The 270,403-nt window shown below is 55.7% G+C and overlaps 18 protein-coding genes across 25 annotated transcripts in view; 11 read left to right on the top strand and 7 right to left on the bottom strand.

Annotated features, from left to right (window-relative positions):
* SIMC1 (SUMO interacting motifs containing 1) overlaps positions 1 to 7,453 on the top strand; it is an 8,283-nt gene extending 830 nt beyond the window's left edge. The window contains exons 2-10 of the mRNA XM_074156417.1: positions 920 to 1,666; positions 1,906 to 2,126; positions 2,862 to 2,931; positions 3,358 to 3,503; positions 3,954 to 4,130; positions 4,588 to 4,716; positions 5,709 to 5,865; positions 5,949 to 6,033; positions 6,987 to 7,453. Of these exons, the coding sequence (XP_074012518.1) occupies positions 920 to 1,666; positions 1,906 to 2,126; positions 2,862 to 2,931; positions 3,358 to 3,503; positions 3,954 to 4,130; positions 4,588 to 4,716; positions 5,709 to 5,865; positions 5,949 to 6,033; positions 6,987 to 7,207 (1,953 nt within the window). The 3' untranslated portion in view covers positions 7,208 to 7,453. The remainder of the gene's footprint in view (positions 1 to 919; positions 1,667 to 1,905; positions 2,127 to 2,861; positions 2,932 to 3,357; positions 3,504 to 3,953; positions 4,131 to 4,587; positions 4,717 to 5,708; positions 5,866 to 5,948; positions 6,034 to 6,986) is intronic.
* Positions 7,454 to 9,224: 1,771 nt separating this feature from the next.
* On the bottom strand, positions 9,225 to 17,143 carry KIAA1191 (KIAA1191 ortholog). Its single transcript, XM_074156106.1, has 7 exons — positions 16,959 to 17,143; positions 16,684 to 16,874; positions 15,206 to 15,332; positions 13,406 to 13,530; positions 11,991 to 12,097; positions 11,542 to 11,678; positions 9,225 to 11,078 (listed from the first exon to the last, which is right to left on the bottom strand). Exons 1-7 carry the CDS (start codon positions 16,984 to 16,986, stop codon positions 10,870 to 10,872), a joined length of 924 nt encoding a protein of 307 aa, XP_074012207.1. The 5' UTR covers positions 16,987 to 17,143; the 3' UTR covers positions 9,225 to 10,869.
* A 1,096-nt stretch (positions 17,144 to 18,239) lies between these two features.
* Positions 18,240 to 20,162, top strand: ARL10 (ARF like GTPase 10). The gene is made up of 4 exons (XM_074156558.1): positions 18,240 to 18,425; positions 19,015 to 19,177; positions 19,364 to 19,539; positions 19,986 to 20,162. Exons 1-4 carry the CDS (start codon positions 18,240 to 18,242, stop codon positions 20,160 to 20,162), a joined length of 702 nt encoding a protein of 233 aa, XP_074012659.1.
* Positions 20,163 to 21,411: 1,249 nt separating this feature from the next.
* On the bottom strand, positions 21,412 to 24,129 carry NOP16 (NOP16 nucleolar protein). The gene is made up of 5 exons (XM_074156222.1): positions 23,974 to 24,129; positions 23,649 to 23,763; positions 22,926 to 22,995; positions 22,112 to 22,218; positions 21,412 to 21,850 (listed from the first exon to the last, which is right to left on the bottom strand). The coding sequence occupies exons 1-5, from the start codon at positions 24,078 to 24,080 to the stop codon at positions 21,707 to 21,709; spliced, it is 543 nt and encodes a 180-aa protein (XP_074012323.1). The 5' UTR covers positions 24,081 to 24,129; the 3' UTR covers positions 21,412 to 21,706.
* A 146-nt stretch (positions 24,130 to 24,275) lies between these two features.
* HIGD2A (HIG1 hypoxia inducible domain family member 2A) lies at positions 24,276 to 25,451 on the top strand. Its single transcript, XM_074156393.1, has 2 exons — positions 24,276 to 24,450; positions 24,748 to 25,451. Exons 1-2 carry the CDS (start codon positions 24,336 to 24,338, stop codon positions 24,912 to 24,914), a joined length of 282 nt encoding a protein of 93 aa, XP_074012494.1. The 5' UTR covers positions 24,276 to 24,335; the 3' UTR covers positions 24,915 to 25,451.
* A 1,299-nt stretch (positions 25,452 to 26,750) lies between these two features.
* On the bottom strand, positions 26,751 to 33,574 carry CLTB (clathrin light chain B). 3 transcript variants are annotated; one of them, XM_074155537.1, is made up of 6 exons: positions 33,333 to 33,572; positions 31,663 to 31,709; positions 30,244 to 30,361; positions 29,848 to 29,959; positions 29,362 to 29,415; positions 26,751 to 28,878 (listed from the first exon to the last, which is right to left on the bottom strand). In XM_074155537.1, exons 1-6 carry the CDS (start codon positions 33,514 to 33,516, stop codon positions 28,707 to 28,709), a joined length of 687 nt encoding a protein of 228 aa, XP_074011638.1. In that variant the 5' UTR covers positions 33,517 to 33,572; the 3' UTR covers positions 26,751 to 28,706. The 3 variants fall into 3 exon arrangements, with proteins under 3 accessions (XP_074011638.1, XP_074011639.1, XP_074011640.1); XM_074155538.1 differs by lacking the exon at positions 29,362 to 29,415 and having other exon boundaries at positions 33,333 to 33,574; XM_074155539.1 differs by lacking the exons at positions 30,244 to 30,361; positions 31,663 to 31,709 and having other exon boundaries at positions 26,751 to 28,929; positions 33,333 to 33,516.
* A 758-nt stretch (positions 33,575 to 34,332) lies between these two features.
* Positions 34,333 to 50,892, top strand: FAF2 (Fas associated factor family member 2). The gene is made up of 11 exons (XM_074155928.1): positions 34,333 to 34,443; positions 41,708 to 41,776; positions 42,206 to 42,340; positions 43,154 to 43,230; positions 44,393 to 44,531; positions 45,876 to 45,961; positions 46,042 to 46,133; positions 47,569 to 47,746; positions 49,167 to 49,338; positions 49,544 to 49,687; positions 50,103 to 50,892. Exons 1-11 carry the CDS (start codon positions 34,381 to 34,383, stop codon positions 50,283 to 50,285), a joined length of 1,338 nt encoding a protein of 445 aa, XP_074012029.1. The 5' UTR covers positions 34,333 to 34,380; the 3' UTR covers positions 50,286 to 50,892.
* Positions 50,893 to 55,075: 4,183 nt separating this feature from the next.
* Positions 55,076 to 61,572, bottom strand: RNF44 (ring finger protein 44). Its single transcript, XM_074156242.1, has 11 exons — positions 61,389 to 61,572; positions 58,372 to 58,552; positions 57,772 to 57,988; positions 57,087 to 57,254; positions 56,705 to 56,881; positions 56,346 to 56,507; positions 56,142 to 56,266; positions 55,886 to 55,973; positions 55,622 to 55,743; positions 55,420 to 55,519; positions 55,076 to 55,138 (listed from the first exon to the last, which is right to left on the bottom strand). The coding sequence occupies exons 2-11, from the start codon at positions 58,476 to 58,478 to the stop codon at positions 55,076 to 55,078; spliced, it is 1,329 nt and encodes a 442-aa protein (XP_074012343.1). The 5' UTR covers positions 58,479 to 58,552; positions 61,389 to 61,572.
* Positions 61,573 to 72,101: 10,529 nt separating this feature from the next.
* Positions 72,102 to 82,362, top strand: CDHR2 (cadherin related family member 2). The gene is made up of 32 exons (XM_074156195.1): positions 72,102 to 72,124; positions 72,582 to 72,640; positions 73,071 to 73,136; positions 73,228 to 73,361; positions 73,630 to 73,683; positions 73,920 to 74,009; positions 74,624 to 74,713; positions 75,280 to 75,402; positions 75,480 to 75,623; positions 75,766 to 75,841; positions 76,002 to 76,108; positions 76,188 to 76,418; positions 76,510 to 76,665; positions 76,871 to 77,038; positions 77,308 to 77,369; positions 77,463 to 77,703; positions 77,809 to 78,045; positions 78,323 to 78,392; positions 78,476 to 79,090; positions 79,322 to 79,393; positions 79,678 to 79,727; positions 79,842 to 79,993; positions 80,190 to 80,292; positions 80,376 to 80,464; positions 80,696 to 80,770; positions 80,889 to 80,966; positions 81,052 to 81,112; positions 81,225 to 81,349; positions 81,514 to 81,627; positions 81,796 to 81,873; positions 81,978 to 82,038; positions 82,243 to 82,362. Exons 2-32 carry the CDS (start codon positions 72,595 to 72,597, stop codon positions 82,360 to 82,362), a joined length of 3,888 nt encoding a protein of 1,295 aa, XP_074012296.1. The 5' UTR covers positions 72,102 to 72,124; positions 72,582 to 72,594.
* Positions 82,363 to 91,366: 9,004 nt separating this feature from the next.
* On the top strand, positions 91,367 to 98,675 carry LOC141469788 (glutamate dehydrogenase 1, mitochondrial-like). The gene is made up of 11 exons (XM_074155498.1): positions 91,367 to 91,469; positions 91,971 to 92,026; positions 92,521 to 92,584; positions 93,214 to 93,308; positions 93,515 to 93,694; positions 95,536 to 95,673; positions 95,837 to 95,974; positions 96,675 to 96,755; positions 97,258 to 97,473; positions 97,852 to 97,914; positions 98,559 to 98,675. Exons 1-11 carry the CDS (start codon positions 91,445 to 91,447, stop codon positions 98,673 to 98,675), a joined length of 1,173 nt encoding a protein of 390 aa, XP_074011599.1. The 5' UTR covers positions 91,367 to 91,444.
* Positions 98,676 to 100,815: 2,140 nt separating this feature from the next.
* Positions 100,816 to 104,085, bottom strand: SNCB (synuclein beta). Of its 3 annotated transcripts, XM_074156200.1 has the most exons (5): positions 103,965 to 104,085; positions 102,478 to 102,516; positions 102,020 to 102,138; positions 101,084 to 101,173; positions 100,816 to 100,848 (listed from the first exon to the last, which is right to left on the bottom strand). In XM_074156200.1, the coding sequence occupies exons 1-5, from the start codon at positions 104,083 to 104,085 to the stop codon at positions 100,816 to 100,818; spliced, it is 402 nt and encodes a 133-aa protein (XP_074012301.1). The 3 variants fall into 3 exon arrangements, with proteins under 3 accessions (XP_074012301.1, XP_074012304.1, XP_074012302.1); XM_074156203.1 differs by lacking the exon at positions 101,084 to 101,173; XM_074156201.1 differs by lacking the exon at positions 102,478 to 102,516.
* A 1,155-nt stretch (positions 104,086 to 105,240) lies between these two features.
* EIF4E1B (eukaryotic translation initiation factor 4E family member 1B) lies at positions 105,241 to 106,731 on the top strand. Of its 2 annotated transcripts, XM_074155797.1 has the most exons (7): positions 105,241 to 105,258; positions 105,430 to 105,521; positions 105,636 to 105,731; positions 105,871 to 105,934; positions 106,137 to 106,250; positions 106,362 to 106,501; positions 106,617 to 106,731. In XM_074155797.1, exons 1-7 carry the CDS (start codon positions 105,241 to 105,243, stop codon positions 106,729 to 106,731), a joined length of 639 nt encoding a protein of 212 aa, XP_074011898.1. The 2 variants fall into 2 exon arrangements, with proteins under 2 accessions (XP_074011898.1, XP_074011897.1); XM_074155796.1 differs by having other exon boundaries at positions 106,137 to 106,501.
* Positions 106,732 to 116,041: 9,310 nt separating this feature from the next.
* UNC5A (unc-5 netrin receptor A) lies at positions 116,042 to 128,953 on the top strand. The gene is made up of 17 exons (XM_074155503.1): positions 116,042 to 116,156; positions 117,269 to 117,271; positions 124,440 to 124,661; positions 124,796 to 124,939; positions 125,016 to 125,119; positions 125,235 to 125,415; positions 125,532 to 125,699; positions 125,889 to 126,053; positions 126,134 to 126,322; positions 126,743 to 127,042; positions 127,132 to 127,219; positions 127,299 to 127,467; positions 127,554 to 127,787; positions 127,913 to 128,062; positions 128,151 to 128,315; positions 128,393 to 128,571; positions 128,788 to 128,953. The coding sequence occupies exons 1-17, from the start codon at positions 116,042 to 116,044 to the stop codon at positions 128,951 to 128,953; spliced, it is 2,742 nt and encodes a 913-aa protein (XP_074011604.1).
* A 575-nt stretch (positions 128,954 to 129,528) lies between these two features.
* On the bottom strand, positions 129,529 to 134,981 carry HK3 (hexokinase 3). Its single transcript, XM_074156122.1, has 20 exons — positions 134,905 to 134,981; positions 134,516 to 134,701; positions 134,357 to 134,411; positions 134,116 to 134,278; positions 133,641 to 133,789; positions 133,364 to 133,483; positions 133,157 to 133,252; positions 132,972 to 133,071; positions 132,703 to 132,886; positions 132,369 to 132,524; positions 132,027 to 132,260; positions 131,634 to 131,938; positions 131,415 to 131,554; positions 131,157 to 131,276; positions 130,974 to 131,069; positions 130,750 to 130,849; positions 130,442 to 130,625; positions 130,209 to 130,364; positions 129,792 to 130,025; positions 129,529 to 129,664 (listed from the first exon to the last, which is right to left on the bottom strand). The coding sequence occupies exons 1-20, from the start codon at positions 134,979 to 134,981 to the stop codon at positions 129,529 to 129,531; spliced, it is 2,991 nt and encodes a 996-aa protein (XP_074012223.1).
* Positions 134,982 to 135,759: 778 nt separating this feature from the next.
* Positions 135,760 to 170,339, bottom strand: UIMC1 (ubiquitin interaction motif containing 1). 2 transcript variants are annotated; one of them, XM_074156144.1, is made up of 12 exons: positions 170,187 to 170,339; positions 163,097 to 163,184; positions 157,748 to 157,872; positions 156,259 to 157,413; positions 152,606 to 152,670; positions 150,019 to 150,107; positions 149,017 to 149,096; positions 145,573 to 145,741; positions 139,878 to 139,956; positions 138,223 to 138,343; positions 136,516 to 136,579; positions 135,760 to 136,266 (listed from the first exon to the last, which is right to left on the bottom strand). In XM_074156144.1, the coding sequence occupies exons 1-12, from the start codon at positions 170,334 to 170,336 to the stop codon at positions 136,010 to 136,012; spliced, it is 2,442 nt and encodes an 813-aa protein (XP_074012245.1). In that variant the 5' UTR covers positions 170,337 to 170,339; the 3' UTR covers positions 135,760 to 136,009. The 2 variants fall into 2 exon arrangements, with proteins under 2 accessions (XP_074012245.1, XP_074012244.1); XM_074156143.1 differs by having other exon boundaries at positions 163,097 to 163,187; positions 170,187 to 170,336.
* Positions 170,340 to 175,260: 4,921 nt separating this feature from the next.
* On the top strand, positions 175,261 to 185,002 carry ZNF346 (zinc finger protein 346). The gene is made up of 7 exons (XM_074156117.1): positions 175,261 to 175,339; positions 175,463 to 175,566; positions 175,653 to 175,748; positions 176,830 to 176,980; positions 178,414 to 178,653; positions 181,153 to 181,246; positions 182,562 to 185,002. Exons 1-7 carry the CDS (start codon positions 175,279 to 175,281, stop codon positions 182,665 to 182,667), a joined length of 852 nt encoding a protein of 283 aa, XP_074012218.1. The 5' UTR covers positions 175,261 to 175,278; the 3' UTR covers positions 182,668 to 185,002.
* Positions 185,003 to 190,621: 5,619 nt separating this feature from the next.
* On the top strand, positions 190,622 to 196,940 carry FGFR4 (fibroblast growth factor receptor 4). 2 transcript variants are annotated; one of them, XM_074156172.1, is made up of 17 exons: positions 190,622 to 190,694; positions 191,709 to 191,978; positions 192,086 to 192,175; positions 192,331 to 192,497; positions 192,587 to 192,710; positions 193,008 to 193,198; positions 193,317 to 193,455; positions 193,540 to 193,733; positions 193,982 to 194,127; positions 194,381 to 194,502; positions 194,602 to 194,712; positions 194,833 to 195,023; positions 195,415 to 195,537; positions 195,617 to 195,687; positions 195,972 to 196,109; positions 196,186 to 196,291; positions 196,379 to 196,940. In XM_074156172.1, the coding sequence occupies exons 1-17, from the start codon at positions 190,622 to 190,624 to the stop codon at positions 196,523 to 196,525; spliced, it is 2,403 nt and encodes an 800-aa protein (XP_074012273.1). In that variant the 3' UTR covers positions 196,526 to 196,940. The 2 variants fall into 2 exon arrangements, with proteins under 2 accessions (XP_074012273.1, XP_074012274.1); XM_074156173.1 differs by lacking the exon at positions 191,709 to 191,978.
* Positions 196,941 to 205,887: 8,947 nt separating this feature from the next.
* NSD1 (nuclear receptor binding SET domain protein 1) lies at positions 205,888 to 264,134 on the top strand. The gene is made up of 22 exons (XM_074156344.1): positions 205,888 to 206,550; positions 222,365 to 222,500; positions 225,493 to 225,665; positions 227,661 to 230,235; positions 233,815 to 233,936; positions 234,084 to 234,366; positions 236,201 to 236,310; positions 237,389 to 237,458; positions 238,232 to 238,350; positions 242,685 to 242,828; positions 243,259 to 243,382; positions 243,941 to 244,141; positions 245,552 to 245,731; positions 246,077 to 246,233; positions 246,518 to 246,723; positions 247,296 to 247,408; positions 250,029 to 250,298; positions 251,674 to 251,790; positions 253,162 to 253,303; positions 253,753 to 253,859; positions 257,493 to 257,697; positions 261,528 to 264,134. Exons 1-22 carry the CDS (start codon positions 205,888 to 205,890, stop codon positions 263,861 to 263,863), a joined length of 8,553 nt encoding a protein of 2,850 aa, XP_074012445.1. The 3' UTR covers positions 263,864 to 264,134.
* Positions 264,135 to 270,403: the final 6,269 nt, after the last annotated feature.

Below are 270,403 nucleotides of genomic sequence, written 5' to 3'. Positions count from 1 at the left end.
CACCGGAGTCCCCCAGCACGCCAGGCCTGCTGGGTTTTGTCACCTCCCCAGGCTACACACGGCCCATCCTTGGAAAAGGCAGCAGGTCTGAGTCAGGGGGGAAAAAAAAAAATATGGATTTAAATTGTCCGCTAAACGTGTTCCTGCTTTGAGACGCTGAGGGTTTTTTTTTTCCAAGAGCAAACAGGCTCTGACCCCTCCCGGGCACATCGAGATCCTGAGAAGTGCCGTGTCCTGCCCGCCGGAGGTGCGGACACAGCTGCCTCCCCCTGCCTGCTCCTGCCGCCCCTCGGACAGGCGCGTCCTTGGAGCTCCGGGTGCACCATCACCCAGCAAGGTCTGGATGGGAGTCCCCAAAGTCTCGGGGCTGCCGTAGCTCTGGCCTGGTGCCATGGATGTGAAGGTAGCTCTGTTCCCTGCCACTCGTGTCCCTGTAGCGGGTGAGGCTGTGCCACAGGGGGGGTGCCGAAGTTCGGATCCTGCGCTGCTCCTGCCAGGAGCCCCTGGGGACGGGGGACAGCAGCGCTCGCTGCGCTCCCCTTACCCTCCCCTGGCATTTCCCCATCCTGGGAGGGAGCTGAGCGGGCAGCCAGGCCTGCTCTGGCCCAAGGAGAGAGGTGTTTGGAGCAGAGGACCCAGCCATTTCCTGTAAGGAGCCTGGGGGGAGCGGGGGGGATTGTGTCTGCCAGGAGTGGGGAAGAAGAGCTTGGCTCAGGCTCGTCCATGCTTCCAGGGGAGGCCAACACAAGCTCGGGCTGCTGCCCGCAGGCTGCCCTGTCCCTTTGACTGCTGCCAATGAGCCCCTTTTCCCCCTTGGGCTGGGGCAACGGTGCCACCGTAGCAGAGGTCCCTGGCAGGGGAGGACCAAGGCACTCAGGTGCCACCATCGTTGACGGCGCTGGCCCTTCTGTCCCCACAGGAGATTATCGATCTGACCTGCGAGGACATGAGCACAGACCCGGCGCTGTGGAGCAGCCTCACCATCATCGACCTGACAGAGGACACATGCAGCCCTCCCCACACCACCGGTTGGGCTGACCAGGACCCCAAGCAGGCAACCGCTGCCCCAGCAGCACATACGTCCCATCCCCGGGTCTGCTCCACCACAACACCAGAAACGGAGGCAACATCAAAGCCAAGCCCTGCAGCACCCTCACACGATGCTCCCGCGGAGCCCGCTGCCACCACGGACGTGGCAGAAAGCAAAGAGAACTGGAGCTGCTTCTCTCCCGCCTCCAGCCGCCACAGCTCCTCCTGCAGCCCGGAGCAGAACTGCAGCACTACCACTTTTAACAGTGACTTGGGCTCCCTGGCCAGCATGCAGCTGGACTCGGACTTGCTGTCCCTGTCCCCCTCCAGCCTGGACAGCAGCAGCAGCAGCTGGAGATCCAGCAGCCCAGAGGAAGAGACTCCCCACCTTGGCCAGCAAAGGGAACTGCCCCCGAGGCTGAGCCCTGCCCCAGTCATCCCCCCAACCCCACTGAAGGCCCAAGGGCCTTTGATGGGAGCAGGTGACTTACAACCACACGGAGCAATCCAGCAAGTGACCCCAGCCAGGACCAAGACTGACAGCAAGGCGTGGCTGAACAAATTGCACTATTTCAGGAGAAGCGGAGTCCAGCACCTCTTCCTCGAAGGCATAGCACCCAACAGGGAAACACAGCAGGTAAAGAGGGTTCAGAGCAGCTGCTGCTAAGCCTGGCCAGAGGCTGCTCAGAGCAGTCTCTGCAGGAGAGGATGGAGCAGGGGCTGTTCCTGCTCCGCTTCCCATTTTGGGGGAAGCTTTGCCAGGCAGTTGGGATCTCTGGTTATTGCAGTTCCCTTCATGGTGGGCCCCACATCACAGCTGGGTTCCTCTGTGTTGGGGAAAGACAGCTTTCACCCATTGCCTTGCCTTGCACGCAGCGGAAACCTGACCTCATCCCCAGTGGGAAGCTGAGCATGGTGCACACCACCATGGAGGAGAACTTCCTGGAGGGCACCTTGCATTTCCTGAGTGAGTTCGTCTCCTGCCAGCACCGTCCCCCAAAAGAAATCATCTCCCACCTGATCAGACAGATCCTATTGAACGCCCACCAAGGGGAGATCCTGAAGGACACCTACATGCTGCTGATGAAGATCCAAATGTACGTGTTCCTTTTGCCACGGTGCCCTGGGGCTGGCTACATGCTCCCAGGGGCCTGCCCAGCATAAAGGTTATTCTCCATGGTCCTCTCATGGAACAGGGAGCAATTTCCCCTGTAACCCAGGATGATCTTCCTGTTACCAGCACAGGCACACCCCGGGCTGTCTAAGGGTGGATCAAGACCATTGCTGGCCCAGCCACTAAAGCAGCCACTAAAGCCCCGAGTGGATGGAGGATGGGGGCTGTGAGAGGCAGGGGATGCTAAGACAAGAGGGAAAGCAGCTCCAACTGTATCATGAGCGTGCTTTAATCATTTAGTAGCAGTGCAGGGACAGCCTGTGACACCAGGGCATCCTCTAGGACAGAGGAGTGTGTTTGCCTTGCTCCTGAAGAGCAGATCTTATTCTTCATTGCTGTGACATGGCAAAAACACCTTCCCTGGGCTGCAGCAGAGGCCATGGGCTGGAGGGGGCTGGAGCAGTTCCCCCACTGCCCTCAGGGTTCCCGCAGAGAGGCACAATGTTTTGTGAGGCCACAGGTCCAGGAGTGCCGATGCTCTCCCTGAAGTACAGCCCCAAAAAATGAAGGTAGTCAGGGGAGGAGAAAGGGAGAGGGCAAAGCTGGGGAGGAGGAGGCAGGGCAGGCCCCTGAGCAAGTGGGCTGGGGAAGGGCCAGGGGCTGCCATGCTTCCAGATGGTGGGCAGTTCAGCACAAATGGACAGCGCTGTCTTTGCAGGCTTCATCCAGCCAACACCGCCACAGTGGGATGGGACTGGACGCTGCTGAAATACATCATGGAGGACCAGGTACTTGGCACCGCCTGTGTCACATCAGGCAGGGATCATCCAGGGTGCAGTGCCCAAGGGTAAGCATTGCCCCAGGGCCTCATGGCTGTGCCCTGCTGCAGAATGGGCCAGTCCAACATGCAGTTTTACTGCAGCTGCTGGCAAATGCCAGTTGGGTCTCCCACTTTTATCCAGGGTGCTCCCTAAGCTGCTGCACAGCTATAGGCACATCATCTCACCTGAAGAAGACACAGCAACAGACTCATTGCCCTAGTGCAATAGTAGAACAGGTCCAGCCAACCCCTCATGGCATTGCCTGACCCAGGCAGCCACTGCTGGAGCTACTCTTCAGTCATGCACATTAGCCTATTCCTGAAACAACCAAATTCCCAGGTGCTCCTTGCCTTGTGGCTTTGCCAGGCTCACACCCTCTCCATCTACCCTCAGCAGAAGCCCCCTGGCTGGCTCCTCTTCCTGCAGTACGTGGTGCAGACCCTGGAGGACGACTTCCAGGAGAACCTGAGGTTGCGCCTGCTGCAGAAGTCGATTGCCAAGAAAGTGCTTTCGTGTGACATGTGCTTCAACAATGTCAAGTAAGGGATGCCTCCTCCTCCTCCTCCCCTATTCTCTAACCAGATGCTGAAAGGCAGGGGCTTGGAGAACACCTGTTGAGACTCCAGGTCAGACTTTCCAGGAAACAAGCATGGGAGACAGAGGGAGGTGTAGGGGCCAAGTATAAAGTACAGGAGCAGGTTTATAAAAGCAAACCACCAGAGATGATGCAAGACATTTCTGGCTGCAATCTAGTGGGCTTTTCCCAGGGACAGGGTCAGATTTGCATTGCTTGGGACAGGACTGAGAAGGAGGCAGTCCTGTTGACAACTGCATAAATCTGCTGATCAACAGAGCTAATCCCTACCCTGTCCAAGCAGATGAAGAATGCGTCCCACCCTCAGGGTCTTTCCTTGAGCTCCAAGTGGATCTATAGGTCAGAATGCAGCAAACCAGGCCTGTCCCCCCTAACGTTCCTGTTTCTGTCACAGGGAGGTGGTCGAATGGTTGATCGCAGCAGTGACAGGAGTTGGGTTCTCCCAGCCCCAGGAGCAACCGCAAGAAATTACATCCTCTTCAGCAGAAGCAAGGACTGAAAGCTCATCTGCACCACAGCTGGCCAGCACTGACCAGGCAGAGGTGGCTCCACCAACTTTCTTTGCCCAGAGGTAAGCTCCAAAGTCCTGACCTCCTGCTGTCAGTATCATGAGGCCCAAGTCAGGGAGAAGCCAGTTCAGGTCAGAGTAGCTGGGCTGTACCGGAAGTTCTCCTTTGGGGTAGACGTACACTTGGTGAGCGAGACACTTCCTCACCTGGTAGAAAACTGGCTCAGTGAGCATCCTCCTCTTACCTGTAGCATAAGGCTGGAGATCTTGGTCCACCACCGAGGCTGCCCTGTGCTGCTCCACCAACGCTCAGTACAGCCACATGAGGGCCCCTCTGGGGATTAGCTCTGCTTCCAAGAGCATCAGATTCAAAAGCCACCAGGAGACACCAAACCTAGCCTGCTACGTTCCCCTATGTCCCACACTGCAAGGCACGAGGCTACACTAGGTGCCATCCCTGCAGTTTTACTTTGCAAACCGAGGGTCGTGTCTCCTGGTGTTGACTGTCTCTCTAACTTAGGGTGATGCTTCTGCTCCAGCGGATGTTGTCCATCGCAGTGGAAGTGGACAAATCTCCCAACTGCAGCTCCTGTAAGATTGCAGATGTGATATTCCCGTTTATACTGAATATTCCCCTGAGGAGCCAAAGGTGAGACAAACGTGCGCAAGGCAGCATCTGCCTGTGTGAGCAACAGTCTTATTCCCGATTTACATTCAAGTCTGGATGCATAAAATACCCATAGGGTATAGAAAGACAAGGCCCATTTATGACCCAGCCAGCAAACACATGGCTGTTGGACTGACAGACCCCATGGAGACAGAACATCACCAGCTGAATGCGTCTCCCCAGTTTGTGTGTTGCTGAGAAAAGCTGATTCTCCTACTTGTTAAAGTTGCAGGACTTCAAACTGTACAGAGGGTCTGAAAAGCAGCACTCTGCATCAGCATGGTCACGTACTGGCCAACTCATCACTGATTTCCAGAGACAACTGAGAAGTTCACCAGAAATAGGATGCAGTTCTTGCAGCTTTGCCTTGAAATGCTTTTGTTTGCTTCTCTAAGAAAGGCAGTATCTGAAGCCAAAGCACAAGGTCCTGACTGGCTCTAGTGTAGACGTGAGACCATGAGACTCACAGATGTTTCAAACCCACATTTGCCAGCCCCAGCAGGCAGCCCTTTCAGACCCTTTCAGCAGAACCCTGAGCACACACTGCGTCAAACCAAGCCAAACTGACTGTAAACAAGCTATCACTCCTCCCAGGACAGCTCTCCTAGATCCAGCTGGCTGCTGACCCCACGTCACACTTGCTTGGCTGTGCTCCCTGCAAGTCAGCAGGAATGGGTGACTATGCACAGGCTGCTGGGCAGGGTGAAGTGAAGCAGCTAAACTTGCTTCACAGACCGTACCAACCTCGAGTTGCTACAGGTCAGACCTAACGACGTAAACATGCCCGTGGCCAAGCTGTGTAACAAATGTCTTCCTACCACATCTGGTGGTTTTCCTTACACTGCACTGCTGAGCAGCCCCTGGCACGAGATCTCCAACAGATCAGCACCAGTGGGACACCAGGAACATGCTAGAGCAGTTGTCCCTGGTCAGGCTGTGCTGTCTCACTCAGAGTAAATCCCTTTGTCTTCCAGGGAAGCTTTCTTAAACACCATGGAGAGCCACCTCCTGCGCTGTAAACTGCTCGAGCTGCTGTTCCTGCATAGTTGTGATGTGCCCACAACTTTGCCCTTGTCTCTGGCCAAGATCCTGTACTTCCTGAGCCACTCCTCTGTGCTGCTGCAATACCAGGTATCCAGTCCAACCTCTCTCCTTTGCCTTATTTTCTCCCGAGTAAACATCTTCTAATAACCAAACACTGTCTCCTGTCACAGGATGAAACAGCAACATGGCAAAGATGGGATGAGATGCTGCATTACTTGAGTTTGTTGCTGCTGAGTTACCAAAATGTAATACTGGGTAAGCAGCCTGTTCTGGCCTTGATAAACACAATCTCATCAAGAGGCTGCAGCAGAACAGCCAAAGTACCCTTCCTCCTCTCTTCTCATCACTCTTGAACTCACAGTCACTGAGTCTTAGAAAGATGATGTGCCTCCATCCATGCTCGTAACTATTCCCAGTAGTGACAGCAAAGAAGTGATGTTGCATCAAGCAGAGCACCCAACCTGCTGTGCAAAGTTTAGCCCCTCAGAAATAGCCTAGCTCCTAAAGGATCAATCCTGGCACTGAGAAGGGGGTGCTTTGTACCCAGTATTGTCTAAGCTGCACACTCAGTGGGTGGAGGAATAGAGTGGCTTAGGAGGAAAAGCAGAAGTCAAAGGGATGGTAAAGCCAGGACACGCTCAGTAGACTGGGCAGGAAGCACCACCCACAGTAGCCATGAAAGGAGCAGTATTTCTGACCCCAGGAGAGCAGCACAGTCACAAAACACTCCCTAATACTCCCTAAAGTTGTTTTACCAGAAAATCCTAAAAGTTCCTTCCCGACTTCACCTGCTTTAGCCCACAGTTAAGGCTCTCATGGAGGAATGTAGAGGAACCCATCACATGTGCACAGTTTTATTCTCCCTGAGGCCCTAGACAATCGCTCTTGCTAAGCTCTTTGGAGACCCTCCTTTGCAGCTGGAAAGCTGTCCAGTCTGCCATTAGCACAGCAGAAAAGGATGCTCCAACCCCTCTCCCCTCCCCATTTCTTGGGCTCTCTTCAAGGGCAGACTGAGTTCCAAGGGGGGACAGTACCTTCTTCCACCAGGCTAGTCTTGTGCAGCAGCATCAAGGACAACCATGAGAGGACCAGCACAGTTCCCAACCGCTCCTCACTGCAGTGCTGCCAGTGGCACGCTGCAACCTGTCCCTGAACAGGTCACCAGCCCATTGTGTGTTGCCTCTCCCCACCAGCATTTCCTTTTGCAGAGCACTTGCGGAGCTCACTCAGTGACCGGATGGATTTGATCATTCAGAAAGCCAAGCCCAAGCTCCAGGACAGCGATGACATCAGCTGTCTGGACGTTCAACTGAATGTAGAGGACTTCATCAGGCGAATGCAGCAGGTCCTGGGGCAGCCTTTCCCCCAGCAGATCATGGAGAAACTGTGCATGCTTCGGGAGTTGTTCCTCATTGTCACTGGTACCTGATGGAGACAACCTCTGCAGCAGGGGGCACAAAGAGCTTCATGTTTCCTCTATAAAACTCCATCAAAACCCCCCTCTCATGCTGCAGTCCTAAGTGTCATACATCTCATGGGTTCATTTATGCATTTCTTTGGAAAAATGTCTGGTTTACACAGTCTCAGAGTTTTCTTTCAAACCTGCCTCATCCCAGTTTTACAGGGAACTTTGTACACTTTTAAAAAAAAATAAATTATTTTTGTATTTGCTGAGACTCTTCCATCTCGGTGCCAGCCCTGCCCAAAGGAAGTGCAGAGCTCTGTCAGCTGCACCTTGGGATAGCATTAGGCAAACGCAGCCATAAACTCACAATAGTTTGCACAGCAAGAAAAATGCCAAAATACCCGATCAATATTTAGGGAAAGGTGTTAATATTTAAGACAAAAAAGCAGGTGTCAGCTGCAGTGAGGGCATTCACAGTGCAGAGATCCCCAAGCGATGCCAATGGGCCCTCAGGAGAGGAACATTCCTGTTCCAAATCAAATACATATACATGACCTTGCCCAAGGTGAGCGGCATGTCAAGAGGGAGGACTGGATTGCAGCATCAGCTGAAAAGGCTGCGCCTCTTCCAGAGCGCACTGAAGTGTCTGCAGTGCAGGCAAGTGTGCGGGATATGATGAATATTCAATCCAAATACACTGCCATCAACTCCAATCACAGCTGAAGTCAGAGCGCAATTAGGCATTTCTATAGAAGGTCTCTGCAGGCAACAGAGGCTGGGAGTGGGAGGAAGACGACTGTAGCTGCCCACCACCCCTTTATCTGCCCCTGTGGTAGGCAACCCTTGGCAGAGTCCTATTGAGGAGACCAGAGCTGAGGAGCATTGAGCAGCAGAGTCACAGCCAGGAATGGAGTCGCCCTGCACACACTGAAGCCCTGGTGCTTGCTGCCCAGGGAGTCCTCCTCCAGTCCCCTGGCCTCAGCAAGCCCAGAACTGTTTGGAAGGGTCTGACCCGGGACTCACAGGTTTGCTCCTTGTTCTTCAGGAAGCCCCTTCCCAGCTGCCAAATGTAGAACAAACCACTCATCTGTGTGACATTGCCCCTCTACTCCAGGAATAAGCCATCCAGGGAAAAGTGAAGAAGTCTGTTTTGGGAGTAGTAGCCAGAAGCATTCCCAACAGTGCAAACTCCAAGTGCTCCCTGCTCTAGAAAGCTGCTCTTCCTTGCTCACTCAGCTGTATTTTCCAGCCAGGTCCTCTTAACTGGATTAGATTTCTATCATTAGACTAGAAAAGAAGCTGCATCCCAGCAAGAGGTCCAGAGTTATGGATGTTATTTTCTGATATCTTGATCATATCCCCAAGAATGATGATGGAGTAAAATACAGAAAGTACAATGAAATTATCATACCAAGAGGCCACACTTTAACCCAGCCTTTCCGAACCAAACTCTGAGATTTGCCTGTGTAACCAGGTACCACAGTACCTGGGTGCTGCAGGATCATCACTTTTAGTTCTGCTAACACTCTAGAAGCAAAGGAAACACCAGTGTTCACCTCAGACATCCCCAGCCCAGAAGAAACATGCTCTATCAGCAGTACTTTGGAAGTTACAAATGCTACAGCAGCACTCAAACCAGAACCTTTCAGAGGAAGGCAAAACAGAGACAGCCACACCATGGGAGCTGGGCACCTCTAGGCCTGGCTCCCACACCCATGCCCACCTCCACAGTCCAGGTACAAACACAGCACACAAGCTGCAAGAGAGGCAATCTCAGGAACATGAAGAATCACCATGTGAATAGCTCACGACGACACAAAGACTTCACGTTTAGTTTCATCTGCCCAAGCGCCAAGACAGGACTGAGTCTGGCTTTAAACCCAGTCTCCCTGTCAAAAGGGAGTTTTACAGAGGAAACATCTCACCCTAGTGCAAGTGCTGCCACAGCCTTACGAGGCAGAACCTTGACCCCCACACACTCACTGGACAGCCCCGTATTTCTTCCACAGCTGCTTTGCCAGGGCTAACACACACCAAGGGCCTCCATTCACAAGGATTTTATTTTCTTGTAACAAAGAAACAAAAAAAAAAAAAAATCATACACATTAGAAACATGAATACAGACAACAAATAAATTAATGTCAAATGACAGACTGATTGCCAAGGTGCAAATGAGCGGTGACAGTGAGAACTGCTTGATTGGGTGGGAGACTTTCAACACAAAACATCGTTGGCAGTGCTGTTGAAGCTTGGGAGGAAACAGAGCCACAAAACGTGCTGCTTCAGAGGGGACAGCAGCTGGCCAAGCGAGCCAACCCTGCCTCACCCTCCGGGAAGAATGTTTGGTTTAAGAAGGCAGAAACCCCAGAGCTCAATAGTAACCAGCTTTTAAACCACCTCTGTAGAGTGTCCTGGCAACGGAGAAGCTTCCAGTACCAGACGCAAGGCTGCTGCTGCCACCTCACCACTAGAGAAAGGCTGCTGCTGGTGGAGGGAGCTCTGCCACGCAGTCGTCGGATCAAGAGAGAGGAAAGGAGACCTGTTTGCCATAGGACAGGTGAAAAATACAGAGCATCCCTATAACGCCTAAGGGATTAGATGTGGAAGTTCCTTCCACTTTTCCTGAAAGCAAGTGTTAGCTGCTCCCAGTAACTGGTTCTGACTTGGCCAACAATTACATACAGCAGTATCAGAGCAGGGAGGGATGTTTAGCCTTGATCTGCCCTCAGCCCTGCCCCAGCCCTACAAAATGCATTTAGTGATGATGAAACAAAAACCCCTATTTGAGAAGTGTCCCTGGTGTCCAATGCACTTCTACATGATTCATGTAAGATGTTAGAAAAGAAAATAATAATCAAGCAGCACCTACAGTGCCAGAACATCAGTAAGTCTGTTGTCTAGGAGAAAGCGGGACAGTGTTGTTTTGCAGAAAGGAGAAAGGAGGATTACTTGGTTCAAGCCGCACCAGCTCTGGGCATTTCCACCTTTTTGGAGGAACACGAAGAGTTGGAAGAGGAACAATTCTTCCTTGTTACTGCCAAGCCCCATTAGATTCTGCTCCCTGCCTTTCTATTAAGAGATCCTTAGAATGATCACTTCTCCATTTTTCCTTTAAAAAGAATTCAAAGACAGACGTACTAGGTGTTGAACCGGTCACACCGGATACTAAGGGGGTGCCACATTTAAAACAGACCCACCACATTCCCAGAGCAACTTCCTTCTGGCAGTTAATGCTGCGGTTTTCAGTCCTTGCTTGTTTTCATCATTTTCTGCTGGTGTTCTGTATGGCATATACAGAACCACAGTCCTCCTGAGGATACTTCAGCGCTCAGGATGACAAGACAATCAGACCAGAGGGAGACAGGCCACCCTGCCTGCACACCACACGCAGTCCTGTCCCACAAAACATGGTTCACGGTTTCACTGTGGTGTACTGTGCTGGGAAGCACATCTAGTGCAGCTTAGCAGACCGAGCTGGTGCCATACAGCAGACAGGATGGTTTACATTGGTTTAGTACTAGTGCAGGAGTTTTTCCAAGACTGGCTTTAGGAGGACAGTCACAACTGTTTCCTTTTCTGAGATGAAGAGCTGGAAGGGAGACTTTCCTATTTTACTGCAGCACAATGGGACAGGGAAGCAAGCCTACGACACCCTGTAGCCTGCTAAAGACACCAGAAGATTCTTCCTAGAACCCAGTGGGAGTGAGCACATTCAGATCCCGAGGTTTGATATTATGGGAACGTGGAGATTGTTTCCTCCCTTCTGTGACTGGAATGTCCATTTTGGGTGGTTTGAAGGTGACTGGATCCTCTGCCATCCTAGTAGCCTGAGCACGCATCAGCTCCATTGGGGATGGCTTCTGGGCACCCTTATAGGATTGGATGGTAAATCCTCCTGATGAAACAAAAATCACAGCAAGTAAGAACCAGGAAAACTCGCCAAGTCCTTTTCCCACTGCTGCCGGGGGAAGTGGGCTGTGTCACTGATGCCCAACACTGCAGAAAGCCTGTGCAAGACCCAAGCAGCTTCACATCATCTAAAGCCTATTCCACATCAGTGGCTGGCACTTCCAGTTGTAGCTCCAGACAGCAGAGAAAGAGTAAAAAGCTATCACCTTCACACCCAGCCCTTTCACTGCAGCTCAGTGCAAGTTATTTGTCCTTTCAGATCCCTGGCAGAGGTTTTACCCTAACTGCTTTATATTTAGGCACAGAAATGATATGAATACCACACATTCACACATTCACAAGATGGTCCTAGAAAGTAACATGGCAAGCAGGATAAGGCTCCAGAAATAGCTAGCAAGTTTGTTGTGTGACAATGCTCTTGCAGGGCAGAAGATTTTTAGAGGACATACCTGGATCATTGGTGGATTTCTGGATGGCTTTGGGTCCAAAAAAGCTCCATCTTTCAGATGGCAATCTGTCCCCACCAGCTTCCATGGCAAAGTCTGGTCCCGTGATAGAAGTAGAGGATCCCTGACCAAACCAACCCCTAGGGAAAAATCATTGAGATGTAGAAAACATGAGAATAAATACGTCAAGTGGCCCCACTGTACCAGGAACTTTATGTGTAGTTATGAGGGGCAATTTAAATGATCTTAATAGGTTTGTTACCACCCAGAATTAGTATATGTATGTCCAAGTTCCACAAGCTTTCAACATTTGGATCTACTGAACACAAATCCAAAGCAGGTGCCAAATTTTACTCCTCAGTCCCTCACTGGATAAGGGTATTTGTAGCAGCTCCCACCTCAGCAGCCTGCAGGAAACCAAAGGAGGCAGTGGTCTGCCAGGAACAGAGTACCTGTTTTTATGCTTGGGAGAGGAGTGGGGAGTGCTGCTTGGAGTGGACTGAGCAGAAGAAGTCTGTCTGTCATCTTTTGTCATCTCTCCACTCTGCATTTTTAGCTTCTGTTGGGAGAGGCAAGAGAAACACAGAGGCAACAGAGCTTAAATACAAGACATAAGGAACAAATGGTGAGTTTTGTTGTCAAAACTGGACAATTTTTTATATCACAGATGATAAAGGATTCAAGTGTCGCTTCACCTAAAGCTAAACCCAGTATTACAATACTTGCATACACCCCTTAAGCTTCTTTCCAGATCAGATATAAGCATTTTGGAAGGGCGTTACGCTCAAGACACATCCTCCAGGCTAGAGGAAGTAAAATAACACCTACAGCTCACTCTGCAACTCAGAGTCACTGCCCAGCAGTAATGCACTGCCTCAACACCAGCATTCACGGGGGGTTGCAGACATAGCAGATCCAGGTTACACATCAGTTCAGGTGCCTGGTAACAAGTCTAAATGCCACAGGAATCATTTGTCCACAGCACTTTTCAGAGCAACAGAGCTTTCAGTCACACAAGTTCTCTAATGAAGGTGAGACCGGACCTCGTACAGAAGGTAAAAGGTCTAGAGTACTAGACCCTGAGAAGTAATCCACATCCCACAGGATGAGAACACTGCTCTAGAACACGGAGATGAACTACGTTTGAAGAACATGCCTGGTCATGAAATAAACAGGAACTGGGTGTATGTGAACCAGGTTATTACAAGTCAGACAGTACAAACTGAACTTTGAAGAAGTCACTTGAAGGGCAGTTATCGTTCAAACACCAGTTACACATGCACCTTCTCAGAACGTTTCCTGTGCCCATCCAAGCCACACTAATGCAATTCACCAACACTGTTATTGAAACTTTGACCTTGTGGGAGTACACTCAGAGTTCACTATTAAACTCCAGCTGCAAAATTAACGTGGGCAACTGAGCTCATCAGAAACATATGGATTCAAGACCAGTCTTTATTTCCAGTAAGAGGCAAGCCCAATTTCATCTGGGAACTTCCACATCAGAAGTGCAGTTTACAAGTTCTCTTGGGACAAACAGTTACAACAGTCAACTGCAGGGCACCATTCAAAGGTACAGCAAGAAACTAGATTCTGGGAAGGGATGTCCCCAGTTGGAAAGACGACTGTGATTGTCTGACATGACTGTGGAATATGACAGATTTCAGAAAAAAAGTCTGTTTCAAAACTATAAAGGCAAACACTAACTTTAATACAAGAGAGTAACTTTTTTTATACAAGCTAAAAGCCTTCAGAGGACGCAGTTTAAGGAGAGTCTTAGCAACACGCTCCAGAAGTTATGTCACCAGATAAGTGTTAAGCCAGTACACAACCTACATGGAGAAAGCCAATGCAAAATAAGCCTTACATGAACCGCCTCAGCCACTCGGTGATACTTGGTCTCCTCAGTAGTGAGGCCTTTGTGGGGAGTGTAGCCAGCTTCTCTCAGCCCCGCCTGCTGCTCAAAGCGCTGAATGCTCTCCTGAGTCTGCTCTGGAATGGACAAGGGCACATAGTCACACAGATATGCCACAGTTCTAGAAAACAAAGGCAACTTAAGCAACCAAATGCAAAACCCTTTTCTCATCATTCATACCTAGATATTGTGATGAGTTGACAGAGGCAGCAAGATGAAGCTTGCTGATAAGATATTTCGACTTGAAAACTATCCTGAGTCATAGGGCTAAGACAGATGAACAGTGATTTGTCCCCAAACCACCAGATGTATTACAAATGCAACACCTGTAATTAAATCCACCTCACCCCAGAAGCTGCACTCCTAATTATAACTTCCTAAATCTAGCAGACCCCAATGAGCCAGACATTTTAAGTGGCCCTCTAGATTCAAGGGAGCTTTTTTGGCCAACAAAAAAAATGAAGTCTTCTGAAAGACTGCCCACACCAGCTAATCTGACAATCACAGCCTTGCAGAACAGGTGGTAAAGACTCCCAGTGGTTCTAGGTTAGGTGAAGTCAGCTGTTTCAGCCAAATACAGAGTCAGCATCTAATACGCAGATACCAATTTCAGTTCTGAAAAATATGCAGGGAGGGGCAAGTGCTTATAAGTTGCTCACTCCCTAGTGAGACTACGAAAAAAGTCAAAAGGAATTAGAGCACACAAAGATTACTGGAAAAGCCCAATGTCTTCTCTAAAACAGGTAACACTTCCCATGTTAATGTTCCTGTTATTTGCAAGGATAATGCACTGTATATATGAGAAAACTAGAGGACCTTTGTCTGTTATTTCCCAACTTGTGACTGAATATTCTTCCTGGGAGGTGTAGGTTGGGGCTCCTGACTGGTTACTGCAGAAGAACATTTTTAGGCCATCATGGTTTTATCTAGATTAGCATTTTATCATTAAATTAGCACAGGAGCTGCTTTTTCCAGATGAAAGTCCAGTCCATATTCCTAGGCATTATTTTCTGATGTGTTGACTATTTTTGATCCAAGACTGAAGTACAAATGTATAGCTATTCCAAAATGCTGGTCTGAAAAACTAAAAGTCTTTGGAAGCATTGCTTGGATGAAGCTCAGATCCCAGCTGCTAAAAGAAGAGGCAGCAGGGACAGATTAACACAGGAATAACTCCTCTTGTTGCAAATTGGCACGTCTTCTCTGCAAACAAAACTCACCCAATTTGATGTTAAAGCATTATGATCTATGAGATTTGTTTTTTTTTTTTAAAGTAAGTGTTACTGTTAGCAAGACAGCTGCTGCTCTTAACCAGCATAAACACCAGCAAGTGCTCCATTAGCACAGTACATCAGCTCTCCACAACACTTCAGTTAATTTTAAAGCTTTACTTGTTATTCAGAAATACCAAGTTAATAAGCAAACAGGTTGGCGGCAGCAGCTGCTCTCTGCACTCCAGCAACAAGGTGGCGTGGACTGCAGTGTCCTATCAGCAGGTAACATACCCTGCACTCCCCCCTCATCACCCACCCCCAGCACCTGGAAACACAGAGGCAGTAAGCATGGCCTATTCCCTACTTCCTTGCTTCCTTCTAGAAGCCAAATAAGCCTCACACAGCTCAAAAGCAGAGTCGGTCTGAACCCACAAGCTGTCCAGGAACTCTGGTAAGTTACCCTGAAGCATTACCAAGCCAGAGCACGCTCACATGCCCACACCCCATTAGCCACCACATCAGAGGTGAGAGCTCTTACTTGTTATGAGAGAGTTCATGATGATATGAGTGGCCTTGGCCTTCACCACAGGTACCTTGTTCACACTTTCAGTGGATGATGAAGGAGTTATGACAGGGGCATTCATGCTGGCATCCCCTTCCTCAACCTGTGGGGAAGAAGCAGGGTACAGTTGAAGATGAGAAAGTATCTCAGCACCTTGCCAGGACACATCTCTAACTACTCAAATGAGATACAAGGCCAAGCTGCTGTAGCATCTAGCCTTCATCCTGTGGAAGGAACCCGTACGCTGTTCTGGCTACAGCCCAGGAACATTTAGAGCTTGAACCTTATAATTCTTAGCAATGAACAAGCAACTTGCATCAAACATTTGAAAATCTACCAGGCTGAGAGCCAACAAGTTGTTAGCCTCAGTACAAAAAGGTGAACAGGAAAGAAAACAGAACATATCTACTTCCATTCTCATAACAGCAAACTGGACTTGAAGGTCAATTGGGCAAATGCACCCTTCCACAGACAGCTCAGAAACACAAACTATTTACAGAGTGGCAGTCACACAGATTAGAGGCTGGTGTTTAAACCTTGTTTCTCCCCCCCCTCCCCTCCCCCAATTCCTTGTATCAGTTTCTTGCTTAGTGGTCATAGCTCTATACTGATCACAAGACCCTAGCAACAAAGAACCAGACAATGAATGCTAGAAAACAAGAAAACCTGTGAAACACAGGCTTCCTCCATCCTAACACAGGACCTACTATTCCCTGACTGTACAGTTTGCTTTTTGTGCCAAACCACAACTTTAGGTTTTCTTCCGCAAAAAAAAAAAAAAAGATTTTAAAATAAAATGAGGCAAAAAGCAAAGGATAAACTCAAAAGGATGCAGAGTTATTTACTTCCATTCAACAACATTTAACTTCACTTCAAACTTAGAAAACAGCCTCTAAATCTAAACGAGCTGGCCCTGCACTCAAAGCATGCCCACAATCATTTCATAGAACGGTCTGGGTTGAAGGGATCTTCAAACATCATGTGGTCCAGCCCTGCTGCTGCAGGCAGGGACATCTTTCACTGCATCAGGTTGCTTAAAGCCTCGTCCCACCTGACTTTGAACACTTCCAGGAATGGGGCATCCACAGCTTCTTTGGGCAACCTGACCCAGCGTCTCACTGCCCTCATAGCAAAGAATTTACATCCACCCTTTTGCTCTGGTTTCATTATACCTGGTAATAGCTTTTCTTTTTTTTTTAACCCATAAACACCTCCCGTAACCAAGGAGACTCCCAGAACACACCCATCTCAGCCGTATTTCAGTGTTCCCTCAACAGGGACAGGCAGCAAAGCCGCTCTCTTGTCCCCAGCGCCTCCCGGGGGCTCCCAAGGCCCGGCAGGTCCCAGACGGGGCGGGGGGGGGGCGCGGCCGGCCCGGTACGGTGCCGGCGGCAGGCAGGAGGGAGGGAGGGAGGCCTGGGCCAGTGCCACCGCGGCAACCGGCCGGCCCGTACCTTCGAGAGCTCCTGGTACTTGCGCTCGGGGATGACCGGCTGCTTCCAGAGGACGTTGGCGCACAGGTCGGCGGGCGGGGGCGTCATGGGGGCCGTGTCCTCCAGGGCGTCGTCGTAGCTGAAAGCCCGCCGCGGCACGCCGAGGGGCAGCGACATCTTGCCCGGGCGGGCCCCGCCACCCTGCTCCAGCGCTGCGGACAGAGAGGGCAGCGCTCAGCGCCGCCGCCGCGGCCTACCCGGGCCGGCGGAGAGCGCGGGGGCGGAGGGGGCCTTACCGGGAGCGTCCGGCTGCCGCGAACTCATAGCGGCACGGCTGAAGCTGGCTGAGGCTAGCGGGGCTCGGTGTGGGGCGGCGGGCCGGGGGGCGGTGGGCCGCGCGGCGTCATGGCGGAGCCTGCGGCGGACACGCCAACACCTCCGCCGCCGCCGCTACCGGAGGAGAGTCACGCCCCCGCGGGAGAGCCCTTATAGGCGCGCAGATCTCGCGAGAGCTGGCAGCGACGCGCGGGGCACGCTGGGAGGTGTAGTTCTGATCTCGGTGGGCGTGGCCATTGGGGCGTGGCTTCGTTGAAGGGGCGTGGCCGTGCGAATCGCTGCCGGGTGCGGGGGGGGGGGGTGTGTGTCACTGCGGGTCCGGGCCCGGCGGGGTTTGGGACACAGCCCGGCCCGGGCACGGCGGGGCTGACGGTCCCTGCCCGCCCTGGCACACCTGCCGCCTTGCTCCTGCCCCACCACGCACCAGCCCCGCCGGCAAAACATGCCGCCCCCCCCCCACAGGGGTGCCCAGCCCGCCCACCGCCCCGGCATCGGGACCGGGGGCCGCGCACGGCGGCTCCAGGGGAGACCCCGCAGCCGCTCCCGGTGGAGCCTGGCCCGGGGCAGGGATGCGTTGCGTCACCGGGGAGGATTGCCGGGATAAACGAGTCCCGTGGGAGCTGGGCTGGCGTGAGGTGGCTGGCTCACGCGTCAGTGCACTGTCTGGGCAGGCCCTGCTGCCTCTCCCCTCCCTCCCACCCATACACCCCTCCATCCATACATCCATGCAGACATCACTCCCACCCATCTACCCATCCATCCACCCATCCATCCACTCACCCACCCATCCATCCATCCACCCATCCATCCATCCATCCCTCCCATCCATCCCTCCCATCCATCCACCCACCCATCCATCCATCCATCCATCCATCCATCCCTCCCATCCATCCATCCACCCACCCATCCATCCATCCATCCATCCACCCATCCATCCATCCATCCCTCCCATCCATCCCTCCCATCCATCCACCCACCCATCCATCCACCCATCCATCCACTCACCCACCCATCCATCCATCCATCCATCCATCCATCCATCCCTCCCTCCCTCCCATCCATCCACCCATCCATCCCTCCCTCCCATCCATTCATCCCTCCATCCCATCCATCTCCCCACCACCCACGCCGTCAGGCGGCCCCTTTAAGCGCGGCTGTGACGTCAGGGGCGGGCACAGCTGGCGCTGGCGCGCGGCCCGCGGGCACAGCTGGCGGGGGGGCGCTGCCGGTGCCGGTGCGGCATGGCTCCGGCCGGTGCCCTGCGGGAGCTGACGCTGGCCCTGGGGGCCGCCGTGGCCGTCCTCGGCTCCCTCCTCTTCATCGCCGTGAAGATCTACTTCCGCGGCACCGGCACCGGCACCGGTTGGAGCGGCTGGTGGGAGCGGGAGCTGCGGGAGCTGCGGGAACGAGCCCCTCCCGGCGACGCGGTAAGGGGGGGGGACACGGACCCTCGCCGGGACCCCCGGCCCATCGCCAGTCAGGAAGGGCACAGAGTCGGGATCTCCCCGGGATCCCCTTTACCGGGAGCCCAAATACCGGGAGCCCATTACCGGGATCTCAGGGCAGGGTCGGGGCAGGGGGTCGGGATCCCTCCGGTTCCTCACACCCTCGAGAGCGTCAAGCTGGGGACGGGGCGGGGGGTCGGGAACGCCCCGGTGACCAGCCGGCTGGGGAAGGCTCTGGATCACCAGCGGGATCCCTCTGAGCACATGGGGCTGGGGAAGGGGGCACGGGGTCAGGGCTCCCCTGGGATCTCGCAGTGGGATCCCTCCGGAGCCGGTCAGACTGGATTATTCCCCAGGGTATTCCGCAGGATGATGGCCCTTGGGGACCCTCCTGCAGCCCATCCTGCTGTGGAAGGGCTCCCCAGTCTGAACCACCCCTGGAGCCCACCGAGTGTGCAGGAGCTGGGAGGGCTGGCAGGACCCCTTGCTCCAGGCTGGTCCCTCGACCAGCTGCCTGAGCACGGGGCTGGGGGTGCCAGGACCAGCCCCTCACCCTCCCGCGTCCCCACAGCCGGACTGGCGGCAGGTCCTGGTGCTGGGGCTGGATGGGGCCGGGAAGAGCAGCGTCCTGCACTACCTCTGCAGCCAGACGGCCAGGGACCGCATCGCACCCACCCACGGCTTCAACTCTGCCCAGCTCTTCATCGAGGGGATGGAGATGGACCTGCTGGAGGGTAAGGCTTGCCTGGCTCCAATGTGTCCCCCAGAGCTGAGCCTGCACAGCCTGGAGGGTCCCCCCGCCTGCCAGCACCGGGCTGGGGGCACCGAGTGACGGGAAGTCTGGTTCCCCGGGGTGCTTTGGGGAGGTGGCAGCCCCGATTGCCCCCACGCCGGTGCCTGATCCTGCCCATCTCCTGCAGTGGGCGGCAGTCAGAACCTGCGAGCGTACTGGCACCACTACCTGAGCCAGGCCCACGTGCTGGTGTTCGTGGTGGACTCGGTGGACAGGTCACGCCTGCTGACAGCACGCCAGGAGCTGCACGCGCTGCTGGCCAACGAGCCCCAGCTGCCCCTGGTCGTGCTGGCCAACAAGCAGGTGAGTGTCCGTCTGTCCATCCGTCCCTCCAGCTGCCCCTAAAGCTGTTTCCAGTGAAACTGTCCCTCCCCGGAGCCCTAAGGGGAAATCCTGACACCCAAAATCCACCAGCTCTTGCAAAATCTGATTTCTCGGGGCCTGTCTCCTCCAGTCTTCATCAGAAGGCGCGGCTGCCATTACCAGTGCCCTGGCTAACGAGTTTCAGGAGAGCACCCGGGCAGCAGCATGCGAAATCGCCGAGGGGGAATACATTCCCAAGGCAGGCGGCCAAGCGCGTGCCTGGTGCTGCTTCCCATTAGCTTGTGCCAAAACGGCTCCAGTGTAGGCAGCCCTGCCTGCGCTCAATCCCTGCCAGGACAGGGCTCCTGCCAGCCAGCAGCGCGGCTCCCAGCTCCGCGGCTCCTGGGGCTGCTCCCCTCCTGAGCGGCCGCCTCTCTCCCTCATAGGACAAGAGCGATGCCCTGAGCACGGCAGAGCTGCAGGAGGAGCTGGCCCTGCACACCCTCAGCGGGCAGCGGGAGCTTTTTCTCCTGCCCACCAGCGCGACCTGGGACGGCCTGAACACTGCCACCAGTGTCCTCCACGTAAAGAGCTTGCTGGTCACCCTGCTGTCCCAGCCCTGAGCCAGCGTGGGGGGCAGACAGGCTCCCACCCCCGACGCGGCTCCTCTTCAGGGTCTGCAGCGCAAGGATGAAGGCATCTGGGTGGGTGCCGCTGGAGCTCAGACACGCTGGTAGCAGGCTGCCATTCCTGGGGTGCTTGCTGTACCCCACGAGGTTTGGGGTTGAGCTGTGGCATGGCTGCCCTCAGGGAACATGAGCAGCAGCCTCTGCTCTCTGCTACAGGGAGAGGACAGCCGCTTCCCCCAGTTCAGGGATGCAATCTGCCTTGGGATGGGGGCACAAGCACGGCTCTTACCTCCTGGTGAGTGGGAACGTGCAAGACAGGGCAGGGCCCTGCACCTTCATGGCAGCCCTGTAGGATATTAAGTGGATGGGGCTGGAAAAGCGAGATAGCCCTCTCACCCACTGGCATGGACAGGTTGTCTCAGGAGATGGGCTCTCCTTCCCAAAAAGCACAAGGAGTTACTGCTGGCACAGCCCTGCCAGTACAGCACACACTAGTGGAAATAACCAGCTCGGGCTGTCCCTCACTGGGGCTGAGCACAGCTCTCAATCCCCCCAAGTCTGTATTTAAAGCCCTGTCACGAGATAAAGGCAGGTATCGGGCAGCCCTGCACTGCCCCTTCTCTCCGAACATGGGTAAAGACGGGCTGTTTGGTAGGAGCTGCGCTCAGCAGGCGTTTGCCCCCCTGCCCAGTCTCCCTCCCTCTCAGCTGCCCCAGGGAGACGGGGAAGGAGCCAGGCTCGGGCCCGCAGGAGGGGAAAGAGCCAGGCTCGGGCCCGCAGGAAGCTCTGCCTGCAGGCAGGAGGCTGCTGGATCCGGCCACAGGGCGTTGGGTCCTGGAAAACGCATTGGGGAAGCTGGGGAGCATTTCAGGGGAAGGGAGTACATGCCGACTGGTCTCTGCTGTGAAACCTTTTGTACAGTCACTCCTTTCTTTTAATCAATAAAAGAAGCTGCTTACTCTGCACTCCCTCCAGCTCCTTGGCAGGGAAGGGACCTCCAGCCGGGTCTCCCAAGCTGCCGGCAGGAAGGTCGCTCATGGGGGAAGGAAGCAGCACATGGCCCTGCTCCAACCTCTGCTGCCTACAGGGAAATCAGCAACGGCCCAAGTGCTGCCTCTGGTCCCCCAGCCCCGTTGCTGCTGAGGGGTGACATGCACCCCATGTCCACATCCCACAGGTCAGCACCAGGAACTCGCCAAAGCGGGACTGCGCCAAGCGAGAGCCCATGAGCAAGACATTAACACCAGCTTGAAAGAGTAATTTATTTTAACAAGGCGAAAGAAGTGCTGGCTGCCACACAGAAAGGGAGCGGCACAGCACATTCAGTCCCAGCGCCACAAGCCACAGCCAAAAGTCTTTCACACCTGGTTATCACTGTTTCTGTCTGATGAAGGTCCTTCCTCCATCACCAGAGGTTTTGTGTAGCTTAGCTTGCTGGTGCTGAGCCTGTAACTGTCACCTGTTTGTCAGTCCCCCTCAGTTCAGAATATGGTCACATCAAGCCTGTACTTGCAGGTGAACCTGAGGAAAAACGGCAGTCACTGCACATCCATCTTTTCCTGCTTGAGTGATGCAATGAAATCCTTGTACTCCTCGGGATAGAAATTCTTGTACACATTGATCTTTCTCTTAATCTGCTTGGGAGTATCCTGGTAGTAGTTTTTCTCATCTCGAGCCATTTCCTGTGACGAAGGAGAGGGTAAGTCAGAGGAGCAGCCCCAAGAGCAAACACCAAACCAGCCAAAGGCCCACCCAGGCCAGCTGTGATCAGTGCCCGAGTCAGACAAGGATCTGGCCAAGGTTCAAAGCATTGCTTCCCCTTAACAATCAGCTGACTGCAAAACCAGGAACCCGGACAGGGAGGATTAGCAATTCCCATCCTGCAGAAGAGCCAGGAGTGAATCGCTCCGGGTGCTCCTCACTCAGGGACAGCCAGTACTTACCTTGTAGTTCTCCCCGTGGTTCTGTATCATGTACCGCACATAGTCAATGAGGTCTCGCGAAAGCGTGTTTGACTTCTTCTCGGGGAGACTGGCCTCATATTCCATCTCTAAGCAGAGGGCAGAGACACCATGAAGCAGAGGAGGGAAGCAAGCAGCACCTCAGAGGTCCCCAGCCTCCTCCCAAGATCAAGCCCTGCCAGTACTGCAGAAAGGAGGTGACTCCTGCGGCACAGCTCCACTGCTTGCACACACAGGGCTGCTTCCCAGGAAAATGAACAAGACGACAGCCCTCCGTGTAGGCTGCAGGCATCCAGGCCACCGCGAGGAGTGGAGCCTTTCTGCCCAGGCTGCAGAGCGTGACTGCTCAGAGCTGCCCAGCCCACCACTAAAACAAGCAGGGTACTGCAGCCACAGTTTCTTGTCACCCTGGTGCCTGGTTTCAGAGTGACAAGAGCCCTCTTGGGGCTGCAGATAGCAATACTGCGAAAAAAGCAGCACAGGAGACAGGATACACAGGAATGGCAAGGCTGCTGTTCTGGCTCCCAGCTCAGCTCTGGCCTGGCTTGGAAACCCCAACTGACTGCTTCCAGGGGGTACTCCTCTACAAGCCCACCAGCTTGGACAAGAAGTAACACCCTTCCCTGCCCCTGGCACAGCACAGCAGCTAAGGACAGTCTGGCAGCACAGAAATGAGAGACAAAATAATCCACATGGCCTTGGGAGAACCCCAAACGCAATGGCAGCAGTGTGGGTCAGCAGGAAACCCGCCAAGGCTGGTGAAGCACTCCCCGGGGAGGACAGAAGCGGCACTGACCGTTCACCACGTAGGGCTTCTGCACTATTTTCTTTCCTTGGCCCCGTCCATAGCTTTCCACCTCCATTCCCTGCGTCAAATTAGAGAGAAAGCAACTCAAGAAAATCCCATGCACAAGAGAGCTGTTTCCCCGTACATTGCTCCCAAAACTCCAAACTGCTTATATAAGGACCAGAAAATCTCAGCTGGCTTAAGCAAAGCCTTATTTGCGCCACTAAGCTAGCCCATGGACAAGCCCGTCGCACGAGCAATACTGTGTGAACAGAGACAAATGTCAAACAAGGTCATGCCTGGTTTTTTCCATGAGTGTAATCTTTTGTGGGGCCACCTTTGCCTGGAAGCTTAATCCACCAACGCAAAGTACACAAAGAAGCTTTCTTTGTCATCAGGAACAACTTGGCTGTAGCGTTCCCATCCCCACCTCTCTCTGGCAAGTCCCAGGAGACTGACTGATGTTATTTCTAAAGTCCATTATTTCTCTGTGACACTGCGGCTCGTTCCCACACTTGGATCTTGGCAACAAAAGCATATTGATAAAGATAAGAAACCCACCTGCCTACAGAGACTGATCCAGAGCCACCTCTCCCACGCTCCAAGACAGGCTGCTCCCACGCTGCTTTTCCCCAGTGTGTCCTGGGGGAGGCCTGACCTTCCACCCCCTCCAAAGTAACAGCCCCGGCTGATTCCCCCTGCCCTTCCCCGCCGCGCCACGGCCACACTTACCAGCAGCTTCTTCTTGGGGATGGGGACGGCCTTGTTAGGATCCTCGGCCAGGCCCATCTCGGCCAGGTTCTGTGCCACCGACTTGGTGGGGTCCCAGGCATGGCGGATGTGTGAGCTGTGCGGGGACAGGCACCGGCATCACGGTCACCCTTCCCGTCCGGCTGCGGGTCCCCCTCCCCACAGCCCCCACCCAGAAGCGTGGCATGTCGTGTCCCTCCCCTCCCCCCCGCCCCGCCCCGTGGCACCCACTCCCACACAGGCCCACGGCCCACGCCCGGCCCCGTGCCTCCCCCCCTACTCCGTGTGCCCCCCTCCGCCGCCTCACCAGGCGATGCGCGGGGCGCCGCGGCGGCGGGCGCTGCGGTAGAGCCGCTTGCGGTTGATGTTGTAGGAGTATTTCTGCCGCCGGCTCTTCCCCTTCGCCTTCGGCATGGTGGCACCACGCTGCTGCTGCTGCCGCCGCCGCCGCCGAGCGCCGGGCCGCGCCGCGGGGCACCACGGGAAGTGTAGTCCCGTACCCGCTGCACCGCCCTGTGCGTGTCCCCGATATGGACTACAACCCCCTTCATGCCCCGCGGGGGGCTGCTGGGAGCTCCTTTGCCACCCCCTCCATTGGCCGTGCGGCGCTTCCTGGCTACGGCAGCCGGGGAGGCCCGCTGGTGGTCACCTTCCCTGCGGGCCGCAGCCATGGCGGCTGGGCCTCCCCCGCCACTGGACCCCATCCCTCTGCCGGTGTTCAGCGATGAGGGCTTCGGGGACAAGTTCCTGCGCAAGACCCGCGAGAACCCCCTGGTGCCGCTCGGTGAGGGGAGAAGGAGGGAAGCGGAGGGGGGATGATGGGGAAGGACCGGGATGAGAGACGCTGGTGACGGGGGAGGGCAGCGAGCAGCGGGTCGGCCCCTCTTGGGCCTAAATCCACGGGGCTGCCCTCGGGGGAGGCGTGTCCGTGTTTTGAGGGTGTTGTCTCACGAGCCAGCAACGCTGAAGTGCGGGGGGATGTGGAGGGAGATGTGGGGGAAGATGTAGCGGGGCAAGATGGAGGTGTGGACCTTGCCTCACAGCCCCGGCCCCTGCTCTGCTGAGCTGTCCTTCTCCGCAGGCTGCCTCTGCACGGTCGGCGTCCTGACCTACGGACTGATCAGCTTCAAGAGAGGCAACATCCGTCGGTCCCAGCTGATGATGCGGGCACGTATCGTGGCCCAGGGCTTCACCTTCATGGCCCTCCTGGGAGGCATGGTGGTCACGGCCATGAAGTCTAGAAAGTGAAATCAGGCAAGAGAGAAGCTGTGGCCACGGGCATGCGCCCGCCAGCCTGTGCCGCAGCTGGCAGGGGGGGGGATTCTGGCTGTGGATGGAGTTTTCTGAGAGACAGTTGTGATGCCTCGGTGGAGCTCAGAGAGGCTCCATGTTCCAGAGCACTAGAAATGCGGCTAATACACCTCTGTGATTAACCTGATATCCAGGCTGTGGCATTTTTTTGATTCTCTGAGAGCTTATCCTCCCGCGACACTGGAGGCTGCGCCTCACTAAAGCTCTCCACCCCCATCAGACCTCTTGTCCCTGCCTGGTACTGTCACTGTTTGTTAAAATTGTGTCCTGTGGGTCATGGTCTGCACTGGGGTGTGGCTTTAGGCAGGCGGTGCATCGGCATTTGAGAAATCATCTGCCTGCGTAGGAAGGAACAGCTCTGTTTATGGCTCGATGCTGGCAGGACAGAGTTCATAAGCAGTGGGTGAGTTGTTTGGGGAGAATATGTAACCTGTTTGGTTGCGACCGGTGAGTAATAAAGTGAGTTGCAGCGAGATTCTGACTGATACTGGATTGCAAGAGCATTGGGAAGCCAGAAGAGTAAACAGTGTAGGAAGGAAAGGGAGCAGGCACGGCTGCCTTGAAGCCGTGGTGGTGCAAGCAGGACATGAGAGATGTGACTCCCTGTGAAAACAAGTCGGAGACTTGCGTTTCCAAAAAGGGCCCTGGCCGCGTTCTCTGGGACGCGCTGCTGCTTCAGCTGCTTTTGCTGGCAAGTCGGTTCCTGCACAGCTCGCTGCTTTGTGGGAGCTGGAACTGGCTGCTGAGCAAGCGCCCTCTTCCCGGAGGGAGCTGCACTGCCTGTGTCGTGACAAACACTGTCATGGCCAGCTCTGAGTCCTGCTGTTGGCGTTGGATCGTTTGGATCATACCGGGGGTGTTTGGTGAGCAAGGAGGAGATGTTGCTCACCCGTGTCAGGGCCGCAGAGTGGGGAGGACATGGGGCTGTGGGATCTGTTTGCTGCGTGGCTGTCACAGCTTGTACCTGCCTGCAGGCAGAGCGTATCTCTGCAGGGAAAGGGGCACAGACCCTGCTGCGATGCCCGGGGTGTTTCCAGGCTTTGCTCTCTGGGTGTCTGCATGTCAGAGCCTGCACCCCGGCCCTCCCTGGCCTGCGGTGGCAGCTCCCTGATGCCACTTTGCCCTTACAAGCAGCTCTGGAGGATAGCGTGAGGAGAAAACTTGCTCCGCCCATGAACAAGCGCTTGGTTTGTCCCACCTGGGAACCATGGTGCTGGTGGCCCTTGAGAAGAAGTGGGGGAAGGCTCTCGCCCACTAGAGCTGACTTCTGAAATGCAAGGGTGGGGACAAGCCATCACTGGTACTGAGCAGGGTGAGCTCCACCTCTGCACCGGGGAGCCCAGGGCTCTGCCTGCTGCGGGGCTACCTGCCTTCCCCGTTTGGCTACCAGCTCAGCACATCTTTCCCAGAAGAAGCCACTTTTGGCTGCCTCGCTGGCACTTCCAGCCCGGCCAGCTCGGGAGCTGTGGGAGGCAGCTGGTGGGCAGATCTGGCAGCGCAGTCCCTTGGCAGCCTGGGGACAGCACAGCGGGCTGGGGAGCAGCTCAGGCCACCTCGACAAGCAGGACTCGCAGCTCCCTGGGGGCAGAGGAGAGCGCCCCGGTCCTGCTGTCACAGCAAACCCTCTGGCTCTTCCTCTTTCTCCTATTTTTCCTGTACGATGTGGTTTGCCTCCAGCCCCGTCCTTTCCGCAGGAGGCTTCATGGCCATGGGTTCTCCTAAACACACACGTGTGTGTTGCTGAAGCGGAAAGATGACAGTGCCCTGTGGGATTGGAGATGTGGTTTATTTTAACAGGTAATTTGAACAGTCACAGATACCAAAGCCGAGGGGATGTAGAACAGCTGTGGGCACGGCTCCCCGGGAGCTGGCTGCCCCTGCCTGACACAGGGTGCAACAACAGCTGGGGGACCCAGGGGCCCGGCTGCCTGTGGGGGCTGGAGGCACAGAGCGCAGGGGGGGCTCCTGCCCCCAAGGAAGCAGACAGAGGTGCTTCCCGCTGCTGTGCAGTGAAAGGCAGAGGCAGGCAGCTGAGTCCAAGGTATCCTGCATCGGCTTCCACCCCGTGCCGTGGCAGAGCTGCCTACGCATGCTGGAGCGCAGGGGGACAAAGTAGGAGTGATCAGCCCTATAGACAAGGGGGCACAATCCCAGCACACAACACCGAGTGGCTCCCTACACACCCACTTCCCTTTCCATCTCACTGCTGAGCCCCCACCCCAGAGCCAGGGGAGCCCGGTCACCCCACAAGGGCTGAAGCAGGAGGGTAGGTGACCTTCGTGGAGCCGTAGCTGCAGGCCAGGAGAGCTCTGCATACTTGCTTTATCAGCTGAGCAGGGCTCTGCAGTGAGGCCCAAGCATATGTTTTGTGGGCTTTGCTCCGTGTCCCCCTAGCCCACTGCTGCAAGCCCTTCCCAAGCTCCCGACGGGCCAGACCTGGGGCACAAGCTCCAGGACAGCGTGTGCGCAGGCCCCTCTCCTGCAAGCTGGGAGATTTGCAGGTTTAAAGGGCTGGGCCTCCGAGCCAGAGGGACTGGTGCCGGCCCCACCAAGCAAAAGAGAAAAGCCGGTGTTTGGGCAGGAAAGCGTGTACCTTGCGGAGCGGAGAGCAGGACTGAGGCAACTTGCCATGCTGTCCAGTGGGGGCCAGAGAGAAGCCACAGAGCAGCTGCAGAGAGATGTGGGGCTTGTTGTCCAGGGACAGCACAAGCCCCAGCACCACAACTTCCCAATCCTGCTCTGGGCCCCTGGGTTAGAGAGCTGGGCGCCCGACCTGCCCCACAGCAGCTGGACCTTCCTACTAGCTCCCCTGCAAGCACACAGCCCCCATCTCCCATCCTAGTAGCAGGGGAAGGAGCAGAGCAGAGCCAAGGGCCCCCAAAGCCTGGCACCCCGCATTCCCAACTGCTGGTGGCTGTGGGGGAGGGACAGAAAACATCCTGCACGCTCACCCCATGGCCCCTTCCCAGTGCCCCGCACCACCAACCCCATAGGACAGATGGGACATAGACACTGCAACTGCTGCTCAGAGCCCTGCCACCTTTTTGGAGTGTGCAGCCAGACTGGGGAGAGTTCTGCTGGGCTTGGGGAAACTGCTAGCAGTCCCAGCCCAGCCTGGCTGCCTGCACTCACATTCCTCAGTCCCTGCAGCTGTGCTCCCCACAGGGCTTTGTAGTGCAGAGCTGAGTCAGTGCTGTTCCTCCACCCTCCCAGCCCTGCAGCCAGCTCTGCTCTAAACCCCGCCAGCATGGCAGATGGAGCCAGTGGTCCCACTGGGATTGTTGCCTTAGGGCTAGAACACAGGCCCAGGCCCGGGGCTGCCATGCCTGTGCTCGCCCAGCATCAGGACGGGCACAGGCAGGTTTATCCCCAGAACAGGGGTGAAGTGGGGAACAGCGGGTGGTGTGTTCCCCCACCTCACCCAGCCAGGCCCCTGGGCACAACCTCCCGCGGAGCCCAGGCTGGGGACTCTCCCCCTAACTCAGCTCTGCCACCCAGTGTCGCTTCCCGGGAAATGCCACAGTAATAAATAAGTGTAAAAAGAGACTGATGCACCTTTTAAGCAAAGGAAAACCATGGGGAGAGTTACAACCAGTGACTCGAGCGCAGCCGAGGCACACACCAGGGATAACGGGGCAGGCGGGGTGAGGCCCCTCATGGGCTGGCCCCACGCCACCGCCGGTGAGCCTGGCTCTGCCCTGCTGCGCTCCCGGCTGTGCCAGGCAGCAGCTAACGGGACAGGGGCGTCTGTTTGAGGGAGATGAGCACCGAGCGCATCCGCGAGACATCCTTGCTCTGCTTGCTGCTCTTGGGGTTGAAATCACAGAGCTGGGCCACCTTCTCCCACTCGGAGCCCGGGGTTTCCTCCTTGGACTCCTTCAGGAATGCTTCCTCCGAGGCCCTGCAGAGACATTGGAGGGTTGTCACTGGCAGAACCCTTTCAAAGGAGACCCTCCCCTCTGTCTGGGAACCCCTCGTGTGCCCGCTTCCTGTCCCCTTGCTCCAGCCAATGAGCTCAGCATCTTCCGGCATCAGGAGACACAGGATGCTCAAGGCTGCACTCACCTAAGACATCATTTGTCCAGGGGCACTAGAGTGTCTGCCTGCTCCCAAGACTTCTCCACCCCCAAAGCTGTCCCCCAAAAGACACAAGACCCCACAGCTTTGCCTCTTCAGCCAGCCCCCACAGGGGCCCTTCCAGGAGCTCCGCTTGCCTCCTAAGACTCCACCATTCGGAGATGCTCAGCTGCATCGTCCTCCCTTCAGGACCTCATCAGGGCCCAGTACCTCCCAGCATCCCCCCTCCCCTTGGCTGGGCAGCCAGTGGTGGGGCTAGGACCCCCAGGCCCTGCGGGGCAGGATACGGTCTGTAAGAGGCACATACACATAGCCAATCACATCGGCGTCCGGCTGCTGGTAAAAGGCTTTGTCAGCGATCCTAGCCCCCGAGGCACAGACAGAGAGAGAGCGCAGAGCAGACAGGCAGGCAGAGGGTTAGAAAGAGAGAAACAGAGAGGGGGTTAGCGTCCTCCCACAGAGCGTGACACACTCATCACACCAGGAAAACCTGCCCGTGACGGCAGGGCTGCACAGACAGTGCCCCAACCCTGCCCCAACGCGAGGCCCACGCTGGGGGCAGGAGGCACCAAGATCCCAAGGTGATCCCAGAGTGGTCCCAGACAGGGAGGCTCAGCACAGCCACCGGAGCCAGTCAAAGCCCTGTAGCTTCTCCCCTTGCCTGGCAAAGCTCTGGCCCCGCAGGGCTGGACCCCACTGTGGGGAAAGAGGCCCCCAGACATCCCAGGAAGGCAGATCTGGCTGCACAGCAGCTCCCGTCGCAGCCCTCATGGTCATGCTGACCACGACATACCTGTTGTTTGCCCGGTTCTTCTCCATCTGCTCATTCTGACGCAGGTTCCACTCCTCCAGGTCCTTCTTGGCCTTCTCACGCCATTCCTGCTCAGTCACCTTCGATGCTGCATCTAAGGACCAGAGCGAGACAGACCCCATCAGCCAGACTGGCAGCCCCTCAGCAGGCAGAACAGCTGCACCCCCCCTGGCCTGTCCCCAGTCCCCACTAGTACTGTCTGAAAGACATCACTGCCCCAAAGACAGCAGATCTTTGGCAGGGGCACCCACGTGGCATGGGGCACGAGACACCTCTCTGGGACGCAGCAAGGTCACCATCAGGTGAGGGACTCCAAGGGCCCCAACTGCCACATTGCAAGGTGCCACAAGTGTGGCCACACACGGCCTTGGGTCTCACCCAGTTCCTCCAGGCGCTTCTTCTGCTCCTCCCTCCACTTGCGGATGCTCTCAGGTTCCTGGGTCAGCCGGTCAGCCTTGGCTATGGCTGCGTAGGCATCTGTGGGGCCGTTGGACTCCTGCCGGAGATGAGCACCTCACTATCAGCACCAGCTCCTCCTACAGCCCAGCTAAGCCACCTCAAAGGGCTGGCAGTGCAGGGCAGGACTCCACACTCCCAGCACTCAGACAAGCCAAGACAGGAGGCAGGGAGGGTGACAGCATGGGACATCTGGGACAGTGTCCCCAAAGCACTGTTCAAGCTGCTGTCCTAGCTCTCAGCCCCAGGCCCTGTCACCCAGAAAGAATTCCAAGCATTCCCCTCCTTGACTTGCTGCCAACACAGCTCTCGCACCCTCTGGGCCACCCCACAGGAGAGGACAGCCACGCGCTTTGTGATGTGCTCCCCACCACCACCGGGCTTCCCTGGGTCTGACTCGGGCAGAGGTAGCCCCAGGACTCTGTGTCATTACAGGCTTGACCACAACAGATGGGAAGAACCAAGACGAGAGGCAGGGCCCAAGGGAAGCACTGCTCTCTGCCTGGACACCAGCCCGCAGGCAAGAGCCACCCTTGCTCCTCCAAGCCAAGCTGCCTGCACGGCTCCCCCAGGCCCATGCTGGCCCAGCACCACTCCTAACACCCTCCGCTGGCCGGGATGCCCAGTCCGACACCAAGATCAGCAATGGGATTACAGCTTTCCTCCAAGATCCCCAATCTAATTAAGTCTGTCCTGTTTCTGATGTGATTATCATCCCATAAACTAAGCACAGGCAATGCACATGCCACACTGCTGGGCACCGAGTGGGATGAAGGCCTTGTCAGATGCTGGCATGGCTTCTCCTGTAGCCAGCAGAGCTGGGCTTCAGGCTCCCAGAGGGAGCTGAGACCCAGGTGGGTGGCCCCCACGAAACACCCCTGGCCATGGGGCAAGTGGTTTTAATGGGAGATGCTGCAGAGTCAGCAAAGCGAGTGCCCCATGGCAGCCCTGTCCTGGCTCTGGCATCTGCCAAGAGATGCTCCTGACTGCCCTAGAGGACTCCAGGAGCTACCCAGGCTGGAGAGAGGGGGCTTCTCTGGGGAATGGAGGATTCATCATCTGCTTTTAGGGCCCCATCTCTCCTTCAGGGCACAGGCCACCCACAGATTTGGGGCAGGTCATGGCAGGCGGGACCAATCTTCTCCTTCAAGCAGGGGTGAGAATAGAGCAGCCAGGACTCTCCCCCGAGACTCAGACCTTTCCAGGAGCATCATAGCTGTTCTGTGGCTGGATAGCAAACTCCAGTCAATCCTGGGGGACAGAGCAGCGGAGTGCTGGCCCCACACCCACCTAATCCCCCTCTTAGCACCACTGGGCTGGGGCAAGGGGCTGAGCTCTCACCTGAAAGACATCTCCATTGACAGTGGCTCCTCCATTCTGGAAACCAGCTAGAGAAAAAGGATGAGAAAAATAAAAACACAACTATGGCAGCTGCAGGTGATCCCAGAGGGGCTGGTGTTCACAAAGCGGAAACAAATCAGTTCCTGGGAGTTCGGTTGTGCCATTTCCAGCCCAGGAGACCCATCCACAACAGCCCCACATACATGGGCCAGGCCCAGTGGTCTCTGACTGTCCTTGCTGGGATTCAGTCAGCACCTCTCTCTCTCCCAGACAAGCCTCTCCAGGCACTTATGTCTTTACAGTGTTTTCACTGGTGTTTTATCTTATCTGAAGATTAGGGAAACTGTTCCAGGCACGAGGCTGGACACAGGCAGGTGTACTGGTTGTAGCAAGACAACCTGACTAACCCCAGCCCAGAAGTGGACAGGCAGAGGCTGCCGATAGACAGAGACAGCTGACCCAGAAGCTGTCGGCCCAGTGCCCAGCAGTGCAGTGCTGTGAAGGGAAGGCAGCCCTGCCAGGGACAGAGCCCACAGGAACACTGCAGTGTGCTCCACCAGGAGAGGAGGGCAGGCGTGCACGCCGAGGTTCTCAAGAGCCCACCTGGGGGGATGGCTCTAGGACAAGTTGCAATGTTAGGGCTGGGAACGAGGCACTACTGTCACCCACAGCCCTAGAGAACACTGAGAGCTGCACACCAGCACCACAAGGCCATACTCCAGGCCCTGAGCTCTCCCCAATGGCGACCACAAGGCTTCTACCAGCCAGCTAGCTGCGGGCACAGGCAGCCCCATAGCCACAGGACAGCTCAAGCAAGCACCATCCCCACAGTGCTCGCCCCCACAGTGCAGCTCCGACTACACCCAGCTCTAGCCTGTCTGACTGCATTTATCACCATGGCTGTCAGCACCTCTCCAGGCCCAGGTCTGCCTTCACAGCCCTGTGTATGGAGAGGTGAAACCACTGCTCCACAGAGAGCACAAGAAGGCCCTACATGCCTGGGTTATGGGAAGGAGCCAGAGTACTGTGGCAGAAGTGTCCCCATGTCCTTGCAGAGAGTAGACCTCTGAGCCCCTGCCCCTGAAGATCAGGATCAGCATCTTCTACCTGCAGGGCCTGCGACCACAATGCTCCAGTGGAAATGCTTTCCATTTTGCACGCCAAAGGGCTCTCCTGTCTATGGGGACAGTGACAGGGCTGTCATTGCTCCTTAGCTTCGCTTGGATGCCACTGCCCTAGCTGGGGGCACAGAGACATGGAGATGGGAGTCCATCCAACCTAGGGAACACAGCCTGAGCACGAGGGGAGAAATCGCCCCACAGCTGGCACGTCCCAGCTCAGGATTGATCCCACATCCTAAGGTTTGAGAGAGAACCACAACACCGAGCCCTTTGGCACCAAGCACAGGCCCCAGATAGTCCTTGCTGGGTCGTAGAACCCCACGGTCCTTGCATGGACCCCATCACCCACTGGGGATGCAGTGCATCCCACGGGGAACACCAGCCCCACGGGGGGGCGAGGGGGGGGGGGGCAGCCTAGAAGGCTCCCCTCCCTACCCTGGGGGCAAAGTTCTCCTTTACACCCGGGGGGGGGGTTCATGGCAACCCCCTCCGTGCCCGCCGGGCGCGCAGCCGGGCGGATCCCTCGGGCAGGCCCGGTGCGTTGCTCACCCGGTTCCGGCGGGGCCGCCTGCCCGGCTGGGGCGGCGGCCGATTCGCCGTCGGTCGGCCCGAACCCCTCGTCGTTCTCGATGACGGCGATCTCGCTCTCCTGCTGGGCCAGGAAGGCGGCGGCCGGGTCCTCCTCGGCGCCGGCCCCCTCGGACGAGGAAAAGAAGCCGAAGTCGTCGGCCATGGCCCGGCCCGCCCGCCCCGCTCCCGCTCCGGCTGCGCGGCTCGGCTGGGCTGGGCCCGACTGGGCCCGGGCGGAGCTGTCACTGCGGCGGCGGGCGGGGCGGCCGCGTTGACATCAGCGGCGGGGCGGCCCCGCCGGCCGCGTCCCGCTTCCCCGCCTCCCGGCGCATCGCCAGGCCGGGGCTCGGCCGCAGCCCGCTCCCCACATCGCTGCTGCTGGGACGGGACGGGCGCTACTCCGTGGGGCACGTGGAGGGCCGAGGCTGCTCGGCCGCCTCCCCTCGGGCTCGCCGGACCGTGGTCCCGGGGCACCGTCTCCACCCACGGGTGGACTCGTAGCTCTCTGGGGTGTGAGCGGGCGGCCCCTCGCTGCCACCATCTTGACTGGCGGCCGCCATCTTGGGTGGAGCCGCCGCCGCTGGACGGGCGACACGGTGGGACGGGAGGTGGCCGGGGCAGGACCCACCCGGTGGCAAATAGGCCGCTCCAGTGACAAGCTGCTCCCGAGGGGCTCCGGTTCGCCTCCCCCCTCCCGCGGGGCCCGCTCCCACAGCCAAAGGAACACCTCCCCTCCCCCCTGGTCAGGTCCGGAAACGCCCGAGCAGCTTTCGGCACACTTCGGAACTCTTCGGAGAGCCGAGCCCTGCCGATGAGACTCGGGTATTTCCGGAACGGCCCGAGCGCGCTTCGGTTTTTTCCGGAGCGCGGTCGGGCATTTCCGGGGGCGGCCGATAAACGGCCGTCGGCTTCTTAACGGCGCTTCGCGCGCGCGCACCCGCCCGCAGCCTGGAGCCGGGGCGGAAGTGCGGGTGGCAGACGTCAGTTCCGGACAGTGACGGAGCGGCGGGTCAGAGGCGGCAGCAAAATGGCGGCGCCTGAGGAGCGGGAGCTGACGGCGGAGCAGACCGAGAAGCTGCTGCAGTTCCAGGTGCCGTGTCGGCGGGGGGGCCGTGCCGGCCGGCGGGAGCGGAGGAGGCGGCGCGCTGGCAAGGAACGGGCTGGGCTGGTCCCGCCCCGCCGGCCTGCTGCGGGCCGGGGGGTACGGGGCTCATCGAGAGCCGGGGCAGGCCTCGCCTGGAGCGGGCCCGGCGGTGGGGGGCGAGAAGAGAGAGCCCCGTGGTCCCGGCCCTGGCGGGGGCAAGGGTGGTCCCCGCGGGGGCGAGTGAAGCTCCTCCGAGGGGCTTGGGCTCCCTGGGCTGGGGCCTCGCTGAGGGGCCGGCCGGCGCTGTGCGTGCCCCCAGCGCTTCGTTAGGAATGGTGTTCTGTCATCGCTAATTGGGGAGGCAGGAAGTGACTGCTGAATAAACCCTATTAACGCTACGCGGGAAAAAACTACTTGGTAAGTCCCGGCCATTTTAATTAGGTAGTCTGAAAAATTCCCTTTCTTGTCATCAGCACTGAATGGGAGAACCTTTCCTGGCGTCTTGGGAGGGTTAGACGGTGGGTTTCTATGGAATGTGGTTTCTCAGAAAATTGCTTCCAATCCTCACAGTTTGGTAATGCCTACTACGGGGAGGCCACTGGGGATTGTAATGATCTAATCTTGCTGTCTGCTACATAACAGGGGCTGGGTCGGTTAACCTTTGGTTTGCCAGGGCCTCAGGGCTGTGTAGCAGTTGAATAATTAAAAAGAAAAAATAATCTACAGATGTGGTTTATTGGGGAGAAAATAGCGCTGTGGAGTTGAAATACTTAAGGCTTCTCAGTGAGAAGTAATTAAACATGCTGGCCAATGAAAATTATCTTCAGGTGTCTTGGGTTTGTGTCTGAGTTGTAGAGCATCATGTGGTGTTCCTTGGATTGTAGAGTTCTTTTACAAATAGAGTATTTTCTTTCAGTAGTGCTTTATTTTTTTCATATTCATTTTTTTAGAACTGTGCTCTGCATTTTTCTGGTGTGATGTAATTGTAGAAATACAGGGCTTAAAGGAACTAGAGGGGCATCCAGCCCTGCCTTCCACAGCTGAGATAGGTGCAGGTGTTATTCGTCGTTACAAACAGATATTTGCCAAGCCTTTACCTCTGAGTCAGGGGGATTAAACAACCTCCTGAAGTAATTAATGTGCTGCGGTGTTTCTCTGTGACTATAGCTAAGAGGAAACTTTTTTTACAGATATCCCCTCTAAATCTTTACTGCAAACTAAACTGGTTGGGCAGCCTTACAGACAAAGGAGGCAGAGCAATGTTAACAATTGCTTTCTCAATACTACTATTTGCCATGTAAGTATATGAGGTTTAAGCCATTGCTTATGCTGCACATAATATATGTGCAAAAGCTGTCCTCCAGCTCCTATTCTCTTGCTGTAAGATATCATAGTACTTATTACTCTACTGAATCTGGACAGATAGGACCAGCTGCACTCATCAGTGTCCCTGTTGCTATTTTCAAAACCCTGTGGGCAGCTGTGAAACTAAAGAATCCTGTTTCCTAGTGCTACCTGGTGTTGCCATGGACAGCAGGGTTGGGGGCTGGAGGGGAAGGAGAAGGAGTCAGAAAGAGGGATTCAGGTTTTAGTCCAGCTTCTTGGTGTGAAATGGAGGGAAATGCTCCTTTCATTATAAAGGGGAGAATTTTTTCAGATAGAAGACAGCTGCTGTCCAGAGCCTGATGTGAAAACTGTAGTCCAGAAGGCTTTGATACCAGGATCTTCTCATTCCTCTGTCCCCTGGGGTATATGGGATTAGCTTTTCACCAGGGCTGGGCTAGTGACAGACTTCACTGGTGATTCCTTCTCCTTTGGTACTCAGCACCTGGCTGAAAGGAGCTCAGGTGTGCAGTATGGCTTGTTTCTTTGAAATGAAGTAGAGTAAATCAGTCCACCTGGAAAAGGGTTTTTTTTTTTTCTTGTTTCCAAATCAGCTGGACTCTAAAGAGCATTTGCTGTTTGGAGAGGATGGCTAACTCTCATTAAAATCATTTGTACATTGCTATTGCTGCAAAACACTGCTACAGTTAACTTGTAAACCTTTCAGGGATTCCCGCTGTCTTTGGAGGGAACACTTAAATGTTTTCAAAGATAACTTTTCACTTTTGTTATGCACTGTCGTAACTCATTTGTACAATATTTGTTCTGTGGTGGCAGGGCATTGTACTTCCACAGAAGGTGGCATGGCACTGCAGTGTGAGTAAAGCAGGAGAGCAGAATAGGAAAGAAGGGAGTGGGGATAATAGAGGAGGTAAGCAATAGCAAAAGGCCCTGAATAGTGTTACAATTAAATGGAGAGCCAGGAGGGAAGTGTTGAACAAGAGCTGTAGGCTGCCATTTACCCAGCAAACGGCTGTTCTGGGTGAAGATTCTGTTGCCCTACACTGTTTATCCTACTTCTGCTGGAAATTCTTCCTTCCAAGGTAAAGAGGTGAAAGCCTGTTGTTCTGTTTGTGGGCCAAGCTGTTGGGGTTACAGTTTAAATACATGCTTTGCATTAATTCCACTGATGTTTGCTTGATGTGCTTTGATAGTGCTCATATAAACAGCTCTGCTGGCAGAACGGTGGAAGTAGCATCTCTCTTCCTATGGACAGGGCTGGAATAGAGCAGTTGTCTGCTATCCTGCTATGGCAGGTTAATGGAGTGGAAAAAAAAGAGTACCAATACGGAGAGATAATTGGGATAAACTTGAAATAAAAGCAAAAAAAGCACTCTTGCGTGCTTTCAACTTCCCATTTACTGCTGAAGCATTGGCTAATGTAAAAGAGTAAAAATAAAATAAGCATCTAAATTTTTCGTCTGTCAAGACTTTGCTGTCTTGACATCTGTAGAGAGAAACTTGCTTTGAACAGCTTAAGAAAGCTGTGGAGATACAGTTCCATTTGGGAGATGGAAGAAGTAGCAAAGCAGCTTTTGTAGGATCTTGTTATTGATCTGTGCCCATTACACTCGGGCTGATGTCTAACATACTTATAATATGCAAATACAAAGTAATGGAGGGTTATTCGCAAAGGAAAAAAGGTAGCACTCACGATACCATCTCCAAATGGGGAAAACAAAATGCTCAGGACTGAAAACATCTCTTGTTTAAAGAAGAGAGAGGAAACGGAGAACTCCAGGCATCTTTCCTACTCAGTGCATTGCATATTGATCAAAAGCCTCTTAAAGGCATTTGCTGTAATATGCAAAGAGAAACTCTCTCAGGAAAGGCTTTTCTTGCTGCCTCAAGTCAGATGTTCTTTACCCTTGGAAACATAATTCTCTGGAATTTGTCAGTGGGTTGGGAACTAAGAGCAGTGCCAGTTGCAGTCCTGTGGATTTGCATCTCATACGCTTGTATGTTGAAACACAGCGTATCTGCAGAGGGAACAATTTCTTAAGTCCAGTTTACAACCTTTGTCCACTCAGGAGTATTCCTTCTGTCTTTGAAGCATGGAATTGCACTTTCCACTACTTCAGTACTGAGAAGATTTTAGCATTCTGAGCAGTCTCAAAGGTGAGAGATGCAAATAATTATATCCAACAGCAGCTTTGGTATGTTTTAGGACAGTGCTGTGCTTTAAGGACTTTGAGAAGGCAATGTTGAACTTTCCTGGCTTTTGCGGTACTGAATATTTTGTTTTGTAAATGTTATCCACTGTCTTGAGCTTGGATCTACATTTATTTGAAGGTTTGAGGGTGCTAGTTTAATGGGATTAATTTTATTTTTAAGAGGGGGGCCTTATCTTTTTATTACTTACTGTATCTGTGTAAGATGTGTGCTCTGTGAGGCAGAGTAGCAAAGTAGTAGTTGGTGACTGATTTGAAGACTGTTTGTTCTCATAACCTTAATGATACTAAGGTACAATTCATGCTTCTTTGTCTGGCATATGAATAACGCAGTTGGCAGCTAGCTGTGAGATTCACCAGAAACGATACAACTGGTCCAGTGGAAATGATGTAGTGTTTCAAGTTTGTAATCTGTTTCTGTGACTAAGGTGAAGCAGTAGCTGTAGAAAGTACTGAGATAATAGTATAAATGGTCGTTGGGAGTGATAGGGAACAGTATCAGTGTTTACCAGCAAGTGTTGTCTAAACTGACAGTTGAACCGTCTTCTGTGGCTCCTTTATGTTGAGACCAAGTTGTTCTGAACCAGCGTGTGTCTTCCAGAACATCCTGGAACTGGAGTGTGGCTGTCTCATGGAGTGTGTCAAAGTAACATTCAAAAAGGTGTTCAGTTTGTAAAGCTGCCTTTACACAGGCAATTTCTTTTCCCTGTAACGTTTCGTTGTGCATCTTCATTGATCAGAAGAGTGGTGGGAGCACTAGGCACAGTGCTACTGGGGTGGCTCTGTCACTTCTGTTTCATGTTGAGAGCAACTGTATTAAAATGCTAAGGAAAAAAAAAGTAGACTCGCCTCCACGGAGAAGTGTTGTAGAAGATGCTGAGATCTAGCAACAGCGTGCCTGTTGCTGTAACGTGGTCGGGAAGGGGTGAAGTTTCCAGCCTGTAGCCTGTCTCTGTGGAGCTCAGTAGGTCTTGCAAATGCTGCAGTGATTCAGTACTTATTGAATGCTTGTTCATAGTTCTGCGCAGCTGTTACTTTGGTGCTGCTTTCTGACCTAAAACTGTTAAAGTGTTTTGCATAATTGAAAAAGGAGAGAATGTTGGGTGGGTAGTGAAACCCTGTTATTAGTGCTGAGTGATAATCCAGACATTTAGAGACAAAGGTGTGAATGAGTTTGAGTCTTGTAAATTTTGCAAACACCAGCAGAAATTCCAGGGTGTTAAGGAATGGTAATCAGAAGACTTTCAAGGCTTTGAAATACACACGGTTTTTACTCTGTTGTAAAATCAAATAATTGAGTAAATTGCAGGTGCCTTTTAAGATGTCCTTTTAGAAGGACAAGTGCTTTCTGTAGGAATCTGGGGTAAAAAAAAAAAAAAAATTGGAATACAAAACCTAAATTTTACTCAAGCAAATCTTTAAAGATAGTTAAACCCCGAATTGTGAAGCAAGTGATAAATGAAGGTGTTCTGACAGCAACAGCTGAGTTCACTGAGCTTCATTTCTTCTAGGAAATTGACTTCTGTAGTGCCTCCTTACAAGGCTTGCTGCAGAGTTACTTTTTAATATTTATACACCACTGGGCAGTGACTTGAAGTGGTTTTTTTCCTGAGTGACTGCAGTTACATAGTTAATATCAGCAATGCTTTGAACAGTCGGGTTCTGTACAGCAGAATAAAACAATGATTTTTTTTTTTTGCCCAGTAGATTGGGGAGAAGGTAAGAGATCTGTGGAGACTTCATGAGAAAGGATTCAAGAAATGCTCAAAGTTTGATCTGAGCCCAGAGCTTGAATAGGGCATCTGTCCACAGTGTGACTTGGGTGGAAAGAGTATGTGGAATGTATGAATGGGGGCAGGGAAGGGAATAGATGCACCCTCCTCCTCCAGTAAAACCCTAGTTCAGTGCATTCTTAAATGGTCAGCTTGTCAAGACTGCCTCAGGGGCTTTTAAATGAAGCAAGAAATGGGGGAGATGAACAGAATTAAATAGGATTGCTAACAATGGATTGGATTGCAAGGTGTAATAGAAACCATGCACAAGGGTTTGTATCAAATCACTGTTCTGTGTTTGCAATCATCGTGAGCTGCCTCCCGCAGAAAAGCTACTCTCTGCTTTATCACAGACTGGGGGAATAAAAGTTCCCTGCTCTTCGCCACACTCCTACATGGCTGAGACCTCCTCAGGTGCGGCAGAGAAGAGCGTGTGGTGCTGGCAGGCAGAGGCCAGGCAAGGCTCTGGTGTATTTCAGCTTACACAACCTCTGCAGGTCAGCAGCTCTGTCTGTCACGGTGTGAGCAGTCCAGTGGCAAAGCAGCCTGCTTCACTTCCCGGCTCCATCCTTGAGCTGTCCAGGGAGATACACCCGCTGTGGGGTTACAGCAGCTGGCCGGTGGGGGGGTCTGGAGAGAAATCCACTAGGGGAGAACATGAAGCATTAAGAATTGGTGGAGTTTTGTTGTCAAGAGTGACCTTGCTGGAGAAATTGTCATATTTTAAGTCTCCTTATATCACCAGCACATTTCTGTGTTGAATTTGTTACACTGCTTATGATGAGTATTGTTGTTGCTTCTGCCATTGTGTATCCAAGCTAAATAATTGCTTCTGAAGGTATAACTGCTTTCTTGGCTTTCTGTTGCCCAGTTATAAAAAAAAACCCAAACACTCAAAAAAAAAAAAAACCCAAACAAACAAAAAAAACCACCACAACTAACAAACACACCTTCTTACTCCTTTTAATTTTAAAATAACAGTAGTTTCCTTCAAAATTGCCAGCATTGTTTATGGTGTCACCTGTAACGATCTTGCACTGACTGATTAAAAGGATTGATCTTAAAAGGTTAGTGGCAGCACACTTATGGCTTTATGTTTTCCTGTGAAAGTGTGTGCTTTGGCTCTGGTGGTAGGTGCGGGATACAACCCTGAAATGTCCGTTCAAACACCTTACAGCGAGTGGTGTGGGGAGAGATGTGTTTGTGGCACAGCGACAGGGGTGTTCGCTTCAGCAAAGATTTGTCTCCATTCAAGAGGTGCTGATGCGGCTTCCTGTAATAACAAATACTGTTGTTTGATCTCTTGTGGATGAGTTCTGAGTGGCACAGGGTTAAAATGTGCCTTCCAAACGTTGATGTGAGAGCCCAGTGGCTTTGAGGTTTGCTTGTGTGTTTGGACTGTGTTTTCTGCTTCAGCTCTTGTCTGTGTTCGACTGGATTTTGGTTTTTTTTAACTACAGAATCCCCTGTGATGCTGGAAAACACTACCTTCATTAGTGCCTGGCTCGTTTTGGTCTGTTTATGCTTGCCATGGGTGAAGTAATGGTCATATTGGGTTTTTAGAAATGCTTTGCCTGTCTCTTAAGTTGATGCTTTGAGGTGATGTTTGAGGGCGTCGGCCTAGCGTATCCTTCTAGAGTGAAATTTATGGGCAATGTTATGTTAGACTGTTAACTACAGCTGCACTCAGCCCAGTCACGGGCCTTGGGCACTGCTGAGAATTGGCTGATGCTGGAAGAGTGCAAAGGCCTGTTTGAGGCTTCCTGTGTGTTTACAGATTTGGGTTGGCTCAAGTTGCTCCACTTTTAAACTGAGAGCAGAGCACTTTAAAAAAAGAGTATTGTGGTAATGTGTTGTGGAAAGTCCTGTCTATGCTCACGTGTTGCAAAGAATGGTAAAAATACAGCACTTCCCTGACACTCCTCTGCTTTTATTCTCCGTTAGGACTTGACTGGCATAGAGTCCATGGACCAATGTCGTCACACACTGGAGCAGCACAACTGGAACATAGAGGTACCACTGCAAATAAGATTCGTAGTGATTTCAAGTACTCAAGCAGAGTACTCTGTGGGGAGGGGAGGCCCTACCTGTAAGATTTAATGTGTCAAACACTAAATTTACACTAGTAGCTCTTTATAACAGTGTCTGGATATTGTCAGAGAGCTGGTTTCAGAAGTACACAGCGGATTTCTTACGGCTGTGAACAGTCACTTGACTGGCACACTGTAACTTCCCATAGTGCACGTGTGCGGGCTGCCATGGAAAAGTTTTTCCATGCAGAAGAGAGTGTTGGTGGACACCATTTGTAATAAGTCATGCTTACCCAGTGCTCTGGGGCTATGGACAAATGATACTTACTGTTAGTGCCCAAAGTATTAAAAAAGGCATTTTCTGCCATCCTTAAATGTCTAAAAACTCCCTTTGCTCTTTCTTGTGTCAAAGGCAGCTGTACAGGACCGACTGAATGAGCAAGAAGGTGTCCCAAGTGTCTTTAATCCTCCTCCGTCACGGCCATTGCAGGTCAATACAGCCGACCACAGGATCTACAGCTATGTTGTCTCAAGGCCACAGCCAAGGGCAAGTTATCTTACAGTGGTTTTTGTCCTGCTTCTTGGGTGACTCTTTGTGGGCAACAGAACTTGCAAGCAGGGAGAGGAATTGTTTTCTTTTTATGCTGTTATCTCCTTTCTAAATATTTTATCTTCTGAAAACAAAATGTAGACCTATTCCTTCAGCCTGTGTTACTACTGTGGATATTGAGCAACCTGCTCTAGTGGAGGTGTCCCTGCCCATGGCAGGAGGGTTGGAACTCGATGATCTTTAAGGTCCCTTCCAACTCTAACCATTCTATGATATTTTCTCTATGGTGTCATTCACAGTGTGAGACAACCTTCTTTGTCATGGAGTGTCTTGCTGTGGCATAGTAAAGCTTATTCAGTTGGAACAAAGAACTGTCTGCTCCTTATGGCAAAGCAATTTTTTTTTTTTTAAGAACTCCCCTAAAATTTATATTAATTTGAACTCAGTATCAATTACTTGTGTTAATGTTTCATAAACAAATTTGCATGAGCACCTGTAAGACTCAGTGCTGTTAATCCCTTTGTGCAGTTGTACTGTTAAGAAAATTAACACAGAGCAAAAGCATTGCTGCTTGAATAGTCAGTGACGCTGGTTTTCAAATGTGTCGTGTTGAATTCTGACGGAACCGTGCTAGTCACTGAAACTGGATTTGATGTGTCTGAAGCCATGAAATATTGCTGGGCTGCTTTGCAGGGGTTGGAGCACTGATACTCCTGTGTGTGCCTGTGTGCTTGATGCTGGTGGCCACTTTGCTTTAGCAGGCCTGCTCCTGGCATGGAGACTGTTCTAATTCTTCGTTTGTAATTGCAGGGCCTATTAGGATGGGGTTACTACTTCATAATGCTTCCATTCCGATTTACCTATTATACATTACTTGATATATTTAGGTAAGTATTTTTTTGTGCTGACTCATGTATTGACTGCATCAAGACATGCTCTAGTGTAGATTTGGCTGTACCTCTGTCACTTGGGTCTTTAATGGCAGATTTTGCATTTATTTGCTGAACTGGCTTTATCTGTATCTTGGTAAAGTTCCTACCCTGTTTAGTAAGAAATCTTATTGGAGAGAAAAAGAGCATCTTGCAGCCTTGTAAGTGAAATATTTAATTGGAGTTCTAACTCCATGCAGCTTTACAGTTTGAGTGCCACACAACAGGGATGCAAAACAGTGTCAAACTGTCTGGTATTCTTGGACAAACAGCTTGATCAGAATCGTGCTGGGCTGCAGGTTAACCTGCCCTAATACCTGTACATTACCTGGCAAAACCCAAACTGGAAACACCTCTCCTTTTTCCCCTTGGTGTCTGTTGTCTCACTTCCCTTTACTGCCCCAAAGGGCTAGTTCATCTTGCCTCCTTACAGCATTGATAGAGAGAAAAGGGAATGTTGAAAGGTGGTAAATATCCAGCAGTCCTGCCACCTGTGTTGTTTGGGCAGTTTATCCTGTTGTATTGCTTTTCCTCCTTAAAGACTTTTCCAAAGTTCAGTGTGGCTTCAGTGCATCTATAGAACTAAACAAGCATCCATAGAACTAAACAACATTGATATCTGCCTTGCAGTTAAGTTTTTTCAGCCTCAGAGGAATGGCTGTTTATTCTGTCTTCACTGGACTCCTAGTGTAATGTTCTTTTTCTGCAGTGCTTTGCACTCTGGAATTCTTAGTCTTGGAATAGCAGAAATGCAGTTTTCAAAGTTATCTGGACAAAACTGTGTGGCTTCTAACAGCCTGTCTTTGACTAAATTCTTCAAACCTCACACTGTTCGTCTGGCTTATGCCTGATGCTTCAGAGGAAGTTGAGACTTATTCATGCAGAATTCAGATACTTGCTGATGCCTGGCATGAGATAATATTTGACTGGGGGGGGTCTTCTGTAGTAATGGTATCACTTTGGAGCAGGTGGCAGTTCAGGTTGTGATTATAAATGTTCAAGGGTCTCAGCTGTGACTTTTTTCCTCTTTATGAATACCAGTGACTGTCTGTGGAAAAGAAAACCTGTTCTTCAGAAAGTCAGTAAGCTGAATTTCCAGTGTCCTTTGCTTCCTTCCTAGGTTTGCTCTGCGTTTTATACGCCCTGATCCTCGTAGTCGGGTCACTGACCCAGTGGGTGACATTATTTCATTTATTCATATGTTTGAGGAAAAATATGGGAGGATACACCCTGTCTTCTACCAGGGAACTTACAGCCAGGTCAGTGTCACATGTTGGTACATAGATCCTGGGGAGATGGAGAGTGGGGATTTTGCCAGATGGTACCAGGGCCTATGTGGCAAAATGGCTTTTCATTGAAAAGCCCAGCGTTTGTCCCCAAACTGTTTAACAGGGTAATGGAGAGCTAGTGAACAAGTGTATTGGAAAACCAGTGACTGCCAGGCTTGATGGTATGCCAAGCCTGCAAAGTTGGAAAGCAAAGCTGCTCTGACTGTTCCTCGACCGTCTGTGTGGCTCTGTAGCCAACAGCTACTCTTTGTAGTCCTGCCTTTGTTTTTACAAACTGACGTGGTATGCCAGAATCTGTCCTTCTGTTCACCAAATTGGGATTGATTGCCTGGGCTTGTATTATAATGAAAGTCCAGAACTTGGTGTGGGTCCTCAAAATTGAGAGAGGAAGTCCCTGAAGAAATTATGGGAGGTGAGAGTTCTGTATGTTAGATCTGGGCTGATGGTGCTCTCTGTAAAAGTGGGACATCCCAATGTGTACTGCCTCTTCTGCAGCTTCTCTCAGCCTAGCCAAGGGAAGGGCCTCCTGCAGTGTGTCCCAGCAGACAGTTGGATCAGCACTGCTTCCTGAGTGCCAGAGAAGAATGTGGAGTCTGTTTCTGCTCCATGCTGCACAGCGATGGAGCTCGCCACCTCCACAGCTCTTCTGGGCCCCTCTGTCTTGCCTGGAATCCAAACTCAAAACAACCACGGAATGGTTAGGCCACTAAAACTCAGTGCCAGTAAACAGGGAGCCTATTGTGCGCTTATCCTGTGGTCTTGTTAAGAAATGCTCTTGGGTGGGTGGAATCCAGAGACCATAGATGCAAAAAAGGGTTTTGTTGTTGGTTGGTTGGTTTTTTTGGTTTGGTTTGTTTTTTTTTTTGTTGGGGCCTGCAGCATTTTTGAGTTATCTTTTTTTAGTAGTGTTTTCATTTGATGTGATCTGAAGATTGTGTCCTGTGCTGGCTGGAGCGGAGAGCTCAGCCTTGGCTGCTGTGAGTCTAAGGGATGAAGGAGGGCTCTTCACTGCCAGCTGAGTCTGGCGGGGCAGTGGGGGGTGTCAATCTGCGCAGTTGCCTACCTGGCTTCTCTCCGAGTTCAGTGTTCTCCAGAGGCACATCCTGAAAGGAATGTGAAAGGACAGAACTAAATGAGGGTTTAGTCAGAAGGTCTGACAGGTTCATCCTCCACTGCTGCTTCATTAAAACTGTGCTAGTGGCAGAGTAATGGCCTGGGTAAATGTTGTTGAACTGTGTCACGCAAGTCTTGTGGGTGCTGCTTTCCCCTTGCCTAGAGACCCTATAACTTAACTTCCTCTGCTCTTATGCCAAGGCACTGAATGATGCCAAGCGGGAGCTGCGCTTCCTGTTGGTTTATCTTCATGGAGATGACCACCAAGACACAGATGAATTCTGCCGGTAGGTAGGAGAGTTTTCCAAATAGTTATCTTTGCACTTTAAATACAGCTTCATTCACACAATCTCTTCTCATCCCCTAGCAATACACTGTGCGTACCCGAGGTGATCACCCTCATAAACACTAGAATGCTCTTCTGGGCTTGTTCAACCAATAAACCGGAGGGATACAGAGGTGAGTGTGTCCCTCTTGGCCTTTACCTGTCTCTGAGACAAACTTATGTGTTTGAAACACACTGTTGGTTTTTGTGCAAGGAGACAAGAGATTTTGGGATTGCATGGGGAAATGCATGTTGTTTTTCATGTGGTATCTCGGAGGGCCTGTTTGGATGCCAGAGAAATAACCTTTTGTTCTTAACCTTTGCTGTTCCAAGTGTTGCTGGGCACTCCTAGTTGTGTGCTCTTTGCTGCTGGCATTCAAGCTGCTTTTAGTGCCTCGTTAGTGGGAGTTGGTGGGTGTGTGCCGAGGATTAAACTGAGTGCAGAAACAAGTATCTAACTAGCTGTACCCTTAACGCTGGTTTGTATTACGCCTGAGGCCAGGAGTGACTTGTTAGGTGCATTCTTTCCCTTTCTGAGACAGGCATCTTTACTCCACACCCAGTCCCTTTCTCCTTGAAAGTCCACAGCGAGGTCTTTTAAGTACTGTCTTTCCAGAGCTGTTGATACCTGACCTGTCAGCATTTTGGTAGAGTTTTGCTGCAAATCGGGGCTTTTCCCAAAGTTCTGTTTGTGCCTCCTGTGTCTCTTCTGTGCCTTCCTGTTTCATGGCAGGAGAGGCCAGGAGTTGCGGTTCTAAATCGGGGTCATTCCTGGCTTCATAGTTCAGCTACCAGCACCTTGAAAGAATGGCTTTCTAAGGAGACATCCTTTTACTTACTGCTGTTTCATTGCTGCAATGCTTTGGAGTCACAGCCTAGAAAGCAGAGCTGGAAGAGATCATGGGCTTTCATTTAATCCACGAGTTGTTCTGATTTAGTTTGGAGGGTTCCTTTGGTAATGACTGCTCCAACTTGTGTGATAGGCTATGCATGCCTTGAGGAGGAGGAGGTGGTATTTGTTCACAGGTGAATGGTAACTTAAAAGCCCTTGATCTGCTTCATTCTGTGCTTCAAGACAGAGCCTGTCTTGAAGCTTCTGTCTTGAGCTGGCAGAAACAATTTAATTTTGTTCTGAAATGTCCAGGAAGGACACTGCCATCTTCCCCGTGACAGTATCTTCCAGAGTCTGGTCATCCTTAATATTAGCAGGTGTTGCCCTGTGCTTGACCTGTTTAACTTCCTGCAGTTTAAACCCAGGGCTTTTTGTCCTATTCTGAATGGACATTCAAAGCAAATTACTTCCTGCTTGATTTCAATAACCTTTTTGGTTATTTGTAGTCTTGGGGTTTTTTCCCCTCAGTCTCTGTGCTCCAAGCCGTTTCCTCCCATTGCTAATTCGTAGGGTTTAGTTTGACAAAATGGGGCCTGAGGCCTTTTCTGGCTTGGAAGAGACAGTGGCTGTGGAAGCTGCTTTCCTGGGCTGTTGGTGATGGAAAGGGTTTGTGCTGTACTCTCTTGCTCACTCTTCTGGATGAGGAAGTCAAGGTGATGTCTGTGCCTGTTTCCCAGTCTCCCAGGCTCTGCGAGAGAACACATACCCATTCCTGGCTGTGATTATGCTGAAGGATCGCAGAATGACAGTAGTTGGGCGGCTAGAAGGCCTCATCCAGGCTGATGACCTCATTAATCAACTGATGTTCATCATGGATGCCAATCAGACGTACCTGGTGTCTGAACGCCTGGAAAGGTATGATGGGACCTGAGCTCCAGCAATGCAGACCTTGTGGAAGCAGGCTCTGCTCTGTCCCCTTCCTCCTTCCAGCCACTGTATGTAGGCAGGTAGGTCAGCATCTCCTGTTCTGTACCTCAGCCAGTGGGCTCTCCTCTTCCCAGTGGATTGCTGGTCCATAGATTCAGGCCACCCTATAGCCAAGGAGCTGGATGTGTCGTCCATACAGGCCCACTACTAAGAGATGGGTGTGAGTGTTCTACTGTTTTCTGCAGGTGGAGCACACCTGTAGTGTGCTGGAGCTCTGCAGGTAAAGCTTGGACAACAGCCAGGAGAAGCCAAGTGGGAGCAGAGGCATTGCAGGCAGGAGGAGCTGGTGTCTACAGCCAGTGGGTGGGCAGGTGTTGCTGCCTGGGCTGGCTCTCCTGAATTCCAGCTGTGGTGTTGGTGGTGCCTTGTGAGCATGAGCTCTATAGGGACACGCAGGCTGTGTCCAAAGTAGAATGCCACCTTCTAGTCTTCTGCCTGCCCCTCCTCTGTGCCCCTGTACTCAGTACTGGTGGGACTGTACCTCAAATATAATGTCTGGTTTTGGACCCCTCACTACACAAGAGACATTGAGGTGCTGGAGCGAGCCCAGAGAAGGCCAATGAAGCTGGTGAAGGGTCTAAATAATGACTCTTATGTGGAGCAGCTGAGGGAATGGCGGTTGTTTAGTCTGGACAAAAGGAGGCTGAGGGGAGACCTTACTGTTCTTACAACTACCTGAAAGGAGGTGGTTGTGAGGTGAGGGTCAGTCTCTTCTCCTAAGTAACAGATAGGACAAGTGGAAATGGCCTCAAGTTGCACCAGGGGAGCTTTAGATTGGATATTAGGGAAAATTTCTTTACCAAAAGGGTCATCAAGCATTGGAACAGGCTGCCCAGGAAGTAGTTGAGTCACTGTCCCTGGAGGTATTTGAAAGACTTCTAGATGTGGTGCTGAGGGACATGGTTTAGTGGTGAACTTGGTGGTGTTAGGCTAATAATTCAGCTCTATGATCTTAAAGGTCCTTTCCAACCTAAATAAGTCTATGGTTCTGTGATTTCTGCAGGGGACCCAGTAACACATTTTGATGCCTCTGGTTTCTAAAATATACAAGGAATTGTAGGAAGGAGATAAAACTGTGAGGAGTCTGAGGAATGAGGCAGAAATCTTGGGCACTGCTTGTGTGGCTCTCACCCAGCTGCAGTGCAGGAGAAGTCTTCTGTGTTCAGTTCATTTCCACTCAACCTGGGGAAACCCTTTGTGTGCTAGGGACTGTGGAGACTCAGCTTGCCTTTTAGGAGCTGGTGGTGAGGTGTTAACTGATCTATGATGAGTTTGAGGCTGTACCTGCACTCTCAGGTCTTCACTTTGGGGCCTGCTAGCCCTGACTGCTCCCTGCTCACATTTGCAGGGAAGAGAGGAACCAAACCCAAGTCCTGAGGCAGCAGCAGGATGAGGCATATCTGGCATCCTTACGCGCGGACCAGGAAAAAGAACGTAAGAAGAAGGAGGAACGGGAGAGGAAGAAGAAGAAGGAGGAGGAAGTGCAGCAGCAAAAACTAGCAGAGGAGAGACGGCGACAGGTGAGAGCAAACAGACTGCTGGAGAGCCTGGTGTGTCCTCCCGGAGGCTCAGGTTGTATAGAAGCAGTAGGGCTTTCTCATCGGATTGGAGCTGCTTGGGGTTTGAGTGTCCCCCAGGCCTCCTGGAGCAGCTGTGCTGCAGGGGGCAAGCATAAAGGTCAGTCCAGTGTGTGCCCCTTGCTCCTGCTCCCTCCTTTCTTTGCAGACACTGCAGGAGGAGAAGGAGCGAAAGTCCGAATGCCTTCCTCCCGAACCACATCCCGATGACCCAGAGAGCGTTAAGATCATTTTCAAGCTGCCTAATGATTCCAGAGTGGAGCGGCGATTCCACTTCACACAGTCACTGACGGTGAGCTTGGGGCAGAGCTGATGGGCTTCCCAGAGTAAAAAAAGGTCAAGAGATATTCTGCAGGTGGCTCAGCAAAGCTGTGGTTCCATTGGACTTTGCCAAATGGTGACTTTTGCTGAGAGCCTTAGCAGCCAGAGTTGTTCCTGGGTGAGGAGGGTGTGGAAAGGGAAGAAACTTTTTCTTCTCCTGAAAAGCTGAGTCTCTTGTTGTTCTCTGTTAATAAGAGCCAGAAACAGTGTCTGGACTTCCCAGGTGCTCTGTGACAAGTCCAGTTTCATGCCTGCTGAGAAAATGGCTGTCTCTTGTCTACAACGCAGTTATGGTACAGATTTGGTACCCTGTGAGATGCCATGGATGCGCTGTGGCTGTGTCATTGCTCCCCCAGCTGGCAGTTAATTCTGTGCTTCTTTCCAAGGTGATCCACGACTTCTTGTTCTCCTTGAAAGAAAGCCCTGAAAAGTTCCAGATTGAGGCCAATTTCCCTCGCCGTGTCCTGCCCTGCCTCCCTACAGAGGAGTGGCCCAACCCACCCACGCTGCAGGAGGCCGGACTCAGCCACACGGAAGTCCTCTTTGTGCAGGACCTCACGGACGATTGACACTTTTCCAGAAGACACAAAATGGAAAGAGAAATTCATATTATTATTATAATACAATATTTTTTTTAAAAGACTGCGTACAAACGAGGGATCAGAGACCACATTGCCTGTGCCAGCTGTGCTGTGTGTGTGCACTGGCGAGAGGAGGTGTGTGCACGTCCTCACACACCCGTGTACACAGCCATCCCCTACACTTGGAGGGCAGAGAGGGAGGGGAGCTGGTGTTGCCCCTCCGCCTTCCCTGGGGAGGAACAGGAATGGCAGCTCTCAGTAATTATTGCTTTTATTGACGACAATAATAATAAAACCCCAACAACGTGACATCTCGTGAAGATTTGATACTCTGCTGCTCTTGACAGCCAGAAGACCGGGCACCTGAATGTGCTGGGAGAGGGTGGGGGGAAAGGGCTGGACAGAATTTCTTCAGCTTCCCTCTGTGTATAAATATCTTTCTTCTAATATTTCTCTTGCTTTGTAATGACCAAAGGAGAATGGGGTTGACTATAGTATTAACTTTTTGATAAAGAGCTGGTTCGATTCTTACCTGTGTGGGGTCTTGCCCAGGGTTCTTAGCCTGCGTAGTGTAATAAACTCTGCCTCTAGCATGTCTGTGCCCATGCTTTCTGCCTCTGACCCCCCCTCCCTCCCCTCCCACCACAGCCCAGTGCTGGGGAAGGGGGTTCCAGCAGCTGTGCCTCTACAGCAAGTTATTGCTCACAGCATCCTGGGTGCGCTGATCTTCTGGCCTTGAATGCGTAGCTCTGCGAGCAGAGCTGCTGGTGTAAGAGAAACACGAGTGTCTAGACACAGGGGAAGGCGGTGCTGGGGCTGCTGCCTGCGGCAGGAGCTTGGGGCTGAGGCTGGACAGGAGAGAGATGGCCCTTCCTTGGTGTCCCCTCCTGGGACAAGTTAGAGGTGGGGGAAAGTAAAAGACACACAAAAGAAGGGTGTGAAAAGGCCTCTTCTCTCCCAAAGGCTTGGTCATGACTGTAGAGCAGTTCTGTCAGCTCCTGCCCAAAGGGAGAGTGGTGGGAGCCTGTTCCTTCCCCACCTTCTGGTCACCTCTCTAGGACAGGTCCCCCTGCTCACTTGCCTGCACCAAGCATAGAAGGCAGCAGGGAGGTCTCTCTGCCCCAACCGTTTCTGAGGACTGCAAGCTGTAGTAGACCAGCCCTGTTCCCTGGTGGCTCCAGGGCCTGGTGTGGCTTTCTCGACAGGGAGAGGAGATCCCTTGTTTTCCTCCCAGAGGAAGAGCTGTTCCCTTTCTGGCCACAGAGCCTTCTGCAGCAGCAACCCTGCTCTTAGCCTTGGGCAGGTACGGCTCCTCCCCTCTGCCCTGTGGAGGGTGGATGTGCCCAGCCTGGAGCTGCTGATGTTCTCTGGGGCTGGTCTTGTCTCCCCACCAGCCAGGGGAGCACAGGGATCGCCACTTCCTTGGCTGGGTATGGCCATGCTGGAGGGTTGGGCTGTAGGAGGGAGTGGAAGCGGCCCCCCTGGTGCTGCTGGAGCCACGTGAGAAGATACACTGTCCCAGGGTAGCATCTAGGAGGACTTCCCATCTCAATGTAAGCTGTGAAGGATCTCCAGGTGGGAGCAAGGTGGTCAATGGTGCTGCTGGATCACAGACGCCCCTCTGGGGCAGAGAACCCTGCTAGATCTTGCTTCCGCCCTCGGGGGTCTTCTCTAAGCCCCTCTGTGGGGTTCCTCCAGCCTCTGCACCCTCCTTCCACCTGCTCAGTGGTGGCCTGGGAACACCATCCCTGACCTGAGTGCTAGCCTGGCCTCAGCACACACACACACACACACACCCCCCCAAGGGGACCCAGCAGGGCCACTCCGGCCCCCTCGAGACAAGAGGCGGGGCACAGCGCGTTGGTATACATCATACATTTATTAGTGAATATCCCTCTCAAAATCAGCCACAACATTAAAAAAAATAATGATTGCACTACTTGGTCAAGCAGAACTAGCAACTTTCATTTTAAAAAAAGTACAAATCTGTTAAAAATTTCAATCAGTATAATACACATATATATAATACAACATACTAGTTATGTTAAATGCTACAAAACCAATATGATTCCAATGGAATGGAAAAAAAACAAACACTTTTAGAGCTTTAAGAACCTTTTTTTTTCTATATATTAGCCTTTTTTCAAATACATACATGGGAAAAATGAGGTAACTGTAAAATGTGCAAGTAACAGAGCAAAAAAAATTATATATATATATTTATATATATATATATATATATAAAAACTTTCTAACACAGAACACACGTCCTAGCACCTTCCGGGGAGCCGCGGGGGCCGCGGGGGTCCCACCGGAGGGCCCGGGGACTGGTATAATAGAACAGTAAACAGTCCACTATCCCACCACAGGAAATCATTGGTAAACAGTGGTATCTACAGCGCAGTCAGCAATCACAAACACCCTAAATAATTGTTTTTTAGTAATTTTTTTTTTTTTTTTTGTAATTTTTTCTTTTTGTTAATTTTTTTTTTTTTAAATGATACTTTTAGCTGCTCATTGGAATAAATTCTGCAGCACACGAGCTGTGAGCTTTCGAGTCGCCGTCAAAGGACCGTAAGGCTTTCCTGGCTCCCTGGGCACCACGAGGGCGGGAGGGGAGGAGGGGGTGGGGGTGGCGGGGGGGGCGTCTCCGGGGGCGCGAGGCCGCCGCGCGGCACGGGGACTCCTTTGGTTATCTGTCACTGAGCGAGGGACGGGGAGGGGGCCGGGGTCCTGCCCAAGGGGCACCGAGCCCAGCGGTGCCAGCGCCATGGCGGAGCTGGTGGCGCCGGGCCGGGAGCCCTCGGCCTCGACGCTTGGCAGGGAAAGGGCGGCAAAGGGGGAGCCGGCCAATAGCGCCGCGCCGCTCGCTGCTCCCCCGCACCTGATTGGCTGGGCGGAGAGTGGGGGCCGGGAGCGGCGGTGCACGGCCAATCGGGAGCGGGGCTACCTCAGCACCCCAGTGATTGGCATCTGCCCCCCCCCGACCTATGGCGTGGCAGCGTGGGCAGCACCGCCCCGCCCACCCACCTGCCGGGCGCGGCCCCTCACCTCGCACCCAGCCCCAAGATGGCGGCCAGGGCCGCTGCGGGGGGCCAGCCCCGCCACCTGCCCCCCGCCCCGCGGGGAGCGGCCCCCTTCCCCTCCACACACCCTCCCACCCTGGCCCCTTGCACACGCCGCCACCGCGGGCGCCCCTCACCCCGGCCGCCGCCTCCCGCTCGGAGGGGCGCAGAGCCCGCGGGGACGGCCCTGAAAAGTCTCACGGTCCTGCTGTGGCGTTGCGGACATGTGCAGTACAGTGCATGGCAGTATCAGCTGAGCACAAAAACCCCCTCTCCCCACCCCCCCTCACCCCACAGCCGGCTAGACGTAGCCAAGACCACGTTCCAAGCTGGTCAGACATGCATGCATATTTTTGTGAACATTTACATAGGGCTGGCGTCCGCTCGGAGGCTCCCAGGCGTCAGCAACACGCGCCGCGAGGGGAGGGTGGTCCCTCTCACCGCCGCCGCCTCCCGTCACCCTCCTCGCTAATTAATCATGCAAAACAACGGCCACGCGGGATTGCTGGAGCCGGGCAGCGGCGGCGGCGGCTTCGCTCCTGGGCCCCGGCGTGGGCATGGGGGGGGGATACGGCGGCGGGGGGCTGCTCACAGCTCCCCCTGCCCCAGGGCCAGGGGTAGCACTGAAAATACACCACGAGGTGATGGATAAATCCCCCCCCACCCACTCCGGGGGCGGGCACCCGCCGCAGCCCGGCTGGGCCCCCCCTGCTGCCCACCGGCCGGGGGCACCGCGCCACACCGTCCAGCCAGCAGGACAGGGGCACGGGGCTATGCCGATTTATGGCGGCGGGACAGAAGAACAGCGGGAGCCCGGTGGCACACCGCAAGCCCATGGCCGCCGGGACGGGGCTGGGGTCTCCCCCAGGCCTGGCTGCCCCACAGGACACCACATGGCATGGCCCCGGATGGGCATGGGGGAATGAATGGGGAGAGGGACCGGGGCCGCACCATCCTGTCACTGGGGAAAGACCCCAAGCAGCCATAACCCTCCGGGGCTCCCCAGGGCAGCCGAGGCAAGAGAGAGGGCTGCCGCTGGGCTGCGTGCGGGAGCAGGGATGGCGGCGTTCCTGCCCCGGCCACGCCACGGGGTTGCTGGTGTCCCACCTTGGCCGCGCTCCGCCGGCCACCTCCTCCGGCTGCCCCCGGGGCTGGCTCAGGGTGCCGTCCGGCATCAAACCCGCGGCGCTCCCTCCTCTCTCTCCTCCCTGCGTCCTCCGCGAGCAACGCCGAGGGGAGGTGCCGCCTGCGCACCAGTGGGTCAAACGGCCATGGAACAGAAAACGCGACGGGAAAAGGAAAGGGAACGGGGGGAAACAAAAAAACGAACCATGGGAAAAAAAAAAAAAAAAAAAAAGTGACAAAGGGAAAAAACACTAATTCTCTAGTGGAGTATAAAGACCTGGAAAGTGATGGAGCAACAACAGCGTCTTTGGAGCGCGGAGGGCACGGTCATGCGCCTCCCGCCTCCAGCACAACACGATTCGGGGCCCCGGGAGCGCAGCGGGCAGGCGTCCGGCCGAGTCCGTGCCCCGGCGGGGAGGAGGAGGGCTGGCCGGGAGCCCGGACTGCTCAATGCTCACCACATCCGAGGAGAGGCTTTGGGGAGGGGGGGTAAGCGCAGGGTCAGGCCCTAGCAGCGGGCAGCGGCCCCCGCCCCTGGCCCGGCGTCCTCGTCCTCTAGCGAATTGTGCGGCACAGCGCCCACCAGCCTCAGTCCGCCTCCCGCTGCACCTCCGACGCGTCTGCCCGGCAGATGGGGCACGTGCGGTTCGCCTGCGGGCAAGGAGAGATGGGGGCAAGTGAGCGGGCGCCCCATGGCACCACCTGCACCCAGGATCCTACCCCCCGAGACCCCACCGCAAAGGGCTGGAAGCACCCCGCAGTGTGCCACGTCCCTGGAGTGCCTGATCCAGCCCAGCACGGTGCTTGGTCCCGGTGCTCCCAGCACATCCCGTGTTACATGGCACTGAGACCACCCGAAAGGCAGCACCCTGTGCCCACAGCACCCCAAGAAGCCACCCCGCTCCCCCCTTCCCGACAGGCACAGGCAGTACCTTTAACCATTTGTCGACACACTTGGCGTGGAACTCGTGGTTGCAGGGCAGGACGCGGAGAAGCTGCCGGGCCTCGAAGTCGCTGAAGCACACGACGCACCTGGGGGAGGCAGCCATCAGTATGGCCACCACATCAGCCACGGCCCCTGGCCCCCCACCAGGCACCCCCATGTTCCCCCATCTGCACCCCAGGCTCACTCACAGGGTCTGCTCAGACTGGTGGCTCTCGGGGTTGAAGCGGTAGGACGGGAGGTGCTCGATGTCTGCTTTGGTGAGTCCCCGCGGCTTGGCCTCCCCCAGCCGCTCGGCCAGGTTCAGCAATGCCTGGAAGAAGAGGCAGAGACCGGCTCAGCTCAGCTCATGCCCCGGCACAGCACCCCTCCAGGCTCTCCCCATCCTGGCAGAGCAATCCCCAATCCCCTTCCCAGCTCCCCCATCCCACCACCCTGAAGCAGAGCCAACGCACCTCGTAATTCTCCATCTCCACATCATCCACGTCCAGGTCTAGGCTGATCGTGGGCCCCACAGCCGTCGGCGACACGGGAAGCATAGAGCTGGGGGGTAAGGACGGGGCGGTCGGCATGAGGCTGCAAACCCCAACCTCTGCCCTGGCATCCCCCCAGGGGGGCAGAGCCACCTGTGCCAACACCGCACCACTGTGCCCCCCATCCATGGTGCCACCCCTGCCCCATGCGTCCTGCCATATCCCCCCTGGTACTCACAGGAAATAGGGCAGGAAGCTCGGGTAGTATGGGGGTGGCGGCGGAGGGGGCGGCGGGGGGGGCAGCGCCTGCTGCAGCCGGTACCGCTGGGTGTTCAGCCGCCGGGGCATCATGTGGGGGTATGGCTGTGGGGAGAGAAGGGGCGCTCAGAGTTGTGCCAGCCCCAGGGCATCTCCCCAACCCCTCCACAAGACGGGGACTCACCACGCCGAATGGCAGTTCTTGGTGCAGCGGGTCGTGGGGGAGGTAATGCAGCGGCACAGAGGGGGACAGCGTGGGAGCGTGGTGGGACGGGGGGTATGTGAAGCCTGTGATGGGGTGCTGCTCCCCTCGCAGGTCCACGTCATTGTCTATCCTCTGCAGAGGCTGTGGGGGGAAACAGTTAGGCCCAAATTACAACACCCCCCCCCCCCGGACACTAGCAGGACAGGGGCACCCTGGGCATCCCACCGATCACCCCCAGCTCAGATCCTCGGAGGCTGCAGATGGACAAGACCCCAAGGTGGTCTTTGTTGGCCACAGGGCGCATCGTGTCCGCAGTCCGTACCCCCACCCCAACTCACCATGCGTGGGTGCTGGGCTTGGAGAGGTACAAACTGCCCCAGGGGGGCCATGTGGGGTGGCTGGTGGGGGGGCACTGGCGGCGGAGGGGGGTGCAGGATGTAATGGTCGCTGGAGATGATGGGGGGGAACGTCTGGTAGGAGACGGGGAGCTGTTGCATGGCGCATGCCTGGATCAGCTGTGGAGGATGGAGAGAAAAACAGGAGTCAAGACATCAACCACGGGCATGGCTGAACCCCCAGCCCCTCCCCTGGACCTCCAAGAGACCCCATGCTCCCTGAAACTTGCACTCCGGTGGGCCTGGGTACCCACGCGACCTCCAAGCACCCACGGCCCAGGCTGTCCCCAGATGTCCCCTGTCGGTGTCCCCCGCCATGACTCACCGGGGGCGGGAGGCAGCAGAGCGGGTAGTGCTGTCCACTGAACATCACTGAGCATGCTGGGAGCTGCTGGGTGCTGCACCCAGGGATGTGCTGGCCGGCGTGGATGGGGAAGCCTTGCGTCGTGACGGTGGTAACCGTGTAGGAGAGAGGGACAGGTCCCTGGTGCACCTGAGGATGAGGCACCAAGGGCACAGTCAGGGGACAGCCTCGGCTCAGCTGTCCCCATCCTGGCAGGATGGCAGCAGGGCACTGAGCACTCGGCACTGGGACACAATCGCCTGGCACCTCCATCCCACTGGTGTGGCCGGAGAAGGGGTGATGAGTGCAGGACGGGTTCAAGGTGGGTTTTGGACCCCTCTTTGCTCCCCACGGACAGGCTGGCACGACCCAGCACTGCCACCATGGACAACGGTGACAGCTGTGACATGAACAACCCTATGAGGGGTCTGTCCCTATCCCCTGGGAGCAGAGACCACCCTGGACCCACCCAAGCTGGCAGGGGGACCCCCGGGTTTAAATGCTTGGAGGACAAGAGCACTGGCAGCCTCAGGGCTGGATGCTCTCAGCAGCAAGGGACTGGCCAGAGGGGATGCAGGGACATGTCTTGGGACCACTGCCCCAGACACCAGCCCAGAGCCAACATAGGGTCACACTTAGCAATGGGTCTGGGGGCTGCAGCACCTACCTGGTCATGCAGATCCACCATGAATGGGTTCTGGTGGGGCGGGTGAGCGGCCGGGTGAAGCATTCGTGGCGGCGTGCTGGGGAGAGCGTAGGCGCGGGGCTCATCTACAGGGATGTGCGGCTGCTGGGGGAAGGCAGGGTGTAGCTGGGGCTCATCCTGGCCCAGCAGGGTTGCCAGAGGTCGGTCGCGTCGTCCCCACTGACGTCTGGCAGGGGGGCTGCGGGGCCACCGCGGGAGAGAAACAGAGCAGGAGTGACCCCCGGGCCAGGGGCACCACAGCCCCAGACAGGGTGGGTGGCCGCAGACAAGTCAGTGCCAACCCGGCTCCCGGGACGAGATGGCCAGGGCGTGGTGCCAGGCCAGGCTCCTTGTCTGGCTGGGGAGCTCCAGAACTGGCTCCTCTGCTCACCCTGTATGTGGCCCCCCCGCCGTGTCCCCAACCCTGCTCCCCAGGGACCCATCAGCCAGGCCAGGTGGACACGCTTCCCTGCCACAGTCTCCCCTCAAGCGCTCCAGGAGCCAGTGGTTTGCCCCAGCAGGACCATGGAATCGTCCCCGTGTCCCCACACACCATGGGTGACAGGGCCCTGTGCCCCGTACCTTCGCCGGAGGTGGTCGGGGCTGCTGCAGGGTCCCCCCGAGAAACGGCGCTGGTTAAAAGGGGCAGAGGGTGGCCGCCTATTCACTGCCAGTTCCCATGGTCGCATTGGTGACGTCGGGAGGCGGATGGGCACGTGGGACCTCAGGCTCCAGGCAGGGCAAGACACCAGCACCTTGGATCCTGTGAGAAGGACAGTGGGTCACGGCACCCCAAATCCTGGGGCTGGGCGAGGTCAGAATCCTCCCTGCACCCCAGGCCTGGGCAGCAACCCCCAGCCCACTCCCACCCCCGGCCTGCTTTGGGAGAGGGAAGGGAGGAGAGGCATGGAGCGAGGCCGGGCAGCCACTGCGCCCGCAGACACGCTGGGGGGGTTGCAGCCCGCATGGCCCCTGCCCGTGCCCCCTCTGTGCTGGGAGCCAGGCCACCTTCCCCATGCCTAGCCCTGCCACCCACACAAGTGACTCTGAGCCACCCCAGCACCACTGTCCCCGCATGGCTCAGCCTGCTCATCCCTCCCTCCCATGGGGATGGTACTGGTAACGACCAGAGGTCTTGCTGCTCCAGGACTTAGACCTGCGTTCACCCCAGCTCCTGAGGCTGGATGCAGCCCTAGGGGGGGGGAAAAGGGGAGGGCAGGAAGAGCCCACCCCCCTCCCAGTTACTGTCCCTCCACTGCATGACCAGAGCCACCCCCCCCATGCAAGACACGGACACTGAATGAGAGAGAAGCACTTGTTTTTGGCACAGAGAAAAGCAAGCGGCGAAGGGCCCTGTGGCTGCGGCAGTGTCCCAGGCTGCTGGCCGGGGGGCCCGAGCCATGGCGTGGGGGGGGGTTCCAGCGTGTCCTTGGCCACGACGGGCTCCAGGGCTGCTCTAGGGGCTGCTCTCTCTCGCTGGGCTCCTGCACGTCCTACTCTGGACTGACGCTGCTGCCCCAGTGACAGACGTGGGGGGCTGGCAGGGGACAGCGGGGCTCACGGCTCAGTCTGTGCACGTCAACTCTCTGCTGCATACGGGACACGACCGCGTGTCCCCATGGAGGGGAGGGACAGGCATGGGCAGCTCCACTCCCCCCTCCGCCCCCACTGGCAGGGGGTCAGCGGGAACACAGCTCCGGGCCCTGCCCCATCTCCCCTCCTGCACCCAGCCTGGCTGGTGTCCCCATGCCAGCGCCCCACCACCACACAGCTCACCCCCCCAGCCCCAGTGAAGGTTGGCACTGCACAGGGGAGACATCTGCATGCTGGGCTGAGCTTCCCCAGCCCCTGGCTCCCCAGCCCCCGAAAGGGCTCTCCCCTGGATCCATGCGCATCCAGCCCCCCCCTCCTCCCCCAAGAGAGGCCACCCCCAGGCACCCTCCCACCCCTCTGCCAGCCTCCCTCGCCCTCCACCGTCACGGCCAGCAAGTGGGAGCAGCCATGGCCTCGGCACTGCACCCCACATATCCCTAAATCCAGCTGGCCTGCAGGCTGGTGGTGTGCCCCCCTCTCCCCCCCAGCAAAGCAGCTCCTTCTTCAGCCCTACCTCCTCCTCCTCGGTGCCCATGGCACAGGGATGCCAGGGCCAGGAAGGGCACCCCGAGCCAGGGAGTGCCGCTCAGCCCCAGGAGGAGCCCTCCCATGGCCTCACCCCAGCAGGAAGAAGGTACAATGTCACGCCTGGGTGACAGGCATCACCAACCATGGCGGGAAGTCACCGAGGCGAGCCCTGTGCCACACACGGGTCTCTTCTTAACCTCACCCCCATCTGCCATACCATTTCAGAAGCCAAAAGCAAATTTCTCTCTCTGCTTTGGGGGTAAAAGGGAGAAAAAAAAAATAAATAAAAAAATAACAAAACCCCCAAAGCCACAGCCTGAGCCCCCCAGGAGCCCATCTGCGGCTGCTGCCGGGGAAGGGGCTGTGCCCAACGACGGGGGGTTGTCCCCAGGGGTGTTTTATCCTGCCCTCGAGTCTCTGCCAGGGTGCCCCACCAGCGGGCTGGGGGCCGGGGCGCAGCGGTGGCCCGGGAGGCTCCCCGAGGTGTCACTGCCTCCCGCTCACTCTGGGCGCACACGTGCTGCAAGTGACCCGGGGAGCACCGTCCAGACCAGACACCCCAGCGATGGGCTGAGGGACGGCGACACTAAAGCCATGCAGGGGCTCTCCTTTTAGCGGGACCCCCAGAGCAGAGGGGGCTGCCCGGGCTCCCGGGGACACGATTCCCACCGCGGGACGTCCCCGACTCGCCAGGACGGCGGTGGCCGAGGGGCACAGCGCCCCCGGTCCTGCCACAACCATCACCCCCGCCAGACACCTACCCCGCTGTCCCACCCTCGCACCCCGGGCAGGGTCACCGCGACCCCGCGGAGGCCCCCGGAGCGCAGGGGACCCCGCGCCCCTCGGCGAGGCGAGGCGGCTCCCGGGCCCCGCCGAGAACAAAGTTAGCAGCGCGCCAGCGCTCACGCCCGGTGCCATCTGCTCGGGCAGAGCCGGGCTCCGGGGCCGCCGGAGGAGCCGCCCGCCCCGCCGTCGCCTCCCCGGGGGTCTTGCCACCCCGTTGCCACCCGTCGCTGGCTCCGTCCCGGCACCCCGGGCTCCCCCGCCGCCCCTACGGGAGCGCCGCCAACTCCCGCGGGAGCGGGGTCACCGCTGGCCCCGCAGTCCCTTCGGAGCGCCGCCCCGCGGACCCCGACCCCAAACCCGAGCCCAGCCCCGGGGCTCTCCGGAACGGCGGCACAGCCCGAAGCACACAGAACGCTGCAGCAGCCCGACGGGGCACCCCCACCTCGCAGCCCCCCATTCCCCCCGGGTGCACCGGCCGGCCGGCAGCCCGCGCCCCCCGCCGGTGCCGGGCGCGGAGCTGTGGCTTTAAGAGCGGCCGCTTCGGGGCCATGTGCTCGGCGCCAAACAAAAGCAATAACAAAGGCGGCCGCCGGGCCCCGCCGCCGCCGCCCGGGGCAGGTGCCGCCGGAGCTCCGGGGGGCGGCCCCCGCCCCGCTCCCGCCCCACACCCCCCCCCCCCCGCCCGCACCTACCTGCACCGATGGCCTGGGCCGCCGCTCCGGTGCCGCTGCGGCGCCCCCGCCCCCTCCCGCCGCTCTTTGTTCGCCGACGCCGGGCCCGGGCCTGCCCCCCCGCCCGCCGCCGGCCCTCCCTCCCGCCCGCCTCCCGCCCCCCGCCGGGCCGGCCCCTTCCCCGCCGCCGCTGTTTCCGGTGCCTCTTTGTTTTCCGCCGCGGCGGGCCGGGAAGGGGGTGGGCGCGGGGGGGGGTGCCTGCCCCTTTAAGAACCGGCGGCGGGACGCGCCGGACCGAGTCACAACACTCGGGAGGCCCCGGGGGCGCGCGCGGCTGGCGGGAGGCGGGGGGAGGTTGGGGGGAGTGTGTGCGGGGAGGGGGGGGGGAGGGGGGGCGGTGCGGCGCGCCCCACGTGACCAGGCGTGTCACGCTCCGCAGCCATCTTGGAGGCGCGGGGCCGGGCCGCCACGCGGGGCAACGCCGGCCCCCCCTCGCCCCCCCCCCCCGGGGGGGCGGTGTCCTAGCAACGGTCTCCACGGAGGGGTGGGGGCCTTAGCAACGGGGCCCGCGGGCGGCCCGGCCGGACCGAGATCCTCCCGCCGCGGAGAGGGCACCGGGCACCGTCTGCCCTCTCAAAGGGGCTCGGTACCGGACGGGCCGAGGTGGCACCTTACCTTGGGTTCTGCCCGCCGCTCCCGGCCCGCCAGGCTGGCACCTCCGTGAGGCCGGTGGACCGCGGAGGGCAGCGGCACGGTGTGTCCGGGCGTTCCCGGCCGGCCCGCCGCATTCCCACGGCCGGGTCGGTGGAGAAGCCCGGGCAAGGGGGAAGTTGAAGCGGGGCTCTCCGCCACCCTCCTGCACCGGGATGGGTCGGGTCGGGACGGAACGGGGGAGAGGCTGCTCCCCTCCCGCACCAACGGCCTGCCGGGCACAGGCAGCTCTCACATGGCATCACTACCCAGTTCTAATCTCCAGGCACCAGAAAACCCCCTTTTGCTTCAGAAAAGCCCCCTGCTCTCTCCCCTCGATTAAACACGGAGCGCCCTCCGAGCATCTCCTGCAGGTCAGCCCAGCAAGTTGCCCGGCTGGTGGCTAATGCCACAGCAAGAGGCCGTGCCACCGGCTCCCCGCATGCCCCCGGACACAGCGTTCAGCGCCGGTCGAGCCCCTGCGCGCAGGAGAGTGCATGGCAGCAGCCTTGCTGAAAGCCAGACGCTGCATCCAAGCCAAACTTCCCCGGGTTACAACGCACACTTAGAAATTCCCAGGTAGGCGAGCGAGCCAGCCAGCAACCCTGATGTAATGCCTCTAAACCGGCCCTCCCCTGACAGCTGGGCTTTAAAGTGCTAACAACCAAAAGGGAGCTAATTAATTAGTAACATCACCCCTTTTAAAGAAAACCTCAGTTCGGTGGCAACAATTTAACGATTTAGTAGGTTCATCACTGCCATGAGCAGCTGGATTCAGTTTTGCCCCATGGCAGCCCCATGCCCAGCTCCCTCCACACCCCTCTCAAGGCCAGTTTGCCAGCTCTCACCTCCTCACCCCAAATCCAGACGCACAGGAGGAACCACACCAGCCTTGAGGAACCCCCTGGGACATGGAGCATCCTGGGCCAAGCTCCACAGCCAACTGCTTCTGTGTATCCCATACCACAGGGACAGGACAGGAAAGTGGGAGGTCGAGGGGCAGACCGATGGCGAGGTCAGACCCGTGTGCTCAGACAAGCACCCCAGGAGAAAAGAGCTAAAAGACTGAATCGTCAGCCCAGGCCTGAACAATCACCCTCCAGGTCTGCTCCACTACAGCCTCTTTGCTTCAAGGGCGGGGGACTAGAGGGGAGAGGAGGAAAACAGCACTCTGCACTTTGACCTTGCCACTATTTGCGGGCAGAGGCAGCACCGCACCTTTGCAAGGCTGGCAGGACATGCTCTGGTCCTGGGCAGAGCACTGGCAGAGGCCACAGATGGTGGATATCTGTGCAGACACTCCCTCCCGACCCACTCCAGCATCACCAGCTCCCCCGCAGCCAGCAGCTATCCATGTCCTCAGGAAAAGGCATCAATGGAGCATCGCTCGCTGGCGAGGTGCTGCTCCTGCTCCCGGCTCAGCCAGGCCGGATGGTTCCTGTGGCAAAGCCAGGTCCAGCCACGCCATGTGTGGCCGTGCCGAGCCTGCCCAGCCAGCTCCCATGAGGTCAGGACACCGCATGTCCAGCCACAGGGTTAGAGCACGTAGAAGTGGCTCAGCCCACGCCTGCCTTGCACTGTCTCAGGAACACAGCCACACACACAGCCACCAGCATCACGCTGCCCCAGGGCCGGGAGCTCTGCCTGGAAGAGCCCTGTGCTCCGATGCTACAGCAAGACCGGCCATGGACAGCAGCACAGGTCAGTGCTCCTGGGCCAGGACAAGGCATTCCCCGTCCAGCCATCAAGACCTTTGACACCCCAGGTGAGCAGGACCCCCCGTGCCAGGCAGCAGCCTTAGGAAGCCGCAGGGGCTGTTCAGGCTGAACCTGGCTGCTCTGCAGCCAACGGGTGGCCCATCCTCTCCCTCGCGAGAGACAGGGGCCAGCAGAACTGAAGCCTCCCCAAGCCCAGGCTCTTTAAGACACCATCTGCTGCCACAGACGTGCTGCCTCCCTTGCCCCATATATAGGTCAGGTCTGTCACAGGATTAGCCGGGGTGATTCGAGTGGTGTGAGCACGTCTCCCACTGGAGGTAAGCTCTGCCCTGTCCTCTACCCAGCATGCCAACGGCTTGCCTCCACTCTCTCCACGGCCTCTCCCTCAAGTCCAGGGAGATGAAGAGGCCCCAGATCCTTCTCTCCCCTCCCCAGTGCCTGTAAAACAAGTGGGAAGAAACCAGCGCTAAGCACCCAGAAGCTCCCGGGCTGCAGGGGGGGCAGCGGGAGTGTCCCCACCCTACCTAAGGTCCAACAGAAGCACCACGGGACACCCCATCAGCAGCAGCTACTGCAGGGTGAAGCACTTCTCTGCTGGGGAGACGGGAGGGTGAGGAGCTCCCTCCCAGCTCCGCACACCCCGGTGGAGCCGAGTTCGCTGGCAGTGGAGGCAGGACGCCTCTGCCGCGATCACACACCACCCACTCACACCCCCGGACTGACAGCACTCCCGTCAAACGCCTCCAGCCACACACACGTGGAGGATGCTGACATGAGGAGCGAGTAGCTGCACAGGCAGCGGAACTGATAACGCCTGGTTTCCTGTCGATCTCTCCCACGTGGATTCTCTGATGTCTAATAGCAAGGCAGAGCTGCACTGCAGAGGGAGAACTAGCAGCATCTTCCTCCCCACGAGCCAGGGCCTGTAGCAAGCCAAGACCTTTGAGACAGCTACCACACCTGACACCTACCACAACTGACACCATCCAGCAAGTTCAAAGCGGAGAGAAGACTCGCAAATAAACAGTAAGCTTGCAGAAGCCTTCATTTCCTCAGGACAGGGTAAATAATCCACAGAGATATCTCCACCTTCCTTCATTTGCCCTAGAAACACCGGAACGACCTGAATAGCATGACCAGAAGGCGGCTGGTGCAGCAGCTGGGTCCAGCTCAGGCACCTCTGTAGCTCAGCAGCATCAAGCAATCAATGGGTCGTGTCCTCTGCTCTCCTGGGTGGACTCTTCTCCCCTGGACAGAAGCCCTTTGAACCACGCTCACCTCTGTCTCTCCTGGTGTCCTGCAGCAGCTGGTTCCACAGCTCAGTTGCACGCGGGTGGGGAGAGAAGAGCAAATGCCACCACGTCCATCCCCAACCTGCTGTCTGGGCAGCCTCCCTGGTCCTCCCCTTCCTACCTACCACAAGACACCATGGTTCAGGACTCCATACTCCTCTGCCCTTCATGTATTAGTTCTCTTTTCAGACAGCTCTTTCCTAAAACAGACCCAATCTCTCCTTGGGGAGCGCCAGCCCAAGGAGCAGGGATTCCAGCCCCCCTCCCCGTGCCCACACAGCATCCCTGGGAGTCCCCAGCTCACCTGCCACCTCTCCACAAGCATCCTTCTGAGTCCATCCCACTCTCTACATGCTCTGGACTGTGTCAATAGAGTCTGCCAAGCGAGCGGCCAAGGGCAGGAGGGGCTGGGCTCCAGACACCTTCCCCACTACTCAGCCGGCTGGGCTCAGGCTCCCCTCCGCCTCCCCTCCCCGCTGCCCTTCTGCCACTGGCGCACAGCAGGCAGAGCGGCAGCGTCTGGTGTCGTGGCTCCAGCGAAAGGATACGGGCAGAGCCAGAAGCCAGTGGACGGCAAAGAGCAATTTCGTTACCGCACAGCAAAACGAAGCGTCTCTTGAAAGCGCTAGTGACAGTCAGGAAGTTGGGTTGGGTGTTTTGTTTTGCATTTTAAGAAGCCTGCAGGGACACTGACAACCTGCAACGATCATTTTCAGAAAGGAGCTCAGAAAAAATTCATGATTTTCAACAACCATTTACCCTCTTTTGTCCTTACCTCCTTTTGTCCCTCTTTTGACTGAAAATTTTTCAAGAGACTGCTTACAAGATGCACCGAAACAGGCAGGGACCACTGCCTTAAGTGCAAAGGAGGCTTGCTGCAATACCTCCCCGGTACATCGCCCATAGAGAACCCCACACCAGTGCCTGGGGATGGTTTTAAGAGCAAAAACATGACTTCCAAGCTGACAGCCCCTGTGCACAAAGCGCAACTGTGCGGTGACAACAGAGCAGCCTGGGGCACAGGAGCTGGCTGACCTCTGCTACAGCTCTCGCCAGTGGATTTTTATTGTTCACCACTTTCCCAAAGCGCAGGCATGGAGAGAAAAGCAACTCAGACACTCGGCTCAAAATGCAAATGCAGCCAGGGAACCCCACCAGCACAGCAGGGAAAAGACAACCTGCCGGAGGGGACCGCGGCTCAGCACTGCCAGGCTGGGGGGAGGAAGGACCAGAGCACGGGCCCTCCCTTCCCGGGGGTGACAGCGAGAGGTGATGGAGCCCTCAGTCACCACCACAGAGGCTCACCCGAGAGGAAGCAGCTCCTAGCACACAGCATTGCAGGCCGGTCCTCTGCTCTGCACAGTCAAGCTGAAATCCCTTGTCCTGCTTTCTAGGGTAGCCAAGGAAAGCCCACAGCTATAGCTTCGCAGCCAGCGAGGCCAGGTCTCCAGGGACCAGGCTGCAGCTGGAAAATAATATTCCCAAGGCCTGTCATGAGCATTGTTTGCTGAGGACACTGCTCGCCTCACCCTCTGCCATGCAGGCAGCAAAGCAGGGAGCCCTCCCAAACCACCCCGCTCCAGAAAACTCAGCCCCCATGGGCTGCTTGTGCCCTCCAGGACATGGCTCCCACTCTGAAAAGCTGAGGACTCGCAGGTGCAAGGGCGAAGGAAAGGATAAGCACCGTGGGGTGGCTCTGCTGCCCAGCTGGCTTCTCCCAGCACCCTTGCGAGCCAACAGCACGGATCCACGCTGCTCCTCGCCAGAACTGACCTGTCCCGGGGAGCCGCGCAACATCCTCGTGCAGCTCGGTGACCGCAGGGCCTGGCTCTCCCGAGTTCCTGCTGGGCCAGTGCCACAGGGCCTCTGGAAAGGCTCCCCAGCACCAGCAGCTTCCTCGGACATTGTAGCAGCCTCTGACACATCAAACTGGCACCCTATGTGCTGTGCCTGCCTGGTGGGTACACAAATCCCTTGGCCAACCATTCACGTACACAGGGCAGGTGACAAACCACCTTTCTCCAGCTCGCCCCAAGCAGGGAACCAAGGGATGGTGGGAAAATGCCATGCACTGGCTCACTGATTCAGAGGTGAAAAACCAAAAGCATCCAAAAGCTCCACACTTTTTCCTGCCGAAAGCCAGCGGCGCGCAGCTCACCGCTGGCTGCCCAGCCACCACCTCCCCAGCCGTGCCCCGCGGCCGGCCTCACGTGACAGTGAAGTGGATGCACACAGTAGGAGTGGCTGTAGTGACAGCGTTACAGCTTGTGTCCGACACACAGCTAAGCCCAGCAAATCCCAGCGCTCTGCAGCTCTCATTTACAAACCCCACACGCTCTGCGCAGGTACACAGGCTTCAGCGAGAGCTCGATGCCCATGACCCCAGGGAAACGACACCCAGGGGGGAGACAGCCCAGCAAGCACGGGGCTTCCGAACTCTCTGACGCCCACCAGCATGAGGCCAGGCCCACACCAAGCCCCAGGGACAAGGAGACCTCCTCTTACACCAGCGCCAGTTTGGGCTGGAAGCTCACCTCCGCAGGGCCAGCCCCTCTGCTATTTGAGAGCAGATACTCCCAGCGGGGATGCAGGGACACCTGGCAGGACAAGCAGGACTTCATCCCATTCTGCTCTGCTCCAAGTGACTTCGGTTCACTCCCCACTCCTGCCTCGGGCTGGCAGGACTTCACCGGCTCTGCACACACCTGGAAGAAGTGCTGCAAGCCAAAGCCCGGGCCCTACCTGCTGGCTGTTATTTCATTCCTCTAACAGGTCCATAAAACAGGCATAATTAAATCTCCCCTAAACTCTCTTCCATTTAAAATAAAAATCTATAGTCCCTATTTCATTAGCTGGCTCTGGGTTTTACAGCTTGATCAATTCCCCTCGCAGAGCCCTGGTCCCAGGCAAGCAGACGCAAACACACAGCGGGCAGCTCCCACGGTGCGAATCAATGGGGATTCGCAAAGTCTCCTCTCCCCGTTCTTTGTTCCTCGCTCACCAACGGGGAGCCACATGGCACGGCGTGTTTCACCGCTCAAGGGAACGTCACTGCCATGCATGGCTTCAGAGGTCAGATTTAGCGCCTGGCAAGATCAGAGGTGATGCTCCCCTCCAGCGAGGGGAGAGCCCAGCACGGGGCCCCAAAAACGCAGCCATGATGCTAAAGGCCAGGCAGCCCAGCACGCAGGGGTGATGCCTCTCCACTTGATCCGAGGTGAAGAGGGATGAGGCTCGGCTCTCGTGGCCAACGGATCGAGTCAGAGCCCTCCGCAAGCATCAGACGGGATCAAAGAGCCACTGCCACCGCTCTGACCTCCCCGCACACACAAAGCAGAAGAGACTCGTCATGGAGACCTGAGCGCACAGACTCCGGCCCTTCACTGCTGCCCAGCCGCACACCACCTTCCCCCCGCCAGCGTGCCAGGCCGGTGGCTGGAGCAGCCGGGGCTCCAGATGGCTCTCACCACCCCTGCAAGCCTCTCCCTCCGCTGCAGCGGGGAGCTACCAGATGGAGGGACCACAGCAGCAGGGAGAGCTGCACAGACAGCGGACGGGCAGGGCCACCAGGTGCCAGGCCAGGCCAGCGCCCAGGTGCCACCCAGCACACCATTTCTCTCCGCTCCAGACACACATCCCTCCTGCCCACCTTTGCCCAGCCAGAAAGCAGCAATATGTCACTGCCCCCGTCCTGCCGGTGACGGGACACGCCGTGGAGGCAGCACCGGGAGTAAGGCCCGGCAGCCCCGGCCCCACTGAGCTCTGCCCCAGCTGCACAATGCCAATGGACAGACCGCACTGCCAGGGCCCGAACCCCGATCTCCACCAACCCGCCTGCAGGCAGGCCAGCATGCTGGGACCTGCCAGGGGACATGAGGGCAGGTTGCTGGGACAGAGGAACAGCCATATGTCAGAGCACCCAGCTTCAAGCAAGGCTGGGGGGGGGGACAAAGCCCAGTCACTCCACCGTGACTCCCTGCATGGCTGTGTGACACCGGAGCCTCCCAAATGCACCCAGGCAGCTCCTGCCTCACCTCCCATGGCAACACTTGCCCCAGCTCCGCTGCCTGAGCGCAGGGGTGCGGAGGGGCCGCAAGTCACCTGCGAAACTAAACCCACCGCCCAAGGGGCATGACGCCACACAGCATGGCTCCCGCCGCCTGGCCAGCCTCAAAGCAAACACCCAAAGGTGACAAACAAAGGCACCCGGCAGGCACTCCGCATTAGCAGTATTTTTAGACACTGCTATGGAGCCGGCCTTATTATTTTCATTGCAACGTGCATAATTACCCACCATGCACTGCAGTGACATCAGACGCAGCCTGCTCTGCTCCGCTCCGACAGCCTGCGAGGCCGGCGCCCTCTTCTCCTCCCGGGGCTCCCGGCCTTGGGGACCGACCTGTCCCCCTGGGCTCTGCCTAACACTTCTCCCCAGGACACAGGGGACACAGAGTCCCGGGGAACTGGAGCCGGCAGTGGAGCCGAAATGTGTGGCAGAGGGACCAAGCAAGGTGGTGACACGGGATGGCGAGGAGGCAAGCATGGGGAGAAGCTCCAGAGCTACAGGCTGTGCTGGAGCACAGGGCCAGTGCAGAGCTTGTGGCTGAGATGCCACAAGCCACAAAACAGAGCCGTGCTGGTGGGAAGAGGAACCGTCCCCACACGGAGGGACAGCACCCACCTGGCCGCAGGCTGTCTGCGGAGCTCAGCTCCTGCTCCGGGAAGCAAGTCCCGGAGCACACCCCGGCTGCCCGCACCCCGGTCCCACGCATCCTCTGTGGGACGGGGCTGCCACCGGCCCCGCTCGCAGCCGGTAATACCAGCACACACCCCGCAGGGTCGGTGGCACGGCCTGTCCCACAGCCCCGGCCGCCCCCTCGTTTGGGGCTTATTTGTTTCCCACCTCTTCCCCATTTACAACTTTCTCAATAGTTTCACCGCTTCCCCTCCCATCCCCTCTCACACGCCCCGAGCCGGGCCCACCTACCGACCCCGGGTCGGGCAGCTGGGCCCGGGGGCTCCGGCCACAGCGGACGAAGCATCCCCGGGGCGTCCAGCGACAGAGAACCGGCTTCAGCAGCAGCAGCCACCGGCCGGGGACGCGGGAGCCCCCCCCCCCCGAGAAGGGACTATGGCCGGGGCACCCCCGCTCCACCGGCGAGGCCCCGAGGGGCGGCAGGGCTCCAGCTCCGCCGCCCTCCCCGCTGCCCGCGGCCCCCCCCTCCCGAGAACCGAGGGCTCCTCCCGCCGCCGTGCGGCTGCCGGTGCGCCGGGCCCTGCCGCCCTTTGCGGCCACCACCCCCGCGCAACGGGCCCTGCGCTCGGCCCCGGTGCGCCGGGCCCCCGCCCCCTCCAAGCCACCGCGCACCGGGCCCGGCCCGGCCGCTCCCCGCCGCCTACCGGGCCCCTCTCGCTCCTTCGTCCGTCGCACCGGGATTCGTCGGCCCGTGCATCCGTTCCCCTCGCACCGGGCCCTGCCTGCCGCCGTTCCCCTTGCACCGGAGCCGGCCTACCCGCCTCCCTGCACACACCCTACCTACCTCCTTCCCCCCGTGCACCGGGGCCTGCCGTCCCCGAGCCCCGGGCCCTGCTCGCCGCCTTTTCCCGGTGCACCGGCCCTGCCCCGCGCAGCCCGGGCCCCGCCGCCGCTGCGCTCCGTACCTACCGGAGGCGCGCCCCTGGCGCTCAGCGGGCCGCTCGGTGCCTGCCCCGGCCCTGCCCGCCGCTCAGCCCGCTCGCATGGCGCGGCGGCCGGGCCCGCCGGGCTCGGTGTCCGTCCCGGTGCCGCTCCCGCTCCGGCCTCGGCCCGGCCTCAGCCCCGCCTCATGGCGCCCCCGCGCCCGCCGCCCCGATGGAACCGGCCGCTCCGCGCCGCACCTCCCCCCCACCCCCCCGCACCACGCCGATGGACGCGCCCGCCGTACTGCTCCCAAGAGCGGCGACGCCGAAACCGCGCGGCGGGGCGTCTCGACCGTAATGCTCCGAGTGGCAGCGCAGACAAACGCTGGCCCGGGTGTAAGATGTCCCCGGCCAGCCCTTGAGGGGGAGGGTCCCGGGACAGCCAGGGGTAGCTTGCAGAGGGGTGTCCAGCACCAGCCATGAGGGCTCGGGGGGTTCGTCCTGGGTCAGCCCTCCGGGGCTCCAGGTATCCCTGGGCAGCCCGTGGGGTGTCTGTGGGGGTGTCCCAGGGCAGTCCTCACAGGAGCTGGGGGCATCCTGGACCAGCCCTGGAGGGGTTTGCTGAGGTCCCATGCTGGCCCCTGTAGCCCCTTCTCCGGGGGCTCCATGACCCAGGTGTAGGGTGAGATGGGGACCTCAGAACAGGCTGGGGGCTTGGGGGGACCCGAAAGCTGCCTGGGAGCCTGGACCCCTCAGGTTCCCAGTGGAATAGGGGCAAAGGCGGCCAGAGCCACAGAGACGGGGGTCCCACCAGGGATGTCTGTGTTTCCCCCCGGCCTCCCAGCCTTCTTCTGCCTGAGCGGAGCGGCACAATCTGCCCTTGTCCCCAGCAGGTCCGAAGTAGGTCAGGGAGGCTGGCCCGAGCCCCCAGGGAGGGAGTGGATGACAGGGGGTGCAGAGGGCCCCAGGCACCCGCCCCAGTAGCCACACCACTGGGTTGATGCCCATCCCCTGTCCTGGTGAGACCCCGGTGTCCTCAGCTCAAGGGATGACAGGTGTTTCCCCAGCCCCTCTCTGGTCCCCTGGGGTGTTTCAGGATCCTGCTGCATCCCCACAGGCTCTGCATCCCTCCTGGGAGCCAGAGTCCCATGGGTGCGGTTTGGGGTGGCTGAATCCAAATCTCTCCTGGGGGACAGCACCCAGCCCTTGGGGTCTGGGGAGCTGGAGTTGGGGGAGCAAGTGTAGGGTTGGGAGGGCTGGGTGGGAGCTGGGGAGATGAGCTCAACAAATAAGGAAGATGAGAGAGGGATTTCTCACCCCTTAATTGCAGTTAATAATTGATGAATGTGTTTACTGCAGGAGGCAAAGGTCTCTGGCGGTGTCAGTGTGCGAGCGCAGAGCAGCCTGTCCGGCAGCATCCCCAGCGACACAGCCACAGGTAAGGGATGTCAGCCCTCGTCCTGGCCCCCACGGGCACCCCCTATCCATCGCAGGCGGAGGTGGGGGTGTCTGTTGGCTGTGGGGCTACCCATGGGCCGTGGTAGTGTCACGGATTGCTCTTGAGCTCCAAGTGCTGCTTGGGGTGGCCCCATTGAGCCCAAGTGTTGGAGCCTCTAGCCACGTCCAGGAGAGGTTCCTGGGGTCCCCAAGCACCCCTATGGTCTCCAGCATCTGGAGGTGAAACCTGTCCTCCCATGACATGTCCCCAGAGAGCCTATGCCTGGGGGTGTGGGATAGAGCCTGGTGCTTGCTCGCCAGCCCGGCTCAGTGGAGGGGACTGTCCCCACCAGAGCCCCTCCTGCTCTGGGGACTGCTCTCCAGGAGGGATTTGGGGTGGCTGGTGGGAGCAGGCAGCCATTAGCCCTAGGCATTGTTTCTCTGGTGTGTGTCCATAGGCTTGCCGGCAGGATGGCATGGCGCTCGCTGGTGCTGCTCCCTTTCCTCCTGACAGCAGGTGAGGACTTTGCTCGGTGACTGTCACAGACAGGTGGGAGGTGTTGGAGGTGCTTTCAGCCCTCAACACTCGTTCCAAATTCCCTGAGGGCAGCTTGGACCCCCAAAACAGCTGCCCACACTGTTGGCACCTTGGAGACCCAACGACAACCTTGCCGCTCCAGGGCAAGGCAGAGCAGGCAGGGGGCTGGGCAGCGGGGACAGCATCCAGCATGGGTGCTGCAGCTGGAGGTGAAGCATGGTCTGGATGTGGGAGGTGTGGGATGAGCACAAGGAAGGTGAGGGGTGGTGGGTTCTCCTGCCTCCCCTGGAGACCCAAACCATGGCCAGGAGCTGGGGCTGGAACTAGGTAGGTGCTGCTGGGCTTGAGGGTGCAGGGTGCAGGCAGAGCCCACTGCAGGGCTGGTGCTCAGCACATCTCCTCCCTGTAGTTTCAGCCAACACAGCCCCATTGTTCAACATGACTGTCGTCTACGTGCCTGAGGACCTGGAGCTGGGTGAGTGGGGCAGCCTCAGGGAGGCCTCGGGATGCAGGAGGAGCAGCCAGGGGGGTACCCAGGCAGGGTCTGATGCTGATACTGTCCCCAGGCCAGTATGCTTTCCAGCTGAAGGCTTATGACTTAGACGGGGATCAGATCGTCTACAGCATCAGCGAGACCTTCTACTTCTCTGTTGATAGCCTGACAGGCAATGTGACACTGAGGAATTACCTGGACCGTGAGGTGAGGGCAGAAACTGGGGCAGATGTCCCTGCCTGAGTGGGGGGGCCTGGGGTGATAGAGACAGAGGGCAGAGCCATGAGTCCTGGGGGAGAGCTGCTCACAGCAGTACTGTGGGGTCGCTCCCTGGCCTTGAACCCTGGCTCCATGTGGGAGATCTATCTTGGGGGAGCATCCCACCCAGGGTGGTGGGTGGGAAGGTGTTGGGCTGAGTGATCGAAGGATCGAGCTCTGCCTGGTCCTGACTAAGTCCTGCCTTGCGTCTCCCTAGACCCAGCCCAGACTCACCATGACCGTCACTGTGTCTGATAGGATAAACGCACCGGTGAGTGCCGGGGCACAGGCTGGGTGGCTGCAGCGGGTGATGGGGATGGGGACCAGAGTCTCAGCAGGGCTGTGAATGAGGCTCGGTGAGGAAGGGGGCTGGAGGGGGCCTTTGACCAGGGGTGGGTGATGCTGGCTGGCTGTGGAGTTGGGTGGGTGCCCGGTGCCGGAGCTACACCCAGCTCTGCTGGGCACCATCTCCCGCACTCTCCCCATGCCCTCCCTGACACCCGGTAGGTCTCCAGAAGGCTCACAGTCATCGTGGAGGACCGTAATGACAACGCCCCAGTCTTCCACAACCTGCCGTATCAAGCCACCATCCCTGAGGTACCTCCCCAAGACCTGGCCCTGTGGGCAGTAGAGCAGAGGCTCCAGGTGGCTCCTGTGGCATGGGTGTGCCAGCAGCGGGACAACAGTGCACCGTGAACGGGGTGGCCCCACGCCTGGACATGCAGTGACGGTGTGCCTGCGTGTGGGGTGATGTTGCAGCCGGCACAGCTGCCCTGGAAACGCTCTGTGCCGGGGCAGTTCCCGGCGGGCACCTCTGCCCCGGTCCAGCGTTCTGGCGTGTGGCTGGGACTCTGCCCTCGCAATGAGTTTCTGATCAGGGAGTGCCTGAGCTCAGCCCAGGTCTGGGTGAGGCTGGATCAGGGTGCAAACAGGGTGTGGGGCTGATCCCGACCCCTCTGGGGCAGCCCCAGGGCTGGGGTGCAGCTCCTGCTCCCAGGGAGCCCTGGGGAGGATGGCGGGGGGGGGCATCTGGCCACCGCCTGGCGTCAGCAAGGCCAGCAGCTCATCTCTGTGTGGCCCATGGCACTGGGCAGCCCCTGGAGCCCTGTGGGGCCAGAGCACCCCAGAGCAGGGCTGGCAGGGGGGCTGGGTCCACCACCCCCACCCCTGCTCTCCCTGGCAATGCCACCAACACCGCTCTGTGTGCCCAGAACATGACAGTCAACAGCATCATCTTCACCGTGTTTGCCAACGACAGTGACACTGGGGACGCCTCCAAAGTCAGCTACAGCATCGATGAGGTGAGCACAGGGCTCAGCCCCAACATCCCGGGCATTGTCCTGGCCGGGGGCTAAGTGTGCTGGGGCGTGGGGGGCCAGGAGGATGCTGGGGGTCCCAGGACCTTTCCAACAAGCACTCTATGCCAACAGGAAGATGACCTAGCTCGACCACATGAGCCAGGGCAGGCCCTGGCATCTCCCCTGGCTGAGCTTGCCCACTCCCTGGCACCAAGGAGGGGTTCATGCCTGCTGGAGAGCAGCAGTGCATGGCAGATTTGGGGCATGCCATATCTGAAACCCACCCTTGAGCCACCTCTGTGGGGCAGAGGTGCTGGTGGACCCGGGCAGGGGCAGCCCCATGGCTCTGGGGGAGCAGGGGTATGTGTTGGGTCAGGAAGGCTGGCTCTGCACCTGCTGGGCAATGGTGCAAGGTGCTGAACAGTTGCAAGTTGGGGACAAGCCAGGTGGTAGGGTGTCCCCACAGCCTGTGGACCAAGACTGGCAGAAGGATGGGAGTTGAGCCCCCATCTCTTCTGGGGCACCTCTGCTCGCTGCCTTGGTGACATGGACTGGTGTCCCTTGTCTAGGTGATCCCAGACAGCACGACGAATCGCTGGCTCTTCTACATCCTGCCCAATGGGAAAGTGATACTCAATGGCTCACTGGACTATGCCAAGAACACCTTCTACCAGCTCAAGATCCTGGCCATGGTGGGGGCCGGCTGGGCCAGGGGCATGGGGCTGCCAGGTAAGGGTGCCATGGGACTAACAGGTGCTCTGCTCCCCAGGATGGTGGAGGGTGGCTGCACAATGAGTGGGTCATCCAGAAGAGCTGGACCTACCTGTCCCTGACCATTCTCGACTTGCCCAACCTGGACCCACGGTTCCTCCACGAGCCCTACTCCGGCTCTGTGCCTGAGAACTGCGACCTGGTAAGGAGCCCACCTGCCCCAGCAGCATGTCCCTGACCATGGCCCTCCCTGGGAGCTCCGATGCCCCAGGGTGTTTTGGCCACAGAGCATGGGGGTGGCTGGAGGCTTCATGGGTCACGCCCTGATGGCTGCATCCCCACAGGGTACCATTGTGCTGACCGTCACCGCCATGGACAGAGACACAGGGGTGAATGACGAAATCTCCTACAGCATCACCAGTGAGTGAGGGGGCAGGGTGAGATGGGCAGGGTGGGTGATCAGGCAGCAAAGGGCACCATGGAGACTGGTTCTCGGCTTTTGGGTGCTGCCAGTGGGAGAGAGGGCCAGGCCTACATTTCCTGGTGGCTGCAGCTGGTTCCTGCTGTGCCTTTGCCCTAGATGCCAGCGTCTCCTTTGCTATCGATCCTAAGACGGGCACCATCACTGTGAGTAAGCCCCTGGACCGTGAGCAGCTGCCAAGTGAGGAGGTGCTGCTGGAAGTCAAGGTGAGTAGGAGGCAGCAAGGGGAATCCCATCCTCTTCCTCTGCCCAGGCCTCTCTGACCTATTCTCTCCTCCTGCTTAGGCACGTGAGAAGAACCTGGACATCTATGGCAAGGTGGCCCAGACTAGCACCTTGGTGACAGTCCTGGTGACCGATGTCAATGACAACAAGCCCCAGTTCTACCACTGCTCCCTCCCCAGCTGCAACTTCTCCACCAGTGCCCAGAACAACTTCAGCGGCAACATCATAGAGCATTCCTCCTCCAGATTGCCCGTGTCCAACCTCAGTATCGTCGCACACGACCCGGACAAGGTGGGAGCTTGCCCAGGGGGCTTGGCTGGGGTGCAGATGCCTGTCCTGGTTGCACCACCCACCCTCACTCCTGTACATGTTTCCCTGGCAGGGCATCAACGGCAGCTTTGAGCTGTACCTGCAGGGTCCGAATGCCAGCGCCTTCACTGTCTCCCCAGCAAAGATCGTGGGCACAGGGGAGGTCCAGCTCCTGGTGCAAAACCCAGCTGCTGTGGACTACGAGATAAGCCATGTCATGGTGGTGCAGGTTCGCCAAGGGTACAGTCCCTGCTCCCGGCGTATGCTGGGGCACAGGGGTGACAGCTCTTCTCCTGCAGGGTTCAAAAGCCAAGGCAGAACATGGCTCTGCCCTGGCAGCTTGTGTGGTGCAGAGGAGCTGGGCTGGAATATGACAGGTCTCTTTTTCATGTTTGGGGACTCATGTGAGACACTGTCCCTTCTCCATACTGCAGATCGTTGCTAATGACACAGGGAACCCCACGGACTGCTGCTCCACAGCCACTGTAACCATCAACCTCATTGACAGCAACGACCACATCCCTGAGTTCCCTCAGAGCACCTACTACCTGAGCGTGATGGAGAACTGCGATGATGGCACCATCGTCACCCCAAACATCACGGTCAGGCACTGAGCAGGGAACAGGCACAGCTTATGTCCCCCAAGCAGGGCGCTGGGCACTCCTGGCACTGCTGGTGCAGCTGGCGTTGAAGGCACTGGTCTCTCTGTGCACATGGGAAGGAGACGGTGCTGGTGGGCACACAAGGGTGTGAGATCCTGTGCCCATCAGGGCCATGTTTTTGGGGTGCTCACTGCCAGCAGACAGTGCCCCAGGCTCATCACTGCCCTGGGGGCTGAGGTGGATTGACCAGGCACTTCTTTCTGTTTTAGGCCTATGATCCTGACAGCGGTGTGTTGGGCCAGATCACCTACGAGCTGCTCCCGGAGACCATGTATGTAGGGGCACGGCCAGCCACGACCGGGACATTGTCCCAGCAAGGGGGCTCCAGGCCTGAGCTGTTGTGACATCTCCATGTGTGCCTTAGCCGTAATATCTTCATGGTGAATGCCACGACTGGGGCAGTGCTGGTGCAGAATGGGAGCTTGCTGGACCGGGAGACTCGCTCCATCTATTACGCCAACCTCCAGGCCAAGGATGGGGGCGGCCTGGTGGGCACCACCGTGCTGGAGATCACCGTGCTGGATGCCAACGACATGGCGCCCGTCATCACCGGCTCCTACTTCATCTCAGTGGAAGAGGGGCAGAATGTCAGTACACAGATCCAGGTATGCACCAATGGAGGTGGAGGGGATGACACGGGGCTGTCGGAGAGGAGCAGGGACTGTCCCCGAGGTGCTGGACAACCCCATTCCAACCCCTGACATTTTCAGGCCATTGACAACGATGAGCCTGGCAACCCAAACAGCCAGTTGGGCTTCAGGATCTTACCAGGACCGTTTAGTGAAAACTTCACCATCAACGAGACCACAGGTGACATGCACAGCAAGGAGCCACTGGATCGTGAGGCCTTGGACGACGAGCAGGGGCAGATGGTGGTGACGGTGGAAGTGTACGACCACGGCGTGCCACAGCTCAGCACCTCAGTGAACGTCACCATCACTGTGGGGGTGAGACCTGGGCACAAATGGGCATGCACTGGGGCAGGTGGGGGCTTGGAGCTGGGGTGCAAGGGCAACAAGGGGACATGGGATCCCTGGCTGTGGCAGGGGCACCATGTCCCCAGGCTTTCTGTGGAGGCAGAGGGAATAGTTGATGCCGGGAGGAAGAAGAGGGCTTGTGTGCCTCCTGCCTGTGGAATGGCAGGTGTCCACATTCCTGTCCCCAACCTGCTCAAGGGACCATGTTTCCTGGAGCAGCTACAACCATGGACTTTATCTCCTGCAGGACATAAACGACAATGCACCCATGTTCGTCAACCAGTCCTATGAGTTCTCAGTCTTTGAAGACTCTCCAGGTAGAAGCTGCATGGCCAGGATGGTGGGACCAGTGGTGTCTCAGAGTCAGTGCCCACTAGCCACTGATTGTCTCTACCTGCAGGGTCCCTTGTGGGTCAGGTGGAGGCCACAGATGCTGACCGGACAGAGATCAATTCCCGCATTTCCTTCCTACTTGAGAGGAGCAGTGGCTCTAGCAACTTCTTGATCCGCTCATTCCGCCTGGGGACAGGGAACTATAGTGGGAATCTGTCTGTGGACCCCGACACATCCCTGGACTATGACACCATGCAGCAGAAGTTCTTCTCCTTAGTGGTGGTGGCAGAGAATACGGCCGCAGACCAAGTTGGGGACAGAACCAATGTCACTGTGGTAGTCCACATCCTAGATGTCAATGACGAGCCCCCTACCATCCAGTCTCCCTCACCAGACAACATACACGTGAGCGAGAACGGCACACAGCAGGGTCTGGTCCTCACGCTGTTTGCCTCCGACCCAGACACCAACCACTCACTGGTCTTCGAGGAGCTGGCGGTTGCCTGCTCCAAGGCGGGGATCAGTGCTGGGGAGGTGTGCTGGGACTGGTTCCTGCTGGCACCCAACGGCTCGGTGCTGGTGAACAGCTTGGACATTGACTACGAGCTGTGCGACCTGGTAGAGATCACGCTGCGGGCTGAAGACCTGTACACCGAGAAGGGCAACCGCTACAGCCAGAATGGTAGGGAACCCACTCCCTGCTCCTTCCACTGCCACCGGGAACAGGGAGAGGTGGGACCTGCTTTCCCACCTCCCAGGAGGGGCTTTGGGGAGCAGGGTGGGACCTGGGTGGTTTGGTGATGGAGGGAGGGTGTCCCCAGCTCTTCTGGTCCCTGCCACAAGGGGAAGCAAAGGAGGGTGCTGCAGGGCTGCTCTGTTGGTGACCCAAGGTCTGCTTTTGGGGCATTTGCAGAAACCCTGAGGATCCACATCACTGACGTGAACGACAACGTGCCACTCTTCCTGCCCATCTCGGAGACCTTTGGTGAGCAGCCAGGGCTGGTGCATACTGTAAGCTTCTTTGCACTCACACGTGCTCTACCATCCTCCATGGCAATGAGGACCTTCCTCCAGCCAGGACAGGGCTGTGAGAGGTGCAGGGGCCAGGCTGGGGTTACTCAATGCTTTCCATGAAGGCTGTGGGATCAAGAGCAGCGGAGGGGGGAGATGCCCAGAGCTCTGTTGATCCCCGGGGCTGTGCAGGCATGGGGTCTGCAGCAAGCCTGGCTGCACACCAGCATGACCATGCTATCTGTCTGTCCCTGCTAGTGGTTGTTCCCGAAATCTCTCCTGTGGGCCTACAAGTGGCTACTGTGAAGGTGAGGAGCTGTGTGCATGTGTCTGTCAGTCTGCAGAGACGGGCTCACCCGTCCCCACTGTGGACAGGCAGTGGCCCTTCCCATCCATGCCCCTGCCATGCTTTGTCCCTGCAGGCCACAGACGCTGACTCAGGGATGGCGGGATCCATCATCTTCTCCATTGCCAGTGTGGTGCTCGTGGAGGACAACGGGGTGAACCGGACCTTAGAGAACCTCTTCAAGGCAGACACGATTGAAGACAAGGGCATCTACACAGGGAGCATTCAGTGAGGCTGTGGGTCTGGGCCAGGGTGGGGAGAACGTGGCTCGGCTCCTGCCTGCCACAAGGCAGAGGTGCAGACAGGGCCAGGACAGGCTGGCAAGGGGACAAGGCCCTGGACATGGTGGCAGGGGGGAGCTTGGGGGATGGCCATGCCCTCCCTGGGATGTCCCATGGGTTCGCTGTTGTCCCCGTCCTTGCAGGGTGGCCAGCAACCTCGATAGCTCACTTAAGGGGCAATACCAGGTGACGGTGGAGGCTCAGGACAAAGAACAACCAGTGCACACAGCACAGATTGTGCTGAATGTGAGTGTCACCCCCGTCCCCCCCACATCCGGGGACACCCTGCACCCTGCCCAGCCCCGCTCACCCCTGCTCTCCTCATGCAGATCTTCGCAGTGGATCAGAGCTACCGCGTTCACCTCCAGTTCGTGACAACGGTGGATCAAGTCCAGAATAATTCCGAAAGCATCAAAGCGTAAGGGGTGCAGGGCTGGGCTGGGGGGTGCATGGCTCTGCAGCAGGCGACACAAGCATGCAGGCCAGGACCCTCCCACCATGTCTCCCAACTTCACGGACCGTGAAGGGGACCAAGGCAGGCAGGTCCCCACCACAGCTGAGGGCTGCAGGGCATCCAGCCGCTCCCCGTGTCCATGAGTGGAGTGGCAGGACACCCAGCCCAGCCTCTCTCCATCTCTCCTGTTCCTAGGGCCCTAACCACTGCAACCAAGGCAGGGGTCTACGTGGCAGCCATCCGGAGCGTGGAAGAAACCCGTGCCTCCCAGTGAGTGAGGCCATGCAGGTGGTGGGGAAGGGGACGTGGTGGTGGCATCAGAAGAGGTCCTCCTGGGGCAGGTCACTGTGCCCTGCACCCTCCTCACCCCATCTCTTTGATCACGCAGGGTGGAAGCCAAGTCGGTGATGGAGGCATACTTCGTCTACAGAAACGGCACTGCCCTGGACATCAACCAGCTGAGCGTGTGCGTGCCAGGGTGGGGGCCACAGATGGCCAACGCCATGGACCTGGACTGGTCCAGCCGCTCATGCCTCCGCTTCCCTTTGCAGGCTCATACAGTCTGACCCGCAGATCCTGGCTGAGCTGGTGAACCTGGGCCTGGCTGTCATCGTGAGTGGGGCTGGGCAAGGGACACAGGGAGAGGGCACTAGCCCCACGTGGGGCTGGAGGGGCGGGGGGGTCCGCTCACCGGGGCTGTGGCCTCACCCTTGCTCTGCACCAGGGCCCCGGGGAGGCGGTAAAGCCCACCAAGGAGACAGAGCTGATCGGCATCATTGCAGGGCTGGCAGCATTCCTGCTCATCTTCATCCTCATCATGACCCTGGTCTTGGTTCTCACCACCAGGAGGTAGTGCACTGCCCACACCCCCTCCTGCCTCCCCCCCCCCCATCCCCATCCTCAGCGGCACCCCCAGATCCCATCCCTACCCTCTGTCCCACTCCTGCCCACCCCATCCCACAGCCCAGTTCCTCCCCTGCACCTCTCACCCGCCCTGCCCCTGGGCTTTGCAGCTACAAGAGAAAGCTGAGTGCAATGAAGGCTCTGAAGGTGGCCACAACGTTCAGCCCTGCCATGGTGCAGCAGGGAGCCGGCATCCCCGGGACCAACCAGTACAATGCAGAGGGGTAAGTGGGGGGGCTTCCTGAAGCAGGAGGGGAGAGCCCAGGCTGTCCCCACACCCAGGGTGGCAGGGCTCACTGTCACAACCCTCCTGCCTGGGGAACATGGCTGCCCTGGGCTGACCCCCCCAGCCCCATGGGATGGTCACTCACCTGCCACCCATCCCTGGCCAGAGCCAACCCCATGCTGAACCTCTCGATCGATCCCTCTCACGACCTGGGCTTCCACGAGGACTCCGTCTCTGTGGCCAGGTGAGCTCTGCAGGCAGGTCCTGAAAGCCACAGGGCCATCACCCTGCATCCCCCTCCACCAGTGCCTGGGCCCTCTCCTACCCCCCACCCTCCACTCTCCACAGCGTGAATTCCCTGGATGAAAACACAGTAAATGCACCCGGGGACTACAACCTCAAGGACAAAGTGAGTGTGCAAAGAGCTGCTGGTGCCCAGCAGGCAGTCCTGCCACTGCACCCCACAGCCCCTCCTCTCTGCTGTTGTCCCAGAGTTCCTGGACCCCTCACATCCCTTCCTCTCCATCCCCCTAACAGCCCCCAGGGAAGGACGGCAGTGTCCCCGTCCTTCATCTCTGTCCCAGTCTCCTCTGACCACACCCTCCTCCTGCAGCTGGGCAAAGCGCAGCCGACGGACCACGGTGACGAGGAGGTGCTGGTGGCCGCCCTGAACCAGAAGGAGCCCACCAAAATGGCATACATCAACACCACCTTCACCACCACTGACTTGTGAGGGGGTGTGCAGGGCACACCGGGGCCGGAGCAGGACTCGGGCAGCTGCTTTGGTGATGATGTCTTCAGAGGCTGGCAATAAACCTGTCCCACGGGGGTCACAGTGTCCTGTGTACATCAGCCCATTTCTCTGGGGGGCTCATCTCTCCCAGCACAAGGTGCTGGTTCTGGGCCAGGCTGGTGCCAGCGGGGAGGTGAGTGCCACCATGGGGCTCAGCCTGGTTTCTTGTCCCCAGGACCCTTCCCTGGGCTGCCCCACTGTCCCCCAGCCCCGCTCAGCCCCAGGGGAAGGAGGTGCAGGCAGCCCTGCGCAGAGGTTTGTGCAAGGTTTTATTACCCAACATCCACGTTGACAGGTTGGTCCTCCCGCCCCCTTCCTCCCCCCGCCCCCCCCAAAAAAGAAACAAAGAGGGAAAAAAAGAAGAAAGTAGGTGATGAAGCCACAGCGCTGGTGTGCCGCAGCCCAGGGCAGGGGGGTGGGTGCCCCAGGGCTCGTGGTCATCCCCACGTGGCTGTGGCACTGCTCCCGCAGCCCAAGGCACTGAGCAGAGCTGGCTCCCGGCAAGCGCCATGGCACAGAGTGGGCACTGGCCACAGCTGCCAGCTGGCGCTTCAGTGAGCCCTTCACAAAGACACCCCCCCCCCGGTACAAGACACAGCCCCCCACAGGGCCAAAACAAGCCCAGGATGTACAATGGGGCTGGGAGGAGGCAAGACTTGCCCCTTAAAGAGGGGAAGCGGCTGCACTGGTGCCCCCCAGCACCTCGAGCCCGGAGGGGATGGTGCAGCATGCCAAGCACCCCCCGCCATTTGCAGCCTCCTCCCCACCAGGCGCTGGGCACAGGTCTAGCCCCCCCCCCCCCCCCTCCTTTGCTGTGGCACTGCGGGGCCGGTGCTCCACACTGAGCCAGGCTGGAGGGGCCAGGTCCCGGATCTCGGTGGGACACCATGGTGCTGCCGGCCACGGGGATGCTCAGCCGGTCACGGGAGATGCTCACTGCCCCCTCACACCGACCCTGCGCTCCCGATGCTCTCCAGCCCGGCGGGGCGCAGGCAACATAGGAAAAGTGTTTGAAAAGAGGGTCACGGCCCCACAGGTCACCGGGGAAGAGGTGGCACCGGGCAAGACGCGCACGGCTGAAAGTGTCTCTTAAAAAGCTCCAAAAATGCAAACACAGTTCAATAAAAGCCCCCCTCCCTCCCCACCCTGTAAAACCCCAGCTGTAAAAAGAGGCAGCGCTTTGCAGCAGGCGCATGGAGGGCTGCCGTGGGAGGAGAGCAGCCGGCGGGGCCGGAGGGACACGCACAGGGATGAGCGCCCACATCTCCAGCACGTGGGTCCTCTCCAGCTGGACAGCCCAACAGCAGGGCAGGTTTCATCCCCCCTGCCAGCCGTGGTGAGGACATGTCCTGGTCTCTGATGGCCGCTCCCAGGCAGGTCCCGGTGCAGGGGGAGCTGGGGGCCATGAGGACAGACTCCCCACGCGCCTCCAGCCACAGTGACAGGGACAAGCAGCTCTCCACCACAGGAGTGGTTGGACTCAGTCTCTCCCACTTGAGATATGTTCCGGTGCCCCGTGTGGCCATGTCCTCCCAGCTGCAGGTCACCCACAGCACAGCGGTGGGGCAGAGAGGACAGGGCTGTGGCAGGCTGGGCTGATCACTCCTGCCCCAGGAAGCCATAGGGACACATGAGTACATGGTCATGGGCTGGTCAGAGCGTGGCCGAGCCCTGGGCCAGCGAAGCGGTGGCACAGTGATGCACCAGCATCTCTCCAGCACAGGGAGAGACGTTGCTGCATGGGGTGTGAGCCAGGCCAAAGCTCGGGGGAGCCAGCAGCGACCTGCCCGTGCCCCCCCCCCGGGAGCCATCTCCAACCCTATGCCACGAACAAGAGATGCCCGGGAGCAGCCACCTCCAGCTGGAAGGAGCCATGTGCTTCCTCGTGCTGAAAAAAGCCACCAAGCACAAAGACCAGCCTTATGTCCCAGGGCACCTCCATGGGGCCAGGCTGGCAGGGGGACCCCCAGCGAAGGAGATGCCTTGCCCCAGCGTGCAGTGCTCCATCACCGCCTGTCCTGGCCCCAGGAGCCCCGCACACTGGCAGCAGGCGTCTCAGGACCCCTCCCTGCTTCCCCGGAGAAGCCCTGCAGCACCCCCACCCCACCGGCATGGGCAGTGGCTCACTCCATGGCGGGGCCGGCGCGGGAGCAGCACCGCGGCCGCCGGACGTTCTGCAGCAGAGCCCGAAAGACGCTGGGCTGCCTCTTGGCCTCGCCTTTGCGAGGGGCTCCCTTGATGGAGCCGGCGCGGGTGCTCTGGGGGGTCATCACCACCTGCCGCCCGTGCTCCTCGATCTGCTTCTCCAGGTGCTTCTGGATGGCCATGCCCAGCACTTCCACCTCCATGGAGGCCCCGTACACCTCCCACGTCATCCCCTTTTCGTCCCAGCTCACCTCCCGGATGGGCTCCGGAGTCTCCTCCACCACTGTCCCCTTCACATGCACCTCGGGGTACGAGGCCTGCGGGGACTTGGTCACCGGCGTCATGGGCCCAGTGGCCACCGAGCGGGTCTCCACAGGCATGGACACCTGCATCTCCGCATCCTTCTTGGAGGGCTCCAGGCGTGGGGGGGCAGCAGAGCCCATCTCTCTCTTGGGGAAGGTGAAGGCAGCAGCCCCACCGGGGGGGCTCATGGGGCTCAAGGCCACCGACACCAGGGACGCTCGGCTGTCCACTTGCGTCCCCATGTCCTGTGTCCCAGCATCCTGTGGTGGGGTCACCTCGAAGGAGTAGGACTCGCAGAGCAGCTTGGCTGTCCGGGGCTGCTGGCTGCTCCCGGCATCCACACCCTGGGCTGGGCTCCCCTCGGCTCTGCCCTGGCCCAGGGCAGTGGAGCTCAGCCCTGCCTCACTTCTGGCCCTGCTCCCTGCAGTGCCGGTGCTGGGGGGCTCCGCTGTGCACCCCTGGGGGTGCTTGGGAGCCTCGCTGCCCCTCTGTTGGGGTGCAGTGCCCAGGGATGTCCCTGTGCCACCCTGGGGCTGCTTCTGGCTTGGAAGCTCAGCTGCTCCGGTGCTTGCAGTGGGCTCCACAAATGCCACATGTTTGGCAGGAGCCGGCACGCTCCCCACATCCTTGCTAGGCGCCTTGAGGCAGGGCTCAGGCAGGGGGGGCATGGGGGCTGTGTTCTCCTTCTGGGCACTGGGGACCCCCATCTCCGCAGGACCACAGGCAGGGGCAGTGCCACTTGGTCCCCCGCAGCTCCCCGTCGCTGCCGCCATGCTTGGCTCTTTGCCGGTGTCTGTGAGAAGCGTGCCGGGAGCCAGTCCCGTTGGCGATGGCACCTTCTTCTCTGCTGCTGAGCCGGCCGTGGTGCCCTGGGCCTCTGGCTCAGCCACGCAGCAGGTCCTCATGGCACAGCCGGAGCCAGACTGGCACTCGCCCGCCGGCGAGCAGCCAGGGGAGCTGGCACCAGGCTCGCAGGCGTCCTCAGCCCCAGCCTGACGGCTCAGCAGCTGCAGCCCCTCGGGCTCCTTAGCGCTGCCCATGCCCAGGGAGGGCTTCTCCCATGCTAGTCCCGCCACGGGTCTGCAAGAGAGAGGATGGGGCAGTGAGGGGGGAGCAGCACACAGACCCCCAGCCCCCCTCGGTTGCCAACTGTTTTTCTCCCACCGTCCCCGGCACAGCCTCCATGGCGGCACCCCACAGGAAGGGTCGGCTGCCTACCGTAAAAGCCAGCCTTGCCCCCCAGCACGGCTGGACCAGGAGCGGGATCCAGGCACTGCTGCGGCTGCCGGGGCTGGGGGATGTGGCGCAGGCACCCCTGCGGAGAGAGCGGCAGCTGGAGCATAGCCCTGGGCACCCAGCCGAGAGCCTGGGGGGGCTTGGCACCCCCCGCCTGATTCAGGGGAGCTGGGTGCAGCATAGTGTGAGAGCAAGCCGGGCCTAGGGGCTGAGGGCGGCGGCGGGGTACGGCAGGGACGTGGGGTAGCCTGAACCATTCCCTCCGCTCACTGGGACCATCATCCCTGGAGCTGGGAATGATCTGTGTTCCCTGGCCATGGGAATCCCCAGCTCAGTGCCTACACCCCATGCCGAGGGTGCGCTGAGCTCCGGCCGTGCCACGCAGAGCCGGCCACAGGCAGGCACCCCAGCACAGCAAGGGGACACAGCCTGGTGTCACCCAACCGGCCCCAAATCCTCCCCAGCCCTCTGGGGCAGCCCTGCAGCAGGGGCATGGCGGGAAGCCCCCAGCTCTCCGGGACCCCCCAGCTCTGCCAGCGAGTCCCTCCGGAGCTGGGAGCACACACATCCCGCAGCCGTGGGGCACCCCACGTCTCCGGCCACGGCCACTCGTGGGTCCCGGAGAGGGCAGAACCGAGCAGAAACGGCTGGAACCGAGCGAGTCCCGCCCGAGGGAAGCGGCCGGAGCCAGGACCAGGCTGACAGCGACCCCCCCGCGGCCGCGCAGCAGCGCCGGAGCCCCGGAGGCAGTGACACCCCCACGCACCGTCCCTGTCTTCCCACGCAGCATCCCGTTCCCGGGAGGGGTGCCGCCCTGCACCCCAAGTCCCGAATCGGGGGCTATGGGTGCCCTGCCCGGTCCGGGGCTGGGCGTGATGTCCCGGTACCGTTGCTCCACGGAGGAGCTGGAAGCCCCCGGCACACGCGTGTGCAGACGCGCAGGCAAAAACACGCGTGTGCACGGGCACGGGCACGGGCACAGGCACGGACCCGCGTGTGCACACGCACAGGCACGCACACGCCCAGCACATGGCGACGGGCACACCCGCACGCACGGACACGCGTGTGCGCGCCCCGGCCCCGGTTCCCTGGGACAAGCCGCGGACAAAGCCGCCCCCGCGGCAGCCCCGAACGGGGGGAGCCCGACCCCCCGACACCGACACCGACCCCGCCGCCCGTCCCGGGGCCCGCCGCCCCCCCGCCCCAGAGGTGCCGGTGCGGGGCGGGCGGCGGCCGCACGTGCGCCCCGAGGCCGCCGTTACCTGCGGCGGCGGATCCCCCCGTCCCGTCCGGTCCCGTCCCGCTCCGCTCGGCTCCGGCGCGGCGGCGGCAGCGGCGGCGGCGAGCATGCGTGGGGCGGCGGCGGCGGCGGGGGCGGTACCGCGCCCCGGGCCGCTCCCCCCGGCTGCCGCCCGCCCGCCCTGCCGCCCCCGGGCAGCGATGTGGAGGCGAGGGAGGGCCGGCTGCCTGGGGGAGCGTGGGGGTCCCGGTACAACAACCCCCCCCCCTCCCGGTGTCATCGCTGTCATCCGCCCTGGGAACCCCCCGGCACCCCACAGCATCACCGCCCCGTATCCCCCAGGGACGGGCACCCCGGCATCCCCCGGTGCACCCGGGCACAGTGACGGCCTGGCCAGGGGGTCCCCAACCCTTAGCGTGTCCTGTGGGTGGGGGTGACAGCGACACAGAGCAGGGTCCCCCTCCTACCTGGTGATGGAGACGGCCGCTTCCCTCCCGGGCATCACTGGGGAGGGAGGGGGGGAGAGGGGGCAGGGGGTGCACCCCAACCGGCCTGAGGGACGGGGACAATGTGCCACCGCGTCAGGGATGGCGGTGGGCTCCCGCGTACCCCTCGCCCAAGGGTGGGGGGTGACGGGGAGGGGAGAACGTCCCCGTCTCCCTCCCGGCAGCGCTTTCCTCTGCTCCCGGGCTCAGGCTTTGTCTAACTCCTTCCCACGCACTCCCGCTCGCGCTGCGGGGGGGGGGGGGGGGGGGGAAGGCAGCCTGCTCGCCTCCCCTGCATCCCTGCATCCCCTCAAAAACCCCTCCAGCATTCCCCCCCAGTCCCACCCAAGCTGGCCCTCCATCACCCTATAGGGTCAGGGTCCCCTCCCTGCTCCGGGAACACCTGCCCTTTGGCAGGAGCTATAGATCTGCAGGGTTGGTGGGAGGGGGTGTGCTAACATTAACCCCGAGATGGGGTTCCCCTGTCTTGAGGTTAACGTTAGCACCCCCCCACACCAACCCTATAGATCTATAGGGTGAGGCAGGCTCATGGGAGCTGGCACACCTGGTTGCTTGGAGACAGGGGAGGTTGGAAATGCTCCTTCCAGTAAACAGCCAGGCTGGAACAAAACCCCGAAGGCTAAAAATAGGGAGGCAGGATATGGAAATAAAATACAAAAGCCTTGCCTTCCCCCCCCCCTCACCCCAGGGCAGAGCGGGGCACCCCCATGTCACCGCCGGGCACCCCAAGGGGCAGCTGGGGTGGGTGGTGTGGGGCTGTATCGCTGCACCCATCACTGTTGTGCCCCCGCTTCAAGGTGTGTGCCCCCATGGTTCTGTGTGCTGGTCCTGGTCCCGCAGCACTGACTGGGCCCAGCTGCCTGCCTGTAGTGGGGGGAGAGCACGGTGTTGAGTGTAGGCGTGGGTTTACATCCCGCTCTGCATTGTGTGGGATCAGACCTGAGCACAGACACGGGGCGGGACAAGGGACACTGCAGGCAGGATCAAGTCCTGACAGAGGAGGGGACCAAAGTGTCCCCCATCCCTTGGCTGGGACTTTGCTGCAGGGTGGGGGGCTGCAGGGTCGCATCCTGCTGGCATTTGCTTCCACCTGCCGCTCTCAGCTCCACCAAGAGCCACTCTCCCTGTCCCCATTGGCATCTCGGCACCCAGCATGTCCCTATGCCCACCAGGGTTGGCCCAGGGGGTCGCGGGGAGCAGTCTCCCCTCCCCGCAGGCAGCCTTCGTCCCAGGCCGGCTGCCTCCTCCTCCTCCTCTCCCCGCCCGGGCACCTCGAAGCTGGCAGGAGAACAATAGCGAGGAGGATGAGTAAGATGGTCCCCATTGCCTTGGCAACGCACTCCCGCGCTGCCGGCGTGCGAGGAGTCAGGCAGCTGCCTGAAAAGCGCATTCTCCCTCAGCGGAGGGGGCTGCCACGCTACCTGCACCGGCAGCCCCCTCCCTGGGCGCCGCGTCCCACCTCCCACGCCGGCACGGGCAGCGCCACGTGAACGCGCCGGGCTCCCCCACAGCCCCCGGTGCAGGCAGCCACACGCACCCGGCACACGGCTCGCCCCGGGCTTGGATCTATGTTGTCCGGCTCGTCGGTGCCCAGTTGTGCCAGTGGGCGGTGGGACGCAGCTGAGAGGATCTGGCCAGGGAAGGTGTCCCCTCCGGGGCTGCCCAGCGGGGAGGCGATGGGTTTCCTGCGGGCGCTTGCCGTCGTGTTACCTTCACGCGTGGCTGCCCACGTTGCCTGCGGGCAGGAAGGCCGGGTCCGGAGCTGATGGGGGGCTGGTAAATGGGAGTGGCAGAGGACACCTGGGGGTACCAGGCTGTATTGCCGACCACAGCCGTGCATCCAGGCCATGATGCCGGTGGGAGAACCCGCAGGGTGCCCGGAGCTGCGAGTGCCTTGGGGTGACAAGGACATCACTGGCAGATCCAAGAGCACCAACCACCCTACAAACAGCGCTGCCCTCCCAGCCGCCTTGGCATGGAAGTGCTGGGGGGGACCTGATCCCTCTGCTAGCACCCCCTGCCCCGGAGTGCTCCGAAGCACATCCCATGCCTGTGGTTGCCCTACCCGGTGGGAGGTCACCCCACCGATGCGGGGACACCGCAGCCCGGTGGCCGAGCCCATCGCCCTGGATGCTGCTGGGTGCAGGTAGGGACACGGCCCCAGGGCCAGCTGGGGGGCACGGGCAGGGACGGGGGCACAGGGAGGCATTGCTGGGATGGCGGCGTGGAGCTGGGAAGGCCCCCGGAGCTGGGTGAGAGCCCCACAGCCCCCCCGCCCCACGGCCTCGGCTCCCCCCCGCCACCCACCTGGCCCCGCCCCCTTGGGCCATCGTCTCCCTGCGCAGACCCCGCCCCCATATCCCCACCTCCCATTGGCCGGAGAATCAGCCAATCCGAAGAGCCTTGCAGTCCCCACCCCGCCCAATCCGGCCCCCTCCCACAGCGCCCCCCCACGGCCATCCCGGAGGGGCTCAGCCAATCAGAGAGCCGTTTGCTGAAAGGCGGTCCGTCAGCTGCCCCGGGCCTCGGGGTGAGGGCAGCCATGTTGGGGGCAGTGAGGAGGCGGCTGGGCTGGGGGCGCACCATGGCGGTTCCGGTGTGGTGTCGGGGCACGGCTGGCCTGGCAAGGGGCAGCCCCGACGCCCCGGGGCTGCTGGCCATGGTGGAGGCCTTCTATGGGCGGGCAGCTGCCACAGTGGAGGCAGAGGCAGCAGCGGGAGTGGCGGGGGCCCAGTGGGGCAGGCTGCCCTGGGTGCGCGGGCTGCTGGAAACCATCCGTCGCTGCAGCTATGTCCTGGAGGTGGCCTTCCCCCTGCGCAGGGACAGCGGCACCTGGGAGGTGGTGCAGGGCTGGCGGGCCCAGCACAGCCAGCACTGCCTGCCCTGCAAAGGGGGTGAGGCAGGGAGCGGCAGCCCCACCACGCACCTCATCATCCCTACCCAGCCCTGCACCTGGGGTTCAGCTGGGCTAACCCCTGCCTGGTGCGGGCAGCCCAAGTGGGAAGTGTCTATGTTAGGGCAGCGGTGGTCAGGATGCATACAGAGGCACCCAGGAGGATACTCTCCTTGGGTGCTTCTCACAGAAGGACCCGAGGCATCTAGGGGAGGCAGCTTTGCAACCTCAGCTGCGGCCTGGCTGCTCCAGCTCACACTGGTGCACAAGAGCAGTGTGGCTGCTGGCCACCCCTGTGTGCGTTTGACTTCCCATCCTAAACCTCAAAGCGGCAACAGTTGTTCTGAGCCTGAGAGGGGGGTGTCCCAGCCTCCTGTCCCCTTTCCCTTAGCCTGAGGTTTTCACCATCCTGCGCTGTGCTGCTTGAGGTACTTACCACGGCAAAGGCCTGTGTCTGGAACAGCTGGCTGGTAGGAAACCACTTTCTGTTCTGTGATGATCTGGAGGAACAGATCTAGCTGAATAATTGCTGATCACCTATTGTGACTAGATGCTGTTTTAGAAGAGTCAAAGCCTTTCCTACAATGCCTCTGCCATTTGTGGTAAAAAGGCAGGGACTCTTCATTTCTTTTTCTTTTCCCAGGGGTTCGTTTCAGCAGCTCAATCGGTGTCGATGAAGTAAAAGCTCTGGCTGCATTAATGACATACAAATGCGCCGTAGTGGGTAAGTACAAGGGGAACATAAAGCATGTGGTGACTTGGGCATGGGATGGGGCTGTGATACAGTGAGTCAGAAAAGCTCGTTAGGTGCTTTGAAAATCAGAAGTGCTCCAGAAGTGCAGGATGTTCCTCTGGGCATGGATGTACGAGGGCAAGGCTTGCTGCGGCTGCAGAATATGCCACTGGCAGTCCGGGATATTCGTGTTAATCAGGGAGCATCAAGCATCGTGCTTCTCAGATGCAGTCTCTGTGCCTGGGTTGTCATGGATTCAGCTCTGGCTGGTGGCGTTTGTGGCAGGCTCAGGGACCGTATCCTGTCCTGCCTTTAGCTCTGCTCCACAGAGGCCATGTGGCATTAGGGGGGAGCCGAGTGTAGTGTGGGGAAGCACTGGCCCCTTGCTTGGATTCACCAACAAGTTCATGATTGCCGTGATCACGTCCCCCTCCTCCTGAGGAGCAGTGAGCTGGTAGAGAACATCTTTCTGCCTTACCTGGTCTTTTCCAGATCTTCCTTTTGGTGGTGCCATGACAGGTGTGAGGATCGATCCAAAGAAATACTCAGTGAGTTCACTCCTCTCCTTCCCCTGCCGACGGCCCATAACTCACGCTCCATTTGCACAGCCCTCCCTCTTGGTGCGTATCACAGCGATGCGCTCTGACAGGCGGGGGGAGGCGTTTGTAGTGAGTAACACTCACCCAGCGACTGTGAAAAGCAGCTTGGGGCGGGGGGAAGGGTGGTGAACTCTGGTTTATGGGTGAGTGCATCTGGCCAGACACAAGCTGAAGGAGTTTGGAGTACGGACGCTGCCTGCTCTGCTGGGGGAAGGTGCAAATCACTGAGGGGTTGGAAGGGCAGTGAGCAAAGAGACCAGGAGTTCACACATCTCTCTTTTTTGATCCAGGGTTCCCAGCTGCTGTGAATTAACGCCCTGGAGATGCCAGGGTGTGCCCTGTGCAGGCAGGGCAGGGCAGGGCAGCTGCCAGATGCTGTGCTGCGGCTCAGTGATTTTTGTTGGGGCCTGTAGTAACAACTGTGTTTTGTTGTTCTTGCACAGGAACATGAGCTGGAGAAAATCACAAGGCATTTTACTGTAGAGATGTCCAAGAAGGGGTTTATAGGTGAGAGCGGTTTTGTCCCAGTTCCCTAAGCAGTGTGTGACTTGCAGGCAGGGGAGTGGGCAGCGGCTGCCCAGCTGAGCAGGCAGAGGCTGCTGCTCACATGCTGTGTGTCAACAGCGCTCGCTGCCCTGGTGCTCTGCTCTCCACTCCCTGCTTTGCTTTGTCTGCGGTGTGAATTTGGAGCGGAGGGAGCCTCGTGTGATGCTCAGCACAGCGGGGCTGGCCCAGGCTGCCTCACAGCTACTGCTGGGCAGAGGTCTCACCTTGGCATTACCCTCCATCCCTCTACACAGTTGCAGGGAGGAGTGAAGGTCTCTCCTGCCTCAGTGCATGATAGAGAGCGCCGTGAGTGCTAGTCATAGCACAAAGACCTTTACATCCCCACTTTACTTGAAAGTATTGGAAAGGGACATGGCAGAGACCCTGTGAAAGCCAAGGACGTTCATGCCCGAGGGAAGCTGGGGAGACCCTGGGCCATGGGCAGCACCACGCTTTGGTCAGGAGACTCCTTGGTGTGCCCAAGGACATGACCAGCCTGTGTAAATCACCTGGCTGTGCACCTGCCATTGGTTTGAGCAAAGCAAACAAATCGAAAAGACAGGATTTGACAGATTATTCTACCTCCACAGGGCCTGGGATTGACGTGCTGGCCCCTGATGTCAGTACTGGGGAGCGGGAGATGTCCTGGATAGCTGACACCTACACCCACACGCTGGGGTACCGGGTAAGCTCCAGCAGTGCTGGTTTGGAGCCTGGGATGCTGTGGGCACTACGAGGGTTTGTGCCCAGAGGCCCTTGCCAGGGAGTTGGTTTAGGTTTACCTGAAGCTTGGGGAAGGGTGAGGGAAGCTGAGGTTTGGGGAAAGTCCTCTCTAGAGGACTTGCACCAGGTGAGGCCATAACCTTTGCTCTCCCCATCCCGGCCTCACAGGACATTAATGCCCAGGCGTGTGTGACAGGAAAGCCCATCAGCCAGGGAGGCATCCATGGGCGACACTCCGCCACCGGGCGGGGGGTGATGCATGGCATTGAGAACTACATCACCAACACAGACTACATGGACTGCATCGGCCTCAGCCCCGGCTTCCCCGGCAAGACCTTTGTGTTGCAGGTGAGTGCTCAGCTGAGCTGGAGTTTTGAAGAGGACACTTAGAATCATAAAATGATTTAGGTTGGAAGGGACCTTAAAGATCATCTAGTTCCAACCGCTCTGCCATGGGCAGGGACACCTCCCACTAGAGCAGGTTGCTCAAAGCCCCATCCAGCCTGGCCTTGAACACCTCCAGGGATGGGGAATCCACAACTTCCCTGGGCAACCTGTTCCAGTGCCTCACCACCCTCATAGTGAAAAACGTTTTCCTAACTACCCTTTTACAGTTTGAAGATCTTTTCAGGGATCTTCCTCAGGATCTTTCTGGCCCTCCTTTCCAGAAGAGCTTTCAGTCTCGGTGCTGCCTGGACATGATTTCCTGACTCTCTCCTCACTCTGTGGCCGCTGGCACCCCTTTAAGCAGTTTTTCAGACCTCCTGCCTGCAGAGATCCCGGGATGCCACACTGCTTAGTCCGCATAGGCATTCCTGGGAATTCCCAAGGTTTCTCTGTAGCCATCCTGTCTGAAATCACTCATAAAATGGAAGCTGTGACCAACCCTCATCTGCGCAGCAGGCAGAGCTGAGAGGTGGCAGGACACAGGGGGCTCTGCCAGACTGGGTAGAGAGCACTGATCTCAGTGACAACGTCACATTTCTGTCACTGCTACCCACAGCAAGCCATGATGTTACCCACAGCAAAGGGTCCTGCCTGTGTGTGCAGCCCCCATCTCTTCTGGGTGCTCTGTGGGTCTGGCCTGCACTGGCCTTCCTTTCCCAGCAGCCTGAGAGCTCAGTGGGACCCTGAGGGTGCCAGCCCTGCCTTCTTCCCTTTCCTCCCTGGAGGGACTTTCCCTTCCCTGCAGCCCAGGGCCCGCTCACAACTGCGGTGAGGTGCTTCCCCCTGCTGTGGCTCCAGAAGCTCCTGTTTTCACCCAGGCACTGCTGCCCAGATCCACTGTCCGCTCTGCCTGCAGCTGCCTGTTTCCTGCAGAGGCCACTGCTCTCTGCAAGGGAGAAATAAGTTGGAAGCCGCACAGCTGAAGTCTTGCCCGCAGCCGGCGCTCTGTGCTTCCCTCTGAGCGCTCACTCCCCGATGCAGCTCCCTGCTGCGGGGAAGAGGCTTTGAACAGAGGCTGCACTGGGGCCGCTGCCTGCAGTGCCCTCAGGAACAGCCCTGCCTTTGCTTATCCCTTTTTTCCACACATCCTTCTGCTTCACTGATACGGCAGAGAGTGAGGATGAAGTCCTTGGCTACTGTGTGTATAATTTTGCTGTGTTTGGGGGATGTTTTTGCAGTCTCAGGAACCAGTGTTGTTTTTAGGAGCTGTACCAAGCTGGCAAGTGCTTTGGGACAGACAGTGCAAAATCATCTGTTCCCGTAAGAGCTGAGCTGTCACCATGGCCCTGCCCTGTGCCGTGGCAGCCAATCGCACCCCCTCAGTGTGAGGTGCAGGAGGATTGATCGGGTCTTGCCTGGATGCTGTGTGGTGCCCACCACAGGACTGTTTCTCACTGGACCCGTTTTCTGTCGAGACCAGCTGTTAGAAACTGAATGGCGTGCTGGGCTTGGAACATGATGTCCAGGAGCTCTGGGGGTGATAAAGGCAAGCTGAGCTAGAAGCCTTTATCCCACAGGCTCTGCTTTTCACAACCCTCTAACTAGCCAAGGGCATCTCTGTCCTGCCAGGTCCTAGTCTCCATCCAGCCAAAACATTCACCAAGAACTGCTAGATCAGGCTATTTGTGCTTCTCAGCTCAGGCTCCTGAGAGGGGACTGTTAACAGAGCAGCAGGTCAGTTTTCAGTGTTTGTCCCCACGACTTCCCTCTCCCCAGCCCGTCTCTGCTCTTTGTCGCTGTAGGGCTTTGGCAAAGTGGGGATGCACACCATGAAGTACCTCCACCAGTATGGAGCCCGCTGCATCTGTGTCGGGGAGACAGACGGAGCCATTTACAATCCCAGGGGGATTGACCCCAAGGAGCTACAAGACTATGAGCGGGTGAGTTGAGCCCAGCCCCTGTTCTTGGGGGGTGGTGGTCACTGCCTGTCTCTGAAACGCCCACGGAGAAGGGGGCTGCCCCTTACCTTCTGCAGGGTCCAGCTCTGAGGGCAGTGCTCCGTGCTGCCAGGCTGGATCCAGCGGTGTTTCCTGCTCATTCCAGAGCCACGGCACCATAGTTGGCTTTCCAAAAGCAGAGCCCTATGATGGCAGCATCCTGGAGGTGCCCTGTGACATCCTCATCCCTGCAGCTATTGAGAAGCAGCTCACGAGGGAGAATGCACCCCGGGTGCAAGCAAAGGTACAGGCCACTCACACTGCACGCTCCCAACAGGCCCCGCATCAGTGTGAGTGACAACAGCCCAGCTGAACCTTCACTTTTGGCACTCAGCACCCCAGGGAGGTGTCACATCACAGCACTGACAACTCGCCCGCTGTGCCAGAGGGACAGAGCCTGAGGCAGGGGTGGCAGGTCACATAATTCAGGGGAAGAGGAAAGCCTGAGCTCTTCCCTTTGCTGGCAGGGAGCAAGGATTGCTGGAGTGACCTTGGCTGGCTCTTCTGGCATCCTCAGTCTTCATTGCTGCATCAGGTCCTCCCCCCAGGGCAGAGGAGGTGATATCCTCGAAGGTACTGGGTGTCACAGTGTTGACACCAAACATCATAGGCAGCAAATAAGAGTGAACAAATTAGGGGACTGCTGTGAATGCCAGTTTCCTACCTTCACTGTGAGCTCTAGGGAACCAAGGGACTGGGCGTGTTGGGACCTGGGACTCTGTCACAACCAAGGTCTTTTGCGGCCTGAGCCTTTAATCATTTTGTGCAAAACACCTGAGCTTTTGCTCATACTGAACAGCTTCAGTGGGGAGGCGAGTGCCCAGACCCCTGCCACCAGAAGCAGCCTGGTAGGGGGGGATCCAGCAGCAGGGAAAGCAGCCTGTCACTGGTTTCTTCTTTCATTTCTTCCACCTATCTCACCTCTGCTCTGCTTGTGCTCTCAGATCATTGCAGAAGCTGCCAATGGCCCCACTACACCAGCAGCTCACGAGATATTCCTGCAAAGAAACATCCTGGTCATCCCGGTATGTCCGTTGCCACGGTGAGATGGTGGGCTCGTGGCTGTTAGGGCCCCCCAGTGTTGTCAGCTGCACCAATGTGGATCCAGCTGGGCTCTGCCAGACTCTGGGATGAGGCAGCATTGACGGTGCTGTCTCAGTCAGCCTGTTCCTTGCCTTGTCCCCAGCTCCTGAGCACATCTCAGATGCTGGTGTCCCTTCTGAACCCTCCTGGTTCTTGGCTGCAGCAGTGACAGACCACAGGGCTCATGGCCTGCACTGGGTTGTCCTGCGGCCACTGATGGGCCAGCAGCAAACTGTGCCACATCACACCCCATCAGAACAGCTGGTGTCTCTGCTCAGAAGCAGTGCAGAGCCACCATGGCTTGAGGATTCAGCCATCAGGACTGTCTCTCAGGGCAGAGCCCAAGGGTATGGGGAGGGACCCAAGGCAGAGGAGGAGAGATCCGCAGATGGGTCTCAGGGTCACCCTAAGCAGCAAATCTGAAGTATCTGCTGCCCTTGGCAGGACGTGTATGTGAATGCAGGTGGTGTGACCGTGTCCTCCTTTGAGTGGCTGAAGAACCTGAACCACGTTAGCTACGGCCGCCTCAGCTTCAAATATGAGTGGGAATCCAGCTACTACCTCCTGCAGTCAGTGCAGCACAGCCTGGAGCAGTGGTTTGGCAAGTCCAGAGGGGAGATCCCCATCATCCCATCCCCAGAGTTCCAGGCCCGTGTGACTGTAAGTGTCTGCAACCATGGAGAGTTGTTCTGGCTCACTTGTTCCACATTCCCAGGCACTCCTGTCTGCCATCCCAGTGCTGAAAGCCAAGCTTGTGGCACGCATGGAGCCCCCCATGCTGTCATCCCAACAGTGGAGGGGATGGAGTGGAGACGCTGTGTGGTGGTACAGCCCTACCATCTGAGGGCGCTGCTGGGTGCTGCAGGGAGTCCCTTGGGAGCCAAGCCATGTGCTGGAGCCAGGTGTAGAGGTGGCAAGCCAAGCTTAGACCACCTGTGGTGGTCTTGCACCAAGCAGAGGGGCTGTGTTTGATAAATGGGTTTGCAGGGGCAACCTGTAGCCTTTCCCACAAAGGATTCCCTTGTTCTTCTCCTTCAGCGTGCCTCAGAGAAGGACATCGTGTATTCAGGACTGGCCTACACCATGGAGCAGTCAGCCAAGGTACCTCCACGGGCTCCTGGCCTTGCCCATCCCTGCTGTCAGGCCCCTTGCCTTGCTGCAGAGGCTCTGGGCTGGATTTGAGGGGTGCCCACCCACAGCACCCCATGACCACTCCTGGTGGGTCATCACAAGGCCTGGGGTCATCTTCTCAGTGGTGGCTGTGTCCACGCTTTGGGTAAAGCCTCATGTTCAGCAGTGTTCATTGTTGCTGTTGGGTCCTTGTCCCTCTGTCCATCCCCCTGAAGCTGTGTTCCCCATTTCCAGGGTTGCTTAGATGAGACAGTGGGTGCAGGGTGGTGCTGGTGCTGCTGGGGGAGGAGTCTCATGCCACCCCTTGGGGAAGTGGCTGCATGCCATGCTCATGGAGCCCATCTGTGGGTGCAGGGCCTGTCCCCAGAGGAGTGCTATGGGGCAGCAGTTGGAGAACGTCTCCAGACCTGCTCATAGGTGGCTCCAGGTCTTAGAGAGCAGCCCGCTTGGTTGGTTGGTGTGGAGGTGGCCTCTTCCCCTTTAGGTGCTCGCAGGGCCTGGCCTGGTGCTTGCACACATGGTGCTGCCTGCACCCTCCTCTCTGGGTCCTCTGCCCACCCCTTGCCCCCAGACCCTCCCAGCACACACTGGCCTCATAGCTCTCCTCTCTCTAGCAAATTATGGCCGTGGCTGCAAGGTACAACCTGGGCCTGGACCAGAGAACCGCTGCCTACCTGTGCGCTCTGGAGAAGGTGCTGACCGTGTACAATGAGGCCGGCTTCACCTACTGACACAGCACTCAGCGAGACTGCCCCAGCATCACTGCCAGCTGCACGGTGAGGGTCACAGTTCCCAGGCATCACTGCCAGCCACGTGGCGAGGATCACAGTTCAGCTGCACAGGAGGTGCCCAGGACACCATGTACGGCAGAGGGGACACCCTGGTCTCTATAAATGGTTGGTTTGAGTACGTTCTCTCCCTGCTGCCTGTTTCTCAGCTCTTCTGGGCAGGGGGCTGTCTTCCCCCACACTCCCTCCCCACAGCCCCTTTGTAGCCTCCTGGGCACTGGAGGAAGCTGTGCTACTGCTGGTTTGGGTCTGTTTGCCCATGGCTGGCAGAATTGGACAAGGGAAGGAAAAAATGCAATTAGCTGTAGGGGAGGGGACAGCCCACGGCACAGCCAGCCCCAGGAACAGCCGTCTTGGTCCATTTAATAATGCGCGGTGGGCGCTGCAAGCACTGCTGCAACTGGCGCAGACACGGGGAGCAGAGCCAGGGTGGGGATTTGCAGGCATCAGCAAACCTGTTGTGTGGCCGTGCTGACTGCTGCAGCTTCACTCTGCCGGCAAAGCTGGCGAGCCAGCACGGGTGGGGGATTTAATCTGATACTCACGGCAGGGAGGCGCAGCCCAGCTTCGCATCCCGGCCTGTGCTGCAGTGAAGGGGCTGGACGCTGGCTGGGGACTCGGGCTGGGTTGGTGGCCCTGCTTTGGGGGAGCTGAAGTCCCAAAGAGTGCACTCTGTGGTGGGCACAGGACCCCCTGCTGTGGTGGGCATCGCGTAGTGGTGTGTGGCAGTCACCTGCCCTTAAGGTGGTCGCACTGCATCTAAGCGAGCCACAGGTGCCAGCCTGTTCCTGGCCCCCCTAAGCAAGGTCCCATAGGAAGGTGGGGACAGTAGAGGAGAGAGAGGCTCCCCTTTGCTCTGCGCTTTTAGCACAAGCTCAGGGTGAGTGTCTAGGAGGTACCTTTCAAACAGCAGCACATCCTGCTGCAGGGAGGACCAAGGGAATCCCGTGCCCAACACCTGAACCCAGCACAGCCGGCATCTCCTGGAGGGAACCAGTGCTCAAGCCCAGGACTCTGCCTAGTCTCGACCTAGCTCGGGGTCCTCAGCCCCAAAGGACCCCCTGCTTTCACCTGCAGACAAAAAGCACTGCAGCCAGCACGTTGGCATGTGACATGGGGACACTGCCTGCGCCCCAGGCCTCAGCCAGAGCATGGCTGGAGGCCCAGGGCATGGTGACCTGCTGCTGACACAGCAGCGAGCGGACAGGAGGGCATCTTGTCCTCACAAGGACCCACTCCTGCCCACTCCCCGAGACAAAAACCACCTCTTCCCAAAACTACCCCTGCCACCAAAGCGCGGGGCCACCCCTCTCCCCAGGGGACCCACAACCAGGACCAGGGCTCTACAGACAAGAGTTGGCTTTATTCACGGACACGGGGGCAGCTGTGTCACTGGCAGCTGCCCTCGTATTGCACATCCAGCGACGGGGGCGGGGGGATATCCATGCCACACGTCACAACACAGCGTCGGCACTACGGGACCTCGGAGGGGAGGGCGGGGGGGCACGTGGGCACCATCACCACCCAGCAGGCTGGGGAGCGGGCTTGGGCGCCAAAGGGTTCACAAAGGCAAAAGACCCGTCCACCCATAAATAGAGAGAGATATATGTAAAAAAAAAAAAAATAAATAGTTCCACGATGACCAGAGCAGAACCACAGGGACACGCGTGCAAGCAAAATGTACAGCAGCCCGCGAGCAGGTAAACATGCTTTGTACAGACACAGACACACCGGGACGCAGCCGGGGTTTATGGCGCTGGGAGGGAGACAGAGCGATAAACCCGGGCTGCGGGGACACACGCGCGCGCACACTCACACACCCCAGCCCCTGCGGGCAGCGCCAGCGGCTCGGGCACGCTCGGGGGCTTGGGCACGGCGGGTTTTTCTCACTGCTAGACATGGTACGGAGAGACGGACAGAGTCCCTTGGAACGGAACTGGAGGAAGAACTCGTGAGCGAACGGGGCAGGGCCCCCCCTGCTCCTCCCCGGCACGCGGGCACCGGCCGGGGCCAGCTGGGGAGGAGCAGGGGGCTACCGGCGGTTCGTTGTGCTGCTGGTGGAAGAGGCGAGGACGGGGGTCCATTATGCCTCTGGCTCGTATTCCTGGTATTCCTCCTGCGGGGTGGGGAAAGAAAGAGCCGGTGAGAGAGCTCAGGTTGGACATAGAGCCCCTGTCCCCCCCACCCCAGGCCAGCCTGCCCACAAGGCTGCAGGGCTGTGGCCACAGGGCACCTAGGAGCCAGCAGGCTCTGGGCTTTGCTCCGGACAGCGATGGCCACCGGCAAGCTGAGCGCTGGCACACCGAGCCCTCCACAGTGCCCTGCGACCCCCTGCCATCCCATCCCCTCACCTGTGGGGGCTCCTCGTAGTTCTCCCCCTCTGGCTCCAGCAGCGGCTCGACCAGCGGCTCCTCAACAGCCTCCTGGGCCACCTCCTCTGGCTGGGGGTGAAGCAGGGGGTCAGTCCCACACACACACCCCCACACAGCACCCACCCTCCCTGATGGTGGGGGGGGGGGACATGGTAGAGACCAGCAAGGCACCCAGGATGCTGAGGGCTGCACCTGGGGGGCCCAGTGTGGGGGTGGCTGGCAAGAGCACTCTGGGCACATGCTGGCCCACCACGCTGGGAGGTGACAGGCAGGAGGCCATGGGAGCAGGGCCTGGGTGTATGTGTCCCTGCATCGCTCCCAGCATCGGGCAGGTGATGGGTGCGGGCACCGTGTGGGTCCTGGTGGCCTCCAGGCACCAGTGGGGCTGCAGGAGCATCCTGCATCCCTGGCAGGGGAGGGCGGTGCTGGGTAACCCCTCCCTGGGGCTGGCAGAGCAGCTGGCGGGAGGGAAAGGGGGGCGGCCGGTCTCCCCGTGCAGCGGCGGTGGTGGCGGTGGCCTCATTTCTTCAGCTGATGCTATTTTGGGCTAAGCTGGAAGCCAACGGCTCATGGGGGCGGCGAGATGCGAACCCGCTGCCCCTCCCCGTCCCTCCGCTCCCGCAGCTGCCAGGTCACCTCGCAGCCGCTGGAGTGATGCGCCTCTGGCCCGCGCCGCTGGCCGCCATGCCGGAGCCCGGGCACGCACACGTCCGCAGCGGCCACACACGCAGCCGGCACGCTTGGGGCAGCGATGCCAGCCCGCCCCGGGCACAGGCCCAGCAGCTGGGGACCCTCGGGGTCCCTCCCGCGGGGCTGGGGAGCAGCCGGGGAGCTCCCTGCCGAGCCTGGGGATGTGCCGGCATCCCCGTGGGCACGGCATTGCCTGGGGCAGGGTGGTGGTGGGGGGTGTCTCACCTTCAGGTCCGCTGGGAACTCTTCCTTCTTCACCAGCCCGGTGGCCGCCGCGATATTGCCAGCGCCCGAGAACGCCGCTTCGCCCAGCTGGGACGCCTGCTCCTTCGCTTTCTCAGCCACTGCAAGAGCCGGGGGTGCCCATCAGTGCCCCCCCCCTGTGCCAGGCCAGCTGCGGCTCCATGCCCTGTACCACCCGGGGGGGGGAGGCTGGTGGGGAGTCGCTGGGCAGGATCAGGCCCTCCCCGCCTCCCTGCCCGGGCGCTGGGGAGGGGAGGGGGCCAGGATGCTGCTGGGCAGGGAGTGTGAGCAGCCGCCGCAAATCCTTCCTTGCTGGCCCAGTTATGTAAGAGGCTTTAGCCGGGTGACATCAGCCCCTCAATTAGCCTCTGATCTCGTTAGTACGGCCACACTCTTGGGCCCAGAGGGGTACCACGGTGGGGAGACGGAGGGGACCATACCTGAGGTCACACCTTGCACCACGCCTTGGGTTTTACTCCCTGGGGGTAGAAAGAGAGAGACAGAGACAGGGTTAGAGAGGCTGGTGGCCAGGCTCTGCCACACACCGCGACCAGGACCCCGGCAGGGCTCTGTGAGCCAGGGCAGCATCCTGCCCGCACCCCAGCCTGGCCATGCCGGGCGTCGAGCACCCGCCTGGCTACCCACAAGGCTCCTCCGGCCCCTGCAGGAGCCCGGGCTGGGGCAGCACTGGGCCACCACCATGTGCCAGGCAGGGCAGAGACCCTGGGGCCCAGCACCCTGCCGGGGCACAGCCGGGCAGGTGAACGCTGGCCATGCCGCTGAGCAAAGCCTCCCGTGGGAGCTGGAATCCACACGCAGAACTGGTGCCAACACGGCACGTGAAGCCACGCAGCTGGAGCAGCTGGGGGCCGGGTGCTGCCCCTGGCCATGCTGACCCTGTCAGGCTCCCTTCAGGCAGAGTGACGCTGCCCACCGATGCCAGGACACCCCACGGGATGGGAGCGGGGCGTCTGCGATGGGGGGAAGGCAGGGGCTGGGCAGCTCCTGCAGGACCTCGGGGCGCTCCTTGAGCTGCTGGACCCCCATCCAGGGCACGCACCCCTGGGCAGGGTGGGGGTCCAGGGCAGGCACCCACCGCCTCCCAGGGGAACAGCTCCAGGGCTGCAGCCTCCCTGCAGAGCTGGTGCCCTCCGGAGCGGGAGGGAGCCCCAGCCCTGTGCCCTCCCTCCCGCTGCGGGCAGGGGCGGCCTCAGCTCCCTCCCCGGGCAGCCACACACCACCGCCGGGCACGCAGCCTGCCCCGGAGCTGCCTCCTCCTGGTCAGCCGTGTCTTCCAGGACTCAGCCTCGAAAGGACCCTGGCCCCGAGGGGCAGCGCAGAGGAACCCCCCCCGCCAAGCTGCCGGCTGGGTGCAGGGGTGGCCCTGGTGTGGGATGCACCCCAGGGCACAGCCTCTCCGAGGGGGACAAACGTGTCCCCAGCCCCCCCGCTCCGAGCCGGGCACATCCCAGCACGGGGGTCACCACCTCCATCACGGTCCCTCTGCGCTCTTGCCCCAGAGCATCCTCGGCGAGGAGCCGCGGGGACCCTCGGGCTCAGACCGCCGGGAGCCGCAGGGGGTCCGGCCCCCGAGAGTGCCATCCCCTCAGTCTGGGGACCAGCCCCGACCCTGCTCCTGCCCGCGGGGCCCCATTTTCCTGCCTGCACATGCCCTGTGGGCAGGGGGTGGGCAGGGGACGGCGGGCATCGGTCCTCCGTCCCGAGGCACCCCGCCGGCAGGGTGGTCGTAGCGGAGAAGGGGCAGGCGTGGGGCGGGGAGCGGGGCCGGGGACAGGTGGGGACAGCAGGAGGATGGGCAAGAGGACGCAAGGGCAAACGCAGGAGAAGGCAAGGGCAGGCAGAAGGAGCCGGCAGGGGCATGCGGGGATTAGCCGGGGGGGGGCAGGCAGGCCGAGCCGGCCCTTACCGACATAGAGGACCCCCTCCTTGGTCTTCTCGGCGGCCTCGGCCACCCCCTGCTTGGTCTTCTCGGCGGCGGCGACCACCCCCTCCTTGGCCTTGGACAAGCCCTTCATGAACACCTCCATGGCGGCTCTGCGGGGAGAGGCCGCACGGCTTCACCCCGCCCCGGCCCCCCCCGGCCCAGCCCCGCTCCCTCCCGCCCCGCGCATCCCTGCGCATCTTCCCCCCACCCCCCCCCGGCCCCGCCGCCCGCCCCCCGGTGGTCCCGCCGCCCGCCCGACCTGGCTCGTTGGCGGCGGGGACGGGCGGGCCGGGCCGGGCCGGGCCGGGCTGCGGCGGGGCGGGCTCAGTGCGGCTGTGCCGGGGCCGCGCCGCGATGCGCTGCGCCGCGATGCGCCGTGATGCGCGGGGGGGACCGCACCGCGCCGCGCCGGGCTGAGACGGGACGAGCCGTGCCCGGCCCCTCTCCCCTCCCCTCCCCCCGTCCCGCACCGGAACGGCGTCCCCGGTCCTTTGCCTCCCCAGCCGGCGGGGTTCTTCCCCCGGGAGGGTCCCATGGCGTTGCACCTTCTTCCCATCCCGTCCTGATCCCATACCACGCTGTCCCCACGCTACCCTGTCCTTACCCCCATTATGCCCCGTCCCACCCTCTCCCTGTCCCATCTCCTACCGATCCTGGTCCCACCTCGTCCTGATCCCATCCCTTCCTCTTTACAGGCTGTCCCCATCCCGTCCCATCCCCATCCCACCCCTGCCACATTCTACCCTGTCCTTATGCTTTCCCCCCATCCCATCTTGATCCCATCCCCTCCTCATCACGTCCTCTTTCCACCTCATCCCACCCTTTCTCCATCCCATCCAATTCTGATCCCATCCCTTCCCCACCCCCTCCCATCCCTATCCCATGTTGTTCCCATCCCATCCTCCTCATCACATCCCATCTCATCCCGAGGGCCCATCCTGATGCTATCTGTGTATCATCCTGACCTGTCCCATATCACACCATCTTGATCCCACCCTACACCATCCACACCTTACCCCATCCTACCCTCCTGTCCTGATCCCATCCCACCCTGACCCCCTGCCCTCATCCCCCAGGTCCCTGTCCTAGAGGGGGTTCCTCCAATCTCCTTGCTTCCCAGGAGGGGCAGGCCTGGCACCCCCCCCCCAGCACACACCCTCCCACCCCACCAGCTGCAGGTGGGATGACTGCCTCATCCCACCCGGCTGTGGGCACTTAAGAGCTGGGGGCGGCCAGTGGGAAGCCTGTGCTGGGCAGCATGGCTACTGGGGAGCAGGTGAGTGCTCTCCCTGTGGGCTGGGCCTGGCAGCAGATCCCAGGCAGCACTGTTGTCCCCTCAGGGCTCCTGGCTGTGGGACCCATGTCATGGTGTGGGGGTGGCTGGGGGGCCACAGGCTCCCTGCTGGGACAGCCATGTGGCTCCTCGGGGCTGTCCCTCCTTCCCCAGCGGAGGCAAGAGGAGCGACGACGGCGGCGAAGGGCTCAGCAGCAGGAGCTGCTCCTGGCAAAGAGCCTGGGCAAGCACCCTCTGCAGAACAGGTATGGGGGGCCTGGCCATTGGCAGCCTCCCCCAGTGCTGGGAGGGGGGTGCTGGGGCTGCGTGGGGGCTCCAGCATGGCTGACACCCTCTCCCCATATCACCTCCCTCCCCAGGTGGGCACTGTGGTTCTTCAAGAATGACAAGAGCAAAATGTGGCAGGCAAACCTGCGCCTTGTCACCAAGTTCAGCACTGTGGAAGACTTCTGGGCGTGAGTGTCCCATGAGTGGGCAATGTGGCCCCTCTGGAGAGGTCCCGTTGGGGGGGGGGTCTGGGCCAGAGGAGGGTGCTGGGGATCCCTGAGGCACCTCTTCTCACCTACTTCTATGTCTTTTCTCCACCCGGTGCAGGCTGTACAGCCACATCCAGCTCGCCAGCAAGCTCACGTCTGGCTGCGACTACTCCCTCTTCAAGGTGTGACACCCGTTCCACCACAGTCTCTCCTCAGAGCCCCCTGCAGCCTCCAGAATTATGGGGTCACACTGGGTGCCAGTGGGGCTGGCAGGCTTCCCTGGCCATGGGGCAGGAGGAGAAGCCTGACTGAGTGCTCACAGCTCCCTGAGCTGGCTCTGCCTGGGTGCTTGGTGCCCCTGACCATCCTCTTGCCCGTCCCCAGGATGGCATCGAGCCCATGTGGGAAGACAGCCAGAACAAGCGTGGTGGGCGCTGGCTCATCACCCTGGCCAAGCAGCAACGGCACACCGAGCTGGACCGTTTCTGGCTGGAGACGGTGAGTGTGGCCCCTCTTGGGTTGTCCTGCAGGGTTCTGGCAGCAATGTCACCCCCTGCCACAGTGCCAAGCCCCAGTGGGGACTGTCCCGGGCTCCCCTTCTCCCGGCAGCTGCTGTGCCTCATCGGAGAGATGTTTGATGACTACAGCGATGAGGTGTGCGGGGCTGTCATCAACATCCGTGCCAAGGGGGACAAGATTGCCATCTGGACCCGGGAAGCAGAGAACCAGGAAGGGGTCACCCACATTGGGTAATGCAGCTTCCGGGGAGAGGGGGGGCAGGTTTGGGGGGAATGGGGTCCGTGGGCAGGGAGCTGGCGGGAGAAGCAGTGCTGCCCTATTCATTCAGCCCCTTCACTCCTCCAGGCGTGTCTACAAGGAGCACCTGGGCCTGTCGCAGAAGGTGGTCATTGGGTACCAGGCCCACGCAGACACGGCCACCAAGAGCGGCTCCCTCACCAAGACTAAGTTTGTGGTGTGACTGTGGGGGGAGTGGGGCACTGCTTGTTGGGACCCCCTGTCCTATTCCATAATGAATGGCTGCAGCTGAGCGTGGTCTGTGTGTCCAGGGCTGGGTCAGGGCTCTGGCACCCTGGGGTGGCTCTTGCTTGGTGGGGTCTCTTGGTAGGGGGATGATGTGTTGCCATGTACTGTTTCTGCCTGCTGGGAGCAGAGCTGGCACTGCCTGGGCACCACTGTGGGCTTGGGGCACTGCATGTGACTCCCTACCTCCTGCAGTGCCCCTCTCCCTGGGGCTGCAGGGGTGTTCCTCTGCTCTGGGGGACCCCAGGTATTACCCAGGAGGGTCTCCGTCCTTCTCTGACCAAAGGATGGGGACAGCTTGCTGCCCTGCAAGCCTAGGTGTGGGTAGGGATACCAGACCCCAGCTCGTATGGGTTGGCTCAGTCTGAGGAGTTGGTCCCCATGTCTCCCAGGTTTCTGCACATCGGTGAGACACAGGTCTGCCTTCTTGGGAAGACCAGCTCCCCAGCCAAGGGCTGCCCAGCATTCCCACAGCATCAATGCTGGGGCCGCAGCATGGCGGCGTCCCCACGCTGCCCACCTCGGGCGTGTTTGCTCACATCCCCTCCCGCAGGCACCTGCAGCATGGGTGGTATGAAGCTTTTCTGCTTCCCAAGGGTTTATTGGTGCCAATAACCTGGAGGTTCACAGCCTCAGCCCCTTGAGCCCTGGGAGTTTGCTGGCTCCTCCTTTCCATGGCCCATGTCCACTGCTGTCCCTCCTGGCCGCCCTGGCCCTGGCTGCAGATGGAATCCCTTACTTTTCTCCCCCTGCTCCAGCCCAGCCCATGCTCTGCCTTTTTATCTTCTGTTTGTGTGTTTGATTGTTGGGTCTGTCCTTCCCCCCCCCCCCCTCCCGCCTATTCAGGTTCTTGAGGTGGAGCTGCCTGCTCACCTCCTGGTGGTGCTGCCTGCACTTCTGGCCTCACTGCAGCCCTCCTCCAGGAGCAGCCTCCTCCATCCCCTCCTAGAGCACCTGGGTGGCCCTGGATCAATCCAGGGTTGCACTCTGTCCAGGGCAGCACATCCAGCCCATCGGTGCCTCCCTCTGGGCCCAGAGCTGGGGCCACTTGTCCCCCACTGCTGCGTGGTGCTTGTGCTGGCTCAGAGCTGCACTGGGTTTGCAGAGAGATGGTCCCACACAGGAGGACAGAGTCTTGACACTGGGGGGAGGGGGGCAGAGATGTTGCCAGAGAAGGGCGGTGGTGGTGCCAGCTTCTCCCTGGCACGCAATGTGCCAGGCCATGTCCCTGTGTCCCTTCATCACATGCTGGCCCTGGGCTGCTTCTCTGCACAGGTAGAAGGGGGACAGGACCCTGCTGCCCTCCCCCGTAGGGCAACTGGGGCTGGAATGCTGTGGGCCATACTGGCCCCATGGCTAACGGCAGGAAGGGGGGACAGGCAGTATGTGGGTGGTACCCCCAAGCCTGGGCTGCCTGAGGAGGGGGACCCCGGTGTCTGCCTGCCCCGGCGGGGGCTGGAGCTGCAGCCTCCCCTGCCCGCGCTCCGGCAGCGCGTGCTGCCTGCACTGCCGGCCCCTCGCCACGCGATGGTGCCGCTGGCCCGGGCTTGGCCAGCTCCGGCACGGCGGGGCTGGCAGCCTGCCCTGCCTGCATTGGGGGTCCCTCGCCCAGCCCTGGCTGCTGGGGGGCGGCAGAGCTGCCCACCCCCTCCGGTTACCCCCGGGTAACAGGCAGGTGGGAGCCACGCCTGGGGCGCGGGTTGTGGGGCTGGCAGGCCTGCAGCTGGGGGGAGGGGGGGGCTGAGACCCCCATCCAATGCACCGTTAGTGGCCCCTGTGTGTCCCCCCCCTCCCTCCTCTCCAGGCAGTGGCAGCATGAAGTGGGTGAGGGCCAGGAGTTGCTGGTCCCTCTGCCTGGCATGGTGCTCCCCATAGCCCTCCTGGCTCTGGGGCTGAGACCCACCCCATGCCACGCTGTCCCTGTCCCCTTGTCCTCACGGTGGGTGCAGCAAGGGGGCTGTGCTCATGGGGTGCTCTGCACTCTGCCATGCTAGGGGGCCAAGGTTACCTGGCATGGTGGGGGGGTTGGCAGCAGAGGTTGCTGCGTGCTGCCGTGGTTCATTGCCACGCACATGCAGCCACAGTGGGATTTCATTTGATTGGAAAAGTAATAGGGGCCATTTATCTCCATGGCTTTATGGGCTCCTGGCAGCCCAGCCAGGCCAGGGGCGGGGGGGCTGGCTGTGCCCACCTGGACCCACCCTTAGGGACACCCCCCACGCAATGGCCTCCATACTCAGCTCCTACACTCTGGGATCCCTGTTTCCCGGGGGGGAAGAGGGCGCTGAGAGGTCAGGGGCACTTGGAGACCCTCCTTGATGGGTGCAGGGGTAGCCAGGAGCCACCCAGTGAGCACGACAGTGCCAGGACTGCCCCTAGCCTGTCTCATGCCGGGCAGCTGTCCCAGCTGGCAGCCAAGCTGGCAGCCCTGTCAATAATCATAATTAAAAATTAATACTAATCAAAAGGGAGAGGCAGATGGCAGCAGACATGCGGCAGGGATGCAGGTGGGGGCGGGGGGCACTGGAGCCAGGGGGGCTGGTGAGGACAGGGATGGGGGGGCCAGAGGAGCCATGGGGCACAGTGGGACAGGAGGGCCAGGGTGCAGTGGAGTCTGGTGGGGTTTTGGGGGTGCAGGGTAAGGGACCCATAGGGCACAGTGGGGCTGGGGTGTGGGGCCACAGTTGCTGTTGGGCACAGCAGTGGATGGGGAGAGCAGCGTGGCACTGGGCTGGTACAGGACTGGGGACTCATGTCCCCTTCTCTGAGTGGGTGGCATAGGCTGGTGGTGCCAGGTGCCCACCCAGGGTCACCTTGTTGGCAGCTGGTGTGGAGCCAGGGCTGGGCACTGCTGCTCCGCACCTCGGCTCGGCAGGCTGCCAGCCCGGCCTCTCCCTGCACCACCGCCTCTGACAGCTCCAGCAGCGAGGACAGATCCTGCCTCCTGCCCCAGACACACACCCTGTGCCAGGCTGGGTGCTGGCACCCATCCCGCTGTGACCGGTGGGTGCTGCAGGGTTAAAATCCCCCAAAGTAATGGGGGAAGGAGCTGCTGGCTCGGTGGTGCGTGGGCTGGGGGAAGAACAAGCAGCGCTGGCTCACCGTGGGAGTGGGCAGGCAGCGCGGCTGCCGATGCTGGGGCTGTGCCACCCTTTTCCCGTGGTGCCTGTGCCCACCTCCCTGCCCCATCGCCTGCCTGGGGGGCCACAGGCATGCTCTTGGCCCTGGCAGGGAGGACATGGGCATGTGGGGGACCCACAGCCCTGGGTACCTCTGGCATATCCTGAGCATTCCTGGGTGGGGGCATGCCCCCACGAGGTACCCTGTGCCCTCCCTGCCCACCCTGCTGAGGGCAAGGCCGAGTTCGCCATCCATCCATGAGCACCATGGCACGTGAGGAGGGGTACCCAGTGAGGGGTACCTACAGCGCACCGTTCCCATGACAACCTCCCCGGAGACAGCAGCCAGTGCGGGAGAAGTGGGAGGCGAGGGGCCCACGGACCCCTCCGCGCTCGGGCTCCTGCATGGGGAGGAGGACACAGCCGGGCGCAGCAGAGGGGCTGCACCCATGGGTCCTGCTCCGGGCCTCAGGCTCTGCCTGCCCCATCCCTGCTCCCTGCCTGCTGTGCCTGCAGCGTGGGGCAGGAGGGCACGGCGCTGCTGGTGCTGCCCGCCCCCGCTGGGTTTGCACGGGAGGAGGGTTGCACATCTGGGGTTGCACGGTGGGATTTGCACACCTGGATTTGCACGGCGGGGTTGGCGTGGAGGGGTCTGCACGGAGAGGAAGGGGTTAAGGGCTTGCAGGGCTGTCCCCGGTGCCAGCAGCAGGGGCGGAGGAGAGGGGGACAGTATCTGCTGCCCTGCGCCGCAGGGAGCCTGTACCTGAGAAGGGTCCCTTGCTGTCACTTCTCATCTGCATGACGCTGGCAACCAGGCTCCTGCAACACGGCTGAGCACTCTCCTTCCCCGCAGGGACGGGCTGGCACTTCCCGCTCGGCGGGGGCAGGCGGGGGGAGCGGGCGGGTGGGATGGGGACAGGGATGGGGACGGGGACAGGAGCCGCGTGGCCACGGATCTGCAGGCACCAGACCTGCAGGCATGGCTGCGGCACGGCGCTGTGGCAGGCAGTGCTGTCCCCGCCACCCTGCCCTGTGCCCCCCCAGCCACCGTCACCTTGGGCTTTACTCTGCTGGCCCCATGCCATGGCCTGGGTGCACCCCCGCCTGCCTGGCACGTGCCCATGGGACCTTGTCCCCCCACAAGGCACTATGACCAAGCTGTCCCCAAGCTTCCACCACGGGCACGGCGCAGCCCCTCTCCACAGCCCCATCCCTTGGTTACGCGAGCCAACACCCCCAGCTTGGAGGGACCGGCCTGTGCTCCCCATCAACAGAGATGTATCCCAACAGCTGGGAAATGGGGGGGGGGGTCCATTAGCACCCACACGTCCTCCCAGCATGGCACAGGGACCAACTACTCTCCTGGCTCAGGGGGAGCAGCCGCCAGCCCCACAGCCACTGGGGCACATGGCACACAGCGGGCAGTGCCACCAGTGCCTGTCCTTTCCCTCCCAGCCCTGTGCACCCTGGGGTTCTTACGAGGGGCTGGTGATGCTGCAGCCCATAGACAACCCCCTGCCAGCACCCGGCTGGGGGGCTGCTGGGCTCCCTGCCCACCCGCCCCAGCGCCGCGTCTCTGGCTGGGAGGGATAGTGTTTCCCGGGCGGTCGATGCACCCATCGATCCCGCACAGCTCCGCCGGCTGCTCTCCCACCGCCCTGCTAATTAATTGTCTGCTGCTGCTGCTGCTGCGGGAGTGCCGGGCACCCAGGGTGCCGAGGCCGCCTGTGCCCTGCCCCACGCCTGGTCTGGAGGCCCTGTGGGAGCTGGCACCCACCTGGGACCCACACCTGACCCACCTGCACCACAAAGGGGGTCTGTGTCATGCCGGGGAGGGGGCTGGCAGGCCCTGGGCTGGGGTGAAGGACACAGGAGGCTGAAAGGGGTGTTGGGGGGCAGCACGCGGCCCCTTTCAGCCCTGCTGGCTGCCCATGGCTGGGACACCCTCTCACTGCTCGCAGCCATGCCATCCCCCAGCCTGTGCCAGCCCCAGACAGGCTCAGGGATGGGGACAGGGACGCTGCCTTTGTGCTGGGCTGTAATGAGATTTCTGCTTGGCCGCCTGGATAGAAAATCCCAGCCAGAGGAGATGAAAAGCCTCCCTGAGCCTAGCATCCTCCTGCCCCTACCCAACCTGGGGCATCCGGAGGTGTCCCCACCCCAGCACCCACAGCGCTTCTGGGGGGCATCAGCACCAGCCCCAGCTGGGAGCACCCATGGGCTGCATGAGCCAGCGGCTTTGCATCCTGTTCACCCTGCTCCCCACATCCCAGTCCCACGCTGCCACCGGTGCAGTCACCGCATGCTGAGGCTGGGGTGCCAGGCACACCCCTGGGGACCATGGGCTGTGTGCCACCGTCACAACCACTCTCCCATCTGCCCAGGTGCAGGTGCCAGCACCCCGGTGCCTCCGGCCACTGCTGCTTTCCAGTGAGGTCCCAGCACTGTGGCACCATCTCTGCCGGGACCCATGCATGCAGGGTGGCACCGCGCTGTGCCCCAGCCCCTCCAGCCTTTTCCCCCACAGCAGCAGCAAATCCATCTCCCTAAAAAGCGGGGGGGCTCTGCGGGCACTGGGGGCTGCAAGGAGGGGGCTGTTTGTTGGGACGGGCTTTGCCACGTGTCTTAATGGAGCCCTTCCTGCCCCCGGCGCTGTGCGCTGTTAATCTACTCTTGCAAATGGCTAATTTTGAAAATCCTCTTATCAGAATTAGGTCCTCAACATCCATATTTATTTACTTTTCATTTTCATAATCTTTCTGTTCCTTGTGTGGCTGGGGTTGTTCTCGGGCTCCTGGCTCCATTTCTGAGCATCCCTGTGCAGGATGAGGCCCAGGATGTCCCACACTGTGCCATGCCGTCCCACATCATGCCATGCCATGCCACGCCACGCTTCGGTATGTGTCCCTTGCGTGTCACGTGTGTTCCTCAAACCCTCAGCTCTCCCATCTGGGAGAGCTGCCCACCCCCTGCCGGAGCACCCTCCCAGCCCCCAGCACTCCCACAGCCCGGGGTCCGTTGTCCAGTGCCAGGGTCCCGGCTGCATCCTGCTCTCAGGGCCATGCATTATGCATTGTTTATTCGTCAGCACCTTCTCCCTTTGTAACTCAATTAGGCAGACGGCGGTTTTGCTAATACAATGGTGTTTAATATTCGACTTCCTTAAATACCACAAATGGATGGGGAGGCAGCTCGAGGGTGATCCATTATACATGAGCTCAAATACCTATTTAAATATTTGATGGGAGTTTAGAAAATCTCAGGGCTGGCCTTGCTCTCTGCTGCCGGGGCCGGGCAGGAGGTTGGGCAGGGCACGGGCAGGAGCTCTGCTGGACTCCGGTGATGGGTGGGAGCTGCTTCTCCTGGGCTGGTCCAGCTGGACATGGCTCCCAGGACACATGGTGAGGAGGGAGCGACGCTGGAGGGTGCTTTCCATGTCCCCAAGGAGGTGGCAGCCACAGCCCATGGAGACCAGGTACCGCCACCCAGTGGGTGATGCCCTCCCTCCATCTCCACCCCAATCCAATTTCTTTTTGGAGAAAGCCCTGGCACAATGGATGCAGCACGTGGCTGAGCCACGACCACGGCACACTGGAGAAGAGAATTAATTTTTAATTCCATCTTAATTACTCTGAGTAATAATCCATTTACAGCACCCAGTGGGGCCAGTGGTTCCGGCATCCCCCCAGGGCTGCTGTGGTGGCAGGACACCCAGGTGCTAAGCATGTCATGCTGGGGACACCAAGGTGGGCACCACGCTCCCCTCCTCAAAGCCCCCGAGTCCCGTGGCTCCCCACATGCTGTGACCCCTCGTGTCACCCCAGCAGGTGTCCCCATGGGCACAGGCTGGGCTGGCACAGCACTGGCAGCAGCAGGACTCAGGGCTCCGGTGGCTGTGGAGCGGAATCTGGCTCATCCGCCCCCTCAGCTTTTCCTCAGCAAGAGGGAGAGGGAGCAGAATTGAAAGTGATCTCCCCAATCTGTATTAATTAGAGTCTATTAACTCGTCAGTGCGCCCTGCCGCTTCCAAACTGACGGCCCAGCCATGCTGTCCCACAGCGCAGAAGGGACGCACAGGGTGACGCTGGGTGGCCTCGGCGCAGCGCCCACTTGGCACCGTGCGTCACAAGCACATGGTGAGGGAACCAGGCGAAGCTGGGGCAGGACCGGGCACCCCCAGCACCCCTGGGCAGGCGGTGGGGCAGGCAGGGTGTGTGGTGGGCACATGGGCGGTGGGAGTGTTGTTGCTGGCACCACCAGTGCAGTGCCAGGAGCAGGAGCTGGAAGCCATCCCGGGAGAGCGGTGCAAGGAGCAGATGGGGCTGGCACAGTGCCGGGGGCCCCCAGCCCCCTCCACGCTGTGCTGCCCCAGGGCAACACCATGCCCTGGGGACATGGGTGCCATACGCACCAGGCACCCCCTCCTTGCCCTTCCCCAGTGCCTGGCCAGGGGGTCTGGCCACCATAGGAGCCTGGGCTGGGGGTCCCAGCGCTGCGGGGGGAGCTCGCCCCGGTTCCCATGGCAGCCCCCCAGGAGCTCACGTGCGGCGCGGTGACTTCAGCAGGAGCAGATGGAGCCGCGAGGAGTAAAAACATCCTGTTTCCATGCAAATGCCATCAGTAATAATGAGCCAGCCTGAAGGAGGGTGGTTATTGCCGCACTGGGGCCCACAGAGGGCTGGGAGTCTCCTCTGCCGGCTGGCCCCCACCAGTGCCCATGCGGGATGTGCTGGGGCTCAGGGCCTGGGACAGCACAGTGGGACAGGAGCGAGCACCCATGGGTGCCACCCCATGTGTGCTGCCCTGCCTGTGCACACGGCTGGCACAGAAGGTCCCCAGCAAGGGGATGATGGTGGGAGATGGCTCTGGCCTCACCCAGGGTCTGGTGTCAGCAGTGGCTTCGGCTCTGCCTGGCACCACCAGTGCTGCGCTGGGGTGGATGGAGGCCACGGCACAGCCGGTGCTACCCGGGAGAGCCACGCTGGCTTCGCACCCGCTTCAGCTCTTGAAGGTGTCAGAGCAGTTGTTAATTGTTCCTGGAGCTGTTAATGAAATTATCGCTGCGCGGCGCTGGGAGCCGCTGCCCGGCCCTGCCTCTGCCTGGCCCCCCCTGCTGGGGACAGGGGGCTGCCCGACACCGCTGGCACTGGCTCTGGCTCCCATGGGGTTCAGGGAGCACCTTGGGCATCCCAATGCAGCCTCCTCCCCCTTCGCCCCTCACCCCTTGCCCGCACTGCAATCTGCCCACTGGTGATGGCAGCGCTGCTCGCCAGGCACCTTGGCTGGGTGCAGGGACAGCTCGTGGAGGGAAAGAGCCGCATCCTGAAGTCAGGGCAGAGCCAGATCCCCTGGCTGGGATCCCCTGGGAGTGTGGGGTCTCTTGGGGCCAGACCCACATGTATGCCAGTGAGGTGGGACCCCATGGGTGGCACATATTCCCGTCAAGATGGTGGCCCCAATTCTGTGACATTTCCCGGCAGGAGACACTGCGCTCGCCTGCCAGAGCCACGGTGGCCGGAGGGTGCCAGCAGGACCCTCTTCTGCTGGGATTGTCCCCCCCCACACCTGTGGGGTGCCAGGATGTGTTGGGAGACCCCCGGGCATCACCTGGCCCTGGGGAGCAGCAGGGGCTCGAGGCAGAGTGGGGTGCAGGCTGGGTGCTGTGCCGGGTGGGTGTCGTGCCGGAGGGGGTGTCCCTGGGGGGGAAGATGCCGTGCTGGGGGGGATGCACCGTGCTAGGGGGCTGCAAACCAGGGGTGACGCGCAGGGTGCTGCGGACCCCGGTGCCGGGCCGGGCGGGGGGGTGGGTGGGATGCAGAGAGAGGGTGCGGAGAAGGGGGGGGTGGGAGGGTGCCGTGCCGGGGGTGCGGAGCGGGGCGGGGGGGGGGCGGCGGCGGGGGCGCGCCCAGCTGTTGCGCCGTCCCTTCCGCGGGCGGGTCCGCGCTCGCCGCCCCGCATTGGCGGCGCCCGGGCGGAGCGGAGCGGAGCGGGCGCGGCGGCGGGCGGCAGCAGCGGCGGGGCCGGGCCGGTGGCGGTGGCGGGGCCGGTGGGGCCATGGCCCGCTGAGGGCGCCGCGGAGCGCGGCCCGCCCTGCTCCCTCGCCCCGCGCAGCGCTCCGCGGGGCGCGCCATGGGTGCGCGGCCGCGCCGCCGCCGGGCCCCCGCCGCCGCCGCCGCCGCCACCGCCGCCGCCGCGCCGGGGCCGCTCGGTGCCCTGCTCGCCGCTGCTCTCCTCGCCGCCGCCGGTGAGTCACCGCGCGCCCCCCGCGGGCACCGGGCTCCGGGCGCGGGGAGGGTAGGGGGGGACACCCGGCACCGGCTCCGGCATCGGCACCGAGCGCTGGGCAAGGTCACCCGGGGAGCGGCGGCGGGCGGGCGTCTTGCGGGGGGCCGGGAACCCTCCCGGAGACCGGGGGTCGTTCCTGGTGCGGAGTGCCCCCCGCTCGGTTGTGGGGTACGGGAGTTTCGGTGGGGTGCCGGGTGCCCTCCCGGGCAGGGGGTGTGCGTCCTGCCCCACGATAGGCACTGCCACCCCCCCCCAGCTCCATGCCCACGCATGGCCGCACACGCGTGCCCAGCCCGCACTCCCCCGGACGCTGCCCGTACTTGGCGGGGGGGGGCTGGCCTCACCGGCACCGCTCCGCTCCCCCGGGGCCCTGCCAGCCCCGGACACGGGTGTCCGTAGCGGTCCTGCCCCACGCACGAGCTCCCTGCCCCACGCACGGCATCCCTGCCCCACGCACAGCATCCCTGCTCCCTCACTGCCCGGGGTCTCTGCTGTCCCCATCACCTGCTGGGACACGGGGGACCGTGGAGAGGGGATGGTAGCCTGGAGGGGTGCTGTCACCCCGCGAGGGAGCGCGGGGGTGGCCGTGGCGTGGCGGGGGGGGGGGGGGGGCGGCGCGGTATGCGGGGCTGCGTCGGTGTTGCTGCAGACGCGGACGGTCCGGAGCCCCGCTGCCCCCGGCTCTGTCCCCCGCTCCGGGCAGGACCCGGCGGGTGGGGGAGCGGGCTGGGCCGGACCCCCGGGGCTGAGCGGGACCGGCTGCCGGGCCGGGGGGCCAAGTGGGGGGCGGCGGGTGCCCGGGGCTGGTGGCTGATGGCAGGTGTCACGGCAGCCTGGAAGTGGCGGCTGCAGACAAAGGACCGGGCTGGGGGCGGGGAGCTGCGCGGGGCTGGACGTGCACTCTGCGGGGGGTCTGGGGGGGGACACCCCTTCTGCGCCGGGGGGGTCCGGCCCACCGACCCTCCTATTGCCACCGGAGAGGTCTCCGAGCCTAGCATTGGTGCGCTAGGTGGGCATGGCGTGCACCCAGGGGGCTGTGGCCCCCGTGCTCCCCATACTCGTCCTTCCCAGCCGGTCACCCCGGGAACCCTGCGCCCAACGCTCCCAGCATGACTCCGTCTGCAGGGGGACACTGCAGAGCCACCGCGGTGGGTGACACACTGGGTGGGCACCCCTTGGGTGCAGGGGACCCCGTAAGCAGGACGCTGTGGGTACTGACCTCCAGCTGGGTATGGACCACTGCTGTCCCCGTGGCACCCGTGGGGCCATGATGACCCACAGATGGAGGTAGGAGACAACGGGACAGGGAGTGCGCCAAGCCACTGCACACCAGCTCTGCAGTCGGAGGTGTGGGGGGGCCTGGCGGTGCCAGCACCGGCTCGGGGCAGTGCGGCACGGGAGCTCGTCCTCGGCGCTCGCTTGGCAGGCAGCTCACAGCCGGCCGCGGCGCGACTGAGCCCAGCCACCTGCGCGGCCACCGCTCAGCACAGACATGGCAGGGCTGGGCCTCTGCACGCCAGGTGCTGCTCTGGCACAGCATGGCACGGCAGGGCATGGCAGGGTACCCCTTCCCTCAGGGTGTAGATTGGGGACAGGGGAACCCAGGTGTCCAGGCAGAGGGCCCCTGCCTGCAGCAGTGGAGCAGAATCCCGGGTGCAGGCTGCCTGCTCTGCTGCCGCTGCCCGCAGGGGAAAGGCGAGAGCAACAACGAGGGCTGGGGGCAGCGGGCAGCAGTGCAGGGCGAGCAACTGAGGTGCAGGGGCTGCCCAGCTCGAGCGCTGCGCTGGCAAGTGGGCAAGGGCACTGGGTCAGGGTCCTTCCCCAGAGCTATCCCTGGCCCAGCACTGCCATGGACCCTTCCCCTTGGCATCCGTAGCAAACGGTGCCAGGCCCCAGAGCATCGCCTGCCCTGGATGGCACTTGTCCCGTGGAGTGTGACCCACACTGGCTCCCCACTGGCTGGGGCCATGGGCTCTGCTCTCACCACGCATCAGCCACATGGTGCCGCCGGCTCCACCAGGCTGCCAGGGACCCTCAGGCTCCAACAGGCAGCCCCTGACCACTGCACCCCACAACTCGGTGCCTCAAAGCCTGGCACCCCAGGTCGCTGCATCCCATCAGGGCCCCACAACCTGCGCCTGGCTGGGCACCAGTGCAGGGTACCGGTGCAGGGTACCGGTGCAGGGCTGGCGCGCGCCGGGAAGCTGCCGTGCCGGCTGTCAGCGTGAGCGCGCGGCAGACGCAGCCCGCCCAGGGCTGTTTGTTCTGGCTCGGTGCCACGCGGGGCTGGCACTACATCAAAGCGTGCGGAGCCCTGGCAGGTGCTTGCAGGAGGGGACCGGGGCGCTGGTGGTGCCACCAGGGGATGGGCAACCCCCAGAGTCACCACAGGCACCTCACAGCCGTGGGTGCAGCTGAGCGCTCATCCTGCCTGGGTGGTCAGCAGCACCCAGTGCTGGTGCCTGAGGGATGGTGGCACGGGGACCATGCACTATGCCTGTCCCGCCATGCCCTGCCCTGCACCCAGGGGCGCACCCTTGGTGCCAGCACCACTCCAGCTGTTGGCACCATCACTCTGTGCATCGTGTGTCTGCCCATGAACAGGCTGGGGTGGGCTGGCTCCAGACAGTGCAAACTTGGACCCCATCCTCATCCCACTCAGGCCCAGTTGCCCAGTACCGCTTGGCCCTGCCACCTGCCCGCTCTTTGGGTGCTGCTCCTGGGTGGGTGTCAGGCAGATGACAGCTCACCCTGCCCCCCCCCAGACCCCTGCCCAGCCTGGGGTTCTTGCCTGCAGGTCTCGGGTCCCAGCCCCTTCCAGCCAGCCCTTGCTGCCACAGGTTTTTGGTATGCCGGGGCTGCCATCACCACTGCATGCCACCCGTGGGTGGGAGGGGGAGAGGCTGTGGGGCTGGACCCTGGCACCCAGGACCATTGCGTGGCTTGAGGGGACGTCCCCAGCCTTCCACTTGGCTCCCCCGTCCGGCTCCAGTCAGGACATGGGGCTGAGGGTGACCTTGATGCTCTTCCCAGTGGGGTCAGGGCTTGGCGGGAGCATTTGCTCTTCAGTGTCAGTTAAAGGAGATCCAGGAAAGCTGCTCAGCTCCCCTGGGCTCAGGAGCCCATCGACAGCTCTGGCATGTGGGGCTGGGCCACTCCTGTCCCCTCCACACCATTTAAGTGCCAGGCTGGGCTGTGGGAGTCCCCCAGTCCCCCACCAAGCTGGGGACAGGATGGGACCATCTCCCCATGCAGTGCTGCTGACGGGCTGGCATGGCTTGGCACGCGTCCTGTGGGCAGGCTGGGTCTGGGGAGGGGCTGTGGGGCTCAGTGGACACCCAGGACTGACGGGGAACAGGGCTCTGTGTGTGCCATGGGGCTGAGAGGGGACCAGCTCTGTGGGTGCCCAGCACTGGGTGCCAGGGATCGTAGCCTGCAGGCAGGCCAAGGTGGTCCCTGGGGAGGGGCTGCCACCCCTGGCTGCCTTTGTTGGAACTGTTGTCCCAAAACCCCGGGCACAGGGCAGTGTGGGCCAGGCTTGGGCATGGCTAGAGCTGTGCGGCCCCTTGGGGGGCACTGGAGTGGGACAAGGGCACAGCCCTCCAGGAGCCCTGCCCGCCCTGGCACATACTAATTGCATGTAATAGGGAGAGCGTTATCAGCTCAAATCCATAATTAGGCAGCTCCATTGTCATGCAAACCCGCCTGACTAATTCATTCATAACGAGCACTCGCTTAATCGGCGCCCAGACACTGCCACGCGCTTGCTGGGAGACGGGCACCCTCTGGCTCCCGCCGCCCCCACCCAGCCTCTCCCGTGGCCATGGGGCTGGTACACGAGGCACATGCCTGTGGGGCCAAGACAGCAGCTGGCTCATGGGGACACACTGGGAAGTTGGGGACACGTGCCCCTGGGGGTACCGTGCCTGTTGGAGTACAGGGGACGTGTCGGCACTCTGTGCCCATCGTCCCCAGTGCTCGCCACATGCCAGACTGGCTGGGAGCTGGGCTGTGCTGCCCAGTGTTGGCATCCGACCCTGCTGGCTCCCTGCCCAGCCAGGGCTGTCACTGGCACCCGCCTGGCATCACCGTAGGGGCTGCGCAGGGTGGGAAGGTGGGTAGAGGGGGAGCATTTGCCGATGTCCAGATGCTCCAGGTGAGTGTTGGAGCCACAGCGGGCAGCTGGGCAGTGCCAGGCTATGCCGCAGCCCCTGGCTGGGGGTCTCCCAGGGGCAGCACCGGCTCATCGTGGCTCAGAGCCAGCCTCTACCGGCAGGATGGTGCCCAGCTCAAAGCCTCAGACAAGCTTTTTGATGGTGGCGAGTCGTGCCAGCTCCTCTCCTCTGCGTCCTGCAGAGAGCAAAGTGCTAGTGGCAGGGACCCCTGTGTGGGGCGGCAGGCAGGGCTGGCACCCCCAGGCTCCCCTGGGCACAGATGGGCATCTGCTGCCCTTTCCCGGAGGCCCACCCTTCCCTTGTTTAAGCCGGTGCAATCAGCAGCAATTATTGCTTTAATTACCTGCTGCCGGGGCGCAGGCCGGGCGCCGGCAAAGCGCGAGGAAATCTTTCATGTTAATGGCGTGCCAGGCCTGGCGCGGGCGCGATGGATGGGACGCCAGCTGGGATTGAATCCGCCGGCTGCAAAGCCTGTGGGGATTTGGGGAGGTCCCTGGAGGGGGGTACAGCTGGTGGGGGCACATGCTGGTGTCAAGGTCCCCACGTCCCCGCAGGGACCCCCAGGGTGGCAGGCATCAGTCAGGGGTGCAGGGAGGGGACGAGGGCAGAGGGAGGCAGGGATGGCTCGGTGCCCTGCTGGGGACAGCCGATGCGTGGGTCCCAGCTGGGCCCCAGCATTCTGGGCAGACCCATGCCATCAGAGCATTCTCCCACTGCAGGCAGCTGCCTGCTCCCTCCTGGGGGCAGCTGCGCCGAGCGGGCACACACCGGCGTGCCGGTGCCGAGGCTGATGCTGCCGCAGCCGCGGGCGAGCAGCCTCCTCTCGCCAAGAACACGCTGACCTTCCCGGCATCTCCCCGCAGCAGGCACCGAGGCGCCCGGTGTGCTGCTATTGGCACCGCTGGGGACCATGTCACTGGCACTGGGGACAGGATCAGCCCCTTGAGGACCAGGGGACCAGGGCGGGGTGGGGATGGGGGACCCACTGGTGCCTGGGTGGTCCTGGTAGTGTCCTGTCCCCCGTGCTGGGCAATGCAGCGTCCTGCAGGCTCTCCCTGCCCAGTAACACCAGCAGACCTGGTGTTTCTGATGCTGGGGGGGGGGGCATGTGCTACGGTGAGGGGCTGTGTGGCCACCTGGGGTGGTGGTGGCCGGGGGACACCCGAAGCAAGGGGGCTCTGTGCATGTGGAGGGGGCTGGGAGCGGCTGAGGGTCCCGCAGTGCTGGGGTGAAGGCGGGCGCTCAGAGCCTGTAGCGGGGGTGCCCCCATCCCCTCTGCACCCCGAGGTGAGTGCTGCAGCCCTGCTCCCCAGCCTGGCGCCCAGCACCATTCACCAGTCTTGCCGGCATGCTCGTTAGCCCACGTGGGCGGGGGATAATTGATAATAAAGCCCTCCTTAATGCACTGGCTTTACTGGCCGTGATTTATCAGCGCTGGTAGGAAACCGTGCTCCCAATTACCCTTTTGGCTGCCAAGACAGCGGCCGGACGGGGCTGGGCCCCTGCCACATTGGGAGCGGGGTCCCGGGGGCAAGTGGGACCTAGCACCCTGCTGTCCCCCCAGCCCCTGTCCCCCATCCCCGCCGAAGTTCCCCAGTTCCCTTTGCCAAGGTGACATAAGCATCTCGCCTGTTTCCATGGCAACGCAGCGGCAGGTGAGCGGCGAGGCCGACGCGGTGCGGGAGCCGGCATGGCGCCGCGTGGGGGGCTGCTGCCCACGGGGCACCCACGCTGCGCCCACCCCCACGGGCTGGGGGTGCCCACGCTGTGTGGGGTGTCTGTGGCGGGGGGGGGCGCGGTGCATGGGGGTGTCTGCAAGGGGAGGTTGCCTGTAGTGCATGGGGTGCCTGCAGGGTGTGAGGTACCCGTGGGGTGCCCTCAGGGCATGGGGCACCCATGGTGTGTGCGGTACCGGTGGTGGTTGGGATAACCGTGCTGCGTGGAGTGCCTGCAGTGCATTGGATGGCCACGGGGTGCATGGGGTGCCCACTGTGCATACAGTGCCCACAGTGCACAGGGTACCCACCCTGCATGGGGTGCCCATGGTGCGTGAGGCACCTACACCGCAGCCCCTCCACTCCCTTGCCAGGGCTCCAGGCCAATTCCAGCCTCCTGGCTGTGCTGCATGGCTTTATCCATGACCACACCACAGCACCGAGCCCTGTCGGTGCCCAGTGTGGTGCCAAGCAGCAGGACAGCATCCCACCTGCAGGCTCTGCGGGGTGCCTGGCAGCCCCCTGGCTCTGCCACTCACTGCATGGCCCCAGCTTCGTTTGCTGCCTGTGGTCCTACTCTGCCCACAAGGCACCCAATACCCCAGTTGGGTGGGCAGCTGAGGGGGGGGTTCTGTGCCCATCCTGCCTCCCCCACCCATCGCTGCTGGCTCCGGTCTTCCTGTGCCACTTCGCTCGGCCATGATGGATAGACACACAGCTCAGCGACCGCTGTACTTGTTTCACGTGTGATTAAAAGGCCAGTCCCCGCAGCACAGCTCTCCCCTTCACCCAGCGTGCCCGCTGCAGCCGCCCGGGCAGGAGGCAGCAGTGGTGCTGTGCAGTGGCAAAGCTGGTATTTAATAAATAAATTGGGTTGCCTTCCTGCCCGTCTCAGCAGCGCGGAGCCCCACGTGCCGGCGCGGGCAGTGCGGCGTGGGCACCCCCGGAGTGCCCGGGCAGGAGGCGCGGCGGTGCGAGCGGCGGGTGCTGCGGCGAGCCGTGCCGCAGCCAGCACTGGGGATGGCACCGCACCGGGGACCGCAGCGCCTGTCCGCACTGTGACCCCCCCTGGGCCAGCCCCGGGCTGCGGCTGGGGGGGGTCGTTAAACCAGTGAAATATGAAATGCCTGTATATCCCCGACAGGGGTTTTAATTAAATTAATTGCCAGCGACATTGTAAAAGTGCTGATGGGGTAATAACCGGCGCGTTATGGTGGCCGTTTATCTTCCCCGCGTAAATTAGCTGCTGCACCTTGCCCGTCCCGGCGGGCATCGCGGTGGGCTCGCTCGGCGCCCGCTCCCCACTTGGAGGGGCCTGATCCAGCTGTGGGGAGCAGCGGGGCCCGGAGCCCGCTGGGGGACTCAGCCAGGGCCCGAGGGACTCCTGTTTTCCCTGCATCCCCATCCCCGTCCCCAGGCGGGAGCTGGCCAGGGTGGGCACGGGCAGTGGGGGTCCCGCGGGCGCGTGGGGGGTGGTGGGCATTTGCCAAACGAAGGCACTTAATTACTGCGCATTCCATCCCATTTAATTGCTTATTAAATCCTAACCAGCCAATTAGCAGCAGCAATTACAGCTTCATTCAGTGACACAATCGCTATTTTATCGTTTGTTAATCAAATGCTTATTTAGGGCCCTGGTTTATTAACTCTTTCCGCAGCGGGTGCCGGTGGGGGCACCTGGCCATGTCTGGGCTGGGAGACCTGGGCACTCCAGGAGCTTGCCACATGCCATGTCCCCAGCACTGCTGTCACCACGGGGACCCTGCCCTGGTGTGTGGCACCCACAGCCCCCAAGCAAAGCTGGGGGATGCCCAACCTCCCCAAGGGATGTGTGTGCAGCCCTGAACCACCCTCACCACCCTGGGGACACTGGGGATGGGCAGCCCCTATGTGCCATGCCTGTGCCCGTTCCCAGGCAGGTGCCAGCAGCACAGGACAGGGCACACCGTTGTACCACCCTGCTGTGTCCCCAAGGCATGGGGCACACAACTCACCCTGTGCCACCCCAGGGTGCAGCAGGGTAGGATGTGGCCCCCAGACGGCGGCTGGCAGCGTGCTGGGGAGGGGGGACGGCGGGTGCCCCGGGAGGCGTGAGCGATGGCCCTTGTTGGTCACACTACATTTCCTTTTCATTAGCGCTAAGTGCGGACATGAGGGATCGGTGCGGGTTCAGCGGGCGCAGCCACCACGCGGCTGCTCTCCCTGATGGATGGCAGGGCCGGGAGGGGGCTGCCACGTCATCGGCGGGGGGACGGTGGTGAGGCACAGGGCCACCAGCACAGAACCATGCCAGGATGGGCGGTCGCCCAATCTGGGCACACTGGAGGTGGCCGAGCCCCCATCTCCCCACAGGTGCTCAGCAAAGCGCGACGGTGGCCAACCCGGTGTCCGGCGCATCCCCGGACCTGCTGCCACACTTCCAGCTGGAGCCGGAGGACGTCTACATCGTGAAGAACAAGGCGGTGAGCCTGGCCTGCCGCGCCACCCCTGCCACCCAGATCTACTTCAAGTGCAACGGCGAGTGGGTGCACCAGGGCGACCACGTCACGCAGCACAGCACTGACCGCGGCACCGGTGAGCGCCGACGGGAGGGATGGCAGTGGACCCGGTCACCAGGAGCCACGTGCTCTTGGGGTGTTTGCATGGGGCTGGGGCCGTGGGCACCGCTGCTGGCGTGCTGGTGCTGATGTGCTGCCTGCTGGTGGCAGGTCTGCCGGTGATGGAGGTGCGCATCGAGGTCACCCGCCAGCAAGTGGAGAAGATCTTCGGGCTGGAGGAGTACTGGTGCCAGTGCGTGGCCTGGAGCTCCTCCGGCACCACCAAGAGCCAGAAAGCCTTCGTGCGCATCGCCTGTGAGTGTCTGCAGGTGCCCGGATGGGGTGCGGGGTGCTGCCCCCAGGCTCCCCCGTTACTCCTTTGCCTCCCCAGATCTGCGCAAGAACTTTGAGCAGGAGCCAACAGCCAGGGAGGTCTCCATCGAACAGGGCGTCGTGCTGCCATGCCGCCCTCCCGAGGGTATCCCCCCAGCCGAGGTGAGCCACCACGGTCTGGCAGGTCAGGATACGGCTGGGGGTGCCCCATTGCTGGTGGGGATGTCATGGGTGCCCCCCAAAGGGGGTGACGTGGTGACGTCCCCGTGCCCCACAGGTGGAGTGGCTGCGCAATGAGGAGCTGGTGGACCCGGCGCTGGACGCCAACGTCTACGTGACGCCGGAGCACAGCCTGGTGCTGCGTCAGGCCCGCCTGGCTGACACCGCCAACTACACCTGCGTGGCCAAAAACATCGTGGCCCGTCGCCGCAGCGCCTCCGCTGCCATCACCGTCTATGGTACGGCCCCACCACGCCTGTCCCCACCATGCTGCCCCAGTGTCACCCTCCCCGTCCTGTCCCTCCCCACGTCCCCCCTGTCCCGGTGAGGTGCTGATGGGTCCCTCTCCACCCAGTGAACGGCGGCTGGTCGACGTGGACGCAGTGGTCGGGCTGCAGCACCAGCTGTGGACGGGGCTGGCAGAAGCGGAGCCGGACCTGCACCAACCCCACACCCCTCAACGGGGGGGCTTTCTGTGAGGGCCAAAATGTGCAGAAAACCGCCTGCACCACCCTCTGCCCAGGTACCCCCCCTGCCCAGGGCACCGCCGCCGCCCCAACCGTGCCGATGCTGCACTCCCCGCTGCACCTATCGCAGTCCCTGTCCCCTCCGGGTGTCTCGTCCTCCCACCCCCTATGTGTCCGTCTCTGCCAGCCCCGGGGCAGGGAAGGGGGGATGGCAGTGGGGCGCTGACCCCCGGCTGTGCCCGCAGTGGACGGTGCCTGGTCAGAGTGGAGCAAGTGGTCGGTGTGCGGGGCCGAATGCACCCACTGGCGGAGCCGGGAATGCTCAGAGCCGGCACCGCGCAACGGGGGCCAGGAGTGCCATGGCCCCGAGCTGGACACCCGCAACTGCACCTCCGAGCTCTGCAGCCACGGTGAGCACGGCGGGGATGCCCCCACCTTGGGATGGGTGCACAGGGGATGTCCATGGGTGCTGACGCCCTGCCCCACGCAGCCGCCTCCGGTGCAGAGGACGTGGCGCTGTACGTGGGGCTGGTGGCCGTGGCTGTGTGCCTGGTGCTGCTGCTGCTGGTGGGGGTGCTGGTGTACTGCCGCAAGAAGGGGGGCCTGGACGCCGATGTGGCTGACTCCTCCATCCTCACCGCCGGCTTCCAGCCCGTCAGCATCAAGCCCAGCAAGGCCGGTGAGCGAGGGCTGCGGGGACAGGGCTGTGCACCCGCTCTGGGACATGGTGTCTCTCGGGACCTGGGGGCAGCCATGCCCCTGGGGGGGACCCTGGGCAGAGGCTGTGTGCCCTGTGGGGTCCCTGGTCTTGAGTGGGGGCTCTGTGCCCTATGGGATCCCTGACCTAGGGACAGGGAGGCTGTATCTTAAAGGGTCCCTGACTGTGGGGTCAGTGCTTTGTGCTCCGTAGGGTCCCTGGCTGTGGGCAGGGGGGTCTGTGTCCTATAGGGTCCCTGGTCCCTATAGGGCCTGTGCTGGGTTGGTGGCTGTGCCCCATAGGGTCCTTACTATGGGGCAAGCGCTGTGTGTCCCATGTCCCCTGGGGTTGGCTGTGCCACTGTGTCACCGGCACACCATGGCCCCCTGCTCTGTGCCACAGACAACCCCAGCCTGCTCACCATCCAGCCCGACCTCAGCACCGCCACCATGACCTACCAGGGCTCGCTCTGCCCACGTCAGGACGGCCCTGCTAAGCTCCAGTTGCCCAATGGGCACCTGCTGAGCCCGCTGGGTGCCGGGCGGCACACGCTGCACCACAGCTCACCCGCCGCCGAGGGCGCCGACTTCGTGGCACGGCTCTCCACCCAGAGCTACTTTCGTTCCCTGCCTCGCGGCACCACCAACATGGCCTACGGCACCTTCAACTTCTTAGGGGGGCGGCTCATGATCCCCAACACAGGTATGGCATGGGGACAGGCTGCCAGAGCATCGCCTGGTGTTGGTGGGTCCCCATGGGGCTCACCCCCCTGCCTGTACGCCCCCGCCCAGGGATCAGCCTGCTCATCCCACCTGATGCCATCCCACGGGGGAAGATCTATGAGGTCTACCTGACCCTGCACAAGCAGGAGGATGTGAGGTGGGTGCAATGGCCAGGACATGGGGCCACCAGAGGGGGGGAGGTTGGCCCTGCTCAGCTGTTCCCATCGCTGCCCCAGGCTGCCCCTAGCCGGCTGCCAGACACTGCTGAGCCCCATCGTCAGCTGTGGCCCCCCCGGCGTCCTCCTCACCCGCCCTGCCATCCTGGCCATGGGTCACTGCGTGGAGGCCAGTGCTGAGAACTGGAGCATCCGGCTGAAGAAGCAGTCGTGCGAGGGCACGTGGGAGGTGAGCACCTGCCGAGGGGGGGCTGTAGGGGACAGGGGTTGGGGGGATGCTCATGTCCGGGGTGCATCTCTGCCTGGGTGCCGCAGGACGTGCTGCAGCTGGGTGCTGAGCCGTGCACGGAGCTGTACTACTGCCAGCTGGAAGCGCAGGCTTGCTACATCTTCACGGAGCAGCTGGGGCGCTTCGCCCTGGTGGGGGAGTCCCTCAGCATGGCGGCCTCCAAGCGCCTCAAGCTGGTCCTGTTCGCGCCAGCCGCCTGCCCCTCGCTGGAGTACAACATCCGCGTCTACTGCCTCAGCGACACCCAGGACGTCCTCAAGGTACCGGGGGGGGGGGTCCCCATGCAACCAACACCCCCCGATCCCAGCTCAGGGTGACACCATGCAGGCAGGGCTGGGCTCCCGGAATGCAGCAGCTCCTGCCCGACCGCTGCCTGTGCCGGCAGGAGGTGATCCAGCTGGAGAAGCAGCTGGGTGGGCAGCTGATCGGAGCCCCTCGGGTGCTGCACTTCAAGGACAGCTACCACAACCTGCGCCTCTCCATCCACGACATGCCCAGCTCCCTCTGGAAGAGCAAGCTCCTCGCCAGCTACCAGGTGAAGAGCCCAGACGGTGGGTGGGGATGGGGATGGGGGGGGTGTCCCTGCCACCCTTAACCCCCCCCAACCCATCACCCCACCGCAGGAGATCCCTTTCTACCACATCTGGAGCGGGCTGCAGCCCTTCCTGCACTGCACCTTCACCCTGGAGCGCCTGAGCCCCAGCACCTGCGAGCTGGCCTGCAAGATCTGGGTCTGGCAGGTGGAGGGCGATGGGCAGAGCTTCACTGTCAACTTCAACATCGCTAAGGTGAGGGCAGGGCTGGGGGGTCCCAGGGGTGACCCTGGGATGAGTTCACATCCTCACCCCTCTGTGTTCTCTCCTAGGACACGAGGTTTTCGGACTGGCTGGTCCCCGACAGCGAGGTGGGTGCCCCGGCCCTGGTGGGACCCAGTGCCTTCAAGATCCCCTTCCTCATCCGCCAGAAGATCATCAGCAGCCTGGACCCACCAGGCACCCGGGGAGCCGACTGGAGGACACTGGCCCAGAAGCTCAACCTCGACAGGTGGGGGGATGGGGACAGCGCTGGGGACAGGGATGGGGTGGCATGGTGAGTGGGGACTGGGGGCTTCTGTCCTCATCCTGCACCTTTGGATGGATGCTGGCATGCTGTAGGACCTTGGGAGTGGGATGGTGCCCAAGGTGAGACCAACACGGGGCTGGTGCCAGGGTGTGGAGCCATCCCTGTGCCCTGACATGGTCCTTCTGTTGTTCCCCTCAGCCATCTCAGCTTCTTCGCCTCGAAGCCCAGCCCCACGGCCATGATCCTCAACCTGTGGGAAGCACGGCACTTCCCCAACGGCAACCTCTCACAGCTGGCCGCCGCTGTGGCCGAGGTGGGCAAGCAGGACGGTGCCCTCTTTGCCGTCTCCGAGGCCGAGTGCTGAGTTTGGCGGCAAGGGGGGACTCCAACCCCATTCCCAGGGGATTGCCACCATGGGGCAGAGGTGGGCCCCGGCCGGCCCCTGGGCCCCTGCTGCCCCACAGCCTACAGGGAGGGCTGCCCGGCCCCCTTGCGAGAGAGGGATGCCCGTGCCCCACGGCGGCCGGGCCCCACCCCCAGCGCGGCGGTGGCTGGGCTCAGCCTGGCCCCGGGGGTCCCGCAGCCCTATGGCGGGGGGCCGGGGGGGGCGGCTGGGTGTGCGTCGTGCGTGCGGTGCCGTCGTGCTGTCTGCGTGTGGGGCCGGGCGGCCCCGGGCCCCGTGCCGTGTTGTGTAAAGACCGTTTTTTTAATTCTGTATTAAGTGCATTCAAGTATTTACACTTGGCCTTATGTACATAGCGGTGCCGCGGGCGGGGGGTCTGCCGGACGTGAATGTAAATAAATTCGATATATATTGCTATGTGGGGCTGTGCCCGGCCGTGCGCTGCCCCACACAGACCCCATTTTCCCACCCCAGGAGTCGGAGGTGCGGAGCAGAGCGTTTTATTGGGGTGATGGCAAGGGTAGTGGTGGCTGTCCCTAGGACTCATCCCCGCGGACGGCCACGGCTGCCACAAGCGCAGCCCCTTTCCCCGAGCCATCCTCCGATTGCAGGAAGGTGACAGCGCAGTTGGGCGCCAGGTCCTGCAGCGTCTGCTGGAGGTGCTGGGAGAAGCTGGGACAAACAGGAGGGAAGAGTGAGGGCTGGTGGCCCCCAGCCCAAGCACCCCATGGCTCCCCCAGATCCCTGCCATAAGGGCATGGGTCCCTGGTGGGTGCCTGCCACCCCCTGCCCCACTCACGATGGGTGCATCTTGTACAAGGTGCCATCCACACCCACGGTGACAGCCAGCTGGCCCAGACCCCGGTTCTCCCGCATCTTCTCCACCACAGCGGCCAGGCCGGCGGCGCAGAGCTGAGCCGCCCGCAAGGATACGGTCTGGCACACCTCCCGCACCAGCACACTGTCCTCGAAATTGGCCTGGAGCTCCAGGTCCCACAGGATGGCCCGTACCTTCTTCAGGGCCAGCCCATCACTGCCCCGGACCAGGGACACAGTTAGCACCACCATCCCCATCATCGTCCCCATCCCATAGGCTGGAGGTGGCATCACCCTACCCTGCACGTGCTTTATCAATGTGGCATGGCCCCCTCCTGGGGCTCTGGCTTCACACCCCCCCACCCCGGGCTAAGGGAAGCCACTGTAGCCCAGCACTCACATCTCAATGGTGGAGAGGAACTTGGTCTTGAAGATGTCCTTGTTCTGGAGTGTGGGGCAGGCCTTGTCATGGAACAGGATCTGTTTCTCCACCAGTGCCAGTAGGATATGGCGTACGATCTCACCCAGGTACATGCCACTGATGAGCTTCTCAAACCTACCCCAGGCACAGCCTTAGCCAGGCACAACTGCCCCCGGCCCCAGTCCCCTCCCCGCCCCAGGGCCCTTGCCCACCTCTGCTTGCCCGGGTTGATTGTTTTCTCATCCACCATCCGGTCAAATTCGGTGAAGAGATGATCCAGGCAACCGTTGTCCCCGAAGGCTCCCCACTCCATATTGATGCACATACGGCCCTGCTCCCCCTCCACTGTGCCCACGTTCTGCATCTCCTCCATGTAGCAGGCGTTGGTCCCTGTCCCTGTGGGCCCCGCACTGGTGTCACCTCCACCACAGCCCTGGAAGAGCCTGGCACTCTACAGCCATGCTGGGCAGCTGGGGTGGTGGTGATGGAATGGGAGACCCCTGGGAGAGGTGGCCCTCACCCACGATGAGGCCGATTTCACATTTGGGGTCATCATAGCCACAGGACATCATGGTTCCCACCGTGTCGTTGACCACAGCCACCACCTTCAGCGCTAAGTGCTGCCAAACAGGAGACGGGGACACATGCAGCTTAGTGGCACCCAGCCAGCTCCTGGAGCTGGCACCGCTTGGGTGCAGGGTGGCACCCAGGAGACAGGGGACAGGCCCCCCAGCCCTTCTCTACCTGTTTGCGCTGGGCAGCTTCCCGCAGCAGCTGGACCACGTCCTTCCCCACACAGTCTGAGGCGCTGAAGCCCTTGGTCCAGGTCAGCAGCACTGCCTGCAAGAGAGGCAGGAGCAGGGGCTGGGCAGCCACCTCGCACCCCGGGGCCCTCCCCATCCCCTTGGGGCCAGAGTTGCTACCCACCTTATCCAGGCCCATCTGCTTGCAGGGGAAGGAGAAGGTGAAGCCAAGTGGCAGGACTTGCCCCATCAGGTCCTGCTTCAGCTGGAAGTCCATGATGCAGTCAATGATGTGGTCAAAGAGCTTCAGAGAGCAGCCATGGTGTCAGGGGCAATGCCATGGGGGTCTCCCAGCCCCCTCCCAGGCCCGTAGGCAGTGAGCGGGGAGTGGGTAATTCCCACCCCCTCGCTCCATCACTCAGCCATGGGTCCTCAGCCTCACCGCCTGGCCAGTGCCCTGCATGATGTTGGCTGGGATGACGTAGATCTGGCTGGCCATGCGGATGCCTTTCTCTGCCATGCGCACCACCAGCACCCGGAAATTGGTCCCCCCCAGGTCCAATGCCAGGAATTCACCTCGCTCTGCAGGGAGCCAGCACAAGGGACATCAGCAGTGCCACGGCCTCCCCGGCACCCCCTTCCCCAGGCCCCCGCCCCTCACCGGTGCCATCGGGCGTGCCACGGACATAGGTGGGCAGCATACGGACGGAGGCATTGGCATTGGTCTCCTTGCCCAGCCCTAGGTCCATCTCCTGCCTCATCAGTGCCTGGACACGCTCCAGGTCGGCGCGGGTGAGCCGCAGCGGGGCCAGCAGCTGGTTCACCTCTCGGCGCTGGTCCGCCAGGCGCAAAGCCACCGCTGTCACCATCGCCGCCCCCCGCCCGGTCCCATCCACTGAGGGCAGGAGGCGGGTCAGGCACTCGGGGGCCAGGAGCCCTACCACGGTCTGCAGGATCTCCTTAAACCTGCCAGAGGAAGAAGATGGTGAGAGCTGGACGTGAGGCATCCCGCTGGGGTGGGACCCCCACCGGAGAGCCCCGTGTCCCTCCTCACCTCCCGTGGGCCCGGTACAATTCACCATCCACTGCCACGTTGATCAGCAATCGCTCCAGCCCCCGGCTCTGGCGTATGAGGCTGAGGATGGCGGCCAGGCCGGCACCGCAGAGGGCGGCAGAGCGGCTCACCACCGCCCGGCAGATCTGCTGCACCCGGCAGCAATCCCGCTCGCTCGGCCGCAGCCCCAGAGCCTCCAGAGTCATCCTTGCCTTGGTCATGCCTTCTTCATTGCTGCAAGGGAGAGCACAGCACTGGCTTACAGGGCCACCGGTTCACAGCTGGGGGCACCCACCCCCTCCTCTCATCCACAGCAGCTCCTGGTCCCCAGAGGGGACTCACTTGATGATCTCCAGGACTTCCTGGGTCCTGAGCGCACCCTTGGTCCCCAGGGCGGTGATATCGCTCCCAATGAAGAGCACTTTCTCTGTAGCCAGGGCGATCAGCGCGTGCCGGACAATGTCCCCCAGGTACAGGCTGCCCACCAGCTTCTCAAACCTGCGTGCAGCCCAAGCAGGGATCAATCACACACACACACACCCCCGGCACTCCCGAGCCCTTTGAGAGCACCCAGGAGCATCGCAGGTGGACACATGCTCCTGTTGGTGAGGCCTGGCATGATCCAGGATGGAAGGGGAGCCCCAGGGACCCTGCCCTCACTGCAAGGTGGGAGCACCTCTTCACCCCAGGGTTGGAGGATTCCTGGTCCACATGCTGGTCGTAGGGGGTCAGGATGTCATTCAAGGCGCCATCGTCCCCAAAGCAGCCCCACTCAGTGTTGACACACATCTGCCCATTGGTCTCCTCCACTGTCTGCACATGCTGTGCTTCAGCCATGAAGCAGCTGTTGGTGCCCTTGTCTGCAGGGAGCAATGGGGGTTAGCACCAGCACAGCCCCCCGCCCCAGTACCCACCACCCTGGGATGCGGGATGCCCGCTGCTCACCCACGATCAAGGCAACCTCACAGGGTATCTCCCTCATGCTGCAGGTCATCATGGTGCCCACAGTGTCATTCAACAGGGCAACAACTTCTACGTGAGAGAGCTGGATGGGGGGCAAAGCAAGAGCTCCGTCAGCCCCTTCACAGGGGCAGCCCCCAGCCAGGCCAACCCACCCCACATTCCCCCACCTCCTGCTTGTTGATGGCCAACTGCAGCAACTGCACAACATCCTTCCCCTCCACGTCACTGCAGCTGAAGCCCTTGGACCAGGAGATGAGTTCAGCCTGTGGAAAGTACGTGGCCGAGCTGTTGGTCCCTGCCACTGGGCCAGCTCCGCTCCCTGCTGATGATGCGCTGCGGAGGAGGCAGCCGTGGGGCAGGGTTGTCCCACTCACCTTGTCTAGCCGTGTCTGCCTGCAGCTGAATGGGAAGACGAAGCCCAAGGGGAGACGTTCTTTGGAGATGCTCATGGCACCCAGGAACTGGTGCACGCATTGTGCAATGAAGTCAAAGAGCTGCAGGGGTGTCAAAGTCAAAGGAACAGCCAGGGTGACCAGTTGCTCCCCCTTACCCAGCACCAGGCTGTGGGAGGCAGCCCGGAGTCCCAGCACCAGCCCAGAGCCCTGCCAAGCAGCCCAGCAGCAGCCGCCCTCTGCCATGGCCTCCTCGTACCGCTTCCCCTGTGCCCTGCGTGATGTCCCCTGGCATGTCGAAGATCTTATCTGTCAGTTGGGGGCTGTCATTTCTGTCACCCAGGAAGGTCGCCAACAGGATCCGGACATGGCTCTGGCACAGCTCCACCACCAGCACATTGCCATTCTCTACAGGGAAGGAGAGGTGGTGTCAGGCAGAGACCCGTCCTGTGGCAGATCCCCCAGATCTGCACCTCACCCTTTTCCAGGAACAGTCAGTCACCCACGGGGGAGGCTCCTGAGAGCCTGAGACCACCACAGGGGCCAGGGGAACCCAGCTCCTGGCCTCTACCCCTGCACTGGGGACTGGCAGAGGCAGCACAAGGGCAGCTTATGGACCCCATAACTGGCCAGAGACTGGTGCACCCCCCCAAAGCACCCCCAGGGCCACGTCCAGCGAGGCGTGCAGGGCTGCAGGTAGCAGAGCAGCCCACCCCCAGGCTGTGCTGTCCTACCCGTGCCGTTGGGTGTGGAGCAGATGTAGGTGGGCAGCATTTTCACGGTGGCCTGTGCATGTGTCTGGCGGCTCAGCCCCTTGTTCATGGCCTGCATCATGCGTCCCTTCACTACCTGCAGCATCTCCAGTGGGATGGTGAGCGCCAGCAGGACTCGTTGTACCTGGGGATGGGCTCCTTAGGGGAGGTCTGAAAGGTAGGGGATGCCTCTCGCTGTGTGCGGGGCAGGGATGGGCCTTACCGGTGTGCAGGCAGGACCGTCGCTCCGCTCACCCAGCTGATGGCCCACAGGGGACCTGCGTGGAGGGAGGTGGCATGTCACCTGCTGAGCCGCAGCCCACAGGACAGAGCAGAGGCCTGACTAGGCCTGAGCGGGCCTGTCCCCAGCTCTGCCTCCCACCTCCCCTCTGCCGCAGTCTCAACAGCATCGTCACTTGGCAGTGTCCTTCCACTGCAATCGCGACCCGGTAGCCGGGGGTAGAGGGGGCAGCTGTGCCCCACGATGGCGAAGATGCCCAGGCCGTCCTCGGGGGCTGCAGGAGAAGGGAGATGCCCCTGCCCCAGCCTGCCTGCCTCTCCCTTCCACCTGCAAGAGGCGGAAGGCTGGTCTCTCCTCTGCCCGGGGAGATGTAACACCCGGGGGGGGGCAAGGCGAGCCTGCTCAGCCCCAGCCCCGACCCCGGCCTCCCCACGCCTAATTTCACTCGGCCGCCGCCAGGCTGGAGACCCTCACGGGTCTTACAGCCCCTCTCATCCCGGCCCAGACCCCGCCGGGGGAGGGTGTCCGACCTGGGGTCGGTGGCGCTCGACCCCACGCCGTACTGGCCGGGCTGGCGCCTGCCGCCGCGGCGCTGGGGGCTGGCCATGGCTGCGGGGACGGTGGTGGTGCCGGGGGGGACCGTTGCTAACGACGCTGCCGTTGCCCCGGCAACAGAAACAGCGCCCGCGGGCGCCCCGCCCTGCCATTGGCTGACCTGCCCCCGCCGCCGGCCCCGCCCTGGCCAATGGGCGGCGCCCCCGCCGGAGGGGCCGCTCCCTGCGCCGGGCAGCAGCGCCCCGGTTTCCCATTAGCGCTTTTAAATTTTGAGGCCGAATTTTAATTAGCTCGTCCCATTAATTCAGCAGCACGGTGATGAGCGCTCCATAAACCCCCGCCCCGTTCCCGGTAAAAGGCTCCGCAGCAGGGCGAGGATCCTCCCGGGGAGCCGGGGTCCCCCACGGCTCAGCCCCGGGGCTCCAACCTGCCCTTGAAGCTGCCGGTGGCCGGGGCAGGCAGAGACCTCCCTGCCACGGGGAGCTGGCAAAGGGCAGCACATAGCCTGGCCACCCAGGGGACACGGAGGACACCAAGGACACGGGGACACAGCAGTTGTGGCTCCAGCGTTCTCCACATCCTCTGGCTGCGGCTGTCAGCTGGCACCAAGGTGCCCTCCACAGCTCCCAGCTGGGAAAGGCAGTGATGTGCTGCTCCACAGAACATCGGGTGCTGCAGCCCCCCTGCCCGGGGGGTGGCCCCGAGCTCACACTCCCCCCAGAGCCCGAGGACAGGCCTCAGGAAGTGTGATTTTGGATGCACCGTCTGCCGTTTCCTCCTCTCCTCCCTCCAGCGCCTCCCATTCCCCAGAGAAAGACAGCACAGCTCCTCCGTGTTGCTGCAGTTTCATAAAAAGATACATAAATATATTTCCATTTCTTTAACAGAGAGCAAAGCTGCACAGGCACCTATAAAACACACAGTCACTTCCCCACCCGGTGCTCCCTGCACAGATCGTATAAAACATACAAAAGGAGGGTGGGAGAACAAGGCTGCGGGTGAAGCAGGGGTACGGTGCCACGCAGACCCTTGTCGGGGCGTGGGGAGACATCGCTGGGGGGGCCCACCCCACTGCTGGCCTCAGATCTTGCGCTTTCTCCGGCGGCAGCCTTTGGTCTGCTGCTGGCTGCCCAGGCGAAGATCCGCATGGGGCTCCAAGTCCACCACACAGTCCGGGGCTTCCGAGAAGGAGACACCAGGTTCCGCAGGGGAGACGTCGAAAGGAAGGTGCCGAAGGGAGCTGGGGCTGTCTGCCGCCGGCCCCCCGGCTCTGGCTGAGAGCACGGGGGGGGACTGTTGGTCTCCTAGTCCAGCGAGGGGTCCCCCCGCATCAGCACCTGAAACAAGAGCGCACGTCAGCCCTGCCTGGCCACCCTGCCTCCGGACCAGCAGGCACAGGCAGGGATGTGTGCTGCCAGCTGGGGGATGGCAACCACCAGCCAAGCCCACAGCCTCCTGCTCCGGTCAGGAAGAACAGGCCCCTTGAAGGGGAATTTGATGTCCCAGCAGAGCCCAGGACAGCAAGGGGAAAGCTGGGAAAGGGCAGCTTTGACCCCGCCAGGCAGGCACAGACAGCAGCTTCCCACCTGCAGACTTGCTCTCCGAGAGCTCCAGCATCCTGAGGAGTCCCCTCTCCTGCCTTCCAACGTCCTGCCAAGGAGAGGAGAACCATCGTCACAGCGCTGCCTCGAGGAAACCCCATAGCCAGGGTGGCCCCGTGGCTGCATGTTCCCCCATCCCACGGGGTCAGGCTGTGCACAAGAGGGAATACGGCATTTCCAGGGCCTCCAGCTGAGCATGGCCAGTGGCCAACAGGAAGGGCACTGCCTTGTGTCCAGCCTCACTGGTGCCCGAGCAGAGGCAGCTGAGAGCAGCTAATAAAGCAGATCCCGGTAAGGAGGGAGGCCAGGGTGCAGGAAGCCATCTCCAAGCCCAGCCAGCGAGCACAGGGCTAGAACAGAGAAATCTGGGCACCAGGGGCTCTGCCACATCCCCCAGCACTGTGCAGGACAAGGCCCGTCCTGCTCCGTCTGCCTGGAAGACCACTTGGCTCAGCTGCTTTGAGCTTTGCTGGCCCAGCAAAGTCCCCTCTCCTGGCTGCTCCCAGCCCCAAGAACTGCTCTAGAAGGCACTGACATCCCGACTGCAGGGTTGGAGCTGCAAAGCACCCCAAAATGCGCCGTGGCAGGAAACAGCAAGCCCACCAGTGCCACTAGGAAGCTTTGCAACAGCCCAATCCATGCCCAGGCATGACTTGAGCTGCCACCTCGGCACAAGGCAGGGCCAGAGAAAACACATCCCAAAGGACTGCCCAGCTCCAGCCCCTTTCCCCGATGCCCTGTGCCCATGCCTGCATGCCCAACCCCACATGCCAGTCGGCTGTGGGGCACAGGGACAGTCAAGCAGCCCCCATGGAGCCTGTCACATGCAGGAGCAGCCGTGCCCTGCAGTACTCTGAACCACACAGCGTTTGGCTGTATCCCAGCCAAAATCATCAACCAGAAATCTCATCATTTGCATCTGAATCCCCAAAGGGTTGAGGCCTGTGATGGATTTAAGGGATTATAGGAAACTAAGACATCATGTTGCATCTTCATGCTGAGAATCACATTTCTGAGCACAGGCAAATCCGCAGCACTAGGGCTTTGCCCGCAGTAACCAGCGGGAAGGCCCGGAAGGACCCTCTCTGAGCTCCCCCGGGACCACATGAGCAGGACAAAGCACAGTGGAGGCCAACACCTGGCGAGTGACTGAGCCAGTTGCCACCCACGCTCCTGCCTCCCACCTCCCCTAGCAAGGCACGTTCCCCACACCCAGCACACCTCCACCACACTTGCTCCCCCACATTTCTCCTGGGATGCTGCGGTTTGCTCCCGGCTCCGAGCAGTTCTCCCTGCTCCGGCTCTGAAGCCTTCCCCATGGGAAAGGGCTTGTGGATAAGAGTCAGATACACTTGTCACCCTAACACTGCCCTCCACTCCATCTATATTCAGCCGAGGAAGCCTGCAGGACTGAGGCGCGCTGTCTGGCAGCGGGACAGCCCTGGCTGCCTGCCTGCTGGAGAGGTTACTGGCAGCTCTGCTGGATTAGCTCACCCCTGGGACTGGTCCATGCTCTCGCAGAACCACGCAGGAGGGAGGTCAACGAGTTCTCTGGCCACAGCGGCCCACAGGGATGGACAATCCTACACCAGGTCAGCTCATCCCGTCAACCAGGGAAGACTGTTTCTGCTGCCAACCCAGCCCCAAACCCAGTGCAAAGCAAAGGAGATGGTCTTCAGGGTTGCCCCTCACCTTGGTGCTTCGCAGCCTCCTGGTTCCCTGAGCTTGCCTAGCATCCTGAAGGCAGCTGTCCACATGCCTCTGATACTGCAGCAGTGGCACCAGTGACTTACAGAGGTAGCACTTCTCACACCTGCCAGGCAGCAAAGGACAGAGCACTGCATTAGGAATCGCCCTGCACCGGGCTCCCAGCCACCAGCGATGGCTTTCCTTCTCCAGGCCACGCCACAGAGAAGACACATCACCAGATCGGGTCTTGCTCAGTGGGGTCAGGCCGGCACCAATTGCAAAGACTGAGTGATTATCGGTTTTCCCTGCCGGTTCCCCCGTATCCTGCTGCTGCAGCAGTGGGACGGTAATCAAATCTGCTCATCTAACTACCTCAAACACCGCTGATTTCTCCCCAGACATAAAGCACCCTGTCAAAATCCACAGAAATCAAGTGCGAGGGCTTTGCAAAGGGGAGTTAAATTCTGCCTGAAAAGCAAACCAAGTGTGTTAAATCAGAAAGACATTTTACCAGGGCTGGATGAACTTGTCTGACTAGTAAATCAAGTCTTTCTCTGCACTGTCTCCATTTTATATCATGGCATGTTGGGAGAGGAATGCAGAGCACGCACTCCTGCTGGGGGGCTAGCACAGCGTGTTCCTCAAACCCCCTCATTTGTGTAGAAGATGTCCAGGCTCACACAGGATGACTGAGTGTGCTTGGGAGGAAAATTATCCTGGGTGAAAGGAGATGAAGGTCAGATATGGATTTACAAAGCTACACTCACTTCCACACCAGCTCTTGGCTGGGACCGAAACGTGCAGAAGAGGGCACTGGTTCTTCAGGAGGGTGGCATCCACCCAGGGAGCTATTCGGGAATGGACCATCTCCAAGGAGAGATGAGCCCCCAGGGACCAGCCCCAGCAGCATTGTGTTCAGTTTGATAAGCAGTACTCTCCTAGTAAAACTCACCCCAGGCTCTAAAATGCATATGGAGAGCCCCCATCGAGCAAAACTCTGCAGCACTTTTCCCATATTTTCTTTCCAGTCAGTGCTGATTACCCAGATAATGTGTCTAAACAGAAGCTGTCCTCTCTATAATTAGCCTAATTCCATTAGTGATGTTGCCATCCACTGTTTGTAACAGCAAAATTGCTTCCATAGCAGGGATTTTACTGTCAGATCCTCTCTTATGATGCTTTGTGTGGGTGGCAGGAGGAGGGGCTGCATGGGAAGAGATTAAACAAAGCCACTGCTATTCTGAAAGTCTAATTTAATTAAGAATATCACTACAGGTGCCACGTTGACAGCCTCCTTGTCCTAGCCTCTTCTTGTCCCAGGGTTACCAAGCTCCAATCTCCCATTAGAAACCGGCTGAGTTAGCACCATTTTAGCTACAGCTCCCCCCACAGCGGCCAGAGAGCACGCATCTCTGACCCACCATGGATTGGGCTGAAAGGAAATTAGCGCAAAAATAAACAATCTGAGAACAGCAAAGTCCTCTTGTTGCAGTGCTGGCTATATTTATACTGAAGCAAGAGGCACTGAGAGCAGGCGATTTTTTAGGGAAGCGTTGCTGTAAGGCCAACGGCCAGCATTTATACAGGAATCAAGACATCCACAGGCAAGCTAGAACAGAAGCAGAGAAAATCTTGGAGGAGCAAGCATACCTACTTACTTGTCAATGTCTGAGGATGTTGGGCCGCTTTCACCACTGGCAGCTTTACTTCTTGCCTCTCTCTGACGCCGGGTGAGCACTGGAGAAAAAACAGAAAGGGTTACCTGCCATCTGCCCCAAAAGCATCCCCACACCACCTTCAAATGCAACAAGTTTCAATCGCTTCCACTCAAGGCTGCAGCAGAAGCGATGGTAGAGACAAAGAAATACAGGACTGGGACGGGCAGGGTCTTCTTTCCTGCAAAAGAGGTAGCTGGCCAAATTCTCCTTCATTCTGGGGGGATACTGAAGAAGTTACATTCCCCGGACTCTGGAGCCAGCTAACCATTTCACACTGTAACTTTTCTTCTGCTAGAAACAGCTGGATCAACATTATGCAGTTTACAGTCATTTTAAAGCTGACGCGCAGCAGCGCAACAGCCTGGGAGAAGAGTTACACAGCTGCTCCGGCAGCACAGCTCCGCTCCCTGCCAAAACAGGCGCCCATGCCGGCTGCAGGGGAGGGAGCGAGGTGCCGGCCAGCTCAGGGGTGTACCAGCAAGCTCTGAGGCCAGGAGAGCTGAGGCGGGGGCTGTGCAGAGGCACCAGCCCTTCTCCAGATGCAGTAGGAAGAGTGAGCCTCGCTGGGGAGGGATACAGCTCCTGCTGGAAAGGGAAGGTTACAATAATTAGCCTACAACCCGCTGCTTTTTCCACTGCTCATGCGAACCGCGGGTGAGCTGTACCGTTGTCCACACACAGTTCTGTGGGGCCTCTGGATGAAGATCTCTACCAGGGCTGAGCATCAGTGGTGCTGCTCTCCAGCAGCAGCAGGGAAGGGCCAGCTCTGACACACATGGGGGGCCAGCAAGACCCCGGCTGACCAACGCGTTGATGATGGGTCCAACAATTTCTGTTCCTTCAGCAAGCCCCAGCAGCCTTTCCAACCAAACCTGCTCTCCAGGCATCTGCAGGGAGCATGTCGGAGCATTGCCTCTTTCAGTCGAATTCCTCTCGGCGTATTCCTGTTGACATACCACCAGCAAAGATCCTCGGGGAACATATCAAATAGCTTAGCTTGCTTCACCAGGGACATTCAAGACTCCGATTCCAAAACAGATGTCACAGTAAGCACTCTCGGGCAAGCTGGCTAAGGGGACAACGCAGGGAGCTATTTTACAGCCCAGTGGCACTGCTTCCCATACTCTTTTAAGAGAAAGGCCTGAATTCAAGGTACAGGCATGAGAAACCTGTTACTGTTGGCACATCATCTGCGATAACAAAAAGGACACACAAGATTTTGTGCAGAACAAAGGGAATCCTTCAGAGCTTTAGCAAAACCCCATTTTCAGAGCATTAGGCAACCCCAGTACCTACCCACGATGCTGACACAACATGGCTTTTCCCTTAGTAGCAACCACCGATCTGCAGCCATGACCAGCAAATGCACTGCAAGATGCTCAGAGCTGTTGGGGCTGACGGGAGACATCCACACTGAAGAAACAAGCTTGAGCGTTTCCTAGGACGTGGGTATTGTCTCGTAGGCGATGACTGACACCAACAGCTCATTTCTCACAGGCACCAAAGCGGACGTCTCTCTTTAACTTAGCCTGGCCCAGATTCGAAGTGGCAGCCCGACAAGGAGGACCAACAACCACGGCCACCCCCCAGGCCATCCAGCCTCCCAACAGCCCAACTAACACGTGCGTTTGACAGCGTGGTGAAAGCTGCTCTCCAAATCAGCGTGCACTCGTTAATATTCCTTTAACACCGTCTCAGGAGCCTCGTGCACCAGCTCAGGTGTTAATCAGTTCTATTTTCTTCCAAAAGCAGTGAACACATCTGGCATAATGGGCCCATTAGAGATGTCTGGGACCAGCTCTGCAGCTGCCCAGGGGAAGACCCCCAGCTGTGCAGCTGGAAGCGGAGGCACAGGAGAGAGAACAGGGCCAGCCGTGCGACAGGCACAGCGGAGCCAGCCTCCCCTCTTCACATCTTCCTAAATGCCAGTCAGGCATGATCCCTGCCAAAACACACTGGCTGCCTTCAGGAAGTGGGGTTCAGGACTTGGGAAAACACTTGCCGTGGGGAAAATCCCCACCACAAAGCAGTGCTGACTTGCTGTGTGACAAGAGCCTTGTAACTCTCCCAGACGTGATGCTCTTTGCTGGGTCAGACACACTCTGTAGCCCGAGAATGACCTTTTTTTCTAGCTCGGCATTTCTTCTGGTTCACAAGTCATCTCTGGCCTGCTTGGCTCCAGCTCGCACCCTGGGGAAGAGGAGCAAACCCTCCCCAGCACGGCCCTGCTATCAGCACGTCCACCCCGGGCACCTCCTGGGGCTGCCGCGTGAGGTTGGCAGACGGAGCTGCGAGGCCATAATCACCAAGCTCCTCACCTCGCTGCACAGCCCACCTGGGGTTTGCTGCACCACCTTCCTCCCCGTTCTCACTATTTTTTGTGTGGGATCCTATTAGTGGCAGGCTCGCCAGCACCTTGTCCTTTTTCAGAAGTGACAAAGCTTTCTTCTGCACCCATTCTGTTACTCTTGCTGCTGTATCAGTACCACTTCTATTGATGTCAGGAGCTTTTAAGCAGCACCAGCGCTGCCGCTGAAGATTGACAGCTGCATCAGGTTGCATTCAAGGCTTTGGGAGGAAGGGATGTACCAAATCCTCATTTTCCTGGCTCGCTCGGGAACTGAGAGGTTGCGAGTGTGTAGATGGAGGGCAACAAGAATAGAGTATGTCCCAAAGCTCGAGACAACTCGCTGTGCTCACTGGCAGCCAAGACTCGCTCCCAGACTGAGACCAGCGGATTCCTGCGCTGGCAGCAGCAGCAGGCGATGGATGCAGTGCCTCCAGCCGAGAGCCCCTCTCACATAAGCCAGACCTTCAGCCAAGTGCATGAAGGAAGGGGGAGCTGGCACAGCACTTCCACGGCTCTACTCGTTCACTTGGAATTAACACCAGTCAGTGAGCTGGAAACTCAGGACCTGAACCTTCCCCAGCCTGGTACAGCAGCTAACACAACAGCAGGCTCTTCTTTCTTATTTACTCAGACCATGGGAAAATGGAAATTCATGATCAGATTTTCATAGTGCCCAGGTATGCGGTGGTCTGGGCACCCAACCATGTACGTACGTAGGGGAAGCAACTGTAACTCATCTTGCCCGGCTAATTCATTTGAAAACCTGTCCTTAAATATCAGCTGGACCGAGCTGACCTCCTGAACACAACAGTGAAAGACTTTGGTGCATGATTACAAGAGGGAAGAAGAGAAGTAAAACCAGCAAGAACCCATGCCTTTGTAATTTTAAAACGAAAAACACTGACAGCTATAATCTGCAGGACTGCTTAATCTGCAATTCTAGATACATCATGAGTAAATCCAATTAGTAAGTCCAAAGACAGACCAGGAACCCCTGACCTACTGCAGCAAAGGAAAACTGAAGCCGTCTTTTTCTTAACAGATCAGGACATGGCTTAGAGGGCAGAACTTTGATTTTCTCTCACACAAGGCTGTTGCTGTGCTCTCGAGGAAGCCAGCAGCCAGCCAACAGCATGCAGCGCTGCAGCAGCAGAGAACAGCTTCTGGACCCACACAAGAGCTGGCGTTTGCTTCAGAAGACAATTCTCCCACCTCTTTTTCCTCCCCACGCATTAGCTTTACCTATGGATTTTGTGCTAGTGTTGGATGCCAAGATAACAGCCCTGGAAACGGAGTCCTTTGGTACCAGCACAGCTGTGCCAGGCTACTCTGGCCTCTGCTCAGAGCATCCCTGCCTGTTCACCCCAAACCCCACTGACCAGCCCATCAGCTGAGACCTCTCTGGGTGACTGGTGCCTTTGTACAGCTGCTGGGAGCCAGGACAAGGTGCCCCACAGGCCAGAGACCCAGCGGGGGGACAGGATCCTGCCCCACGGAGCTGCTACTCCCAGTCCAGGAAGCCTGTGGTCCTGCAAAGAGTCTTGGTGCAAACAACACAGGCGTCACAGACTGTTATGGCTAATAACGCCTGGTGTCTACAGGGAAAATACTAGAATAACTGGCAACAGAAAGCACAAATTACTGTGATTTTGCCCCAAAACCATTGCTCTGCTTAGAGCCATTATTGTAGACCAAAATCTCTTTTATTCCAGGCTAGTTTTCTTACGGGGGGATTGTTCTGAACAAGCCAGAACAGCAGAGTAGCAATTCCAAAATAACTACCCTTACACACATCCCCAAGGAGACCAGCCTGGAAGCAGAGTGGAGAGGCCAGCCTTGAACTCTGTCCTGCTGAAAGCCAACACCAAAGGAAAGAACAAATTCCCTCGCCTGCCAAAGAATTCAAAGCCTTTCCCTGATCACAGTCAGGATTCCCCAGGATCAATGGATATACTCACAGTCCAGCCACACCGGGGACCCGATTACCACAGGGTCGAAGACATTCCTTCTAAAAGGCATACTAAAAATTCTACTCCGTTTTGTAGCATGGGTAAGATCTTTATCAGTGCTGAGGATGGGAGAGGAACTGTGATAATCTGTGACTTGCCCAAGCCGAGCGCTTTGCAATTAGTAGCTGGTTTGTGCCTGCAGAGAGAACTCCCCGCTGAAATTCAGCACCAAGCAGCATCAGCTGCTGCTCTGGCTCCTGTTATCTTGACAGGACCCATGTCATACCCCCAAAGATTTAGTGTAACAGGGACTTTGTATTTTAAAACTACATCAACTCTGCATTAAGATTACATGGTGAAACTTCCTCCTGCTAGAGGAACGCACAAGTTACAGTTCTTGTACTAGCTCCGATTTGCTCAAATTGCTCAAACTTCATAGATTTAGGTTGCATTTAATAACCCAGTATGTAACTGAAAATTATATATTCACAACCTGAAAAGTTAATCTTATTACAAGCTACTACTTTGATATTACCTGACATTGTGCTAACACAGACTTTACATTTCAAGCAGCAGCTAAAACGTAACTTATTGAATACGTTGATAACCAAACGGTGTATTTGTTCACTTAAGCTCTACAAAGGTTGGCTACGGAAAACTGATAGGGAGAAGACTGCAAAGAGGATTAATACGGGCATTCTGATCGTGCTTCTGTGCCTCACTCTTCACATGAAGGAGAAAAGTCCAAGCTCCCAGATCGATAGCTATCATTTTGCAATTTTAGAGGAACAAGAGGGAAACTTTTCTGCAATCCCTTGCAGCTGAACAAGCCATTTTTGCACATACAAATGTCAGACTCATCGCAGAGCACAGGCCGTGCCTGAGTGGTACAGAACATTCTCCCTTCTCGAGAGCCCTGAAGGGTGCTCGTCCGCGTGGCTCGGGAGCCTGCCATTTTCCACCACTGGCAGATTCTCTGTGCATCCTCAACAAAGCATACAATGGAAGTATCTTTTGAGCACTGCCTGAAGCATCCAAGGCTGGATCCTGGGGTAATATTCGGCTCATACACTTTCCAAGAGGCAAATAATGAGATGAACTACAAAGTCGATCAAAGAGATGTGTCTGTGCTGGAGGTGCTGGGAACACAGGAACCTCTGATAACACTCTCCTGGTCAGCTCGGAGATGGAACAAGGCAGAGGGAACAAACCTCCCTACACACCACACCATGCACCAAATACCCCAAGAGGGACAAGACTGCAGCACCTGAGGGTAAGTAACAGGAAAGGAGGACGAGCACAAAGAGCAAACACACAGAAGCAGCGCTTGGCAGACCTGGACTGTCCTCAGCAGCCACCTCTCCCACGATGCCGTTGCAGTACATGGCATGCAGCTCAATCTCTGTCGCTGGAAATCCTTGGTCACACAGTGGGCACGACACATGGTCAGCAGCTACAGGACTGCACTCAGACACAGTCCTGCCAGCACCTTCATCTCCACCAGCCTAAGGAAGAATAGGAAAAAAATAGCCAGAGAGTTAATTGTGCTCTTTCTCTTTTGCTGCTAGGTGCGGAGCTCCATGCTGTCTGGTAGCTACTCACCCTCCCATAGACTCAGTTTTTCTTGGAAAGTTTTATTTTCCCTTCATCACGTACTGGTCAGAAATAACACCACTGGCTGAGTAAACTGTGCAGCACTAATAACTAATTCTTCTTCCAAAGGCAACATGTCCTGCTGAATCATGGTGAAACCTCCCTGCACAGCCGTGCACACCATTTAAGGCAAACATCACCTGTACTACCACAGGAAAAAGGCAAAGCTTCCATTAATCAGGAAAGCTCAGAAGCGAAACTGATGGAAAATTCATGGGGCAAAGCAAGAGTTCAACACCTGACTTGTGCTCATCAGTTTCTGGACAGGATCCACGCTCCACAGGCAGCACTGTCTGGGAATACAACCTCCCCCAGGATGAAAGGAGGCTGCTGCGCTCTTAGGGAGTCCGGATAGATCACTGGGAAGCTCCTCCTCTCTAGAGGAGGTGGCTGGAGCAGTCAGAGGGGACACAGATCAAGGAGAGAGGCAATACTGTTAAAAATCCATGTCACACAAAATTACTAGCAGTGGCTTTTCACCAGGGCAAAATGTCACAGCCTGTGTTTGTTCTCTGGGTGCCATTACCACTTACCGATGCTCTCTTTTTGCATTGGTTACGCAGCTGCAAAGGTGCTCCATACCCACCCGCAGACATACAGCCTGCTCTCTACGCTATTGATGTTCCCAAGGCGCAGCAGAGTGCTGCCATCTCACTCATAACTAAATCTCTGCCTAGTCAGGTTTGCTACAAGATTTCTCCACATTTAAGAACCTTCCCCACCCCGTGATGATTAAAAAGAGTTATTTAAATATTAACCATGTAGAAGAAACCTATAGGAAAACAATCTAGGAGAGTTTTCTGTTCTTAGGGCTAAGCAGTGACATGTAGACACTATGCAACAAAACTGCTGTCTGCTTCCCTCCAATGGTGTAATTTCAGGGAAGCAGTAATTGGGGTCAGCCAAGATGCGCAGTGCCACTGGAGTGCTTTGTCGTATTACTCGATTTATTACTTGCTTTTCCAAGTGAAGGTCTGATCCTGATTTTTATGTCCTAAAGGGAAGGAGGGTGTTTTCTTGACTCAGAGGAGCTATGCAAAAAATTGCAGGACTGGGCCTTCCACTGAGAATCTGACTCAAAAAATGCATTTCTCCCATACACCAGCTGAAAGGCTACAGCACCGAGCCCCAGGAACACCTCTCTCATTTCCAGGGAGGCTCTCTGCCCTGGATTTCTGCAGAGGAGTTGCCACAAGAGTTCCTCCAGCTGAACACAGGCTGCTGAAGTACACTCAGAGCATTAGCACTCGTACCCTGCCCTCACATCTCAGTGTCACCGCATCTTGCGAAGCCCTCACCATGGGGTGTCACACAGAGGAGCCGTAAAAAACAAGATGTGTCAAATATGAATGATCAGATCAAACCTGCATTATCCCAGTTAGACAACAGACACACAAAATATGATGGGAAAAGCAGCAGGCACTGCTCCTTCTAGCTGCCATTTGTAAAGCTATCTTAGGAGATCATCAATTCTGCACACCCTGCCCGCCTACATTCGGTGGTAAATTACTAATTTTAAATGGAAATGCAACATTCTGTAACAAAAGACACCACAGTCCCAAAACTGCTTGTACAAAACCTTGCTGTAAGAGTCTGGAAAACCTCAACTGCAGAACGAGTCACCCCTGTCAGAGGCAGAGGCTGTTGCCTCTCCTCTTTAGCAGAGGAAATTGCCTACAAGACATAGTACTTGCAGCCAACAGCCAGCCAAGAGCAATGCTAGAGGCTGAGCTCAACATGAAGACTCCTGTGTCCTGGCTCAGCATCTGCTAGAAGAAGCCGGTCCCAGCGGTCCGTGCTCGCTTCATGCTAACCACTGATGCACATGGTAGCTGTTTCTGCTGTCTCCAGACCGGTACCCGCTGCCAGCGATAATGCTGCTGAGCAATCCCTAGGAAGCCCCACCACACCAGTTCCCAACACTCTGCTGATCACCTTGTGCCATCTGGGCAGAGGTGTGAGACCCAGGGCACCCCCTGCAAAGCACAAGGGCCAGGGCAGCATCCTGGTCACAGCCAAATGACTCACGAACGTGTTTCAGTGGCTGCAGCTGCCCGGCTCGGCACAGGACCGCTGCCTCTCCCTGCTGCAGCCTCTAATTGACAGAGCCGTGCTTTGAGATACCTGCAGAATGAAAGGCACACAAGAGCAGAAGCCGGTTTATTAAGAGGCCTGTGACAATGAGACATGGGAGCTGCAGACGCACTGTACAAGCTGCAGACTCCTAGAATGAGCTTCCCACAAATGAATCCTCTTGTCAAGAGCTGTACGATTCTGTATTCATGTACCCTGCCAGAGGAGTACTTGGCAACCCCTTTGATATCACTCTCTAAATTAATAGACAAAGGGAGTTTTATCAGAAGCAGGAACTGAAGTCAGATGTCGGTATAGCGACAGCTGCAAAGCAATTGCTTAGCAGGTGTGACAACAGGGGGAAAGGAGCCGCACAACAGCACACATCTGCATTGGGAGGTAAGAGGATGGCCATGCTGCTGACTTACTATTGCTATTAACTATTACTGCACAGAAACCAAGATTCCCAGGTTCAGGTCACTCTGCTCAGACTGCAAACCACCACCAGCCCTCAACACTTCAATGTCATCTTTATACCAGCTCAGCCTCTGGGTGAGCCTCTCCTCTTAGACTCTTGGAGACGGTCTGCGGGGAGCAAAAACCAAAGTTCAGAGGACTGTAACAGGGAAAAGCGTGTCACAACACGAGTGACTGAGGTTTACTAGGACTCCCCTCACAGCTGCTGGGGTCCCTCTGCATCACCAGCCATCACAGCACTACACCTCTGAGCCTGGGCAAGCAACACCACTGCCATCCACGCTGATGGCATCCTCCAGCACAGCAGTGCATGCAGTATAAAAGAATGAGCTGGAATTGATAACAACTCTCCAGCTACAGGATTGAAAGGCTCCAGAAGCAGCTGCACGCAGCCCCCAGCCAAAAGGGACTGGAGTTATGAAGCAGTGAAGAAAAAGGGACCTGTTTGTGAGGATCCCAATAGCAGAAACCCAAGCTCCGAAGCAGCCAAGGGGAAACGCTGTCACAGGCCAGCTGAACCAAGGTCTAGAGGGCAGGACTGGAAATGGAACCCTTCCCCAACTTTAGGGTCTTTTACCTGCACAGGCGCATCTCTGCTGGCCAAGCAGAGCTCTTCTCCCTCTGCCTCAATAGCTTCCAGTGGACTCGGCTGGGTCTCTGCAGAAAAACACCTCCATGTCAACACAGGTTTGCAGCCCCCAAACTATCTCCTCACTCGTTAGCCCATTTCTTAACAGCATTTTCACAGTTTCAAAACATTTCTTAGTCTTGCCACAAATCTTATCAGACAATGTGCAACAACACAGACGGATGAGGGGTTAAAAGTCACAGCACAGTGGTGTGAGGACAAAGCCACTGCAGCTTTGCAGCTTCATGCGGAGTGAGACTAGACACAGGGAAAGCGCGTGGGACACTTGCTGGGATAGAGACAAAGCAAGAATAGAGCTCTCTCTCTTCCATCGAGACAAACAGAGCTCCTGTTCTGTGGTCTGCCTCGCAGTTGCACCTTCTTTAGACCTCCACGTCTTCCTTAGCAACAAAATATGCCTCTGAGCACCACCATGACCTCCCTTCCTACAGCTGCTCCTGAACAGGAGTGGTCTCTTCATTAATTTTCTCACTTAAACCCTGGACTGGAAAATCTCAAACATGGTAGGAGAGACCAAGAAAGGAAAATCTGTCGGTCCCAAACATGTTTAATTAACGTAAGACAAAAATTAATACAGCTCTCATGCTTTACACATATCTTGACACTGAAAAATCTGAAAATTTCTTGATTGCATTGAAGAGACCACTCCTGACACCTTGTTTTGAGTGATCTCTCCATACTGACGTACGTCCTGGTGTCTCTTCAGCAGTAAGTCCCCAGCAATCTCCGGTCACACAACTGTCTTAGAGGAAATAGGTCCAAAACCAGGGAATCAAATTAAATTACTTCTTTAACTTCAGCACTGACAAACAGAGCTGGGACAGAAATCTCATTTTGTTCAAGTAACTTGAAAGTTCTCTTCTTTTCTCTGAATTTTATAGGTGTGTACCTTTCAGTGCAAAATTCAGAAGACTCTCAAGTGCCTCTTACCTGGGCAAACAGAGATCTCTTCTTCAGCAGAGTTTTCTGTGGCAGTATCTGGGCTCCTTTTACTGCCAAGTGGGGCCAACACCGAGATGCTGTTCAAAAATATAAATGTAATATAAATCTCCAATCCAATAGGTGTGACACCACACACCCGCCTGTCTCACGCAGTTCGGAACAGCAGACAATGCTGTAATTTCCAAGTGGTCAATATCTGATGGCCAGAAATTACCAAGATAACAGCAAAATATGGGTATAAAATGCTGGCCTAAGTAAAAACACCAAGGAGAACATTTTTCTTATAGAAGGCCTTGACAAAAAGGCACAAAGGGTCAACTGTCTCATGTGAGGGGAGCAAAAATACCTGCTCACAACTGTGGGACTCTCCTGATTCTTTCTACTCTTGGATTACTGTCTTCCATCCAGGGAAGGAACTCCTCAGAGAGGAAGACACAGACTTGCTGTATCCCACGTTACCCTCTCCCTCCTCATGCTGCTAATTTTCCTCCTCCTCCCTGCACACGGCAGACAGAAGCAGCACGGATGCAGCTCAAGGCAAGGCTTCCCTGCAGCGAAGTCCTAACAGCATTAGCGCAGCAGTTCCTCCAAGCGGCACCGGGTACCGCTCCTCTCATTTTGACCTCTTCCTTTTGTGTGGTTTTTTTTCCTGCCCCCACCCCCCCCACTACACAGTGTCTTTCCAAAACAGGCAGGCATTGCTGAGTAAGTCTGGCACCCATGCTGACACGCTCCGCGCATTGCGTGGCTTTCTGATTAGTCTGATCAAGTATGCAAGAACACACTTTAAAAACATGAATCCCCACACTGACAAATAGAAGATTTATTAAGCTCAACCACAGGCCTTAGAGAGGAGAGAACAGCCACTGCTGATTTATGATAAATAACAAAATTCTGATAGGAAATCACAAGTGGCTTTTCTCTCTAAATAAAGCATCTCAAAGCATTTGTTATGAATCCAGGCTGAGCATGTTTTACTCTGTGTCTAACATCAGGGCTCACTTCAAAAGAACTCACACAAAACAACTTGCTATGACATTTATAAAAATGGGCTAATCAATTTGAAGTCAAACCACATTTCTTGCTACACCAACTATCTCCTGGTAACAAAGCCTATAATCATTTATTAAAACCCCAATCTACCGTGCTCCTCACAAAGCGTAAAACAATCAGGCAGAGCGGCCCGCAGAAAGCAAAGCAGCCTCTTCTCACCGCTGATGCTTCCTAAACTGCTTCGCTACCTCCAGACAGCCCAGAGCCATGTTTTCCCATTAAGTGCTGCTGAGGCCAGCCGGCCGGGGTGCCCGAGCCTCACCCAGGAGAGGACTGTGCTTGGCCAATTACCAGGAACCAGATGGCAACACTTAATGTGCACAAAACTGCAAAGATCGCAGCCATTTCTTGCCTTGCTGCAGATGTTCCAGCTGCTCAAGGAGGGGCCGCAGCACCCAGATGCGTCCCGGCCCTGAAGGGGACAGCCAGGAGCTCCCGGAGGGCTTGGAGAACATCCCAAACTAACCCCGTCAGCTCCACCAAAGGAAAGAGGTCCTGCTCTTTTCATATTCAGCTCTGGCCCCATCTGCCTTACGCAGGCGGGAGGCCAGTGCCGCAGAGCACGCACCTCGGTGCCTTCTACACGAACACACAGGCTCAGACCTGAGCTGTCACAGACCCATCAGCCTCGGCAGCTGCAGGTTCCTCCTGCTCCCCAAGGCGAGCTTTAAGCTCGTTAGAAAGGTGCAAGGAAGAGGGATTTTCATACTCTGCATATTGATATTAACTGCTCAGGCCAAATGCTGTTAGATCAGAGGGAAGTTGGCAGTTTTGTTCCAAAGCAGGTTTAAATTATAAAACCCAGCAAATTAAAAACATGACATTATCTGCCCTCTCTTGTAACTTGCTCCTTGAATCCTCTCCCATTTGCCCTTCTTCTCCCAGAGCCTTTGCTGCAGAATTGCATCCCACAGGAAGAAGAAGGAAAAAGGAAAAAAAAGGAAAAGAGGAGTAGGCTTAAATCTGAAGAAAATCATGTTGACTTGTCCCACACCTGTCATCTGCTGAAGTGGCTTTTCTGGAGCACTGCACTCTATCTTTGGCTGATAGGCAGTGCCGTCTGGCTTCCTCCTCCCTTCTTTCCTCTTCAGCAATAAGGCAAGAACATAAAAATACACACAGAAATCCAGTAAACCCTTCACCATACTGCCTGTGCGCCTTCTCAGACAGATCACGTGATGACAATGCTATAACTCACCTTCAGCTCACCTACCCACCTCTACAGCTTAACTGCACCGCGTCACATTAGCTTCAAAGGGCAAGGATCAACTCCTTCTATTTGTACTAGGATGCACCTTGCACGTTTTATAAAGTAACAGGAGTAACTGATCATTTCTCCCCAGTTGTGCCCCACCTCCCTCCCATGCTGCTCCAAAGCCCTGTATTTCCAGGGACACCTAACAGCAGTGGCTGCAGACAGCCCCGGTGAGACTGCACCCCAAAATGCTCTGGGGACAGCAGAAGAGCCCAGGTCACCAGAGCAAGCCGGTGGGCCCCACACTCTGATATCACCCCCCCTCACCTCTGTCCAATTTGCATGGGTTCCCCATCTTCACGCACATCCTCTGCAGGAAGCACCTGGGAAACCTGGAAAGGAAAATTCCAGTATTATATAAACCGATGCACACAGCGAACCGGGATCTGCTGGGTCATCAGAGTCTGTGCATGCCATCACACCCAATCTGTTATGTACTTTTTTTTCTGAAAATGGCTAAGTATCCATCCTGAGCTAGTCAGCTTTTGGCCTCCATCACTCCTTTCGGTGAGGTGTTTCAGCAGCTCCCTGCAATAATGTCTGGCAGCACTTTTTGTCACCTTGCTGCCCAGACACGTTCCTGGACAATCCGTGCCCAACCCATTCATGACAACCTTGTCCATCACCTTCCACATCCTTTGCCTGTTCCCAGCATCTACTCTGATAGACTTCGAGGTAGGAACCATAGCTCTTCTCCATCTCCATTTGTGCTGAGCTAAACTATCCAAGGTTTTTAGCGTCCCCTTGCACTCTCTCAAGCACCCCAGCAGCCCTCACCTACTGCAGTTTAAAATCTATTTGCCTGAGCCAGGATGACCCAATCAACTGGTACAGCTAGTGTTTGACCACGAGAACTACTTTTCTGAAATTTCGTATAGGTAAGATCTGTTGCATTTTTCTTGGTTAGGAAATCAGCTGTCCCATCAAAGACAGGGAACAGATTAACCTGCACAATCTACAGCTCGTAAATCCGTGTGCATTTTATCCCATTTTTCATTTAGCTCTACGACTCCACTTATTCTTTCCTTTAAAATTTGTTCAAAAGCCTTATGCACTGCCAAGGTCAGGCTAACATGCCAGTCATTACCCAGATCCCTTTCTTCTTCTTCAGTGTACATGCTACACTTGCCATTCTCTAATCAGGTGGAATTACAACGGTTTATTAGCAGCCCTTGCTGTCAGGCCAGCGATTTCTCATGCTATTTCTCAAAGAAATCCAAAGGGCTTTCCTCCCCCTTCCTCCAGACTATTAAACTCTCTGAGTTTGATTTCCACCATAGGTTTCAACTTCGATCAGCTCCACTCCTAGATGGCTGATGTACTTCCCCAGCAAACCCCAAAACAAAGCCTCCTGCCAGGTTTCCCTAAAGGGCCTCCAACCCCCAAATACTCTGTTTTATCTATGCTGTTCTTTATTTCTTCACAATCTAACTCATCATGAACATAAAATACCACGTCCTCCTTTGGTTTTCCCTCTTTTTCTTGAATTGTGCCTGTCTTAACAATGCCTCTGCCCCAGTCGTGAATAATGGGACATGTTGCTGTGTTGCTGTTTTTCCTAATATGTATGTTATAAGGTATGGTATTCATTCAGGGCACCAGACTAACTCTCCAGAATTGGGTCTTTTCCCACTGAATCTCTTAGAGACCAAGAGTCCCCTAACCTTATTTGAAAGGCTATGCAGGAATTGATTCTATTAGCACTGAAGCTCGTTAGTGCAGGTTCACGGGCTATGAGATCCCCTGACAACCAGGATTTGCTCTGTGCAAACACCCGGTGGCTGCGGGTGGCAGTGGCAGCAGTTGGCCGCTGCCACAGCGGGAGGTCCCTGCCTGCTCCAGGTGAGGGTTTCAAAGCAGGGAGACAGGCAGGCTCCCTCAAGCACAGCACCTGCACCTTCATTTCACTGGGATAATACGAGGCACAAGGGAAGCTTTTTCAAGGTCAGCTTTGAGTCCCCATGGATGGTTTCCAGCCTAAAACCTCCCACCGCCCCCACCAGCAAAGCAGCCCTGGTGGCACTGGGGGAGCCCCAGGGCAGTACAGACAGCAAGGGCTCCAAGTGATGCAGCACACCGGGGACACGTCTGCTCTGGGCCCCTCCTTTGTCACTGCCGGTGGAATTGCATTTGATAGAAGGAAAAAAAATGGAGACAAGGCACAAGCAAACATCAAACATATCGATCTTGCAAGTAAATCACCTGCGCTGGCCTCAGTGTGCGGCTGCACGGAGAGGCGAGAGAAGGGAGCAACCTCTCGAGATGGGAGTGATAAGGCAGATGAAAGGACATTTAGAAATTATTTTCTCTCAAGTAAAGAAAAGACTGGCAAATTTGGGGCCAGGGTTGAAATTTTAAAGTCTGCTCCTCCTTCCTTATTTTTTCACCTTAAAAATATCAGAAAGACTACATCTACATACACGTTATGGCTCTTTGAGAGAGCTCTTGTGGTCAGGATGAGTACATTACAAGTTCCCACTCAGCACCACTAAAACCTCTTTTCTCCCCAAGAATTAATTAAGTATTAGCATTAAACGGATAATATAATATATAAAAAAAAAACCACCCCACAATTTTCAATACTGATTAAAAGTTCACGCCCTTCCTGGCTGCTGCAGCTTTCCAAGGGCGTTAGCGTACACCTCCACAGACCTGCAGTCACCCCAATCTCCTGGATTAATGACACCTCTATCTCCAAAGGAAAGGACACAGAGGAAAAAAAAAAAAGCAGTTTGCCTTAAGAACCTTTCAGGTCTTTTGTATTTATCCTAAAGAAATGAAAAAGGGCACAAGTCTGTTTCCTTCCTCTGCAGGTCACCTCTGCAGGCTTGTTTAAATCTATATCTGCTAAACCCAAGCCAAAGCACTGTCACAAAAAGTCACATTTCAGCACAGGCTGCTCTGCACTTTTTCTGCAACCAGAAAATGCAGACATGACGTTTTTCCTAAGTGTTCAATATTACAAGACAGAATATAAATATCACAAAACAAGTTAAGTATCTTTCTAACACCAGGGTAAATGATCAAATACACTTGAAAACAGGAACAACAGAGCCGAGGCTTCAGTCATAGAGAAGATAAAGTTATACAATGATCCGGGAGTGAAGTCATTATGAAAAATGAGGGTTGGAAAAGGCTGACACAAACCTAAAATACAGCAGTAATAAATACTTCATCTGACTAGCAATCTGTTTAAACTTAGCAGTGACAGAAAGCTGCCTTCCGCTCCAACAAGAGAGCCCTGATGGAGACAGAGGCTGACACCTAGCGTCTAGCAGACCCAACGAGCACGCCGGAGAGAAGGTGCCCAGCCACCAGAACAAGGACAATGAGCACTGCCGTGATGACAGATTACCCCGGGGCATGGCAGGAGACGCCTGCGAGCACGTAGAGCCTCTCCCGGCCACAACCACAGGACCACGAGGGAAAAAGAGCACTTGCCAGGGTGAAGGACATACGGACGTGGACAAGTGCGTAGGTACAAAAAGAAAAGGCTGCGCTGCAAGGACAAAAGCCACGTTTCTGTCAGTGAAGGAAAATGCAGAGCTCCCCACACGGCCACAGGTTTATAAGCTGGTTTGCCAGAGCTGACGGTGGTCAGCATCATCTCTGTGCTCCCTACCCTGACGCACCACCAGGCTACAGCCCCCAGAAAAGGACAAGTCAGGTGAAGTCTTTATCTCAGTGGTGCATTAATGGACGACTGCCAGGCTGTGTGATGGCCCCTGCCATTTGTGAGCTGAGTATCAGCCCGTACGCTTTTCCTCTCCCTTTCACAGTAAGCTGTGTGGCCAGGGGAGGAAGTCCCTACATTTAAGAGGAGCATTAAACAGCAGTGTCTGCTTTGCAGAAGGGACTGAATCCTAAAATGGACAGAAGAGCAGGACTGCTCAACCTCTGCTCAGTGGCAAAGCTCTTACCTGGCAGTAGCTGGTAGTTGGTTCATCATCAGAAGTGGAGTTCTTCTCTTCTTCCATGCTGTGCCCTGGACTCTCTGCCTCCCTCCTCTTTGAAGAGCGGAGCCAGGTCATGCTCTCAGACTCCTTCTGCCTGTCTGGGTCTCCATCTTCTGTATCATCAGCAACCCCATTCTCCCTGCTTATCTGCTCTCCTTTCCCAAGCTCGTTTTGGCTCAAGGAAGAACTGGGCACAACTGGGTTACCAAACTCCTTCTTATGCAATAGCTGTCTCTGAGCCTGCTTCAGGCTCTTCTGGTAAACCTCCAGCTGGCACAAGATGACTTTGGTGTACTGGTTGGGGTCCACCCCTTTGGGGCAGAAGGGGATGCCCCAGTAATAGTGCACTGTGTCTCTTGCCTCCTCCTGCTTGTGCTTCTCCTCCACCGCATTCAGCGGGCAAAGCTCAGCGGTACTGTCGGGCACCTCGTTCTCCGCTTGCTCTGTGGAAGCACAGCCTTTGGTGGCGTGGCCGGGCTGCAAGGTATGTTTGGTACCTGTTCCTCCACCACTCCTCCTGGGGCTGCCACACCGTTCCACAGCCCAGCTCTTCCAGAGCACGGGTGAGCTCCCGGCACTGGTTTCTCCCACAGAAGGGCCAGTGCAGGGCAGGGACTGCTCTTTTGGTTCGTGGCCTGTTGCTTCGGAAGAGCTGGAGGGGCTTGTGAACAGTCTCCGAGGTGTCAGTCGCCAGGGGCCTGAACTCACCCTGCCAAAGGTGGGACTCAAAGAGATGAAGTCCTCTCTGAGAGCGCTGGGTAAGATGGAACTAGAATCACTTTTTGCTGGTGAGGAAGGCTTTTCACTTGACCTTGTCACAGGCTGGCCCTTCCCCGGAGACACGATTATGCTGGATACTAGTGAGCTTTCAACTATTTCCTGGCTTAACCTCCTCAACACTACCAGGGGGCTCCGGGCGACATCCATCTGTCCGTTCCCATCAGCTCTGCTGCTCTGTGAGTGGGAGCTGCAGTCGGAGCGAGGGGTGTCAGGGCAAAGCGCCAGACCTCCCAGGATCTCAGAGCCTTCTTTCTCGGCGGGCTGGCTCTGGCCCTGTGCGCCCAGCGCTTCTGCAGACAGCTGAGGGGTGGCATCAGAGGAGTCCGAGGGCTGACAGCTCTGGAAAACAAAAGATTGATTCTCCAAGAGGCACGTTCTTGATCAGCAGGGCGAGGGCTCCCCCAGTAAACAGACAGCTGCCACCCAGTCTGCAGAACGCCCACATCCCAGATCAGAACTGTGTACCCCAAAACAGGGGACAGCCGAGGTCATAATTCCTACGCTTCTCACCAGGAATGGCACAAAACAACTACTCTGTGACTGCTGTAGTTCCAGTTTGCGCTGGAAATAGCTCAGCCCCAGTAAAACCTTCTTTTGTGCAGCGTGGCGAAGCAATACTGAAAGCAACATTGCTGAAGAACCCTGGTAAGCCTCTCCACAGAAGCATACTTACACTAAGGCTCTCAGCAATGGCCTTCCTCAAGAGCTCCTCCTCTTCCTCTTCCTGACAGTTCACTTGTCTGGCTTCTTGCTCACTCATTTTCAGGGCCAGTGCGAACTGTTCCTCTTCAGTCATCTCTACAGCAGAAGAAAAAGGATAACATCAAGTCAGAGCTGCAGGTGCATGTAAACACCCAATGTATATTCAACGTGTTGGGAGAAATGTCCAAGGGTCCCACCTCCCTGGAGGAATGCACAGCAAAACATCTAAACCTCAGCTTTCCTGAAAAGGTGTCACCAAAACCAGAGCAGGCAACACTAAGTGAAAAAGGTAACCCAAGTCAGTGTTTCTACAGCAATCTAAACTCCAATTCCCTGGGTATATTAACTGCAATGGGACGTTTTATTTGCTCTCATCAAACAACACACTCTAAAGCTGCACAACGCGTGTTCAAGGAGATAGGAGAAGGACAGATTTCTAAAGCATGATCATTTTTATATCGGATAGGCTCAGCAGCAAGGCAGGATAAAGAATACACCTTCTTTAATACATTTTTTTACTAACCACATAGCACGTCTCACTGCCTTCTAACACACAAGATAGCTGCAATACCACAGGAGAACTACCCAAGAGCAAAAGAGCTACATGTTGTTCACCCCAAGCCGCAGGTGGAAAGCTCTGTGGAGGATAATGTTACTTGCTCAATGGTATTATGGAGGATCTTTCACATGCATACATCCCCCTTCTGCTCACATCACCACTCTACTGCATCACTAAGTCAGTCATGCATGGGAAACAGGTTTCCTACAGTTGTAACTGCTATTTCAGCAGAAAATTTCTTCCTGAAATATTCCTCACTCAGAGCAAACCAGAAGCCGAGACTGGCTATTTAGAAACAAAGCAGTTAGTTACTTTGGAAAACACTAATTTACTTAGACTCAATCCGGCACTTTTCACTATGCTTAAAATATACAATGCCTGCAGAATGGAGTGCAGCTTGAAAAACAACTCAACAGCACTCTCAGGAGCTGAAAAATACATCTTCTCACTCGAAAGAAATTGACAGATTTCCTTCAAAATCCACTCCCTCCTCCAGGCAGAATCCTGCACACGCCATCTCATGCATGAACCAAAAGGCTTGCTCTCTGATGGGCTAGAAGAGCTTTAAGAGACGCGATTTGAACAGGAAGGCCGCCCAAGCACAAAACATGCCTTCACCGCAGCAAGTTTCCAGATAGACATTTCCCTAGATCAAGATGCACTCAGAAGTTACAAGCTCCCACTCTCTAACCCATCACCTTGCTAGCAGCCACCACCAAAACACGGTGGCGCAGCCTCCCTCAAAGCAGCCCGCGATGCCCTGGCCTCAGCCCAGCCCAGCACCGCGGCAGGACCACGCTGAGCTGCATCCAGGCAGCAGCAGCTTGGCTTTGCCTTCCCCTTCCCCCGGCTCCTCGCTAAGGGCAGGCTGGGTCTCCCACACACAACCAGGGTTTGGAGTTTTTGGACTGTTCCTATTACCAGCCATAGACTCCTTTACATGTCCCACTAAATCAGCACTTGGCTTTAGGTTGGGGTTTTTTTTATTATTATTTTTAATTTCTTTAAGAAAGAGGTTGATGTGAAGGCAGACTGCAGTGCACTCAAGGGCTCATGGGGATCTTTTGTCCTTGGACAAAGTCACTCTATGATGTTACAGCCAGGAGGGACTGGGGGAAGAAAAAATATGCATCCTTTAATGGAAAGCACACAACAGCCCAGTGTATGAAGAAGGCTCCCATCCCCAAGAACAGCAGTAATACACAGCATTTCCACAATACCAAACACCTCCCAAGCACTCAGTAAGTGTGCGCTGATTTGTTTCCCTGCCCAAACCATCACAGCAATCAGGCCAGACCCTGCAAACTCTGACATGTGCACGAAAACGGGCGCATGTGATCAGTGCTCCACAACACAAGACGTGCTTAAATTAAAACGGGGGCCTGAGTGTTCACCAGTTCAGGCTATCAACATCCATGAAGCTTAATAAAAAGAAACAGTTTTTGGCGAGTTACTACTGTACATTTTGTTTTCTTCTCCCTCCCTGGCACAGCAATTTCCCCTCTGGGGACAGGGAATGTGCCAGACAAATGCTGCCTCTGGCAAAGAAACCAGTGACAAACAAAATGCACTTAGTGCACGTTCCAGTTGAGTAGGTGCTCCAGAGACGAGATGGGGAAATCTCCATTTTAAATCCACCTGGCATTGCGGTGGGGAGAGCAAAGAGCAGCTCTGCTCATGCCTTCCAGGAGACCTGACCTGCTTTACGCTGTGCATTCTGGAGCCAATGGTATTTTGTGTGCTCCATGTCTGATCATTTCTCAGCCCCGTGCATTTTATTGATGTTGATTGCACTGGTCATAATTTACGATGATTAGAAATCCGGAGTGCTGCATTAGTCCCCAGCCGGTGTGTGCAAACAGACCCCAGGGAGCAAGCAGGGACCGTGCAGCAGAGGCCAGCGATGCTCCCGGAGCTTGCTGGCAGGACAGGGGCTCCCACAGCCCTTGGGAGGAACAGAATGACCCCCCTCCGTCTGGACGGACACACTCCGGTCGGCACCCTCGCTCACATACATCCCATGCCTCACAGAAGCCCATTCCCTCTGCTGGATGGGGAAGCACTGTCATCTCCAGCTGGGAATTCTGCATCTCACACTCCAAAATCCACTCGCCACACCTCCATCCCAACACAGCAAGAAATCCCAGTGCCTCTCCAGGGACCAGGGCATCCAAGAAACCCACAGATGGGAAGGAGGGGTCAAGGATAAACTGTTTTTAAGACATTGCAGCCCTAAACAAATTAAACCATTTCAGAGCCTTTTTAAATGCTAATACAGCAATTTGCTAAACGATTTATGTTCCATTTTGACATCTGCAAAGTGAATTAGATGCAAAACCCCACTAGTTGTAGTTCTAACACTTACTAATAAGAGATTTACTCAAAAATAATGGAAATGCAGGATCTCAGTATTTCCACATATCCAAAGTGCAATTACAGTAAAAACATTCAAATGTGCTTTAAAGCCCTGACTTCCTCTGGAAAAAGAGAGAGAGACTTCTTTAGATTTTGTATTTCCATTTATCCTGTCAGGATGAAACGTCACAGATATATTTTAGTTATGGCTTTAGGTTAAAATGAATAAAACCACAACAAAGCAAAAAAGGGAGGATACGCTTTATAACCAGAGCCTGCAAATATCTGAAATTTTCCAGTTTTGAGGAGAAAGAACTTGCTCTACCCAGAAGCACCGAAATCTTTACAAAAGACCAATTTGCCTCGCAATTCAAAGAATTTATTTAAAGACACTGAGAAAAAAATAATTACTACTTCAACTCTTAATTTGCCTAAAAGCAAACACCAAAAATCTAATTATAGCTTCCCATAAATGAGAGAACAGACCCACCATCACACATTCTAAAACAAGCGGTGGCTCTCCGACCGAGTGGCACCGGGCACCCCCAACCTCCTGCGCTTCGAGGAGGAAGATGCTTCAAGGAGGCAGACGTGCACGCTAAAAAACAGACAGCTTTTGCCCCAGGAAGAGGAAAAGCCTATTCTCAAGAATTTAAATAGCTACAAATGCAGAAAAACTCCTCCCTTATACAAGAGCTAGAGAGCCAGCCCTATTTCCTGCAGATTTTCTGGAGCGCACCGAACACCTTTCCCACAGCACCAGCTCCCGAAACCCAGCGCGCTCTGTGATACAACGAGGACATCCAACTCCAGCAACTCTCTGTTCTTAGCACCATATGTTTGGTCACATTTTAACGGCATCTCCAAGGCGGGGGGGGGGGGGGAGGGGGAGGGTTGGGTTCAGCTTTTATTTGGTGTTCTGTTTCTTTTGGGAGAAAAAAAGAAGAAAAAGACAAAAAAGAAGAACTCCTCCCACCTCTCTGACTTTGCTATCTTACGTGTTTGACACAGGACACGCACAGTGGGTTTCAGCTCCCACAAAGAGCCAGGCTGTTTCATGCTATGCCCTTAGGCCTCTATTAAAAACAATTTAATTCACACAAGCCCTCTGAGGACTGACAAGCCCAACTGCTGCTGCTTACGGAGCGCTGGTGTGCTCCATTTTGTTCAGTGATTGCTTTGGGTTTTGCAGGAGACAACATCTCTCCCATTTTAAAGTGTTCTGAATTTAAAATGCAGGACAGCCTTGCAGAGAGCAAGAAGGTGAGTGTGGATCTGCAGGGGCTGAGAAATGGTCCACCCGCCCGGGCGCTCAACAAGTGGTGCTGTACAGGGAGAACAGGAGGGACTGGCCATGTTCAGTGGTCCCTTCTGCTCCTACATCCCCAGCATCCAGAAATGCTGCGTGCAAAACATGAACGGGAACATTCCAGCCTGTTCGCTTTAGCATCTGTTTATAGACCTATTGTCCATGAATGCATTTAATCCCTTATTAGAGCTGCTGGTACTGACCTCTCCACAACCTCCTGTGAAAAAAAACTACCAGGAGTTCACTACATGCTGTGTGAAGCATTACTTTACTTCACCCATTTTAAACCTATCTATCTCCTGCTATTTCCACCGACTGCACCCTGGCTGTAGGAGCTGGTAAACAACAGCTCTGTGTTCAGCTGAGGCACTGCCTTCCTGATGTGAACTCTGATTCCACCTTCCTCTCCTAACGGAGCAGCCCTGGGCTTTCCAGCCGCTCCTCATGAGGCAGCTGCTCCCTCCCCTCCATGGCTTGGATGGCCCTTCTCCAGATGTCCCCTAACTCCACCACGTCCTTGAGATGCAGAGAGCAGAGCTGCACACAGTGCTGTTGATGTGGGTGCACCAACGCTTTATATAACAGCAAAGTGACGTAAAACAAATCTCTTGTTCTTAACACCCTTCCTTATGAGGCCCGACGTTGCCGGCTCCTCCGGCTGCCCCCGCGCTACGAGCCGATGATTTCAGAGAACTGTCAGCTGCGACTCAGATCCTTCCTGAGCTGCGAGTGCTGGGTCAGAGCATCACAACGTTTCAGGGAGAGACGGCAGCAGAGGGGCCTGAGCAGGAAAGCAGTTTGTGACTGACAGTGCTTTCAGATCAGCTTCAACCAATTCTGAGATCCGGTGAGGTACCAACACCCTCGCACACTTATTTTGGAAGTCCACCAGACTGCGCACGTGCCGCCTGGGGAGCAAACAAGTGACAGTCTGCCTATTCAGAAAGGCAAATTTTACCCCTGAGAAGGGTCTTCTCTGAGAGCTGTGCATCCCCAGCCACACCGCATCTTTCCTGCAAGGGAAATAATCCTCTAATACAAACAGCAGAAGCTGCTCAGCACCAGTCTGTTACCCCAGCCCCACACTCGAGACCTACGTGCAATTTTTCTTTTAGCAGCAAACTTCGTTCTATCCAGCTGCTGTTTTGTTCTCTTCTTTTGCAGTCCGCTCTCTTCCTTCAACTCCTGCTGTAATGGAAAAAAAAAAAATATGGTGAGTGCACACAATATGTAAGAAATACTACCAGCCCCTTCCCCCCCGCTACTCTGACACAATCACTGGTTCAAGAACAAGCCTCTATTTGTGTGAAATTTGAATTTCAAACACAATTCAAACACATTCTGTAACTATTAAAAGCTATGTGATAAGCATAACGAGCAAAAAGAGTTACAGACTGACATAAACAGAGAAGTAGGAGAGACAATAGACTTCATGCCAGTCACCACCATGCACTGCACCTGCTGCCCATGATTTTAGAGAGAATTCATTTGGCCTTGCTAAAACATTGGTATTTGTAAGCACTCAAAATAGAAAAACAAAACCTTTTTATAACTGAACATGGCACACCTGTAAGCCAGGACTGTTTCCTACCACGCAGCTTCTAGTGCCCTGCCCAGACAATTTTATGTGACCAAAACTAGAATCCAGGCATTTTTGGGGACCCACGCTAATGCACCCTGAGGGCAGGAGAGCCCGCTGTATTTACTCCTGGTGCTGTTCTCTCATTGTATTGCCACAAGTGTTTAATTTTTTGAAGCTTTAGTATTTCAGAAATTTGTTGTCTCGAGACCTCGCAGAATTAATACCCACGCGTACAACCTAAGTGCCTGCTGCTTTAAGCACACGGACTGCAACAAGACTGGTCGGTCATGGGCTTAATTGGCACACATTTATGCAAGTTGCTGTCCTAACGGCTTAAGCGAGGGCGTACACATTACCGAAGGCTGGCACTGGATCCCCTCCAATCTGTCTCTCTAAATCAGGTAGGATTAGAATCAAACTCAGTGTTCCAGGCAGAGACCCACGCCTGGCCGGAAAGGGGGTTCACGCAGCTGCAGTTGTTTTTGCCGTCCACGAGACTCACGGCAGACTGGCCACACGCTTGTGCCTCACACCATCTCCTGCGCCTCCTTCAAGGTGGGGCACGTGGCTTGGGCTACTTTAATGCAAATGGCTACACTGCTTGTCTTCAAGCATAATCAATTTCTGCTGTCCATTTCCCCGGTTTCTGAACCCATTAAGTCCTTTGGGCTGCACCTCTTTGCTGAGTTTTGTTCAAGACATCTCCAGCTTTAGTGTTATCTGTAGATTTTATTAATGTATATACACCACTTGCTCCCTCTTACAGATCATTAATGAGGATGTTAAAACACACACAGACCTAATATTGATCCTCTTGGCCTCAGCTTTACATCTCCCCCAAATGAGCCTCTCTTCTGTTCATCACCAGCTTTTGCTGACAGTCTTTTAGCAGGATTTCAATCCAGGAATGTTACTATATAGACCAAATTGAATTATTTATCCAACTAAGATTTTGCAAGACATACTATTAAGTGGTTTCCTGAAACCCTAATACATTACAGCTTTTACATGCCCTAATACCTACACCATTCCTCACTTCCACTGATTTAAGAATCAGCTCACAACAAGGCAGCAATCATGCTCAGCAAGTCCCTACACACACTCATGCTCACACCTAAGGGTTTTTTTCCCTTGACTGATTCCTTCTCTTCCCCACCCAGCCTGGTTTTGGTACCCCATTTCTAAGATCTGTCCCTGTGTCTCCAAAAGCCAGATTTGCTCTTGCTAGAAGATGGATGCTCTCTACTTCTGAGCCCGTCTAGCTCACGCTCAGCCGGTGAAAACCTCTCCCTTCCAGGGCCCTGGCATATCACCCTTCTCCAGTTTTCCATAAGCCACAGGTTCTCCAACTCCAAATTGCCCTTCCTTGGCCTGCAGCAGCAGCACCACACTGACCTTGCAGGCAGCTCACACCTAAGGGAGCTGGGAACGGTTTGTGGGATTGTACCGGGATCACACCAGGATCATATGCTGGATGATGTTAAGCAAAAGCTCTCCCGTTGTCCCCCAAAGCCCTGCCTAACAGTGCTAAACCTACTCCAGTTTAAGACAGGGGCAATTTAATCCTAGCAGGCTCTGTAAATCCCCAGATCTTCTCTCTAGGCATCAATCTTCCCCTCATCACTCTTGCACTTGCCGGAAGGTCAACCCTGACACTCTCATCTGCAGCTCTCTTCCAGGGCACGGGTGTGATTTATGAGCACACCAGACTTTCCACGGCTGCCGGTGTCTGCTCTGTGCAGAGACACGCGTTTACAGTAGGCACCGCAGGAGAAGACAGGGCTCAAACACCTCCGGGGCTCAGAGGGGAACAGCAATGCCCGGTGCTGAGCGGCTGCTGGGCTTCACCGCACAGCCCAGTACGTGCCTCGGTTCCCCGTGCTGCGTCCTGAAGAATCTCGACATTTACAACAGCGGCAGGAGCAAAATTATTGCAGGACACGTGTTATACGAACCTCATACATTTGAGAGAGATGTTTAAATTGCTCAGCAGCGTTCTAGCGAACAGCCACGGTACAGCGAACCGCTGAAGCAAATCCAATTAATCCTGATGGGCCAAAATATACACACACATCTCAATTCCAAGAATTCTTAAATCTTCTTTATTTTTAAACCCAGAAAATAAAACATACCTTTTAATTAGGATTTATGGCTGTTTGTACCTCTGCTGGGAGAGAGCCCCGCAGGCCCCCGAGTGCTCTGCATAAATGCAGGCAAGGATGGTAGAAACAGAAGGGGCCAAGAAAACTCAGAGAAGACAACAGGGCTCTCTCCTTCTGACCCAACCTTTTAATGCTCATCTGTCTACAAGGATAATAGGAACTCAGGGGGCCACTCAACCAACTGCCTTTCTAATAAGATCACTAGTCCAAAAATAATCTTAATCAATTAAAATATTCCCAAACTGCAGCCAATACTCTTAGTTACAAGGTCATCTCCAACACACAACTTCGAGGGGAAACTAATTATTACAGCAGAAGCGAGGTGGGAACTGCACACCTCTGCTCAGTGCCAGCCTGGAGAGCGTCTCTCCTCCTTTGCCGTCAATTTAAAGCATAATGGCCAGAAGGAATCCAAATTCTCTTCCTGTGTGTCAGACTCTGCAGTTTAATTTATGATGCTCTCTTATGAGCAATTTCACTGTCAGCATTGTACACGGATCAAGAGAAAGACAGGTTTCCAAAGTTCCCTACACATTTAGTGGAAGGCAGCCACTATTCTTCTTCCTTGTTTTTTTAACCTGCTTGGTTTCACCAGACAGCAGGAAATCAAATCCTCATTTTAGAAATGCTTTTGCACATACTTAAGAGAACCTGACTCTGCCAGCAGAAACAGATACAGCTCCACTTGCTTCTAAAAGCCCGTAAATGGAAGCCAGTAGCCAACCTCCCACATCCTGCTCCCTCGAATCCACATCATAAACCACAGAAATCAGCTTCTACTGACTCAGGGAAGGAAAGGCTACAGAAGAATGTCTCCATACCTAACAGTGCAGACTGCAAAGTCAAAAGGTCTGGGTAATTTTACTGCTCAACGGCAGTTGGGACCATCTAACAATAGGGCACAGCCAAACACCACACGTCCTGCATGGGAAATACGCAGATGAAAACCAGACTAATTTATTTTTAAAAGCTAATTAGATGTTGGAAGTGCCACGTTTGGCTCTAGCCAAGGCTGCTGCTGAAATTAATATCACACCCTACTTTATTAGTCTCTGACTTGAGTTCAGAATCTGTTTCAGCTCTGCTCTGTCTTTCAGCTCATTAGAACAAACCTGCTGGAAGTGGAGACTTGAACAACAAGACACAACGGGCTCGTGCCAGACGTGTAGTTCCTGACACACGGGAGGGAGGCCTCTGTAGAAAAATAGGCTTTTACCGGGCTGCGAGGAGCCTGGATTCAGACCAATCTGATTTCTCAGGAGCAAGCACAGCAGAGCCACGGAGCCTTCTCACGTTCTCCTCTGGGAACTGGAAGCAGCAAGTCCCTGGGTACCACAGCAGAGCCCCTGGGGACAGCAGGGTGCTGCAGCGATACTCCCATGTGGCTCTGCCTCGCCCAGATGGTCAGCAGTGTGAGGTGAGCACTGCCACCCTAGCTGTGACGTTTCCAGCACCATCTTCTACATACCAAGATATCCCTCAGGCCATGCCTGGTCCCAGGACAAGTGCCCACTGCCAGAGCTGATGGCTGGGTATTCCAGCTGATGCCCAAACACACCTCCCTCCTTCTACCAAAACCAACATCAGCACATGCTGCTATTTACCGAGACTGTGAGTATCTCCAAACACAGGAATATTCAGGCAAAGGGATGTTCCACACCAAAGGGAAGACAGGCCATGGATGCCAGGCAGAAATAGATGGCACCATCACCCTGGAGTCTTGTCATGTTCGCCAAGGGCTGGCAGAGCTGACAGATCCGGCAGAAAGAGTCTGTGAGACTTCATGCAAACTCTATGAGTGGAGGCAGGTACACTCAAAGCTCCCAAAGGATCTACCGAGGAAAAACAGACCCTTCCGAAAGGTCCCACAGCAGATCAGCAGCATTTTGGGATCAACTGCACTGAAGGCTGCAGATCAGTCAAACCTACCAGAGCAACTACAGGGCCTCTGGCTGCGCTCAATGCTCAGGCTTGGCCAGGCCTCCTGCTGGGTGACAACCACCTTTCAGACACAGCTTCAGAAAACGTCAGGGAGTCAAAGAGCCTTTATCAACAGCCCAATTGAAGCATGAGGCTCACGAAACAGACCAGAAGTTGCTGTGCTTGGAGAGTGCTTTCTTGGGCACTATTTGAAATATTGTGTATTTACGAATGACCACGCATGTTTTGGCACAGGCAACCAATTCCCCGCAGGATTAAACAGTCAGGAGAGACAGGAATCACTCTGCTCATTCGTCATCACTGTGTTTCAGAGACACAGTCTGCACAAAGAAAGTCATCTCCTCTTGTTTCCACAAAGCCAGAGAGACTGTTCCTATTTTGTCTGACCCTTCCCAAAAAAAGAGGAGCATTCCCCGAAGCCAGGATTATATATATAGCCGAGATCAGAAAGCCCCACGTCCAGAAAACTTCCTTCTGATGCAGCTCTGCAGATGCCACAGCATAGACATGAGCAAAAGAAAGAAAACTTGGCAAAATAACATGGATGAGCTTGATAATCCAGCATGACTGAAAAATTCCTGGGAGAGGCAGTCTGCCAAAGATCATCAAAAGTGAGAAGCTGGAGGCTTTCCAGGTGCAGCTGCTACAAGATCTGCTGGTCTGGAAGCAGAACTGGGGACTTGTTCTATAGATACCTGCCAAGAGACTGCCAAGGAAAAAAGCCATCGAATCAATGATGCCCAAATTGTCCTTGTAGCTTTTGATTCATAAGGAACCATGTCCTAACAGATGCAAGATTAATTGAGAATGTATTGTTCTCTAAAATTGCTATTGATCTGAGCTTCCCACACCTCTTCTTGAACACATAACAAGGTCTTACTAGAGCAAGAACAACAGTTACAAGGTTCGAAATTGAAATTCAACTTGATGTACGCTGAAGAGCCGAGACAGTTACAGAAGCCAGACAGTTATTTTTTTGAGATCCCAAGTAAATCACATTTTTGGGTTTGATTTTGCAGAAAACAACACGACAAGAGACTGTGGCACTGGATCTGGAAGCTGATGACTCACAGAAAGAAAGAGACTGAACTGAATAAATCCACTCATTCAACTGACTGAACTGTTGTCACTTAAACAGAACCTAATTGGCTCTTTAACGGCCTCTCTGAGCATATCCTTTTCTGTAATATGACCGATTATGCCATCAGAATTTATTGTTTATAGACAAACTTACAGAACAGTCAGGGAGCCTAACCTTTTTATAGATGTGTTTTAAGAGACGTTTGTTTCCTCTTTTTCAGATACGTGCACATTGAGATGAATAATTGCAGACAATAACAGGTCCTGATCTTTTATGTACTGCAGCAGCTCTTATAGCTGCCGATTTCTTTTTTCCTTATAGGTTTCACAATAAAGGCCAGTGATGCAGCAGACATCTGAAGTTAACTTAGCATATTGCAGAGCTAAGGGTTTAACCCCACTGAACTATTACTGCCATATGTTCCATTTCTTTCAGGGAATTTCCCAATGGGAAAGAACTCAGACGATGTGAAGAAGAAACATCCAATATCATTTGCCCTACAGCTTTTTACTGTTTATTTCTAGTGCTTTTTCCCCTCCTCACATGATAATCGCCTTATTGTAGAGGAGCACGCTGCAGATGTGGGAGCGAAAGGGACTTGATTTAAGATCTACAGCTTGAGAGTGAACTGAAATGCTTTTGAAAATGGTGGAATTACAAAAAGCAGCTTAGGATCCCCAATCACCAGCAAGATAGAGCAAAGCCTTAAGAGTCATACATAAAAGATTGATTCTAATGATTTCCTCTCGTGTACCTCAAGTTGAGGACAGATTCTCAGGGCTCTGGGTTTCCCCCAGGTGGGAGTTCCTGCACTTATCCCAACACCAGTGTAACAGACGCAGACATTTCAATCTTTTAGGGTAAGGCTGATGTTTGTAAGACGACGTCAGGGATCACTGTTATGAGCCTTTATGTCTTAGCCAGGCATACCCACACCACAGTTCACCTTTACACCCTATGGAAGTGGGTTAAAAACTCACACTTCTGTAATTCAGGATCAGTTTACCAGACACCAGCTGTGTCTGAGCTACTCGCAAGCCTGTGTTCGGAATCATTTTCTTATCTATTTGCACATAATACAGAATCATGTTTCTACGGTTTAGCTGGAAATCAATCAAATAAAAATTATGAAAAAAAGATTTGTAAAGGGATTGAGGAAAGGTTACTTTTAAATTACGTTTCAAATTCAGTTCTGAGAGGATTTGGTTATCAAATCCCAGACTCATAACTCACCCTCACGAAGCACACCATTCATTTCCTAGTCAAATAGGATTTGATTCATCTCATATGTAAGAAAAGGAACAGCACAATACCCTCTGTGCAGAGCCTGACCCCGGCACACACAGCGTGGGATGCTGGGGCACTCTCCTGCAGCAGCAGGGCCCGGCACGGGTTCTGGACACCACAAGCCGATCACTGACCTCTCCATCGCTGTCGGATATAACAATAAACGCGTCCACAAAATTGCGTTTCTTCTTGGCATTGGCTGGGTTCCTCTTCTCTTCCTCCTCTTCCTCCCCATCCTGACCTCGAGAGTCCAGGCTCTCTGTGGGCTTCTTCTTCCTCGGCATCCTTCACTCTGAAACAGAGGGAAAGATTAAAAGCCATTTGTTTCCTTCTGATTTAGATTTTCCCTAACAGCCATCCTTTTTTTTTTTGCTATTTTTAGGCAAAATACCCGAGGCATTAGAACCTTATTACAAAGCGTGGTGGATTTAGCATTACTAGGAGCCACATGTACTAGTCACCACTCATCCAGTTAAAAACACTTTATTATAGCTGACTGCTAAAAAGGGGGATGGCAACACAGACCAAAGCCACTCTGAATGCCCTTGCTCCAAAGCAACAAGGCTTTCCTCTTAGCTTCTCCTGTTAAAGCGCCTCAGCAAACTGCTCCACAGCAGGTCTCCCGCCCTCCGACAAAACCCCAGACTCCCCCTCCTCAGCCCCACACCTTCACCATCCTGGTGCAGAACAAACCAGACCATGGCAGCAGATCAAGCCGAAACTAGCGTGCCAGAACATGAAGCCACCGCAGCACAGCCATTTGTCAGCTTTTCTATTCAACAAAACAAGAGGGAAAGGCATGTTCCTCAAAGGATGCTGTTTTGCTGTCAGCACAGCAGCACAGCAGAAGGCTGCACCAGCACTACAAAAAGGGAGAACACAGGCAATGGCAGGAGGCAGGCTGGAAACAAGACAACAGGTTTATCTCGCAGCCTGGATTTCTCAATGAGCATCAGCCTCCGGAAGTCCTCCGCGCAGACATGCCCGAACCATTCGTATCAAAGGCAGCACTTGACAAGCAGGGAGGAACCTGCTGAGCGTTATTAGTGCAAACCTGAGTGCTCTATGAACAGCACAATTGAGGGCAGGTGCCCACACAATGCAAGCCGGCACTTCAGCGTCTCCTTCCCTTGCCAGCCCATAGACTGCTGGAGAGAGATGCACAGCAAGCATTAGCTGCTTTGATTAAAAAGGACTCAAGACGAGAGGATCAGGAAGAGATCTCGGTGAAGGAGAGCAGCGGGACGGCACACAGAGTTAAACCACCCTTTCCTCTCTACGTTTGCCGTTCAGCAAATAGCTTGACAACAACATTTTGGACTTTCTGAGCTGCGATCTAAAAGAGCCTTACAAAGCAGGCTGAGCACAAACAGCTCTGTTTAAGTTAGAATTAAAACACGTGCAGCCTAACAGCACGGTTAAGCAACAAGCCCCTCATTACACACCAGAGAACGGCAGAGCTGGAAATGCAAGTCAAGTTGGCCGGTTCCCAGACCAGTGTCCTTCCACAGGATCATTCTGCTTTCCTTCAAGATCACTGAAATAGCTCAAGTGTCCTGCTTAGATCTAAAATAAGAGTAAGAGAAGATGCAACAAAGACCCTACATTACCCAAAATAGAGCTAAACCCTCCTCTATAACACCACAAAATTGCAAACAGCCGCTGTGTGTAGAAATACTAATGAGGACGAAGTTCAAAATCCCCATCAGCGCCAAGAACAGCAGCGCACTGCTCCATCTACAGTCCGAGGCAGCAAGGTGAGGCTGAGAGAGGAATACATCCATTCCCTCCCTACTACCTGCAGCCTTCAAAAGCTCCCTTAGCCTCTCTGCCTCCCTTCCTCTGCAAATACATGCACACACATGCCTAGAGACAAAAGATGATTATCCTGGTGAGTCACGATTTGCACTGAAGGTTTGCTGAGCCCTCTGAAGACAGAATGTTGTACAAATGGCACGCACAGCTCCAGGAGTGACTGCAACTACCACTGCAGTCCACAAATGTTTGTCTGTTTAGGAAGGGGAAATAAAACCAAGCTCCGCTTTTGGGAAAGGACTGGCTCTTGCAAAACAAAGCTGTTCTGCTCCAACTGAGCTGAACTCAGCTCTTGTTGGAATATCCTCATTATACTTTCTCCATTTTTTTTATCTTTTGCTCCAAATGGTCTCTGCCCAGAGAGATGAACCAAGCCTCACACCCAGCTGCTGAGAACTACCCCCACAAAGGGAGTCTGTCGAGGTGGGGAGCGCTCCCTTATCAGAAGAAAAACACTCACACAGACAGGCTTTTAGGCACGGCTATGTGGAGGAGCATTGGAGAGGCCCGTGCCTCCAGTACATGAGCCTACGCGGGGTCACTGGTTTTGGAGAAACAGCCTGTAAACCTTCTTACCACCAAAGCAAAAGCAAACAGCAACAAGCAACTGCCATGCTGTCTTTTTTTTTTTTTTTTAAAAATCCACAGTGGTATCACCAGCTCTCCTCTGACTCTGTGATACATCTTCTGCTTGATGCACTGTGCTAAATAAGAGATCACTGAGAAATATCAGCTGGAGTTATGATGAGTCACCTAACTCCAACATTTAAAGGAAAGAAAAAAAAAAAAAAAAAGATGTAAGAAATGTAACCACACAACTCCCACAACGCTTCTGAAAACGAAGGGACTTGTGGCAAAGAGAGTCTCTGTAAATGTAACTAAGGGAACAAGACAAGTAAGAGAGAACTCGTAGCTGTGCTAGTCTGAGGCTATGAGTAGGAGAGAGCGGTAATAGCTTTTATTAGACAAGCTGGTATATCTGAGGGAAGAAAACAAGCACCAGAGCGCACACACCCCCTCTTCAGGTAGGGAAGTTAAGCACAGAAGCTGTATTTTGCATTTCGCTTGCTGGTGCCTGAGGAGATGATACCTGCTTTCAGGCCCAGCAAAAAAGGCCAAAGATTGAATTATCGTTGCAGTTTGGCTCACGGGCTCGTTTTCCAGTTACCCATTTTTTTTTCCCCCAACTCTGAATTTAAGAGAATTTCTTCGTAAATGCTCTGACAGCAAAGGTGACCTCCTGACAAGGGACTCGCACATGCCATGCTTCTCCAGTCACATTTTTAGGGATATCCTTGAAGATCCCCAACTTATGATTATTTGTCATTTTCCCTCTCATCTATCATTTTGATGAATCAGAAAGCAATTACCGACAGAATAATTCTAAATCTTGACACTGCAGCTACAGACCTGCCAAGCTGTGACAGCTTGAAAAATGCTTGAAAATGAAGCCAAAAATGAATGACTCTCATCCCCGGATGAGTTTCTGAGCCGTTTGAGACACAGGCTGTTGCTTTGTAAACAACTCCCCCCACCTCAGGAAGAAGAGGCACGATGCTCCCCGGCAGCACGGCTGAGCGGCTCCATGTTCAGGCAGGTCAGCACCACACGCCTCCTTGGAAATATCATCCCTGGACCCTCGGCTTGACCCGGCATGCAGGGCCCAGCTAATGCTCTGTGACCAGCAGGACACGAGGGCTCACAGCGCCGCGGGGGGAGAGGAACTGTTTACAGGATTTATCCATTTATAGAGCTGGCTCTTCATGAGAAGGGAGACAGGGACCGCAGAGGCCAAGCATGCCCAAGCACCGTGCACCTGCAAATGCCGCTGAGCTCAGCAGGAGATGCCAATTGCTCAGAGCCCTCTAACCCAGCCCAAGCGAGTCTCGCACGAAGCACCTCTCCCCCCTCCAAGGACAGGCCCTGCACAGGGGGAGAACAACCCTCTCCCCATCCCCAGCACCCACCAAAGGTCCTCTGGTCCCCTTCCCAACCCGCTGCCCTGGGGCTCTGCAGGGAGACGGGGCTGGGCTGAGCACGACAGGGTCACAGATATTCAAAGAGCATCACCCTGAGGAGGGGAGGCAACATGGGGGGGTCCCAGGCGGGATGGGGGTGAACTCAGGAGGAAGGGTGTCAGCCATAGGTGGGGTCAATCCAGGACAGTGTGCTGGGGCCACCACATGAGGAGGGGATAGAGCCAGCCCTGGCAGGGTAAAATAGGGGGGGCAAGAGCTGGCCCTAGGGGGGATGGATGCCGCAGTGGATGAGGCCAGGGCAGAGCTCGGGGGGGGGGGGGGCAGTTTTGGGGTGCCCTCCCCCAGAGACAGCCCCGGGAGAGGAGTCCCGCCAGGGTGTCCCCAGGGGAAGGGGGACAGCCTCGGGGAACCAGTACGGGGGTCCCCACCAGGGCAAGGGACTGGGGCACAGCCTTTGGGGGGAGCAATGCTGGGGTATCCCCCCGGCCCCGGGCGACAGTGCTGGCCCTGTTGGGGGCCAGTCCCCGGGCCAGCCGGGGCGAGGGCCGGTGGGCATGCCGGGAGGGTCAGCCCTGGAGAAACGCCAGGGGTCAGGCCCGGGGGGAGGACACGGCCCCAGGGGCAAGGGGGGAAGTCACCGCCCGACCCCGGGAGCTCCGCGGCGGATGGGCCCCGGGCGGGCCCCGGGGCAGCGGGCCCGGCGCGGTGCGGCAGGCCCCGCAGGGCACAGGTACTCACCGGGCCCGGGCCTCCCGCGGGCCGGCGCCCCGCCCCCGCCGGGCCGCCCCGTTGCGCGGCCTCGGGCGGCGGCGCCGCTACCTCCCCGCCGCGCCAGCCCCGGTCGGCGGGTCTCTCACCCGCGCTCAAGTTGGCGGCGGAGGCCTCATTGCCCTCAGCCAAGATGGCAGCGGCGGCATCGCGGCGCGTCACGTGGCCGGCGGGGCGGTGAAGCGCGGGGCGCCATGCCGCGAGTGGGCAGGGCGGCGGGCTCCGATGGCTGGTCCCGAGGCGCGGCGGGAAGGTGCCGGCGCTATCGCCATTTTCTCAGCCCGGTGCCGGGCGCTGCAGGAAAAGCAACGGGCGCCGGTTCACCGGGAGGAGGCGAGCGCCGGGAGGAGGCGCCTTCAACCCCCGGTCTGCGAAGCCTCGGTGCCTCAATAGTTACCCTTGCGCTTAACACTGTCACGGCGGCAATCGCTGTGTCGTGAAAACCGGGGTCGGCGGCTCCCCGTGCCCGCCACCGGCCCCCCCCGCCGCGCTGCCCACAACCAACATGGCCGCCGCCTCCCTCCGCGGGCAGGTGAGGGCGCGCGGCGCTCTCGCGAGACGGCCGCCCCGCCGTTGCTAGGCGCGAGGGAGGCGGGGAGCGCGCGGGCGGCCGTCTCGCGAGAGCGGCGGGAGGCGGAGAGGGGCGGGGCTGGCGGCGGCGGCCATGGCGGACGGGGCGGGTAGCAACGGGGACGCCGCGGGGCTGCCGGTGGGCAAGGAGGCAGGTGAGGAGCCGCGGGGTGGGTGGCGGGGGGGGAAGGAGCGGCCGGGCCCCGTGAGGTGAAGCGGGGCGCGGCGCGGCCTGGCCGCTGACTCCTTCGTTGTGCGTGTGTGTGTGTCCCTCTCAGTGGACCGGCTGATCCGGGAGAACGGTCACATCTTCACCGAGGCCCAGTGCAAGGTGTGCAGCGCCCTGCTCATCTCCGAGTCCCAGAGGCTGGCACACTACCAGGTAGGGAGCGGGGAGCCGCCGCCGGGTCCCGTCGCCGTCGCCGCGGGGAGCTGAGCAGCCGGCGGGTGTCTCTCTGCTTTCCCCAGAGCAAGAAGCACGCCAACAAGGTGAGGCGGTACCTGTCCATCCACGGGGGAGAGGAGCTGGCCCACGGGAAGAAAATGAGGTTGGATGCAAAGCAGGTGAGAAGAGAGAGCGTAGAGCCCTTCAGGCCTAAATAGCGCTGAGTGGGACCAGCTGGGCTAAAGGCTGTTGTACAGCCCGGGCGCCTGTACGAATAGATGAAGAAAACGCTCTCAGAAAGGGTGATGTGATAACGGAGGGGCTCGGTGGCTGGTGTGGAGCCAGGCCTTGTCTTGGTGAGCACAGTTCTTGCTGCCCTTCCCATTTAAACAGCCTCCGTGACTGTGTCTTTCACATTTAAACAAATGTATGTTGCCTCTTATTGATAGACTTGCTTGAAGGGATGGGGAAAAATGAATAGGAGTGATAGCTTGTCAAGACTGTCATTGTATAAGCTTTACTGTCACAAGAAAGCACATTGGGTTGACCGTCTACTGGAATTCTCTTTCTAGAGTGATCCTTTTTTTTTTTACTTATTTAGGTTTCCTCACCAATAGCTGGAGCCTGTTGGTCAGTAAAGGCACCACGTTCCACTCAGCCATCTGTCTGCCCCGTGACTCATTGGGGAAACAGATTCTACTTTTATGATTGCTTTAGCTTTAATCCCTAACTCTCCAACATTTGCGTCCGGGGGGGGGTGGTGGGGGATAAAGGCGGATGCCTTCACACGTAGTGTCAGGCTTAGAAATGACTGCTGCTGCCTGCTCCGCTGGCATCGTGTTGCAGATGACCCAGCTGATAGCGATGTTTGTGTTGCTCAGCTCACACCTTGCAGAGTAAAAGGCTGCCTGTTCCAATTCTGGCAGCCACACACTTAACCTTGTCCTTAACCCATACAGGCCAGGGCTGCCCCTCTCTCTGGAGTGGTTCACTAATGGGTTAAAAAAAAAAGTAATCTGATGCAAGAACACTTTTCAATGAAGGAGAAGATGATGCTGCATCATGAAAGTCCTACTTAGTCACACTTCTTAAACTTAACACCCGAATGTCTCTGATTACCTTGTTTTCTGAATGTCTCTGATTACCTTGTTTTCTTAGACTCTCAAGCCTTAGTGTTTCTTCTTGTAACGAGAAGGTTGGACGAGGTGACCTGCAGAGGTCCCTCCCAGCCTCAGCCACTCTGTGATGCTGTGTGCGCAGGACAGCAAGCAGGAAGGCAGCAACGGGGAAGACAGAAACAAGTGTTGTCCCATCTGCAACATGACCTTTTCCTCTCCGGCTGTGGCAACATCTCACTACTTGGGCAAGACTCATGCCAAGAACATGAAGCAGCAGTCCCCCAAAGCAGAAGGTATGACTGTCTGGAGTGTATTTGTGTTGCACTGGGAGAGTTTGAGCTAAAAAAAAAAGTTTAGAGGTGTCATTGGACCTCAAGTGTAAGCTCTTGTGAGGATGTGCATACTCTTTACTGTGAAACGGTCAGCCAGCAGTGCCCCTCCAGAGACACGGCCTCTCTCAGCAGCCAGGGCTGGTGTTGGTAAAAAGTTGCATGGTTTTTTGTTTTGCTTTGTCTGGGAGAAATGCAGCTTGCAGCAGCGTTGTCCCCTACCTGTGTGCAGGGACCATGAGAGAGCTGCTTTTCAGGCAGCATGATGATAAGCTGTAGAAGTACCTGTCACAGGATATGATGCTTGCTAAAAGCTTACAGGGACTGAAGTGATTGGTGAAATTCCAATACCCCTAATTGGTCAGGATTGCCTAGCTACAAAGATGTAGCCTCTGAGTTTCAGGGACCTGTGAGCTGCAGCTGGCTGGGGACTAAGAGAGTATAGCTGGGGAGCATCGGCGTGTGCTTGTCCTGACCGTGTGCTTTTCCCATGGCACCTGCCGTTGACTGCTCTCATGGTGGGATACAGTCCAGGCAGACCTCGGGTCTGTGTGTCCCATCACTTTGCTAGCAGACAGAGGGGATGAGAGGATGGAGAGGGAGATCCTCCATCCGGGGCGGGCAGGGGCAGCCGAGAGCTTGGAGTGCCGTAGCCAGTCGTGACAGAGGGAAAATGCGGCCTCTGCGTGCACCTCAGGATGGCAGCTCATGCTGGCTTCGAGCTGGGATCTTCCAGGCAGAAACTGTCTGTCCCGGGGTGTTTTTATGGCTTTGCTAGGTTGTGTCTGCACAGCAAGGACACCTTGGGGGTGAGGGTGGCCCGTGGGATCTTTTTGTTCTTTGAAGCCCTTGCTTTTGGGTATGAGAAGAGTCTTCAGGAAGGGGTGGATGTACCCATGAGCAGTCTGGTGCTTTCATTTCAGTGTGAGAGGATGTCTCAAGTCCTTAGAAGGTTCCTCGCTCTGGTCTTTGGTACCCTGTAATGAAATGGTGCAGGTTTCTGGCTTGTACTCACATCCTGGCTGCCTCCCTCTTTGTTTTCCTGGGTGATGATAGCAGCAGGTGGAAGCTTGTTCATGTCCAGTGTTTACTGAATACAGCCATGCTTATGTTAACTCCGCTAAGGAGACATATACAAATCTGTTGGGTTGTTTTTTAACCCTGGAAGTTTTTCTGGCCTACTCTGACTTGTCTTACCACACGCCTTTAAATTCTGCAGCGTTAAGGGAAGAGGTAGAAGCAACATGAATTTATCTAGATTCTTACGTTCTCTCTCAAGGTTTGTGGTTTAGGTGTGGTGGTTTTTGGTTATTTTAATGCAGATTTTGGGGAAATAAAGTGAATTTTTTTTACCTTTGAGTTCTGTAACTGACCAAGAGTCTGGATTCACCCTACAGAAGCAGTGCCCCCACAGAAACATCCTGCTGCCCTCCCCACCTCTACTGTGTCTTCTAACGAAGAGAACAAGGACATTACTGACCCAGACAAGTTCTGTAGCCTCTGCCACGCCACTTTCAACAACCCCCTTATGGCAAAGCAGCATTATGTAGGCAAGAAGCACAGAAAGCAGGAGACCAAACACAAGCTGATGGCTCACTATGGCCGAACCCCTGATGCACCAGCGTCGTCCTTCATAGGTGAGTTCTCAGCGGGCAGGCTAATAAATAGCTGAAGAGCAGGGTGGGAGCGTGACAGTATGTGCCTGACAGGTCTTCAGACGAGAAAGTCCATGCACAGGGAGCAGGAGAGAACGGCTCGTGATGAGGATCTTGATTATATGCTGTAAAATTGATTTGGTTGATTTTGTAACCCCCTGGCAGCAAGAAAGGTTTTAGACTGTAGCTACTCGTGACAAGCTTTGGGTTGTGCTTTGCGATGTTGTCTAATCGGGGACATGTCCTTTTTATTCTCTGTGCGGATAATCCAGGGATTTTGGCCAGTACTGTTTCTAGCTAGGTGGATTGCATCCAAAATGGAAAGATAAAAGTGTCATTTGATGCTTAAAAAACGTATTTGGAGGGGACTAGCCAAAGATGGAAGAAATAGGTTTAACTGCACCTGCTGCTTCAAAGCACAAGAAAGCCAGAGAGATTTCTCCCTGAATGTCTTTCTGCCTCTGTGTGGGCACTTCCATCTGATGAACTAATGCAACTCTCTCTGGAGCAAGCAGGAATGTGGGAAAAAAAAAAAAAAAAGAGCTATTAAGGAGGAACTTCAGGCAGACAGTTAAAACTCATTTGGTTTATGATCTGCTGCTTATGAGTACTTCTAAGCGATGAAAGCCCTTGGAGTCCAGTGAAAGCATTAGGAGCTCACAGTAAACTCCCTTGTTCCTCCCAGCAGCCTTCTGTTGGACCAGGAAGTCTAGTACCTGCTGGATACTTGAGGTAAATAATAAGCAGACAAATCATCTTAAAATCTTCTTCCAACGGCTTCTTTCTCTGTCATAAAAACCCACACAAGCAGAAGATTAATTATTCTAATTCTTTGCAGGCCACCTTTAGATACCGGTAGCACTTAAGAGAAATGAGACTCAATTATCCAAGTAATATTCTCTCCCACATTGCGTAGTCGTGTGGGAGATGGAAAAGGTGCTTGGTATCTATTGTTACCCATCTGCTCTTTACCTAATTAGTGGAGCCTGATGAATAGTTCCACTTAAGTGTGACTCGGACGCTGTCAGTGGCAGGAGCCCCAGACCAGGCAGTCTGGGTGGCTGGGCAGTGCCCCTGCCTGTGTGAGTGATGCTTCCTGTTAAATGCCGGCAGAACTCGAGTACCTACGGACACATCTCCACGGCACTTAAGCTGTGCAGGCGAGGTTTTGGAGCCTGGGCTGTTATCAAGAGCAGCTTGGGTGTGATGGGCTGCAATCAGGGGTGTTTTCTCCTGCTCTCTTTGCCTGTTTCTGTGTGCTAACAGCCATGCCTGTCCCTAAAGTTCTCTCTGCTGGGATCTGGCTGGCAGCAGGCAAAGATGTGCTCTTCACAGCGCAACACCAAGGTGTTTGTCTGCTTTAAGTTCCTCTAGGAACCACCGGTTTGGGGTGCAGGAGTGCAGTTTGGACAACTTCACGCACGCACCTGTTTGCCAGATTGGCAACAGAGAGATATTGATCTCAGTCATGCAGGGCAGATCCTCTGGCCTTTCCTGCCTGGGTCCGGCTCTATTTTAAGAGCTGAAGACTCCCACTAGAGTCTGAAATCTCTCTGAGGTGCAGCATCCAGGTGGGGAAACGTCTGTTACATCATGGGCTGTGTTCTCACTCAGTGATTACACTGCTCTGCACCACTGGGGTGAGTCTCCTCTTTCACCTTAAGGAAATGGTTTCTTTGTGAAACTCCCAGGCTGAGCCCTCCCCCATTGAGCCAAAATTCAGGAGCGCTTAATGTCTTGAGGACAACTGCCAGGATTTTCCCATTAAACTCCTGTGCTGCCGTGCTTGCCTGTTTGGTATCTGTGCCCTTCCGAACTTTCATTCCAGCTGGAGATGTCACGTTACACAAAACCATTGATCTGTCTAGTACAACTATTGTTGGAAACGTCTTATTTTTTTGCAGCTGACTGATACGCTGACTGTAACCAAACTGCTTGAGGATAGAGCTCAATATTCTCAGTTGGCACCTCAGCGAGGCTTAGCAGAATGCTGCATTGTGGAACTGGACATTGTGTGTAATCTCCTCTGGCTGCTTTTTTATTGAAACACTTAAAGCTTACAAATTACTGGCCTCATTTTCTGTTACGAGATGTACAGATCAGGAGAAGTGGGAATTTGGGAGAGAAATGGAGTTGCAAAGGCAATATAGCATCAGGTCTGGTGTCCTAATGCTGAGACTTTTACTATATCTGATATTGTGAACTGTTTATAGGAAATGTGTCTTTGTTTTTATAGATAAACAAATCCATGTTCTGACCAGGAAAGCTTTTCTGGCTTAGCGATTCCCTCACAGTGACTGGTCCATACACAGTGGGGTAGTGGGATTCTGCGACCTCCCCGCCTGGTCACGCTATTGACTTGCTATTTGTCTTTGTTTACCGGTTGTTTAACGCATCAAGTGATTGATTATCTCACTTGTTTCTACCTCAGGCACCAAGTTGTTGGCTAGCTGTGTGTGCTAACATTGATGTCTGTTTCAGCCGGGAAGGGGTACCCCTGCAGCACATGTAACATAGTTCTGAACTCCATAGAGCAGTACCAAGCTCACATCAGTGGCTTCAAACACAAGAATCAGTAAGTAACGTTCTTGTCTAAGTGTGTTTCCAGCCTCGCTGCTCAAATCGATGGCTTAAATATAATTTAAAAGGCAGTTTTGAATGCGTACATCCAGCCGACTTGCAAGCAGAATGACAGGGTTACCGCAGGCTTGCTGTTTGTCCTGAAGCCGTCTCGCTTCAGCAGCTCCCTCTGCAGACAGCTCTGGGACGCTGCTGAACTGGAAGGGCCCTGAAGTTGCTTTTGGTTCTTGATGGTTCAGCTCGGTGGGGACCTTTGCAATGAGCACATCCAGCCTGACACCCATTAAGCACCGTTTCTCTAACAACTCAGATTTTAATTAAAGACTGGCACAGTAGAGATCTGCTTGCCATTCTAATCTCTCTTGGGATTGCTTGTCTTAAAATTTGGCATGTAGTCAGCATGCTCCAGAAACCTAGGCTATATTCCTGAACTCGCTCTCACAGCTGGTCAGTTAAATAATGCCATCCCCTGCATATATTATTAATCTGAAAAAAATCAGGCTGCCAGATGATTAATACCAAAAATACTTGTTCTGGACACTGTCAAAGTTCAGATCTCTGATTTCAAAGCCTTTGCTAAAAGAGACTCAGTAATGAGCCTAGTTGGTTAGAGAGCTTCTTACAAGAAAGAGGCGTTAGGAAATCTTACCTGAAGTGAGGACAGACTCCTAGCCAAATTTCCCAGAGAGGACAGGAAGAAAACTGGGATCTCATGTTGCCTGTCTGTGGAATAACAGCTCCGTGGTCCCTTGGCTCTCTGGAGAACTTGATTGGAAGACACATGCTCCATCCCCCATCCCGGCTCAGTTTTGGCTCTTGAATGGCACAGCCAGATCAGTGAATAGCAAGATCCCATTCAATATGGATAACACTGAGGATGTTCCCAACATACACGCATGAATGTTCCCTGTAAGGACGTGGATGTTGTCCGAGTTTTTGCAGCCACACAACTCCCTTTGAGAAAACTGCTTCTGAATTCAGCCGTTGAGTCCCGTTCCAGGCCAGCTTCTGCAGTCTGATGAGAGCCAGGATACTTGCTTTGTAATGGAAGCTCTGTAACAGCCCTTGAGCTGTGCAACAGCTAATTCTGCCATGCTAAAGGTGTCTGTTTACACACACACGCACGGAGGGCAAGGATGCACTTGGAAGCTTTTCTGGCAGGTTGTTGACTTGGCTGCAGTAGGCTGTTGCTCCACTGACAGCCATGCCTGCTGAGCAGTGATTGCAGCTGGCAGATTTCACAGCACTTCTGACATTGTCTCCTTTTTTTTTTTTTTCCTTCTCTTCCTCTTGCTCCCTTCGATATCCAGGATGCCAGGAGCAGTGCCGGTTGTTGGACCGTTCCCGCCACAGCAATATGTCCGGGAAGAGTCAACTGCCCCAGGAGGCTACAGTTATTTCAGCCAAGACTTCTAGAGCAAGTTGCAGCACTGTTCTTGGAGTTGTTGGTGGCCCAAGAACGCACATCTTTTGCCAGCCCACAATGGTTTCATTATCCCTCTGGATAAGCAAAGCCCTACCCTCCTGTATGCGCCCGTTGAGCAGAACGGGGACTGATCTGTCAGAAAAAGGATCCAGCTGGAAAAGACTTGCTAGACAGCAAATACTTCACTCCCTTAGAGTAGTTTTCATTGTGTAATTGCTTCCTGTGAAGGTGGGTGCGGTGTGAGAGGAAGTGTGTATCTGGTATAAGGAGGGTTTGGTGACAGGCTGGTTGGTAGTGGCCACCTCCTCCCTCACCAGAGCAAATAATGGATTCGTGCACCTAGAGGGCCAGCATCCCACACTCGGAGGTGGCTTTTGCTGGAGGAGAACGCCTAGACCGTAGCGAGCAGTGCTCGTGCAGCATGGATGGGACACAGTGCAGGTTGCCTGGCTTTGTGCAGGCTTAAAATAGCAAATAATCAGGCTTAAAATAGCAAATAACCAGCATGGCATGTCTTTCCACGTCTCCTCCAGTTGGGTTTGTGTGCGGAGTTTCATGAGCCGCTGGTTGCCGTTAGAGCTTTTGGCCATACCGCAGCCCTTGGTGCCGGAGCTGGGTTGTTTGGGTCTGTCTAACGAGTAGTTACAGCTGCTGGTGTGCAAACTGCTCCTGGTGGGAGTGGAGGGCTGTGAGAGGGGTTAGAGCTATCCCGGCTCTCCAGATGGCTCAGCCCTCTGCTCCGAGGATTTCCACGTGGAAGGAAGTAACTGTTTAGCCTGGTTTCCTATGGAAACAGGTGTACGTGATCATTCACCGTGTGTGTCTTTACCCCCTGTGACTTAAACCAATCTCAGCCAAACTTGGCAGCGGTGGAGATCTCCAGGATCTGAATGCAATCAGCAGAGGAAGGTAGAGCAGGGTGAGTTCATCGCTAATTCTGTCGGGATCTGCATGGAAATGCAGCATTTTCCCTACTACCACCAAAATACTGTGGGGAAGGAGGGTTTTAAGGGAAAAGAGACGGAATAAATCTAGATACAGCAGAAAACTGGAGCGTAACTTGGTCAAATCATTAGCTAACTAAAAAGCTACAAATCCTCTGGAAACCTGCCTTTGTTAGTCCTTCATTAGAACACTACTTGCCCAACCCCTCTCTTCAAAGTTCTTACACATTTGTACTGTCCTGGAAAAGGGATGTTGTATATTACAAACCTGGAAATTAAGACTGATGTTTTTTTCATGGTGCTAATGTACTAGATCTGTTAGAAAAGGCCCCGGAAGGAAGGACAGGCATCTGAGGCTGTTGTGCGTTTTGGATGAGTTCTTTAGATGTTTTGCCTTAAGCTAAGGCATTGCCCGTTCTCTGCTGTCCCACCACAAGAGCCATATGCGTCGGGGCTGGCCTCATGCTCCAAGTCAGGCACCCCGCGGCTTTCTCTCAGCGTCAGTGCCTCCGAGGAGCTCAGGCTTTGCTGGTCCATGGCCAACATCCTGCTGTTTTTCTTCCACGGGGCAGAAGGATGCGGATGTGGCCCCTCCGAGGACTTCCCTGGCTGATGGGGGTCCGTGGGGCTGGCAGGAGCATGGGTGACAGCCGTGGGCATGTGGCGCTGGCAGGGTGGGCTGAGCAGAGCTGCTGCCTCCTGTTGCGTGTCCCCGGCAGCTGCTGGAGGGCGGTTTGGGGCTGTTGACTCCCAGCACTGTGTGCCAGGGGAGCAGCTGGGGCCTGCGCGGGGCTCGGAGCCGGGCTGTAGAGAGAGGCACTTCCAAAATCCGGTGTGTGCGCTGGTCAGGGTGAGCAAGGAGGGAGAGGTGGTTGCTGATCTCAGTGCTTGGAGTGAGTGCCTTCCCTTCCCCGCTCCAGGCTGTGCATGAGCTTTGTTTTTCTTCACCCTGTGCAGAATCTGCCCTCTTCCCTTAGGACAGGCTCCTGCTGGTCTGGGTTCGCCTTCCTAATGTTTTCCGGTCTTGCTCCACTGCTGAGGTCTGACCTTAGTCTCCTGCTACAGAGGGAGTCCTTTTAAACCTCGGGAGCTGATCAACGAGCAGAAAATTGCGATGGACTGAAGGAAGCATTGTGCGCCTGGTAGCCCTGGATGGCCTCCAACTCCGATCTCCGCTGCTTAGCCCTGGTCCTGCTGTCCCAGGGCAGGTGCCCGCTAGATGTGCTGTGCATCGACACCAAGAGGGATCCATTTCCAGCGCTGCCCAGTCCGGTGTGTCACTCCTGTCTGTGTACTGACGGTTTTGCCTTCCCCTGTACACAGTGTTTGTGTATCTGCTGTTTCCCTAAGGTGAAGCTCTCCAAATAGAGTGTTTATTACTACTGTTGGGTGCTGTCTCTCTGCTAGAGCCCTTCCTGGGATTCTGCCATACTTCAAAGCAAAGAACAGGATGCAGACACCTTGGAAATATTTGGGAGGGGCGGGAGGCTGGTGTTCCCATCTGCCCTCCTCGAGGCCTTGCTCTCATCCCGTGGCACTCTGAGGTCCAGACGAAGCCGGTAAGTGCCACCTTCTGTGCTGGTCTGGCAAGTCAGCGTGGCCTTGGGCACACTGCAGTCACCAAGGGGCAAACGGGACAGTCTGGGCTGGGAGGCTGGTGGCACTTCTGCAAGCTGCTGTGCAGCCTGTGCCCAAAACATCCGTGACTGCCGCAGGATGCTGGGCTGTTGCCTGGCTCTGCCGTGGCAGCTCAGGAGTGTCGTGATGGCAAGCGTCCTCTGCTGCTGTCCCCGCCCCGAGGGCAGCTCGCTTGGCTCGGGTGCCCGGGAACGGCTGTCCTGCTCCTCCGTGGGCAGGGCTGTGGCAGAGGAGCGGTGTCCCCAGGAGCGGCGCAGCGCCTTGTGCTGGCACCAAAGGTGGCCCTGCCATCGGCCGCGTGGGCAGTGCTGGGAGGGACAGGCTGCAGCCACATCCTGTGGTGCACTGTTCTGCCGGGGCAGTGTGCCTGCCACTGCCAGCCTGTCCCTCGCTGACCCTGTCCCCGCTCTGTGGCAGGGCTGTGGCGTGTCTGGCAGCTACCGGCCCTTCTGTGTGTGCAGGCGCTCCCCAGGGCAGGGGAGGATGTGGCAGCCGTGGGGCTACCTGTACCCCTGGCACGTCCCCTTCCCCAGCAGCAGGACAGCTGGCAGCAGCTGTGCTGGGGCAGCCACAAGCAGGTGGCCCTGCCAGCCACACTGGGGGCTTGCAGTGCCCACAGCAGGTCCCCACTGGCCCCATCCCCATGCTCCAAGCACAGTCCAGGTGGGTCTCAAAATCCCCGGTGTCCCCAGTCTGCTGGCTGCCTGTCCTGCTGGTGAACTGCTTTATGGGGCCCCCAGCACCCGTGGGCACCCCTGAGTGCAACAGGAGGGGATCTGGAGCCTGGCTGTGGGGCCAGAGCCTCCCACGTGCCGGAGGAGGCTGAGGATGGAGCATGGCCCCTGTCCCCAGGCTGCATCCCAGTGCCGGTGTGTTGCCAACCCAGTGTCCCTGCCCGGCTGGGGCTGCCCGGTCTGGCTCCTCCCTGCCAGGGCCTCTGCGGGCAGACCCTCGCCAGGCCGGGGCTGTGGCTGCCTGCGCCGGGCCGAGCCCCAGCGCCTTCCGGGCTGGCAGCCGCGGCGCAGGGCACAGAGCCACCCGCCAGCCACGTCCCCCACGGAAGCGCCGCCGTCCCCTGCCCGTGCTGCAGCCAGCTCCGTAGAGCCTGCCGGTATGAGGAGCCGGCGGCTGCTCCGGCAGCGCGTGGGGCTGGGCCCTGGGTCCCCCCCTCAGCCGGGGGGAGCGCAGCCCTGGCCGCAGCCCCAACCGCTGCCATCCCTTGTGGCCCCGCTGGCTCCAGCGAGTAAATCGGGTGCAGATGTGGAGGCAGAGCTGGGCGCCTGCTTGTGATTAGGGGCCAGGAGCATCGGGGTGGCCCCGTTCCTGCCTTGCAGCCCCTTGCCACCGCCACACCATTCCGTGGAGTAGCCCCCGATGCCCCAGGGGGGCACAGGGCTGTCAGGCAAAGCTTCTGCTTGCTCGGTCCCAGCACAGGCACCATGGTGCCCAGCCCGGCATGTGCCGTGTCCCCAAGGGGAGCAGTGTCCATCCTGGCCCCACGCACCCTGTTCCCTGTGCCAGCTGCGGCACCAGTGCTTCCCGGGACAGGCAGGGGCAGCAGGGAGGAGGCATGGTGGAGACATGGCGCTGCCACTCTGTGCTGCCATGCTAGCCCCAGCACCACATGCTCTTGGCTCAGCCCTTGGCACCCAAATCTGTGGGTGCTCCTGTGCCATGCTGGGGGCTTGTCCAAAGCCTGGGGCCCTGGTGTCCCCATCCTGCAGCCCCCACACCAGGCCCCACGTTCTCAGCTCCCCAGAGGGAGCAGCAGGTTCATGTTTGCCATGTTCTGCCTGGTTAAACCTTAACCGGGCTGTGTTGCTCCATCGGTCCCTCCCTGCCGGAGATAAGGATGGGTTGGCGGGACCGGGGCTTGGCAGGGAGCGCTGCTCACCTCCGGTGCAGGACCTAGTCCCTGTGGAGGAGGCTGCCTATCCCTCCGGCTCGGTCCCTGCCTGTCTCGGCAGGTCCCCGCTGACACAGGGGCAGCAGATTGTGGCTGGGGCTGGAAGCTGCCATGTGTCGAGGCCGGTGGGGCTGGATGGAGCTGGGATCCCTTGCGCTGGAGCAGCTCAGGAACCCCGTGCTCTGGGGCTGGCACGCTCCCTCAGTGCAGGGGGATTCACATCGTCCCAGCACGTGGCATGAGCTTGCTGGGCCTCAGCCCCTGGGCCCTGTGCGTATATGGGGTACAGGGAGCTGGGGAGCCTGTGCCCCAAACAACAGCCATTCAGGAGAGGCCAAGAGAAACTTCCAGGAGGAAAGAGCCCCCTGGGCTCCGGCCCCCCTAGGAGCTACCATGCCGCGCGCACTCATGCTGGCCGCAGGTGCCACCGCAGCGGGAGCGGCGGCGAGCGCTGGGGCCAGGCACAAGGGGCGGCTGTGTTCCCGCAGCCCCGGCTGCCTTCCAAGAGCAATATTGTTGGCACCAGGCAGGCTCCCTGCGCCGGCAGCGCATACACGGGCCTTTCATGAGGGGAGCGGGGATGATTTACTGCCTGGGGGAAGGGGCAGGGGCGGGAGGATGGAGCCCTGGCGTGCTGGCCCCGGCACCCAGCCCCTCGTGCGTGCTCACTGCCACAGGGCCCTGCGCGTGTGAGGCCGAGGGTCTGGTTGGGGGGGGTCACGTCTCCTCAGGCATGGGGCAGAGTGAGTCCCCCTGCACCGTGCCTGTCCCCTCACTGCCCCGTCTGCAGGGATGCACTCCCTCCCTGGGCACCACGCTGCACCTGAGTGGCTCGGTGGCCAGGGGACACGTGTCCCTTGCGGTGCTGCGGCTGATGGGAGCAGCCCAGGGGGCTGGGGGGGACAGGGGCAGCAAAGGAGGGTGCTGGGGCAGGGGGCACTGGCACAATCCCCCCCCTTGTTGAGCTGCTGGCGTGGCGGAGGCCGTGGCAGTGCTGCTGGCAGCGGGCGGTGGGGCTGCGCTGCCGTGAAGGGCTTTTTGTTCACCATCAGTTGCTGCTATAAATCAAGCCAGGCAGCCCGACCCCCGGCCCAGTGCTGCCCCACGGCAGGGAAGGGACCAGCTCCCAGCCGGCCCCACTGTGCCCCAGTCTGCGCCCAGCATCGCCTGCACCCAGCAGAGATGCTTGGTGTGACACAGGGTGAGGTACCACCACCAGTCACCCTTGCTCTGCTCCCACCCGGCACCATACCCAGCAGTGGGGGACCTGGCAGGGATATGGGGGTGGGTCTCTCCGTGCCCACCCCAGGCTGTGGCTCCCATGGGCTCCACCAAGACCCAGCTCTTCCCCAGCGTTCCTGGCGCTGGGAATGACCCTTTCGCTCTGGTTTTAATTTGGTTTTGGTTCGAATTGAGCTGAACCCAACATTTTTCTGCGCTTCCGGCAGGCTGCGGGCTCTGCAGGGGCGGCTGCTGCTCCGTGAAATTGATGTTCTCGTCTGCTTCACGCACCGGCAGGAATGAACAGCTGCTGGGGGCTGCTGGCCCCAGGGACCACTCCGAGTGCCCCTGCACCCCAGGGGGGGACCAGCACCCCAGGTGGGTAGCTGCACAGGGTGGACGGCGCTATGGAAGATGGTAACACCAAGCAGTGAAACCGCATTGTACTGGAATTTGTTGGTTTAGCACGCTGGAGCAGCACGGACGAAGCTGTGCCCTGGCCCTTGCGGCTTGGCCGTGTGGGGTTGGGGTGACAGTGACAGCCACATCCTGTTCACACAACCCCGGGATCCATGCTGAGCAGCATGAGGCTGCTGGAAAGCAGAAAGATGGGGAAACAGCCAGTGATGCAGCGAGGGAGAGCGGGTCTGGGGCCAGATCCTGACCACGTGCTGGGGGTCCCTTCTGTCCGCTCGCACTGGCAGCAGGATGCTCAGGGGAAGATGTGCCTGGGGACTGTGCCTGCTCAGAGGGTCTGAGGCCAGTTTTCCTCCGGTACCCAAGAGTCCTGCATGGGCAGGTGGGCAGCGGGACCTGGGCACGGTGGGCTCTGCCCGCCCTGGTGCAGGCAGCAGCTCGGAGAAAGCGAAGGCAAAGTGTTTATGGGTCGGATTAGGGCCACTCCAACCCTGGCTCGCAGCCTCGTGGTGTTTTACGACGCTCCGTTATGGGCTCCTAATGAGGGTCACAGCCACTTTATGGCACCGGCAGCGATAACGCTGCAACTAATTGCTGCACAATTAGCAAGCGGGCTGCCGGGCACCCAGCAATGCGCAGGGCCCAGCCCCGGCTATGGCCACCCGCCGGGGTGGGTACGGCCACCATGGAGCCCTCGGCATCTCCGGGGCCAGGCTGCGTCCCTGCTGCTGGCAATCCGGGTGTCATGGAGGGGAAAGAGGGGGCAGAGGTGGCCTTGCCCACCCCCAACCCGATGTGCTACTCCCGGCGTGGGAGCCCCACATGTGGGATCCGCATGCAGGGGAGCAGCCCCGGGTGTTTCGCGTTCCCCACCCGCGGGGCGATGCACCCCGACCCGTGGGGTGCCCAGGGGCCGCCCCTCGCTGCTGGTGGGGGCCGGGGCCGCCCTCCGCCCCCCTCCCCACCCCCGGCTTCCAGCTCGGCGGCGGGGTCGGTTTGCAAAGGAGCCGGCGGCCGGCGGAGCGGGGCCGGTTGCAGCAGCCGCCGCTCGGGGCCGGTCTCCCCCCCCCCGATCCCCCCCCAGCTCTCCGGGCGGGGCCGCTGTAACCCGAGCGCCTCCCTACAAAGTGCCCGCGCCCGCCGCGGCGGCGGCAGAGCGGGGCCGGACCGAGCCCGCAGCCGGAGCCGTCCCCATCCCGCAGCCGTCCCCAGCCCTGCCCGCCATGGGGCCGCGGTGCGGGGCGCGGCGGCGCTGAGCCCGCCGGACCCCGGACTTTGCCCGGGCCCTCCCCGCGCTGCGCGGGCGGCTCCGCCGAGGGAGCCCGTCACCGCCGGTAACGCCGCCGCCCGCGACCCCCCCCCCCGCCTCGGGACCCCTGTCCCGGGACCCCCCCCGCACCCCGGAACCCCACCCTCCCGGGACACCCTCCCCTCCGGACCCTTCCTCCCCGATGTGCCCCAGCCCCGCCGTGCCTGGTTAACCTCTCCCAGCGCCCTGGCCAGGCTGCGGCTGGCTGGACGGTTCGGGTCCCTGCACTCAACCGGGGTCGCCCCCCCCTCCCATCCTCCCCCCCCCGCCCCGAGCCGTGGAGGGAGGGACTGGAAGGGGTCTCACCCAGCCCACGCCCCCCCTCCCTTCCCCCTCCATGCCTACCCACCCTCGGCGTGTCCCGGGGACCCCGCATCGCTGCCCCAGGGACCAGCTACCCCCTGCCTGGCCAGGGCAGAGCGTGGGAGGCAGCTGCCTTCCCGGCTCCGCTCACCCTGGCCCTGCCTGTCTCGCAGGGTGGGAGCCGCCGCTCCGGAGGGGCCTGGAAGATGCGGCCCCTCTCGCAGGTCCTGGTGGGGCTGCTGCTGGCGGCCGCTGCCCAGGGCAGGGCGATGGAGCCAGGTACGGCGGCGGGCGATGGGGCGGTGGGGTGGGGGTCCTGCTTTCTGGTTGCTTTCTCCTATCCCCAGGTGGGCAACGAGCCCCTAGGCTTGGGGGTGCTGGTGCTCGTCCCAGGGATCGCAGTCCCACAGCTCTGACTGCAGGGCTGGGATGGTGGGAGCTGGGGGCACCCAACTGGCTGGGGTACAGCACGGGATGCCAGCGTCTCCATCACCGGGGGAGGAGGTGTGGAGGCTGGAAGGAGCAGGGTGGCTCCAGACAGGCTGTCCCTGCATTATGGGGGCTCAGCTTGCTCGGGGGACACACGCAGCGGAGCAGCGTAGCTTGAACACCATAGGCTGTGGCAGATATATGTGGCTCACTGGAGAGTACAAATGCCTTAGAGGTGCGGGCAGTCCATGCCTCTCAGTGGTGGGTACAGGAGAAGGACATATCCTTGGGGAGCAGAGGCCCCACAACAGCTACCCAGCAACTCCCATGTGATGGAGATGCATAGGGTTGGGGGACACACATCCATGTCCTTGGGCCACTGCATACAAGCAGTCAGGCTGTGGTGGGTATTGCTGAGCTGTGGTTGGGTTGTTTCTGCTCTCCATGTGCACATGCCTGGTGCCAGCCATCAGCAGGCAGAGCATCAATGCCCAGCCTGGGCATCACCGGGGCCAACCAGGCTGGGGGTCCCAGCCATGCTTGGGGCACATGAAGGTCTGATGGCATGTTGGCTGGGGGGGTTTGGTGTCCTTGTTTGGTGCTGCGTTCAGTGAGGCAGGGCAGGCTCGGGCACCCTGCACCACCAGGAGTGGCGCCTGCGGAAGGACGGTGGCATGTGTGGCCTTGGACAGGGACACACCGTGTCCCTGTGCTCCAGGGCAGAGTCCGTCCCTCACCCACCTCTGGGGCGGCAGAGCCGGGCACAAAGCTGTGCCACACCATGTGCTCGCGCAGTGGGGATGGTGGGATCCTGCAATCGGGGAGGGGTGAGTGCAGGGCCAGGTATTCAGGGTGTCTCTTCAGAGCTGTTCGAGAGCCCACTGCTGGAGTCAGAAGAGGAACATCTCCTGCTGGACCCAGGCAATGCATTGAAGCTGTACTGTGACGCCAACCAGAGCGGTGTCAGCGTGGTCTGGTACAAGGAGTCCCGGCCGCTTGTCCCAGGGGGTCGCATCCGTCTCCGGCAGAGCCTGCTGGAGATCTCGGAGGTCGCCTATGAGGACTCGGGGCTCTATGTGTGCCGGGCACGGGGTACTGGGGAGATCCTACGCAACTTCACCATCTCTGTCGTGGGTAGGAGCCCTGGCATCACCCAGCTCCTGCCCTGGGGTAGCAAAGCAGGCGCTGCCCGCCCAGCCCTGCAGGCAGGGATGTCCCTATCACCTCATTTTCCTTTGCAGACTCGCTGGCGTCGGGTGATGATGATGAAGACAGTGATGGGGATGGTCCCCACGGAGACCGAAGCGAGGAGCCCGTCTACATGCACAGAGGTCGGTGCTGCCCTGGATGGGAGAGGGCAGCCGGGGCAGGTCCAGGAGCGTGGTCAACTGCTGCCTCCCACTCACAGCACAAGCGGCTGGGAGCAGCTCCGCCAGCCTCATGCTACCTGTTGGCCCCCTCCCACCGTACATTCCTCTCTTCCCAGCTCCTTACTGGACTCACCCACACCGGATGGACAAGAAGCTTTATGCAGTCCCTGCGGGGAACACAGTGAAGTTTCGCTGCCCGGCTTCAGGCAGCCCCAGCCCCAGCATCCGCTGGTTCAAGAACGGGCGCGAGTTCCGGGGAGAGCACCGCATCGGGGGCATCCGGGTAAGGGCCAGTTCCCCCCACTGCAGCCTCCCCTCCTGTGGTCCTCCCCCCCCCATCACACCTTGCTGCTTTGCCTCCTCCCTCTGCAGCTCCGCCACCAGCACTGGAGCCTGGTGATGGAGAGCGTGGTGCCCTCCGACCGTGGCAACTACACCTGCCTGGTGGAGAACAGGTTTGGCAGCATCCACTACAGCTACCTCCTGGATGTGCTGGGTGAGGGCTCCTTGGCACTGGTCCTGGTTCCCCTCTCCCCTCGTGCATGGCAGAGGGGTTGGGGCCATGGGGAGGGGTACGGAGGAGCCTCTGTTCATGTCCTCTCCATTGGGACAGCCCACGTGTCCCTTGCACCCAAGGGACGTGGGGAAGGAAACCAGGCTTGGATTGCACTGGTCTGCTGTAGGGCTGGGGAAGGGCTCTCCATGGCTTCATGGTGGGTGGAGAGGGAGGGAGAAAAGAGCCCCTGCCCTGGGTCGCCGTGTCGGTGACACTGCTCTGCTCTCCTCTGCACAGAGAGGTCCCCCCACAGGCCCATCTTGCAGGCTGGGCTGCCCGCCAACACCACGGCCCTGGTGGGCAGCGACGTGGAGTTCTTCTGCAAGGTCTACAGTGATGCCCAGCCCCACATCCAGTGGCTGAAGCACATCGAGGTGAATGGCAGCAGCTACGGTCCCGATGGGGTCCCTTATGTGCAAGTGCTCAAGGTAACAAGGGCTGGAAGCACCCGGGTCCCAGATGCCCACCCCAAAGTTGTGACAGGGGGTGCACAGAGCCCCCAGAGGAGGAGAAGGGATGGTGACCATCCATCCCTCTCACTGGCAGACTGCAGACATTAACAGCTCCGAGGTGGAGGTGCTATACCTGCGCAATGTCTCCGTGGAGGATGCTGGCGAGTACACTTGCCTGGCGGGGAACTCCATTGGCCTCTCCTACCAGTCTGCCTGGCTCACAGTGCTGCCAGGTAAGGGTGGGGGTCCTGGGATGGGAGCTGGGACCCCTGGCATGCAGGGACCATGGCTCAGGCCAACTCATTCCCTCCCTCCAGAAGAGGAGCTGGTGCGGGAAGCCGAAGCCCCCGAGGCCAAGTACACGGACATCATCATCTACACCTCGGGCTCGCTGGCCGTGGCCATGGCTGTCATCATCGTGGTGCTGTGCCGGATGCAGACTCAGTCAAGCAAGCAGCCCCTGGAGCCCATGGCAGTCCACAAGCTCTCCAAATTCCCGCTCATACGACAGGTTGGTGCCGAGCTGGAATCCTGGGAGTGCAGGGGGACCTTGGTGACTGACTGGCTCCTTTAGTGCCACCAGTACCCCTCACACCTTACCAAGCTGCCAGCCTCAGGGCTGCCCTCCCTCCCCACTGCTTCCTGTGGCTCCATCACCCTGTTGCTCCAAGTGAGGGTCTCTCTGCAGTACCGTTGGGTCTCTGTTTGGCCCCGGAGCACTGGATGGGGTTCCTGAGGTCCCCTGGGCTCTCTCTGCAGTTCTCCTTGGACTCCAGCTCCTCCGGGAAGTCCAGCACATCCCTGATGCGCGTCACTCGTCTCTCCTCCAGCTGTGCCCCGATGCTGGCTGGGGTCATGGAGCTGGACCTACCTCTCGATGCCAAGTGGGAGTTCCCCCGAGACAAGTACGGTGCTGGGCAGCGCGGGGCAGGTCTGGGTCTGGGTGCTGCTGTCCCCAGCCACCCCGGGGACAGCAGCACGTGGGTGATGGGTGGGGAGGTCTCCAAGCATCACTGACACCTCAGCACTGCTGTAGCCTGGGGCTCTGGGACTCAGTTCGGACTGGAGAGGGGCAGCCATGCCACCTCTGCCCTTCGGGGTCTGGCAGGGAGCAGGGCCATCTCTGCCGTCCCTCACGGTTCTGCCTGTCCCTGCCAGGCTGGTGCTGGGCAAGCCCCTGGGGGAAGGCTGCTTTGGCCAGGTGGTGCGGGCAGAGGCTTACGGCATCGACAGAGAGCAGCCAGACAGAGCCGTCACCGTGGCTGTCAAAATGCTGAAAGGTAATGGCTCCCCTGCCAGTGTCCCAACACAGAGGTGGCATCAGTGCCAGGCTGTGGTGCCATCCCAGATGGCATGGTGACACAGCCCTCCTTCCCCAGACAATGCCACCGACAAGGACTTGGCTGACCTCATATCAGAGATGGAGATGATGAAGCTCATGGACAAGCACAAAAACATCATCAACCTCCTGGGAGTCTGCACACAGGACGGTGAGGGGGCTGGGCTCAGGCAGGGCATGGGCCTGGAGCAGGGGATGGGGCTGTTGGGGACAGCAGCAGGTGGGACATTGGGGTGGGACAGGGGCTGAGCGGAGCGGACACCCTTCACAGGGCCGCTGTACGTGATTGTGGAGTTTGCTGCGAAGGGCAACCTGCGCGAGTACCTCCGTGCCCGCCGCCCCCCGACTCCTGACTACGCTTTTGACGTCACGGCAATGCCCGAGGAGCAGCTCTCCTTCAAGGACCTGGTCTCGTGCGTCTACCAGGTGGCCCGTGGCATGGAGTACCTGGAGTCCAAACGGGTAGGGCTGGCACAGCCTGCACAGGCTGGGGGGTGGCATGGCGGGGTTGAGGAGCTGTGTGTCCCTGGTGAACCCACTGTCCCCATGGAGAGGGAGCCCAGCTCCTTACCCTGGGCTGTCCAGAACCTCCCGGCCACATCCAGCAAAGCTCAAGGCAGTATCTCCCCAGAAATGTGGGGCTTAAAGCCTGACCCACCTCCTGGGTGTCCCCCCCAACACTGCGCCTGTCACTGCAGCAAGCTCAGTCGGGGGTTGGTCCCACCACCGTAGGGGACTGGTGGTGCCGGGGCATGCATGGGAGGGGAGCAGTGGCTCTGGGTGTGGGGAGGAGATATATGGAGCTAGAGCCACCATCTCACACCCCCCCACGGGTGACGCTCCTCCCTGGCAGTGCATCCACCGTGACTTGGCTGCCCGCAACGTGCTGGTCACAGCAGAGAGCGTGATGAAGATTGCTGACTTCGGCTTGGCCAGAGATGTCCACGACATCGACTACTACAAGAAAACCAGCAACGTGAGTGGGGGCCCGGGAGAGGGGACAGCAGGGGCCAGGGACTCATGGCCAGGGCTGAGCAGGGGGTTTGCTCCCACAGGGCCGTCTGCCAGTGAAGTGGATGGCACCCGAGGCCCTGTTTGACCGCGTCTACACCCACCAGAGTGATGTGTGAGTGACAGGGCCACTGGGGGCTGAGGGTGAGGTCGGGTGTGGGATGACGATGCCATCGGTGTGGGATGAGGCAGCACCATGGGGTTATGCACAAACTGGAGAGTCTCCATGACTAGGACAGGGGTGAGCCATGGGGACAGCAGCAGCAGGACACATCTTCCCCAGGGGTGGTGCTACCCTCTCCCATGGCACCTCAGGGTGCGGTGGGGTGAGCCAGGGCCCCACCTGCCCAGAGAGGGTCCTAGGATGTGGCTGACCCGCTTTGCCGTGTGTGATCCCAGGTGGTCCTTTGGGATCCTGATGTGGGAGATCTTCACGCTGGGGGGCTCCCCCTACCCAGGCATCCCTGTTGAGGAGCTCTTCAAGCTGCTGAAGGAGGGGCACCGCATGGACCGGCCGTCCAACTGCACCCACGAGCTGTGAGTACTGGCCAGATCGAGCGGGCAGGGGCACAGCGAGAGCCCACTAATGCTCCCTCATCCCCCACCCACCCAGGTACATGCTGATGCGGGAGTGCTGGCACGCCGTGCCCTCACAGCGTCCCACCTTCAAGCAGCTCGTGGAGGGGCTGGACAAGATCCTGGCAGCCGTTTCAGAGGAGGTGAGCGGTGGGGGGTCCGGTGGACAGTGGGCCAGGTGGCACTGGTGCTGACAACACCGGCACTGATGGCACCATCTCTCCCTGCAGTACTTGGACCTCTCCATGCCCTTCGAGCAGTACTCGCCCTCCTGCGAGGACACCGCCAGCTCCTGCTCCTCCGACGACTCTGTCTTCACCCATGACCCGCTGCCGCTGGCTCCTCGCCTCTTCTCCTACCCCAGCGTGAGGACTTAAGGGTGGGCCGGGAAGGGTGATGCCGAGGCCGCCTCCGCTCTCGTGGGAAGCGGGTCCTGCGGGTTCTCGCAGGTTCCCTGCTTTGCCTGGAGTGAGCAGTGGGCGGGCAGGGCCAGGAGCTGCAGCGCTGGGGCAGGGTGTCCCTCTCTCCGGGCTCTGTTTTGGCACCAAGCTTTCAGTCCTGGCTGAGACCTGCCTGGCATTGCAGGGCAGCAGGAGCTGGAGCCTCTTGGGGGCAGGCACTGCCCGGGATGCCCATGGCATCGCCCAGGGAGCCAGGCTTTGGCCAGCGCTTTGATGGAAGTGTCTCTGGGCGGGAGCCCTGCTATCTGCTGGGCTCCCACTGCCTCTGTACATAGAGATGAATATTTATGTACGTGAAATACCGACCTGATAAATTATTTTTTTGGAATAGACCCCAGTGCAGTTTCTGGGCCACTCTGGGAGGCAGAGGGCCAGGCCAAGCTGGGAAGGCAGGTTGGGGGCTGCTTCTTCGCCCCCACTGGTGCAGGGGCCTGGAAGCGCTCCCAGGGGACATGGAGGCAGCGCCACAGGTGCAGGAAGCGATGTCCCCACTCCCGCGCCTCCAGGCCCGCTCCAGCACAAAGCACCCTCGCATCTGTTCCGCATTAGCCACTGCTGCACTAAGCCACCGTGAACTCCACTACCAGCATCGCCCTGAAACCGATCCCCCAACTGCCGCGGGCTCCCAGGCTGGGAAAGCACTCTGGGGCCTGGCCCTGCATACTGGGAACCCCCCGCACCCTCCCTGCCTGGGCCGGCCCCGAAACTTCAGATAAAAGTGAGTTGCGGGCTCTGTGCTGCCTCCCCAGAGCCCCCACGCTGCTGGGAGCACAAGCTGGGGGGCTCCAGCCCCATGCCCTGCTCTCCGGTGCCTGCTTTGCCCTCCCCCTTGCCCCGCGGTGCCCAGCTCTGCTGGGAGCGTGGGCAGGGGGGGCTGCAGCTGTCTCGCCCCCTCCTGCCAGCCCGCTCCCTGGGTCTAGAGTTTCATCTAGGGCCAGGCTTTGCCGGCCATTAGCCCCGGGATCTTGTTTCCTCTTCCAGCTCCCAGCTGCATTCACAGCCCCCCAGCATGGAAGCCGGCTCTCCAGCACAGCCTGCCCCAAACCAGCCCGAGGGGAGGGGGTGCTGGCAGGTGATGTGGGGCAAGATCAGGGCCTGGGGCAGCTGGAAGGGGGTCTCTTGGTCCTGCCTACTGCTACGATGGATGGTGCTGGGGTCTGGGCATCCGAGGGATGGAGCTTGTGGCTACCCTTGTGGGACTCGGCTCAGCCGTGGCTGCAGCACTTGTCATGCATTGCATGTGCTGGGGAGCCCAGTGGCTTACAGAACTGTCCTGGGGCTCCCTACTCGTCACAGCCCCTCACAGGGCTGCTGGGGGAAGCCTAGCCCTACCAGCGTGCTTGCAGCCTCCGACCCCAGCCCTGCTCCCCTCTCTGCGGGGACGAGCCCCCTGCTCTGGCAGGGCGGGCGGAGGCAGACATCCCACCGGCAGGTGTGAAACCTGCCTGTCCCGGCAGCCGGCCTGCCCGGGAAGGATCCCAGCTGTCCCCTAATGTGCCAGAACCAATGCATTTTGCACAGCCCTGAATGGGGCATTCACACGCTGGAGGGCAAACTGCCCAGGCTGCCCACGGGGGCTGCCCAGTTCCTGGACAGGACCAGGGGTAAACACGGGGACCTGGGGAGGGCGCTGAGCCCCTGGGGGCTGGCTGTGCCCAGTTTGTCCCCACCTTGCTCCAGGCTGAGGTCTCTGTGCCAGGGGGCAGCCTGTGGGGCAGATGGTGCCTTGTGCCCGGCATAGTTTGCACTGCTCTTGCTTGCTGGGTGCTTCCCTTTCCCTGGAAAATGAGGCCACAGCCGATTTCAAAGGGCAAGGCGGGGGTGGGTTTGTTAATCTTTAACACCAGGTGGGGGGACACAAGGGGACATGGTGAGTGGGGACCTGCCACCCACTTCCACAGCCTCACTTCATCCCCGCTCCCTTAGTGAGTACACCATGGGTGCAGGCAGTGCCTTGTCCCCACAGCCCAACCCAGCGATGCTTTTGACATCCTAGCAGTGCCCAGCACTGTACCCTGCCTGCCCCAGCACAGGGGGTTGCTCCTCACCCCATCCCCGGGCATCTCCCAGAGCTGCAGCAGCAGGGGCCAGCCTGCTCTGCCAGGCACAGGGCAGCCAGGGCCACGGCCGGGCAGGGAGGCAGCCTGGGGCATCCCGCAGCCCCACGACAACTGGAGGCGGGTTTTATTGTTTAACATTCCTGGTATTTTCTGTCAGGGCTGAACCAATTGTCCTTAATCCACCAGGCTCTGCTGGCCAAACAAGTGTGGCTGAGCCACCGGCATCCTGTCCCCACGAACAGGCCCCTTTTGTGAGGGGGATTTAGCGTGTAGCCCAGTAAATCCTGCTGGTTTCCTGAGGCAGCGTTCCCACACGCCACACCACCCCCCCATCGCCTGCCCCCCAGCCCCGGGCCCTGGCATCGCTCCCCAGCCCAGCCATGCCCATGGGCACCCTGCCTGCCCACCCAAGGGCTATGGGTCCCCCTCCGGCGAGGGTTCCCACTGCGAATTGCTGGGACGTGTCTGTGGGTCCCCATGGGGTATCAGTGAGGCTGAGGATCTTCCCATCCACCTCCCAGTGCTGCTGGGTGGGGGTGGGGTGGGGGTGGGGATGCTGTGGTCCCTTGGGGGATGCTGAATCTGGGGGGAGATTGCTCTGGTCCTGGGGGAGATGCTGAGTCCCCCGGGGTTGCTGAATCCTTGGGGGATGCTGAGTCCTGGGAAAGATGGGTCTGGTCTGGGGGGAAGGGGATGCGAGTCCGGGGGGGGGGGAGTTGCTGCGGCCCTGGGAGAGATGCTGTAGTCCTTATGGGGATTCTGAGTCCTGGGGGAGACACAGTGCCCCAGAGGCCAGGACACCGTCTGGTTCCTCATTCCAGCTCCCAGGGATGTGGCTCCCAGCCCCTTGCCAGGAGATGCCTTCACTTAACTACTCTGTTGTGGGGCCAGGAGCTGCTGTTGTCTTTTCTCCCCAAAATAAAGGCGAGGGGATTTTATCTCCGGGGGGAATCTGGCTTTTGTAAGGTGCAGAAAGCCTCTGCCCCCAGGCAGGGAGGGATGAGGCTGAGGGGGCTGAAAGGCACCAGGCTGCTGTCTCCCCCCACCTGGCACTACCTCTCTGCCTGCTCCTGCCTGCCCCTACCCACCTGTCCCCCATGTCCGATGTCCTTGTCCTGTGCCTGTGCCCCATGTGCCCGATGGGCCAGCGGGCAGGGAAAGAGGACCCACAGGCACCCACACATGGGAGCACCTTGTGCTGCTTCCCAGGCACAGGCTGAGGCAGGAGCCCGTCCTCTCCCACGGAAGGATCTGAACACCGGCGGTTCCTGCATCCCAGGTCACTGCACACACACAGATGTATGTACACACACACAGATTGTATGTACACACACACAGATGTATGTACACACACACAGATGTAGGCACACCAACCCTCCATGTCTGCATACACACACCCTGTCTGCACACACCCCCCCATCCATGCACGAGCCCCTGCACACACACCCTCCTGTGCACATACACACTTGCACCATCCTGTGCACACACACATACAGACACCCCTCTGCACACACACCTCAGGCACCCACCCCCCATGCACAGAAACACCCCCCCACCCCATGTGTGCATGTACCCCCCCACCATGCACACGCTGCATCCTGCGCACAACCCCCATGCACACACATACACACACACCCCCGCACACCCCTTCCATGCACACGCATCCCCGTGCACATGTACAACCCCCCCTGCCCCCTACATCCCCATTCGCACACTGGCAGCCATGCACACCCATGCACCCCCCTTCATGCACACACACCCCCCCTCATGTACCCCTAGGCTCCCTCCCAGCCCCAGCGCTGGCTGGGGGCCCTGTGGCCAGGCAGGCCAAGCTGGGTGTCCCAGCAAGGGCGGGCGGGGGGGGCTGCCTCTCCAGCCCACAGCCCACTGTCGCTCGCCCGGCCATGGCCAGCAGCAGGCGGGCGAGCGGCGGGGGAAGCCGGGCTGCGAGCCCCATCTCCTGGCCAGCGGGAGCAGCGCTGCACTGGGCGTGCAGGAATGGGACCGGAGGGGCAGCCCCCCCGGCTGCACACCCACGCCTTTTGGGCCGGTGACAGTGGACTTCGCGGTAGGCCAACCCCGGGACTGTGTTGAAAGGGTGACAAACGGCTGAGAAAAATGGACTGCGGCACCGGGAGGTATCCCGGTTCCGCTCGCCATCCCATCACCCTCCCGGATGGATGGGGCTGGGAGTGGGGCAGAGCAGGGGGTTCAGGCTGCAGAGCTGAGCCGTGTCCCGGTGTGGATCCTGCTTGTGCCCACTCAGGGTGATGGAGACTAGCATGGGGAGGGCACCCCATGGGCACGGGGGAACCTGGCAGACCTGGGTCATCCTTGGGTGGATGGAGCTAAGCCCAGTGAGGTCTCAACCTCGCTGCCCAGGGCTGGGGGGCCCTGTACACCTCCTCAGCTGGGCACGGAGGGCAGCATGTCTGCCTGAGGGCTGGGGGAGCAGGGAAGTCCCTGAGAGCGGCTGCAGCACCCAGGGGGGCATCCTGGACCCTCATCCCTCAGGGACTATCCCCGTGCCACGCATGGCTGCTGGGGTGACAGGTCTCCAGCCAGCCCCAGCTCAGCAACAGCTCTTCCTCACAGAGTGGAAGATATGGTGGCTCCTGTCCCCAGCAGCTTGGGGGGAGGGGGGGTCCTGCCCCCCACCCACTGCCTTTGCATGTCCCAGGGCTGCTCCTGCCCTGCCTGTTCTTGGGGATGCCCCCTCGAAGTTTTGGGGGAGCGGTAGGTCAGGGGGGCTGCGGGGTGGGGGGACCAGGGAGGCCGGCATCACCCCAAGAATGGGGAGCAGACCTCGCTATGCCAGGCACACCGGCATAGCGAGGAAAACCCCGGGGCTGCCTCCGCAGGCAGATGCGGGCAGCCCTGCCTGCCTGCGAGCACCGAGCCGCCGGCACGGTGCTCCCGGTTGCCGCCGGTGCAGAGCCGGGCTGAGCCCCGCCGGCCGCCCCGGCTCTCCACCGCTCCAGCCCCTGCCGTTTCGAGCCCCGCAATCCGCTTCCCGGGGGAAAGGGGCCCCCGACAAACCCTCCGGGCAGGATGCTCTCTTCTCCTCTCCTCTCCTTTCCTTTCCTTTCCTCTCCTCTCCTCTCCTCCTCTGCTTCCTTCCTCTCCCCTGGCCGGGCCAGCCCTCTCCCTGCCCGCCGCAGCTCTTTAACCCCTTCGCCCACGCTCCTGGCCGTGAGCCAGCCCCACGGCCACGGCTCCCACCCGGCCCTTTGTGCAGGGCCCCGGGGCTGCTCCCTGGAGCCGCGTTTCCCCCGGAACCTCCCCGGCATCCTCCCGTGCCCCCGCAGTGTCCAAGCGTCTGCCGGGTGTCGGACAGCCACGGCCGGGAGCCATTCCCAGTGAGCCCAGCCTGCCCACAGCTCCCGTGGGACTCCCGTGGGCCACGGCTCCCTCCGTGTTGGGGTCTGGTGCTCCCCACTGCTGGCCATGACACACACACCCCCCCTCCCATCTCCCCCAGGGAGAGCAAGTGGAATCCGCCAGCACGGGGCCATGTTCCCTTCTGCGTCGCTGCAGCGGCGAAGAGCGGCCATGGCGGGAGCCAGGGCTGTGCATCCGGGGACCGTGCATCAGGCAAAGGGGAGTGGGGGGACAGGGCTGCTCCCATGGGGGGACGGTGCCGGGCTGTGCACAGGGACCAGGGCCTCCAGAGGGAGACTGCAGTGCTGTGTGGCTCTGCGGCGGCCACCAGCCTGACCGATTCCGGAGAACCCGGCATGCTCTGGGAAGCCAGGCTTGCTGGGTTGGGGGGGGGGGGGAGGGGGCGGTGAGCACGGCCACGGGGTAGGGAGCTCGCAGGTGAAACCTGGCAAGCGGGGAGGACATCCCAGGAGGCCACTGGCCACCCACGCTCCCAACCAGAACCTGCAGACAAAGCCCTGCGCAGCGGCGGCAGGGCTGGCCGGTGCTGCCCGCTGTGCCGCAGCATCCGGGTGGGAGCGCGGCGGCGGCCAGGGTGCCATTTGCCTGCTGCTCTGCCGGAAGAGAGGGGCCGGGGAAGGGCCCTTCCTGCGGGCGCTGGCCGCGGCGCGGGGAGAGGTGACACAGCAGATGGGGAGTGCATCTGAGGGCATCCCGCCACCCCCACCCCGCTTCTCCCTACACCAGTAACCACACGGCACCGGGAGCACTGCAGGGCCCGTTGGGGCACTGCCAGCAGGGATGTGCCAGGGGACACAGTGGGATGGGGACATGCCTGGGGGTACCCTGAGCCACCTGGGCAATGCTGCCCACCAGTGTCCAGTGGGGCCGTGCTGAGCCGTGTGCCCATGAGCAGAGGTCTCAGCCCCCGGCAGGTGACACCCAGGGGGCACCAGGCTGGGCGCGGGGCCAGTGCCCAGGCTGGGATGTGCCCTGCCAGCAGCCCTGCCTCTCCCTGCCCAGCCTGTGTAAAGGGGTGAACGAGCGGAGCAAGGGGGGGCTGGTGACAGTCAAGTTGGGGCCAGTCCTAAACCTCTCCCCAGGTCTCGCTGGGTCTCGGGTGCCAGACTATGGGGAGACTCGACTCCTGGGTCTCGGGTGCCAGACTATGGGGAGACTCGACTCCGGGCGCTCCCGCCCTGTGCAGGGCCCTGCCCGCCCCCAGGGGGTTATAAATAAACCATTAGCTTTATTTTGGGAACGTGGCGGAAACGTGCATGGCAGGTTGCTCCAAGGAGGAAAGTTGGCTGCTGGGCCCCCGCCCAGGTGTGCCGGGGTGCGGCCGCTGCAGCCGGAGCCGATCCCGGGGAGACAGCCTGTGCCGGTGGTATTTCCCCATGTGGGGGGAAACGTGGCGACCCCAGCCACGCCAGCCGGGTGCTGCCCCATCTTTGCGTGGGTGGGGAGGACTGCGTGGATGTGAGGTCCCTGTGCCGAGTTCATACAGCAGCAGCCATGGCGTGGCCCCGGCTCCCACGTGTCACCACGGCACTTGGGGCACCGGGCAAGATGGCCCACGGTGAGCCGGGTGCCACCGGCCGAGCCCGGGGTTGGGACCTCGGAGGTGCAAACATGTCACAAGCAAAACCTCCGGCCGTGGCGCTTCCTGCCAAGTCACCCCACCCTCCGTGGGTGTGCTAGAGTGGGGCAAGACTGAACGTGGCAGTATCTCCACGGTGGCGGCACACCAGTGTTGGGGACAACAGGTTGGGGAACCTCGGTGTGGCCCCCCTGGGGCGGATGCCAGGGGAGGAATGGTTGCCCCATCGCCGGCTGCAGACAGGGCAGAAGGGAGCAGGGCAGGGCTGCCCGCAGGCCAGGTCCTGCTCCCCGCCGAGGTGCCAACCGGCCACCGCTCCACATCAGAGTTTTCAGTGGATGCTTTTTTGGTGGGACAACGAGGGCCAGGCGCTGCCTGAGTGTGCAGAGAGGCTGCACCGGGGCCCCGGGGAGGGGGGGGGACACGGACGGACGGTGGCCGGGGGCTCTCGTACGGCCATCCCGGGGGTGGGAAACAAAGGGCAGCGGTGGGTGGGGGGCGCGGGACGGCCCGGGCAGCGCAGCGCCGAGCCCTGCGGCGGCACCCAGCTCTCCGGGGGGCGGCCGGTCCCTGCCCGCCCCCCCCCCCCCCCCGCCCGGCCCGGGCAGCACCGCCCCGGTGCCACATCCCCGCGCTGCCCCGGCCGCTGCCCCCCGCCCGGCCGCCCCCGCCCCGTGCCTGCCCAGCCGTGCCGGTGCGGCGGCGGCGGCGTGGCGCGGCGCCCGGACCCGCGCGGCTGGCGGCGGAGACCCCGGCCCCCATCTGGAGGTAGCGACGGAACCGCCGCCCGCCGCGGGGCCGCCGGCCGGCCGAGCCGAGGAGGGGGGAAGCCGGGGGGGGGGGCGCCGATGGCGGCCCGGCCCGGCGGAGCGGGCGGGCGGCGGGGCCGGCTGCGCGCCGCTCGGCGGCGGGAGGGCGGGCGGGAGCGCGGCGCTCGCTGTCCGGGAGCGGCGGAACCCGGCGAGGACAACCAGGCCGCGGGCAGCCGGGCGCCGCTCCCCGGCGGGCGAGGCGAGGCGAGGCGAGGCACGGCACGGCACGGCGGGGCCCCGCGGAGCGCGACGGCCCGGCCCGCCGGTGCTCGGGAGGGTGGCGGGGGAGCGCGGCCGGGGCGCCGGGCCCGGCGGACAATGGCAGGGGGTAACCCGGGCCAGGCGGCGGCCCGCGACCCCCGCCCCGCCGGCTACCCGCTGGGACCGGGACATCAGGGCCAGGGCCGGGGCCGGGGCCGAGGCGGGGCGGGCGGTCCGCGCCGCCGGGCAGGAGCCGCCGCCCGCCGGGTGCCCCACCGGGGCGCAGGGCCTGGCCGACTCCATTTTGTTGGCGCCCGCTCCTCCGCGGCTCGTAGGCCCGCGGCCTGCCCGCCGGCCCCGCGGCCGACGAGGCGGAGGGGAGGGGGGGGGGCCGCCGGGGCCCGCAGGTGAGGCCCAACCGGGCCGTCCCGTCCTGACTCGCTCCATCCCGGGCCCGTCCCGGGGGGGCCGCCCGGTGCCCGCCGCCACCGCCACCGCCGCCTAAGATGGAGATGGGGGCGGCGGGGCCGGGCCGCCATGTGCGCCGGGCCGGTCGGGCCGGGCCGGGCCACGGGCGGCGGAGTGGGGCCACGGCGGGGCAGGCCGGTGGCGGCGGGGCGCACCGTGGGGGGGCAGCACTGAGCGCCCCCTCCCCTCCCCCACCCCCCCGGGGCGGGCGGTGCGCGGAGGGGGGGGGGGCACCCGCCGGGAGGGGGGGGGGGGAGTGAGGGGGGAGCCGCGCGGGCGCGCGCTGATTGGCCGCCGCCGAACCCCAAGAGCGGTGCGGCGGCGGAGGGGGGGGGTACGCGCGCGCGCGCGCAGGCGCGGGGCGCGCGCCGGCGGGATGGCGGCGTCGGGCGCGCGCATGCGGGGGAGGGAGGAGGGAGGCGGCGGAGGAGCAGCGCTGGCGGGGCCTGGCCGGGCCGGGTCGGCGCGTCTCCTTCTCGGCCCGCACCGGGGGCAGGCGGCGAGCCGGCCGCGGCGGCCGCAGGTGAGCGGCCTCCCCCTCCCCACTTACACTGGGGCGGCGGCCGGTGAGGCGGGCAGCCCGAGGCTAGCAGGGCCGGGCGGCGGGCCGCGGCCTGGGCCTAAGCGCGACGGCGGCGTCGGCCCGCGCAGGGCCGGCGGAGCGGAGCGGGCCCCCCGGGCGCGGCTGCCATTTTGCGGCGGCGGCCGGGCTGACCCCATTGTGCTGTGCCCGCAGGTGGATGCCCGCCGCCCGGCATGGAGCAGGCCTGCGAAGTGAGCCGGCGCAGCTGCCTCGTCCCCTTCGGCACCTCGCTGGCGGCCGCCGAGGCCAAGGGCGGCCCCTTCGGCGAGGGCCGTGGCCCCGAGCCGCCCGCCATGCAGCTGGCCGCCGCCAAGCCTGTCTACGGCCAGGACCCCTCGTCCTGCTACATCCCTCTGCGCCGGCTGCAGGACCTGGCCTCCATGATCAACGCCGAGTATCTCGGCGGCGCCGCAGACGGCGCTGAGGCCCTGCCCGACCCCGGCTCGCCGCCCCCCCGCCTCCCCGCCGCGCAGGACCCGGCGGCCGGCGCCGACGGAGCCGGCCCGGCGGCCGAGGCGCCCCGCGGGGCCTTGGCCTTCCCCCTGCTCTTGCGGGACGGCGGAGAGGAGGTGGAGGAGGACGAGGAGGAGGAGGAGGGCGCCGAGACGCCGGAGGAGGAGGACGAGGACGAGGAGGAGGAGGACGAGGAGGAGGACGAGGAGGCGGCCGAGGCCGGTTCGCGGAGCCGCGGCCGCCCCGGGCCGCAGCAGGGGCCCGCCAGCCCGCTGCCGCCCCGCTTGCAGCCGGCCGAGCCGGTGCCGACGACGGTGCCGGACGGCGACCCCGGGGAGAAGCCGGAGCCTTCCGCCACCGCCGCGGCGGCGGCCCTGCAGCTCGTAAGCACCGGCGGGGCGGGGGGGGGGGGGGGGGGGGGGGAGGGAGGACGGACGACACGCCGGGCGGGGGGCCGCTGCCATTTTGCGGCGGAGGCCGGCGAGGCGAAGCGCGGCGGGGCCGGGCCGGGCGGCCTCGCAGCCGGCACCCTCGAGGGCGGGCAGCCATCTTGCCGAGGGGGACCCTGCGGGGGCGCGGGGGGAGGCGGCCGGCCCGGCGCTGCCCTGACGGCTGTCAGCGGCCTCAGCCGACCGGCCGGGCACCGGTGCGGCCGGCACCGCTCCCTGCTCTCCCTGCACCATCCCTCCGCCCGGGAACAGCGCATCGCTGCCAAGTTGCAGTAGAGTTGGATTTATTTTTTTTTTTTTTTCCCCGTTACAAGCTTTTTTTTCTTTTTTTTTTCTTTTTTTTTTTTTTTTCCCCCCCGCATTGGAGCTAAGAAGGGCCGGAGCAGAGCTTTCCTCTCTCCTGCCTGTGCCGGCTTTAACGCTGTCAGACGGCTCTTTGTCTGGCCTGGCTTGAGGTACCCAAGCTGTGAGAGACTTTGGCTGTGTCATGGCCTGACAGACCTCACGGGCAGGAAACCTTGCCTCTTATTCAGGATGGCTTTTTTTTTTTTCCCCTTTATAAATTCTTCCTACTCTCACAAATTCCTTTAGTTTGTTTTCCGATATGCTTAATAAGAAACAAAACTGGTTGAACTTTTAGAGTTCTGAAAGGAGATAGATGCATTCAACTTTTTTATATAATGTGCTTTTGAATGCATGATAATTTCTGGATGATTTTCAGTGTGACTTCTTATTTGCAGATGTGTACGTATATTTCCTGCAGTTCCCTAGTAATTTTTTGTCTATTTCTTCAATATGTTTTTGTAAACTTAAGGATCCATACTGGAGGATGCTCTGGGTTTTAAGTATTACTTGATGCAGGGTGTGAAAATTAACTCATGTGACAACGCTGACACTGAAACTATCTTGCTCTCTAATTTCAGTAGAGCCACTGTCGCCGGACAGATACTACTGGTGCATGCGGCACTTGGGGAGAAATACTTGCTTTCGCCTGTGTTCAGTTGCGCTCTGGGAGGTGGTGGAGCACTTGTCACTGAGTGCCCATGGAAGGGGCAATTTCAGGAAGATGCTGACAGCGGCTTAATTGGTTTGTGGCACAGTTAGGCTCAGCTCTGGCTCTGGGTTGCGGCTTCTCTTGAGCGTTTCTTGGGAAGAATCCGTCTCCTTATGGAGACTGAGTCTTTAGTCTTTGGGGGTAAGAGGCAGCTGAGGTCTGTGCATATACTTAGCTTTGTTTTGCAGAGCAAAGCAGGGATCTCTCAGCAGACATGTGCTCAGTGATGCAGTTGTGGGAGGGTCTCACTTTGTAAACAGAAGCTAGCAGAGGTACTTTCACAACACTTGCCTCTGCTATCAGTGGCTGTACGATGTGCTCCACAGAACTACAGCTTGTACGGCGACAAAACTCTCTCAGTGATTGAACCTGTTATTTGAATATGCAACGAGGGGTTGACTTTTCAGTAAAACTGCCTTCCTGTCTGCTGTAGTACGACAGTAACCTTGCTGGTGACTCAAAAACATAGCTATGTTCAGGAAAAAAAAAATACAAAGAAGAAAAGCATTTTTTGGACAGCCTGGGATCCTTCTCTCCCTGAGTCTTGCTTTCTACCTTTAGTAAGTAAGTGCAGGTTGTCTGAGTGGTCCTTCATTTTAGTTCTGCTGCTTGTGGGATGTGAAGAGATAAGGATTTTTCTCTGTGCTATGTTACCAATGAGACAGTTAAAATCTTAATTGTTAAACATGATATAGCAGCTAGAAATAATGAGGCTTGCTCCTCAGATCCTGTGTTCATGTAAGCATTTAATTCCTGTCTCATTTGTATTTGGGGAATCAACTTTTTTGAGGCGTACTAAAACTTCAACAAAAAAAATCCCAAAACAACAACCACAAACTCTCTAGAGTTCTGTACTGCTATTTTTAGAGTGGATTGTCATAGCTGGGCTACCCTTTCAGATAACACCTTTTACCTAGCCTGATGATGGAGCTCTTCCACCTTAAAGCAGGAACTTTCTCAGAGCTTTTATTCTTGAAGCTCGCAGTTTAGAGTATGCCTACTGCTGCTCAAACTTCCTGTTTCACCAAGAGGAAAGTGTGCGGGTGTCTCGGACACAGGTCTGCCCCTTGCAAGTTTTGAATTTTTCACTAGATCATTGCAAAGGCTTTGAAAAGGCTGATTTCAAGAGTGCTTCCAGCAGAAGGGACAGCATTTGGTTTTGTCTTTACTGGGATGCAAAGTCCCGCATTTAAGTAATGCCTCTGGGTAGGAGGAGTATTGTTTTGCATGGGGATTTGTTAATAGCCCTGGCATCCGTTGTACTCAAACATTGCCCCAAACGGTGGAGAGGTTGCTCAGGTGGCATTCAGTTGTAAAGAGGGATGTGCATATTCTGAAGTGAAGTTATTTTAAGTGTTGAGTTAATCTCAGTTAAGGTTGACTGAAGCTCTCCATGCTCTCAGCGACTATTGCCAGATTTTGTGTTGGAGAAATTGTAGCAGTGGTTGTTGGGTCTTATTTCCGCTCCAGAAGCGACGATGCAGTGACTGCTGGCAGCTGGTGGCTTGCTTCCCTGTGCACATGGCCTTAATGTTGGGTTATCGCCATTTAAATTGAAAGGTATGGTCGTTTTTTAATTTGTGTTTGTTCTTTCCCATCTTGACATGAGCTTGTCTTCAGCACTTTCCCAGCCTTTACGAGCTGTAGAGGACAGGGTTTTGTGCAGTTGGAGGCAGATTTGGGCGCAGGGCACATGCAGTCACGTAAGGTCTGAGCGGTGTTGATCTCACTTGAACTTGGTTGCTGAAGAATTGGAGCAGGTGTACTCATTTCTGACAGAACTCTTGTACTGAAGTTTTGCTTTTTTACATAACTTTAGGTGCCATATTACTTGGCTTTTGCTTTGCCAGTTACTGATTTTTTTTTAATTGCACAAAGTGTGTTAGATTAATTGGGCTTGCAGAGTTGAGCGCTTGGAAGCTGAGAGTTCTTGTGTTCAAGTGCATGTGTGCCACTCTCAGTGCACGTGTGTTATGCAGCGTCTGATCCTGGGTTATGTGTTCACGAGCTATTTTTTCCACGGGACCCTGATGGCTTCAGGCTGCAGGATGTGTAGGGCTTGCGTGAGGCACTCGCTCAATGTTGCTTTTCATTCTTCTCATACTGTTTCCTTGTTATCCAGCTCCACGCTGTAGGAGTGTGGTGTTTGGGTAATGGCAGTGAGGAAATGAAGTGCAGGGAAATCCAGAGCCAGATCTTTCATCGCTAAGGATGGCTGCTGCTTCCAGTGCCTGGATGTAAGGAATGAGTAGGATGTGTGTAGGGCTCCTGTAAGGTTTTTGCTTTAGCAGAACAGTGCCGTATGCAATATGTTAAAAGTACTGAAGGCCAGCAAAGTCCTCTCTTAAGCCTAGAATTAATCTGTGGTGAATTTCAAGGTTCTGTGGCATCTTGCAGCTGTAGGAGAGAACTCTTGTTACAAAATGTTTGTCTCCCTGTGTGAGTTACTCTGGTTCCTCGTTTATCTACTGACATGTCTAGCGCTGTTTCTCTCTTTGCTAAAAATAAATGAAGGAACCAATGCCACGTGATACTTGCTACTCCTGTAAACATTTCTGAAAGAATCTCCTACTACAGATTGTTGATTTGAGGTGTAACTAACTACTGGTAATGTTATATCCCTGAGATACAATAGGCATGGCTGTGGTTTGTTTGAACAGGGAACATAAATTTCCTCGGTCAGTTGACATCTTCCTGGTGGGGAGATTAATTCCGTTTGGCTGTCTGTGCTTCCTGCGGGCACCGTCTCTCTCTATGTGCACCTGGTAGGAACAGGCTCTACGCAGGCTGCTGTCCCTGTGCGTCTGATCTCGCACATGCTCCTATGCCACTGAGATTTACGCTGTTTGGAAGACCTTATTCCTTCTCAGAAAGGAGCACGTAGCTGGATCTTCCCTGGCTGTGCAGTCTGCTGGCATCCTCTGAGCCCCTCTACTGAACTGCATTCATGTCTCAAGCAGGTTTAAATTTACCTGCAAAGGACTTCAGCCTTGGTGAGCAGCCAGAAGAAGGGATATTTCCACAGTTAGGGCACTCTTCTGGGCTGTGTTATTGCTCGACCATAAATTTTTGTGGTCCTTAATGACTTCTAGTGCTTTCATGATGTGGTGGTGTTGCATTGCCTCTTCGTCGTGGTGTGAGGGGGTGGGTGTTAGGATGCTGTCACAGCAGGACAGTGGTCCCTAGGTGTGAGGAGCAGCTCACTTTGAGTGACACCAGTTTTTTGAATGGTGTAGGATCTACAGCTCCTCCTGCACAGTGGCTTGGATCCTGTAAGTATTTACTCTAGCATTTGGCTGTGATTGCTTTTACTCTCCTTGTTTCATTTGTATTTGTTCTCTAATCTAGTATTGCTGATTAGGTGCAAAATACCCGTGTGTGAGTATGATGTTACAGAAAATAATGTGGTTTCTCTAGTAAATATGGATGTTCTGGCTACTTATCGTGCAGAGTCAAACTTAAACTATTGATGCCTTTGCAGTTCACATGGGGCCACGCAGCTGTTTGAAGCTGAATGCATCTGTGAGCAAATAGCAAAACCAGAGGTATTTTCTTGCAGATTGGACAGTCTCAAAGGTGAGGTTTTGCTGAATATAACAGCAGCAACCTCTATGTAATTTCTGCTTTCTATATTTAAAACTTCTTTTTTTAAAATCTGTGTAAGAGAGACTTTGTTCAACCCTTTTTTTTTTCTAACAAATCTTTTGTTGTTGAGAGTGCAGCAATTCTAGTTCTGCTGCTACAGGTTCTTTTAAGCCCTTGCTAAACTCGGTGGTTGTGGCTTGGTGGAAGCTGTAGCAGTGGTGTTTGACTTCAGGGCAACGTAGTTCTGTTTTGCGTGAAGTCATGGATTTGTTGATTGCCTCTGGCAGTATGGCAGCTTCCCATTACATCCCCTTCCCAGAACTGGGGTTAAACTGTGATGTGTAACAATTACTAGTTTGGGTTTTCTAATTTCCCCATGTTAACTGAACAAATCTGTTGCTCAGTGTCAACTCTGAATATTGATTAACAAGCTACTTGAGCCCCAAGAAAAAAAAGATACGGTGTTTTCTGAGTTATAATTTGGACAGTATTTCTCAAAAGAACATTCTTAACTCAAAGATCAGTATTATGGGTGATCAACTTTCAGTCTTGTTGCTTAGAATATACTTTTGTTTTTCTTGGCTGTGACTGACAACTTCTTGTATATAGTACTTTTGATTGTTTTTTCAGTTATTTGCTCTGACATTTAGATAGGCACAGGGAATAGAAACACCTGAAGAAAGAAACTCAATCCTAGTGGGATGGGGGGCAAACTTGTCCTGGGAGTTTTTGTTTTTTTTTTAAAAATAAAATAGCAGTAACTTGATGTTTTTGTTTAATACCAGAAAAATATGACCTATGTTTTGTTCTGTCTGCATGGAGCCATCTGTGCCGTGCAATGCAGTCTTTGCTCAGTAAAATGGGAGTTAAATCCTTTATGGTGGTTAAGGCATTGCCAGGATTACCAAGTTAATGGGTGGAAAAGGTCTGTCAGAGAGTCTGCTTTGAATTAGAGTAGAAGTTTTCAGGCTCTATTCATTTGCGGACCCCTAAACACTTCCCAGGTGCAGACTCTTGTCTAGTGAATTTAAACCTATCAACAATAGCCTTGCTTGCTTTCACCGTGTCCCAGTGTTTTTCTGCGGCCATGGGTTTCCAGGCTGAGGTACAGAACAGGTTGCAAGCCTTAGTTACGGTGTCTGCCCTGGGTGAATTTTGGGTTGAGTCAAATGTAAGGTTGCGTTTGTGCTGCAGGTCCCTGACTTGCTGCTGTCCTGTGCTGCAGGTCGATAAAAGTTGCAGTTTGCTTTGCTGAAATAATAGTTACTGGAAGTTTAAATGTTACTTTCGGGCGTGTTGGCCTGAGTGCGGTGTTGCGGGTTAAGGTCGAGGTGGTGTTGGGAACCCCAGGGTGTGGTGATATCAAAGACATGGCTTGGCGCCCGCGCAGAGGTGTTTTCAGTGTGCTGTGGGACAGGAGTGGGACTGGTGGCTGGCATTGCCGTACCACCCCGGGGGGGGCGGCAGGGGGAGCTGCAAAGACCAGTTCATGGTTCAGCCTGCAGGGAGGTCAGAGTCAGGGGCAGGAACTGTGCTTCTTTAGGTTTGGAGGTGTTCCAGCATGGTCCTTGCAGTTGTGCCTGGGGACTATAGGCACCTCCTTGCTAAGTTTTGCATGGTGGTGCAGGAGCAGGGTGCCAGCGGGGGCAATACCAAGGACACGTGCAGGGCATAGGGGTATGTTTGGGCTCATGCAGGAACATGCCATCCTCCTCCCAGCAGGTAGCTGCAGCAAGGGGGTTGAGTAGTAGCAGGAGGGAGTTTGTGATGCCCGCAGAGTTGTGGATCTGTGCAGAGGCAGACTGGAAGGTGGAGAGTTGGGTGTCCCACTGGTTCAGTCCTGGGTAGCAGCATGGCATTGCTTTGGCTGATCTGAGCAGGTGTTTCTGACTCCAGCACCCAGGAGATGCTGCGATGCTGCTCTGAGGCTGACAGCCCTGGCAGGTGCCAGCTGAATTTCTCTGTTAAATTAGAAATCTGATTTCAGCGTGGCTACTCACAGTAGTTCTGCAGCAGTGATTAAATGCGCAACAGACATAAAGATGGACTTGGTGCACATCCGTCTCTCGTGTGTCCAGAAGCACTGATAAAGCCAAGAGGAATTTCAGCAGTGTGCTTTGCCTCTATTGAAGGATGGAAAAGCACTTGTTAAAGTTGACATGCTGACTTTCTGTCGTTACTATTAAGACTGCACCAAGATTTATCTCACCCGGGTCTTTGGAAGAATGGTAAAAAGAAATTGGAAGAAGAGTCCTTGTGTATCATCTCTCTTTCCCAGCACTTGTGAGGGCAGGCTGGCCCTGGCTGGGCACCTTCACTTCTGTCTCAAGCACAGCCCGAGCAGTAGGTTAGTACTAAGTTCACCCACTCAGCTCATTGTCTGGTTTGGTTGTAGCCTCATCAGTGATGGAGCTGCATGATCCACAAATGAGTGGCTTGTCCGGCTGTCTGCGGCACTTTCCTACTGCCTGTTTTGGGCTGAGCTGCTGCCCTGGCTCTACGTGAAGCAGCAAGTCTGGAAGTGGAAGGGGCAGCCCTTGGGATGTGCCTGGCATTGGGAAGGGAGTGGTTGGGGAGAGCTGTTGGTGAGGAGCAGCAGGTAAGGCTGCCAGGCAAAACTTTGTTTGTGTGAGTTCTTGATGGGGAACTTGTTCTGTGGGTTACGTATGGCATTGGACAGCTGCGAACGCTGCTGGAGATGGCACGTTCACACTGCTGTGCTCTTCAGAAAAAAACAGTTTTATGGGTAATAAAGTAGCAGCGTAAACTTGTATTAACTTTCAGACACTCATCAGAACTAATGCACTGGGGACTCATTTTTCATTTTCAGACATGCAGAATTAAACTTTTTTGTGTGAGAAACCAGAAGTGTTGAGTTGGCTAGAGCAATCCAACAGAGTGGTGTGTACCAGCCAAAGGATGGAGTGTCTTTTGGTTTGGTATTTTTTAGGGAAAAGTGATCAGAGAACAATTCCTTGCACAGTAGTGTCTTGGCACACTGAGAACCTCCAGCTTCTTTTTTCAGCTCTGGTTGGGCCTCCAGTGCTGAGTGCAGCAAGGCTCTCACCCTGAGCCCTGCTTGAGGCTTCCATGTTCCTCTTGTTTTGGAGAGTGTATTCATGACTTTCCCTCCCACTGTCAGTGGTAAGATAGAAACCTGCCTGTTGCCCAATGCGAGAAGGGCGAGGAGCAGGGTGGTTATCTCCTTTTTAATAGTTCCTCTGCTTGCCCTGATGTTACTTTGTTGTTTGCTTTTCTCAAGTACCTGTTCAGACTTCTTACTGTTCTGGCTAATGTGGTGACTGCCCACAGATTTCTAAGTAGCAGCAGTGAAACAAGTCAGATTCTTCTGAATTTTGGTTGGCTCTTCTCTCACAGTATGTATGCGAGTACATTTAGGAAGCTGGATTCACAACACGAAGGCTGGGAAGTCTCTCTGAAGCGTAAGTTTGCAGGACCTGATGATTGAAGCATGAACTTCCTCAGGGCATGGCTCCAAGTGTGGATATCAAGAAATAAACAAGCACAAGATAAGTTTATTGCACTGCTAGTGTTCAAAACTCTGTTTTAATTTTTAATAGGGATTCAGCAAAAGCAGTTGAAATTTTAAATGCAAATTAAAACCTAATTTTATGTGAACAGAACATGTAATTTTTGTTTGTTTTGGAAAGATGGTTCAATTGGGCAGGGGCAATTTACATGCTGAAAAATAGCACCTCGTTTTTAGGAGGTTATGGTCTTGCGTAAGTGGCATCTTTGCGTTTGAACTAACAAAATGGGATTGTACCTTTTCCTGTGGGCGAATCATAATTTCTCCAGAAGATTAAATTTGCAAGCCCTGGTTGAATGTTTGTTGCTTTTAAAAAAGCCCAAACAACCCAAACCAAAACAACCAAGAAGCGAGTGTTTGTAGTTATGTGTTTGAGTCAACCCAAACTCCCGGTTTTTAGCTGTTGAGGTTCTAATCCGGTATTCACTCTGCACTGCATGTACATGTTGTTCTCTAGTACCGCTTCATTCCAGTTACAGCTTTAACTGTAATTGATACAGTTTACATGTATAAATTAGAATAGCTAAGTTTCATTTTGGACAGTTTGAATCTGTTTTTCATTTCATGGATTTAGAACTTCTTTTCTGAAAATAAATGTGTTTATCAGATGACTTGCCTGTAAACAATTTGTTTGATAATGTAAAGGAGCACCAAAGTAAGGCTGAAAAGGGGCAGATCTGATGACCTGGTTTCAGTTTGGGTTTTTTTGCTAGTTCTCTGACATAACAAGATATTTGTTGATATTTGTCCTTTGTGACACTTGGCAAAGTTCTGGTAATGCCTGTGGTTCTTCTCTTGCTTGAAAAAATTAGTGCTGATTAAAAGAGACAGATTTAAAGAGAACTTGATTTATCATTTAAATGCATGCAGATAAGCAAGCGTGAGAGTTTTTCCTCTGTGTCAGGCTGCTGGCAGTAATTTGAAATCTTCTGTATGTTTGTGTGTCTGGATTTCTCTCCACCAGGGATCTGGGTGAGACCGTACCCCTTGGCTCTCCCACTTCCTCCTCCTGCCTTCCTCAAATCTTGCCATCAGGTGCATTTCTGGTTATTAGGGTGCTGAAGTGCCAAAGCTTTCTATTACACTGCTGTTCCATCCAATCTATAAGGAAAATGATCTCCATTAAGAAAGCAATGAAACAGAAATGCTCTTAACCAGTTATCTAGGTGTCTGAGGTTTTGGTGTTCTCACATCAGTCCATTCTTTCTTTAAAATCCATACACTTACAACTCCTGAACTTGATACAGATGCTTTGGGGTATATGAATTACCCAATGGAGCGCGATCAGCTCTATTCATGATAGTTCATTCGTACGTAGTACCCGCTGCATTTGTAGGCTGCCGCAGCCTGGAAAAGGGTACAAAAAACTAGCCAAAGACAACAGATATCCGTAAGCATGTAGATAACAGAAGTTTGGCTTGTATCATAATCTCTGCTGTATATTTTTGCTAGCGAATATTTAATTAGTGAGTATTTAACACTTATCTGGGACCATTATCACACAGGTAGTATACTTTTTCAGGCACAAATGTAGGTCAGATGCCTGTTTGCTTTTTGCTGTGGTGCTGAAGCCCAAGGAAGACTGGAGCGGTGGGGTGGCAAAGCATGTCCCCATGTCCCCAGCAGCACAGGCTGCCTGTGAGTTTCCAGCAGGCTTCTCTGACGTCTGCGTTTGACGTGAAGCTTGCCGTAAATTTAAGCACCAGTGTGATGATTATTCTGGTGAGGGTGGTGATGGTTTCAGCAGATAGGCCATGCAGGTGTTGTGGTTTGGGTGGAGTTTTTTTTACATACTTACTCCAGTTGGGCTTACCCTGTTCCCTGAGCAGGGATTTATTCCTCATAGCGGAGCACAGAGGGCTGCTGCTCTGCCTGCCCGAGTGCAGCAGGTTCAGCATCGCGGCCTCTCTCTAAAGGCTTAAAGCTCATATGCTTTGTAATGCTACTTTGTATGGAGGAAACTTTGATGACCTCTTTTTGCTTGGCTTCAAATACTTCTTAAGCTATGAAGTAGATACAATTTAATTTTCTTTCCATTTAATGTTTTTTTGACCGATTTTTGCTGTCAGAAAAGCTCCTTTAAAATAAAAATCTTTGCTAATGAGAATTTATATTTTGGCTTTCATCGCAAGCAGTTATTAATTTCGGTTCTTGACTTTGCTTCAGTGTTGTTCTTAATTTCATCTTCTTTTTATCTTCCATTCACAAGGAAAGATTACTTCCCAATTCCTGTCGTCTTTCAGTCTATCTGTATTTGTTCATTTCTCAGTGCATAAGCGTTGGAGCTGAGCAAAATAATGAACGGCAGATCACTTAGATTTCTTTCCACCCTCCCATCCTTAAGAGCAGGATGGTGGTAGGAGTTGTACTTTTAGCTATCCCTGACTGTCAGCAGCAGTCACTGTATGAGAGTTACAGCCATCGCTGCCTCGTTTCTATGATGGGAGCTCAAGGATCTTGGACCTCCCCTGTGATAGGAGCTGTATGAACTCGGGACAGAAGGATAAGCCTGAGCTCAGAGGGTTGAGGTTGAAGGTGTTCTGCTTTGTCTTAAACCGTAAGTTAACTCAGTGAGGTTGAACTTTAGCTGGAGGGAAGCACCATCTCAAGAAAACTCTTGGAAAAGCTTTAGCGATGCCCTTTCAGGCTAGTTCTGGGAGTGCTTTTTTTAGTAGAATTTGCCCCAGTTGCTGCCTCTCCTTTGCAAGGGCAGAGGGTGAATAACAGGTTGTGTGATGTGAAATGGCAGGAGTTGGGAGTGTCATGTCCTAGGCATGGTGCACCTGTGACACCAGCTGTGTGGCTGGTTGTGGTAATAGATACTATGTCGAGCAGATTGTTTGGCCCGGGCTAATCCAGGTGCCTTTTTTTTATTTTATTTTTATTATTCATGTCAGGAAAAAAGGGAAAAAGAGCTGCTGATCTTTAGCCATATCTAGGGTGGGTTGGTGGCTCTTAGGAATTAGGTGAACTCTTTGTCATCTCATACTGTTCAGGAAAAAAACTAATGATCCTTGAACTTCAAATAAAAAAAAGGCAGTGGTGGGCAAGGCAGTGGACTGACCCTCACCAGGCTTCCAGTTCTAACTAATAAGAAGTAGGTATTGGGAACAGCTTGTTTGTAATCCTGGGGGTAGGTGGGCTGCAAGGAGAAGCATGAGAGTTGCTCCCCAAGGAATGAGAAGGTTTGAAGAGAGACTGGGAGCTAATGGGGCAGAGTTGTTGCTGTCTGTGCCAGCTTGTGTGCAGGCTGTGACTTACCTGGCAGCTACTCCTGGGGTGAGATCTGCTCAGGAGATAGCCTGGGCCCTGGGCCCAGGCTATCTGCTGTGCTTCTGCCTTCCTCTCCGCAGAAAGGGCTGTTAGTGACATTGTTTATACTGTATTGTTTAATTATCGTTTGGATGTGCCGCCTCCTTTTATTTTCTTCCTTGGCTTTGGTTCTGTCCAATTCTTGCCTGAAACAGGCTTGGCAGGACCTTTCTTCGTTATTCCTGGGCATCAGTAGCTTCCTTCTTTCTTTTCTCCATCCTTCTCCCGCACAATTTCTTTTGCTGCCCCAGCCTTTCTCCAAAAGCGTGTTCTGTCCCTTCCTTCATTCAATAATGTTATGTTTATAATTAAGTTAGGAATAAACTATAACAGGGCTATTTTGGCCAAGCATTTCCGTGATGGCTTTCCAAAGCAGATTTGAATTTAAAGTGTGCAGGGCTATGATGGCTGCAGCTCAATGCTTGGACTCTGGACAGCTAGGCTCTTTGGGTACATGATACTGAAAATCTTAGTCTGTAACAATATATATCTATCTGTCCCTTTGCTTGCAGTTTGATCTTAACTGTGGTTGTGTCCCCGGTCACGCTGTTTGGGCACACAGGGTGGCTGCAGCTGTGACATGCTGCACTGGAGATGATGGTACTTGCTTTAGTTACACAGAGATGACCAGTGCTGCGGGAAAGGTGCACCCCGTGGCTGTCAGCATATGTGTGTCTATGTTGACTTGTGCTTTGTGCCGCTTCTTCCAACAACATTAATGGGCTGAACAGCAGCTTCAAGCGACATAGCCAGGGGTGGTTACTGGATAAGCGTTGTTTTTGACACTTTTTAATGATGTGGTTATTTTAAAGGGGAGAAGAGTGGTGAGAGACAGTTGAGGACTGACAGTATGTGTACAATAATAAAATCACTTAGAAATGTAAGCTTTTTTTGCTTGACACGTTTCACATTTGCCTCATGACGAGAATTTCAAGAGGGCGGGGGTACTTGCTTTCTATTAGAAAGCCTCCTTTCTCGTGAAGATGAGCGCCGACTTTTGGTATTTCACTTAGCGAATTGCAGACTGGTGTGTTTGGCATAGTACAAATTCAGGAGGTTACTTTCAAGGTAGAAGTGTTTGTGTCGTCCTGCTGCTGAGGCTTGTGAGCCTTTCCTCAGTCATCAGTGGTTATTTGGGGTCTTGCATTGGTGGAGAGGGTTTGATTAAAAACATCTGCCCTTTTTTTTTTTTTTTTTTTATTAAAAACATTCTTGTTCTCTCCAAAAATAGCACAAAGTGATCTAAAATACTGTGTATCGTCTAGAGTTTAGGCTGTAGCTTGTCCCATCAGGACAGCAAATTAATGCCAAACAGTTGATAACGGAGCAGACAGTGCTCACTCCTTTTAGGAGAATATCTAATAATACAAACCCCGCGATGTTGCTCTCCGACAAAGCAATGCAGTGTCCTTCCCTTCTGCACTAAACCAGTCTCTTACCTGCTTTGTATTTCTCAGTGCATCTCCACCGGAGTTATAACGTGGTACCTACCTGGTGTTCAGTAGCTCACAACTTTTCTTGTTATTTAAACACTTGAACATTTCCATGCTCTGTAGGTAAACAGTACTCTGGCTGTATGTAGGGACTAGCTCTGAAGTTAGTTGTGTTTAAAAAAAAACAAAACAAAAAAAAAAAAAAACAACCCACCAACTTATTGCAGGGCTGGATTTTTGGCCTTTGGGATATATTAGCAGTTTGATCTTGGCATAGTAAATGTTAATTGTAATAGGAATGAAATTTGTTGTATTCTGACCCAAGAAAGTAATGCTTTGGGGCTGTAATTCTACCATTGTGCAGTAGAGCTTAAAGGAAGAGACTTGCTGTACCTGGAAACGATAATAACTGCTGTTTTCACACCTCTGCCAGTGGTGTCGGTTTTTGGTGGTGGTTTTTTTGGTGGTTTTTTTTGGTTTTTGTTTTTTTTTATGTTAAGGCATCTCTGGCCGGTTGGTGGGTTTTTAGGGGGAGTGGAGAGAACATAGTGCAAGACAGTGAGCTGCAGTGACTGCAGGGCTCTTCCTGGGGGCATAAGAACATGGTGCTTCCTGATCTGCCTCTTCCACCCACTGGTGGGGCCTTTGTGGTGGGTGATGATGAGGCCAACATCTGCCCACCTGTGTTGGGGAAGGGAGAGAACAAACTGGGGAAGAATGAGAATAGCTGTGGAAAGAAAAGAAACTGTTTTAACATTGCCTGCATAGTTTTTTTTGAAAGCCACGTTTTCATCAGGCATCTGTGTGGGGTATTAGAGGATGACAAAGAGTTGATTTAAATGCAGACTTGCCTCTAGGCGGTGGTTGTGGGTGTCCCTCAGGTGGATGGGTGTGAATGGCTTTGGCAAATCTCCAGCATAGTTTTACGGCTCCGTCCAGCTGACTCTGCTCAGGTTACAGGTGTCGGTAGGATGCACATATTGTGTGTGTACTATGCACTGCATTTGAGACAAGTCATTAGGTATATATACGCCCTTTAAAGCCTAGCGTTGAAAAATGTGTAAAAACAGTTAAAAAAAAAAAGATGCAAAAGTCTCATTTACAAGAAGAACACAAGCTGGAAATGGACCCCAAAAAAAGGGGTTTTGCATCTGAAAGTGCATCTGCATTTCAAAAGCACCAGCAAAGGCAGCACCTTTCCGAGCTCTTGGATGGGTGTTTTTGTTGCAGAAAGCCTGTGTCTGTGGCACGGTGGTGTCACGAAGGCTGCAGCAGGACTGGCGGAGCGAGGGTCTGCAGCCCCTGCCTGGTGCTCCTTCACCTTCCCGTTCCTGAGCTCCTGCTCAGCGATAAGTTATTGCGTGGCTTTTGATGACTGAGTGAGAAGAATTTCAGCAATGTAGTCTGCAACGTCATTACCTGGTTTTGCTCATGTAACGGAGGGGTTTATCCTTCTGTATTTTCTTTAACCACATGAGGAAAACCCATAACACTCAAACTGAAGTGGAATATACCTTTTATTAGAGAGGTCTGTTGGGTTTTAGTTGCTAGGATGTTGAACTGTGAATTGCGAGAGACGTGCCTCTGGAAGGGTGTTGAGCAGGACAGAGAAGTGAAGTGAGAAGGTGCGTGTTTGTGCTATGACAGCTTTAACGAGGAGCATATTGCTGATGCTTATTGGCAAGAATAATACCTGCGGCACTTCTTAGAGCTCTAAAAATGCTGAACCCACCTGGGACATGTCGTTTGCTGGTGGTGGTAAACAGGCAGGACACCCCACAGCTGGGCACGGGGACTCCTGTATCCTGTGAAAACCTATTGTACCCTGTCTTGGCTTAATTAGTCACAACACCGGTAAGCTCCTGAATCCTCTTCTTGGCAGAGGTCCTGCTGGTAGCACGCTGCCAGAGAGTGTGCATACTTAGCAAACAACACGGGATCCGCTCTTCAATAGCGAGGCAGAAATTACATTAAGCAGTGTTAGGGTTTTTTGCGTTGAAAGATTTTGACGTTCTTGTGATCACTGCGTGGCCCTGGGAAGCAGAATGGGTTTGGGCATCTGTTTCTACAGAGGCAATACTTGTGAGTGGGTTTTGGAGACAGGCAAAAACTATGTGTCTGTCTGTCTCCTAGAGGGGGGATGACTACCATTGTGCTCCCTGTCTCCTGCTTTGTAGTTTTGAGGCAGAGCAACGGCAGTTGTGCTCATATAAAGTAAAAATTAGGACACAAGGGTGTTTTTCTGATTGTATATGCTTTTGGTTTCAAATACTTTATGGTGAAGCTTTTTCCTGAGCACATATGAGAAGCAGGAAAGTTATTACCTTGTACATACTAACTTTTTTTTTAATTGATAAATGCTTAATTTGCTGTTCTCATCACCTTCTTCCAGTGAGGAATATTTCATTGTCTCTTATTACTGCTTTTTCTGTACCCTGCAACCTTTGAAATTAACAAATTGGTGTTAGTGAAGTAATGGGGGCTGGTAGTGACTCCAAATATTGACCTGCTCAAATGTGTGAAGTTTAAGTGCAGTCATTTACCAGAGGTCATGTTCCTTACTACAAAAAAAAAAAAAAAAACCACCAAAAAACAACCCCCTCAAATCCTGGTTTATTGTTTCCTTCTTTCAGAAGGATGGGGAGTACCATTGTGTTCTTTGAAGGTGTAGGAGCCATTAAGTAAAATCAGGACTTGCTTTTTAATGTAAATGTCTCTGGTGGCCAGATGTAATCTGCACACAGGGGGGAGGCAAATCTCTTTAAAAGCATCTGGAGCTTTAGTGATTTCTTGTGTTCTGGTTTTTCCCCAAAGATCCGAGCCAAGAAGAAACCTACTCCAGTGAAGTATGAAGTTGGGGATCTTGTTTGGGCCAAGTTCAACAGACGCCCATGGTGGCCATGCACAATTTGTCATGACCCAGTGCTGGACTGTCACTCTAAAATGAAAGGTACTGTATCTACCCAGACCACAAAGTTGAGGTGTTGCATATGGCAGGGTGCTGCAGTTTTTAATTAATTTAAAAAACATTTCTGGCCCTTGAAAGGTATGAAGAAATAGACTCTATGGTGCAAGACTTGGACCCATAAAGCAGACTTAGATCAGGGAGGTGACAGGAGAAAGATAGGGCTGAGGTTGATGAAAGCGGTGCGGGTAGCTGTTGGACGTGTAGGCTTTCCTTCCTGGGGTATAGGAAAGATGAGTGGCTGGGCTGAGCTCAGGGCAGTTCAGAAGAAAGAACAGCCCCTTGAGAAAAGGATGCAAAGAAAGAGTAGAGAAAAAGGAGGTGGATGAGGGAAATGAGGACAGAGACGTGCAACAGGTGGGCAAGCAGAGCTGGGAAGCCTGGAGTGTGTGAGGACACAGAGGGTTGGTCAGGCTTGGAGAACAGGAGGCTGGAGAGGCTGAGAAGCAGGGTGTGGGGTAATGTGGTGTAGCTGCTGAATGCTTGAAGGTGTGAGAAAGTGTGAGAGGAAGTGAGATTTTTGTTTGGCATAGGGAAGCAAGGGGCTGTTTATAGGGAAATATCAGAAAAACGTGGAGATGGATCCACATAAGTGAAAGTTTAGGGCATAGAGACTATGCCATCTGAATCTGAGGGGAAGAGATGGGGAAATGACAGAGCTGTGCATGCATGAATGTGGGGGAGGACCAGGAAAAAGAGTCCTACAAACTTAAGGCAGGGAAGTGTAGGTGAGTGATCGAGAGAACAGACGGGAAGTAATTGTGATTTGGGAATTGCATCTCATTTGAAAGGCTCTCACAGTGCTTTTAGGATAATACTAGCTGCCATGGGGAGACTGGTACAAATGGAAAGGCTTGTTTATTTGTTCCTGGTTTACCCTTCTAATTCTTTTTGTTCTGTAGGCAACTGGAAACCCCTTGAATTGGTGTTCTCTGCCACTGACAGCTCTGTAGACTGGTGAGGTTGCCACTCACTGATGTATTTCTCTCCAGTTTTTGTGGCCCTTGCCAGCCTAAGAACCAAGTGCTGAGAGCAGTTAGACTTTTTTTCAAGCGGTTATCAACTGGGAGCCCTCTATTATTTCTCTAGAGACATGAAGTACCTTTTCTACATTGTGCTCACGTCATCCCCAAGTCTGGTTGCTGTAGTTGTCTTCTGTGCGATTTTTCCACCTTCCCCTTCATTCTTTAGGAAGATTCATCCTGATTCTAGATAATACTGAGTGTGCTGTTTCAAATGGTCCCTTTTGAGATCTTAAATTCCGATTGAAGATGTTGCCAGAAGATATGCCAGACGTATATTCTCCCCCCACATCCTCCCCCATGAAATTTTGGACAGGATTTAATGTATATAGCTGTCCAGTAATCTCCTCTCAGCCTGTGTATGATGATTTCTAATAAAGGAATTCTGCAGGGAGGAAACATGCTATTAACAAATTCCAACAAGGTCTGATCTCCAGCTACGTGATAGACTCTCCCTCCCATTGTGTTTTATCCGTGTTCAAACCAATAGAGCTCTGGGGAAAATTTAGTTTTCCAGTTGTAGCTCTATGTAATCTGCTCATCTCCCCTCCCCGATGCCGAGGTGGCAGAGCGGGTGGATCTGAACTCTGGCGCTTTTGGGCAGGGGAAGCTGCCGGGGCTCTCTCCGCACCGTACAAAGCACGGTCCTCCTGCCTTGGCTCTCCTGTTGCCAAGGGAACAAGCCCTTCAAAACAAGACAGGTCGCTTCAAACTCATCACTTGCGCAAAACCCTCTTCTCTTGGGTTTGAGGCATGATGTTCTGTTTAAAGCAGTTTTCCTTTTCTTGGCAAGCTCTTGACTTGAAGATTTTTGGAGCTGGAAGATTGAGGCTCAGTGGCTTGAGTCCCAATTCTGGCAATGGGATGGATAAAGTCTGTCATCTTTGCCCTTGGTTTGATGTTGCCCTGGTCACCTGGGACCGCCTCTCAGGGGTCTTGATTGATGAGAATCTCAGTGTCGGCAGCTCTAAAGGCCGGGCTGCTGCACTGTGCTGGCACTCGTGGCAGAAGCAGCACAAACCAAATGGGCTGTGACATCTAGGCTACGTGTTCAGAGGGTGAAGGTGTTCCCAGGAGAACGTGAAGCACACATTGCAGCGAAATGCAGGGGGAAGTTTATATCCCTTGTTTCAAGCCTTGCTTACTCTGTTCTAATGCCTGTAACCTGTCCTTTTTCACCAGCACACCCAGTACTGGTTCAGTTCCTAGTTGTACCATGTCTGTTCAGCATTCTTGCACAGAAAGCACCTTCGTAAAATCTTTGATTGTGCCCTTGTGACTGAGTTTCTTCTCTTGCTCAGCACCTTTGTGCCCAAAGTATGGAGATACTCATTACAACTAACACTTTGTCATGTTGGACCAGTCCTTGGAGAGTGTCCGTGTGTACTTACTTAAATGCTGCTGTTAATGTTTTATGTCCTGAGTAAGAGTGAGTTTGGCAACAAAGCATTGAACAAGATGGGTTATATCGTAGTGGGGGGAGATTTGACTTGTGTGAGTAAATCCTACCCAGAAGGATGCCGTTTCTGGGTGTTGCTGGCACGCTTGCCTTTTCCCAACGGTCAAGTGAAGTGGACTGTTTAATCATTAATCAGGGAGTAGCAAAAAAGAAATGTACAGCCTACTATGTTGTGTTTCTCAGGGAAATAAATATTTGGATAGTTTTGCAATTATTTTTTTGTATAGCCAAACTGTGGTCTTTTCTCTAGGGAGACGACCCATCTTAAATCTGTTAATCAGTTTTTTGTAAGAAAAACCCCATAATTTAGAAACAGACAGCAGAGCTCAAAGGAGTCTCTCTTAGTTCTGACTAGAAATCCTCAGAACCGGCATTCATGTGGGCATGTTATTAAGCAAAAAGTACTGGCAAATTGTTACCACTTCTTGTGATTCTTTTTGTGTGTCTTTATTTTGTTATATGCGAGGGGTTAATTCTGTTAAATTTCTCAAAATAGTTTCCAATCGGAGACCGTACCGAGAGTATTATGTGGATGCCTTAGGAGAACCTTCAGAGAAAACCTGGGTTGCTGGGAAAGCTATTGTCCTCTTTGAAGGAAGACATCAGTTTGAAGAGCTGCCTGTTCTTCGGAGAAGAGGAAAGCAAAAGGAAAAAGGCTACAAACATAAGGTGAAAGAACTGTTTTCTCTTAATATGTTTTTGATTCTTTGAATCCGCATAGTACAAAGTATTCCTTTATGCCTGGAATTGCACTTTGACAACTTGCTTCTGTGACAGTGACTGCAGCAACACTGCCAGGGAAGTGGTTCTTTGCATCCTTACAATGAGCATAGTTTATAAGCTGCCAGGAGTTTCTAGGCTTCTTTTTATGTTGGGGTGTGGTTTGCTGCTTTTAGTGCCCCAGACAGCTCTGAGAGGCAGAGGAGTCAGGTCTGTTGTTGTGAGATCTGTTTGGAGGCGCAGCCCTCTCCTGATGTGTATTACAGCGTGCTTCTAAATAACTTCCTGCGCTCTCTGGCAGCCTCTTTTGGCTGATCTGAAGCAGAGGTGGAGTTGCACGCTTCACTAGATCACTGAGTGAGATAAAGCAGTGGGGTTTTTAGCCCTGCTTCAGTAATTCATTTTCTTTATAGAAACCTGTTAGGACTTATAATTTGACTTGGAAAACGCTTTGTCAGTAAGCCTGTGGGAATGAGTTTTGTGGCTCATCGCATCATCTCCGTTTCCAACCATAACAGCCCGGAGCAGTTGTAGCCAGTGTAATGTAATGTGACACAGGGGTCTGGTCTACATCTTAAGGAAGGTGACTGAAGAAATGAACTTTTTAGAATTGCTGAAGTGAAGAAGTGCAGAGGCCACTGCAGGAGAGCAGATAGTCATATTAGGCAGTGGTGTCTGGTTTTTCTTACCTTTTTTCCAAAAAGTTTATTACCAGTTATGTACTTAACCTATGTTAGTGGAAAACCATCAGATTAAATGTGCTCTTGCACATGTGAGTCCCCAGGTGTAATGCTTCATTTGGTTTTCCTTTTCCAAGCCATTTCTTGAAGGAGTTCTCTCCTTGTTTGCCCAGCCCCATACAACTAGTTACATGCTCCTAAGTAACTTTTCTTGTCCTAGAAGTGCTGCACAGCTAGAATCTCATCCTATATGTAAATGGCGGTGCCAGTGTGGCTGCAATAGAGGGAATCAAGTGGTTTTTGCTCGTATAAATGTTTAGGTTTGCATCCCTGGAAGCCAACACCTGATGCAAAGCTGAGAGTTTTTGGCTGGTTTGCTATCAGGCTCCACACAATTTTTTTTTTTTTTAAATCTGCTGAGATTTTGTTGTCGTGGTTTTCTTTTTAAAAGAAAAGTGTCAGAAATTTGAGTTGTTCCTCCTGCCTTGAAATTGATTTTGATTTTAGGAGCAGTTGTGAAGCCTTTGATTTGCTGTTATGCAGATAAAAACTACACATGCAGATAAGAAACAAGTTTCTTGCTGGTTTTAGATGTTAGCAGAGGTTCCTGTCCAGTATGCACTTTTATACTAAAGGTACAGGGTTAAAGCTGGGAGACTTCTCAGTAATGGATGTCTTGAATTTGATAGAGTACATTTTAGATAGGTGTGTGAATCTCATGTTTGTACCAAGGCAAGGTGATGGAGAGGGAAGATTGAATTGTGCTCTGAGTTCAAAGGGATGCAGGGAGAATCAAGAATGAGCAAAACAAACATGTCTCAAATACTTTGAGGAAAACGATGCTGCATTTGCCTTGAGAGGCTTATTGGCTCTTGCTTTGCATTTCTGTGCCAGGGGTCCATAGCATATGCATTCCCTTTTACAGGCTGTTGTGTTCAGGGTGTCATGGGATGCCAGGACATCTGGTTCCAGTGGAACCTGTGCTTACAGGGACCTTTTTGCTGTTTTGGGAATGCACAGGGATTTTTATTAGGCTCAGCAGGACTGCAGGGTACTTACCCAGGGGCAGTGTTTTCTGTGTCCGCTAGGCTCAATCTCTGGGAATCTGTGATTGTCTTAAAAGAGGCAAAATGCAAGATTGTCACCCTGTTCTGTGCCTTATGCACCTGGATCTCACGTTTGTCTTGTTGCTTACCCACTCAAATTTTTTCTTTCTCTCTTTTTTTTTTTTCTTTTTTTTTTTTTTGTCTCCTCCAACTTCAAGGTTCCTCAAAGATTTATGGCTAAATGGGAAGTCAGTGTTGGGCAGGCAGAAGACATTCTTCTCGGGGGGCCAGAGGATCAAAAGTGCAGCCAGAGCTCCAGCGAGCTGGACAGCGAGAAGGAAGTACAGTCAGAATACTATGCCAATGGCCCTGGAGCAGAAAGGGACAGGCAACTGAACGGCTGTTTTAAGTCTTTGGCGTTTGACTCCAGACACCCGGCCAGTGAAAAAGGAAAATTGCACATTAAGTCACACATGAAAAAAAACTCTGACAGCAGAAAAAGGACTAGAGTAAAAAAGAGTGGCACAAGAGGGGAAGCGTCTAGGGGAGAAATCAAAGAAAAAACGCCAGAGAGCATAGTTAGAAACATGATTGTTGGGGACCTACCAGATAAACACGCATCTCATGAACTTCGCCGGATTGCCAACAGCCTAACAGCATCCAACAGCACCAGGGAAAACCATTTGCTTTCCTCCTTTGGAGAAAGGCGTTTTGAAAAGACACCTTTGAAACCAGACTATGAGAATCGTAAAAGTGATGCTCTGAAGAACACTCTCCAAGGGGATTTGTTTTCCAGCGCATCTTTAGAGAGAGAGAAGAGCTCCCTGGGCATTTTGTGCAGTTCCAAATTACAGATACACTATTCTGCATCTGATGCTGGTATTGAGAAAAAGCAAACTGAATCAGACTCATCCTCTTCCCTCTCAGATGGTGGGAACAGTGATGTAGATACCGTGGACCAAAGTTCAGAGAGAGCATCTAGTGCTCTTGAAGTTAGTGATTCTTCAGATAAAGTGGAGAAGGAGTTTCCCATGACGTCAAGTGGAAACATTAAGCTTTCCATGTATCTTTCTCCGAAGAGCAACAGAAGGGCCAGGAAGAAGTCGTACAGAGATCGCAAACCTCTGGGAGGTTCAGTAACCAGCAGGCTTGATGCTGAATTTGCAGATGGGGAGCTTGAAGTAGGCTTCTCTGATGCTGAGATGTCATTGACAGCTCTTGAGTGCTCTTCAGATGTGAGAAATGACAATCTTTCCTTAGCAAACAAGCACACTACTCCCCAAAGTGTTTCCAAGGACAGCTCCTGGCCCGCTGTTGCAAATCAAGCGATCTTAAAAACGAAAACCTTGAAATTGCCCCGAATCAGGAGTATAAAATGCAAACATAAAGAAAAAGTTGCTGGGTTGGAGCCTTCTCTTGCAGAAGAGGAGGGTGTTGTGAATCGCTGCTCTTCTGATACCAAAGGTTTCTCTGGCCTTCAGAGAGATTCTCTTCAGAGAAGCGGAAAAGTTGATGGTCAGAAACTATTAAACAACATGCATGAGAAAACCAGGGATTCTGCTGAAATAGAAACGGCTGTGGTGAAACACGTCTTGTCAGAGCTGAAGGAACTGTCTTATCGGTCCATGAACGATGATGCTAGTGACTCTGGCACTCCAAAGGCCACAGTACCTTTACTTTTCTCTTCCGCCTCTGGCCGTTTGCCTATTGAGCCAGATTACAAATTCAGCACCTTGTTAATGATGTTGAAGGATATGCATGACAGTAAGACAAAAGAGCAGCAACTGATGACTGGTCAAAATATAGTCCCATTTCGAAATACCAGCACAGCTGATGGTTCTGGAAGCAATTCTGCAAGTGGTCTGAAGTCCTTGTCTATTGTAGGTCCCCCATATAAACTAGAAAAAAATGGAGATTGTGCCCAGGAAACAGTAAATCCAAACTCCGCTATAAGCAACTCCTCATTTTCACGCAATCCTCCAACCAAGTTGACGGGGATTGGTACTAATAAAAGGGAGCCCGCGAGTACTGCTGTTTCTGGGACAAATGGCACAAATTGCGTGCCCAAACGCAACTGTTCAAAATCTAAGCAGTCATCAAAGCTTGGAGATAAAACAGTTTCAAACAGAAAGGACTTAAAACCAGGAGGGCCAAGTAAGTTGCTAAGTCGGTTATCCCGAGATTCAGGAGAACATGCATTCCGCGTTCACGGTTTGGTTACCAGTCCTCTAGGTAATGAGGCAGAAGATACTGAGAGGAAAGAGTCTGTTGATTTAACAGAACATTCAACTGATGAAGACTCTGCCTGTTTATCTGATGACAATTTAGGTCGTATTGGAAGGAGACCTGAAGCTGGTAGAAATATTGAGAGCTGCACTTCCGCTGAAAATGGGGAGAGTCCAGACTTGGATTCAGAGGCAAATAGTGAGAGCTCTCTTGGTGATGAGTCTAATGATATAAATCACGTAGCACCCAAAAAGCGGTGGCAGCGTTTTAACCAAAGCAGTGCTAGATCTAATAAGCACATCAGTAGATCTAGGGATCAAGGAAACTTGGAGAGTGCCTTTGGCCTGAATTCTCGTGGCTTTTCACTGAAGGGAAATGAGTGCTTGGGACGTAGGCATTCCCCGCATTCAAAGGTGCTTGAGGGAGACCTGACAGATCAGGACTGTGAGAATCATTTAGACTTAGTTGAGAAACGTTTGAATGTGTGTGGTAAGCCAAACAACAGTGTGATGGACTCAGAAACAGAGCTTGGCAACTTTGCTCCCCAGTCTGAATTCTCTGCACAAGGTAAGGGAGCTGGACTTGCGCCAGAGTGTGTATTTGTATACATTTTATATCTTTTCATTTAAAGCATGAGTTGGGGCTGTTTGACAACATGGAGGTATATACATCTGAGCTGAAGAAAGTGTGATACCTTTTGGGTTCTCTGTAAGCACAGAGAACAAAGAAGGCAGAGCAATTTTGCTTGGCTTTTTGGTCAGAAAGTTTATATATATTACAAATCATTAGTTCCCCCACAATGAAAGGTAAAATGAGCATCCTTAGGGTTATTTTTTTTAAACTTATACCTTCATAATGTGTTGCTTAGAGCCATGTGCTTGATGTTAGCTGGATAGGTCAGCCTAGAAAGTTGTGGGAAACCGAGCTTCAATGGCTGCTCTTTTTTTGGTTTTTTTTTTCTGTTGCTGTTTGACGTGGAGTTTGTCTTCACTTTGTTCTGTAGGATTTCAGCAAGACAATGTGTTGGGGTGTTTTTTGCGTTTTAGTGTGGAATTTTATTAGCTGCTAATAAGGAATTGGGGAACCCCACAGATTTCCTAATTTATGTCTCTGGTGTGGCTGCCTGAGGGGTGAAGGGGAGAAGAGGGGGAAACTGCCAGGGAGGCTGGGCTGGAGGTGGGTCTGGAAGATGGCAGGCAGAAGTAAGGCAGCATCTCTGGAAGGGAAATGGTTGAGGAAAGAGGAGTCTTCCTTCCTTGGAGCTTCTGAGGACCACAAGGCCAGACAACCCTGCCTCTCCAAAAAGATGGGGACCTTTGGTTAAAGCCAAAAAAAAACCAAACCTGTGTGTGTGTGGAGAGAATAGGTCCGGCAGAACCGCATTCAGCATATGCCATCCTCAGGCTTCTGCAAAGAATCTGGGGAAGCAAACCTTACTGAACAACAACAAAATGATTTTTTTAAACATAGATTTCACCAAACTAAATTGCTCCAATCAATAATTACAACATCATAATTTCATATGACTTGACAGAATTTTGAACCTCTCTGCATGTTTTCACTTGCGTGTTCCCTCATGCACATGGTGGTGTGTGTATTTTGCTGTTAGGGGTTGCTGGAGGTTGCCTGCACCTCTGTTTGAGCATGGAAAAGGCAGCTCCTGGCTCAGTGGTCGTAGGAGCTGCCCAAGGCAAGTCACAGCAGGCACAGAAAACAAGCCCAGAGGGTGTAACACACGGGGTGAAAGTTCTGGTTTGAAATCATGACAAGCTTAATCATTCACTGACTCCTCTGGCTGTAGCTGTGTGTTTTTGAGGACTTAAGTCTTCACAGAGCAGGGGAGAGGATGCACGTTGTTCTGGGGCTGTCAAGGCTCTGCTGCATGAGTGCCAAAGCCTGACAGAGGGAGCAAGTTCCTCATTTGCAGTAAGATGCAGCCAGGTTATCACGGTTTCATGGTGGTTTTTGCAATTGAAGCATCCCTATATGTTGCTATGTGAGATGAAGATGCAAGTCTACAGAGAGAACTAGGGAAGAGCTGCCAAGAGTTAGTAATGTTAAAAGAAGAGGAGAGGAGCACAGAGCAGTCCTGGTACTGCACGCAAGGATGCAGCGAGGGCCTGGTTTGCTTGGAAAAGTGACAGATCAGCAACCTCAGTGTAATCTTAATTCCCCTGCCCTAAATAGCACGTGCACCTAAATAGCACCTTGAAGCACACCTGAAGCTTACCAATATGAATGTGTGATAGGGAGGCACTCTGTGTATGAGGAGGAGCTGTCTGGCTGCTGTAACACCCCCCGTGTCCTGGTGGTAGTGAGTAAACCTCTAAAGCCGTGAAAAGCCCATTTTGTAAATCAGCCTTCCGTTTATATCAGGGAAGGGCAATTACATAGAAAGTGGAATGATGCTGGAGGTTAGACTAACTGCAGTTTACAGAAGAGGAGTTGCATGTGTTGGTGGCCGGTGCATTGAAAAGACGTGGCTAATCCTTGTCCACAGCAGGCAGAGTATCAGTGTAGGAGATCACAACAGCTTGCAGTCACAACTGTGTAATTTCTACTCAACTCTATGTAAAAGTCTTGATCATAGTTGAATGGCAACATTTGGCATATTTTTGCTACAAACTTTGTGGAGTGAGTTAGAGCAAATAAGGCAGAAGTGAAGATTGGTGGAATTTGCTGACTTAAAACATTTTTATAATTAATAGTTTCATCAGGTATGTGATTTACCACTGCCAATCAGGCTGCATGTGGGATTCTTGTATGGGATTTGCTTTGGGGGGGGGGGGGAAAGCAGTTAAGCCAGCCCTTCTGGCACAGTGCTGTGCTCTGCTGCATGGCTTTGGGGCTCTAAATAGTTGCCCAGTGAGGATACTCAGCCTATAACTGGTTATGTGCTGAAATGTGTATTTCACCCAGACACCTGTGCAGAATGTTAATAGAGGCTGAAAATAGCTGTGTTTGAGAAAGTTGTTCCTTCTCTTTTGGCCAAGTTTGACGTTTTCATGCTTGTTTAACCACAAAGCCACAATAAAGTGTAGCAATCTTGTCCAACATCCCTGTTCTGAAGTGTTGCACTGGAATGCTTTGTTATAAAATGTTTCCGTTTTAAAGAAGAAAAAGCCACCTCCTACTCAATGAAAAGAAGCAAAGAGAATATTTACTGTTTGTTCCTAAGCTTCCAAAAGACCACAAATGTTTTTGTGACTGGGAGAAATCTTTCAACAATATTATTTAACAATTTTGAAAACTAATAAAGGGGGAAATTCAGCAGTATTCTGGGAAGTGAGAAAACGACAGAAACTTGCATCATCTTGCTTTTGTAGCTTGCTGAGCAGAGATGATGTAGAGTATCAGGGCTCTTTTTTTTTTTTTTTTTGAACTTGCTGTGCATTGGGGTGGCATAGCTTGGGTGGATAGGTTTATATCAAGGAAATACCTGTTACTGGGTTTCCCTTGCGATGGTGCAGTGTTGTGCAAACAAAAGACATCTGAGCCCTGAAGAACCTGCAGTTGCTGGCGAGGACTGTTTGCTCTGTGGTATCATTGTGGAATCTATTGTCGGGAAGCAAAGGCAATAAATGGGCTTGCAGTAGCAGATGGGGAATACAAAGCTTTTGTGGTACATACAAAAAATATACCAGGGAGGAGGAGAAAGGAAGAAGTTAGGCTTCTGTGTTACTAGTGAAACTAGTGACTGAACCGTGTTACAGGAAAGCAGTGTTTTCCCATGCCCCTGCACTAAAACCAAAGGAGTTTGGGTTAAAGCAAAAGTAGCATGATGAGTCTGAGTTGCTAACGGACTTAGGTTTTTAGGTTTTGGTAAAAGTACTGCAAGAAGGTTAGATGTACTTTGGCTAAGAAAGGAGCCTCTCAGTCAGGTATCTAGTGTTTTTTGATTTCTTATCTGAACTGTTTGAAGTCCCTTGGGTCCTTTAAAATACCACCTGCCATGTCAGGATTGTGGAAAATAGGAAGCTCAAAAATTATAAGGCTGTATCAAAGAGAAAGAAGTGTCAGGGCTCTTTCCATATGGAGTCTCTGGAAGAGAAGGCAGGAGAAGCTGTTGTCTACAAATCATGAGGAGAATTTTGTCTCGTGATCGTCTCAGAAACACAGTCTTGAAGCTGCTTTCCTTTTTCTTAGTACATTCAGAGAGGAAACGCCTTAGAAAGCCAAGTAAACGGCTTCTGGAATACGCAGAAGAATATGATCACTTATTTGCACCCAAGAAAAAATCAAAGAAGGGCCAGGAGCAATTGCAAAAGGTGGGTGAAGGCTAATGTGCTCTTTGTGGTTATTACTCTGGGGCACTGGTCGGTGTGCTTTTGACGTGTTGTTGCTGTCTGAGTGTTGTTGCTGTGTGTGGTGCTGTGCAGGATGAATGTTTTCACCAACATGTTTCGCTGTGCTAGGTGAATTCTGTGGTGAGGTCTGAATTTGAAGGAGGTCTTCCTGCACAATGCAGTCCTGAGGGAGACACCCAGCGGGGACAGAGTTCTTTGGTTTCAACTCCATCTTCAACCAAAGAGTCCCCTCCCATCCTTGAAGCAGAGTGCTCCTTTTCAGAACTAGGATCCCATCCCACTGATCAACTTCTAGAAGAACCTTCAGACTTTCCAGAGCTGGTGCTGTCTTCCTCAGACGTCTCTGAAGTTTCTGCCTCTCCAGATGCAGAAGAGAGATTCCTGAAATCAGGTGAGAGGTTGTGTGATTCTGCTGCTGTAAGTGAATGTGTTCAGTGGAAATTGTTGCTTCAGTCAGAGTGAAAAGGTTAGTAGCTGTCAATCTGTTAGTTTGGTTTTGCTTTGATTCATTCAGTGACCATTCCTGGTGCCGGGAGGGGGCAGAGGGCAGATGCAGTGGGTGACCTGGTGAGCTGGATGATTACACTTAGGCTTTTAGCTTTCTGTAGTGTATGATGGTCTCATTAGGTCCTGGCACAGAACACCGTTTTGTCCAAATGAAGAAAGTCACAACTCCTTTTCTGAGTCCGTGCCATCTGTGCTTGCAAACAGTGGCATTCCTTTAGCTTGAAGGTCTCTTGCTGCTGTTAAAACCCTTTGGGTGAACGTTGCTGTGCTGAGGTTGATACGCAAAGCCTAATCTGCATAGCTCGTGGGGTCACCTTTTGCTCTCCTCGTGAGCTCAGGGAATTGTAACGCAGAAATCCCTCTGGAGATTTTTTTTTTTCTTGAAAGTTCTAAGTAAGCATCTGTAGAAATTGTCAGAGGTTTGTACTAGCAGCAAGCCAGGGTCTTAACTTCCAGTAAGGCACAGTATACAAAGAGCGAGTGTGGTCTGACAGGCTTTCCCCCTTTCCAACAGTCAGTACTAGGGTCTACTTTGCAGTATGTTCATTCTCTGGTAGTGTCTAAAGACATGTCCAGGGTTAAAGCCCTGGTGGTCTGGCTGTGCTAGCTTGGAGGGAACACTGTTCTGCTCAAAAGGGCCTACGATCAAAAAAAATGAAACTGACCCGCTAGAGAGAGGTGTGGTCACTGGGAGGTCAGTCTGTTATGTTTGAGGGTAGAGGGATTGCCTTTTGGGGGCTTGTGGATGTCAGATGGAAACGGAAAGTTGGAGAGGATTAAAGGAGGAAAAACTGGGGATGTGAACCTGGGGTTGGAGATGCAGGAAAACAGTAGACAGTGCAGCAGTGGGAGCAAACGTCCAGCATGCAGAGGTTGCAAAGCTCCACCCCCTCCTGAGAAATTTCACCTCTTGCTGAAGCAGTCAGCAAGACTCCAAGCTGTGGGCAGAGGCTTACCTTGAGAACGATGCCGTGTTGTCCCTTCATGAGGCTTCTCATGCATAAGCACACATGCAGAGGTGTGTGTCACAGAGGGGACACAGCCAAGGCTGATAGAGCAAGCAGATGAACGTGGTGAGACGGGTAGCAGGCTGTTCTGTGGAGTCTTGCACTCGTAACATCATCATTTCCTGGTGGTTAAGTTTATACTGTTTCCAAAATAAGTGTGGGTGAACCCAGGTCTAGCAACTTGTTACCTACTAAGTGGCAGCAAAAAGCTTGAGTAGGAAATGGTGCATGTTACAGCTCGTCAGGGGTGTCTTTTCCCAGGTAGTTTTAACCAGGAGTGTGTCCTTTAGCCTGTTTACTATGTGCAGCGTGAATGCTGGTGTGACTGGCGTGGGAGTGGAAGCAGGGCTGTATTTGTCAGTGGTAGGACTGGCTTACGCAGATCAAAGCAGTTGGGAAATTAGGATCTGAATCACACCGCCAAGATGTGTTACCTCCTGGCATTAACTTCATAGTCTGCCTTCTGTGGGTGGATTTTTACATTAAATATTAAGGTATGCCAGAAGGTCATGGCGGACTGAGGTCCGTTTTTGTGGAAGTTGTACAGAAACGGGTAATTGTCATCTCTGCCCAAGGAGCTTATGATCCCAAAGACAGGGTGAAGCAAATTGATTGTTTTGTATTGTTGGCTGGTGTTTGCTTAATGGTGGTCTTAGTCTGGCTGAAGAGAATAAAACCTCTGTTTATCTAATGTGAAGAGTTTCATTCCAGGAAACTTCGAAAGCAAGCGTCAGAGGAAGCCCACTAAAAAGCTCTTGGAATCCAATGATTTGGACACTGCCTTTATGCCAAAGAAGGAGGAGTGGACTCCCCCAAAGAAGGTACTTTCTTTTGAAAGCCAGATAGAAAACGAGTCCAGACAGCAGACCATGCTGAATGAGACACACAGTGCAATGGGATGTGGGGTTTTTTGTTGGCTGTGGCCCAGGAGTGAAGGTCCACCCTTCCCAAAGGTGCTGGTTGCTGTGTTATGATGAAGAAATCTGCTGAATACAGATGTGTTCCCCACCCTTCCCCACTTGTAATGAGGATTGGGTAGTTTTGGCTGGAAAAATCTCATCGCTTCATTGATTTATATGGAAAAGGGAGTCATCTGGATGCTGGCTGGGAAGGCATGAGCAGAAATGTTCTGCGCAGAGGCTCTCTGTCACTGTGATGCTGCAGTGTAGCTTGAGCTTGAACCTAAGGCTTTGTCCTTTTCTGTCAGATTTCCTCTGAGCAGCGTTTCCTTTGTTACCTTCCCAAGTGGGCTAGTGAATGGTATGTAAGTGCAGAGCTTTTAGCAGGATGGAGGCTTGAGTTGTACCATGTGTAGTATGCAGTGCTTGGTGTGGAATTTTAAATGAACGGTCTTCTCTGTTAAAAACTTAATATTAAATGACCCGGTTTGGAAAAAGGCAACTTGTAAAGAATTATTTCAAGTGATGTACCTGCACAAGACTCATTGGCACTGTTTCTAAGGTTGATTAATAATAGTTTTCCTCCTTTCCTTTTTCCCTCTGTGTGGCACAGTCTAATACAGTTATCATGGTTGCAGTAATGCAGAGGGTAGTGTATTTCAGTCTTAAGCTCCATAAAGGCAGAAGAGAGTCTCTATTCCCAGCAGTTTACAGGGTGTTAGCAGCCTTCCTGGGAGAGCTCAGGAAACAGCGGAAGATGCTGGTGAGCACAAGACATGGCAGACTCGGCATTCCCCCCTGCCCAGAGACTCACTTTTCCATGTGGGATCTATCACGCTCACAAAACAAATGGTTTTGTATAGAATCTCTAATCACTGATGAATTCATGACCTGAACTGTAAGTTAGACATTGCAGTCATTCGTAAAGGCTCTGAGTGGCTGAGGAACGCGCATCTCTCTGATTTGCATCTGGTGACTTGACTCTGTTGTGTATTTGTAGGGCACTGGCCCTTCAGAGAGCGATAGCTCTGAGCTCTACTCACCAGCCCACTTCCCGGACCTGGGAGAAGGTAAGTGAAGGCAGGGCTGTGGGGGTAGGCTGTTGGTGACATTTGGATCAGTGCCTGTGGCTTTGTTTGTGAGGACTTTGTGTGTCCTGGGCTCTCAGAGGGCACTTGCTGCAGCTGAGGCAGTGTAGCAGCAGAAATAGGGACCAAGTTTGTTTACCCAAGGTACTGTTATATTGCTGATTTCTCTATGGAAAGTGGAGATGCTGGGCTCATGTTTCCATGAGAAGATGTTCTCTTCTCATTCATCGTCTGGGTGCTTTAAGGAAACTCATCAGCACAAGTCCTGTACCAATACTCTGTCTTTTGCCTGATGACATGCCATGACCAGGCTCAACAGTGGCTGCCCTGTCCCATGGACGGTTGTGCAGCTGTGTCATACTCCCTCCCCGTCTGCCTTTATATCACGTTGGTATTGACATGAGGAAGTCTTTGTTGCAGTGCAGTGGGAGGAGGTAGTTACCAACTAAGCAGTGTAAGCTTTGTGTTGGTAGCGTTTCTTCTTTTCTGCTGGGGGGCTGTCTCAGGAAAGTCAGTGATACTGTTCAGCAGCCTCGCAAAAGAAGCTTAAACCAGTATGATTTGGTGGTGCTCTGATGGATGCAAGACAGAGGGCAGGCTGCCTAGAGGCTGGTACTGTCCCAGCCCTTATGCCCTCGAAGACAGTAGGACCCAGGCTGAAGCTCTCAGAAAAGATGTAGAACTCGCTGGTGGCACCTGTAGCAAATGAATTATTTCTGCATTTTTTCTTGAGTGGTCTTTCTGTTGCATCCCAGCTTCTGAAAAGCTCTCGGAGAAGCAGCGGAAGCGGAAGAGACAGCGCCATCCCTCTGCTGCAGTTCATTCTAAGAAGGAGAGAAATGAGGAGGGGCTGGGGGAGACCCCACACTCTGAGGTACTGTTGGATTTTCCTACCTGCTGTCATCCCTGTAATCTGTCTGCTACTTCCCAGGGCACTTGGCAGAGCCCAGGCCAGGTCATCTTTGGCTGGCTGGTGTGTCAGTTGGGAGTTTGTCCCACTGACATGTCCCACTGTCCCACGATGTAGTTGCATGAACTGGGGTTGAAGCTGAAGACACCACCTTGATTTAGTAGCTATGTTGTGGTGACAACTTGGGCTCAGTTTTTAAGCTGCTACTCAGCTAATTCTCCAGGAGAGAGAGGCTGTTCTGATCTGATGGAACCAGGTTTTGCCTGGCATTTTGCTTTGCACCTCAAAAGGTCTAACTGCTGCAAAAGGTCTTCTCTGGTGATGGTGGGAATCTTGCCCTTTTACGCACCAGTATGAAGCGCAAGCACTAGACTTTGGACTTCAATCCCTTCTTCCTCTTGCCCATGCACACCAGGGTGAGATGAGAACCACGTTGGAGGGGATGGGGGGACTGTCTGTGACCACTCACAGCAGCCTCTGATTACATTCTGCCATCCAGCAGAAAGGGGTAATTGGGGTAGCTCCCTTCTACTGCATCCCAGCACAGTTGGCGTACAAATATCTCTGACAAGCACATTTTGCCTTTTAGGAATGAGCCAGGTATCACCAAGTGTAGGGGAAGCAAGACTTTTCCTGGGAGAGGCGGGACACCTCTGGGCCTCTCACCATCGCCTCTCACTTCCAGTGGCCCAGGTTCAGCAGCAGGCTGTTCTGTCAGGATAGTCAGTATGTATTTCAGGAGCTAACTATAGACATATATTGTTATATTTGTTGTTATACAACTTCCAGGAGAGCACAAACCTCACACCCCTTTCTGAGCAGCACCAGCCACCCTGCTGCTATTGCTTTTTGAAAAGGGCGTTTCTGATGGGGATGATAAAGTGGGGCAATACCCATGGGCCATGCAAGCCTTCCTGTGAGGGTGTTGGTGCTCTTTCTAAACTGTGCTCGTCTGGAATCATGGTTTGAAGAAGCCTGTACAAATATCTCTGCCAGTGCTGGGGGGCAGTTAATGCTGTCTGCTGTTAAGCACCCACTGAAAGACTGGCTCAGCTCCGAGGCAGCAAATTTTCTGTGAATCTTTTCTAGGGAAGAGAAATGGGGCAATTCAGAGCAGCAAAGTAGCTAGGCCATGGCTCTGAATCCTGCACCCACCATTCCCTGCAGAGGAAGCCCAGGGAGTCTTAACTGCCTCCACCCTCGGACATCTGTGTTGAATACCTGAAGTTAGGTATGGTAAACCATGTCAAAAAAAGAGGGGGGGAGGGGAAAGGCAATGCTTGGCACCTTTTGCCAGCATCCATTTCTCTGTGATTGTGTCTCTTGAGCCACTGTGGTGAGAGTATTCACCCCTTGGCTTAGTTGAGTGCACGGGTGCTGATGAGTATTGGGGTGCTATGGAGATGCAATTGTGTTTTCACATGGAATTTGGACCACTCTGGTCCCTAAGCGACTTACCACACACTAGGCAAGGAACTCCACTTTGTGCTGAACGGTGCTAGAAGAAATAGACAGTCTGATGATACACTGCAGTGGAGCCCTGGATCCAGCTGCTTTCAGTGGGAAAGAGGGCAGAGGAAAGCTTGTCTGCCTGGGCTGAACTAAGCAGCTTTCTCTGTCCTTGCCTGTCTGTGGAGCCAGGAGTGCAAGTTCACAACATCAGGGCAGCAAGAGACTGAGAGAAAGGGATGGAAAATGCTGTTGAAATCTTTGTCAAGGTTGTGAGCCAAGGTCAGGCTGTGCCAAAGAACAGGCCAGGCTTTTGAGGATGTGCCAGAGAGAGCTCTGGAAGAAGACCCAAGATGAGAGACCTGCCCTCTGTAGGAGGTATGTAGTTTTGCAGTGCTCATGCTGGGTAGGAGAAGAAGGGGGAACAGTGTGACAGGTTCTTTTGAGCGATGTCCTTGAATGGCAATCCCCTTCTCTTTGTTCACAATGCACAAGTATCTGGCCTTGCCTATGCTGCCTAGCTCTGACATTCCCTTCCCTGTGTGGTTCTGGAACCATTGATTAAAATAGGCTAAGATCCTGGTGTGTGAAACGTGCAGATTGGCCAGCTGTTTGCAGAACCAAATAGGATGGGCTTAGGCTGAAAGAGCAGGGCTAGAGCACACTGTGCCACACTGCCCCTCCTGACAGGGACCTTGGTGACCATGAGAGGGGCTGAGCTCACTTTGTGTCTCTAACACTGGGGCCCCAGCGTAAGCAGAAGCTATAGCTGCCGTTGTTTGCCCGTACCAGTAGCTGATTAACCCTGCTCTTGTTCTTCGTTACAGTGACCCCTGCAACCCTAAGGTCACTGCTGAGCAGAGCAGAAGAGGGAGCACCTGTGTAGGAATAGGAAGACCTGAGCTGTAACCAGTCCTTGGAGCGCTGGTCACCAGTGCTGCTCCTGGAGCATTCCAGGAGTCAAAGCAAGTGTTTGGGCCATAGGGCAGCAGACTAAAGAATTCCTAGCAGAAGTATCATAGCACTTAGCGATGGTCTTTTTACTGATGCCGTAGGGACCTTTCCCTTCGCTGTGCCAGGGCTGTGTGTTAGGGTGGCAGCAGTTTAGTGCTCCTTATCAGTATTCCCGCAGGCTGTATTGCTGCCAACCTTCCAGTGAGATTGTGCTGATAGCCTGTGAGGTTGTATACCCTATGGTATGTTGGACAGGCAGTAGCTTGTAGCTGGGACTTTACTGTTTTTCTGCTCAATAAAGGCAACTTAAACCCTTCATCTTTGTATTGTGTGCTTTGATACATCATCAGTGCACCTGTGCATCATTGCTCCACAGAAGTTGCATGGCTTTAAAATGTTCCTGAATAGAAGTGTACTGCTATATTCAAGGAATGGAAAAAAACCCACAACAAACCCAAACCAAACAGGCAAAGGAAGCATCATTAACTGACCAGAATACCAGCTCCAGGTTCTTCATGGATCTCACTTTAAGAGATCTTTATGTCCTTGTTTTGCCCAGTCTAATAATGTGTTCAGAGGGCATTCAGTTCAGCTTACAAACTTCAGTAGCACCACAACTCAGACTGATACTTTCCCATACAGAAAGTGGTGCAAAGCTCCCTCTCGTGATCGTTAGCTGGACACCTGGCACCAAGCAGGCTTGAAGGTACAAGAGTGATGGCTGCTGCTCCTGCCAGCAGTTTGAATTCCTCACACGGTCTTTCAAGTGCACAATTTGAGTCTGGGCATACACTGGATATGGTTTGGTGACCCAAGGAGGAACTGGTAGCTACGCACTGAGATCAGTTGGCTAACTGCAGTGAGCTGGAATATTAAAAAATGACAGAGTCCTTAAAATGTTCTTGCTCAAAGCATTTAGCTAAAGGCATCACTTTGGTGCAGCATTAATGGCCTCTGGAATGGCAGCTGGGGCTGGTGAGATCACTGAAGTGTTGCCTAGACTGTAAGCTGGCAGGGTGGCCTTTCCTAGCTCTTAGTCATCTGTCCTGACAAAAGTGAAGGCAGTGCTGCCACGTGGAGCACCAGGACAGCAGTATTTTGTGGTAGAAACAAGTCTCTCTAGGATACCTGCTGCTCTCCTTCCCTCTAACGGTGTCTGGGACACATGGACACATCAAAAGATGTCCTTCCACCTTGGGAGGCCTTATGACAGGTCCCTGACTTGGCCCATGAGAGTGCAGTTGGACCTTTATCAACTAAAACCCATCTCTTTCACCAGTAGATGTTACGGGCAGTGCTGTGATGCTTGTGAAGGACAGAGGCTTATGAAAGACACCCTACCGCAGGCAGGGTGGTGGTGTATGCTCCGCTGCACTGTTCACTTTGCTCTTGGCCAGCTGGTCCAGACTAACACAGGCCTTGAGCACCCATGTGCCTGTATTTTACTTGGGTTAGGACAAGCTGAGACAAGTGTGGGGAAAAGTCTGGCTCATTTGCTGGGTAACAACTGCAATAAAGATCATTTGAAGTTTTTCATTTGCATTTCCAGTGCAAGCAGACATCAGGATGCTTCTTACTATTCCAGCCTACCTGATTCGTTTCTATGCAGGGCAAAACTTTTCTTCCTCAGCCATGACTCCTTCCTCAGAGAGGGGCTATGCCCAGGAAAATAATTGTGTTGAGTGTGTATTTTTTAATGATCTGGTAAACTAAGAGCTTTTTCCTTTCCTTTCTCATAAGTCTTTTGTTAGAACTGTGTGTGGGATGTTCTCTCCAGGGTGGGTAATATGCACAGACCAACTGCCAAACCTGTTACATGCTCAGTGGCTGAATTTGTAGTTTCCGAGTCAGGACAGGAATTACTGACAGCACTGATTCTGGATTTCTTCTTAAAGGGGGAGACATCGGTTCATGGGACTGCTGCAAGCCCCAAAGAGGGTAATGAAGAAGGGTCAGAGAATGACCATGGAGTGCCTTCGTCCAAAAAGATACAGGGGGAGCGCGGAGGAGGAGCAGCTCTCAAGGAGAACGTGTGTCAGGTAGTGTCCTTGAAGAAATCTCTTTCAAAACTTTACAACTCTAGAGTGTTTTTGTGTAAGTTCTGGGACATGCTAGTGCCCCACATAAGCCCAGGTAGCCTCAAGGCGCTTATTGTAGAATGAACCAGCTTTTTGTGCACTGAAATGAGCTTTTCCTCTGTTATCGCCTCTCCTCCTGCTAACATTTACAGATGTTCGGGAGAGGTGACCAACGTAGGATTAGTTTTAGCTGATGTATGATAGCAGGGACTGGATGGCAAACGGCAGTGGTGATGCAGAAATTACCTGAATTAACTGACACAAGGAAAACTTTGCATTTTTCCGCAGGGGTCTCTGCTAGCAGTCCTGGCCAGCACATGGATTGTTGTTGTTTGGGATGAGTTGCGGAAGGAGGTTGCTCAGAGCTGACATTGTGCTTCTTTCTCTGCAGATCTGCGAGAAGCCAGGGGAATTGTTGCTGTGTGAGGCGCAGTGCTGTGGTGCTTTCCACCTGCAGTGCCTTGGGCTCTCCGAGATGCCAAAGGGCAAATTCATCTGCAATGAGTGTTCCACAGGTACAGCAGCTTTTGTGAGCGCAGGAGGCCAGGGTCCTTGCTGTGTGCTTACCTGGTGCTCCCCTTGCTGGAGTGGTGTGCCTGCAGTAGGGTTGCTAACTAGCTTTTAGTCCTCTGATTGTTGGTTTGGTGTTTGATAATGACTTTCTAATGAACTGATCTTACTGTTGATTCAGGCATGTGGGGTGCGAAGAAGTGAATGTCCAGGATCTGGTGGGAAAGAGAAGGGGAAATTCTTATCTGGAATTAGAGAAGGATGGTGTGGGGGAGGATGAGTCTGGAGCGGGCTGGAAAGGGGGGAATGTCTAAGTAGGGTTGTTGATTTTTCTTTTTTCTTATTTTTCCCTGGCCTGAAATGACAGCTATAATAATATATTTTTAAACCTGAAGTTTTATTGCAGCTGCAGGCAAAACCAGCCTACTGTAGAGATCTGTGCTTTGGGATGGGTACAGCAGGTTGGGAAGCTGTGCTGTAGTAATAGGCAGCTTGGTGTAAGTGTCAGGTCTTCGTTTAGCCCTTCTACGTGACTGACGCTATTTCTGTTGCTCTCTCTCCAGGCGTCCATACCTGCTTTGTGTGCAAGAGCTGCGGGGAAGATGTAAAACGGTGCTTGCTGCCCCTCTGTGGGAAGTATTACCATGAAGCGTGCATACAGAAGTATCCGCCCACAGTCATGCAGAACAAGGGCTTCCGATGCTCCCTGCACATATGCATGACTTGTCACGCTGCTAACCCAGCAAACATTTCTGCATCTAAAGGTACTGAAATCTTTATGGGTGCTTTAGGGGATGTAGTTAGAAGCTTTTTCTTTGTTTAATGTCCACTGTACACTTACTTGGTCCTCTAGTTCTTTATGATGATTTTCTGTCCTTGCCACAGTGCTTGGTGTAGCTGAGGAATAGCTTCCCTCGGGGGAGTGGAAGGGGTGGTGTCGGTATGCGAGGTTGCTGCTCATCAGCACTCCTGATGGTCAGGCACGGCAACTAAAATGTTCTCCTCTGTCCAGACACTTGGATGCCTGCACGTCCAGCAATGCCACATGCCTCCCTGGGACTTTGAATAAGTCTCTGGAACTGTACAGACACTCTCAGGTTTCTCCTGCATACTTTTCGCTCTGCCAGTGCTGCAGACGGTGCCTGCTTAGCAGCGCTGGCTCTCAAGACAACGGTATAGAGAGTAGCCTAGTAAAAGCTATGATACTGTTCTAGTTCTCATTGTTTTTTATAATGCAAACTTTTCATCTTGTAGTAGTGACACCCTTGGGCTAAGCTTCTCGGGCAAACATTTGTTTGAGCTGTTTGCAGCAATACCTTGACCTTTATCTCACACAATTAAACTTAAAACTTTTGTGATTGCATTATATGTTTGCTTCTGAAGCTGCCTTTCTTTAAGTCCTTGGTGTCTTAAGACAGCTCTATTTTTAATCTCAGGGTCTGTGTTAAAGTTGTCTTTTTTTCCCCACAAATCAGTGTTCAGTGTAGAAGATGACACTAAGGTCTAAAGCCCACAGCTGACCACTTTCCCCCTGAATATTTGCATTGTGTTCCTCTGACTTCTCAGTGATCAGATTTACCCCTTTCCTCCCTCCTCTTCTCCCTGCTTATAGTCTCCTGTGAGGAACTGAAAACAGGCTCTCAAAAACCTTGGATAAATTAGGCCTGTAGGCAATTCTGAATTCTCTGTTCTGGAATTTCAGGGTAAAATCTGATAAAGTGGAAAGGCAAGTGCCGGTGTCTTCAGAAGCTACGCGGATTGGTTTCATTATGTGCAGCTAAGCACTTGGAACACCCCCTCTGTAATTACTGTCTGAGCTGATTTACTAATTATTTGTGTATGATAGGAAGCAGTCCCAGTCTGTGAACTCTTGAACTGTTTCTGCACAGCATGCAGGAGGTTTTTAACTTCTAAATAATGCAATTTTATATATGTTATATACAAATAAAGATATTTATACTTTTATACATATTTTGTTATATTAAATAATTTAATGGGAATCTGGTGAGTATGTCATGCATGGTCTATAAAAATTAAATGTCAGTTTCCTTTTCCAAAGATTGCTTATGGTTGCTCATTTTGAGCTTAGGTATCAATAGAGGGTAGGTTTGACAGGAAATAAAAATCGTCCTCCTTTAGAGGTTCACTGTGCTCCCGACGTGTTCTGGTGCCAGGTCGCCTGATGCGCTGTGTGCGGTGCCCGGTTGCGTACCACTCCAACGACTTCTGCCTCGCTGCTGGGTCTGTGGTCCTCGCCTCCAACAGCATCATCTGCCCCAATCACTTCACTGCACGGAGGGGCTGCCGCAACCACGAGCACGTCAATGTCAGCTGGTGCTTCGTCTGTTCAGAAGGTGAGACGGTCTACGCTGGGTCCCCTGGGTCGTGTCCCCCCCCCGCCCCGGGAACACCCTGACAAGAAGTCTAATGAGCAGGCAGAAGCTTTGCCCATCCAGAGTCTTCCAGTGAGAACTGCAGAGAGCAGATTGCCTTCCTATCCGTCTGCGTTTAAGACCAACTTCAGGCTAGGGCTTTTTCTGGGTCCTTAGAAGGGGTCTTTTTGCAGCACGAGTAGGGCACAACTCTTGAAAAGGGTTTGCAGAAGGGTATCATGCCCTTTTCTCAGCTGTGTCTGTCAAAGTGTGGAGTCCAGGGCTTTTGTGCAGTGACTGATAAACTCCTCCTCCTTTTCTTTGCAGGGGGCAGCCTCTTATGCTGTGAGTCGTGCCCGGCTGCGTTTCACCGCGAGTGTCTAAACATTGAGATGCCAGAGGGAAGCTGGTATTGTAACGATTGCAAGGCAGGCAAAAAGCCACACTACAAGGAAGTAGTCTGGGTGAAAGTCGGGCGCTACAGGTAGGTGAAACTAGAACAGACTTGTCCCCATCCCTTTTTCCTGCAGTGCTCATTGTGACTGAGGTGAGAAGATGCTCCTCTCTTCAGGGTACAGTGCAGCAGCCTCTGGCTTTTTTGCATACATGTAGCAGCTGGTAAAACATGTGCTTCCCTTCTCCAGTAAGCCACCAGCCTTGCTGGCAGCTCTCACACACTTTTTCCCCCGTGTCTCCGTGCAGTAGCACTCTTCTGAGGCAGTTGGAAGTGAGGAAGCCAGAGGTTTCATGCCCTTCCCTGTGTTGCAGGTGGTGGCCCGCTGAGATTTGCCATCCTAGGACAATTCCTGTCAACATCCAGAAAATGAAACATGACATCGGTGAGTTCCCTGTGCTGTTCTTTGGCTCCAAGGATTACCTGTGGACCCACCAGGCCCGTGTGTTCCCTTACATGGAAGGTGATGTCAGCAGCAAAGACAAGATGGGGAAGGGCGTGGATGGCATATACAAGAAAGGTAATTTGTCTTCATCCAGGGAGATACATGTTCTTTTTGTCTTCTTTTGCACTTGAAGAAGTGGCACTCTTGTAACAGAGAAAAATGTCATCTTAGAGCTAAAGTGAAATTAATTTTATACAATGAGCTGCAGCTTATCTATTATCCAGTGTACTCAGAATGTTTGTTGTCTGACTCCCAGGGAGAGAGAACGGTGTGCAGATCTTGAATGCTTCTCCAGCTCTGACATAGCTGCTGTAAATCCAAGTGAGCTGCTGCTTTGTCAGCTTCCCTGGGTCTAATGCAGTCTTTACTGTATATAAAAATGCACTTGAGAGTTGTGAGTGCAGCTGCCTGACACCTCTGCCCAAAAGCAGACAAAGCTGGCTGACAGTTTAGATGCTTCATCACCCACAGGCAGGTTCCTTACTGTAACTCCTGTGACTGTCCTACTGCATTGGCCTTTTCTTCACCCTCCTCCAGTGAACCTCTGCCTTTGAAGTACATGGCCATGAGCCCGGGGTGGACACTGGCAGCCCAGCTCTGTGTGAGCAGAGGGAGTTCCTCCTAACGCAGCCTGTTCTCTCACTTAGCTCTTCAGGAAGCTGCAGTAAGATTTGAAGAGTTGAAGGCACAGAAAGAACTGAGACAGCTTCAGGAAGACAAAAAGAATGACAAGAAACCTCCTCCCTACAAACACATCAAGGTGAGGGCAGGTGGGGGGGGTCAGGTGCAGAAGAGAAGTCTTGAGCTGTTGGTGCAGGTGATTTACAGGTATACAGAAACTTTTCTACTCTTTGGGCACGTGGCTGCATTTGAAGGTTACTTTGGTCCTCTTGGCATCTTCAGTTATCCTCCCCAGAAAGGGTTCATGCACAGAGCTGTGTGGAAGCTGGACACCAATAATGGAGGTACTCTGGTTTACTGGAACAGATCTGGACATCTCTGTGCTGTTCCTTGTCAGTTGCGTGGTCTGAAGGAAGTGTCTCTCTGCCTTGGGGACTTAGGGGACAGTGCTAGTGATCCACAATATGCTCAGGTTCTGTGTGCTACTGATGGCAAGGTGGACATCCTAGGTGGTGCGAGGTAGGAGATGGTCAGGGTGCAGTGGAGCGGAGCTGCATGGAGGATGGTAAACCACAGTATCTTCTTTCGTCTCTGCTGTTGTTTTATCTCTGTTATCAGTTGGTTGCTAAACAGAAATACTAGAGCAGATGCATGTGTCGAAATACCAGCCCTCTTGCTGAGTTTTGGGGAACTCTTCATGTTTAGGGCTGTATTTTGAGGTAAAATTGGAGCAGCAATAAAAGACCTATAGGATGGAAGTGACTTGAGAGCTGGGGCCAAGCAGGTGCATGTGCTTGAGATGTGGGTCCAGACTGACCAGAAACTCAGTGACTCAGTTCTTTTTTCATTGCCTCTCTCTGCTCCTTCCATTTTCTGTGTGGCAGACTATGAAAGCTTAACTGCTTGCTGACACTTTTTGTTCCTAGATAGGATTTCTGGGTAAGCAGGTACATCCTGCATGAGTTACCGTGCAGTGTAAAGAACACAACTGGATGCTGCGGCAGCGGTGTGGTCCAGGCAGCTTCAGTGGAAGAAGTATAGTTTCTCATTATAGGTATTTTTAAGTCTGTCTCTGGCCACAACATGAGGGAACCTTGGAAGAAGTTTGGAGCCTTTGAAATACCCCTTCATATAAATAATAACAGTCATGATCTTTAGCCATGGCAGCTCTTCTGAGGTCTGGGTGCAAGCTATTTGTGAAAGCAATGCAGTTTGTAGGAGCATACGGTGAACTGGAGAAAGCTTCAGGGTGGAATGGCAAAAGCTGGCTGTGTCCGCTCCCGTCCTGGCCTTCTAAGGAGATCAGCACCTCGACGTGCATCCCAAGGAGTGCCAACGTGAAAGGCTGCTGCAAAATACACTTGGCATTCTTCATCACATCAGGGTTGGGGCTAGTCCAAGCATTGCCATGTTTTGGAGCTGGTTTTGTACCAGCAGCGCCTCGGAGAGTAGTGCAGGCCTGCTTAGCGTGTGTATGTGCACAGACACTGATCATTTGGGGTGGTAGTCCAGAGCCAGCAAGGGCCCCTCTGTTTGCCCAGTGGTGGATGGACCTAATCCTGAGTCTCGTCATTCTTAACAAGGCGATGAGCTAACAGTCTGAGTAAGAGACATGATACAGCAGAGGAGAAGACAAGAGCAACAAGGAAGGTCGGAGGTGAGAGACAGTACTAGGAGGAAGGGAAGACTGTGTTGAAGAGATTAATCAGGGGTTTCTGCAGGGTTTGCTTTTGAACAAAGGAGGAGGATCAGGGCTAGGCCAGCCTCAGGCAGGCTGCCAGCACAGAAAGTTTGCTCTGTGGGTGGGACTAGATAAATTATGTGGGGGCTGGAATAGTTTTGGTAAATGATCCCCTCCTTTGGTGCTCTGGGAGAGGAAAGGGAGCTGATGGTATTGCTCACGTGGGCAAAGAACAGCAAGGAGCTTTGCTTCAGTGTCTGTCTCCAAAGTCCTGACTCTCTGTTGCCTGCCTTTCAGCGGTTGCTGCCTTTAACCAAAACCAAAGGACCCTGCTTGTGCCACAGACACGCCAGTCGCTTCTCCACCTGGTGCTGCACTCTGCTTCCTTCCGGAGCGGTGTTTAGAGAGCTCCTTGGCTTAACTCTGAGCTCCTCTTTGGGCCTTCCAACGCCAGCGTTGTCTGGTTTTTCTTTCATTTATGTCTGCAGGACAGTTGGGTAGGGAGCTATCTGCTGGTGGCCCGGTGTGTAGGTAGCCCTTCTGTACTCTGTCGTGGGCATGCCAGCCTGGTTCTCCTAGTGACAGCTGAGAGCACAAACCAGCCTGAAGGTAACAGATTGAAAAACCAGGGCTGTAAGGAAAAGGACCTGACACACACAAAGACTGGAGAAGGTGCTGTTTCATGCAGAAAATGGTTTGGTGTCGGTCACAGGTACGGTGTGCACCCAGCTGGAGTGCTGGGGCACCTGGGCTGGAAGTAGGCACAGTGGTGATGGGAGGGGGACACTTGGCAGCCTCTCCCTGCTCTGGGGTCACAGAATACACACTGCACCAAGTGATGCTAATGGGGGACCTGCACCCTCCTTGACTCTTTCCTCTAACCATACACCTCTTGAAATAGTCTGCCCAGAAGTACATAGTGCCCGTACTTGTCCTTTTGCCCCCTGGTGTAGGGAACTTGCACTGCAGCCTGTCAGCTTGTAGGTGAAGGTTGAGTATAGAAGTGAGTATCTAATAATATAATATATATCGTGATGACCTGTTCTTAAGTAGCTAACATCCTTTGTGTGCATTCAAGGTGAACCGACCGGTGGGTAAGGTGCAGATCTTCACTGCAGACCTGTCTGAGATACCACGTTGCAACTGCAAACCCACAGATGAAAACCCATGCGGCCTGGACTCTGAGTGCATCAATCGCATGTTGCTCTATGAATGCCACCCCATGGTCTGCCCCGCTGGGGAGCGCTGCCAGAACCAGTGCTTCTCCAAGCGGCAATATCCTGAGGTACAAATTTTCCGCACGCTGGCACGAGGCTGGGGCTTGCAAGCCAAAACAGACATCAGAAAGGTATGTACTGTGTTTCTGCATGTAATTTTCTCTTGCCGCTTCTCTCTTACTCGGCGTTGGTTTCAATAGATTTGAAAAGTTACTGTCTTCAGTAATTTGAAGAAGACTCCTTCCCATAGCATGCCTAGGAAAGAAATGGATCAATTTAACTTTTCCAGTCTCCTGACAAGAACATTTTGGCTCAGCTAACCAAGAAAATGGTTTGCATATTGATGTCCCACAGGGTAAGGAATATGATTGCTCGCTGTGTTTGCTTGTATAGACTATAGGCTTTGAGTACACCAGAACACGGTGTACTGTGTTCTGTACATCCTGAAAACGGTGCTCAGGATTTCCAGATGGGGAACAACAATTATACTTCCCCTACATTCTTGAATAGCCAGGCTTTTCCACCATGAGAATCTTGTATCAGAAACTGAAACCAGGGCTTTGCTCTTACGAAAGGGTAATATTTTGCAATGGGTGTTGTTATTGCTGAAATTGGTCTCTCCAGCTAAAACACTTGTATATATGTTTTTAAATCCAGAGAATATATGTTCTGTGGACATATGTCTACGTTGAATGAAGAAGGAAGAATGCTAAACCAAAGAGAACACCAAAGCTAAGAAAGGGTGAAGTGAAAGAGAGTCCAATTAGCATAGTGGGAGAAGAATGTGTGAAAAAGAAGGGAGTAGGGACAGCATGCCATGGAAGAGGTCTTGATAGCAATAGGAAAGATGTGAGTCCATCCTGTTTAGGCTTTGTGCCTGCTGTGATGCAGGTTAAAGGATCTCTCTGCCATTCCATGTGCCTCTTGTGTTTTGCTTTCAGCAGACAGTCTGGAAACAGCAAAACTCAGCCATTTCATGGAGGCACCTGTTAGCCCCGGTGGAGCAGAGCTGGGGTGTTCCCTCTGAGGGTTGAAGCGCGGTCTCTGTGTGCTTCGCTGCAGGGGAACTCCACGGATTCACTACAGGAGCAGGTGCCCTGGGTGCATCGTGCTGCTCAGTGTGGTTGGTCCCCAAAGGGATATTGTTTCCAGCCGGAATGCAATAGTGCAGTGCTTAGAGCTTTGCAGCAAAGAGCTGTTCTTCTGGTTTACTTTTATGCTGTCCCTGAACATTAATTCTCTCTGTAGCATAAAGAATAATCTGAGGGCCATTGTTGCTTTATTTAATTTATTTAAAATTATTTGTTGAGTGTGTGAAACAGATGTATGATTCGGGGCTCTTAGTGAAGAGTATAGGTTAAACGGGCTGCAAAGCACAGAGGAAGATTTTTATAGAAATTTTTCCACAAAGGAAACAGGAACTAAGTTCTAGCACAAAAGTGGATGTCCCTCCATCCTGGAGGGAATTTGTCTCATCTTATCAGCATGTTATTTTCTGCCTGGCAGGGTGAATTTGTTAATGAGTATGTTGGGGAGCTAATTGATGAAGAGGAGTGCCGAGCCCGAATCCGCTATGCTCAGGAGCATGACATCACCAATTTCTACATGTTGACACTGGATAAGGTATGTGGAAACAATTTATCTTGCCAGGATCCTATACAGAAGTAAAATGATGGCAAGGAATGCTCGATAGTGGTCTTCTCCAGCAAGTAAAAAGGTGCCAAGAGTTGCTGATTAGCTGATCTGCTTTTACACTGCAGAGAAGAATAAAAGAATGGACGTAATGTGCAGTACAGAAGTTTCAGGTTGGATATTAGGATTAGGAGCAAAGTCTGAACCAACTTCATTGGAGTTTGCTCAGAAGAGGTGAGGTAGTTATCTGAGGATCATAGATCCTGCTTCAGTGTAACAGGGTGAATGTAGTAACCTCAGGACCCTTCACAGCAACTGAATCGTGGAGAGTCCGGAACTGGGCTGATGTGTCCCAGAGAAGGCGTCAGTCCTCAGTTGTACAAGTATCAGGAACAGTGAGACCCTAATTTAAGTTCTGATCCCAGGTCTTGCTGGTCTAAGTAGAGAAGTGGAGTTTGTTACCCCCACAGACTCCTCGGCAGGTCCTGGGGGCTAGGTTGTTGGTGTGAACTCCGGGCTTTTAGAGGTAAGTAGTTTTGTCAGCTGCTTTCCACACTCCGTCACTCAACCTTAAAAAGAAGGAGTCCGTGAAAGCAGGCATGAGAGGAAGCTTTCGAGCGTGGGTCAGGATAACAATGTGACTGCTTTCTGGCTCTCCCCTCTTCTTGCTGGAAATTCACACTGATGTCTTGTTCTCCTGGCTGATGGGTGGGAGCAGGGACAAGACCAAGTGCTAATATCTTCCCCGTTACTACAAAACCAAATCTCAGTTGCAGCTGCCCTCTCCTCTCTGACATGTCTAAAAACTGGTAGTGTACCGTACAGCAGTGTACCTCACACATCACACACTGTTCCTGTTTTCCTTCTCTACATTGACATACAAGAAATAGGAACTGATATTTTGCTTTTAAGCAGAAATCAGGGTCTGGAACCGCAAATGCTGCCTTGGAAGTGTGCTGGTGTAGTGTTTATCTGGTACTAACCCCACAGGGAGAGCTGACTTCCCAGAAAGCAGCAGTAGCGCTTTTCTGGCTCTTCAGGAGCTCATCTGTCTTTGAAGAGGAAGGTGATGTTGTGCAGGAGACTGTATTGCCATTTAATCTGCCAGCCCCGACCGGAGACATCAGTGTGTGGAATCTGGTGTGGGTTGTCCAGGCAGCACAGCGACACCTGTCCCTTGTGCTTGGTTAAAACACGTATGAACTGAGGTGCTTTGCAAGCCTCATCAATCAGATGCCTCCGTTGTAATCGTTGTCACTACTAATTAATGCTTTCCTGGTACCTGTGCTGTGGCGGCTTGAGCAGGAAATGATGGTTTATTAAATGTGTTTTTCTGGATATTTTTTTTCCTTGCAATTCCAGGATCGAATCATTGATGCTGGGCCAAAGGGCAATTACGCTCGATTCATGAACCATTGCTGCCAGCCAAACTGTGAGACTCAGAAATGGTGTGTGAATGGTGATACTCGGGTTGGGCTCTTCGCAATTGTAAATATCAAAGCTGGTAAGGAACCCCCCTCTGTCAGTACCTGCAGTTAAAAGCACGGGAGAGTTTCTGTAAGGAAAAGGGAGGGGTTGTAACTCCCTGGGAAGATATTTAATTTTTGTTTTCACATATGCAGTCACGAGACTTAACACCAGCACTGACATAATGAAACACATACATCCATGTTGTAAATGGAGGTTTCTCATTTACAGGGTCAAGAAATGGAACTAAGTGTGCTACAGCATGGGGTTGAATGCCCTTGTGGTTGTAGTATGTGGTAGGAGTGTGGGGTTGCACTGAATTTTCAATCCGCACAGATCCGTGGGGAGATTAATAGTTGGTATCCTTGTACAGTTGTGACGGTCGCTTGTGTTGTTATATTTCAAAAGTGCTTTTACTTCAGCAGTAAGATGTTCTGCCCCGTAGTTCATTACAACTTGCTTGGTTTTGATCTGCTTTTGTGCCAGGGACTGAACTGACTTTCAACTACAACCTGGAGTGTTTGGGAAATGGAAAGACCGTTTGTAAATGTGGTGCCCCAAATTGCAGTGGCTTCCTAGGAGTGCGGCCAAAGGTATGATGCCCCCTTTAAGCCTTTGTTCTTCTAAATCACCTCTTTGCATAGATACCTATCACTTGTTGCAGACATCTCAGGAAGGGTAATCTGTTTTCAGTATGGCCATGAAAACACCACTTGAATTGAGTTGAATATCCAAGTTTTCATTCTGAGAGTGCAGATCTTAGACCCGAATTATTAGAGTTGCTATAAATACTGTTAGGAAATTGTATTTTATAACAAAAGAGTAAATGAAAGATTTTTTTTTTTTCTCAGACTTCCTGCTTACTAGCATGACAGTTTCCATCATGTTAGAGGTGCAAAGGACAGGCATGGGAAAGACTTCCATCATATAACCAAGAAACCACGGTGTAGCCCATTTTCCAGAGAAAAGGCCCAAGTAAATCATGAGCATGCACAGAATGCCAGCAAACTCACATTCCTTCAGACTTGGAGTCACTTTAGAGGCAGAAAGCTTCTACATCACCATCTTTGCTGTAATAAGAAAGTTCCTGGTTTTTTTTTTTTTTTCCTTCTTTTGGTTAAGCAACTGGAGTGCATATATTAGGCAGGAATAAGAAATTTGCCATATCTGTAGTAGAAAAATCACTAGCTTTTAGACCTCAATGACTTTTGAGAGCTTCATGCTGTAACTGTAATGTTGTAATAACAGGAATTGATTCCAGTTACCTTCTTGTGTGAGCTGGTTCTCACTGGGAAAAGGAAATAGCAGGAGCAGTTTGCCGAGTGCCCAGCTGTCCCCAGCTAAATCTATGTCTCAGCTGTTGGTTTGTTCCAAGAGTTTCACCAAATCAGCCCGTAATCCCTCTGCGCTGGCATGTGGATACTGGTGGCTTGGTTACCCACAGTTAAGGGTTAAAAGCTCCAGCAGCACAGTTGTTTAGCCCTGTCAATATATAGGGAAGGTTTTATGAATTCTCCAGAGACCTTAGTTCTGCAGAAAAATTAACTTATGATAAAAAGAAAAAAAAGTCTTCAGAAATTGACAGATGACGTGAATTACACATCTGATGTATTTAGTTCTTTTTTGGGTTGAGATTTAAAGTTCAATTGATTTTGTGCTGCTCCTGTGTTACACATGGCTCGGCTGTCATTTTTGCCCCGAAATTACAGGTTGCATGATGGAAATCAGGGAAAGGTGCCCTTTAGTTGGCATTAATGTTCCATTGTGATGCCTGAGGCGACTCATTCCATCTTGATGAGACGGGCTAAGAAACAATACTCAAGAAAACAGTACCTTGGGGTATTTTTTTTTTTTTTTTCAAATTAATCCCACAATAAGATGCATTTTTAAGCTTCCTGAAGATACAGCAAGACAAAACTTCCGCTGATTATACTCAAGTTCACTCTTAAAAGTGACCTTTCTATCTGGGAGTGTGGAAGAAGCTTGGGAGTCTATTGTGCTGCAGTGAGCAAGTGGGAATCGCTTAGTCCGGCTGTTAGACCTTGCTTAGACATTCAAATTAGCTGTGAAAGGTTTTTCTTGTTCCCTTTGTAATTAAATGGCTGAGGTACTAGGCGCTGAGAATAGGTGGAATAGTTTAGGTGGAGTGATTTCACTGCCTGCATTTTCAACGATAAGAAAGGCCTGACTTGTCCCCATTGTCCATGGGAACGATGGTATGAAAGCAGAAGTATCTATATCTGAAGGGGAAGGAAACAATCGAGAGATGTAACTCCCTGGTGGCAGGACCGCTGCCGAATTCTGAAATTGTAGCTCTGGAGACAAAGGTTTTTAAGTGTTTTGATGGTTTTGTTTTTAATATTGATAGGAGAATGATGGAAATAGCGCCCGATATTTATGCGGAATAAAGGATGCAAAAATAATCTCGTAGGCATTGTCTCAGCACACAGAGGTGTTCTATGTGGAGAACGCATATTTAGACATGAAGATATGTGGAAAATGACATAAAATTTAGCTCATGTCTGTTTAGACAAACTAAACTGACAGTGGTTTGATAAGGTCACTGCCAGGGGACAGCTGTCATCATCTTTGTGGAGCTGATTGTTTGGTACAATGGGAGGCTCAGCCTTCAAGCACCCATGCTAGGGGGTTAGGAGTGGTGTGAGAACCTCGCTTGAGGGGGGTCAACCTTGGAGGAAGCCTTAGGCCAGAGAAGAGAGCACTTAAGCCATTTAGATGCCAATCTCCGGACCAGCTGTGATTATTTCATTACTGCTTGTAACACAGCTGTTGGAAGCCTGGTAATTGAACTGTAGTGATGACACACAACTATGTCAGATGTTATCAGTGTGGGAGGATGGGGCAGTTGCAGAGAAATAACTGAGTATAAGTGGGAATGGGCTGGAGTTCAGAGATTCCGGACACCAGAGTATGACACCTGGAGGGTAACAGCAGAAGCAAATCTGCCATGAGAAGGTCGTGGACAAGCAGTCATGATGGAGAAGGAGCTATTGTGCAGTTCAGCTGCCGCAGGACTGAGCTGCTGTGGTAAAAAAGGCAAATGTGGGCAGTACTTTGGGAGGGATTTCCTGTTCTTTTGGAGAAGTATTGATGGTGTACGTGGCCTGTGAGGCGTCATCTGAAATAGTGTATAATTCTGGAACTTGTGTTTGGGAGAAATAAACTCAGCAGGAGCAGAGAAAATCTCAGAATCACAGAATGATATGGGGTTGGAAGGGACCTCTGGAGATCATCTAGTCCAACCCCCCTGCCAAAGCAGGTCCACCCAGAGCAGGTTGCACAGGAACCTGTCCAGGTGGGTTTTGAATGTCTCCAGAGACAAGAGACTCCACCACATCTCTGGGCAGCCTGTCCCAGTGCTCTGCCACCCTCAAAGTGAAGAAGTTCCTCCTCATGTTTAGATGGAACTTCTTATGTCCAAGTTTGTGCCCGCTACCTCTTGTCCTGTCACTGGGCACCACTGAAAAAATACTGGCCCCATCCTCCTGACACCCAACCTTTAAGTTTTTATAGGCGCTGATCAGATTCCCCCTCAGTCTTCTCTTCTCCACACTAAAAAGACCCAAGTCCCTCAGCCTTTCCTCATAAGAGAGATGTTCTAGGACCCTAGTCATCTTTGTAGCCCTACGAATCCATTAGGAAGATTGAGGTGGCAGACTGTGAAAGTGTTTGGTTTGTGAGGAGGGTGTCCCGGTGATCACTCTGGGGAGAGAGAAAAACTGCAGAACAAGAGCAGTGTTGACACAGGAACAAAAAGGTCTAAGCTGATCACAAATAAATTCAGACTGAAAATGGAGAGAAGGGTGAGGAACATCAAAAAGTGCAGGAAGGCCTGGGAGACACTCCTTGTGGAATTCACGGGTGCAAGGAGATGTGATTGCTTTGACTAAGGACCTGAAGAGTCTGTGAGAGGTGGCACAAGCTCAGCAATGCCAGGCAACCCCTGGTTCCTTGTTCTGCTGTTGCAGTTGTATTATATCACGTTTGTAACAGGCCTCCAGACTTTCTCCAAAAGAAAAAAGAACTGTTTGCTTAGTAAATCAATTGCCAAATATTAAGAAGCACTGTGGAGATGCTACATATGTTTCAGGTATAGTTGGCAGTGGAATTTTTATTTGCAGCGGTGCAGTTACCTCCACTGTGGCAGGGAGGGAACAGATGGAAGGGACAGAGACTTGCATTAACTCATGTTGTCTCACCCACAGAGCCAACCCAACCTCACCGAGGAAAAGTCCAAGAAGCTAAAGAGACGGCCACAGATGAAGCGCAGGTCGCAAGCGGAGGTGATGAAGGAGCGAGAGGACGAGTGTTTCAGCTGTGGGGATGGAGGGCAGCTAGTTTCTTGTAAGAAGTCAGGCTGCCCCAAGGTGTACCACGCGGACTGCCTCAACCTGACCAAGAGACCTGCAGGTCAGTGCTCCGCATGGCTGGGCTCTGTGTGGGTCACAACAATGGCTCGAGGTGTCCCAGGGCCTGCTCATCACCTTGCACTCACTTCACAGCGTCTTAAAACAGAGAGAAACCTTTCTCACTTTGAACAGACTTTGTGGCCCACACGACACAACTCACCCTGATTTGCACCCCACTGACCGCAAAAAGATGAATTGGTTGCTGAAGGGCAAGCTGGTCTTTGTCTAAGAAATGGTTCTTGTGAGGTGACCCCATCCCTGGGGCCTGGCAGAGGACAGTCCCAACAATAGCTGGAGATGCTGGTTCCTCAGGCTGTTTTCCCAAAGTTGAAGACGATTGAATTGATAGGAGTTAAGAGAAAAATGTGTTAGATGTCTCAATATCCATGAGTTCATACTTAAGGAACAGAACAGTATCAAAGCATATCCTAGTTTGTATTGAAATGAGGGCAGAAATTTGAAAAAAAAAAAATATTCAAAAAGTACTTCTCGTTGAGTGCAGAGAAAGAAATGGACTCCCTGTATGAGTGATAAAACAGTTTCTAGTTGATTAGTAGCTCAGGAGGTGTAAAGTAACATCTAGTAGAGGAAAAGATTAAGTTGCATTTAAAAGTTCTTAAGGAGCTGGTTGAGGGGAGTGTTTCCTCTGTTGTTTCAGTTTGTCTTGGTTACTAAAGGAGTTCCTGGGACTTTAATAAGGGTTCAGGTTTAACCAATGCTCAGAAAAGGAAAAAGCCTGACCTGAGTCTTGGTAGGCCAGTTAGCCCCATGTCTGCCAGGCCAGGACAATGGAAAAGCTGATACAAGATCAAGTGCCTAAAGAATTAAATGGTAAGAATATAAAAAATACTAGACAATTTTTTGGGTAGAATAACTCATCAAACCTAATTTAGGGGATTTTGCAAAGATAATAAATTTGGTTAATAAAAGCAATTGCATTGAAGTAATTTGTTTAGGGGTCTGTAAATATTTTGATTTAATACTGTAAGCATTGTCATAATTAGAAATTCTCTATGCAGCTCGGTACAGTATTTTCTGAGCACATTGGAGACAGGCTGAGAAACATGGAACCAAGTGGTGACTGCCAGGAGAGTTGCTGTGACAGAGTGTTTCTGTCAGCACGCCGTGGGGAGCCAGAGCTGGGCGCTCAGCACCTCTAGCTGTAATTTGGCAGAAGGTGTAGAAGGGCTGGTAGCGTATTTTGTAGATGATAGAAATTGTGTGTGTGTGTGTGTTAAGTTTTGGGGAGAACAGGGCATTTATACAGCTTGGATTGCTCATTGAACAAATGCTGTAACAGAGCAATGTGAAAGCCAGCAGGAGCACGGGTCATTCCTATGGAAACATCATCATTCTGGGTGAGGGAGTCCTGAGTATCACCTCTCTATCTATTTTTGTGTGCAGAGACAGGGCACTGTAACATCCTGGCAGGTTTCCCCATGCTTTAAAGTCTGCAATGAAGGAGAATCCAGCATTTAGCCTGTTCCCCTGCTTTCCATTTGAAAAGTTTCTCTTAACAGCCTGTCTTGAAAAAACAAAGGATTGCCATCTCTCGGATACCCGCGGTTTTTTTTTTACAGGATGGGAGATAAATGAGAGACTTTTATTTCCTTGATCCTTTTCCAGCTTACACAAATACAGCCTTTCTTTGCAGCTATTATTTTCTAAAACTGTTATTCTTGGTCTGCTCTGGACTGTGTCCCACCTGCCTACACATTTTTTTAAATTGTGGTAATAAGAGTATTTCAACAGTATTGCAGTTGAGGCCTTATTAGCACTGACAAAACAGAATAATTGTATTTTATGTTTTACATAAAATATCTCAGGAAATGAGATTTGAGTTGTTTTTCAAAAATAATTTATTTACATGATGTTTGCGATTTGCCCTGTCATTCTTGAGTCCTGTTGTCTTGATCCTTTTCACGCATTTATTTTATTTCTTCCTCCTGCAGTCCTGCTTTGCACTGGTTTTTATTTAATTGCACTTTGTTGGTGCAAGAACATCTGTCCAGTTTAAATTCTGAGCCTGTCTAACCAGATTTTTGCAGTTCCTCACAGCCTTGTTGTCATCTACCCATTTCTGTAAGAATATTTGCTGTTCTGCTTCTAGAAATTTAAATCAAAATACATACTAAAATGGACTGCTGAAGGACATCATTGGAAATGTCCCCTCAGTTTGCCAGAATACCATTAATAGCAGTTTTCTGGGAATATTTTTCGGCCAGTTGTAGCCATTTTACAATTTTGACATGTAGGTTGTTATTTTCATAGCCTGCTCCTTAGAGTGTCATGCAGGACATGAAAGGTTCAGCACTTTTTACTTCAAATGTTTCTTCTGCCATGGGCATTGCTGTCAAGTAATTGGAATTTCCTGCTTGTTTGCATGTTACTAATTGTGTGATCTTACTTCCAAGAGCTCCTCTGCTCTGGGCTGTCTCTGGAGAGGCTGTGTATTCATTAGGCCTTTTATCCTGTCAAAGACCATTAGAGTGGTTTGATAGGATTTATCCTTCCTGCAGCATACTGGCAGGTTTTGAGTTATTTTATTTTCCCACTGTACAAATGGCCTCTTATATTAATAGTCCCAGAGCCTTTCCAGTGGCCAAAGTGAGTGTTGACTGGGTTGCTGACGGTGCGAGGAGAGCAGCGACAGCCTGTGCTGCAGCACCACAAGCCCAAAAGAGAAAACCATGTGTAGTGTTAATCATTCCCACTCTGAAAATGATGCTGGAAAATTGAAGAAGATGGAGAAAAAGAATGTACATATTTTGAGACTGGAACAGGAGCCTTGGACTGGCTCTCAAAGGAGGGAAAAACATGCTACATGTCTTCAACCCCAGGGGAAAAGCAGCGTGAGAGAGGGGAGTGGAAAGCTGGTGTTGCACAAGTGCATGGAGAAATGCTCACAGCTGCTCAGCACCATGGTGCAGCCGTGCTCACTTTTAGCCTCCCTCGAAAGAGCTGGTAGCCAAAGCTACAGATGCCTGGGCTTGGTTCAGGGAGGCTGGGAAGTGCTCTGGCCCAGCTGGTGTCCACGGCTGCAAATGGTCTCACTGTTCTTATGTCCATGAACTGGTGAGAAGACAGCAGCATCAGCTTTGGCTGGGGGACCAAAGGGCTGATGAACCAGTGAGGTCACCTACAAGTGAAAAGAAGCAGCAGTCTCTGAAGTGTGATGTTGGTTTTTTCCTCTGTGATGGTGTTGATATTGATGGTGAAGAGATTCAGCGTGGACATGGAGCTCTTCAGGGTGCAGCTCTATTTTGTGATAAGCAGTTCTTTTTATTATGGCCTTACACAAAGGTTAAGGGTATAGAGACAAATAGAAATGTACGCCCTTGTGATCACTGCACTTTCGCTTCTTCTTTGTAATAAATGGGAAGGGAAGTTGTTGGGCCAGGATTAACAGAGACTTAAATGAACCTGATGAATCTACTTTAAAAGTCCACTGGATGTATTTTACACAGATACCACCACTGTTTTCTGTGGAAATCAGAGCCAAGGAGATGTGCAAGCTGGGGATGTCTGCTCTTCTCTGGGTACCTGTATTGGTTAGTGTTGGTGCTGGAGCCAGATGGGCTTTTGGTCTGACCTGGTGTGGCTTGTGTTTTTCATTATTATCGTTGCCCTTGTTGCTTCTGAGAAAGCAGGTTCCTGTTAACTGCCTGTCAAGCCTGGGAGCTATGGCAGAAACTGAGAAGGACATGTAGAATTGTATGGAAGTATCGCAGGGGTGTTCCCCCTCTCCCTTGAACTCCCAGTGCAGCAGGTCTTGTCTCTTCCCTTGTACCACTCCTAAAGTATGTCTTTTCTCCTGTGTCTGTGCTACAGGAAAATGGGAGTGCCCGTGGCATCAGTGTGATATGTGCGGTAAGGAAGCAGCTTCCTTCTGTGAGATGTGCCCCAGGTCCTTCTGCAAGCAGCACCGGGAAGGCATGCTCTTCATCTCCAAGCTGGATGGACGTTTATGCTGCACAGAGCATGATCCCTGTGGGCCTAACCCTCTGGAGCCAGGAGAAATTCGTGAGTATGTGCCTCCCATAGAAGCCCTGGCTAATGGCGAGGACACCCAGCCACCGGAGCAGCCACCTGCAGACACTGCAGACCTGAGTGTTCAGCCTCTGGACAGCCTATCTCAGTCTGTGGCCCTCAGACTGCAGTCACCAGAAAAGCCCCCCGCTACCCTAGCACTGAGGCTGCCGCCTTCAGACAAGCCCCCCACCACCCTAGCCCTGAAGTTGCAGCCATCAAACAAGCCCCCTACCACCCTGGCCCTTAGGCTGCCTCCACCAGACAAACCGCCCGCCACGCTGGCACTGAGACTGCCACCGTCAAATAAACCCCCCACCACCTTGTCGTTGAGGCTGAAGCCATCCAACAAACCCCCCACCACCCTCTCGCTCCGGCTGCAGCCTTCGGACAAACCTCCCACCACCCTCTCACTCTGCCTGCAGCCATCGGACAGGCCCCAGGCTGCCCTGTCCCTAAAGCTGCAGTCAGAGAAGCAACCCATCATTGTAGCGCTGAGGCCTCAGCAGCCCGACAAACCTCCCACCAACGCGGTGCTGTGGCCACTGGACGAGTCCTCCAGTGATGCCTCGCAGCCTCATCTGCCGAGCAAATCTCCTCCGGGAACTCCACAGTCATCGGATGAGTCACTTGTTACTCCTGGTGCCCTGCAGCTCCAGCTGTCGGATGAGCCTCCTGCCACCCCTGGGGTTTTGGGGTTATCGGACAAGTCTCTCATTGACTCCAGGACCCAGCAGCCTGAGCTGCTGGATGAGTTCCCAACAAAATGCCTGCATCCTCAACTGTCGGACAGACTTCTCGCCACGGCGGGGACGCTGCAGTCCCAGCCGGTGGACGAGCCTCCTGTGGCCGAGCAGCTTCAGGTGTTGGACAAAGCTTCTGCCCAGAGTCCGCAGCCACGGTCTGTGGAAAAGGCTCCCAGTTCTGTGGTGCCGCAGGTCCTAGCATCGGAGATGGCTCCTGGTCCTGGGGTGCTGTGGCCTCTGCCTATTGAAAAAGTCGCTGGCTCCCCGGTCTCACGGATCCTGCCCATGGAGAAGGCTCCTGGATTGGCTGTGCCACGACCCCCGCCTCCGGAGAAGGCTTCCTTCTCTGGGGCAGTGCGGGTCCCAGCTGCAGAGAAAGCTCCCACCTCTGGGGCACCTCATCCCCTGCCTCCAGAGAAGGCTCCTGCCTCAGTTATGCCAAGGATCCTGCCCACAGAGAAGGCTCCCAGTTTAGGCACGCTGCGCCCCCTGCCTCTGGAGAAGGCCCCTGGCTCCCGGTCACCGCACGTCCTGCCCATGGAGAAGGCTCTTGGCTCGGGGGCCCTGCGGATCCCACTCACACAGAAGGCGCTGGCCCCTGGGGTGCTGCGGCCCCTGCCTCCGGAGAAGGTTGCTGACTCCGGGGCCCTGCGGGTCTTACCTCCGGAGAAGGCTCTCAGCTCCATGGTGGTTCGGCCTCAGCTCTTGGAGAGGCCTCTCAGTCTCACAGCCCCGTGGCCTCAGGCATCAGACAAGCTGGCTGCTGCCGTGGCTCCTCGGCCTCAAGCCCTGGACAAGCCTCCAGCTGCGTCGGCTCCGAGGCTGTTGCTGTCGGAGAAGGCGCTGCGGCCCGTTGACCAGAATGCTCAGCCGAAGGAGAGAGGAGCCCCAGCTGTGGAGCTGAGTCCCCAGCAGAAAGAGAGGACCATGTTAGCTGGTGAGCAAATCTCTTGGTCTGCTGGGAAGGTGGTGACGCATGTCGGACAGGTACCTTGGCCTACGGAGAAACTACAGACACATGAGCAAACCCACTGGCCCACCGCAAAAGCCCTGACGCCTGCAGAGCAGTCTCCTCGGACAGCGGAGAAACTACCAGAGCCAACCCTTCAACCCAGCTGGGAAGTGGCCTCAGCCCCCGCAGAGCAAACCCCTTGGACATCAGAGAGATTGCGTGCATTTGAGCAGACCCCTCGGCCAGCCAGGGAAGCGCCGGTGCCCCCGGAGCAGATGCAGTGGCTTGTCACGAACATTCAGACAATTGACCAGATTACTTGGCTGAGTGGAAAAGCACAGACTCCTCGGGGGCAGGACCCTTTGCCTGAACAAAACACAGCGCTAGCCCGTAACCAGGATTCTGTCTGTCGTGAGTTGGCCGACTCAGAGCCAAAGTGAGGTTGGTGAATGTGGGAGGCAGGTTTCAGTCTTTTAATGTTTAGGGAGGGGGAATCTTTGTTTTGTTTTGGTTTTTTTTTTTTTTTTTATTCACTTCCCTGAACCCAGCCCCTAACCCATGCACATCCCATCCATATTCTCTTGTGACATGAGCAAGGACATTCACTTAAGTCTGAGTGTGGCCCAGTCAAAAGGAGAGAGCATCCGTGACCTTTTCCTCTTCCTTTTACAAATGGTAAAGCTGAAATAAAGAGTCCACTCTGGGTAAAAAATCTCCAGTTCCATTGAAATGGTCACATTACTGATCCAGCATGTTGGAGCTCCAGGTCTGATTCGTAGGTGGGTTCCCAGGTACAGCTAGGGGCCTTGCTCTTGTTACTGTGTTTAGAGGAAGCAGATCGGTCAGGCTGCCCTGGGACTGGAGATGTTTTGGAGATCAGGTGGTGAGCAGTGTATGCCCTTGCTGGACTCTGTGGAAGCAGGGAAAGGGTTTATCTGTTGTCTGCCCGGGTCTCTGTCCCCGCAAGGGTGTTGCTTTGTGAGGTTTGTCCGTACATTCGCTGGGATGCACTGTGTGTGTGGTTCACTGAAGGACAGGTATCGTCTCCAGCTGAGCTGGGAGAGGAGCCTGCTGCACTTGCTCGGTGCCGTTTCCTCCAGCAATAGGCAATATCCATTCAGGCTCTTTTGTACAAAGCTGCGACTGGCCAGGCCTGAGAAACGGGGAATCTGAAGGAAAACAGGGAGAAGAGACATCTTGGAAGAAGCCATCTGGCAGTTTTTTTAACATTCTTGTGTCTTAATCCTTTAGCACAGGACATGCGGAGTGTTACAGGACATGCAGAGTGTTTCCTGCACTTGAAAACGTTGTGACCTATAAAGCAGCAATAGCAGAGCAGGGCTGAGTGGATTTCCCCACGGTGCTGAGCACCACCCTGGCAGGGTGGTGGTGCTCCCTTTCAGATTTCCATCCAGTCTCTTCTTGACGTCTGTCATTACCATGAGCCAGCAGACTGAGCAGTTGTTTCTCCCCTTGCCTCAGACGTGTTCGCATCATACCTGGTCTTCCCAGCAGCAGGACGCGCTGCCAAGCTGCAAGTTGAAGCCTGTAGTGTTGGCTGCACAGCGCGGAGGCAGGGGTGTCGTAGCTGTATCGGGACCCATCTCGACACCTTCCCCTTGGGTAGCTTCTGGCTTAACTCTTCTACAACCAAAGGAGACTTGAATTAACTGGACTGTGTTGGTGTGCGTGTGTGTGTGTGCGCGCGTGTGTGTCCTTCCAACTGAATAGTAGTTCTCACACTGGAACACAGTGGGCTCCAGCAGCTGGCTGGCTTTCTTTTCCCTCTCCCTTTTCCAGTTAAGGAGATGTTTAGTACCTGGTGGTCATTGGGCTGGTGTTCAGACTAAGCCTGCTGAAAGCCGTTCACTCAAGCGTTGAGGCAGAAGTTCACTTGGCCATGGTACTTCTGGGGCAAGCGGTAGATTCCCAGGGACCTGCAGGAGTGGCGTCTTGTGACCACCGGCACCCTCGCAGCCAGGAGGACAACGGGCGTCCCTGGATGGCGCTGCCCAGGCTGGATGGGGTCAGTGTCCTGCCAAGGAAGCGCTGCTGACCAGCACATTCTCCCACTCTCACAACACATTACCTCTGTGGTTTACCTGAGCTCTGCCAATCCGGGTGCCGCAGCCTCGGATCTCTATGCCCGCCACCAGACCCTTGTGCAGCTCCAGTGTGTCCTTCTCCTTCCAGGCAGATCCGCAGGTCCCTTCCCGGACAAAGAGCGTTCAGCCCCAGGCTGACCCCGCTCTCCAGTGTTGGGAGCAGGTCATTGTTCCCACCAGCCTTGCAAGTGGCTGCTGCTCCCAGAGCAGACGGTCATGAGCTTTGCAGTTTTCTATGAAGGGAGGCAGACACTTGTACTGAGACTAATCCTGATCCGTTCTCCTTTCCTGATGTACGCACCCCAAGAAAACGTCCTGCTGTAAAGGCCGGATGTGCTGGGCACAAGGGGACATTACCAGTGCTATGGTGCATCTCTTCTCTAGTCCGAATCATTTCAGATCCCTTGTAGAATAGCTAGCGACTTGAAAAAGCTTTATGGCTTATGGAAATTTACTGTTTAATGTTGTTTTTTTCCGGGAAGACTGGCAGGTCAGTTCCTGCTTGCTGCTGAAACTGGGGAAATGCAAGCAGCTTGTGTTTCTGTGTGACTCCTGCACAAAGGGAATCAGGACAACTCCTCAGAGCCATTGAGAGAGAAGATAATCTAAGGGCATTCATTAACTTTTTTAAAAACAAAATTTAAAAAATTATAATGAGGTTCAGTATATTAAGTATTTATCATGTGTGAGAAGGAAAATAAATCGTGAATTTACATTTATAGGCCTTCCCATGAGCTGGACTTAGTCATGTAGATTGTGTAAGTAGGGTTATCTCCGTGTCAGCCACCCAACCAGCTACAGCTGTAACCAGAAAGGTATCTGCACTGCTCTGTCCACCTCCGCTTCGCATTGTCACGTGTTAACTAGTTACTTGTTTCATAAAAAATAAACTGTGAATATTTTTGGTGCAGGCTTTTTTAAATCTGTAAAATGGAGAAGTTCTCAATGAATTCTCGTTAAGTGCAGGTTTGAAAAAATCACTTCTGTAAATCGTGTGCTCACATAGTAAGGTGAGGTTCATGGCAGCAGCAGCCTTTCACCCGGCAGGCTTTCACCCAAAAGCTTGTTTTGAACAGTGAACGTGGATTGAACCGTTGCATGGCATTTCAAACTCACAGCCTTATTCCTTGCATCTGACTCCACTCCACTTCTCTTCTTGTCTCCTTTCATGCCTTTTCCATGAGGATCCCAGTTTCTGGCTTGTTATCTTCCAGCTATGTGCTGGAAGGTTGACTTCAGGGTAGCCGGGAGCTGCTCAGTAAAGTTGGTGTTTGGAAATGTCATTGAAGGAGGAAGCCACCAAGCTGCTCTTCCCTCCTCACCCTTGTTTGGCCCCTGAGTGATGCTCTGTCAGATCAGGACAGCTTTTCAGACATACATGGGGCTTGCAGAGGGAATAGTGGTGCTGTTAGGAATTGCTATCTGTTCTGGATCCCCTCAGCAGGACAGCAAGGCCTGACCAGGTGTGGAGATGGGTCTTGGCACCCCTGCCCTGCCCAGCCTGCCTTCATCAGTGGTGAGCAACGGGAAACAGCTCTGGGCAACACAACCCTCACGAAGGAAATATGGGCTTCTTCACTTCAGGAGACTCTGGCTGTTGGTGGCAGCTGATAGCACTGCATTGGAGGAGGAGAGGGAGATGTCTGCACTGAAGTAGTCTGGTTCATTTTCTGTAATTTATTGCTGCCTTCAGCATTCAGCTGGTTTGAATCACTTGGGTTTTTTAATGTAGAGGAAAGCAGCAGGTAACACATACCCCTGGCAGACCACTCCTGTGGGAGAGAGACTGCTGCAGCTCTGCTCTGGCCTCCCCAAGCCCTTGCGCCGGGCTGGATGGAGCTGGCTGTGGAGCTCAGTCAGCTTTGCTGTGGCTGAGGCCACAGTGCTTGTTTTACTGTGTTGGAGGGATCCAATCACCTGGCCACTGACAGTCTCAGGTCAGGCGTAATTGCATCCAAGGTGGGTGAGAGGTCACTCTTGTGTTGATCCACTGTTGCAGAGAGTTGTAGAAGCAGAATCAAGGGTGTAATTATTTCTGCTCAGAGCTGTGTTGCTTTCCCTGCTGTCCCAGGGAGGCTCACAGGAACTTCCCAGGGTCATGAGCCCATTCCCGTTTGTAAGAGTGGCTCCCCCTTCTGAGTTCTGAAGGGGATGAAGGATTTGCTCCCATACAAATGCTTTGCTGGCAGGACAGCCTGGCTGCCCCAGCTCAGAGCAGTTGGCTGGGGTAATGAGCTGTGGCCTCTGTCTCACGGCAGGACCCGCTTCAGTGGTGGATTTCGAGGGCTGGCAGGAGAGTCCCAGTTGACCTTTGGCAGTGGAGGAGCTCTGGTGAGGGGTAACAGTGTGGGCAGGGACTCGATCTTCCTGCCCAGACAGGAGGAGGTTGCAGAGGAGGAGGAGGAGGCAGCACAGGACACGTGGGCAGGAGGGCACTGGCCACTCTCCTTTGTGGCTCATCCCATCTGCACCAACTTGCTGGGCCTGGTGCCCAGTGTCAGCCAGGGCTGTGGTGAATCTAGCAAAAAAGCGACCACTGTAAGGGATAGTCCCCTACTGCGCATCTTCAGATACTAACTAGCTCATGAAGCTTGCTTTATTGCTGTTCTCGAGTTAAAACTTTGCCTATTTAACAAAAAAAACCAAAACCGCAAGAACCAGATTCATTTCCATACACAAAGGGTGCGGGTGGTGCCGTGGGAGCACACGTTGTAATTCAGGGTTAAACCCCCCCACAGGCACGGGCTTCGCTTTGCAGGCGCGGCTGTTGTTAAAATTCGGGAGATGAGAGAGGTGGTTGAATCTGAAGGACAGTAATGTACTAACGTGAGACCATGTGGATTGAGGGTGCTAGAAGAGCTTCAGCTCAGTTTCACAGAAAAAAAAAGAAAAGGAGGAAAAAGAAAGAAAAAGCAGTCCTAACCCTGATGTGTCTTAGCAGCAGTTTAACCTGAGCATGCCCTGGATGTGTGCTGCTCCCACCTGGACACCGCAGCCAGCACTGGGACAGGGCAGGGGGAGCTTGTTTGAGAGACCTCAGACCTTCAACACCTTCCGTTTACTTTTAATTACAGCCTTAACTTCTGATTTTGCTTGATGTTTGGAATAACCGTAATTGTAACCTGCTTGTAATGTGCTTTGCCCTAAATTACTGATGAAGCTTTCAGGCTTTGCCAGCCAGTGAGTGTTAAAGCAAAGTGGCAAACCGTGCAGCTATAGGGGTAGCCATCGTGGGCTTGCCCACAGTGTTTGATCACCCAGGCTTTGTCTGCGCTAATTACTCCCCTGTGACGTGATAACGCACTCGCAGCCCAGGCTGTGCCTCTCGCAGCAGCACGGCCGGGCTGGTGGGTGCTCGGGGTTCCCCAGGGCCTGGGAGATGGGATGCTGGAGTTTGGGGACCACTCCGCCGCTCACCAGGCTTCAGCGGGAGTCTCGCCTGCGGGGTGGCAGTGCCCTCGCTTAGCGGGAGGTGGGAAAAGGCAAAGATTTCTGCTCCGGGTCCTCCAAAAGTGATCTAAGCCAAGTCTGGCGCAGGGCGACAGCGTGCATGAGCTTGGGCTAGAGAAGTGGCGGTGATGGACAGTCCCTACAGCACTGAATCTACCTCCTAGGGAAATCTGAGAAATGGGTGTTGCTATGTCCTATTTCAAGGTAAAGTTTTAATCAGTTTTGCCCTTGGCAAAGCACTTGGGCTATTGTGGTGCTATTGTAAACCGTTTGGCAGCTTAGCACAGTAGGGCTGGACTCACGGCTCCTGGCCCACGGGCTGGAGGTTTCTTCGCCGGCTGAATCCCATCCCCTGAGAGCTGGGGCTGGGCTTCGGCACACGTGACTGAAACAGGACGAGGCCTGACTCGGTTCCTTCGATTTTTGATGGTTTTGAGACTCAAACCAGCGTGCCAGTGGGCCCCGGGGGCGTAGGGAGCGAGTGGAGCCACGTGGAGCAAGGCAGGCATCCGCTAACTGCATGTTCTTTGTGTCCGTTTGGTACTGAGCTGGTTTCAGTTTTTGGTTTTGTTTTGGTTTTTTTTTTTTTTTTTTTTCCCTGATGTTTCCGAGTTGTTGACTTCAAGGAACTGGGTTTTGTGTATTTTTTTAGACACTGGGAACTTGTTAAAAGGAAAAGCAGCAGCACCGGGAGGCTCAAGGTGGAGCATGGCTGGAGCTGAGGGGGGGGGGCCCAGCCAATGCGGGTGGGAGGTCAGATGTGTCGGCAGCAGCAGGCAGGGAGCAGCTCTCCCTGCCACGGGGCAGGAGAAGCCTTTCGGCAGCGGTGCTCCTGGCTCTGCATAACCGTGGTGCCGAGTTCACCACCCCGCTCGCCTCCGACACCAAGCAGGTCGGGTACCACACCTGGCTTTGAACGTCCCCTGTCACCCCCCAGTGCTGCGTGCTCTCAGCTGGGGTCCTGGATGCCGGTGAGGCTGCGGGTCCTGGGGAGGGTGGCCCTGGCTGCCCAGGGATGGGGAGGGACACATGGGGGGGCCACCCGTGCTCAAGCAGCGGTTTAAGTTGTGCTGAAGCCCTGAGCAGGAAGTTTGCTCGGAGTTGGCGGGGGGGGGAAGCCTTGGGGTGAGCAGCCCCACGCTGTGTTCTGCCCGTGGGGTGGCAGCGGAGGTGTCCCCACAGGGTCCCGTCCCGCAGGCCTGGCAGGAATTGGGGTGCCGGACTGAGCGCTGGGTGGGGGACGCGTGGGTGCTTGGCCCTGGCTGGGACTCTTCTGTTGGTTCTAAGCAGGGATGCCAGAGCGGGTGAGAGATACCTACATATTTCCAGCATGTATATTATTTTTAGAAGAGAGAGAGGGGAGAGTCTTGGACCATTGATTACTTTCATTTTGCTCCCCTTAGACTGTTGGCTGTGTATGTGAAA

The sequence above is a fragment of the Numenius arquata genome, chromosome 11, assembly GCF_964106895.1.
Source record: "Numenius arquata chromosome 11, bNumArq3.hap1.1, whole genome shotgun sequence".
Classification (NCBI taxonomy): domain Eukaryota; kingdom Metazoa; phylum Chordata; class Aves; order Charadriiformes; family Scolopacidae; genus Numenius; species Numenius arquata.
The sequence above is the reverse complement of the archived record's forward strand: the minus strand, read 5'-3'. Positions and strand labels throughout refer to the sequence as shown.

Bases quoted from the DNA above. Each gene is read 5' to 3' on its own strand.
- EIF4E1B (XM_074155796.1), top strand. The intron at 105,522-105,635 runs GTATGGGGGGCC...CTCCCTCCCCAG, and splicing joins AAGCACCCTCTGCAGAACAG to GTGGGCACTGTGGTTCTTCA. The intron at 106,502-106,616 runs GTAATGCAGCTT...TCACTCCTCCAG, and splicing joins GAAGGGGTCACCCACATTGG to GCGTGTCTACAAGGAGCACC.
- SNCB (XM_074156200.1), bottom strand. From the start codon at position 104,085: ATGGAGGTGTTCATGAAGGGCTTGTCCAAGGCCAAGGAGGGGGTGGTC. The intron at 102,517-103,964 runs GTAAGGGCCGGC...TTCTACCCCCAG, and splicing joins GGAGGGGGTCCTCTATGTCG to GGAGTAAAACCCAAGGCGTG. The intron at 100,849-101,083 runs GTGAGGGGATGG...CCCACCCCGCAG, and splicing joins ACTACGAGGAGCCCCCACAG to GAGGAATACCAGGAATACGA.
- CLTB (XM_074155537.1), bottom strand. From the start codon at position 33,516: ATGGCCGACGACTTCGGCTTCTTTTCCTCGTCCGAGGGGGCCGGCGCC. The intron at 31,710-33,332 runs GTGAGCAACGCA...CTTTTTCTCTAG, and splicing joins GGCGGCCCCGCCGGAACCGG to CTGGTTTCCAGAATGGAGGA. The intron at 30,362-31,662 runs GTGAGAGCTCAG...CATCTCCGGCAG, and splicing joins TCAATGGAGATGTCTTTCAG to GAGTCCAACGGCCCCACAGA.
- UIMC1 (XM_074156143.1), bottom strand. From the start codon at position 170,336: ATGCCGAGGAAGAAGAAGCCCACAGAGAGCCTGGACTCTCGAGGTCAG. The intron at 152,671-156,258 runs GTAAGAGCTTTG...TTTCCTTTCCAG, and splicing joins CAACTACCAGCTACTGCCAG to GTTTCCCAGGTGCTTCCTGC. The intron at 139,957-145,572 runs GTCTGCCAAGCG...TTTTTTCTCCAG, and splicing joins GGCTGCTGAGGACAGTCCAG to TGCTCACCCGGCGTCAGAGA.
- NSD1 (XM_074156344.1), top strand. From the start codon at position 205,888: ATGGAGCAGGCCTGCGAAGTGAGCCGGCGCAGCTGCCTCGTCCCCTTC. The intron at 247,409-250,028 runs GTGAGGGCAGGT...TGTGCATTCAAG, and splicing joins CTCCCTACAAACACATCAAG to GTGAACCGACCGGTGGGTAA. The intron at 251,791-253,161 runs GTATGTGGAAAC...TTGCAATTCCAG, and splicing joins ACATGTTGACACTGGATAAG to GATCGAATCATTGATGCTGG.
- KIAA1191 (XM_074156106.1), bottom strand. From the start codon at position 16,986: ATGAGTTCGCGGCAGCCGGACGCTCCCG. The intron at 15,333-16,683 runs GTACGGGCCGGC...TCTTCCCCACAG, and splicing joins AGTACCAGGAGCTCTCGAAG to GTTGAGGAAGGGGATGCCAG. The intron at 13,531-15,205 runs GTAAGAGCTCTC...TGTCCATTCCAG, and splicing joins CATGAACTCTCTCATAACAA to AGCAGACTCAGGAGAGCATT.
- ZNF346 (XM_074156117.1), top strand. From the start codon at position 175,279: ATGGCGGACGGGGCGGGTAGCAACGGGGACGCCGCGGGGCTGCCGGTG. The intron at 175,340-175,462 runs GTGAGGAGCCGC...TGTCCCTCTCAG, and splicing joins GCCGGTGGGCAAGGAGGCAG to TGGACCGGCTGATCCGGGAG. The intron at 175,567-175,652 runs GTAGGGAGCGGG...TGCTTTCCCCAG, and splicing joins AGAGGCTGGCACACTACCAG to AGCAAGAAGCACGCCAACAA.
- NOP16 (XM_074156222.1), bottom strand. From the start codon at position 24,080: ATGCCGAAGGCGAAGGGGAAGAGCCGGCGGCAGAAATACTCCTACAAC. The intron at 23,764-23,973 runs GTGAGGCGGCGG...GTCCCCGCACAG, and splicing joins GGCGCCCCGCGCATCGCCTG to CTCACACATCCGCCATGCCT. The intron at 22,219-22,925 runs GTCAGTGCCGCT...CCCTCTGCTTAG, and splicing joins GAAGCCCTACGTGGTGAACG to AGATGGAATATGAGGCCAGT.
- HK3 (XM_074156122.1), bottom strand. From the start codon at position 134,981: ATGGCCAGCCCCCAGCGCCGCGGCGGCAGGCGCCAGCCCGGCCAGTAC. The intron at 134,279-134,356 runs GTAAGGCCCATC...GCCCATCCCCAG, and splicing joins ACGGTCCTGCCTGCACACCG to GTACAACGAGTCCTGCTGGC. The intron at 133,484-133,640 runs GTACGAGGAGGC...ACACCCCTGCAG, and splicing joins CGCAGGGCACAGGGGAAGCG to CTCTTTGACTTCATTGCACA.
- RNF44 (XM_074156242.1), bottom strand. From the start codon at position 58,478: ATGCGACCATGGGAACTGGCAGTGAATAGGCGGCCACCCTCTGCCCCT. The intron at 57,989-58,371 runs GTACGGGGCACA...GTGGCCCCGCAG, and splicing joins CCCGACCACCTCCGGCGAAG to CCCCCCTGCCAGACGTCAGT. The intron at 55,744-55,885 runs GTGCGTTGGCTC...CTCTTCTTCCAG, and splicing joins TGGAGATGGAGAATTACGAG to GCATTGCTGAACCTGGCCGA.
- UNC5A (XM_074155503.1), top strand. From the start codon at position 116,042: ATGGGTGCGCGGCCGCGCCGCCGCCGGGCCCCCGCCGCCGCCGCCGCC. The intron at 127,043-127,131 runs GTATGGCATGGG...GCCCCCGCCCAG, and splicing joins GCTCATGATCCCCAACACAG to GGATCAGCCTGCTCATCCCA. The intron at 127,788-127,912 runs GTACCGGGGGGG...CTGTGCCGGCAG, and splicing joins ACACCCAGGACGTCCTCAAG to GAGGTGATCCAGCTGGAGAA.
- CDHR2 (XM_074156195.1), top strand. From the start codon at position 72,595: ATGGCATGGCGCTCGCTGGTGCTGCTCCCTTTCCTCCTGACAGCAG. The intron at 72,641-73,070 runs GTGAGGACTTTG...TCCTCCCTGTAG, and splicing joins CCCTTTCCTCCTGACAGCAG to TTTCAGCCAACACAGCCCCA. The intron at 78,046-78,322 runs GTGAGACCTGGG...TATCTCCTGCAG, and splicing joins ACGTCACCATCACTGTGGGG to GACATAAACGACAATGCACC.
- FGFR4 (XM_074156172.1), top strand. From the start codon at position 190,622: ATGCGGCCCCTCTCGCAGGTCCTGGTGGGGCTGCTGCTGGCGGCCGCT. The intron at 190,695-191,708 runs GTACGGCGGCGG...GTGTCTCTTCAG, and splicing joins GGGCAGGGCGATGGAGCCAG to AGCTGTTCGAGAGCCCACTG. The intron at 191,979-192,085 runs GTAGGAGCCCTG...TTTCCTTTGCAG, and splicing joins CTTCACCATCTCTGTCGTGG to ACTCGCTGGCGTCGGGTGAT.
- LOC141469788 (XM_074155498.1), top strand. From the start codon at position 91,445: ATGACATACAAATGCGCCGTAGTGG. The intron at 95,674-95,836 runs GTGAGTTGAGCC...TGCTCATTCCAG, and splicing joins AGCTACAAGACTATGAGCGG to AGCCACGGCACCATAGTTGG. The intron at 97,915-98,558 runs GTACCTCCACGG...TCCTCTCTCTAG, and splicing joins CCATGGAGCAGTCAGCCAAG to CAAATTATGGCCGTGGCTGC.
- HIGD2A (XM_074156393.1), top strand. From the start codon at position 24,336: ATGGCGGCTGGGCCTCCCCCGCCACTGGACCCCATCCCTCTGCCGGTG. The intron at 24,451-24,747 runs GTGAGGGGAGAA...CCTTCTCCGCAG, and splicing joins GAACCCCCTGGTGCCGCTCG to GCTGCCTCTGCACGGTCGGC.
- FAF2 (XM_074155928.1), top strand. From the start codon at position 34,381: ATGGCGGCGCCTGAGGAGCGGGAGCTGACGGCGGAGCAGACCGAGAAG. The intron at 46,134-47,568 runs GTGAGTGTGTCC...CCTGTTTCCCAG, and splicing joins TAAACCGGAGGGATACAGAG to TCTCCCAGGCTCTGCGAGAG. The intron at 49,688-50,102 runs GTGAGCTTGGGG...CTTCTTTCCAAG, and splicing joins ACTTCACACAGTCACTGACG to GTGATCCACGACTTCTTGTT.
- ARL10 (XM_074156558.1), top strand. From the start codon at position 18,240: ATGGCTCCGGCCGGTGCCCTGCGGGAGCTGACGCTGGCCCTGGGGGCC. The intron at 19,178-19,363 runs GTAAGGCTTGCC...CATCTCCTGCAG, and splicing joins GGAGATGGACCTGCTGGAGG to TGGGCGGCAGTCAGAACCTG. The intron at 19,540-19,985 runs GTGAGTGTCCGT...TCTCCCTCATAG, and splicing joins TCGTGCTGGCCAACAAGCAG to GACAAGAGCGATGCCCTGAG.